General features: G+C 44.6%; 2 protein-coding genes and 3 long non-coding RNA genes across 50 annotated transcripts; 4 read left to right on the forward strand and 1 right to left on the reverse strand.

Moving 5' to 3' along the window:
• The first annotated feature begins 10,725 nt into the window (after positions 1–10,725).
• LOC135189879 (uncharacterized) lies at positions 10,726–19,068 on the forward strand. 2 transcript variants are annotated; one of them, XR_010308346.1, is made up of 5 exons: positions 10,730–10,765; positions 12,893–13,026; positions 15,338–15,426; positions 15,594–15,684; positions 18,819–19,068. It is a non-coding gene; the product is annotated as an uncharacterized LOC135189879 (long non-coding RNA). The 2 variants fall into 2 exon arrangements; XR_010308345.1 differs by lacking the exon at positions 12,893–13,026 and having other exon boundaries at positions 10,726–10,765.
• Positions 19,069–34,231: 15,163 nt separating this feature from the next.
• Positions 34,232–154,563, reverse strand: EYA1 (EYA transcriptional coactivator and phosphatase 1). Of its 17 annotated transcripts, none has more exons than XM_064170777.1 (19): positions 154,167–154,561; positions 146,926–147,044; positions 146,626–146,709; positions 145,780–145,902; positions 83,597–83,680; positions 81,678–81,747; positions 81,178–81,323; positions 77,264–77,401; positions 70,966–71,048; positions 70,415–70,598; positions 65,532–65,674; positions 64,241–64,324; positions 59,088–59,177; positions 42,869–42,927; positions 42,516–42,676; positions 42,201–42,315; positions 41,822–41,943; positions 39,805–39,905; positions 34,232–36,426 (listed from the first exon to the last, which is right to left on the reverse strand). In XM_064170777.1, exons 4-19 carry the CDS (start codon positions 145,871–145,873, stop codon positions 36,346–36,348), a joined length of 1,755 nt encoding a protein of 584 aa, XP_064026847.1. In that variant the 5' UTR covers positions 145,874–145,902; positions 146,626–146,709; positions 146,926–147,044; positions 154,167–154,561; the 3' UTR covers positions 34,232–36,345. The 17 variants fall into 17 exon arrangements, with proteins under 17 accessions (XP_064026847.1, XP_064026849.1, XP_064026848.1 ...); XM_064170779.1 differs by lacking the exon at positions 154,167–154,561 and adding an exon at positions 154,096–154,142; XM_064170778.1 differs by lacking the exon at positions 154,167–154,561 and adding an exon at positions 153,105–153,151.
• Positions 154,564–174,500: 19,937 nt separating this feature from the next.
• LOC135189809 (uncharacterized) lies at positions 174,501–175,783 on the forward strand. The gene is made up of 3 exons (XR_010308322.1): positions 174,501–174,756; positions 174,863–174,991; positions 175,483–175,783. It is a non-coding gene; the product is annotated as an uncharacterized LOC135189809 (long non-coding RNA).
• A 22,172-nt stretch (positions 175,784–197,955) lies between these two features.
• Positions 197,956–214,209, forward strand: LOC135189887 (uncharacterized). Its single transcript, XR_010308351.1, has 3 exons — positions 197,956–198,944; positions 210,152–210,282; positions 212,929–214,209. It is a non-coding gene; the product is annotated as an uncharacterized LOC135189887 (long non-coding RNA).
• Positions 214,210–232,733: 18,524 nt separating this feature from the next.
• On the forward strand, positions 232,734–283,004 carry LOC135189744 (protein disulfide-isomerase TMX3-like). Of its 29 annotated transcripts, none has more exons than XR_010308263.1 (13): positions 232,737–232,902; positions 235,790–236,032; positions 239,363–240,894; positions 243,090–243,150; positions 243,886–244,074; positions 245,235–245,330; positions 247,976–248,035; positions 256,764–256,862; positions 270,042–270,108; positions 271,006–271,104; positions 272,300–272,451; positions 272,834–273,218; positions 274,721–274,961. XR_010308263.1 is itself a non-coding variant. In XM_064170429.1 (7 exons), the coding sequence occupies exons 4-7, from the start codon at positions 256,854–256,856 to the stop codon at positions 272,377–272,379; spliced, it is 255 nt and encodes an 84-aa protein (XP_064026499.1). In that variant the 5' UTR covers positions 240,576–240,894; positions 245,235–245,330; positions 247,976–248,035; positions 256,764–256,853; the 3' UTR covers positions 272,380–272,455. The 29 variants fall into 29 exon arrangements, 5 of the variants coding, with proteins under 5 accessions (XP_064026499.1, XP_064026495.1, XP_064026497.1 ...); XR_010308265.1 differs by lacking the exons at positions 243,090–243,150; positions 243,886–244,074; positions 247,976–248,035 and adding exons at positions 250,654–250,776; positions 251,141–251,237; positions 252,201–252,292; XR_010308264.1 differs by lacking the exons at positions 243,090–243,150; positions 243,886–244,074 and adding an exon at positions 257,055–257,229 and having other exon boundaries at positions 269,998–270,108.
• Positions 283,005–288,358: the final 5,354 nt, after the last annotated feature.

Genomic DNA, 288,358 nt, shown 5'->3' on the forward strand with positions numbered 1-288,358 from the left:
GCCGGGCTCCCCGAGCCGTATTTACGGCGGCAGCTGCCGCAGCTGCCGCAGCTGCCGCTTGAAGCCCGGAGAGGGGCGGTGGGTGCAGGCTGCAGAGCACTGGGAGCGGTGGGCTGCTCAGCGGGCTGCCTGCTGAAATACTTATTAGCAGCAGCACTAAACTGCTCTTGTCTCACGATTTATGCTGGTTAATAACCCTTCTACCCGGTACTAGGGTGGAGGCCGGGGGGGGTCAGTACTTGAGCGCTGACATGGGGCAGAAGGATGAGCTCGGCATACACAGAACTTCATGGAGAAAGGCAGTTTCCCAAGATATTTATACAGCTCCTATGCCAGCCATTGGCGGTGGAGCTATGATACAGGCTGGATTAGTAATGTGCAAAACACAGGAATCTGAAGAAAAGGTAGTAGTCTTTAAATTACTCATTCTTGTCAGCACCTTGCTTTGTGCAAAACCGAGAGCAGCCCTCTTGCACTTTAGGTAGTGAATATCAATTTACTTAATTTTCCTTGGTTGTTGCTTTCAGCTTGCACTAGGTCAGCATGAAATTGATATCTGTAAGCTGTTTGATTTCAAAAATTTACTATAGGCAAGCAACTAACAGTAAACCAAACAGGATTAATTGGAGAATATGGGTTGTTGCATGTGGGGTCAGAAGCAAGGGAATCTGAACTCTGCTTCTGGAGTCAGAAGCCAGGAGGAGGATGGAATTGGGAGTTTAAATGCACACTACTAATGCCTCAATAGTTTTCAAACCTGTAAATACAGTTTTTAATTCTTGGATGGCATCTGCACATCGTATTAAAGCAATTTACCTCCCCCCACCATGCTCTATATTGTCACTTGATGCATCCTTATTACTTCTCCAGGTATTAAAGCGGTCCGATATGTTTTCATTTCATTAATCTTCTCTCAGGGGGCAGTGATGAGTTCATCCAACTCCCTGCTCTCAAGGCTGAAAATTCTTTTCAATTAAAAAATCATCCCCACAGATGGTACTGGCATTAGCAGCAGTCCATTCTGTCTGCAACAACAAATATTGAGATATTTCGGAATTACCCTATAAATCACTGGCCATGGAAGGATCTGCAGGATTTAAAAAAGGAAAAAGGGAAAGGGGAAAAGAGAGACTGCCAGAAGCTAAGATGATGAGAATCTGGCTCCTGCGGTTTATTGTCTTTTCGATGTATAAGTTTCATCAGCTGCACACTATGTTAAATTTTTCACCCCATCTCACCTTAGTTACTGACTGCAGATCACAGTATCACAGTATCATCAGGGTTGGAAGAGACCTCACAGATCATCAAGTCCAACCCTTTACCACAGAGCTCAAGGCCAGACCATGGCACCAGGTGCCACGTCCAATCTTGCCTTGAACAGCTCCAGGGACGGCGACTCCACCACCTCCCCGGGCAGCCCATTCCAGTGTCCAATGACTCTCTCAGTGAAGAACTTTCTCCTCACCTCCAGCCTAAATCTCCCTTGGCGCAGCCTGAGGCTGTGTCCTCTCGTTCTGGTGCTGGCCACCTGAGAGAAGAGAGCAACCTCCTCCTGGCCACAACCACCCCTCAGGTAGTTGTAGACAGCAATAAGATCACCCCTGAGCCTCCTCTTCTCCAGGAGATATGCTGGATATGCTATCCAAAACATCAGGATCACAAAGGTGAAAATAGAAATGGTTAAAACCCAGGGAAAATTCTCTGTTAGAGGGGATTAAAGAGACCATTTATTGAACAGGATGGATTTCTTCCAACCCCCCTGTGTGCAGCAAGCGTGCAATGCGTGAATAATTCATCCAGAAATTCTATCGTGAAGTTGTATCAGTTTCCACAGTAAAACCTGGCTGTGGAGGAGGAAAATACATCACCATCTGTGACAGGCCCTATGAAGAGACAGTCACAAAGCCTTTCGGGCACCAGGAACAAACCTAAACATAATAAATTCACCAAATGTCAAATGTGTGTCGGCCGAATACTGACACCACATGTCTGGGCTGCCGCGGCACTGCGGGCTGCCCCACGCAGCACTCCCACGCCTCCCGCTCCCTCTCCTCTATCAATCCGACGTCGGCAGGGAAGTGTTGCAGCTACCGTTTTCCAGCCAGGAAATGGAGAGAGATCCGCCTGAGGGAGCTGGGTGCTGGCCCCTCCGCGACCCGCCGCTCGGCACCGCCGCTGGTCCCCGTCCGGTGACTGACTGTCCGCCCGAGCTCTCTGCTTCGCTCCGACGGAACGCGGGCAGCATCCTCCAGCAGGGCTCACACCCCTCAAAAAGCAGCCCTCCTCAGGCTCTCATCGGCCCTAGGGGCCTGAAACAATGATTAAAACTGCCATGGAGCTGGGTGGGGGGCGAGGCATGGCTGCCCCACTAGAGAGGCTCCTTCTGGGATGGAGACACCTTCCTTCAGTGCCCAGAGCCAGGGGATCCTGCTGTGGTGCTTGTGCCCCAGAAAAAGGTGATGACTGCGTTCTTCTGCTGCCTGATCCCTGCTGGCAACTGCCAGACAAAACGGAGGGACAGAAAGGGGCAGGAGAGGGAGAGCAGCAATATTTGTGTGCTAGGCTGGGTTTGCTCTGCACTATAAGGAGGGATGGAGAAAGAGGGCTCAGCATTTCTCTGAACCATCTGTGCTGACAAATGAAATCATTCCAGATGACATATTTGACTCAGAGCCTTGGAAAAGCAGCTGAACATCTTTCCAAGTTCTATTTAATCTCTCAGTTCTACAGACTGCCAGCTTGCATTTTGTTCTGGAAAGCTCTAGTTGTGCATCAAGAACCTCCCTCAGTAGAGCTGTGACTGCCGTTCCTCCTGCAGCCAGCTTGTCCTCCCCAGTACCTTTACAGGCCTGTGTCTCATAGAACTCCATTTAAGAACTGGAGGTGCAATTAAAGATGATCCAGAGAAAACAGAGAAGTAGTTTTTGTGGAACAGCTACGTGGGCTGGTGGCAGGGGGTTCTGAGCTCCCAGGAGGATGTCAGCTAGCTGCTATCCTCCCTTGCAGAGCAGAGGAATAACAAATAGACAAATTGGGAGACCAGGCAGAATCAAACTTGTCACTCTCAGCAAAAACGTGTCAGCCTGTGCAGGAGGGAAGAAAAAGCCAATAGGAAGCTTTGCTACCCATAGAATTCTGTGGTTTTGACATCTGGTCAGTGAATATAATCCAGACATTCAGAAAAACCACAAAGCCTCCTGAGGAGACTTTCTGCCTTGGGTTAGCCCTGACCCATGCTCCTCTTCTGAGCAAGTGGAAGTAAGTGCAGTTTCCACAAGTGTCTTTCTCTAGGGAGGGTGAAGAAACTGCTCCCAGCTGGTGAAGTCTTCAAAACCTTTTCAAAAGAATTGTTTCTAAAATTAGGGACCTGTCTCTTTAAAAATATTCTGGGTTACTTTTTTCACTCTTTGCCCAGATGCTGATGGTTTTGCACCCCTAGCTGCTGGCTGCCCACCTGCAGCAGTCTAGCAGAGAAAAAAGATGAGCAACAGAGACAGTCACACTCAGATCAGGAACCTGAATTCAGTGAATTATTTATCCCAGGCAGCTGGCTTGGGCTTTCTCTGGAATCAGTGGAAAGACACTTCCAGGCATACAGTGAAATCACTTCAACCAGGTTCCTAAAGTGGCACGTCAGGGGCAACCAGTCTATATTTATTTGGAGGGGTGATTTTCTTCCAAAAGAAAACTGGGAGAGCTTATGCACACAAACACCCTCGAGCACAGCTGAGGGTGCCCTGAGAAACCCGAGTGCCCTTTGCCTGATCTGGCAGAAAGAGAGCGCTGAAAGCTGAGTGATGGGCTGGTGCTTCTGAAGACATGCTACAGCACATCCCTCAGACAGACAGACGTACCCCAGAGCAGGCAAGTGACAACTGTGGGCATTTCAGGACTAGCCAAGTATCTGGGATGTGGCCCAGGGCATCTTCTGCTAGCGCAGCTTTTGGAATGAGCTGCTGTGAAGCTCCTGTCCCAGACAGAGGCTGTGCTGGCCCCAGGGTTCATTGTCCAACCGTGCAGAGGCTGTGCTGGCCCCTAGGCTCAGTGCCCACCTGGGCAGAGGCTGTGCTGGCCCCAAGGCTTGTTTCTCTCTGTCCATTTCCTCAGACCTCCTCTGAACTACACAGCAAAGGCATCATGGAAGCAAAGGAGCAAAGTGCTCACAGCAAGTGCCTGGAAACACAGGAGAGGCTCAGGACAGGTTACAAAGAGAAGCTCTTCAGTGGGGAGCCTGTGGAAAATTCCAGGGGAAGCCTGCACATATCCGAGTCCAGCACAGATCCCTACCCGAGGCTCAGGTCACTCCTAGCTGGGGAAGGCCGACACTACCCTAACAACCTGTGATGCAATTTGAGTGCTCCAGCAACCACAAAGGTAATGTTTGCAAGAATTTCTATGCACATTTGACTGTAAACACAACCTCATTCATCCTGGTTTTACTGTCAAATGCTAGCACCACGCTGGAGGTCAATACTTTGTTGTTTTCCTTTAACTGAAATTAGGAAAGCAAACTGGGGAATAAAGTTTTCAACATAATTTTATTGTGTTTGGTTTGCTGTCAACTTAGCAACTCCTGAGACCTCAAAAACATTTTACTAGATTTATCCATTCTATTTGAGACCATGAATCCGGAGCTAATGCTGCAAGGTCAGGGCAGTTTAGGAGTCCAGGGTCTCAGAGGAATGTCAGCTAGCTAAGAGGTGCTTAAGGAGTTTCTATCAATAATGAGAGCTGCAGGCATAGGTACAATGCAGGCCCTTGAGATCAGAATACAGAGTTCACATTCTCTTGAGAGACATCTGGGGAAGAGATGATTAGTTGTAAAGGAGAGAATATGCAGTAACAGAGAAAAATATTGTAGCCTTTATGTGTGATTTAATGTGACAGTGTAGCTGCTGCTACAGCAACAGCATCGAGAAAGGGCTATGGCAACAGAGGCAGTCAAGGCTCTCCTGGAAAGGCCATTTTCTAAACTGCTTATTTTAGTGTTTGAAAATAGATAAATGCACCAAAAATCACAGTAGACACTTTTGTATGCCTAGTGATAATCTACATGTAGCTAACACAGTGTCATTACAGCCTAATCCTTCATCTGAGCAACAAAACTGAATTCCAGAGAGGCAAGAATAAATAACTGAAATAACCTTAAGCACCTGAGCTGGGACAGCCTGTGCCTGCTTGTGACCCAGCCTAGCAGAGACAATGGCACTGTGTCCTGTCTTGCTGTAGAGGACACCCATCCCACCTCTGCCTGCTGCCGTCACCTCCTCGGGTCACTTTGGGCTCCAGGTGATGTCAAGTTTACCTTGCCCTTTCATGACAAACTGAGTCAGCATGAGTCAGTTAGGATGACTTCAGTGTCGCTGCAGGTCTTGTCCTGGCCCCTGAACCCACACAGCGTGTCCTGGGGCAGCAGTTGAAGCCTCCTGCTGGTTTACTTGCGGCAGACTCCTCTCTTACCAGCTTAGCACTGCTAAGACACAGAAAGATCTGTCTTTTAGGACAGTTAACTACCCTCCTAAGAGCTTTTGGCCCTGTACAGGAAAGGATGCTGGGAGGCTGCATTTGCCAAAGCACATGAAAGGTCACTGCATGTCCCATGTGGTTTGTCTGCTGGCTGCTCTTTAAAGAAAGGCTCCTTTCCTGCTTTAGGGAAACAGAAGAGTTTCCCCCCTGGGATCTAGTAAGAAGCTCATGATACATTTATGTCAGAGGGATCAGAACAAAGAACAAATGTTTTTAGCCTGGATCAAATGCCTGGGGAATGTCCAGACTGATGAGGTACCCAAGGCTGCCTAGGAGGCTACATCTTTCCCATTGCCAGCTTGCAGAAGGCAGCCAAGATTTGGCAACTAACTTTGGATGACATTTAAGATTCTTATGCTGTTAGTTATTAGAGCTGGTCCTAACATGAACCTGTGAGGTGGAGCTTCATCGAGGTATGCCAGCTGGGGAAAGGACCTGTCAACTTTCATCTGCTGTTGCAGAAAACATGGCTTCTATACAATGTAAGCAGCATCCTAGTCAAGGACCCATGCAAGGGTACAAAATCTAGCACAGATAGACTGCATGGGCAAGAGGTCCATGTAAACATGCAGAACGAGTTGTTTTTCACAGGACATGGCAATGCATTTACTTGATTAACAGTAGAGACCATGTCAGCCAGAGCCTGCACCTACTAAGTCCTGAGGTCGAGTTACAGCTGTCAAAGCACTGATGGGGCTGGGAAAGGGCTGGGCTGGTTGTAGCATTTCTGATTAAACTGGCAGCTCACAGCATTTGGGAATTTAATTGACTCCTGTCCTCCTTAATGTCAAAACTCCCCTGCCACCTCCTAATTCTTTGTGTCCACCTTTGCCTCTGATGTGAGGAGCAGTGAAGGCCGAGTCACTGGCAGGCAGGCTGGGGAAGTGTTACGTGTTCCCACCTGTGGACACTAAAAGTTACAAACACTCTGCTGTGACTGCTTTGGGAGACCCCAGGAGCACTCTCGTGATCTAAATGTTTTGAGCTTCATGTAGCAAATCCATTCCAGAAAAAACCCTGAACATTTGAACATTCCCACTCCTGACTTTTCGCAGGTGCTGATCCAAGAAGAGATCTCCACCAAATTCTAACATGTGCTATGCTGCCAGTGCAGCATCGCTGGAGCCTGGATTAAGGGGCATGCCATCGACTGCCTCTTCCCTATAGACTAGATCAGCTTTTTGAACGTCCTAAAACACAGGATTATAAAGACAACTGACTTTTCCCCCCGGGGCCAGAAGACTATTCAGAACTCACTCAAGCATGCTGACAGGATGTTAACAAAGAAAAATGCATTGTGAGGAGACAATCTTTCACATACCACCATAGACATGTCATTTAGGTTGCATAAGGAAGTTCTTTATCACTTTTAATGAGGGGAAAAAGAAAGCAAATTGCCTTTTCCATATCTTGACATTCATGTCTTCACTGGCACCTTAACCCCTGGTTCAGGGAGAGATTAAATATAGGAACCAAACCACCACATTTACAAGCAGCACTAACCCCCCACATAGCCAGTGGTACCAGGTACGGGTTTGTTGTCTGTATTCATCTGCTTGGTCTTAAACAACTTAAGTCATTAATAGTGAAATCATTAGCATCAAACTAAAGGAAATCCCAAGCATAAAAGCATCCCTTGCTGCTCCTGCCTGTGTCTGCCTTACAGCCGTGGCTGGTTTGCAGCACTTGGACGTCTGTGGTCTGAAACCTGGTGAAATGCAACAGAAGTTGTGTGAAAGCTAACTCTGTGATGGCCATTGTCTGGTTTCCACCGAGACTTGAAATGAGAAATGGAAAAGGTGTAGTTGGGGTTCAGTGAGAGATTTTTCACTTTAAAGTTTAATCAGGACATTGCCAAGTCTAGCAAAAGATGAAGATTCAAACAGCCTGGAGTTGAACCGCAGCAAGTGGACAGCCCTCTAGGGCATGGCTAATGGGCAGCAGTCCAAAGATGGATTAGAAAGATAAATAGTTTCTTCACACTAATTTCCCAATTTTCTGTATACTCTTTGGAAGGGGAATTGTTATCAATAAGGCTCTTGCAGCTCCTTGTGAGCTCTTATGTCATTACCTTGCCTAAGAGTTGCCTTAGTTAAACACAGTGTGAGAAATGTGCCATTATTGAGATGATTACACAGGCTGCACTTATGCTGAAGTTACAGGACCACAGAATCTCCTCCTTGGAAAAGGCCTTGAGATCTTCAAGTCTGGCCATAACCTAACATCTCTCTGTACACAGGTGCTAGTCCATGTCCCTGAGCACCTCATCCAAACACCTCCAGGGATGGGGACTCCACCACTGCCCTGGGCAGCCTGGACCAGTGCCTGATGACCCGTTTGGTGATTTCCTGATATCCATCCTGAACCTCCCCTGATGCAGCCTGAGGCCATTCCCTCATCTGCAATCTGATGCAGTCTGTCACTGGGGTACTCCAAAGGATACCTGACTGTCAACCAAAGGCACAGCCTCAATTTAACCTCAGATACCAGTACTGGAATTTCTAAAACCCAGCAGAATGATTTCAGAATTTCTTTGTTACATTGGTATAAAGAAAGATTTGGTTGGAATGTAAATCATTGAAAATGGGCTGTTGCTCCTCCTCGCTCCTGTAACTCACTCAAAGGCTGGAACAAAAGTCTTCCCAGGACTAAAACCCAGCACTTTACTGCTTTTTTTCTAGACAAGATTAGTGGTTCGCTCACAGAAGACTGTAGGCACCATAACTGTTTAAACGTTGCAATTGAAGAAGTTTTAAGTGAAGATCTAAACACAATGCTTACATTAATTAACTCAGTGTTTTTATCTGTCCTGCAGACTCGAATTCCTATCTAAGTTTTATTTGGAAGAGGAAAAAATCCTAAAGCCTAAGCCAAATCTGATTCGTTTGGAATTTTCCTGCACCTAGTGTTACTAACAAATGGATGATAATTGGAATGGGAAATTAAAGGGGAGACTGAGAAAATGACTCAGTGGGGCATGAGAAATTAAGCCTGAAGAAGAGCATGAAAGGAGGAAGACAATAGAAATGAGATTAAATGGGATAAGGTCTGGGAGAAAAATCCTTTCTGGCCAGACCTATGGAAACTGAAAGCATAGTGATTATAATTTTGTTGGTAGATTGTCTTTGAATCACTGCCAACATCAGATAATTCAGCCACGGCTGGGTTCAGGGCTGATTTACCTTTCTCCCCTGTGGAAGGAAAATCACTTTGTGATGCATTTTGTAGAGCCTTTCACTGGGATCGAACTGTAGCTGGAGGTGACATCTGATAGTAGCAGAGAGCACTTCTTGGGCCCTGCCCTCAGCACAAAGAAGTTAAAAGAATTAACAGGATGGTGCACCCCTGCAGAAAGCCTGATTTTCAACACACCTGATGCAAATGTAAAGATGCTGCTCACGGCAGTGGAGCTTAGGGGGAAATGAGGGGTGTGAGAGCGTAGAGGGAGGCTTTGGAGCATGCTGGCAGCCCCAGAGGCCTTTTGTGTCACTTGCAACTCTGTCAATTATTTCCTTCCAAATAATAACAAATGTAGATGCCAGGTGACCTTTTTGCAGCACTGATGCAGTGTGCTGCAGTTGACTCCTGCCGTAGCCCTTCTCCCTGTGCCCTCTTAGACCTGAGCCACACACGATGGCTCAGCACCGTGAAGCTGAAGTAGGCACTGCGAGCACGGAAAGTATAAAACTCTTACTGCTTCACTAAATTACCTTGGACAACAGCCCAGGCTGCTCCAACCATGCCTCTTCAGTCTGTGGAGATGGAGGCCAATAAAGGGGTCAAAAAAGAGAAGGAAAAGGGTCTTTCGTGGTCTCTGCCTAACTGCCATCTGCACCCTCACCCTGTGCCTCTTCACTCACATTGCACTGCATGGGAGGGCTCTGAAAACCTCACCTGCCTAGACTCTGGTCCTGATTTGCAGCAGCCTGGCACCAAGTGCTGTGCACAGGTTCAGCAGTTCCACAGCAACAGAACCTCAGGTTTCCAGAAATAACTGAAGACAGAAAATGCTGACCTGAACTTCGCCCCCTCTGAACAGCACAACTTTCAGTGGCAGAAGTGAAAATGAGACTCTTAAGGCAGTATCTTTGCTACAGATGCTCAGGGGAGTGATTCAGAAATCCAGCCCCTGTGTTTCATCTGGGAAGAAGACCAGAGTTCTCCATGTCCTGTTCCAGAGCTGAAGCATTGTGTGCACATGCCCCAGCCATTTCTTTAAGACTGGACATCATGCTGTTTCATCACTTGCTTGAACTCAGGGAATCTCAGACGGATTTTGTTTTCAGATATACTCAACCATCCACGTGAGGGGCAAAGTGAGGGAAATGTGTATCTTCTGTCCTCCTTTCTAACACAGGCACAATTTAGTTTCGTAGCTATGAAATCTAAAGACCTTTGTTCTTGGTGCTGTTGTCACGGAACACATTCCTAGGAAGTTTGTTCAACTAAAACCAAAGCTGAGACCTCAGGGTGATTCCTGTCTCCTAAATAATATTTTTTTTGTGAGCCAGAAAAATGAGAAGAGTGAAGATCTGCTAGAGCCAGTGGCAGCAGTATCTTTGGGTTTGTAAAAGTAACGAGGCAGGGATGCCAGGGTAGCTCTGCAAGGCAGGTTTCACAGGAAGACACTTCACACATTTATGCACAGTGTGCGTGTCCCTGGCCCGCAGCAGCAGCCAGCTAGGGAACAATGAACAACCCTGGGACGTGGTGCACACTTCACACTGCTTCAGCACTCCTAAGGCTGGTGTCACCAGCTAGCATGGGGGTTAGGTGCTGCTGCGCCTGGGGAAGGACTTCTCCGGTGTGTTTGAATCTCTAAGTGGCAGGAGCATGGCTTCAGACAGGCACAACCCAGGGCTTCTGTATTGCCTTTTGGGGAAATGTCACCACCTGGCTGCTGCTTCCAGCAGAAGGTGGCCAAAGGAATGTGCTGCAGCCGTTACAGAATCACAGAATATTGGGGTCTGGGAGGGACCTGAAAAGAGCATCTAGTCCAGCTCCCCTGCCAGAGCTGCTCCGGCCAGCACCACCTCCCCTTTCTCACCCCACACCGCATTTTCCCCTTTCCCCCCACCCCCAAATCCTAGAGCACCTTGTTTCTCTTGGAGTCTCCTCCCACCCCAGGTGTGACCACTTTGCCCTCCCTGCCCACTCCCCTTTTTAATCCACCCCAGGAAAGGCAGAAGCCCCAAGCTGTGCTCAACTGGGCAGAGGGATCCTTCTCCTGTCATCACTGGTGAGTGCCCATGGTGTGCATCAGGTGAATGGGAAGGGGAGAGAGGCCAAGAGGCTTGGTGGCCCCACTGTTAGGTAGGAAGAGAGTTGATGGTCACTCTAGCATCACCCATGAGTGCTGGCTGAGCTCCTCTATGTTTAGCTTCTTCTTTCTGCTCTCTTGATACATCTCAAAAATAAATGCAAAGACTTTACCAAGTATAGAGAAGTAAATAGGAGTGAGGAGGCCAAAAAACCCTCAGAGAAAGTCATGAAGCAGTGCAAGGATTTGAGAAGAGCTTAGAATGCTGTTCTAACCAAGCAGCCTGAGGTTTTGGGGAGGGTTGGAGGTGCTGAAGGGAACTCTTTGAAAATGTCTGTGTGGGCAAATGGCAAAGCATGGCAGATGTGCAGAAGGATGACTGAAGCCCGGAGGTAACTTGTGATATCTGCAGTGTCAGCTGCAGGAGTTCCATAATCAGCTGACACAAACAGTAAAGCCAACAGCTTCTCTCCTTTACCTGTCTCATGCTGCTCAGCCTTTCGTGCCTTCCTTTTACAGCTCCTCTGTTTCCAGTTTACCTTCCTGGCAGTCCAAACAGAAAAGGCCCTTTACAACATCTGCAGGCAGTTTTTATAGATGCTGGTGATTCTTAAACTCTGATTTCAAAGATATTTCCTACAAGTCTTCTTGCTCTACAGGACCACATGAGGTTCCCCACAAAAATCCTTGATTTGTTTCCAGAATTGGTCTCAGTTCCTGTTGTCTCGGGAATGAAGTGGGTTTGTTATAGCTCTGTCATTGGGAGCTATTAATTCAGCAAGCTCAGACAAATTCCTGGACCAGGAAAGGGTCTTTTAACCGTTTCTGCTCAAAGATTCTTTTGTGGCTTTTGCTAAATACCTCTAGATTGGGAGGGAAAAAAAAACCACAAATCCACAAACAAACCTAACATTAAGTATAATAACATAGTTTGAAGCTTGTCCATGCTATTTCCATGATGGAAACATCCAGGTTAAATAAGTGGGGAGTGAAGCAGGGAAAAGTGAGGAGAGGAAGTTGCAGTGGTTTGGGGTTCATTGGAACAAGTTTTTCTGAACTCTAAGTGGAAGAGGTAAATATGCAAATAATCAGATCTTGATCTTTGTCAATGCTGTTGCAAACTGCAGTCACATCCAGCTGGAGCCGAGACGTTGGTGTGTTACAGAACCCTTCTGAAGGTCACACCATTTTGTAATGTCTGCTGATAAAAACATTCTGGGGACCCTAAAACCATGGAGCAGGCACTTTGCTGAAGCTGGAGTACGGACAGAAGCTTCTCTGATTCGTGCTGAGTGCCATCAGCCATCCCCAGAGCAAATGCTTGTGAGTGAATAACCACTGAGGGAGTTTCTAGTAGCCAGCGCCACTGTAGGCTTGTGGTAGGTGCTCAGTGGCTAAGTGTTTCTTTACCAACAGCAGCAGGGGATGGGTCCATGATCCAATGTGTCACTCCAGGAGCATGTTACAGGATGAGGAGAGGTGGCAGGCTTTGAGTCTATACTGGAGCAGTTTCAGGCATCACTGCACTTCAAAGGCAGCGCAGTAGAAGTATTTTAAACCAAGGGCAAAAGGGAACTGTTCTCCAAACACCACGGCAGTGTGGGCTTTATCTGGTGGGGGAAGGCAAGAGCAGGTAAAGTCATACAGACACCTTTATGGTTACCCTCCTGAAGAAGATAACTTTTGTGGTACTAAACAAACATGCTTTAAACTAGCTGTGGGGTACCTGACAAGATTCCAGTCAAAATGAAACACAGGGTTTTACCAGGGCTCTACATAGCAACAAAATCCTTGCTTGTGGCTTCATGGGCAGACCTGCAGGATTTGTGCAGTGGCCTTGTAGAAGCAACATCTGCAAACACTGTCCCCTTGCAGAACTGGGGAGACCAACCTCAGGGGAGCTTGGTCCCTAGGGGCTTTGCATGTTCACAGTCCCTGTTTCTGCTGCTAGGACAATGGGGAAGCATGTTAAAACACAGCCCAGAGCAAAAGCATTGCTCCAACAGAGGGTCTTGGTGTTAAAATGTCCTGTCACTGCAATTTTGGTTGGCACTTACCAACATCTTGGAACAGTTTGTTTTTCCATGCTGTTGTACTGATTCTCAGTGGGAACAACTGGAATACAAAGACACTATGCTCTCCAAGTGAAAGGAAATCTCACAGAATGATGGGAGAAAGGATCACCTGGTTCTAGAGGGTGCCAGGGCAGTCTCCTAAAGGAATGCTGCATGGTGGTGAGGGTGAGTAAGGGCATGCATGACATGGAAAATCATTGCCTTGTCTCTGTCTTCTAGTTACAACTGTGTCTGCAGTGGCTGCAAGCTTTCTGTTGCCCAAGCACTACACAGCCTTCCTTGGGTGAAGGACCACCAGGTGATGTCAGCCCAGGCAGGTTCAGGGAAGGAGGAGAAGGTTGGTGGCACAGTGCTACCATTCCTATGCTCATTAGCTTGAAGCATGCCAGCTTTCAAGCTCCCAAGAAGAGAGTGGAGAGTGTGATATTTAAGCCTACGCATCTCTTCTCATCTGGGCTTCCTGTCACAATGCCAGTGTCTGTGTGTGCAAAGTTCTGGCAGCCTGGAATACTTTGATATATTTTTTTCCCAGGCTTCAAAAGAAAAGGTAAACAATAGGCTTGTGACTCCAGGGTGAGCATTGGTAGCCAGAGTTTCTGAGGTAGCTCATCTTTGTTATGCTTCTGGCATCACTTTAAATACTTCACTGTGTAGAAGGGATGTGTGAAAGCAAAAGAAACTAATTTAGTGGGGTTGGAGGCTGCAGGTCTGATGCTTAGAGGCAGTTTCTGGTCCATGCAGGTTTTCTGCTTTTGCTCCAGGTAAAGCAGAGGGCAGCTCTGTATCAGAAGATTAAGACATCTATTTGAATCCAAAAAGTCAAGTCTGATTTTTTTAGATCCTTGAAATATATTTGGGTTTCTCTGGCAGTACAAACAATATCTAAGTTAAAAGGAAGGTGTTCAGCTTAGTAGTGCAGCTCAGAGAAAAAAGCCTCTGTTAACAGAAAATCTTCCTCTTGCCTTTTCCCTTCCCCTATTCTCCATGAGCACGGTTTCCACAAAAACATACACCCCTTCTAGGAATGGTTCTTCAGGATTACAGGAGCCACAATCAAAGAGCAACAGCAGTGGCTTCAGGACCTGCATACCAGTAAAGTTTCAATCCATTTAAACTGGAAATGCTTCAGCCGTGGCGCAGCTGATGCCAAGCACTGCTACACCCTGACCTCACTTGGTTGTCTGAGCTGCATCGTGGGTTTCATGGGGCCTTTTGCCCCATGTTCTTAGAAGGGGATACACATGACTTAGAAAGGTAAAGGCTACAAATGCAGAAGATCTGGACACCCATGATCACCAGAGAGGCTGAATTTTTGGTGCATTTTACAATATTTTCACATCTCACATAATTTTCTAAGGTGGAAGACAGGGCCCAAGAAATAATTTGTGGCATCAAGGATCTAAAGCCTCTCTGGCTGGATGAAACCCTTTCCTTCAGGGCGCTGAGTTCTTTAATTCCCTTGACTTTTATAGCCAGGGAACTCTTGCATTTCACTTGAGATGACTGCATAATACATTCCATCACAGTCATATTTCCATGCTTGTTTCGTTTAGTGCCAAGCAGAGACAAATGCTGGCACTCAGCTTACTGTGTTTATTTTCCTGAGTGTTTATGCAGAACCTCCCCCTCACCGCAGATATTCAGGCAAGGCAGTGGTGAGCTGGTGCTAATGCCAATGTCCTCGGTCCTGCCATTAGCTGTGCATTTACAGATGTGTTTGCATGCACAAAAATAGTCTCAAATGCAGTCAAAATGCCTCAGACTGACTGCATCAGCTTTGAAAGTCCAGGGGGAATTTGACAGGGAGTAGAAGAAATTGCACGATTCCCAGAGTGCTGCTGCTGCATCTGATCTGCTACACGAGGTGTGGGGATGCAGCAGGTATGAGCCTGCCTAAACTGGGTCATCAGCCAGTGGGGCCAGGAGGGTGTCTGCAGCAGCTTCTGTCTGTGCAGGCTGCTGAGGACAGTGGATCACTGCTGCTCAGAACCTCATGCTCACAGGATTTCACGTGCCAGTTTGAAGGGCAGAATGAGTCTCCTGAGGTTCTGGGGTTTGAAATATTTGTGGAGAAGTGTAGGCACTTTGCAGATTTAGCTCAACCCTGCAAAGTTCCCAGGGCTTCTCCTGCACTTGCTGTCACTGAGTAAGACCCAGGAGCAGCTGAGAAGGTACTGCTCAGGCTGCTGCTGGAGGTGGGGAGCCCAGAGTGCACCTGTTATGAAGCAATCCCACGGGCAGATGTAGTGGGGTTGTCAGCCTCTCTCCTCAGCTGAACATAACACTGAGCCGGGCAGTCACTGGCCTGAGGTTTCCTCCGCCTTCTGGGGAGACTCTCTTGTCTTCAAAGGACTTTCGGTCTTAGTAACCACTCTTAAGTGATTACTCAGAGTAAGGACTCTTACCAACCACTTCTTTCCTTTTTCTTTCTTTCTTTTTTTTTTTTTTTGGTCTGGTCCCACTGTTACTGCAACAGAGTTTAATCTGCAGCTAAAGCCTCTTCTGCTTCTCTCTCCTTGTGACTGAAGCATCAAAGAGCACTCTGCACCGGGGCGAAAGTATCAGGTAGAGCTATATGATTTGTCCTCCCCATTGAGTGACCTCTTTAGAGGGCATTCTGGTTTTCATTCTCCATATGTATGTTAGTTTGACAGCCTGCAGCACAGCTGCAGATATAGATAAACATTTTCCCTCTATTTCAAAGACAATTTCATTTCCCCCTCTTTTTCTAGACAGATTTGTTATGGGTTCTGATGTTCGTAAGCAGTGATGGCAGACAGAGACTTGTACCTGAACAACCCACTGTGGAGTTCACTTCATCCTGTAGGTGTTCCTTATTTCAACTCATTTTGCTTCCCTTTCTCCAGCAGCTTTCAGAGGTTTAGGGCAATATTAAAGGAAGAGGTGTTCATGCTGAATGACACCCTTGTGTGTGGTCACTGGTGGCTCCTCTCCCCCTGGGGGCTCAGAGTCAGGCTGAGGAGCCACAGTGTAAAGCTAACGTGGGGCAGGGGCACCAGTGCACCAGACCCCATGGGAATGCTGCAGTGTCTGCAGGCCACCAAACAGCTCCAAGGTGCTCTGCTCTTGTTCCAGGGGAAAATAGACCACCAGGCCTGTTTGGCTGGCTTTGGAGGTAAGCCAAGGATTTATCCCATGGGAATTAAATTATACACATCAAGTATGTGGCATCAAGTAATGTAATTAGCTCAATTTAGATGGACTGTTGATGTGACACTGGTGCTTATTACTAATGAAAACCCTGCTAATGAATGATTAATGATGGCAGTATCTGGCTGCCCTGCTTATGAATGCTTTATTGTGGAAAAGTGGAAAGTTCATGCAAGCTGCTGGGGTTTCTGTTGCTTGCTTCACTTTGGGCTTTTTTCATTGGGTATTCTGGACTGGGTTTGTGAACAAAAAGGAAGACTCTCATCTGAGTTTTGAAGGAAGCTGAGAGCCATGAGTAATGGGCATGTCTACAACACCTTCACTGCTTTTTGGCTGCACCACACTGGGCAGACAAAACAGCTCCAGCTTGTCTCAGGAGGATGCTAGCAGCAGCATCAAACCCGATCCATAGCAGCCTTGTGTCTGCTGCTCACCAGAGACCAGGCAGACCTAGAGAGATGGATATGGGGAGTGCTCGGTGTTTCACACCTCTCTCACGACTTGCTGGTACATCCTGGGGTAGCCACTGCTTGGTGAAACAAATCAGGGGACTCCTGGTGCATCAGGACTGTGTGGACAACAAACTTTGTACTGGAAACACCAGCTGGAGCCTCACCAACTATTTTACAACCTGTTTGGAATCTGAGCAGCAGGGTGCAGAGATGTAGTGTCTTGTGACAAGCTGGCTCAGCTTCTGCTTTTGAAGCAATTCAGCTGAGGAGATTTTGCAAGCCCAGAAGCCCTCTTGGTATGCCTTTTCTAACCAAAGCTTTTCTAATAGCAACATTTTCCCATGCAAAAAGGGACAGCTCTTGAAAAACGTCTGCCTTGCAGCAGAGGAAGGTTTCAAATTCAAATAGAGTTTGGGTTTTCAAAGTTACTTTGATCCAGAGCCTGGGTCAGTGAACAAGCATCCACAGAGACTCCCTGGGTGACCACAGTGCAACCTTCAGCAGCCATTTTGCATTTTCAAGCCAGGCTTAAAGTCTGTCCTGGATATTCCAGTTCCATTCTTCTCAGTACTTCCAAGGATCTTAAGCCTAAGTTTCCTGTGAGTGGGGCACATGCAGGATTTCAGATGGCTGGATGTTGCACAAATACTGTCTGAAAAAGAAGGGTTGTCTCCAGCAGCTACTTAATGGAAAATTTCCCTGTGATGGGGATCTGAGGCACAAAATGGGGAGCTGAGCAAGATGATTTGCAGAAGCTTTTGTTTTACATAGCCTTACATCTTTGGTTACATTTCCAGCTGAAAAGCAAACAACCCTGGTGTGAAGGCAAAACTGACTCCTGCGTTTCGATTTGTGCATTGTTTCTTCCCCCGAGATTTACCAAGATGAACAAAGCACACTTCTTTGGGGGTAAATCACTGGTTTACAGCCACATTTTCTTCTGAATTTCTAAGCATAGCCCTGAGTTGTGTGGGTGGGACTTTAGCTCTGCTGCAACCTCTCCATCCAAAAGGACAACCTGGTCAGGATGTTTGGTGACCTTGACCTTCACCTCTGAACTTTATTAGTCTGCAGAACCAAACCCCAAATAACTGTGCTCAGCTTTGCCTGACCTCTTCAGCACAGTCCCTTTTGCATGGCTTTTCCTTCTCTGCTAACCCAGCCTGGTCAGGTAAGCGGCGGGGATCCGTGCGCCCCTCCTGTGCTGAGCTGCGCTGAAATGCTTTGACAAAGGGGCCAGGTTTCTGAGCACCGTCGGCCAAAACATCACAGGCTTTGTGGTTAACGAACAGACACAGCTCCTTTGGTAGAGGTGATCTGCTTATGAGCAAAGCAACAACTCGCAGAGAGATCATTCTCTGCCAAAATTGAGCCAGCAGTGCAGCTGTGGGGCACTGCCCAGCACAGCTCACCTGTGTGCCCAGCACAGCTCACCTGTGTGCCCAGCACAGCTCACCTGTGTGCCCAGCACAGCTCACCTGTGTGCCCAGCACAGCTCACCTGTGTGCCCAGCACAGCTCACCTGTGTGCCCAGCACAGCTCTGTGACGCTGCACAGGAAACCAATGACTTCGGGAGCAAGCTGGAGGGGTAAGCTGGAAGATGTCAGTGTGTGCTCGCCTGGGGTCTCTCTTAAATTATTGTATCTTGGGAGGGACTGCAAGTGATTCCAGTTCAAAAGGCAGCTACAGAGGGTAGAATAAGTCTCCTGGAAGCCAGACTTCCATTTTTCCCAAGGTGCTGTACATCGGGCAGAGAATTACAGGCCAGACTGCTGCTGATAAAAATGGGACTCTTCCCCTGCCTGTTTGCTGTTGCTTGCTATGGTTGCCCCCAGGAGACTATTCCTGTGTGAACGTGCAATGAAAAGTCCCAAACCTTCCATCACATATGGGATATGGAGTCTGAAACCCAGCAAGGCTCTGCACAAACCATAGTCCCGTATCCACCCCACAGCAGCTCAGCTCTCCAGATCAATGCTGCAATTCTCTCAAACTCGAAAAGTACACTAAAAAAAATTATTTTTGCCAAACAGAGGAAGAGGAACCAGAAAAGCCCTTTCCAGTGTGAACAGACACGTCTGTGCCAGGAAGACAACTGACAGCAGAGCTGTCAAATGTCACTGTCAGCCCTGGGGTACGTCCCGCAGCATGGGAGGCATTATTAAGGTGTTGTATTTCCTTCTAAAAGCTCCTAACAATCTCCTCTCTTCGCGTGGCTGCCTTGCTGAGGCAGGGCTGGGAGCAGATTTTTTAGTGGGCCCTTGCTTGGGCTGTGGCAAGGTCTGGCACATGAAGGTTGTGTGTCTCCAACCTTGCTTTTGCTTTTCTTCCAGACTTGTTGCCTTCCCAGTCTCAGCTGTTGTTTGTTCAAGTTCTGCTCTCCAGAGGCCAACCGTGTCCAGCCCACTGACACGGGGCAGCTTTGGAGAACGTGCACAGCCCTTCTGTGGCACATCAGCCCCGCTGCACCTGCACATTCTCGGTGTGAAGTGGGTTGCTGTGGGCAAACCCAAGGCCTGTGCTGGTGCTTCTGGTTGCTCACACACACCAGAGGCAGTAGAGCTTGACACAAGTGCCTGCCTGTGCCTTCAGCCTGCAGCTACGTCTGCTCCAAGCTTTCACCAGCCTGGTAGTGCAGTCTTTCACATTCAGCCTTCCCTCTCCAGCATGCAGACACTGTTACAAAATGAGGAGAGGGATGAAATGCTAGGACCATCTTCTGCACGTCTGATACAAATCAAGAGGCAACATTTTCACTCCTATGAGCAGTTAAACTAATGTCAATGTGATAGTTTGTAGAGGCACAGTGGATAAATAGCACCAAAAATGGAGACTGGAGGAGTTTGTCATATTCATCATGAATGAGTGTGACTGGCTGCAAAGCTGGGGAGAGAAGCCAGTGGAACTGATAAACACCACAGAGGGCAGTAACAGGGAAATCCTGGACCCACTGACATTAGTGGGAAACCTGAGGTAGAGGACAAGTGTCAGAAATGCAGTGAGTAGCCACAGGAACCCTCAGGCATATGCTCCTGCTTAAGCAGTTTAGAAATGTTACTTCCTACATAAAATCTAACATGAAGAATATTTGTGTTAGTTTAGCATTCCAATAATTTGCAGAGCTCTTAATTTCAGCAGAGCTCCTCTTGTGCAGTGAGATTTCTTACTTGTGGTAGAAGAATAAAATTAGTTTCCAGTGAAGAACATAATTGTGCTCTGTGTGAAGCTCTGCAAGTGAATTGGGAGTGTGTGATAGTTTTTCTAATTAAAGCCAGGCTTTTGCCCAGTAACCTCTGAGTAAGGATTTCCTCACTTGGGTCTGACAGATTTTGTGTGTGTGATAATTTTTTTGTGGCAAGTAAATCAGACCCAGTCTTATGAAGACTGCACGATGGGAAAAGAGGACCAGACAAAGAGAACTTTTTCTTTACAATATCTGGAATCCTCTCATGAAACTTGGTAGCTGGGGAGCATTCTGAAATAACCTCTGAGTGCCTGTGCCCAGCCTGAGCTGGGATGAAGGGTAAGAGCTGCTCCCAGACTTTCTAGCTCTAGCCCTTGTCTTCAGCTGGGGCTTCTGCAGAAAAGCCCTGGAGGGGTAGGTTTAGAAAAACCATCTGATACTCATATGCTGGAGCCTACAGGAAAGAGAGTGAAGTAGAAAGACTGCTGTGCTTGTTGTAAATATCTGAAAAGGATTTTCACTTCTCCTTTCAGTAACCAGCCAGAAAATATTTACAATGATTTTGAGTTCCCTGTAGTCTAAACAAATGTACTCATTTAAAAACAACAGAGCAATAAAAACAAACACAGCCAGCTATGCAAACCGAATGCAAAACCTGCCACTCGCTGGTGGAAATGGTTTGGATTTGACTGCAGCTAAGTCGCTGGGGGTATTGTTTCCCCTCAGTGTGGCTGGTGTGGTTTTACATAAAGGGTTTAGTAAAATAGGTGGCATTAGTGAAATGCAAAAAAAAAAAAGTGCCAGGGATGTTATTTTCACCTAACAACAGTGAGAGGAAAAAGCCTCTCAGGAATAGGTGCTGGATTTTTTTTTAGGTCAGATGCACGCTGGAACCTCTCTTGTGAGGCAGTTTGAGCTACACTGATAAATCGCTCACAGAGATGAGTAGCATAAACTGCATTCTGATATTCTACCTTTCTAGGGTGCATGCATGGCCCTCGCTGAGCCTCAGCTCTCCATGACCAGACTGGGAGTGTCCAGTGGTCTTGATTCTGTGAAGTGATGGTTTTATTAGCAGCATTTAAGGATTTTGTGCTGCTGCTGTTTCATTGTGGTGGTGCGTTCAGAGCCCCCCTTGCTTGGGGTGGCATTCCCTGGGATTTCCTGTCAGCAGCAGCAGACTGTCTCATACCGTATGACCAGGCAGACCTGCAAGGACAGTGACTAATTACCTTCAATTATCATGCTTCCAGGCACCCTTTCAGGTAATCTGATTGAAATCTCCTATCTCTCAGTGGCTCAGGAGTCATCAGTTCACAGGACCACCTCAGAAAAGCACTGAGGTTTCGGTATCCATTATTGCTGTGGCTGTTAAGGCATTTAATTACTGTAACACAGAGGCACTAAATTGCATGTGTCAGATGCCAATAAAACTTAAGCCTTCAGTATTGCCTTTAGAAATTTTAGATTCAGCCATCACTTCAGTTTGGCAGTTCCTGTTCCCTTATCTCACTGGATTGAGAAAGAACCAGGAATGGGTGAATAAAGTCACAAGCAGGAGCCATGTCTGACCCAAGCATCTCACTCCTGTTCCTTCTCTTTAGCTCCAGAGCAGCACTAAGCACTGTGGGAGGGTGGGAGGCAGCAGGGGCTCAGCACCAGGACACGTCCTGGGAATCCCACCCCAGGACCACTGACTATGCAGCTCTGGCCAGCAGCAAGGTCAAAGATCCTGGCGACTCAGGCTGTCAGCACTCTTTGAGTTAAATTCAGCCCTCTGGCAATTACCTGTGCCTTGTGGGAAAGCCGCAGATGTATCCCTGGAAGCCAGAGGGCTGAGACTAGAAACGACAAAATTATTTCTTGAGGCTGGAAAATAAAAGCCTGAAGCCATTGTGGATATCTGCAGAGATATCTCATGGCTCAGAGCAAAGACTCTGTCAGTGATCATCACTGGGCTACCTTTGGGCATGGCCAGAAAAAAAATTCACTATAAAGAAGAATGAATGAGATTAACTTTCTCATTTGGGGAACTTAATGAAGAAACAAGTCAGCAAATACTTGTAAGCACTCCTAGTTTGCAGGTGAGATAGCTCAAACCCAGCTGTTGGATGAGAAAAAGCTCAGCTATGAGATTGCTCCACTCAGATTACAGTGTGAAAAATAAAGAGGCAGTCTGCGTGACTGACTGAACCCTTTCAGCAATGCTAAACAGCCCCAGAAAGTGAACCCGATTTCACCTGGCTCTATGACTTGTGTTATTTTTCAAGCACCTCTTTTTTCTCACAGAGAACATGTTTTCGAGAGTTTGTTCATCAAACTGCAATTAAATTGTACAGCAGCAATGTATAGGAGCGCTTAAAATCAAGCCAAGCTGTTTCAAGCCTGCTTTGGTTCCCCAGTTGAACAGCTTGCTGCAAACTACTGACAATGCCATAAGCGTTTTTGGAACTTGGGATAATCTGAAGGACTGGATTTTGGCTTGTGCAGGCACAAAGAACATAGTTACCCAAAGGCAGAAGAGTGGCTGCTCTGATGAAGGAGGTCACTGCAGCCTGAGGCAAGGGAGCATCAAAGCCTGGGCAGGCTATGGAGTACCCCAGAGCTGCCCCAGACTTCAGAAGGGCTGCTCTCAGCCAAGGGTGAAGCCAACACTCAGATTTTTCCTGGGCTTGTTCTTTACCCTGCACAGACTTTTTCTGGGCATGATTCCAGAGATATGGCAATTTATTTTAAGCCCTAACCAATACTTGATGTTACTGCATGCTGGTGTAATGGCACAGGTTCACTCTATAGACTAACCTACAACCTGAATTCGGCTGCAGTTTTCGCCTGGAGCTGACATTTCCCTCGCTTGCTCTGTGTCTGCAATGCAAAGTACAGCCCAAGGGAAGGCAGTTGAGGAGTTCTGTGTTAATAAATGCTCTATATTGTATTTTCTGTGTGCAGGCCACAGTCCTGGTGCCCACTTGCAGGCCTGAGGGGAAGGCAACGGTTTCCTGCGTGGGGACCCCAGCCCCTGCCCGCAGCAGGTACACAAAGCCCCCTTCACCCGGCGGTGAGATGAAAGATGCCCTCTGACGGTGACCAGATCTGTCCCTCAGGACTGCTTCCCTTCCAGCATGGCATTTGTTTACACTCAGCGAAAGCTTTTAGCCTTCTGGGGCCCATAGGAGGATTCGGGGGAGTAGCTCTGCTGTTGATTGCCATATTCCCTAGCCGGAGCTGTCAGTTTCTGCTTCTCTTTCTTCTTCTGTTCATTAAACTTTTTGTGTATTTTCTCTGCCCTTCCCAGGTGCTGACATCTGCCATTTGCATATCACTACAGTGCTGCCAGGGGCTATGAGCACACACAGAGCCTGCAGCTTCTCACCCACTGGGAACTGGGGGGGACCAGAAGCAACATCTCATTGCCTGAATAGTATTCATAGCACCTTGTGCATAGGAAAACTTCAGGAACAAACGAGAGCTGTTAGCTGGGGCTGGATGTGCACACATTGCTGTGCTCGTCACCTGCCTCTGAGCATTCTCTCTGCAGATAACAGCAAGATTTCTGGGTATCTGTCACAGTACAGCCAGCTGAGAGCATCTCGCAGCTGGAATTATTTGTCCCACCCTTTAATTTCCATCTGGAACTGAACTTTCAGTGTGGCTGCGCTTCAGATTCACCACTGAAGAATCCTCATGGGGTGGTGACTTCACTCTGCCTGCCCAAGAAGCTCTCACAGGCTTTTTCTGCTTCTCTGCTGTGCCAATGCACAGGGAAGAGAGGGAAGAGCTGCTCTCCCCTTTCCTTAGGAAAGAAGACCTTCATAATCTACAGCACACTCTGCTGTGCAGCACCAAGGCTCAAACCCACAGAATGAAAGCTTCAGTCGTGGTCAGATGACGTGTCCCAGATGCTGCTGATTCATGTTTGGCAGTTCCTATCCCAGATTGCTCTGTCCAGCCATTTCCTCCCGTAGTTCACTCACGAACCCGAAGTAAAGTCCACCTACAGCTAGTTACACCAGCAGAACTGAAGAGACAATAGCCTCAGGGAGAAGGGTAGGAGTAAGCAGCTGGGCAGCAGTGGCAGTTGACTTAATTTGCCTACCACGTCTGTCTTTGGCTTGTTGCAACAATTTGCTGGAGAGCCTTAACAACACTGAAGTAATTTCACATAGATCTACCTAGCTAAAAGTTAGGAGCTTGTCCTGCCTTATGAACTAAAGCCCCTTTGGTGCTTAGCAAAGAGACAAGAACCTCCAGAAGGAAGTTAAGCTGGTTTAGGTTGCTTTCAGAGCAACTCATTGGACCCTGACTCCCTAGGTGGTGGTGACAGCACAGATTAGGGCAACCAGGCCTTAGTCTGAGACATCCAGAGGTCAAAAAAAGCTTTCAAGCCATTACCTTGTCCAGATTTTAGCAGCACCAGTGAGTACCCTGCAAGAGATTAATCTGGGATGTATCTTCCTTCTCAATAAGAGTTTTAGATCCCCTTTATCCCTTTCACCCTGCAGCTGGACAGAAGAAGCCCTTCTGTCCATCACGCTTCCTGCCATGTTTGCCATTTCCATTACAGCCACAGGCAGCTAGACTAAACTGTCTTTACAACCCCAGATGCTTAAAATCTGGAGAAATCAATTGTAATTTAAATATGGCCAAATTGGCTTTGAACGAGTTAGCTCAGAGGACATCAGCAAGCAGCTCCGGCAGCAGGGAGCTCAGCTCAGGCTACAAAACCTGCCCTTCTACTGCAGGGCTGCACCAGTAGCAGCAACCAGTAGCACCTCAAAGCCTGTCTCACACAAGTTACCTGTGTAAGAATGAGCCATGCATGACCTCACTCCCTGTCAGCCCCCAGTGAGACTCCAGAGAGGCTTTGGCAAGGACCCTGCCCCAGAAGGGCTGTAATTTATTGCAAGCCCCATGGTAATCCCAGCTCGATTTGTGGCCAGCACCTGGCTTTTATGTGTGATGAATTAGAAAGTGGGATGGTTCCTCCTCACAGCACAGGTTTCACTTTACTCTTCTTTGTGAGAAATTTCTCCTTTTCAACCTGCAGACCTGGAAAGCATTTCAAAGCCTACCCTGTTCATGTGATAGTCTGGTAACTCCTCCAGAGCTGATGAACTGAAAAAGTGATGCTGTTCCGTTCTTGAAGCATATCTCAGAGCCACTCAGGTTGTTTCCATTTTGTACCACTTCTGGAATTTCAGAGCTAGCAAACCACTGTGACTGTATCCCTAGTAATTCACTAGGACCAGCCGAACATCTTCTATGTATGCATGAAAACTGCAAGGGGAAAATTCTTATGCCCTACAGGAATCTGCACAAAACACAAGTAGCTGCTCCTTTGGTTTTCTTCCAGTGAACGAGTCACTTGAAAATAAGTTCTGTAACTACTTTTTAATTGCCAACTGCTCTGTGCATGCCAGGCTCTATACCCTCCTGCTGTCCTCTGGGCAGCCCAGTGAAATCTTTGCTAGACAGCATGCACAGCCCAGCCCAGCTGCTCTGAGATTTGGTTTCATCAGCCACTTCCTGTGGCTCAGTGCTGTCGATGAGACCCTCAGTTCTTCTCTTCCCCTCCCTTCAGCTCACTTCCCCCTCATTTATTCTCAGCAGAGTCATATCCTGCATGGTACATCAGCTCCAGTGTCCTTTCCAAGCATTTTCAACAGAGCCAGTGCTGCTGGAGCACACAGGGGTGAGGGGATCCAGTTTCACAAAAGCGCACACAGAACTGATGGGAAAGAGGGGAAAGGCAGGCAACAGCCGCAGGGCCAGCAGGTAGCAGGGCTGCATCTGTAGTGTGCGCACCAGCAAGTGATTTACGCTGGCCAAAGGCGCAGGGAGAGCACTGACAGGGAAGGGAGGGGACTGCCAACACTTTGAAGTATGGGCACGCTTTCCGTGGAGAACCTGGCACTGCCAAGTGAACAGCTGCAGTCAATGGCCCTAAGGGTCTCTTCCAACCAAACCGACTCCATGACTGTGTGAAAATTCAGAACTAAGGGCAGGTGCTGAAATTGGCCATGCTCTGCTCTGAGGTGCTCTGCAAAAGCATTTGTGCTGGTTTCACAGGTCAGCTTGTGCATCCTGCAGGAAGCTGTGTGCAGAAATTTGCTGCCACGGGCACCAGTGGCTCCTCAGTGCTGTGCCAAGAGCAGTAACACTGCTGATGTAACAGCAGCTTAGTGCTGCCCAGGAATGTTCTCCTTTCACTACATTGCTTCAAATGTCACCTTTTAGACTGGATTAAAGTCCTGAAAGAATGTTTAGCTTTGGTTAGCAGTTGTTCATTTGTCCTTTTGCTGTTAGTATTTTTAAGTGCATGAAATAGGGTTTAATTTTATAACCTGTATTAACACATAAATTATTTTTTTCATAGCTGTGGCTTCTAAGTATTTCTTGGATAAAGATTTGAATTTGGCACACAAGTGGTTCCATGGTCTGAAAAGTTACAACATTTCAACAGCCTGGAGAAAGTCCATTTTCTTTTGTCCAGATGATCATGGGTCAGTCTCTGCAGCAAGCACAAAGTGGTTGTCTTCCTGACTGCCCCTCTGTTTTCTCCTGCCTGTGAGCACGCTGGGAGTAACCTGAGCTGAGCTCAGGCTCTGAGGCTACAACTATTCCAGTCAATTAAAATGTGGTGAGGAACATCCCCAGGTACTGGGCTGCAGCTGCCCCTACCAACTCTTCTGAAAGGTCCAAAAGATGGTTTGGGTCAGGCCAAGCAACACTCTCCTGGACACCACCCAGGCACAGTCTGAGCATGGTCAAGAGTCTGATGATGTGAACCTAAGTGCCCATTGCACTCACTCCCAGAGCTATTCTGAGTACATCTAATTTATTACTTCAGACACTATTTGAGTGGTATTAGGGGACCTCTACCTCTTTGATATTTGAAGTACCTATAAATTACTCCTCTCATTTCAAAAGCACTGTTAATGGACCCCACAGGAACTCTGATGTACCAAGACACTTAACCAAGCAAGTAGTTCAGTGACAGCAATGTAACTCACAGGCTTGCAGTCAGCTCCATCCTTGTCACATCTCTGTGTAGGAGCCTAAAGAATGAGCTTTGAGCTATCTGAATCTGGATCTTCACAGATGGTCTCTTGTGACATCTCGTAGAAGTGCTGGCAGAAACACAGAGGAATTCCCAGGTAGATAATGAGCTTTGATGATCATTTAATCCCACAGAACTGGACATGGCGGCACCCCCAGCAGCCTCAGGAGTCTTGCACTCACTGCAGTTACACAGCTCTGACCGAGAAACAGGCAGCTTCTGCTAGGGTGGATTAGAAGAGCAGTTGAGACAGGTGACAGGAGATTACAAAAGAGGCACCATTTTTTCCACCATTTATCAAGAATGACAAACCTCCAAAAAATGAACTGTAAATCTTGAGTCCTTGGAGGTGGAGAAAGGTAATCCAGGGAGATAACCTCTGTGTAACTTGTGGGGAAGCCTGTTGGTCAGGGCCAAAAGCCAGTGACTGCTATGAAAGCAAGGGAGGCAGAGCACCCATGTCAAGACCAAGCAGCCGAGACAAGGAGAGTCTGGCTGTTTACCTGGACCAGAAGCAGCCCAGGATGTTGTGAGCTAACACAGCACCCTTGTGAGAGCTAGGCAGATGGCCAGCCTCAGTGCAGTGCCACTGCTCTGGTGGTGTTCTTCCACGGTGTGTATCTGTGACAGTTCCTATAAGCCCATTTCCAAGAGGAACAGCCTGGGTAGGATGCAGAGGGTACTACCAGAGGACAGTCAGTGCAGGCTCATGTGGCAACCAGCAGCCTGTGTGTGAGGGAACAGCACTGCCAAAGCTGCAGAGCCTGGATATAAATAGCTGGACACGTGGACTTCTTGTACAATGAAAGACATTTCACAGCTCCTGCTTTGGATGTAAACCCAGCAACTTCTTAGAAACAAGGCCAGCAGCTCAGTCAGACAAGTTTGCTAAGTAAGTCTGGGGGGCACAAGAGCCTCAACACACAAAAGTTAATTGCTGCCTCTCTTCTCCTGCCCCTGCCCCCTGGACAATTTGTCATCTCCGATTGAGGCTGGCTGATTTCACCGTGCAGATGACAGGTCTGGGCAGGCAGCACTGCTTGTACAGCAGGGCTAGGAGGGAAGCCCAGGCAAATCTGTGCCAGCTCATGAAGTTAAAACAATTTTGCATATGAAAAATAAACCATAACTAATTAACACCAAGTAGGTGGTCTGGCTGGAAAACTAAAATCTCAAGTCACAAGGGAATATGGGACTTGACAGATGAAACTGTAACCAAAATCATCTTCCAAGAGCAGCCAGGTGAGAGCAGAGCTAACTACCTTTATGAAAAAACATGCCTGTGCCAGTCATTTCTGGGAAAAAACAAGCCAAGGACAAATGACTGCAGCTCTCAGAGTTAAGTGTGACTGCATTTAGTCTTCAGGGCTTTGCTTCTAAAAGTGTGTTTTGTTGAACACCAATCTTATTTGGTCAGATTAATCACAAGATCAAAATCAGTCTCCATGGTACTTTAAGAAAATCAGCAGGGAATATGACTGGGGGAGGCTATCAAACAAAGAGGAGGGTGTGAAAATGGATGTTAAATGTAACTGGGTCTTGGAGGAAGCAATAGACCCTGCTGCATCCTGCAGAAGCAGACACCAGCAAAGCACAGAGCTGGCCATGTATCAGCCGCAGTATGGAGAACTATCACCAGAACAGGGGGAGGAGGTTCTGCTTGGACAAAGGAAATGGAGAAAGTGACATTTGTGAGGTGAAAGGCTCTGCTCTTGCACTGAAAGTAAGGACTGATCAAATGCAAGTACAGTGCCTTAAAACTGACCATGAGCAGGTATGGCCTTTGGGAACCTGGACACCTAGATCACATTTGCAATGAATGCCCCTTCGGGACACAGCAATGACCCCCTCACCCCCAACTCCTGAAATGCAATCCTGTGGCATACCTAAAGGAGAATACTGGCTGCTGGGGACTGACCCACCAGCTAGAGAAACAGTCGACAGGTTTGGACTTTAAAAAGCTTATGAGAGCTTGCAAATGTGCAGGACGTACAAAGCCCCAGGCTGTCGCAGGTAGGTCGTTCCTCTCACCTTACTACATCCATGCTCAGAGTATCTGTGGCTCTCCATCTGAAAAACTTCAGCTGTGCATTTAAAACACGGGAAGAACAGCCTGTAAGGTCACTTCACTGCTTAATGGAGTCCTTTGGCAAGCAATTCAATGAAGAGCTAATCACAATCAGTGAGCAGGAAAAGTGGCTCTTAAGCTTTAATCATCCTCATGGTACCATTTATAGCTCCTACTATAAACACTGTTATGGTAATTTTGCAACTGTCCATGTTCAGAATTTACCAAGATCCTGATCGTTCTCCCTTACACTACAATGCTCACATATGTACAGCATTAAACACGTGGGCCCAGCAATCTGACAGCTGTGCAGTTGGCACCTCCTTTCTACCCACACTGCACTTCCAACAAGCAAACCTCCTCTTTGACTGGGAGTTGAAAGGCCTCAGCAGCTTCATACCTTCACTGTCTGCTCAAAACATTTGGGAGCCATCTCTCACCTGTGCACAGGAGGATGATCGACTAATTTATACAGTCCTCACATACCCTGTAGAAACAGTTCTCATTGTCTTGAGGGACACTTGGGTGACTCTGGTAGAATCTTTATTGCTTATATTAAAGTTATTCTCTTGGACAATTCCCTACCTGTTGACTTGGGCATTCACTTGCAAGCAAGCTATTAAAAAAACACCCTGAGGTGATCTCTGTCAAACTTTTAATTATCAAGTTAAATAAACCATCAGCTGTCTTTTAATGAGAAGTGTGACTGCATTCAGCCTTCCCCTGGTGTGTTCCAACAAATAGCTCTCTTATTATCGTTGTTGTTCCACTTACCATGCCAGAGAAATGCCTGAGTACACTAGAGACAGGCAGGCAGTCGATGGAGCCTGCAATGTAAATCAAAGCGACAGCAGAAGAGGCTCTAGGAGAATGAAGCCGAAGGTCAGCACCTGGCTCCTGAGGCTGATGGGCTGCACCACAACCTGCCACTGCCTGGCCACGGGAAATGCCAGCAGCATCAAACAGAACACCAGTCGATGGATGTCTGCAGCAAGGGTGGCACAGCCAAGTCCTCCTTTTAGACCAATTCCAGAGAGGTGCCAGATGTGAAATACTTCCAAAGAAGAGGAAAGCAATGCCCAGGGCCAGTCTGTTTCTCTGCCAGGATACAACTGCAGCTCACATGGCACTAAGCCCAGGCACTCTGCAATTCCCATTACAGCTTTGTGGTGCATGAAGTCCAAGGGAAGAGAGTGTACAAAGTGGCCTGGGAATCACATTATGGACCTTAACCAGGTTTGCCTGGAGGCCTCAGAGGCTCCCACCCCTGTCAGACAGGTGCCAGCTGTGTGTGCTCACTGCCCTGAGCCCCATTTGGAGACATCCCTGGCTTCGTGGAGCAGGAGTGGTCCTTGGTAGCAGGAAAGGATTCACTGATATGGGAAGAGAAGAGCTGGGACCAAAGTGTGAATGAGTGTGTACAATGTGGGAGGAAAGTGTGTGCAGGACCAGCCTAGAGTGGTAGCACTTGAAACCCCTCTAGGAGCTCCAGGAAATGGGCCAAGGTTTGGCAAGCTCAGGAATTAGACCTGGAAGTGATCCTTTGACTTGGGTATGGACTGGAGCTTCTTCCTGCAGCAGGGAAAAGCTCGTTAACTCTCTACCACCAGAGCAGGAGTTACTGAGCTGGTGCAAGAGGCAATGACCTTTTTTCTGCATTTTGCTGTGCCTAAACCCAGATAAATGCTGGGTGATGTGCCATTCAGTTCCGTGGGACTGTTTGGGAGCATTAATCTCCATGGCTCGAGAACGAGCCAACACAATTCCAGTCATTTGAAAATGTTCAAGACAATTGAACCCTACCTCTCACTAACCCCTTATCTGGCCAGGGTTATTTCACCATTAGCAGAAGTGCTCTTTGTGTAACAGCCCAATGTCCAGCTCCCTGGCAACACTCACCTTGCTCTGTGCTACCATTCAGACTCCACCTGAAAACATCATCAATTTACATAAGCCACAGAGACCGAAGTAAAATTCCATTCATGCTGAACTCTCCAACCTGGCTCTCGAAAACCTTTCTTCTTCAGCCAGTCTTATGTTACATGCTGGATGGTCTTTGCTTTGACCACCTCATAAAAAAAGGCTCATAAATACTTCTCCTGTGTTATTTAAACTCGTGCTGCTCCCTCAGGCACCATGCTTTTACCTTTGAAAATCCTTTGTGTATTCCTGAAGCTCGAAAGCAGTAGAGGAGGCAAATGTGTATTTTAACCCAAGAAAGCCATGTTCTGTCAGCACCAGCCCACAAATTTTCTTACTCCATGCTGATAAGAGCAAAATGTTCCTAGCAATTTCCACCTGATTTACACGCTTTCCTTCCAGAAATCATCAATTTCTGAGTGAAAAACAGCCAAAATGACTTGGCTTGACCAGACACTTTCCAAATCCACATTCTTTGTGTGCTATCAGAGGCACAGCAGCAGCCCTAGAGCTCCTCCCCTCGCTGCTGTTTGGGAGGAAGAAGGGATGCTTGAAGAGAGCCAGAGATGGGCAACAGGAGAAGAGTGGGACTGTGGTGGGCAGTGCCTACAGGCACCTAGAGCATGTGGGGAGATGAGAATTTAAAATCTCACCTGCTGCAAGAGACGTTTGGATTGCCCCAGCTGACATGTACAGGTACCAGAGGAACTAAGCTCTACTGCATGCAGAAGAACCTGGAGTCACAAAGTGCAGGAAGTAAAACCCTTACGGCACTACTGATGGAATAGCACAGTTCAGACAATCAAACATAAATTAGGCTTTAAACCAAGCAGATTAGAAATTCCATTAGAAACCAAACCCATGTGTTTATTTTGCTGCCTTTAATCTTATCCTACCATTTTCAAGGCTCCAGAATGGTACTTACCTGCCAAGCATCCTCAGCAACTCTTAAAAGAAGAAGTACCAGAATATTTGCAGACCAATGCAGTCAGCAAGCTGAAATGCTGTGGCAAACTTGTAGAGACCACAAGCTGGGTTTGTGGGGAGACACTTTTACCATTATCCTATTTGATTTCAGGGGTCTTTGGCCTTTTCCAGCAGCTGTGCCAATTACTAGAGTATGGTTCATTAGGGTGAACTGTTTGTGTTACAGAGCTGAGGATTTGGGGAGTGCTGGCAGAAGCTGATGGGTAAATAAGGCGACATGGTTGCATGGGTTCATCTTTCGGCTCAGTAATTTCAAATGAGAGCTGTGCCCTTTGATTTATGTTTGTTTGCCTCCCGCTTTGCAGCAAAGCAATGACAAAGCACTGTGGCTCTACTGGAATAGCTGTGGATGTTGGGGCTGATCGTGGCCCAGCTGCAAGAGCTCCAGAGTTTATTTTGTTGTGGGCTCTGCTGCCAGCAGCAGGCTCAGTCCAAGGTTTGCAGAACCAAGGACTCGCTCTGTTCACACTCCTCGTATGATTGTTTCCCCTGGCACTGTTAGGGCAGGACTAAATTTTGCACTGTTGTCAAGGAGTCTTGCAATGAGTTTGAAGAAAGCCTTTCCTCCAGCCACTGAGATGAAGACACTGGACTCTGATTATTTTACACAGGCCACCTTTTGAAAACACTAAACACGAAGATGAACCAGAAATTTCCCTTTCAAGTGAAGATAAAAGGTGAATGTGCAACAAGGACCTGACACCTGAGCAAACCAGGCACAGAACCACCTGCTGCAGGTTCTGCTTCCCAAGGCATTGAGTCATGACTGAGGAACAGATTAAGGAGGTGTTTGGTGCCTAAAATCCTCATTTCTGCATAAACGCAGATCACAACAGAGTCTATCTGAGGGTGGCCCTGGGTCAAGTTAGGAATTCCTCATACCCACATTGATGTTCTGTGCACTTGGTGCTGGAAGTGAAATCCAAGGGACTGGGGATGAAACCACACTGGTTAGAGATCTTGGCCAAGCACATTCACACACCTCTTCAGATGCAGACATGCTGCATCTTGGCTTTCCTCATTTAGATGCCATCTGGTAGACTAGCAAATCAAAGGGCCAAAAATCCCAGTCTTGATCTCTCTACTGAATTGTAATCAAGTTTAACCTCAGACTGCAGCCCACCCTCACTTTTGCTTCAAAGTATGATTGAAGGGAGTCTACCTTTCATTTCCGGTCAGTAATTTGCAGCCCAAATCTCCCTGTGCTTTACACCTCTGAACACCCCTCAGTGTCACATACAAGTGTAATCAAGTGCAGCTAACAGAATCATTTGAAAAGAGCATTTGCAGCTTGTCTACAGATTTGTCACCCCGTGGAGCATTTACCACAAGCTACTCTTCTTTTATCTAAGCTGGGCCACTCTTGCCAGTTAAATTTTCATTTGTACAAAATGATTTCTGATTAGTTTGTTGTCTGGGTGGTAAAATCACCTGTGCAGAGCTATTCCCACCAGGAAGCTGGGGGTTTAGAAATCCCCTGTCAGAACCACACCGCGGACAGGCAGGAGAGAGCCAGTGTCTGAGAACCAGGCTGGTGCCCTGTGGAGCAGGCTCCTCTTACCAGCACGTTCGCAAAATGGCCAGAATGGGTTTAGAAACCTGGCCAGACTCAGCACAACCACTGAGTCCTGCCACAGACTTGCACGAGGTCCAAACACCAGGCTGTACTCAGCGCAGATGAAAGAGTAATTAGAACCCCGTGGAAAATGCCAGTATCTGAAACCTAACTTTTCTGCACAACTCAGGTGCAGGGTCCTCATCTCAGAACAGAAGGAAATGTGCTCCGTGGAAGCAGTAAACGGCCCCTGGCCCCTCCATGTCAATGTCGAAAGAATTGGGCTACCACTGAATATGGAGGAGGACCTCGCACCCAGCAGCAATAGGCTAAAATGGCAAGAACAGGGTCACAGAAGATGAGCTCTTTGCAGACAAATGTGGGAGAAAAAGTAGTAAAAAAGAGCACCAGGGCAGTGTCTTCTCCTGGCACCCCAGGGTCCAGCTATGGACCTGCACCACTCAGCACAAGGAGGAAACATCACACCACATTCCCAAGCAACACCAGGTTCAGGAAACACCTGAAAGCGTTCAGGAAAAGCACTGCCTCAGCGTTGCTGCAGCAGCCATCAGGTTCTGTTCCATGCAAATGTGAAGCAAAAAAGGCCAATGAGCTTTCAGGGTCTGCTGGTCACAGCCTCGCACAGGCAGCCAGAACTTCCACAGACCCAATGGTTTCTGTAGCAGAGGAAGCTCTAGGAGACCTTCTTGTGGCCCTCCTGTGCTTAAACAGGCTGAGCAGAAAAGCTAAGGACAGACTTCTGAGCGGTGCCAGCTGTGACAGAATGAAGAATGATGGTTCAAACTCAAAGAGGGAGATTCAGACTGGAGAGAAGGGAGAAATGTTTTACACTGAGGGTGGTGAAAGCCTGTCCCAGGTTGCCCAGAGAGGTGGCAGAAGCTCCTCACTCCAGACAGAGAAGGCAGGAATATCAAAGACTTGCATGCAAGACAATTGTTTAATATGTTCACAACTCAATTTTATTAACTTAAAACAGAGCTTTTTGTACAATAAAGCCCAGATAAACTGGGTTTTTTTCAATCCATGAGTGACTAAAAATTGGAAAGAGCCACAAAAAAACCACAAACAAACAAACAAACAAACAAACCCACAAACATACAAAAGCCCAGGAAAAAACCCAGAAAAACCCAAAACAAAAACACAAACCCCAAAAAACCAAACCACCTAAGAGAAAAAAAAAAAAAAAAAGAAGAAGAAGAAGACTGAACCCCCCAGCACTGTCTGCTTCTGGAAAAAAGAGGCTAAGGCCAGTCTCAGTCTAAGAAGCACCCAGAGCGCGCTTGCCGCAGGCTGTGCGCAGCTCCGCACTCGCAGCGGGTGAAGCAAAGCACGAGTGTGAGGCTTGGCAGGCACAGACTGCTCCGCTGCTAACAAAACACTGCACAGGCACCGAGCTCTAGCAGCAACACGACTCTTCCAGGGGCAAAGGCTGCAGGTTTGTAGCGACACTGGAGCTCTGCAGTCTTGCGAGAGGCTGCTCTAGGCTGGTGCTTCTAGCAGAACACAACAACAGCAGCTGGAAAAGGAACCAGCAAAGCTGAGGCCTCTGAACAAAGAGAGCTACGTCAGGCAAAGGGAAGGAGACAATGCAAGCCAGCCCAGCAGCCTGCCTGACCAAACAGCTTATAGTCTTCAAGGTTAGAAAGTTTCAAGTCAGAGACACACTCTTGGTTTCTCCTGTGAATGGGCACAAAGGGAAATGGTAAGCCCTTGGTGATAACTATTTCACTGCTTCCACTGCCGGCAATGGAGGTGGTACCTTAGCGCAATTTGACTCCCGGTGCAGAGGAGTAACGTGTCCATGAGTATCCTTGTTCCACTGCTCCACACCATTCTCCTTTCTGAAAACAGCAATGATGGTAGTTTCCCCTCACTTTTTTGGATAAGACAAAACCTGCTTGGTACCCAGATCCCAGTTGAAGTCACATCTCAAAATACATTAATTTTCTTTTTTTCTTTATGGAATGAGTCAAATCCATTTTCCAAAACTCTAAAACAGAGGTTACTGTGTTACATTTAAGACAGGAAGCAGAAGACAGCGAAAGGCTCTTCTTCAGTTGTGTTTTATCTGCATTTCCTTTGTGGGGGGAAAGAAATCACTATTTTCATAATCAGAGTAGGTGAGAGATGAAAAAGGCAGAGAAACATCCAAGAAGAGCAAAGCCCAATTCCTACTGACACTTGACATCCATGCTTTTGGTCTTGACAAATGTATCTAAAAACTTCATTATCTACATATTTATACCCAAGGCGCTGTAAGGCTCTGCACAGTGGCCGTGCAGAGGTGGCCTCACTCTTTGACCATCGAGGCAATGCCACCTTTCAGCAGCATTTACCTTAGCAATATGTAAAAGAATCATTCATTATTACAAATTTACACAAAAAATTCTTCCTGTACATGATTGTCTCAGTGATGTACCTATAGCTTAAATTAGACATATTTTAAACTACTCTGCAATGTGCTAAAATCAAAAGTAGTTGCTTGTACCATGAGGCAAAGGCTTACAATAGCCTTCAATCCTCTTACACATGTCCTCAGTTATGTGATGTCAAAATACAGTCTGTTCATAAATAAGATGTAGAGTACCCTGGGTATGAGGAAACAAAAAAGTAAACCTTCAGGAAAATTACTCCATGGGTAATTTGAAAAAGTCTCAGTCTTCACTGTGCAATCAAAGTTTGCTGCATGAAGAGGTGGTCTGAGTCACGCTGAAGAGCCCAGAAACTACAAAGCACACACAGGTCCCTGTTTCTTCCTCACAGGTATGAACCTTCAGCTTCCTTCTTTTCCCCTCCTGTGTTCCCCCTTGGTAGCAGACAGGGTAAGGATGAGTTCTTCCAACATCCACACGGCTCCTTGTTGTCATGGGGCTCACAGAGCCAACAGCTGCTGAAGATAAGGACTTGCTCCTCTGCCCACTGCAAGGGCAGGGGCTCAGACCAACTGCAGCTGCACCTCAGCCTGCTGTAATCACAACGTTCTCCAGATCAGTGCTGACACAAGACACAGGCAGCCCAGCCGTGGGCAGGAGGAGGCTCTGAGGTTTCAAAGTGCTGGTGAGCTGCTATAAGTACTCCAGTTCCAAGGCATGGTGCAGGGCCATAAGATCAGAGTGGCTTGAGATCCTCCAAAATGGCATTGCATGCTGTGAACAGCACAGACAACAGGTGAACACAGCCCCCAGCATGCTCTGTCCAGAGCCCCCACCTTCAAAAGTTTTAAACACACACTACAATGCCTTTCTGTTTCTGCATCTTCAATCCAGACTTTGGTTGCACTGTTTCACCAGCAACAGGAACTAGATGCAATAAGCTCACTCAGTGACAAGTCTATGTCCCACTGTCCTCCTGTTCCATCACACAGTCAGTCCTCTGCTCGCTGTCAGCTCAGACACTGCTACTTTCCAGCTCCAACCTTTCCTAAAGGTTTCTTTCTTACACCAGGTTCAGGAAATGAACTAGCAAGAGCAAAACAAAAAGGAACCTCCTAATCATGATGTTCAGACCCTCCAAAAGCTCCTGTGTACCATCTCTCCTTTGGCCTGCAAGCTCTCCCAACAGAACTGATGATACCTGGTAGGGCACGATGTAGATGACAAATAGGCACAGATTGGTGCTTCCAGCAGGTCTGGGCAGGGCTTGCCAGCTGACTGCTCTTGGCTGGTGGTGCTCAGCAGAGCTGTCTCACTTCCCTTCTGCAGCTTCCCTCTTCTCTCTTTTTGCTAACCAGCCACAGCTCCTCTGCTTCTCTTAGCTTGGTGCCAGTTCTGCCTTCACCACCAGCTCAGAGAGGTCTAAATCACAGATCTAAAATGTGGTGTGGCCAATAGTTGGGTGGGCACCTGCCTTTGCACAGTATCTCTGCAGAAGAGTCACCAACATGGATGCCCTCCAAGGTCACACAGCAAACTAATGAATAGAGAGAATTGTAGTAAAAAAACCTTGGCTTCTAGCATCTGCTTCATGCAGCTCCAGCATTGTCTTGCTTCTCTAGTAATGGCTTCGGCACCACAGCACATCACACAGCCAGCAGCTGGGGCCCCTGAAGCCCTGGCTGATTTCATAGAAGGTTTAGCTCCTGCTCAATCAAACCCCAAGGATTCTTGCTAGGTGCCCACATGCAATATCGAGTTCTGGATTACCCGCAGCTGCCTGTGGTCAGATTTTAACCCCAAACTTTAAGTGGCCACTCTTTTGGCTAATATGTACCTCCACTTTATTGCTGCCTGTGACAGGAGCACAGATCCAATTTCTGCACCTAGCCACAGCAGTGAGGTGTGCAGTAGTTTCTGGAGACTCCCATGCAAACAAAGTGCTGTAACTTCAGGATTATCGTTACCTCCATCTCGCCTGCACACAGGTCAGAAAAGCAGCAGCACCCTCCCAAGATGCAAAACACACTTATACCAAAACCCTACTCCTGAGATTGGAGACAGATCTGAATAGAAGGCTCATCAGTCTGTCACTTTTTGCAGCATTTTTGTTGTGTTTCTACCAGCTTTGCCTAGCAGCTATTGTCACTCCCTACCCCAGCCTGGCTAGCACAGTGACTGTGAGCTCAGAAGCCATGACACACTGCATACACATTTATATTCCATTTATTGCTCCACAAAGAGTCATGACTTTTCCTCCCAACTTCTGTCAGAGACACTCAAAGGAGAAGCTGATGCTACAGGCTCTCCTGAATCACGTGATGTAAAATCCAGCTCCTTTGTGCAGAGAGCCTCCTTCTTTGTCTCCTCTCACAAACTCGAAACCCTTTGCAGGATTCTCCCAAAGAAAAACTCAGGAGCTGGGGTTTTCTGCCTTACAAGATTTTCCTGACTGCATCTCCAAAGGCAAAGGTAGAAAGATGAGCTCGAACTAAAACACAACACAATGAAAGGAACCCCAAACCAAAGCAAAGCGAAACAAAATGCAAGGCAACTCTGTGAACGGCACTGGGATGTGGTAGCCCTGACCCAAGTGGCAGTGTCCCCATGCCACAACTGCCCGGAGCTCCCCCCAGCTCTTGCACCCTCTCCCTTTTCTCTTCTTCCGTGAAGCTGATCTGAAGCTTCTCTGGCATTGTTGCAGTAGATAATTTAATCCAGAATACCTAACATGCTCTGAATATGAAAATTCCTTCCACCAAGAATACACAGAAGTAGTGGCACAAAGGAACTTTCTATGCTGCTACTTCTGTGTGAGACTGGAAAGGCTTTTTCTTATGCTCTCCTGAATCATGTTTCCTGTTGAAAAAAGCACCGAATTAGATAATGTTACCGAAAGGACTCCTCCTTCATTACCATACACAGCACCACTTCACCAGGCAGCAGAAAAGGAACAAAGGCAACTACTGCTTTTTTTCCCCGTTTTCTTTTCTATTCTCCCCCTGCCCCGATCTTAAATGCATCTTTTAAAATGTAATCATTTTCAGCGGGAAAACATTTCTCTGCAAAGATGAAAGGCATTTCTGAATGAGAAAGGGGCAAACTGCTCCCCTCAGCTCGCCAAGGGATGCAGGAAGCCGGGACTCTGCAGAGCGCCAGGGCGAGGCCGCAGGGCTCCAGGGGCACAAACCCAGGGCAGACAGGGCACAGCCACTCAGTGGTCGCTCAAGCGCCACGGGGACTCATCAGCCTCAGTCCAATTCGGAAAGTTACAACGGAAGCAGATACAGAAGTACCACAGAGAGGTTCATGGTACAAAAGCAGCTCCGCAAAAGAACTGACCCTGAAAAAGGAAGCAAGAACAGAAATGCTGTTCCCCTATTCTTTCTCCTGTTGTCCTGACAGCCAATATTATGCCCCAGTTCTCCAAGCCAAGACTTCCTATCTGCTGTGCTTTGGTGGAATGGCAAGGCCGGGACCAGTGCTGACTATCCATCAGTGGGAAGCATCTGTGCTTTTCCCTAGGGGCTTACACTGTACCCTAGGAAGCTTTTTATGGAGTTTAGTCTATGCTGGAGCAGGGAGGAGATGTGTGGAAAAGTGATTTTTCCCCTTTGACTCATAAGAAAGCAAAGAACAGAGACAGTCAAAGAGTATCCTCTGCTCAGCTAAGAGGCTATGAGTGCAGAACAAGCGACAAGCAGTTACCTGAATGCGGAATCCAAATGATGGATGCACACAGCTGGAATTTATGCACACTTATTGCAGCCCTGCAGAGCTCTGAGGTGTGACACACACCGACCTCTGACAGTTCAGCAGTATCCTGCAAGAGTTGCCCTTTTTTGCTTCTATTCATAACATCCTATGTGGCATTTTGGGGTGCAAATCAAAACCGAGGTAACAGTTGCAGCCCATTTTCTGGGTCCATTTTGCAAGACATCAAACATATGCAGCTAGCTAACATCAGAAGAAGAGGGGGGCACATACTTGTCTACAGGTTTATGCAGCTTTCCACTTGACATGCTCACAACATACTTCACAAAGCAAAGACACAAGCCCAGATGCCAACGCATGCTGTGCCACGGCCAGCAAAAGGCAGCTTGGCTCCCTCCCAGCCTGCTGCAATCACACACACTGACAAAAGACCGTTACCTTTTTTGCGCCTTGCTCCTCCTCGACGCCGTCCCCTATAACAACATACACCACTTTTCTTCCAAATCTCTGAATTATTCGCTCAAAACAGCTTTCTTTTCCTGAAAGGACAAGATTAGACTACTCAGGATAGGTGATGATCACACAAATCCACTTTTAGCCCAGATCTGCAGCCTCTCCTGCAGAAGTGGTATCAAGGCTGACTGCAGCTCTACTCCATCCACAGCAGCTGAGAGGTAACCTTAAAATCTGCTTTGTGCGATCCTTTCACACGCACACCCCAAGGCAGATACAGCACTAGAAGTCCACAGTATCACCTTTCTGGTCTCCTTTCCCAATCCAAGACTGGTTTCTGGGTGAATTTTCCCTAGCAAGAGAATTCTCTACCAGCTGTTCACAGCCAGTATCCTGAAAGGAGCAAATTAACTGAGTCTGAGCTGAAATTCTAGCTATTTTACCACAGCCTCTGAGAGGATTAATCACAGCTCCTGAAACAGTAGTATCCTCACTTAGGTCACCCAAAAGGTTTAGATTTAAATGGCTGTAAGCCAATAAATGGGGCAAGGTCCTTGATCATGCACTAAGGTCCATTAATGTGGCTCATTACTTCACTGCACCAACCTAACGGAACAGTCTCAGTGCTCCAGTCCATGTATACATACCAATACTGGGAAGCTTCAGGTACTGGTACCAGGAAGCCAGAAAATGTAAATGCTTACAACTGACTCTCAAATGTGCCCATTCTGAGGTGCCTTCAGCTACGTGCTTACCTGGGTGTCTACAGCAATCAACAGGAAAAACCTGGTTTTCCAAACCAGTTCTTTCAGCTACAGAACAATGCCACTGTGAGGACAAATAGGATGGAAAACGATTCCAGGCAGCAGAAAGGCCAAACTACTCAACCTCGCCCTTCAGCAGTAGCACCAGGCACAAGAAATCTCCAACACACACTAGGTTGGAAAGGTGCCTGTGAATTATGGATCGTGTCATGCTACACAACACTCACAATTTCCTGTGACAGCCAGAAACTAAAGGCAGCTCTCCAGGGCTCCCCTTCTGTCCTGTCTGTACGAAGTCACGAGTGAGTACAGACTTCAGTGTTTTCATTAAAATAGGGATTTAAAACACTAGAATTCAAAGGTTCAATTCACTTCAAATTTCTGACAGATGGTGCCATAACATTCTATCCAGGAAACAGTTTTAAAACTTTTATGGTAATGCTTTCAAATTTCTACATAAAACTCTCAACTAAGTTTTCTGAAGAACAAAACCAAACAAAAACAACCATCTTTTCTCAGTCATTTCAGCTTCCTGTATTATAGATACTTAAGAACACACAAAAAAATGTTTTCATGTAGCTCCCAATTTTGAGGGAATCTGAGACAGAACAGACATGTCATAATTCTGTTAAAAACGACAAGCACCACTGCCATCTGGTCTTCTGTGCTTCTGCATGCCCAGAATAACATCTTCTATGCTGAACCAGAGAACAGAAATAAACATTTGCCCAGCTGAAGCTTGTTACACTCAGTATGAATGAACTTAAACAATTACATTCTGCAGCAAAACATCCTTGCTTCTGGTAAATTGTTGACTAAAATTTGCTCCAGAGCCCATGAAAGCAAATGGAGCCAGGACTTGTCTTTGCAGAATTTCTTCTGCTTATCTGAGGAGACTTCAGCCTGCTGTGCTTGCAGCCTACCAAAAGTCTCCTCAGCTGCTACAGAGCATCAGAGTTTTGTGAAATGATGATGGAAAAGCCAATATATTTCCACCTAGCAGAGGATGCATCAGCATTAACAGAGCTCTGTGGAGCTTTCTGTGCTGGATCACGACAAGCATTGGAGAAGTACTTCTCAGGTGATTCAGTAGGAGAAGTTTCTTATGAAATCAAATACTACAAAGCTCTGTAATTATCACAGTGAATGCAGAAGGAAATAAATAGAGACTACAATGTTTTTTTTTTTATTTAGAATTACACCTTCAGACATATCCCAACTTCATAAAAATAGCTCACCTATTTTAGTTGCACTGTAAATATTTTCTATGGGAAATACAACTCCTAGTCCATACAACAAGACTTTTGCCAGAGCTGGAATTAGCTGAGTAGTTGTTACAAGAATGTTCACACAGTTTGTCCTATGGAAGAGAAAAGACAGACATTCATTTTTAGCAAAATAGAACAAGGAAAAGCTTATCCTTCCCATCAGAACCCCACAACACTGTAATTCCCACTTACAAGGAAGAGGGTTTTTTCACCTTACAGAAGAGCAAGGTACAGAGTGGCGTGGCCAGACAAGCAAAGACAGGAGAAAAATGCTCTGCGGGATCAGCATTTTGCTCATCAGACCAGGCAGACATCCTCAAGTTTCCCAACTATCCCATTCTCCTCGTACCTTGAATGAATAAGGGTGAGTGCTTTCAGTGCAAGTGTTAACCAAGAATCTGTCAAAGCTTCAATTTCTGCTCTTAGTTGTAACCAAGCCTCTCTTTTTGCTGGCCCAAGAAGACCTGTGGAGTAGATAAGGGCATGTCTGCACCGAAACGAAGCAACCTTCTGTCACTTCCCTTTGCTTTCATTAACTCGGAGCCAATTTTCCACACACCGCAAACTGAACAGCCCACTGCACACCACCATGCTACAGAACAGACACCAAAAGCTCCTCCTATTGCTACTCCCCGTCGGCGTTAGACACTGCAGCGCCGCTTGCCTCCGACGTTGCTCTTGTAGGAGTTGTAGATCTCTTTGACGCGGCGGTAGCGGAATGCCAGCTTCCGCATCCAGTCCACGCCGCCGCGCACGCCTGTCGCCAGGCACAGGTTGGCGCTGGTGGCCGCCGCGGGAAAGCCATCGGTCCCAAAGTTGTAGGTGCTGCTCAGAGACAAGAGGACCCCAGGTTAGCCACGGGCAACCGGCTGCACCTAGGCCCCAGCAACTCGTTCGGCTGGGCCGCCAAGGCTAGGACAGCTCCGAGAGCTGGCTGCTGCAGGCGACACCGCAGCTCGGCGCTCCCCGAGGGAGGACCTCGCAAGCAAGGTCTCTTCCTGCTCCCTTCTCTGGTACCTGAGATCCTGCCCGTTGTCATCTGAAGACACGTCGTCAATGTGAACCTGGTCGCATTCCTAAGGCAACAGAAAGACTTGATTACTGTCTGGATCTGGCACATCTCGGAAGCCACCAACCCTGTGCCCACGCTGCTCCGCGGGGGCACTTCTGGAGGAGGGGTCAGTAGGTGGCACTCTTGCTAAAACAACGCCCGGTCGCGTCCCGGGCTAGGAGCACACCGCCCTGAGCTACCACTGCCGGCCGCCCTTCCACACACGTTTTTGTGTTTAGAAAGGAAAGCGGTTAGAGTCAATTAGCATATGTGTTCCATAAACGTTCTTGTAGCCTTTCAGGTACCTTAAAACATCATCCTGCTCAAAGCTGATCAGTCAGTGCAGAGGCGTAACTGAAACCAGACATTTCTGTAAATGTAACATATTAGAAAAATTAAACCTGATGCTAACCGCCAATGAAATTACGACCTCTGATTGCTGCTGAGCCACACACCAACACAGCCTGAGGCCAGACTTTCAGAGCAGCACAGATGAAAAATCTGTTCCTGGTTTGCCATTCATTTGAGGGCTGTGAGTTTCCTTCCCTCTTTGGTCTTAGTGCATGAAAGTAGCATGCAAAGATGATGAAAATCTGAACAGAAATAGCCAAATGAAAGAGTCTCCCTTCAGTGGCTTGTATGCAAACCAAGGCAGCACATTAAAAGTGAACTTTGTCCATCACCAAATTAAAACATCATCATGCATGTTGTTTATCTGCCCGAGAAAATGAGAACGTGATTGCTAATGATTTTAACTTTTAGCAGGGAAACAAATCAACCTCTGGCATTCTTGACCCATCTCGAGTCAATGCTTGCAACAATAATGGATTTCAGCTATTTTAATAATTTCCTCTCTCCGTGTGAAGCCTTACAATGAACACAAAAATACTGCAGTCCATTATTTTTGTGTTACTGCTTTCCTCTCAACAAATGTTTCTCTCCATGGATTTGTGAGGAAAGGAGGGAAGATAGAAGTGGAAAGAAACTCAAACCAGCTGTTCCCTAACAGAATTAAAATCATGACCCTCAACCCTTTTTCTAAAACATCTATTTTCCAGCCAACCCTCTCCCAGCAAGCAGCAAGCTCCAAGGAGGAAAAGACTTTGACCCTGTAACCTTCTCCTCCTCTCCTGAGGTCAACAACCTCAGATAAGAAAAACGCTGCAGAAGTCTATTTGGCCTCACATGGTGGCTCCAGAGTCTAGTCTTTTAAAACACAGATCTACAAAAAAACACCTCAAGCTTTGCAAATGCTTTGAAGAATCAGTTGTGGTCCCTTGCACTTGTACAGCACAGACTGACTTGCTGTAACACAAACTTGTGTTTTACACAGAGGTAGCTTGTGCTGGAGAGGAGAAAACAACTAGCACAAGAGGCAGCACTGCACTTGCTCACATTTAGCCACCATACAGCAAATTTCCACCTTGGGCAGACAAAATGCATTAGATGTACAAACACAGCTGAAACTACAAGTGTTAACGTACATTGCCAGGCTTTGAAAACCAACTTGGCTTCCAAAAAAGCCACAAGGTTCTTCAGCAGGTTATCAGATTCACAGAAATTGAGAGGTTTTGTTGAAAACTGAACTGTCTATCCAGATGCCTGTGAAGTTAACAATTCAAACACGAATTGAGGGTAGGCTGATGAAGGGACACACTCCTGAATCTGCAAGTATCCTATTTTAGTTACTCTTCTATTGCTCAGTGACACCTCAGAATCTCCACAGACAGCAAACTTAGGGTGGAGTTTTCAATGAAGCAGTGAAAATTATCAAGTCAACAGCCTCCTCCCCTAGCATGGAACCTATGCATGACCACTGGAAAATGCTGCTGGAGAAGAGGGTTCAAAATAGAAGTCTGGGTGAAACAAAGAGTTGGTTTTATAATCTGAAAATACAGGAAGGAGTTGAAGATCAGCTTCTCACAGGAGCAACTGAAAGAAGGAATAACTCAACGGGCATCCAGCTTCAGCTCACTCAGGTCAGAGAGGCAGGAAAGATGACACCACACCATTTTACATTCCCCAGTCAGAGAGGATTGGAGGACTTGGAATTTTAATTTACACTTCAAGGTCCTAGGACCATCACAAGTCCTGGAAAATCAGTCATTCTACTTATTTGGTAGGTAGAAAGTGGGAACTAAAATGCTACATTAGAAATAGAAATCATAGGATTGAAGGAAAGGGGGGGTTGGCATGAAAAACCCTAAAGACTGGTTTGTTCCTCTTGAGTGGCAGGAGATGGCTTTGAGGCTAAATGTGAGCTTTGAGTACCAGCTTTTCACACTGCTGAGCTAATCTGGACTTTGGCTAGTGAGTGATGGGCATATTTTTCAGTCCTGGAACATGAGAAAGGAAAAAAAAAACTCATTTAGCAATTTCTCTTTTAGCAGCAAAGTAATTTAGGATTGCCCTTCAAAGAAGTCAGTTACCTGCCCACCATTAATTAACCTGGTCCAACCTGCATTCAGAACACCTTGCATTTGTTTTCACCTGCCCACTTTCTGTGGAGTGTTTTGTTTGTGAGCAAAGACTACCTGAGACCCTGCCCAGTCCTATCTGGTTATGAGCCACACATTCAACATCTCCACACAGCAGCAGACTCAATAAGCACCACAATCATGGATGTGCTGAAATGAAGTTTGACACTGCCCAGCAAATAAATGTGCACTTCCAAGCAAAGATATATTGAAATAAAAACACAAAGACGTCCCAAAAGAGCTTCTGTGGCAGGAGCCAACTTAGAGATCAACAGCCATTCAGAGAAAACAAACAACCCTGCTTTGTTTGCAGGCTCCACATTGCAAACTTTTACAGATCTGTTTGACGCTGCTCTGTAATTTTCACAGGCAATACAGTACCAGCATTTCCCCCTAACTTCTCTAGCAAAGTCCCTGTAAAAACATTATAAATCAATGCCCTTTATGCAGATGTATTTTATTATGATAGAATTAGTTAGCAGTCTGCTCCAAAGCAGAACACAATAACATTTTTTCATTCTCTTTCAAAATAGTCTGAATTGGCAAGTGAGGAGCAAAACATCCTGTGCTTTATGTGTAAAGATTTAGCAGCAAGCTGTGTTTTGCTCCTAAAGGCGTTGACCCTGCAACTTCAGTGTATCCAGCTTGAAATCTTCATGAGGAACTACAAGTGATGACATGTTTGCACTGAAGATTTGCATGGACAGGCTGAGATACAGCTCTGCACTTGGAGATCAATCCCTGGAAAGCAAAATGCACTTGGGATAGTTATGGAACAAAACTTTCAGGAGGGCAAAGCATCTCTGTGTTCTCATAGAACTCTGTATGAAAATGCACTTGACAGGCAAATCCTCGGTTTTTTTTTTTTGCTTGACAAGAAGACAGCCAAATCTTTAGTGTGGTTGCAGCTTTGAAAATGGACCTACAGCAGCAGTACATCTGTGTGTTTGTGTTTGGCCTGTGCCAGGTGCTCCTGCTCAACACACAAACCCCCGGAGGTGCCTTCTAGCCAAGGCAGCCAGGGCTGAGCACTGCATGCCCTGCCCATAGCTGGGTGTAGCACAGCCCCTGTGAACAGGCTGCGGCGGCGGTTCGCAGGCTCCAGGCGCTGGCACCCAGCTGGCAGAACCTGTCATCTCTGTCTAGCCTGCACTCTGTGACCCTAACATTTTGTCTTCTTTTCCACCAGAGTCATTCGACACTGAAGAAAAAAGGTGTAGATTACCTGTGGGTCAAGCACCGGATATGAAGAACAAAGAGAGTTCTTGAACTTCATTCTGTCTAACAATTTGTGGATGAAGAGTCAAGGAATTAAATCAGGCTGTGAAGGCTTTTCCAAATGCTCCCACTTTAAACTTACAGACTATAAAGGGAAGCTTATAGTGTTTAAAAAAACAAAAAGTCATACCAAACCCCCAAAGCCCAGCTTTAACTGTTAAAATAGCACAGCTTTAACTGTTAAAATAGCATGCTTTCAGAAACAGTGAAGACGAAGAACCAAAATTCTTTAACACTCATTCTCATGGCCAGTGACTCTGGAGTGCTCTCCTGCACCAAAGATGGAACCCTTACAGAACACATGCTGGATACCATTCTTTGCTAAGAGAAGAAGTGATAAAAGTCCTGTTTTGCTTGCTTACAAAAACAAGAGCATTTGGATTAAGTCTGACACTCCAAAAGGAAGCAGTGTTTGTTCCAAAATAAATACAGATCTTACTCTGCAACTTGAGCTACGCTAAAACCAAGGTTTTCATTCTCATTTCAGCTGCACCTTACTACTGGAAGAATGCAGTTTAAAAAAGGCATGACCTAAAGAAGTATCTGTATAGCAGCTGAATCAAGCCCCACCACCAAAGCAAGCCTCATTTTATGCCCCTTTCCGTTCCTAGTTGTTCTGAAGCAGCTATGACAAGAAGTAACACTGACTCAGTACTCATTACCTGATAGATTGAAGTCTCTCTATTGAAAAGGAAGAGCAAAAGGCAAATTCCTATTTCTAGCAGAGGGTCAGCAGAGCTTTGGACAGTCACAGTTAAGTGCAGTTCTCCAGCCCTAGGGCTCTCTCCCTTACTTTAGTGGGTAGATGTGGTTTGGGCTCCAGCTCAGACATGCTGCCCATCGCTCCAAATGTGCTTCTTACAGTTCTGGACTTCAGTTTCACTTGAAGAAGTGATTTGGACAGCCTCTCTAACAATCAGTTCTTGCTGCAACTCTGACAAAATCATTTGTTATTCTATTTCTGTGTATTTTGCAGGAAAAGAAGAGAGGAAAGGGTGTCAGAGAAAGAGTCTTACCCATAGACAGAAACAGCTAAATACCACTCAATCTTTCTGTTGAAGGAGTCTGTGTCAGTCCTGGACAGGACAGTGTTAAGTTCAAAATGTCAGATTCGCTCTAAAGTTCAGCACGTCACATTGTAAATATCTCGAATCATGTCGTGAAGAAGGTATCTGCAGATATATGCTTTCGTAAAAAGAAAAAATATCCATGAGTAATGAAAGCCAGTGAAAACAAAATCTGAATATGTTTAAAGAAGTAACAGAAGCCATGAACTGGTCAGCATGCCATGAATTATTCCCAAGTGTACTAACTTGAAACTCCACTTCTAGGAACATCTATATTTTACCGAAACCATATACTAAAGGTTGTTCAAGAAGATTCAGATTGTAAACAATGTCAAGATTAAATTTATGAAAACTATGATTTCTCCATAAAAGCAAAAAATGGTTTCTCCTGTCTCAGGAAATGAGAGGGTCACAGGGAATTTTCACAAGATGTAAGCTTGCTTTCTTTCTCAGTTTTTCCAGACTATTTGTTTTAAACTGCTAAATCGTGTGTTTAAATGAAAGCTACAATGTCCTGGACTAGCACATCTTCCATCCTTCTGATTATCTGCTAACGGGGAAAGACTGGGATTAAATCCTCTCTGCTCATCCTGCCCATGCAGGCAGCCAGAACCTTTGCTGTGGACAGCCTGGAGACCTATTCACAGCATTGAGTTGTTTTCCTCCCTTTTCTGTCCCTCTTCAATGTTGTGGGGCAGATGCTGACCCCACGTGTCTGCTCAGTGACAGAAGTAGCACATGAGCTGAGGCACCCTGGCTTTGTCCAGCTGGAACAAAGGACAATTACCTGCTTCACCAGGGCTTGCAGAAAGCAATTAGAGGGGGGCAAGAGCTTTTGTGCCACCTCACAGCCTTTCATCCAGAGAAAAGGAGGAAAACAAAACAAAGTGTTCAAGTGATGCTATGAGCTTGGTTGGCTCCTATGTGTTTCATCTGAGCAGTAAGTGTATAAGGAGCTCTGACTTCCTGAGAGAAGAAATCATGGAGGGTCTGTTTGTAGTGGCACCTAATATGGAGGTGCTCATCACTGGGTATGTTTAAGGAAACAAGTCACATACATAGTAAGTTGCATAAGCCTATGGTAGTGATCTTCTCAAGTAAGCTAAGGAGTCATTTGCCCCACAGCAGCACATTCCACAAGGCCACCCTGTGTGTTGGATGGGTCAGAGCCTTTAGCTGGGTTTTGTGCACTCCAGCAAAGCCACAGCTCTGTCTAGGAATGAAAGCTTTTTGCATTTCTGTTCTGTTTGCAGTTACATATGGCTACATGAGCAGTATCCTTTAGTCCCATGTTCATGAAGTGGAACTTCATCACCTTTCTGCAAGTCACCCATGGTTGTAGTATGAAGTAGATGAGAAACTATTTCCAGTCATTCTGTCATATACCTATCAGGGAAAATTCCTTACGGTGATTTGTATTTCCTTTCCTTTCTTTCCTTCCTGCAGCGAAACTGAGCTGTTCTTGGATTGCCACTCTGGAAAGCTAAATGCAAATAGATGGGCTTTGTGTCTCAGCCTGAATGTGTTAGGATAACCGCTGTGATGCCTGCTGGAAGAGAGGCTACAGTTGCTGACGGATTAGAAAGGGAACTCTCCTACTCTTTATAGGATTTAAAGACTACCTTAAAAATTATGTTGCCATCTACAAATAAAAGCAGTGCTACTCTGGGTGACCCAGGATTAGATCAGCTGCCATCCTTACAGAATTTGGGAGTGGGAAAGAGATAATTTAGTTGGCTCTACTTGAAGTTTTTATTTCCCTGCAAACATTACTAAGGACCAGGACTAAGGTTTGCTTGACAGTTTTCACTGTGGTCTCTGTGAGTCTGATGGACCAGATTCCTATTTTCAGTATATTCTGCAGTCCTTTTTACACGTTGTTGTACTGACTACAGTTGATTTTTGTTCAACACCCAGCCAACCAGTCCGTAAGTAAAGGGCTAAAAGTCTGCTTGGACTCTCCATAATCCAGCCTCCAATTACAGTCAAATCAGAGAGGTTCCTTGAGGAAAACCACTGTGAACAGTGGTCTGAACATGAACTTCTGCCCATTTTTCATTGCTAAATGAAGGACATTTTGCAAAACCTAACACTTTATGAAAAGCTGAACCATTGCATTACCAATTGTGATATAGCAAGGGACAAACAGTGTCATAACCAACAGGAATATTCACACACGAGAACCCATCCAACACCCACCAAGAGCTGATTCTGCTCTCAGCTGCATCTTCAACTATCATGCTCTTTTGAAAGCGGTTTTCAGACAAAACATGAGCTTCTTCCATACCCTCCTTTACAAATATTTCTAATTAGGACATTTAGAATATTCACCCTGTTTTTTCAGTAAATTTTGTGCAGCTTTACTCCTCCTCTCAAATGGAAGAGAGTAGCAGCTCTAAGGGAGTGCTGCAGAGGTAATCAACAGTTTAATCTTTTAACCATTATCAGAGCTTATCACAAACCAAAGCTAAATGCAGTAACTGTTAATGCCAGGGAGGTTCATGGCTATATTAGTGCATTCTCCAGCTCTGTTAGTAGAAGGAAACTCTGACTAATCTTAAAAAAAACTCCACACAAGTAAGAAAATAGAGGAGTGCTACTAAGAAATAATAGAGCATAAATATAACTAATGATTAGAAATAACACTAACATCTAATCAAAAGAGACAATTTTGCTCTTTTCTCCTGAATTATTTAAACTCATACCTACCAATATTTTGTGTTATCTCAAGGACAATGGTACAATTTTGCAGTAATGTCATTATTTCATGCCCCTGCAACTGGAAGCCAAGAAGTCTCACTGGCTTTATGGCCAAGAGAAACAGGAGTTATCAAATGATTCACCAAGCACAAGGAACTTGCTTTGCAATAGCAGAACTCAGAGGCCAAGACTGATTTACTGTTGTTCTGATTTCTCCTTTACAATGGGTTACCCCATCATTCTGTAAGCACAATTTGTCACCAACAGCAGCCAGAGCTCTCTGTAACTCCTTTCTGCCTTTCTTTCAGATCTGTTATCCCTGCTGAGAGAATCTGCTAAAGAAGAATTTTTCATACTGACACCAACTGTAGTCTTGCTGTGAATAACCACATTCCCATAAAAATCATTCCATTTATTGCAAAGTCGTTGGCAGACTATAGCAATAATAGTCAACTCAGGAAACCTTTTATCCTGAAATCACACAGCTTAACCCTTTGCATGGCCAGATGAAGCTTAGACAGAAAAGCTGTATTACCATGCTGCTGGTATAAAAGAAGTTTCCTTGATGGCAAGATTTTAGTCTACTTTTTCACAGTACTCCTTTTTCTAAGTAAGAAGAGAAGGAAAAAAAAGACAAGATGGTTGATTTGGAATCACTCAGTATTTGTTTTTTTCCTTAATATACAGGACTGTATTTAAACCTCCAGGCATGTTACCAGTAGGTGAAATAACACATTGGCACAGATGCTTGAGTATCTGAGTAGAAACTAGAAACTGAGCCACACAAAACTCTGCCCACCCTGCCTCTGGTTTCCCTGCCTTCCTACGTTAAGGGAAGACGTATGGATTTACCATATAATGGAACAATTAGGAAAATACTTGATTGCTTTATCATTTTGTGTGGATGCTGCTGCTGTTAGTCATTGTCTTTGCTTGGTTAAACACCAGACTTGTGGAGGGTAGGTCCCGGAAAGAGACATCAGTTTTGTTAGCCACTACTCTTGACAGTCTGAGAGTCAGAGGTTGCTTGTACTCAAACATCTGTCTATATTTCTTGCAATGACAGAACAGAAAAGGTGGTGCATGTTTTCACTGGCTTTTTTTACTCTGTTCCTAAACCTTTATTAGCAGTAATTATGGCTTGATTCATGCTGGACTCATTTGGCCAAGGCCGTAAGGGCAGTTTTGGCCTCGGTAAATGCAACTTGAAATAAAACAAACACATTTATTTACCAATAAATGCACTGAAATACTTAACTTACATTTTTAAACTTTTCAGTCAGACAACATCCTTGGAAACCCCCTAACTGGAGTGAAGCTGCTGCCACAGCTGGCTCTGCCCTGGCAAAGGTAGGGCAGAGGCCATTCCTCCAGCAACCCACACTTCATATCCGCAGCACCAGTTACACAGAGACAAAGAGGAGAGCCTTCAGCTGGCCCAGGGACTTTCTGCAGTGCAGAAGGGATCACTTTCTCAGATCCAGCTGAGATGAGGATCCTGTAAAAAGCCAATAAACCCCAAATCCTCCAGTCCTTCAGTTCCTCTGTGTTTCTCTTGTTAAATTGTCCATTTACATTTTCTAACCCCTCTCATTAAATCCTCATACTTTAACAGCACACATTGAGATCGCCTCAGCCCACTAAAGAATCACATAGTGTTTAAAGATGACTTATTACCATTAACAGCAATCAAATCTGACTTTAAAACACAGAAAAAAGTAAACAATAATGCAAAAAGTGATGGGAATAATCCACTTCCTCATTCTTTCAACTTTCATTAGACCACTGGAGTGGATGAAATTCATTCAGATAGAGGCCTTGCTTTAAGCACACTGAAACAGCAGAAACCTTCCGGGACTGTGCAACTCAAACACTTTGAGAACCAGCTTTGAGCACTGCTTTCGTGCTCCTACAAGAAAACCAGAGGCACTGCTCCGTTTTTCTCCTGAAATGACATTGTAACAGAGTTCCTTCCACAAGCCCCAGCGCAGGCAGCTCTGTGCACAGCACACCTGTACACATATTTCTGTAGAACTTCCACCACAGTCGCAGCACTCAGGCGGCCACAAGCTGCACCGCGGCTCTCACGATACGGACAGCTTGTAAGCAGCATTTAGACTCAGGTCACCATCAAGCCCGGGCTGCAGAAGCTGTCAGAAACAACCTGGCACGCGGGTTGCTGAGATGCTTATGCTGGGCTTGCAGTCTTTGAGCTTATGTGAGGCTAGAGAGCTCATCCTGCAGAATGAGATGTGAGGGTGGCACTTAGCTTCACCTGGCTGCTCCAAAATAAAAATACATCATTTTAAAAAACCTTAAATCTCCAGCCTGGATAATGCACATCTGAGGTTTGTGGTTTAAGGTGGTACCCAAATCAACACGGAGAGCCTTTTTTGGAAGGTGACTATTATGTTCTCTTCACTTCAAACTCACCCCCTTCTTGAAAAAGTCTAGTGAGGAAAAGAAACAGCTTGGCTCAAAGTGGCAGGATCAGCACAAAATAACCACACGACACGAACAGAAAGGGTGGGCTGGGAAAGATATTTGAGTGTAAATTGATGTTGATCTTAGCTGGAATAACTTGCACCCTTCAGCACTTGCAGCTGCAGCGGGGACTCGACAGACGGTATGAGATTTTGCACATCTGTCAGCTTCCTCAGAGACCAAAAAACAAAATCTGCTGCTCAGGAAAGTTACTTGAATCTGTGGAACTTCTTAGATGTTTAGGTTAGAAATGAATAATGAAGTACTTGAGGAACTTACAAGTAAATCCTAACTACAGTCCTGACCTCTGTAGTAGCAGATACAGTTGTGTTCATTGGTATTCATAATGCATTCCTCTGCAGCTCCCCAACTTCCATCATCAACTTTAGGCCTCTGTAACACTTCAGCTTAAATCCAGGCAGCATCATACCTGGGACATTTCATCAAGGTGTAAAAGAGTACATGGTGGGCTTCCACACTGCTACGAGCAGCCTGCCTGCTCTCCCAGCTTGCTCTGGAGCTTGCTCAGAAGCCTGCACTTAGGGGCTGGCTTGCATCCAAGCAGTTCACTTGTTAGATTACCCAACTCCAGGACCAGATGTACTAAAATGTTTCCAGAAAGGGCAGCATTTTACCCTGCAGTGGTCATGGTTCTTTGAGATGTGCAGTAACCTGCATACTGTAAGTCTGATGAAGATCATTATTCAATAATGTGTATTATCATAATGCCCATGATCCCAAAGCATGCCTTGGAGTGCTGCTGTGCTAGAAGCTACCAGCCTGACTCTGTGCCATATTAAAATATGGGCATCTGAGGGGAAATATTTTCCCTTTATCCTCCAGATTGAAGAAGCAGAACATATGGCTCTTTTGCTTCAAAGGCATTCCTACAGGTCACCGTGTGGTACACTGGGGACATCACTCTGTGTATGGCCACTGGAAGACCTGGGAGGAAAAGTCACTTAGACTCCTGCGGTGTTACGAAGACCTACAAAGAAGAAAATTCTCAGCTGATGAAAAGAAGAATTGTCCCTGTCATGAAGAAAAGGTTTCCCTGAGGCCTAGGAGTGATTTATATGGTGCATTTGTTTCCAGCAGCAGGGAGGCAGCCTAGTTTCACTTGCAAGAATTGAAGACAGAAGCCAAAGAGGGACTAAAGCTGAGGAGTTTTGTTCTGTGACCAGGCTTCACGGCAGCAGAGCTGCAGTTGGGCTCTTCCCTTCCTTAAGCCTGGGCTCTTACTACCACCTCCCTGGAGCAATCCCTGTAGTGCCTGGTGTCACTACGGGAGGAATCACTGTCTGCTTCAGTGCAGCATGGGCCTTAGAGGTCCTCTGCATTTCTTTAGGGAACAGAAGGGCTCTGCACGCTTTGGGGGTCAGATACCCCAGTCACACTTGCACGGCAAAAGCTGCCATGAGCTTGCAGGGGAAAATGAACTAGCAGGATTGATAAATGCTGATGGTCCATAGCTGCGAGCTGCAAACTAGGGCAGCTTCATCCACACAGAGAATGTGCAGGAAGCAACCTACCAAGGGCAGTTCTCATTAAAAATACTTGGCAGTTAATTTCTCCCTGATGACTTCTATAACTGAGTATATCCAAGCTGGCAGCCAGAGACTTGTAGGAGTCCCTGGAAGAATTTATTGCTACATGGATAGAGGGAAGAGGTCTACGGGGCAAAGAAAGCATGAGAGTGAAGGGATGAAAATCCTGTTAATTCTTTGCTTTAAAGTGTAAGGCATGAGAGCCAGGTGTGTTCCCATGTGTGCAAAGAGCAGGACTTGTCAGTGTTTCTGCATCACTCCAGCTGTATCTGACAGGGTGCAGAGGCAGCAGAGTGACAGCCACGCAGACAGCTGCTCTCATGCAGAACCTCAGTGTGGGAGGGCAGGACAGAGGGCAAAAGTGCTGCCCGGCAGCCGGGCTGGGACGCAAGCCCTGTGGCCCCTGCCTGCCCCAGCCTTACTGAGGGGGCTGCGGTGGGTGGGAACCGCGCACAGCTCCAGAGGGGTCTGTGCAAGCAATCTAATGCAGTTCCTTTGAGGGTCACTCGGTTGAAGCAACACTGCCCTTGTCATCGCAGCACAGTTCTGCAGCTCTGCTGGACACACAGGAGAAACTGGACTCTGAAATTTCATCAGGAACACCCTTCTATGCACCCAGGTGGATTGTAAGAAAGAATCTACAGAGAAGTGAACCGAGGCCAGCATTATTAATTGCTAGAAAATACCTCACAGGTCTAATTGGATGGCATCGTGTTGGAGTACAAAGTTTGCGAATCACTGAACTAGCCTGCTAAACTAAGGAGTTCATAATCATTCACTGCCAGCAATAAATTCTTTAACATACTTACATCTAATATTTACCTAGCATATGCTAAAGAAATGAATCTCTTAAGAAGGTCAGTATACCTATGTAAGTAGAAGCAATCCTTAAAGATGTAGTTAGGCAGATGTCACATTTCTGTCCCCTCATCAAGTTGCTAATTCCCCTGAAACACCTAATACGTGTAATTGCTCCATACATACCATTAAAATATTATACCTCATTATCCCCATCACAACATAATCAGCATGTAAAGTCACACATTCTTTTCTAATGACATAACTCTGATTCTCCTGAGAACACTAAATCAATGTAGTCACTGCCTCCTGCACACAATTAAGATTCTACTATAGAGTAGGAGATATTTAAACAAGAATTTTCAGTGCTGATAACCTAAATTTCCTAATCTGATGTCTAAATACAGCATTTGGCATCCACATCCTTGTAACTGCACCAATTTCTACTAGTTTGCCCTGCGTACTCCTACAGTTTCATTACGAAAGTACTATTAATGCAAGAAAACACTATGATGGTATCTTGACCAAACTATGTATTAGTAAACGTTAACATTTGCCTTTCAATTTGTTAAAAACTTGGCATATCCCTTTCAGCATGCTGGTTAAGAAATGGTCATTCAAGATTCAGCATGATTTGCTATTTTATTGATTTGGAATTACTTACTCCAAATAAATCTGTACAAAGTGATGGAAATAGGCCAGCTCTTACTTTTTCCCAGGTCAGTAAACTAAGAACTACTACAAACTGAGGAGGCAGTAACTAATGATGAAACAGAAGTGCTGCTTGCCTCACTCAAAACAGAATGCTGACTTCAGAGACAGATTGTGAGGTCTGACTGAATGTTTTGCGTTTGAAAAATGCCATTTAAAAGTAACATAATTATTACTATTACATACAAAATAATATGTAAGAAATTAGATGATTCATTACTCATCCTAATTTAGTAGGGGACACAGCCAGGTAAAAGTAGTTTGCAACTGGTATGTGCTGGCTTTGATTCACTTTATATAGCCTAAAAATTACTCTATTGTGTAGAGTTTAATTTAACAACACTAAACAAATCTCTAGTTTGAAAAGGCAGTTAACTCGCACAAATCCAGCACTGCTGCAACTCTGTCTCTTGCCTTCAAAATGTTAAATCAGTCTCTAGCAGTTTATAAGGAGACAAAATACTTTCCCGCTAACTGGGATGGCCAGAGTGTTGTTCTGAGCACAGCTCTCTTGAGCATGTCAGATTAAAAGAAGGCCTTTATCAAAAAACATTGTGGTATCTGGAAAGATGTGCATCACAGGCCAAAGTTATGACTAATGATTGCCTGCCTGTTAATTCAGCCTCCCTGCCTGCCAGCAAGGGTTCCCTCTGAGCCTGGGTGAGCAGGAGAGCATCAGCTCCCAGGTTCCTGCTTTGAGTTATGCCTGGCCCCACAGACATGTCTACTTTAAGATCTAGATGTGTTCTGCATCCAGCTTTGCCCATCTTCACACTGTTTCTGGACAAGGATGCCCAAGCTCTGTGGCCTGCTGGCAACAGTGCCTACAAAATTGTTGCCTTCATTAGCCTGGATGCTTGTGCACATGAATTGGAACACTTAGGCCTGAGCAGGGTCACCACTAGAGCTTAGAGATTCCATGCTCTAAGCCTGAGGTAGGGCCAAGCCAAAGTTCCTGCAGTTTTCATGGAAGCCTGTCAAACTCCAGGGCAGCTTGAACTTGCAACCCACCAAGCAAGGACCTTCTGAGATGGACGTGATGAATCCACCCTGAGGTCACAGGCTTTAGAGTCCAGGAAACCCTGCTAGTAACAGTGAGGCTCAGTCATGAGGACTGTGACTTGTGATGTCAGGAGGACATGGTCCTTCTAAAGCACCACATTTCACAAACCCTGCCTTTCTGGTGAGCTGAAAGCCTCAGTTTGTGGCCAGGTGTTGCTTCCTACACTGCAGGCTCTGAAGACTTCCCTATGTCAGTCTGCAGGTACAAACCCACTCCCCTGCAAGCTGAACATGCTCTTCACTCCCTTGGACAGGGCATAATCAGATTTGAGCTCATGTTCCTCAGGTGTAAGGACTTAGAGCTCACATTCAAGGATAGGCACACAATTGCTGAGTCCTAAGTGTCTCACTGTATGAAGAAGACAAACCAGAGTACAGACACAGACTATCACACTTTGGAAATGGAAGATAAACTGGCTTGGCAGTGGTGGAAGAGTTCTACAGTGAGCTCCTCTCTTTCCATCAACCACCCAGAGCAGCATTTGTTTCATTCACAGCTCTAAGGCTCTTTAGAGAATAACCTGCAGTGCTGCACTGGTAAGGCTGTGACATGGCAGTCATCAGGAGGTGATCTGCTACTCCTTAAATGCAGGAGTAACTACAAGTGTAAGTATCTGCCTATGCATGGCAAATGAACGTTACTGAACGTGCTGGGAAGATACAGTAGTATTTTCTGCTCTGGGTACAATGAAATATTACTAGAAATCAGGAACAGATTTGGAAAATAGCTAGCATTGCTTTAATTTCCTGCAAACCTGAAGATCAGTCCTGAACATGCAACTCACTAGCAGTGTTCCTGAAATCCAAACCAATCTTTTCTTTACAGACAGCTGTCTTGGTGCAAGAAAACTCTACTTTGAATTTTAAAGAAACAATCTATTTTCTTGTAAGTATAAAAAATAAATACTGCACTAAGGAATGGAAGGAAAAACTATAGGTACATTTAAATAATTTCATTACATTCTAAGCTGCCAAATCATCTGTGAGTGGTTTCTTTTTAGATGAAAAGGAATCAAAATATAGGACAGATGTTGGACAAACCACATTTGAGGCCTATCACACACTGGCATTTTTCAGATGGTTTTGGCTCATCTGTTAAATAAGGTGTATTTTGCTTGATTTTGAAAAGGGAAACATCAGGAAATACTTAAAGGCCAATTGCTGCCAATTAACTTTGATCAGCAAAAGTTGCATTTGAATCTTTTAGATTCTTTTGCCTGTCTGGAGTAACACACTATTCTAAAATCCAGCAAAACAACAATTTGATGATTAATGTGTGTTGGCAGCCCCAGCACAAGCTTGCTTAACAGTTGGATTTTAAATAAACAGCTGTCTTCATTACGATGGGAAAGAAATCTGACTGTTTTCATGTTTTTGTGTTATTGAAATATGATCAGAAATTGCTTCTTTCTCTTTTAAGATGAAGCAGTCAGGCACTCTGATGACAGCCTCTTTCAGCAGTTTGGGTAGTCTCAGAACAATCTCACAAGCACTGCCAAGCCAGAGCCTATGCAGGCTGAAAGAGCCCTTGGCAGGCCAGCGCCGGCTCCTTGCCACAGGCTGCGGGGAGAGGCTGTGTGGGAGAAACCCCAGCACAGAACACATCGTGCCCAGTGCAGCAGCTGGCAGAGGACACTGATTTCCCTTGAAGTTAAGGTAAAACTTGCCCACAGTGGGATGAGGGGAGAATCTGTACCCAGTCATCACCTCTTTGCAGAAGCTGATGTTTAACATTTAATGGCTGGTGCAGACTACTCAATTCCAGTGCTCAGAGGCACTTCTGCTGTAGCCGCTTCTAAAACTTGTCTCCTGTGGTCACAAATACCTAGAGCTGTGCGGGCAAAACTCTCATTTGAATGACCATAACCTCTGGACACCAATTGCAGACCCTCTAGTGTAGGCATTATTGTAGCACCTGACCACTAAATGATAAAAGGCATTTTCTAAACATCTCCATATTCAAACTCTGGAACCAAAGCAAATTGTCAAGCCACTTAACACCACAAATAAAGAGAAAAACACCCAATCACCTCTATGTGTTTTAAGAGCATGAACACTTACTTCTAAATCATTAAAGAACAGATGCGTGTCCGCCAGATTGAAAATCATCTCTTCCATTCGGAGCCCAAGAGACACAGAAGTGGGTGGATCCTTAAAGAAGAAACGAAAGGGTGCACTATCAATACTGTGCCTAGCATACACACCAGAACACTACTGAGGAACTGTTTTACAAGAGGAGTATTTGACACATTAAATGCAGCATCCACTTCCTCACTCTGCAATCCTGTACCACAACACTTTCCAGTCACATTCAAAACTAAGACTCTAACTTGACTCTGATTCTGCCTCTGTGGTCACCCTTGTGCCTTCCTGGCGCAAGCTCCCTGTCCTCCATGCAGAAAGGGCAAATCCACTTCACCTAAAACTTCTCCAGATTTCAAAACTGTTTACAAGCTCAGCCAGGGGTAGGATAATACTGCTGGTACTCATAATAAACATACACTGGTCACGAGCAAGATTTAGTCCTGGGAATACCTAGTAACTCTAAAGCAAATCAAGTCAATGTTTTATTTGCAGTGGCAATTATACTTAAACCCACTCTTTGATTCTCCAAGAAACCATGCTTTAATTATGTTTTGAGTTTGGCCCACCCATGCAGAGTGAACAAATCTATTGTTTATTAATACATAACACACTTCAACTTCTCTACAGAAATTACCATAACAACTTACTCCTTACTGAGCTAATAAACTCAAAAAGCATGTTCAGCATTGTGGTTACCAAATGCATTACAGATTTTTGTTGTTTCAAAATGTTTTTTTTCTGTGTTTTGCCTATTTTCAATCTGAAAAATCAAAAAGAAAGCCTAATATATACATCTGAGATAGAGTTTCTCATCAATAATGCCAAGAAGCATGACTTTGGAAGAAATCATACTCTCTCGTGACATCCTTTACCAAAAACATTAGTTTGTTAGGAATTGCATCTGAAATAGAACTGCAGAAGTGACAACATGTGGCTTACTACAGTATTTTGAACCTGATGACAACTCCACATTAAAAACCAAGAGATGCAGTCCCTAGTTGCCTTTTCCACCTCTCGATCACAGTAAGAGTGGCTCAACATGATCTCTGAATTTCACACGTTCTGCTGTAAATACTGGCCAACAGGCAAAATGTGACAGTAGCAAAGAGTTGGAAAGGAATGGCGAGTTGGCAGCTTGCTTGCCTCTGGAAATGCCAAAACCAAAGGAAAACTAAGCAGAAAAAGAATGTTGGAAAGAGTCGTTTAGAAACAAAGCTGCATTGAACAGGCAAAACATCTATTCCTGAACTCATAGCAAGCAAGTTTTCTCAAATGAGGAAGAGTGCTCCTTAGAAATAGGAAAGCAAAATGGCACCACTACTTTGATGAACTCTGCCCTTAAATGTAAGCCCTCCGTTTGAAAGGGCACCACCAGGAAAAGAAAGGAAAAAAAAAAGAGCAATTGGCTTCTTAATTCAAATGGAAAAACTTTAAAATATGAACAAATATTCTGCATCTCTGTTTTAACACTGCACTATTTGTAGACAAAAGTCTTCCTTTATTCACTTCTCTAAGTAGATGAGGTGGAAAGCAGGTGGTATCCTGAGGCTACTTCTCCCTCTGACATTCCTGCTTGTCTTTGTGCACAATTACCACCTCACCACCCTTCACAGCTCCTCAGCCCTTCCTTTTAAACCAGACAGGGATTTCTGTCACCCCTGAGCTCTAGGAGGAGTCACTCTACAGAAGTCTACTTATTAAAAGGAGTTAGATGCAAATGACTATCACTGGCTACTGCTAACCTAACAGTGCAGAACTAATTTCCTTCTGAGCTTCAATCCATGAACAGGAACATAACATTGAAAAGCAGAATGAATGGGCAGACAGAGCTCAATGCTGGTTATGAAAGCACCTGGCTATTTTTAAACAAATGGCTGTGCATACAGATTTTAGTCTCAGTGTATGCTTCACTTAAAACGTTTTTATCACACTTGTGAGTCTGAAGAAAAATGGCTTTTTGCGAAGCTTTCTGTGAATCATTTCCATCCAAGTTATTTTGAACAAGGAGATACTAAAGTAATACTAAAATAGTGCCATTTATTAGGCTAATTTAATTAGAAGAAAAACAAGAAAATCACTGGTACCTACTGAAAATGTCAGATTAAATATCATAAAACCTAGAAGAAGAAACAAAGCAGGTCTCTCTTGAAAGCAGCCTTAACTCCTCAATTAAACACAACCTTTTCCTACAGAATGTTCTACTTAGCGCCAGCACTGTGCCAGGCTGCAGCTTTGGGTGCCCACATAATTAACAGAAGCAGAAGCCTTCTCTGGCTTAGGGTCTTCAGTATCTGTGAAGTCACCGTCTGGCAACTGCCCTAGTCAAAGCCAAAGCAGCTTGGTTTAAGGCCCTGTAGTAGATTCAACTCTGCAGTCAGACTTTACAGTGGGGACTGAAAAGCTTAACAAAAAAAAAAGCCCAACGAGACAGACAAGGCTAGGATAAGGTATTTTTACAAAACAATCCTATACTAAACCTTCTGCAACCTGAAGCCACTAATTGCTAACTAATTATGGTGAAGTGTCAGACAATGAGGAGGAAAGCTAACAACCTCCCGCTGTTGGCTGGGATTTGCAGGTTCAGTCAGAGTGCCTTTGCAGGTATGGTCAACATCAGGTACAAATCTGAGGGAGGTACAGTCGAGCTAAAGAAAAGAAATACCAATGTCAAACTGCTTAAGCTGGCCCCTTGCTTTGAATACTGGTATTGGAGCCAAAACTTTGCCTGAATGTCATTTCTAAATTCTACCCACTTAATTTCTTTGTTTTGTGGAGAAACAAGAAGCTGAAAAACAGGAAAGTTCACTTTGAGTACATGGCTAATTTTCCACTTAAGCCTGCAAGTCACAAACGAAGGGTTAAGTGAAACCAGGCTTTGTTTTTCTCAGACTCGAAAATATATTAAACCACATTAAAATAGTTCATAATTTAAACAAAAATTCCTCTAAGGCCTCTGAATATAAATGGAGAATGGAAAGGTATGCAGCGACTGTGGTACTGTAGCTCAGATACTGAGATGTATTTCCACCTGCTCCAAGACACTAAAGAAGGACTCTAATTTTTTCCAACCCCCAAAACTGAATCAGCTGACATCTGGCTCAGGAGGTAAGTTTTGAGGTGTTAGGAGCTCTAATTTCAATGAATGTAAATGATAACTTTGTATTTATCAATAGATCTGTCTCGGTACACATGGGAAGAACGAATTCCAAAAGCAAATGGAAATCTTTTGTTCTCTTCTGGAAGGACAAACCATATTCCTCTATTAGTTTCATACATTTTCACAATTCAAATGGCCCTTAAATAAAATAGCAGTTTAGGTATTTTTTCATTCCAACAAAGCGAGGGACAAAACCAAGAAGAAGGCAGAGCACAGCAGCAGCCAAAAGAGAGCAGCTGATAAAATCAGATGAGAAAGTGAGAACAGCAAAGGGTGGCTCAGGCAAGAAGCTCTGAGGAATGAGAATAAGGAAAAGAAAATCAATCCCTTCAGCAGCAGGGCTGCTCATCATTCATGGTCATTCACCATGAAACTCACTTGGGCATTATGAAAAGAGCTGAGTGCCAAGTTGCCAAATCCCCTGTTACTTAATGGGGGTATTTTTGTTTGTTTGAAGATCTGGCTTTTGTATTTTAATGATTATGTGAGCAGCTTAGATTTAATTTTTTTAAAGGGCATTTCTAGCCCTCACCACAGTGCAGAAACATATGAGAACACGATGTTAATTCACTCAAAAAGAGAGGCGAAGAGAACAGCAAATCCCTTCGACAAGTTTGTGTTTTTCTGATTGACCTACAACCTGGATTTCTGCTTTAAAAGCCAGAAGTCATTAGGAACCACTCTCTTAAACATGTGCACCTCCCACTGCTGCAAATAAGCCTGCAGTTCTCGTATGACAGATACAAGCTTTAACATGTTTGCTTTGAACATCTGACATGATCTTCCGCCAATGTTAATGGAAATTGCTAAGTGTTGTCTGAAGTTGTCAATACACCAACAGAAATCATGGTGTGAATGAAACTTTCAGAAAACAAAGCAAGAATGACACTTGCATGACCATATCTGAGAGCCAAGCACATGTACATTGCTGCCCCTCGCCAAAAACAGCCATGTGAGCACCAGTGCCCTCAGCACCCGTGGTGGGCTGCCATTCAGCAATGCAGGATTCTGCACACAGCATGCAGACTGGGCCACAGCTTGGGCAAAGTGTCAGCAGTGGTGGACCTGCTGTCAGGAGTCACTCTTGTCTCTGCACATACAGTTTCTGTCTCCTCACACCTGAACACTAGCTGCTTTCCTCAGCCTCAAGCATCTAGCAAGAGAGGCGCTTGTGTTCAGGCCCCAGTCGATGGAGCCACTACAGGGAATGAGTGACCAATGGAAAAAACGCCCTCATGAGCACTTCTCCAGCAACCACTAACTGGGCTGTCCCAGCACGACTCTGCTGCCACAAACAAATGGCGAGATTCTCCTGGCACTGAGGGGGTTTGCCAGCAGTGGGCTTTGTTCTCATTCTAAGCTAACTGACACAGATATGGTGATTTTGGGGTGTCATGCAAAAGCTGGTTTTGGCCTGAGAAATTGAAAACTACTTGTGGTCAGTGTTTAATACTCTACAAATCTGTTGTCTATATGTATCCATATACTAATCATGGAAACTTTGGAAGTTCTGGTGCCTAGTACCCTAATATAAACTAATAATACCTAGGCTGTTGAATTCAGATGGTTTCCTGACACATAAGGAAAAAGAATTCCTAAAACCAGTGTTATTCCTCTAACTCTTCTGAGAACTGTCCACCGAGGTTACTTGAGCCATCACTCTTGGAAAGCTGTCACAGTGAGGGGAGGTAAACCTCTGCAGATGCTGAGGATATCAACAGATTCAGGCATTCTGTAGCTACAAACCAAACCTTGAGTGCTCAAAGTATTACTCTCAATCCTACTTAATTATTTACTGACCACAAGGGCTGAAAATGCAGACACGAAACAGTCTCAGTCTTCACTCTGCATGCCTTGAAACACCAGTACTGGTTTGCCTCTAGAAAATCAACTAAAGTTCTGGTCTTCCTTGTGTATCAACCACAGAACAGCAAATACCACTGACAATTTCCATCACTCTCTTGACACTTACCCTTCCATATCTGTTAGCATAGGACCCTGTAAGCAAGGAATGGAAAATGATGATTGTCTCATCCAAATCCCAAATGAATACTCTCTGTAAAAAGAGAATCAAATCAATCTGTTCCTCTGTGAAGCTGATACTTGAAATGGAAAGTTAAAATTTGAACGAGTAAGCGCACAAATGAGAAAACTACTGAAATGGTTATAAACTGCTGGCTTGCTTGCCATTCATTTTCAGAACTAACAGCAATTTTTCCAGAACAGGGTAATACAATCTGTTAGCCTTTTACTACCATTGCCATTTTCTCAGATTCTTCTCTTAGAATTCTAGGTCTTGTCAAATACAGCAAATGTGGTTGTACAATGTGCTATTATAAAGCCAGATGTGAGAAGGAATCTGAAATAAATGAATGAAGAGAAGCCTCCTGAAAATTAAATCTTTGGGGTTTGAACTCCGTATTTCTGTAAGTCTTAAAAACAAAGTTCACATAACTGATCTTGAAAATTACCCCAAAACCAAAATAAAGCCAATTGCTGCTGAACACTTAAATCCCCTTAATCTTTCATCCCTTTTAAAATGGAGTTAAGGCACTTGAAGAACAGAAATTATGAACTTAGATGCTGCATGTGTAAGAATTTATGACATCACTAAATAATCCCTTTGCTTGCAGTCAGTGGAAAACACATTTTAAATTTGTCCTGTGACCACACACAAAATGGCGTTTTAATGAAAAATAAAGTGTTCAAATACAAGTATTTTAAATCCTGGTGAGACTTTATTTCCCATGATGACAAATGGGCTAAGGTTCTGGAAAGGAAAAGTAATGCAGTGTGGACAGTCATAGCTGTGGTGTGTCACTGGGGATGTGTAGTCGACATAGAGCAAGGGCCACTGAGAGGAATGTGACCACAGCAGGGGAGAACAAAACCCACCACTGTGCTAGAAGTGTGTCCTGTCCAAATGCAAACTTTTCTTCGACTTGGGAAAGGCTTGTGGGGGGTCTGGGGGCTTGGTTTGGGTTTCTGCGTGTCTGTGGTGGTGTTCTGGTTAGGGGTGAGAGTTGTGTTTTATTTTCATTTATTTAATCAAAAGAAGAAAGAATGCCCCAATACTTTCCAGAGAAAGTAGGTGCACTTCTCTGGAGAAGGTTCTTTAGAAGACAGTTTCTATGTTCTACAAAAACATTGTCTGAAAAACGCCAAGAAAGAGAGCTCTAGTGGCACGGCAATTTTTAGTAGATAAATAATGCTTGAATGTGATAAGAGTCTGTAACAGATCAAAGGCATCTAGTATGGTGTACCTCTAGATCAGAGTCAGGTGGTGGTGAAGGGTTGTTGTTTCTTCTGCCACGTCCACGTGCTTTCCCATCTGAGCTACGCCGCAATCTGTCTGAATCTGAATCTTTAGTGGGTGTCGATGGACTGTGGATTGTATTGTATTCTGCTGCAGCAAAGAAATGACATTTTTACCTCTCACTTCAAACTGCAAAATGTTCAGCCTACTTGCTTTTTACACGTGGCACTACAACCAGGATTCACTGCACAGTCTGGGGAGCAGGAAGCAACACCTAACTGGTTGTTTCTTCAAAGACCTGGCCAAACATTGTACATGAACTGAGTATACAACATTGCTGATACCTGGAGCTTCTGAGCCTGCTGAGTGGACCAGTCTGTTATGAACAGTGTGACAGATGGCAGAAAACGATGGGGGAAAAGTGACATGGGGTGCAAGAAACATACTCCATGGCTGTAAAGGGAAACCAGAGCATGCACCCTCTGGATTAAGGTTGCTCGAGAGGGTAGCCTTCATGTACAGGGCTGGGTTACCAACTCATGGTCCAATGGTTGTTCTCAGGTTCTTATAAGCAAACCCAACCAAAGAATCCAATATCCTGCTAAGCCCTGAGCCTTGACAAGCCCAAGCCCTGTCAAATTCTGGAGCAAGAACAACAGCAGTGGCTGAGGGTACTTGGTGTGCCGCTGATGTCTGAAGTACTGAGAGTGCTCTACAGGAAAAGGTAGAACCTGGAAGGAGCTGCCAACATTCCCCATCCCACATTTGTGCAGCTTGTCATTCCTGCCTAAATGTATACCTCACACCTGCTCCTATTCAGATCACATCTCCATTTTTTGAGTTCTCACCCTGTCTCCAGAGAACTCACAGCCTCTCTTCAGCATGGTGTCATCTACATCTTTAATAGGCAAACACATTCTCTGCCGTCACTGAGTGATTAATGAAGGCGCAGGGCCCGGGCATACGCTGAGGAATGCTGCCACAGCCCCCTTCTATTTTAACTGACTTCTCTCTGGACATGGCTTCCTAAACAGCTGTTTACCATTCTGCTGTAGTTTCTGCTACACTGCTTCAGCCTTGTTTGTTTTCAAGACGTTTAAGTGAAAAGATTTATCTCTCAGTGCAACAAAAGCGTTGCTGAAGTCATCTATGTTGTACCCACTGTTGTTCATTAATTTGCTCACCCTCAGCTTACTTCATAGAACCAGTCATACTGTAATATCAGACAACGGAAATGATTACACTACCAATGCACTGAATTGCATTTCATTCTTGAACATCACAAACACAGGGAAGTAGAGGATAAAATCCATCCCACAACAAAACCTGGAGTGAAAAAGGGATTGAGCATCAACTCTCCCCTGTCTCTGCCAGCAGTAAAGCAAGATCACAAGCTAGCAGCAGCCAGGTTAAATGCAAGAAGGAGTTCCAATAAGAGCTAGGAGATTTGTGGAACAAAATATCAGGCTCCCAAAAGACAACAAGCGGTTCAAGAAAAGTCTGAAGACATCCCTGGAAGAGCAGCACTCGAGGGTCATGCAGCCATTCTGCACTAGCAGGTTGGGTCTGTGGGACTAGACAAGAAGTGGCAACTACCACCTCAGCCTTCGCTGTCTGTTTCAGTGAGGTCGTTTCAGTCTACATCCAGCCTGATCTCATGTCTTGAGCATCTTCAATAGAGGCTGGATGATTTACAAGCTGTTCTGGAGGACATCTTCCAAGTTAACTTTGGCTGAAAGGACTCCAGACAGGTGCTCTAGAACCACTCTTGAGCCAAAGCTCCTCATCACAGGAGACTCCTGCTCCAAATAAAAATGCTGATGTAGACATATCCTAAACACACAAACAACAGCAGCTTTGGAAATTCCCTGTGATGAAAATGTCTGGAAGCTGGACAGATGCTAAGGGCAAGTCTTGCACAAGCTCAGCCCAATGCTCCCAGCGTGTCTGCTGCCAGCCACTGCAGGCGAAGGCCGGAGCACTGCAGCCATTTCTCTGTGCACCAGGTGCCTCCACAAAGATCTGTGAATCATATAGCAACAGATCCTCTTCTGCATCTGGAAAGGGGCACACACGGTTAAATCTCTCTGCTGTGGCACCTCTCTCCATTCTGGCCCAGGCAGACACAAAACGTTACAGCTGGTTTCTACTTCACACACTCAGAGTTCCTTCTTCCAAACCAAGTGTAACAGGCCCAATATTGACTTCTCTAGTTGTAACAACATTTGAAACCTAGGTTCTATAAATGCATGTCTCCTTTTCCAGGTGTGACTGGTACTCCAGGAGTCCTGACCCCTGGCAGTCACTCCTGTACTGTGTGGTGACACCAAGCCAGACAAAAAACCTCACAAAACTGTGTGGAATAAAATGTTTACATTATGATTTGCCTAAAAGATATCAACCATACTCTGTGGCAGCTTTGCCCCTATGCTTCAAGGCACTGTACTATTGCAACAACACGTCTGAAGTGTATCCTTCCCTGCTGTCCACCCTTGGGGACAGCTTTGATGGTTTTGTCACACAGGACAATCTTCCATCTTCTCATAAAAAAGAATGGTTACTTAGGAAGCACAGAAATACCATTTGCAACACTGTGTTCTGTAATTCCTTTCTGTTTGTTGTGGCAATCCCCCCTCGCTAGTTGCTGTGTTTTCCCAGCATTGATTTTAATACAGCAATAGCATCAAATGACAAATCTGAGGAAAATCTGCTATCCCAGAAATCCCCCAGTCGAGTCTATCTGTAGGTAAATCCAAAAGAAGAAACACTGAGCATGGAGAATCCCAGGTTCTTTAGCAATAATTCCTGGATGCCCTAGATTGCATGGCAAAACAACTTGCATATTTAAATAGGAACTGTAGGAAGGCATAAAAAGACTACTGTATATTTAGACAAGGAATTCAATATATTTTAAGTGAAATTATCTGAGCTTCCCCAAGTCCACAAAATTCTATTAAAACCATCAAAAGAGCACATCATTCCTTTCTTTTTCTTGTGTTTCTTGCCAGGCTCTTCTGTTTCACTGTCCCATATTCACAAGAACCACCTATGCCTGTCAAATTATTCTGCTGCCTCTATAAAGACTGAAGGCTGTTCTCTGTTTGCCCTGGCATGGTTCAGACCACACAGATTATATGGGGATTTTAAGCACAGAAGATGTCTAGGGATATAACATCCAGCAAGAACAGCTGCAGTTCAGCAGCTGGAACCCATCCTGCTGAAGCGGTGCAGGAACTGCACTGCTCCACATCATCCCTCAGGCAGCATGACAGTTAGGGTAGAGAATCAGCAGCCTGACCTGACCATATGTGGCCAACATAGTATCAAAGAATCACAGACTACTAGGGGTTGGAAGGGATCTCTGAGGATCAAGTGCAACCCCTCTGCCAAAGCAGGATGACATCCTCAGCAAGAAGAAAGCTTAAAAGGAAATGGACCCTGTCCACGGGGAATTGGATTCAATGGCTGGTCCTTGCTTTTGCTAGGAACTGACAAAAAAAGTCCTGCCCAGGCTGGTAGAGCACAGAAAACTAACAGCTAACAGCCTTTAAGGCCCTGAGTCCAAGCTTGGGAAAAATATACTCACTCTCCCCATATGCGCCTTTACTGTTGCTTTAAGGAAGTATCAGCTACCTAATACATATATGCCAAGACTTTGCAGAAGATCAAGACCCAGATAATGCAACAGTTCACTTCTATTATCTTGATAAAAGCTAAAACTTGATCACATTTCTGGGTGTTTTTCCTACTAGAAAAGTAAAGCAAATAATTCCACAAGAAAACAAAACAAAAAGCTTAAAACCAAAGTGAAATGCAGAGGAATAATGCAGACTGCAGCACACATCCTTATATTCTAAGAACTGTAGAACCCAACATGCCCCCATGTAGTTAGAATAACTCCTCTCTCAGATGTGCTGCACACACAGACACACGCACCAGGTACGTTTTCCTCCCTACTTGCTTTCAGGAAATGTATCAAGAGACTTCTGTTCCTCCGGTGCACACTCAGGCAGAAAAGCAAGACTTCTAGTAAGTTATGTTAAAGGTCACACGGCAAATGCAAGATGAGTCCCATCAGGTACTTGAAGAAAGCTTAAAAGTCACCTCCCCAACAAAGCTTCAAAACAAAATCCCCTCATACTGTTGCCAGATCATAGCTGTTGCTTGCGTCATCACCATGAAGTACATCTGCAACCTTGGGCTTTCTGACAGACTGCAAACTTCTGCCATTTGCTAACTACTGACATACTTGAACTGTTAAAAGACATTAGTGTTTTGGTTTGTTCTTTTAATAATGGCAAAAATACTTTTCAGACCTCATTTGCAAAGGTAGCCTGAGCAGTTTGGTACAAATGTTCAAGAAATCTCAATGAGTAAAGGAATGCCAAATTCCAGCAAGAAAGGTAAAATTACTGGGGAAAAGGATGAGCTGCTGAAAATATTTTCTTAAAATAGAAATGCTTGTGCAAGTTCAACTGCCCATTGCAAGCATTATTACGTCCTCTGAAAGTGGGTAACATAAAAGCTCCCTTTCGAATGGACAGTTGGACGTGAAGGTCTCTTGATTTCTGTCTTAATGAAGCCATCTCAGGAGCATCAGGCTTTGCTTTAGTGCAGAGGCTTTCCCAAATCCTGACATCTTAAACACAAGCCTTTTACAGATAAACATAAACAACTTGTATTTCACACAAGTTGTAAACTTTTATCTCAGCTTTTCTTTCATCTACTTTTCATGAGAATCTGTGTAAGATGTGTCACAGGCTCAGGATTAAGAAACAGTAAAAGAACAAATCAATGACTACACCCAGAAAAACCCCAACAAGTCAAATTCATGCCCCTTTCAACTTACAAAAATGTGCCTCATAGGGACCATAAAATCCACGTAATTACCTGCTGCAAGATCTGTGACCGCCTGGCCGCTGATGCCAGATGGTGGCTCCTGGAGCTGATATGTGGCATTGGAGGAGGGCGTCGTGGGGCTGGTGCTGCTGTTCATGTAGTGTGCAGGGTACGGCGAGCTGTTGTAATACTGTGCATACTGTCCCTGGCCAAACCCAGGGTAAGCGGGGTATTCCTGCAAAACGAAAGAGCAGCTGAACAGTCCATCACATCTTTGCTACTTTTTAGTATAAATTCCAAAATGTAACTGCAAACACATGTGGGAGTTCAGCTTGTGTGCTTCCTGGGTTGCATGCTGCAGGGCCTGAGGCTGCAAGGCAGCAAACCGAACTCCAAGCCACACTGCTGAAGATGTGTGAAAGAGAACATCAACCCCAGACAATTAGTTCTCCTACTGGAAAACTACAAACTGAAGAAATACATTTACAAGTGTTAGCATTGCAAATTAAACTCTTTTTGGAAAGCTATTCAAGGGCTACTTTTTTTCTGTAGATCAGAATTCTGTTTGTCAAGGCTTCCTCATGTCATATTTACATATTTACCTGCTGTGAGCTATTAAATCCAGTAGAATTTGTGAGTGAATTATTTCCTGCATATATTCCTGCTGATGTTGTGAAATTGCTGCCTGGAATGAAATGAAAAACTATGTTAATTACTAAAACACAGTATTGGAAAATAATTTCCATCACAGAGTTATATCACACAGATACGCTGCTTTTGTAACATTTCCCACATGCTGACCTCTTTGGCTGTCATCAGCTCTATAACATGTTAATGTATGGAAAGTGATAATTCGTCCTTCCTACACCCTGTGTTTCATTATTGCAATAAAACCCACAAAATCTAGGCAGGAACCGGGGGCTACCTCATGTCAACTGAGTATTAGGCTATCCCACCTCTTCAAATACTCATCAGCAGTGTGGAAGCAATGAGGGCTTCTTTGCTTCCATTTTTTTTGTTGAACAATAACTGTAAGCCTTGTCCCAAGAGATGCCATCTCCCTTCACTGAAACCCACTGGCTCCATTTCTCCTCCTGCCTTTGAGTACTGGGTCCCCCATCTCTGAGCCTGGGCTCTTTGCAAGAGGAGCAGTAGCCATGGCTCCCTGCTAGCACCGCAGAGCGCAGCCCAGCTGTGAAGCTGGTAGGATTTGCTGATTGATCATAGACAGCTCTGGGCCACGAGCCTTCTTTTTTATAGAGTCTACCAGGCATGTCACAAGGGAAAAAAGAGCCTCTCTGAGAAGGGAGATGCTTCTAAGGTTGAATTTAGTGCAGAGACTGAATTACCACCTTCACCTCCTCCCTTCCCTATTCACCGGCCACTGAAAATAGACAGATGGGGGCTCTTGTTTAATACCTAACCTGAGAAGCTGTTCCACTAAAAGGGCAGCAACCCCCTTTCAGCTGTTTTGTCCTCACTGGTTATAACCCAGGAGACAGCCACCAGCTGAGACATATGGATGCACAGGGTGAACCTACGTAAGCCATCAGAAAGTCTGTAATGAGCAACCTCTTGAACCCGTCCAGCAGGAGAGCCCCAGCCCACAAGGAACTCTCATGAAGGCTGGTGGGTGGTTTGCAGCCTCCTCACCACGAACCTGCCCCGGCGCAAAGTACATAGAGGCCTGGGGAGCAAGAGCTTGCAGGTGACCAAAGCTGGTGAGGAGGGATGGAAATCTAGAGACCAGGAGTAGAGATGCACCAATTCTCTGATGGACCCCACACACCTCAATCAACAACCAAACCCTGTGCAGTGGCTGCTTACTGGGAGAAGTGGTGACTTCCAGACAAGGAGGAATGTGGGAGGAGCTGCATGCTCAGTGCAACCTCTGAAGGACATTTGTGAGCTATTCACTTTTCTGAACAGAAAAAAAAAAAAACCTAAAGCCCATAGGTAGCTCAGGTATAAGAAGGCAGAAGGAAAAAATATTTTAACACTTTGATTGAGAGGGTTACTTAAACCACACACAAGTTAAGCCTCAAAGTGGATGTGAAATGTGTGCAACAGCAGTGGGAGTAAAAGATGAAGCTCAAACTTAAGGTGTGGTAATGGCTAAACACTTCTCTTGTACGTTGTTCTTGGTGCAAAAGCTCTGTGCTTGTTGATAGATGCTACTAATCCTGGGAACTAAAAATCACTTCAGCAGAAGAGTTGACATCCAAATTTAGAAGGTAATACAGATAAACAGCACTAATGAGAAAACCATGTCACTTAAAATGTAATTTAAAATTGGAAAACAGATGTTATGTTTTATTATAGCAAACCTCAGAGCCAAAATACAGCTGAAAAATATTTGAAATTGCAAAACTTTGAAAGGGTATTTTATTTCTAAGCATGGTTCGGATGGAAGAATGTGAGTCACCGTAGTGATGCGGTAATGCACTCAAACACCAGTTTTATAGGTGCACAGTCTGAACCATTCTGAAAAGATACAAAAGGCCTCTTAGAAAAGAAATAAAAAACACAACAAGCAACAATTTTTTTAATGATTACCTTATCTTTCCACACAAAGTTTGGCAAATACTGTGCAAGAGTAAATGAGAAAAAGCAATAAGATGGCAGCCAGCATCCCCCTCTCGCAGACAAAGACATGCACACCACGCAGACTCCTCTTTCATCTCCTGGTCAGCACAGGCTCCTATGGAGGAGGGGTAGGGGGTCTCCCAGACCGTAACAAACACGAAGCAGGTTTCTCAGCGATGGCTCTGTGGGCCACCCAGAGCTGCTGGCCTGCAGTTGTTTTGAAAGTACTGAGATTTTGCCGTTTGTTTTTTAAATAACGGGCCACAGCACGGCGCAGAGCTGCTCCTCCTGCACCAGCCAAGCAGCCACAGGAGCTGGAATCTCTACCGAATGCATGAGATTTACAGCCCCAAGCTGACCAGCAGCCCAGCTTTAGAACGCGGTAAAAGCCATCGGCTGCAGGTCAAAGGTCTGGTTTGCAGAGAGCATGGACCTACATTAAAGCTGGGAATCCCAGTCAGCAGCAGAGGGTGGCTAGAGCCTGCTGGGAGCAGGCTCCCCCATGCTGCTGCAGGGTGCGGTCCTTGCTGATGCAGTGGCCACAGAGGTCCATTTGCTTTCTCAGCTCAGTCTCCTTGCCATGGGCTATGTCTGCCATCGTGGCACAGCGAATGGCCCAGAGGTTTAGCACAGGTCTCCTGGGGAGGCCCAGGACACCCAGATGGGCTGTTTAAACTCAGGGTTTCTGCCATTTGCTTACAGCACGTCAAAGTCCTTGGCAAACTCCCCCCTGTTGTCTTAGTAACTGCTTAGCCATCCAGCACAATATTTTCATACTGCACAATAACCACCAAATACCTTAATGTTTACTGGTTTATGGATGAATTCCCAAACCAACCTGTCAGTACAGTCTCCAGCATCCCAGTCCTGGTAACTAAAACAATGCTGGTGCTCATCACAGCTGTAGAACCTTTCCGGTAGGATACTCAGGATATTCAAGAAGGCACTTGCAAATGGAGCTCTTTCCTTGGCATCTGCCCCAGCCCTTCTCCACTCCATTTGTGCTCACTGAGCAATCCTTAGAACTCTGCCAATATAGGAACAATGGCCCCTTCCCACAGCCATTAGTCATCTAAGTGGTTTTTCAACATCTATGAAACAACTTATATGAGAAACAGCTTAAGGAACATACTCATTAAAGGGGGGGGGGGGGGGGGGAGAAACACCTAGAACCTCTTCCCACCCCCCTATTATAGAGATAATAAATTTGTAACAAACAAAAAACAGAAAGCCTTAGCAAGGAATCACTGGCACTGATTTTCCCCATCCTTGTCAAAAGCTGCCAGTCTCTCCCTCCACTGTTGTTGGGTGACTACTCAGGGTAATCATAGCAGGGTCAGGAAAAGCACTGGGTTGAACTGGCTGCACACATACACCATGGGGCAACACCCTTAGGTGCTGGGAGAGCAGTCCCAGGGAGGGGAACCAGAGCCACTGCAAAGGTTGGGAGCGTGAGGGAACCCCAACCAGGCAGCAGGAGCAGGGCAGCAGCCAGGCTGCTACGAAATGCCCTCTGCAGTGGGCAGGGATGGCAGGAGAGCCCTGACCTTACCACCTTGCAATGCTCGTTGTGAACAAGGTTGTGGGATCCATTTGCTCCATTTAGCAGCTCAACAGCCACAGACAGGAGATGAAAAACAGCTATTGCAAGCTATGACAAGGCTGAAGCTGCAGCCCCCATGCTAGAGAGGAAAAGGAGAATAAACTCAGTTGCCTCTCTGGAGGTTTCTGCACAAACAGCTGAACAGCAGCAGCACTACCCCCATCTGCACTCAAAGAACCAATTTTGCCCTTAAATAATAGCTGAAGTTATGAATAGGTTCTCCTTGCAAAATTAAATGAGGAAAAGGAAACAAATGTTCCCATTTTCTTTTAACAGCCATTCAATGAAAAGGAAGAATTAAGCCAATTAAAAGTTGTTTCAAATTCAAAAGTTAGCCTAATGGAAACATTAAAAAGAGTCTCACGTACAGTCTAGGTACAGAATGTCAACAGTTAACTGAGTGGAAGACCTGGTCAGCAATGTGACTGTTTTGTACTTAGCTTCCAACAACTCCACCAGTACTTTAATCTGGAATGTTCTCCTTATCCCTTCTTATGGTCTGTAAGGTTTCTGTAGCAGCCTTTCTCCCACTGCCACGCTGCTCACAGCACAAGAGAAGTGACACAGGGACTACCAGACTCTCCCACTCAACTGTGGCTCCTCCACCCAAGACAGACCTTCAGCGTTCAGCTGCCTTTTGTGGACGGGCAGCTCTCAGCTCCAGTGCAGCACAGCTGGAGCAGAACTCAGGCTCAGACCTGGGTGAAAATCAGTGCCTCTGACCTTCCCTTCACTAGAGCCTCCCAACTGGGTCATCTTTAACACACTTCTTTTGAGGAGTGTTTTTAGCTCTTTGTCTTTCAATGTGTACAGCTGAAATGCTTTCCAAGATCTTACTGCTGCATCTCTTGACATCTGCCACCTTTTTCTGTCTCTGACAATTCTGATCTTATACACATTCTGCACATGGCAGTAAAAGAAATACCCTTTATGGAAGACCTCTGTGTTGGCCACTGAGTCCTAGCTTTGCTCTAGAAAGCATCACTGCTCACTCTGAAAATGTTCCAGCAAGCACTCTCACATTATCTCATGCTGCTCCCCCTTTCCTCCTCCATCAAACTAGTTTCCCAAAGACATCTGCAAAACCACTTCAATACTTTCCCTAAAATCCTTTTTAATTGATATTCCTCTGCTCCATACCTTTGAAGCCCTCTATCTTTGGAGCTGTTAGATAACCAACACAGAGTGAGGATTATGCTTAAACAATGGCAGCTTAATTATCGTCTTAGGCCCTCCTACCCTGCATGTTTTATTCTAGCCTCGTTTCTACGAGGACTGCACTTTTATTTGCCGTGTATATTAGCACAACAGGATCCTGATACACAGCTGTGGCACGAAGGCACGACTACAACAAATTCTGAGCAACACAGACATGACTTTACTCCTAGCAACAATGAGCAAGCTCTTTGAGCTGTATCCTACAGAGAGGCAGGGAAGTTTGAAGTGGGGTGGGGTACATTTGTTTAAGTGGTTTAGTGTGGCTGTCTACAGAAAACAAAACCAATAACCTGCTTATGGTTATATTTACCCCAATGAGGTGCACACTATTAAGCATGTAGATGAAAGTCTCACACTATTACACTACCCTTCTCTTGTTAGGCATACTACAAGTAAGCAACGCTTCACATGTTGGATTGTATCTTCTGCCTTACAGAGCTACTAAGCACAGCTAAAAAGGGAGAAAGAAATGGAGGGAGGGGAGAAAGGAGGGAGGAGAGGGAGGGGGGAAAGGAGGGAGGAGAGGGAGGGGGGAAAGGAGGCAGGAACCTCACCCAAACCACACCTCCTGTGTCTGAGCAAAGGACTGGATCAATATATTGTTAAAATGAAAGCAAAACATCATTCACTTGGTCTCCCTCAAGCCGCTCCATGGAGCACTGACGTGGTGGCACAGATTAAATGCAGTGCTGACAGTAACAGAGGTGCTAAACTTTTCTAAATGACGTTCAGTTCTGCCAAGAGTTCTAAAATCCACAACACACCTGATTCCAATTGTCAGACTCAGGGATGGAAAGTCCTGCAGCAGACATCCAAAATCAATTATTTGCAGAAAACAAAGATATTTTAAAATATTCCTTAAAGTGGTGAAAATCCAGAACCAGGAACACCCAGCAGCTTCCCGATATGGAAGTAGGAAAAAACTGGGAAAACAAGCTGCAAGGATATTTAGCAAACTAACAGGCAACCAAATAGGCAAGTAAGGCTACAAAATTATTAATCAACAATAATAGCCTGCACACGCAAAGACTTACAGCTTTTAAATAGGTTTCAAAGCAGCAGACTTCAATCGTTACTTGGCCACCTCCACAGCTGCAGAAGGTATTTTTATCTCCCTTCCCTCCCCAAACACACTCAGGTGTCAAATTATATTTGGCACTTCCTAAATTCATAATCCTGACAGATTTTCCAGGACTTGCTTTGTCATACTCACTCTTTGTTAAAATATTGCTATTTGGAGATCCAGTCCTGCTGTATTAACACGACAACATGGCACTGTTTAAAAATTAATGAGGTCACTGAGGGATCTTCCAAAGTGCTGAGAGCTGGCTGGTGCCACTCTCAAAGGCAACCAGCACTTCAGCTCCAGCTGCAGCAGCACGGGGCTAAGTGCTCAAGCAAACACTCACTAGGAATGTAAAGAAGTAAGTGGGGAAGACACAACCCATAGCATTAACTGAATATAATTAAAGACAATATCTGTTTATACAGACCTTGCATCTGGTAGCTATAGGGAGCCTGTCCAGGTTGAGGTGTGCTAAAGCTGGCACCGTAGCTTAGAAATCCTGTCTGTCCAGGAGACTGTGACTGTGCCAATCCACCTTCTGTCTTGATGCCTGCCCACAATGCACCTAAATCAGTTAGTGACAGCAGATCTGTTTGTTCATAATCAGACAGGGATGGAAAATCAGTTAATTAACAGAATTTTAAACATGTGTCTATCGCCACAGGGGCAGAAGGGCTATGGAGAGCATACACAACTGCATGGGCAGGAGCAGTCTGGGAGCACACCAAGCTAAGGTTCACCAGGGAAAGATAAAATTCAGAACTGTGTTTCCAGTAACTGCAAAAGAAATTTCTACGGGAACAGTAAACTGCTTTATTCCTTTTTACCTTCCCTGCCACAGGCTGATTTTCCATTCATTCGTGATTTCTCACAGAGGCAGATTAGCAGCTTTACAAGATTTTAATGAAGCACAGGATAGCCAAAGCCCTGCTGCCATCCATCCATCAATGACATCAACGAGATTTGGAAGAGATAACATGACACAAAAATCACATGGCCCTGAGTCCAACAGCTTTCTAAGGCATGAGAAGTGGATAAAGAGAACTAGCAGCATTAGCTACAACAATGAGTTTCAAAGCTAATTAAACACGATAGGAGGCGACTTTTAACAAATAAACACCTAATAGACAGGAACTATTCCTGAAGCAATCTCCCAGACTGTGAAGAACATAGCAGGGAGTCATTAATCTGCACTGACAGGGAAATCCAACATGTCTCATTACCCTCTCACCCCCAAATTTAGTAACAGAAAAATCCAAAGGCCAGTTGAATTAATGATTTGCCTCCCAGCTTCAGTAATTCCTACCCCAATTTGTAAGGCAGCAAGCCAGTAAGCATCAGCAAGTGAAGCACTGTGGAAACAGACACGATTGAGCCTTGGCCTTTGGCTTAATTATAAGGTTGTCCCAACACACACTACCATTTAAGAAATAATTACAGCCAAAGGAGTGGAAAAGTAACACAATGCTCTGAGGTGTTTCCCTGTGGCATTCAACGATACCTCACTGTTTGGGAGCCACCATCATTTGAACAGAATTACCTAAGTGTGAATTAGTAACATTGATTTGAAAATGACTGTTCATCTCAGCACATTTCTTAAGTGGAGGAGTGGCTTTATAAAACAATATTCAACAACACTTGAAGGTGGGAGAGGGCTGAAGAGTGGCTGTATTTGCAAAACTTCACTATCTCTCTATAAACAAATGGCAGCATATTTTCTTCCACCATTTGAGAAATCACTTTTAAACTGCTGTCATTAATTATCCTTAATTCCTTCTGCCAGACTTTCTAACTGCCAGACTAACCTTGTTCACTTATTTTTCCTTGATGCTTACTTGCTTCTTCTATTTCTCATTATAATTAAACAATCTCAGTGAAGAATCTGACACCTCATTTCCAAGGGAAAAGCCCTGCTATGGACGTTTTGTTATCATTCATCCCTATTTGTTGTCTAAGGACTTCTGAAATGCTGATTCAGTAGTGTTCAGAGAAAGCTTAACTAAATCAAGCACTGCATTTCTAGTCCAGTTTTAATGGCCTGCCTGAGTCCCGCACCTCAGGTGAAGCAAGAGGAGATGAGCAGAGGCAGCCCGAGTCTAATGTATGCAAGGAAGTGGGGACAGTGAAAAAACACAAGAGGACTGCCAGGATCTGAAAGAAAAAGAACTTAAGTGAAGCCGTTGCTAGATGCTGGTACCACAGCAGGCAGGAGGAGGTAGCTTCAGGAAATTTTCCAGCCTCCTCAGGGACTTTGCAGATGACCCAGAGCCAGAAGCCCCTGGGAGGCAGCTGTCAATGGCATTCCCCTCCACCCCCTTTCCTGCCTGTCCAGCCACAGCACGCTGGAGGTGGGGGGTTGGAAACACAAAGAGGACAGAGGTGCATTTAAGACAGCACCTTCCCGAAACTGGCCCAGAAAGAAGATTTGAGGGAGGCTGATACAGGAATTTAGAAACACTTTTCTTCCAGTAAAACCTAAAGAAACAAAAAGAAAGAAGCCCCCATGCTCCAGCTCAGAGCTTTTCCTTTCACGCAGGACAAGTCTCCTCTCCTTGTATCTGCTGGAAGCTCTGCCTGGTTGAGACAAAGGTGAGGCAGATGGTACATGGGGTCTAAGCAGCAAATTGAGGAGGAGAAATATGACTCTAAATAAGGCTTCAGTTCTTGCCTGTTGTAAATGAGCACCCTAGGGTTCCCCATGTCATTTATCTTGGGAGCATGCATTATATCATGTGCCTTCAGGATGCCAAAACAGATCTGGTGTTAAGTCCCCAAGCTTTTTCAGAAGTTATTTGCTTTTAAATCTTACTCCTGTAAAGTACATCAGCAAGGATTACCTTAGCCCCAGCCAGGAGGCACTGTCCAAAAAGAACAAAATGTGTTAAAATCTACTTGGCTCAGTGGCTGTAGATTTCAGTGGTCAAAAGCAGCTGTGCAATTAAAAATGTTGGGCAAAATTAACTGAAGTCCTAGACACAAGAGATGGACTGGGCAAAACAAACAAACAAAACCTCAAAAGCCCCAGCCAAGTAAGGCAGCTCTTAGGATTTTATCCAGGGGAGCAAAGCAGAAGCAAAAAAGTCCCTGTTTGGGCCAAGCAGAAGCGAGATGTGTCTGCAGGAGAAAGGCGTCAAAAGCACTGCAACTGGGAAAGGGATCTATGCATTCACACCCCCGATCCAGCCGGAAATAGCAGACAAGTTCCATCAGCAACATGAACCTGGGGGCTCCACATCTCCTTAGTCTCAAAAATGTAGTTTAAATATTCTTTAAGTATTTTGTTTAAAATTGAACCAAAACTGAAAGTTCCAATTCATGTTTGTAGCCCTATTTTTGGCAGCAAGCGATCAAGGCTGTAGCCACAGGAAGAATGCTTCCCTGGGATGAAACACACTTAAGTAAGGAGAAAAAAATGTCATTTTCTTGTACTTGCTGTCCACAATAATCCACTGCAGGATATACCTGAGACCCAGTGGATTTCAACTTGCAGATTTGGGATGAATGTTTCACCAGTTCTGCACTTGAAAGTTTTAATGATTTTACAGGGGCACAAATTGTATCATGAATTTTGTCCTTTTGGTATAAAATTCACATTACCTGAATGCATCTTTATAAAACCCTCTGCTAAAAGCATAGGGAATAGATATTTTAAATGTATTCCCCCAGAGAAATACAAGACCTGTTTTCTAGTAATGCAACCTTGCTGCCAAGCTGCTGTGTCTGCTGGCAGACCACAGTCTGGCAGCAAAATGGTCTCACTTGCAGCAGCTTGGGGTTCATTTTTATTTTTGCCTATTTTTGTTACTTACCACTATCTCCTTCATCAGGCAGACAGAGCTTTGGTAGCAATTTACCTCAGTTTTCACCTCCAGAGAGTTTTAAAACATTGAAGGTGAGAGTTTTTATTTAGTGGGGGGTCTTTTTGTAATAGGTTTTCACCAGCTGAACATCAGCAGAGCTTCACTGATTCTTTCGGGTTCCAGCAAGCTGGATCAGATGAAGTCTGATCTTGATGTCCCAACAAGCAGAACTCCTCAGCAAGTCATTGGGAGCTGCGCCTGTGACAGTGTTGGAACTCCCTGTCTCTCTCTTCCTGGTTTGGTTGTGATGTTTTATATCACCAGTAAAAGCCTAACAAATCTCTCTCCTTGAGCCGTCCTTTTGAGCAGCTTCTTAGCTTTTCAGTGCATAAATTAAGCATCACTCACTGCTAATCTTCCACAAGAAATGCTAGAGTGCAACTATCACACTACATGCTAATGCAAGGGGTACGTAATCTTTATCTAAAAAGTAAAAAAACATTGATCTTGGGAATAAAATAGGATGAAAATTCTTTCTTACCATATGAAGGAATTCCATAGGGTTGGCCAGGCTGGGGGTATGTGGCATAAGCTGTAGCTTGTTGCATCCCCGTTGTAAACTGCGTCTGCCCATACGCAGCCATTGTTTGTGAAGAGGGGGTAGGAAGAATATGTGGGTATGGTCTGCTATTGATTACAAACGACAGAAAATAGGACAGACACTGCATTAGACAGACACGCCTGAACTTATTTTTAGCCTTATTATAATTGTGCTAGTTCATTAACATGTAATCATAAGCTAGACAACAGAATCTGTAAGACAAAGACAAAACAAAACAATAAGAAATCAAAGAACAAGCAAAGTAAGACCTTTCCAAACAGTTTTTGAACACATTCTTAGTATTAATTTCCTCCTCTCCCCAAGCTGTTGTTGTTAAAATTATGACTTCACAGATGGACCCAATTAGTATTTTAAAAGAGGTTAAAATCTACCTATTTCAGTTATTATTACTATTATTATTTAAAAAAGAAAAATCATACTTGGAAGGGTAAATCTGTGGTGGGGAGAACTGATGTGTTTGTCTTGGGCTGAAACCACTGCTTCCAATTGCTGCACCAAGGAGAAAAGAAAGCACACAGAAGTGTAAACACAGACACCAAAGAGAAATGTTAATTTTCCCAATATAATTGCAGAGTATTAAGACGATTTTAATTAAATTCAAGTATCACTGTATCTCAGAAAGAAAGTAGTATTTTGTCAGGAGCTACACAAGAACACTTAACATTAAATTGTGACTGCACATCTGAATACTGTACAGAGCGGTAGCTTGTTCTTTGCTCACACACAGACAACATTTTCAATGCAAACAACCTATTTCCAAACAGAAACATTCCCTGCATTTTCCCCAAAAGATTATTGGTATTTCAAGTACAATATTTTATTAACTTTCAGAACTTTTAAGGTCTGTGTTTTTGTAGGAGCTATATGCATGCCTCAGTGCAAACCACACGGCCGGCAGAGAGCGGGGGCTGCTTCGGAACAGCGCAATTCTGTGGTACAGGCAACGTGCTGCCATGTTTCACTTCTCTTCCCCCCATCTCAGCTGCTTTCTAAAATGCTCTCAGACCTTCAGAGCAGTTGGCCAAGACGTGTGTCTCCTTAGTGCATTCTGCCTGCGCAGGCAGGTGAGCAGTGGTGTCCCAGCGCCCACCACTGCTCCATGGGGCTCTGTGCCAGCACGCTGCCTGTGCTTCAGTGCTCTGGGTGCTGCAGAGAGCTGCCTGATGGGCCAGTGTGCTCTGGGTGTCGCTCCTGGCAGCCCTGCCCTCTCTGGTTACCCCTTGGATGCCGTTTCTGCTCTGCAGCCCAAAATGGGTTGGAAGCCTTTGCCAGGAGGGGCCAGTGGCAGGTTATGTGACCACGGTGAAAGCGGAGCTGGAGAGAGCGCAGGCCCTGGCTGCTAAGTGTCTGGACATAAACAAGACACAGATAACTACTCTCTGCCACCTACCCCTTTCCTGGCCAACTACAGGGGAAATCCATCATCTCCACACTTTGGGAGCACTCACCAGGCACGGAGGGAAGCAGAGAATCCCTTCCCATGCCTTCTGCACCCAAGTGGTTTCTTTTCTGTGGCCTGCAAGGCTGCAGATACATCAAATCTCATGGTCTGACCTTCAGTCAGGTCACTGTAGACACAGTTACATTTAAGCACTCTGCCTTTTCTTTCTGCAGAGGGTGAAAATGCTCTGGAAACCCTACTTTGGCTTTCAGGTTTGGTGCTTCCAGACTCAACAGCACATGCAGGAACTGTAGGCTGTGACAGGGCCAGAAAGAGGCGGACTTGCTGGAGCCCAGCTGGCTGGGAGATGTCAAATTTGGCTGCTCTAGAAATAGAGTCCCACGAGACAGTATTAGATCGGTTTTTATTTGGTTTGCAGTATGAAAAAGCCAATGTACTAGAAATACGACAGTTAATCCACAGGTATGCAAAAGGCTGTGCAGACATCTCGGGATTTTCTCACAACGTTGGCCTCTTGCACGTTAAGAGCTAAGATCTGTTTGGCTTCCAGGAACTAAAAACCTGACAAAGGAGTTAATACTTTGATGACAATAAATTACAATAAGCAAGGGAAACCTACCTCTCAATTACTACACTAATCACAGAGGCAGGTATGTTTACTCACAGAAATCAGAAGAGTAATTACTCTGGGCCAGAATACTCCCTAGTGAGACTCCCACTAAAGACACTGATGGACATTAATAAGACTGATGCTGTAATGTTCCTTACTGGGGGAAGACTATTGATTTACACTGACTGAGTAAGATGAACAGAAATAGGCATAAGCTGCAAAGCACACAAGGCTTTTTAATATCTGTGCACGGGTTTAGACCACATGGGATAGGAAAACAGCAAATAAAAAACATACTGAGCTTAACACGTTTGGTTACTGCTTACCTGATCCTGAGAAGTTGTCTAAAGACCCGTCTGTCGTGGTAGTAGCAGTAGCAATCTCACTGCTGCTCATTGGTTCTGTTTTAACTGTAGAAATACAGACAAAACAGACTCTGTGTGCACCTGATAATCTCACACATGCATGCACACACACTCACTGCAGCCACAAGCCAAATAAAACTCTGCCCAAAATGTTTTAAATCATGGCTATCAGTACTTTGCATTTGATGTATTTGTGTATACAAACAATGCAAAGTACTGGCAGCTATGATTTACAAATACATACAAAATGATCAAGAGGGTTATTTCTGTCCCCAAGGAACAAGAGACACTGTAACAAACCAGAAATCCTCATGCAGCTCTCTGCACCTGTCCTGATTCCTCTTAATCCTGCAGACCTAACAATAAAGGTCCACATTTAGATGAGGTCATACAGACATTTACAGGCTTGAAAGGCAGCAATTGGAATGAGACAAAAAGGAGTAATTTTTAAATGGGTTTCTCTGAGGCTCATTCATTTTTTTTCCATCCAAATAACTTTTCAGAAGAAAAATCAGAATTTGTGATTGAATAAAACACCTCCCTCATGGCAAATTTCTCCTCTGAGAATGAAAACTAACTTTGTACTCAGCCACCTTGAACAAACAAAGGAGACACAGTCCTCACTAAATACTTCAAAGAACGCTTTCACATTTTATTCCCTCTGCATCCACAACCCAACACAGGTGTCAGACAGCACAAAGAATTAAAGAGACTGTCTCCTGGCCCATGCTGCTTCATAATTACTTACTAAATAATGATTTTTAGTAAAGCCTCGGGCAAGCAAACAGATTTTCCTTTCTGCGACTCCAGTGCCATCTCAGTAACAACAGCATTCTGATCTGTGGAGCAAGTATGGGGCTGAGCTGGCACGGGTGAAAACAGGCATGAGAGCTACTCCCAGGAAACTACCTGGGAATCAGCAAGATCTCAAATCCTTTTTCACAAACTTAGCTTTTGGAGTTACAGCACACTGAGAGCAACCGAGGATGGGGTCCCAGAAAGCAATGGAGCTGATCTCACTACCAACATCCCACCACTTCTGCTCCTGCTGACAGAGTCAGTGCTTCCCACACATCACAACTGTTGTACACCTGCCTTTTCACCAAGGCAGTTCAGTGACACTGCAGACAGTGAACTAGAGAGAACCAAGGCAGACTGCACCCCATCTGACACAGAAAGTCTTAGTGCCACCTTCCCAGGGGTGTGTGGTGGCACGTTTCTCTGCACACATGTCCAGGAACAGCAGCTGTCGCTAGCAGGAGCCTCTTTAGGTGACAGATTTGGGAAGGGCAAGGCAGAGGCACTTTCCCCTTTTGACAAGGGGCCACTCCTTCTCTTGCCAATCCAAATCCTTATTTCTGCATGCCTCTTTCTTCATCTGATCTCATCCACAGTGTACTCTAGATAATGTCTTTCTAAGTGGGTGTAAATACTTCTCTTGCCATTGGTTTTAAACCCTACTTCATGTATCTTTGCCACTCATGTGGACCTTAGGTCCTTGTTAAAGATATTATTTGGGGAAAATTCCCATCAAAATGGAATTTCTGTCTCCACAGCTCAGGAACGATACTTAAGTGCAACCATGGTTTGAAGTGAGTGCTGTTCACTAAACGTACGACTGTTGAAGACACAGGAAAGCATGAAACATACTGCAGTGTCTTCATGGAAATGAACTCTGGTTGCTGACAGAGGGGCTCACACATTTTTCACCACAACTATTCTTTACATCTCCTCTCTCAGCTGTTGCATTTCCTGAATGTTTGAAAAAATATATGAAGAAAGGCTGTTCACTTATTCCTGGTCTAGATAGCTATTATTATGGTGGTAACAAATAAGCCCCATCATGCTATCTTTAAGAACAACTGTGACCTTAACAGACCTTGTGCCACAGCTAGTTGGGAATTTAATAAAGATGGATAGGAAGTGAAAAGCCCTCCGTTCCCCAAGCACTTTAATCAAAATGCCAGAAAATGCACGTATTTCCCTCTACCCAAGCCTAAACATAGTTCAAGAGGTTGAAAGCTTGTTACACAAAGAAACAAGCTGAGAAGAAAAGCCATGGGTTTACCAGATGGAAATATTTACCCCTGGATTCTCACTGCAGAATCAGCTTTTACCCTAGGCAAAACCTGACTGCAATGAAGCTGATTTCACACCAGAACCACAGGAAAATGAGAGCCGTTAAGGATTTTTTTAAGGTTCCAGGTCTGCCAGTTTAGCACAGTAGTGCATCAGTAGCCCATGTCTATCACGATAGGTGCATGGAGCTGTCCAAGGAAGCAAAGCTTTGGGTCGGTATGAATCTGCCTGTCACATGCTCCTGAAGTACCCTCTGGATTTCAGCTCAGAGCTCACCTGAGATGTCAAAGGATTGTTACTAAAAACCGGACAAAAATTCTCTCTGAACCTCTAAACTGATTATATTTGCTATAATTTTATTCAAACTCCTGTTTCTACTAAAGAATCTTGCAATTATAAAGAGGAGACTCAAGGTTACAGGTTGTTTATAAACAGATTACTCAATTACACTGATTTCCATCTGAGACATCAGCTTCTATCACAGATTATCAAATCTCCTAACCATGACACCCAACAAACTTAACTGCTCCTGCTTTTCAAATCAGAGAACTCTTCCTGAATCTCACTGTCTGTAAATTACCAGAAGGTAACTACTAGAAGGTAATTTCCAGCCCAAACTTATGTTTATTTTTCAAAGAAGTCCCTGGTCAAAGCAGCACATTCTAGTCCAGGTCTGGACCGTTTTATGCACTCCCCACTTCTCTAATAGAAGGCTTCAAACTCCTGCACTATTTGGCAAATATCAAATCTTCACCTCATGCACAGCTCCCCCATGACCCTCATCTTCCTCTTACAATATGTATTACAACTGAAAGAGTTGTGACATCATTGTACCCACTCAGCTACAGCAACCCCCTTACATTTACAAAGAAATAGCATCATCACCACAGTGCAAAACCAGAAACAAAATTCCAAATACCTGGGTGGAGACAAGTTTTCATAGAATTTGCAGCTGACCATCAAGATTTAACCTGCACATTCATCTGACAAGTACAGTCACTCACTGGGAGATGAGGATGCGAGAGGCAAATTGACGCTTCTACCCCTTCATGCTCTGCTGTCAATTTACACCAAACAGTACCAGTGCATACTCAGACGATCCTTTCACACCTGTGCTGGCCCATTTTCTTGTCTTTTTTACTTTCTTAGAGCCCCAGTTGGGAATCTGACTATGGCAACTGCCCTGCACGTGTGTAGCAGTTTGCACAGCACCCATACAAAGTATCTGGCCAAAGCCAGACAAGATCACCACGTATCACAGCCTCAGCCATCAATGGTAAAGAAAGTTGTCTTCCAACTGTACTCTGAGAATATGGAAGGCTTCAAGTGATCAGAGAAATCAAACCCATTCTGCTATTTAGGTGTGCAAGATGCAAGAGACATGAAGAGCGAAGCAGAATGACAAATGGGTGAGACCTTTTATAAGCGGGAAGTAATGTCCCCTACTCTTGCCCGGGTCGACTGTAAGCCAAGTACACCCGAACAGAGGGATGGTACCAGCTTGCATTCTCCTTCACCCAGCAGCAGTGGCAAACTCCCTATCGTGTCCCATCCACCCAGGCAGCAATGGTACTCCACTCACTGACCAGGGGTGAAAAAGCTAACCCTGAAATGTGACCAAGATTCATGCTTTTTCATCTACCTGTCATAAACAAAACCCCTTGGAAGGTGCAAATGCAAATGCTAAATCATCATGCCACAAGTGGCTATGGCTCTTCAAATATCACCTTATTGCCTATTAAAGTGTGATGTTAGATTAAACACTGTACTCAGCACTGGTCAGGCCACACCCTTGAGTACTGTGCTCAGCTCTTGGCTGGGCCCCTCAATTCCAGAGAGATGTTGACGTGCTGGAAGGTGTCCAGGGAAGGGCAGCAAGGCTGTGGAGGGGCCTGGAGCACAGCCCTGTGAGGAGAGGCTGGGGGAGCTGGGGGTGTGCAGCTCCCTGTGAGGAGAGGCTGGGGGTGAGGAGGCTCAGGGCAGAGCTCATTGCTGTCTATAACTACCTGAAAGGAGGCTGTAGCCAGGTGGGGTTGGGCTCTTCTCCCAGGCAACCAGCAACTGAACAAGTCTCAAGTTGTGCTGGGAGAGGTCTAGGCTGGATAGGAAGAGGAAGTTCTTGACAGAGAGAGTGATTGGTATTGGAATGGGCTGCCCAGGGAGGTGGTGGAGTCACTGTCTCTGGAAGGGTTCACGAAAAGCCTGGATGGGGCACACCACAGGCTGGTTCCCCTGCAGAATGCTGCACTTCTTGTCGTGTGCTGCAGTTCCAGTTTTTGGTGAAGTACTAAACATCCTCCACAGGTTCTGTGCAAAGCCACTGTGCCAACAGGACTTGGGCACTCAGAGACGGACTCAGCTCACACCCTCACACTCCATTCACAGTCTGGAATAGCATGTGCAGAAAACACATTTATGAGAAGCATGAAAAAAGAAATCATATTCAAGTAAAGGTGCTTCCACAATGTTGTTGATGTCATTCATCATTGGGATTACCTTCTTTCCCTCAAATGTCTGTGGGAATCAATCACTATTTCTATTAACTTTTCATTTAAATGAGGTCTTTTCTTTCAGGAAAATGTTATGTGGGAAAACAAGATAATAAAGATTTCACAAATTGATGTACAAACATAGATAAAACACAATAAATACGTTAAAAAAATACTGACTAGTCTTCTCCTGAAGGCCTTGCAAGAGGAGCTGCTACAGTGAGCCAGCACAGGAATAGACAATTATTTGACTGGCTAAAAACCTATGAAAGAGGAATAATAGAACATTATGCTACATGTGCTAAGAACTGGAAGGATGACTCTTGGGGAAGCAGGAGGAAAGAAACACAACTAAGACAAAGAGCCTGGAAGGAAGCCAGCATAATACTGAAAACACTACAGAGCAGGGAAGAAAAGATGAGCCAAGTCAGCCCTCTGCCTTCTCTTCAACGGGCAGCAGTGTGTGTCTGTGTCCTATCACCCACAAGTGGCAGCAGCTTGAGGATTATTACCACACCTTACAGTCCCCCGCTTTGTTTTGCCAGCCCAGGGCCGGAGACCACCGCAATCTTTGCCTCTCACCACACAACTGCCCTCTTATGGGGCTGAGTGAAGGAGTTAGTACCAATGCTTTACCTTCACTGCACTAGTATTTCAGGATGTATAATTATGAAGGAGGCTCTGTGTCAGTTCTAAGTTTCATACCACCAAACTCTCAATCAGAAGTCTAGAAATATCAGCTAATATCAATGACAAACTTCAGGAGTGGGCAATTAGAAAGTACCAGAACCCAACTATCTCCCACAGGAAGATCATCGTATCTGATTGCCATCACCTAGCACAACTTTTCACCCCAAAGCACACAAAATTATGGATAATTTAAATCAAATTAAAAGTCAATCAAATTAAAAGTCATTCCCTGCCAACCTGTAGGCTTGACTGCAACACTGAAAGACTATTTTGAGTGTCACAGAGTATTGCTAGAATTAAGAGTATTCAACATACAATCTGCTTACAGAAATCTACATAACAACTCATGTCCTCTCTATGAATTTCAACATCTTACTCTGCCTTGCTTCAGAAAACACTGACACGTTTTTTTCCCATTCTACAATACTGAAACTGAACAGCAAACACACTATGAAGATGGGTTTACATTCACCAGATTTAATGTTTCTAATGGCCATCCATCAGGTAGTCATATAGTGGGAAGCTCTGACTGCCTTTGTGTGGGATCTCAGTCTCATGTTGCAGCAAGTATTTAAAGAGTGAGAATCTTTTATTTTTCACCAAAGGAATTTTGTGTCCAGCTCCCTTTGAAGCCCCTCTCCCTGTGTATCTTTGAAAATCTGATCTTCAACTTATCTGTTTTCCCTTCCTCCTTGATATGAAAGTGCCTTCTCTTCTTCCTTCTGAACAATCAAAAATGGGCAGGATAAGCTCCATACTCCTAACACAGATGAAGTGTAGCTGCTTGGAAAACCGTAACTCCTTGTCCCAGTCTTCATCCATTCTTTTTCCATTCCAGTTGCATAAAACATCATCATCATCATGGGCCACAGGCTTCTGTTTCTCACTCTATGTAATTCATCAGAAGCAATTTATATTCTTTTAAAGTAAAAATCACTGCAGGCAGAAGCTGGATGCAGTTGTCTGCTCCAGCTTTGCTACTGCTTTCAATCTCTGAAGCGCACCTACCAACGTGAGCACTGTTGTGGGAACAGCTGTCTGATCAAACTTAACAAATGGCCATTTTACTAGCTTCTGCTGTTATTGTTTCTCTAAATTCTGCAGGATCAACCCAGCACAGCAATTCGCTGACAAAGGAAGATGAGAGATAAGGCACCACTATCACTTCGATCATGGTGTTGGGGTTTTTTTCTTCCCAACAGAACTTTTTAGGCAAGTCACACAGGGCCAAATGTTTAAATCTTGTCATTTGTCCAGTGCCTGCCATACCCTATGACAGCGTGTTTTGTGGAGAAACACTTAAAGAAGTCATAGAAAACTCAAATATTGTGGTATTTATATCATCAACACCATCCTGGCATGCCAGGACTGATTTTCTGAGTGTCTTCAGTCAGACATTTTGGGGTTACTGCCAGTATTCGACCCCGGGAAATTTCTGGCTGGTTAGGATCTGTAATTTCCTTGTTAATTTCCCATCACTGGTTTGAAGACTATGCTGCCCAGAAGAGAAGGAAATGAAAAACCAAATGCCAGCAAAATAATGATTCCTTAGCTATGAATTTCTCTTTTAAATTGAGATGCTTGTCTCTCACCACATAAATATCCAGAGCTGTGAAGACTGTCTCACGATCTGCGACAAACTTAGAAGAATAGTGCAAAGTCCTCCAGAAATCACTGTGCTCCAGGAGAATGCCACAGAGGAACTGTTGTCTGAGGCAGGAATTTTTAGTAAATCTGACTTGTTTAAAAAATTTTAGATACAAGGAAATAAATACCAGTCACCCAAAACCCCTTGAATGTCTTCAGCTACAGTCCTTGGCCACCACTACCTGATCAGTTCTGCTCTACCAAAGTGCAACACGTGGTTGTTACAACAAAGCTGCACACAGATTAAACTCAGACTCGTCACACAACTAAATACCTATTCAGTGCTTTGAAAGCTTACCACTAAGTGTGAAGCTAAAAATATGAGCTAATAACAGTGAGCTATCTTCCAACCACATCCTATTGTAGAACAACAAGAGACAAGTCTGAAAATGTGGCTTAGAGGCATTAATAAACAGATTTCTTTGAAACAGGGCCATTCCACTTTGAGAGAGGGGGAGGGGCTCTTTTTTTCCTTCCTCCTTCTCATCTAGTGAACATATCCTGCTCTGCAGGGTATGGAAGCTTGCCTAAATCACACCCATAGTCAAATCAAATTTAACATATCTTCACGAGATATTTATAACATGCAAACACCTGGAGGCCCTTTTTCATGTTCAGATGAAGGTCCCTTGCACCAGAAAAGAGGGGCTCTTTCACATGAGTGACAGTAAGTGCCCAGTAAATTAGAGGTCGGTTTCACATACAGGTTCAGCAGCCCATCTCCACTCCATGTGCAGCAAGCAAGCAAACCACACCACAGCGTTTTAAGGAAGGTATTTGGTCACCTCCTGACTGCATCCTTACAGTCTGCCACTTGTGTCTCAGCAGGATTCTATGTTAAGAATCTCAGAAAAAATAATTTTACTTCACTCTTCATTAATAGAAAAATAAGCAACCTTTGTTTCATTCACATCTTTTTTTCCCCTCAAACCTATTTAGCAGCTCAAGGAATCTAAATCAAACATTTTCTCATGACAAAAGAGATTAACACCAAAAATTCCACCTTCAGTTTCTTAAGCACCTGCTTTGCTCACAAATTTTGTCTCTTGGAACACATCTAATTTAGAAACAAATCTGAAGACATTTCTTTCAAAAACCTTTCCTTAAGAGCAATCAGAGACAGGAATTTACAGTTTAGACCCAAGTCTCCAGGCAGAAGTGATTTCTGGGGACATTTTTTGGGCCCCCATGCGCTCCCCCTCCCCAAACCTGAGGGGCTCTGGGTGCTAGGGCTCAGCAGCCAGTCTGCAGTGCTGAGAAGGGTCATGTCACCTGGGAGAAAAGGGCAAACAAAAGAGAACCGTTTGGCTTCATCTCACAAGGTCAACATGCATTGCAAGTCACAGCTTTCAGGGTAGGAATTCACCCAAAATTAATAGGCCTGAAGTTTAAAATTCTAGGGTCAGATAAATAAGTTCCTGTGGTTTAATCCACTCTCTCCACTAAGCTCCGATACCTACCGTATCATTATTTGCTTCCTCAAGTCAGCAGTGAGCAGCTAAAATACATCGCCCATCTCCTGACAAGGTAATGTCCATGCCCACTCTGCAGAGCATATGCTTGCACACAACAGCTACTGAGAACACAAAGGTGAGCCAGATGGCGAGTTTGTCAGTGTTTCATGGAACAACCCCCATTTTTTTGCTGCTAAAGAACCTTCAAGTTTCACAGAAGGCACAAAAACTGGTGGGATTTTCAGCAAATGCCTTCATTAGCTAGAGGAATTGTAATTGGAAAGGGCCAGGCCAAAACTCACATATGTGATAATCTGATAGAAAAACCTAATAACATGACTGGGTATTTAAAAGGAAGATGACTCATCTGTGGACATGAAATATTCTTCTGTGTAAAATACATTAACACATTATGCCCTTCATTTATTCTTTTAAAAGCTACCTTTTTTCTTCTGTCTTAAAAATTGATTGCAGCAATACTTTTACAGCAGTGGCAAAAACTGAATCATGCACAACTGTGGCAGAAATGGCTGCTAATCTGCTAACCCACAGAGCCTCCCCACTACAGAGGACTCCAATTAGAACAAATAACAGAGATGTTTGGGGAACTGAGCGGGGACAACATCTGCATGATTGACATGTGCCCTTCCCGGAAGAATGCAATGCATGTCCATGACCCAAAAGAGTCTGGCAGCACTAGTGTAACCCAGTTCTTAGGGAAAAAAAAAGGCCTATCTTTGCTACAACAGTTGTTTAAGTATATATTTATATTGAGCAGCAATACTGAGGCTGTGTGGCTCTTTTTCAGTACTGCCTTGCAATCCCTGGTCATGCAGCCAGCCAAACATCAAATACAACCCTTCCTGCTTTTGCCATAGAAATGTTACAGCAAAGAGGATGCTTTTCTGCTTACTATGTAATCTCTTCTGCACTTCATTGTATGCATTGTTATATGCATTATATTACTAGCAAAACTGCTAGGTTGTTCTGCTGTTAGTATTCTACTGAGAACAAACAGAACTTATCAACTGCCTGACTGCTGCTCGAAAAATAGGTATCAGTTTACCACACGGAATAACTATATCTGTTTGAATTTTAGCCACTCAATCAGAATAGCAAGGTAGCCCATGGAAATTTCAACACTCAGTTTTATTAGCCTACTTGACAGTCTTAGGAGCTTACAAAAAGGGAGAGCACAAACACCAAACTGGTGTAAAAGACTGCAAGATTGTGGGGGGTTGCCTTTGTTTTTTTCATTTTAAGCTTCATTCATCCAAGCTCTATGAATGGAAAACAAACCTGGAATAAAAGCCATTGGTGACATTTGATAACTACTGTTAAACACTGAACATTGGCTCTACACATGGCATAACATCAACACGTTTACACCTAAAACAGGACATCTCCCCATGGCTGCAAGAACACCAATGCAACAAACAACAAACTCTGAAATACTGAAAAATGGTGTCTCACCTTCCGTGCCATTGGGTGTCATGGAATTATTGTTTATGTGGGAGTTATCAAGTTTTGGACCACTGGGGGATTCACTGCTACCACTTAGTCGGCTGTGTGGGCTGGCTAGATCCTGCATTTCCATAGACCTGCAAACAAGACACAACTACTTTTACTGACATTCAGCATTGGTTACAGAAAAATTACCTCCACAAGAAGCAGCCTTCTATTTATCAACATCCTGAAAACACTTAGTAAAAAGTCGACAGCTCCTCCTGACTTCTTTTCTAGTGCTAAATTCATTTTGGAGCCTCACACACCACTGACCAGCTACTGTAATGCTGTTTGCAGCTTCTAACAGAACACAATTCAGATATGAAGCACTATGCTTTAAACACACAACCTTGAGATTTTCAGATGCATGCAAAGATGGAAGCACCAGTACACACAGTCATATGTTCTCCTAACAACAAATTAACACTCTGCTCTTTCAGTGGCAATATAATGGGGCCTGCAAACCAGACAAGACACTTGAAGCAATTGTGGAAACCTATTATCTACTGACAGGGAATGAGATATTCCTGATGTACGTGTTTACTCTGGCGAACTACTTAATTGTTCCTCTGTTTCCGTTGAAACAAATGCAGCATTAAAACATTATTCTGTCTGCTCACTTGTTTGCTTTGTGGATTACATAAAGTGTGCCCAGCTGAAAAGGGATATGATCGGCACACAGCAGAGCCACCAGGCGTTGGTGCCTCAGCGCTGGGCTGCGGCTCAGCAGCTGTTGCTGCTGAGTCAGAAAAGCACAACTCTGATCCAAAGCAAAAATTAAACATTTATACAGCACACAAGGAGGTGAATATTTCCAGTTAGTGTTTTCCAATAGCCCTACACAAAAAAGCCAACTGCCATCCTCACCATGACATATCCCTTGCTTGATGCTGGGGAAGTTTATGATTGAAGTGCCCCATCCTCCCACTGCTTTATACCTAAAACTTCTGGCAATGTTATTTGATGTACTCGGTCTAAGTAACTGCTCCCAGTAGAAATTCTGTAGGTTACTGTGTCTCCATGGCATTTGAACCAGGGATTTTTCCATTTAAAAGAAATGCTTAGACTCTTTTAAAGACCACGAAAATGACATTAAAAATTCCTCCCACAGAAACAGGATAACTGTCCTTGACCCCAAGTGTCATTTCAGCCATGAAGCTTTTTGCATGTTAACTGAAGTTTTATCACAAGTTCAAAACACAAATCCTTCATCTTGTATCTCATTAGCTAGACCAATCTACAAAGAAGGATGATCTTCTAACGAGCCTAAAAAGTCAGTAGAAATAATAGGAAGTCAAAGAATGTGCATGCTCATGCTTTACAAACTTGCTTTCATGCATGTGAAAGTGAGATCCCAGCACTACCTCATTTGTTTAATGCCAAAAACAGCAATAAGCATTCACTTATCACCTGAAGTTAAGAAAGATTTAAAAGGGAAAAACAAAAAAAAAAGAAAAAAAAGAGTCAAAGGCTGGCAGGAAATAACAATTTTCAATCAAATCCTCACCTGAAGCTTGAGGAAACAGCAACATCTGAACCAGTTCCGGACTTACTCACCTGTAAACCAGGGAAGCAAACACAAGCTTCTATTACTCCACTTTACTGTAAGGCCTTAATTTAAAGAAAGATCAGAGCAGGTGAGTTTCTTGTCCTGAGCGCCGGAGCAGAGGCGGCAGTGCCCGTCAAAGGCATATTGTCTTTACATCCAAGGCTGTGCTGCTGTTTCCCGGCAGGTCTCTCTCCTCCCTGCGCGGGGGGACGGCGGCCAAGTGACGGGACGGTGATTCATCAGGGACCCGTGACAGCTGCAGAGGGGCCCCGTCCTCCCACGGCCGCCGCTGCACCCCTCAAGATAACCCCGCCTCACTGAGCCACCCCACCAAGGGCCACGGGAACCCCAGCCCCCGCCACCCCCTCGCCTCTCCCATTGCCAGCCAAGGTCTCTCCCTCCCGTACCCTTTGCTCTTGACAGTTTCTTGCCCTCATCAAACTGTCTCTCCTCTTCCTCCACTCCTCACCATTCTCTCTCCAGGCCTGGACAGCTGGGAACCCCCAAGTCAGCTCACTCAAAGGCAAGGAGCAAAGCAAGACAGACAGGCTGACACTGGTTTTTGGGGGGGGAGAACAAGAGGCAGATCTACCTATGGTAAATATCTTCAATACATGACCCATCTCCAAAACAAGCCCATCTCTGAGCATGGTGAATTGAAATAAACCCCCTGCACATTACCACACGAAGTTGCTAACTAGATTTCTGGTAAGATTATCTAAAAGAACACTTCTGGCCAAATAAATAGGAGGAAGCTGTAGCATTTACCTCTGAGATCAGTAATCAAAATGGAGCCTGGTTCTAATGGGAAGCCCAGCAATAATTTACCAGTTTAATAAAATGACTTTTTTCATAACTCAAGTGAGTAATAAACATTGGAATCCTGTTCGAAGAACACAATTCCTTTGCTAGCAGACTCTTTTCTGTAGCCAGCAACAATTGCCAGCAGGTGATAAAATTCAGGTGAAGATATGCTGCTAGGCACTGTTAGCTTAAGAGCACACAAAAGCTTCTCCAGACAAGTTCTGCATCTTCTGAGTGTCTGCCCTGAGAATCCTTCACGTGCGCTCCCATTCAACCTGAGCTGACATATTTTAAATGATCACAGAGCACTGGCAAGAGAGATTAGGCATTTTAAGTACCATAAAAATCATGCAAGCAAATCCTACTTATGCGTCTGTCAGCTGGAGTATTTTGTTATTTTTAATCACAGACAGAATTATTACTAGCAAGAGCAAACAACTGCTGGGGGCAGCTAGGCAACATAGAACACCACAACTGCTGTCCAGAAGCAACAATAATGCAGGCTGAAAAAACATCAATCTTTGTGTGAGTGGGTACTTAGAGCAGTGCACAACAAGCTTTGCCAAACCAGGCTAGGTGAGCCCATACATTCAAAACTGAGTTTTGGGTTAAAGACTCTTTTCCCCCCAGCTCTTTACCCCAGAAACTGCAGCAGAATGCCTTAGGATATGTTTCCGCTGTGACTTCTAAACACCTGGAAAAAATTATAGGTAAAGTTTGTTTACAGAGCTATCTTCACTCCCTCTTGCATGAGATCCTTTAAAATCTAACTTTTATAACACAGAAGGCTTCCTTTTTCAAATAGGTGGTTTAATTAACTGGTATCTTCCAAAGTGCCCTGCAGTATTATTCACTCTTGCTTAACTGTAATGTACATTTAACCTTTGTTATTTTATTTACCCAAATAAAAAGAAATAACTTCTACGCACCTACAAAGGTATCCATAGGTATGTGCACGTGCGTGTATGGCGAGAGAGATGTCATTCATGGATTTGTGGAAGAGGGCAAAAATACATCTCAAAGCAAATTAAATATGTACCTTAGATGTCTTCTACGATTTGTGAATGCTCATATCCACAATCTTCATTTTCATTAGACATACTTTAGATATATTCCTTTGTGTCTCAAGGATTATTTAAACCATGTGTTGCACGTTACCATATTTAAAAATGACTCTTTAATCAAAATAACTTTAAAACAACTAATCCTCACTTAGGCTGGTCAGCTGAATCCACAGAGTGGTCCAGGAAAAATAAATCTGCTTTCAAGAATGCGAATGCAGACAACAATTAGACACAGATGTGAGTGAAATTAGTTACAGTTTACAAAATGCTACACTTCACATGCTTTCAGTTTTTTATGTGCGGTACAAAATTACAATGTATTAAGGAACCACACTTATGACGACCAGAATTCCTAGAATAAAACATTCCTGGGTGGTGTGTGCCTCCTCTCACACATTCTCCCATTTTGCCAACCGATCTCTGAATAGCTGAGGTTCTACAACATAACTCACATTCTGAACAAAGAGTGGGGAAAAACCCATGCAGTGGTCTTACCCGGGCAGCCAAAGCAGCACACCAGGGAAAACGAAAAAAATCTAAAGGAGAAAAAAGGAGCTGTCACTCACCCTTCATACTCTGCTGTGCTTAAACTAAGAATGCCACCAATGCTAAAGGGCACACGCATTCTCCCCAGTACCTCTGAAATATTACTGGGTGTAATTTGATTGTTGTAACGTTCACATCTTTCTCCTTAAAATGGGCTGCAGACCTGGGCACCACAGCGACAGCAAAGCTACTTAAAATCCATCAATTTAAGAATCTTAAATCAGCAACATCAAACTCTGATTAGTTAATGTGATCTTTTAAGTTTGCCTTTTTTCTAATTAAATTTATAATTCTTCACAGATGTAGGTTTTGTTGATGTTCAATTTGTCTCTCTCATTTTGTTAAACCTCACATAGTACTCCACCAATCCACTGAATAGCCACATTAAATCTGTTAATACCATGCTCTTCAACCTCAGAAATTATTTCCAGAAGGCAAACTTGCTTTGAGAGATCATCAAACAAGACTTAAGGTACACATTTTATCACATTTTCCCTACCACAGAGCTCAGGATGCAAAGGAAAATTCATGACTTTTGCACTGTTTATTATACTTTGCTAAATTACAAATCAAAAGCATCTGACAGAAGATCATGTATGAAGCCAAAAAGTTAATAATGTTCTGTGAAAAGTAAACTGTAAATGGGAGGGGATTCTAAATTTCAGCAGCACAGAGCAAATAAAATGTAGGTACCTGTCTAAATTACAAGGTTTTTGCTTACTAGGAGCAATTTTAGTTGAGGGTTTTTTTTTCATGGCTATAACTTAAAACAGTTTTTTCCAGATGAAAATAAATGTAAGTGAAAATAAGAAGTTAACCCAGGAAACTACAGCCAGCATATGTGCTTCTTAGAATGCAGCTCCAATTTAAAGAAGCACATTTCAAAGACAATGGCAGTTTTTTAAACAAGCCTTCCTCCTTAGGAAAGAAAAAACAGAAAAAGAAAAAAAGAGAAGCTGTCATTTTTAATGAGGGTGGAGGGAGGGAGAGAACAGGACTTGTCCCCCAGCAGCACTTTGCCTCCTTAGAAGCGTTGCCATCAATACCAGAATGACTACAAAACTAAAATGAAAATTTGCTGCAAAAAGGAACCTTGCTGGCAAAATATGAACCTTGGCAATAATTTCACTCTTCCAACAACCCCATCACTGGGCTCAGAGTGGAGTGGCAGGGCTTTCCCACCAGGTACTCACATCAAAGATAAATTGCACTTATTAAACCAGAAGCAGGTAATTACAGATATTTCATTTTTAATTACTAGTTTAAATCCTTCCTGGGTGCTCTTTTCCTATGTTTATGAATGAAACGTTTTGAAACCCCAGCACTTGCTGCCCTTCCGGAGAGCAGCGCTGCTCCGTGACAACGCTGCTATTTATGACCAGCCATTTCAAAACGGCTTTCTGCTGTCCCAAGATATTTTGGCTCCCGAGAACTATTTCATACTTACTGCAATTCAAACAAAATGATTACTCATTCCTTCTTCCCGCTCTCCAAAGGCAAAGTGTGCCTCCAGCCTCTGCTGCTGCCCAGAGCCGATGGCTGCTCCTGCCCAGACCCTGCCAGGCCTGGGGACAGCAGCGAAGTACTGGCTGGACCCGGCGTGTCACCGGCTCCTCGGCAGCGCTGCGCACATCGGTGTCTACGTGCGCTGAAGTATCGAGTGTGCACACACACACGCGTAAGTATTAACAGAGACACGCGATTATTTTACACACCAAACCAGCAGACTGCTCTGGCAGATGCTTTGCAAACAGTCCAAGTAAGGAATGGAAAATAGTCTTTATACGTGGTATCCAACTAAAAATCTCCACCAATATACTACACAACATTTCCAGTTCTTATCTCGAATTCGTCTCTGTGATATTTTAAAACAAGCTACAAGAATCACACGCGTTCCTTTTTTATATGTTGTTTTTAACTCCTCTGGTTGCATTGTTTCTAAACGTTTACTTACCAAAAAGCCCCAGCAAAACACAGGTACCCTTCTACGACACTGCTAGTCACGTTGAGATCTTTGTTTCTCCAGAAAGAAACATTCTGCGGCACAGGCAGCCCTTCCTCCGCTCGGTGTGTGTCAGGAGCACCCGAGAGAAACACGAACTTGGGAAACTTTCGTGTCTCTCGGCTGCTCAAAATCAAGATGTAAACGCCATGAGACTTCAGAATGCGTTTAAACTCCCTCGTTCTAAGATCATCGTTCTCAGTAAGTCACACAAAATGTCAATAAACGTCAAAAAATTCAGTTGTGTAGATGTTTATTCTGCCATTCAGGGCAGCTCTCCTGTGGGGATCTGTGTGTTTTCCTTGGTGTTTGGAAAACTTAAACACATTAAGCAGAAGGATTTCCTGCTTCAGAAGGAGCTGTCACAATCTGCCAGGCACTCTCCTCCCGTTTCTCTGTCATTTTTCTCACGCTCTTCTGTTTGTCTGGGCAGGTTCCCACACCGGGGGCTCCTGCACAACCTGCCCATTTCCCTACGGTAAGGGCCCGGCCGAGAAACCAGGTCGCAGGTCACAGCAGTGGCTGGTGACAGCGGACAGAGCCGCCCGGATTTTCGTTTGCGGGAAGCACGCAGCTCACGGCCTGAACCGGCCGCTGCTTGCTGCAGCGAGCACTGCCCTTCCCAAGCCGGCACTGGCAGCACCATGGCCCGCTCCGCCTCCTGGCCGCTGCTGCTCTTCGCCCTCGGTCCCGGTGCCCCCACCGCCCCTCGTACCCACCGGGTACTCACCGTGACCGCGGGCTCACGGCGCCACGGCGGTTCTCATGGCTCGGTGGAGCCGGGAGCAGGCAGGCAAAACCGCGGCGCAAGGAAGCTGCCGCGGCGCAAGGAAGCTGCCTCGGCCCCAGCACCGCTCCTCAGCCTCGGCGTACGCAGGCAGTGCCTGGGGGCTGCCGCTCCCCACTGCTTCCCCTTCTCTCGCCGCCGCTTCCCCCCACCCCCTTCTCCCCCCGCCCCGAGTTCAGTTGTTTTTGTAACGCAAACCACGGTTCCTCTGCTGCCCCAGACACACTGGTCTGAGAGCAACAACCGCGCTCTCGCTCCCCCTGCCCGGGCGGAGCGCGTCCGGGGATGTCGAACTACCCCGGTTGCGCGGAACCAGCGCCCGCTCCTCGCCCAGCCAGAGTCCCCGTTTCGCACCTTCCTTATTCAGCCTCACTTCTCAAGGCTAACGAGCCCCGCCGGTCCCTCCGCATTTAACGCTGTCACCATGAGAGCCGCGTCCCCTCCTCCCCCGTCCCGAGCAGCGCGAACAGACACCGGAGCTAAAGCAGCGCGGTACCGGCGGGAGCAGCCGAACGGCCACTCACGGAGCTTCCCGGCGCACAGCAGCGCACGCCGCTCGGCTTGGATGTGTAATGGATTTGTGCTCAGATATCTGGGATTCTTGTAAAGAAGGGGCCTGCTGAAGCTTTCAGAGCCAGCCTGCCCCAATCTAGAGGTATTTATTAAACAATAATAATTATTTATTAATGTATTATTTTTTAAATAATAAGTATCTGGAACTCTTCACGTGGCTTAAACCATGCAGATATGTGCAATACCTGTATCCCTCGAAATAACTCTGAATAGAGTCAGATTTGTACTTTACATTATTACTACTCAGCTACTAAAGGTTTAAAACTGGTAAAGGCCTCTCCACAGACCTTACACATCTCCAAAGGAGGGAGAGATGGTTGCACAGAGTTAAACTTGTGCATCAGGTAACACTAACTTCTTAAAGCCTAGCTTTTACCAATCAATAGGTAATTAAGTAATTTAATTAGTATGCCATTAAATTGAAATGCTTTATGATACATTTCCATTACAGCACTTCCAGTTGCTCATAATAATTAAAAAAACGACCCACAAACCAACCAAACAACCCCAAATCCAAACCCCTCAAACATGTAAAAGCAAGCAGACAAACAAAACCCACCCAAAACCAAACTCTCTTTTAAAAATATATATACATACTATTAACACCACCACTCCCCAACATTATAAACATTCACAGTAACTAAAACTGACCCTGGTTCTCTGGAGCATTTCCGCTTTGTGGATGGTACCCTTCAATCCACATCACTTACTGTCCTACACTTTTTCAGTACACATAATCCAAATATGATGAGGAAAACAGCAAAATTATTTCCAGCACCAAAAGAAGCAGCCTTAATACTGTGCCAGATCTATCATACTAAATGAAAATACCCCCAAACATTTATACTGGGTAAACAGATCGGAATAGAACTTCTTCTTTGCAGTAATCTGTGGTTCTTTGCTGCTGATACACCCTTACCTTCAGTTACCTAATCTGTGAGCAAAAGCAACACTTCTAGAGGAAAAAACATCTTCTGGCTACTACATCCCAGTGATCAAGATGTTTTGTAGCAAGTACACTGGGAATACCTCAGGAAAGCAGATCAGTTTGCAAAGCTACAAGTCAAACCTCACGTTGAAAAGGCACCTAGGATTTAATTTTGTTCAGCAAAGAAAAGGGATCTGGGACAGCCACACACCATATATGGGAACCCAATAAGCTGCTTTCCATTGGGCCTGTCTGCATAGCCAGCACAAACAATCCCTGCACTTCTGTACAGTCACAAACCAGATCTTGCACCAAGGAAACTATTTATGATGCTCTACATTAAACTGTGAAAGAAACACAAGATACATGACAGAGACACACTGTTTTGTCAGGTAAACCTCCCTGGAATCCTGAAAGATGCTCCCCACTGAAGCCTTCTCCAGAGTTAATGTGACCATGTTTAAAAGCCCTACGCAGGCCCTCCCAGAGTTAAAGACACTGGTCCTGTTTCCTTGTCTCTGAGACCTCCACCTATTACATGACAAAGATCAGGTACACACTCTCAGGAAGCAGAAGCTCTTTCTTCCTTTTCCTTTTTTTTTTTTTTTTTTTTCCCTGGGGTGGGGAGGAAATCATATTGTTGTGAGGCACCATCTGACACTGAGAAATGTAACTCAAAACCTCTTCTCTAAGATATGGATTCTTAAATGGTGCTATGGAAATAGTAATTTTAAAAAAAGACTGTGACTCCCAGTGATGCATGTGAATTTTTGCATAAAATAAACTTTACTGGTTTAAATGTAAATCTTAGTGAAGCAGGTTTACTCTTGGTTAGATTTTGTAGTCCCCTTGGGAGTTTTGGCTAAGTAATAACTCCAGGAGCATGCCCAACCTCTGTATTTAATTAAACTAAGGCAGATTCCTGCGCACATAGAGAGCCTAGTGATGTGATGATAAACACAGGATAAGTGACAGAGAGGCTAGGATGGTCAGGAAAAGGGTGCCAACGACGCTCACGAGAAAGAGTAGGGCTTGAAATTTTAATCTCTTCTGTAGCATGGCATGTAGGCAGTATGGGACCTGAACCCATATAAGTGATCCAGGTTGGGGATATAAGATAAAGCAGAGTCCTCTGTGTTTATCCAGCCATTGAACAGTGCCTTAAAGGTCTTTTTATCTGATGTCTGAAGATTGGACTCCAGATTAGCATGTATCATTACCCCGTGGTGTGGGCTAACCTATGAACTTACCCTACAGCTGATACCACAGAGCAGATCCTCCTTCAAATGTACGCATTATATTTGAAAACGGTTTGTTGACTTGGCTTGCTGGGTTTATTCTTCCAGCTAACTACACGACAAATCAGTGTGGGCTGGGTTGTTGATCACTAGCACACAACACCAATTTTAAATCACAATGGCACTAGGCTTGCAGCAGAGGTTTCAGTGGGTTCTGTATGTGTTTACATCACGCCTGAATTTGGCCTGGTTTTGCATTCCTGCTGATGTGGCTGGCTCCCAAGTTATAAGAAAAAGGAGCAGGCCCGTTACACAACAGGAACACAACAAGCTGTTGGGTGTATTCTTACAATCGTTACTCATACAATATGGCTTTAGCTCCATGTGCAGTGACACACGCTCCTTTGAGCGCAAGCAGAGTTCGTCCTGAACACAGCACCTGTGGGGTGCTCTGGTGCCACAGTGACACACATGCTGCTGATCCAGAAAAGTTAAATATAAAATGGATATGGAATAGTGGGATGTTCACATCTCCAAATCTACAGAAATGTTTAACTTCAGAAACAGGCCCAGGAAGACCACACTTCACTGCAGCCAAAGGCTTGTCCTATCACTCTCCAAAGCCACCACCTGGCTCTGCCCATGATAACTGCAACACAACGCCACAGCCTTCTAAAGAAGGCACTGCTCCTCCAGTGTCTCCACACCAGTCTTATCTTACGCATAGCAGCTGTTGCCTAGAGACATCCCTGGCTGGAGCAGAAGTCTGCAGGTTTGGTTTGATGGGAGCCCCTTTATTGTCTGCTACTCATGCAAGCACAAATTGGAAGACCTTGGAAATTACAAACAAAAACGTGACAGAAGTCAGGTATTTTAACTGTCCTTTCCAAAAATCTCTCAGTGTGGCTGAGAAGGGCAATCTCCTTGCACACTTGCAAGATTCACTGGATAGAATTAATAATGAATTAGGGTCTGTGTGTGAGGTGTTGTAAGAAAAGGTACCTGCTACTAACCATCATCCTCAGCCAAACTGCTGACATCTTTGCTGGTGTTCATGTAACTGTACTTGTGTTGAATCAGCAGCTTCAGTATGACGTACAGGATCACTCTCTATAATTTTAAATAGGAAATGGCAGTCTGTGCTGAAAAGTAGAAACTCCTTTATCTTTTTGAATGAAAGCATAACTTTACAAGATTCTGAAAGAGTTCTTGACAGTGGTAATACAAACAAATGCATAGATTTTTCAAACACAGAATCACACATACCCACACCTTAGTATTTCTCAAGTTTTCACTGTCCAAAATCAAGGTATGCATGTTCTTTCAATAGATTAGCTGCACTGTGTAACAGAGGGGGAAAATATAAGCTAAATATATATTTATATAGACACAAACCCTGTAAACCATAAATATGGTCAGTGCTATTATGGAAACATCAATAAGTAATCTGGCAGGGTGAAGGGAAAGTTCCTATATGAAGGCATTTTAAATGTGTTTAACAGTCAGCTCGCTTTTGGTACTTAGAAACATCCAGCTGAGAGCTTCCTACATCACTTTCCTGTGCTAGAAAGCTCAGGACATAAAAATACCAGTAAGTTTCAGTCTCCAGATCATCTGAAGTAGATGCTCTACCCAAAAGTGATGACATTGCTTTTCCCCAGGGACTGAGACACCAAGGTTGTGATGCTCTGAGGGCACAGCTCCAAGATCTCCTGCTGAATTAAGAGTAGTGTTGTAGCTTTTCTAGCTGCTTAAATGAAGGCTGCTGTAATGTGCCAGACAAAAAATTCTGCTACTGAAAATTACATCCCATTTTCCAGAAAAGTTCATCAGCTTTGCAACGTTTTTTTTAACGTGCCCATGATACTCAAGATTCAGTGAGAATGACACTTTTTTCACACAAACACCTCATCTCAAAAGTCAGACAAACATGTTAGTAACCATTTATAGAAGTAATCCTGCTGAGGGCAACATAATTGTCTTTAGGCAGAGTTCTTTGGAGAGATAGCTATTTGCAGGACAGGGAGAGAAATGTAAAGAGTAAGTCTGCAACCTGTGAGCATCCTTGAGAAAGCGCTCATTTTTCCAGTTTCAATTCCAGCTTTTACTCCATCTCAGCATGGATGCCGCAACTGCCTAAAACCTGAAAATAATCATCCTTCACTCTAACGTGCTAATAACAGTTTGCTTACAGAAAACAGTCTTTTGCTTACAGTCAAACCCAAGGACCACTGGTGATGAGAAGCAGCTTACTAGCACTGCAACAGGCAATGAACACAGCACTCAGGAGTCCCTCAGCAGCCCTAGGTGCACCGATAGCACCGTGCAAAAGAGTCTGCCAGCAACCTGACAAAACGCCAACTGCTGTTGTTCTGTGTAAACCCCTCATTCCACACACACCGTGGTCTAGCATACTTGGTGTACCCACAACTGTCTAAACCTTTCTTAACTTTCATTTAGTGCTACCAGAGAAAAGTTAGACTTTACAAACAACTGCATATTTCTTCCACAACAATAAATCGTGTCTTTGCCAGTGCTACAAGTTCAGTGCACTGCACAGAACAGCTTAGTTCAGCCACGCCAGGCTGTCTTTTCTCTAACTACTTGGCAGTGACGTGAACAAAACCAGTTTTGTCAGCACCTCATAGGAAGGTGCCAAGGGAGACAGAAAGCTCTTCTTCAGTTTTCAGCTCTGAATTAAAGCTGTACTCAGAATTCTTAGTTCTACAAGAAAAATGTTTGTTCACTAACCACAGAAACCATAGGTCTATATATTGCGAATTTTATTTTGTAATTATTTCCTAAGTGCACTCTCTAGGTTTTCCTGACACATTATTCGTGTCACTGTTCAACAGCAGATGGAGCAGTGGATCATGGCTGTATTTCACTGATTTGTGTCAATTATTGCATATCTTTTCCGCGGTTGACATACAAGACTGCACAAGCAAATAAGAAAAGTTATACAGAGAAAATACAGGACTTGGAATTATGAAGACAGTGGAAAGACAGCAATCCAAGCTTACTTTGACAGATTATTACAAGTCTGCATATATGCAAATGATAACACACATCCAAATCCCAAAACTTGCATTATCTGGACACAATAAGTATGTGTCCTTAGTCATGAAACATTCAGTCTCACACATTCTCCTTGAGGCAATGAGGAGGGGTTGAGTATCTTCTAAAAGTGAACTTCATAAATATTCCACATTTTGGGCTTTACAACGAAAAGGAAAAAGCGGAAGTCTAAGTTAAAATAGTTATTACAAGGGCAGTTTATGTTACACTCGCCTCAGTTGCTTCTCCTGTAGACCATGAGGAATTTACCACAATAAATTCTTTTGAACTTTACAGTAATTGTACCATGACCCTCATTTGTTCAGCAAGGATTGGATTCTCACCCAACTGCAGCCATCTAAAAGTCAGCTTTATCTTGAAATGATCCTCCCAACCCTCATCTGCAGAGAGACAGACACTTCCAGTGGATGTGTCTGCGGGCAACTGATTTGAGCTTTTCCCTCTCCATGGACACAGATGATGGGCTTAAGCTGGCTCCCAGGTTATGATGGCTACGGATCCCCCGAGAATTGAGATTTTGTATGATTTCCCTTAAAATCAATTTTCTCAGTAGTAATTGTGTTCACAAAAGCTTGAATTGCCACGTGCCTTATTTTGAAACTCCATGTAATTACTCAGACTGCCCATATTTGTTGTTACAAATCAAGGCCAGAGGAAAACTTCTCAGATGGCTTCAAAGTCCCAGCTCTCATCTCCAAGCCCAGCTCCCTCCCCCACTTCCTTCCATCAGCATTAACTTCTTCTCTGCAGTCTCACAAATCGGAAAAAGCGTAACCCCTAAAGCTGTTTTAGACTGAAGGTCAGAATGCAAAGGACTGGTAACTTTATCCAGTGAGCCTTGCAATCACACTGCTATTGGAAATACACCCAGAAGCAATGTTTTTATTAAGCAATGTCAACAGGTACAAAATTTCAGGGGTGTTTTGCTGTTTGGGATTTTTTTCCACACTGCAAAGTTTAGCACAACTAATACGCAAGAGATCTAATTACTTTCTGCCACAGAATTTTAGCTTAATGTGCGGAAACTGGGCTCTGTGTTACCTGCTAATGGAAACAACAGCTTTGATTTGTTTATCTAAATACTTAGAGTCACCTCTTGCAGCCAAAATGTCAACAAAGCTTAAGCTCTTTTTTACTGCTTGGATACTTCCAGGCTACTAATACCAATTTTCAGTTTTTCAAAAATTAATGAAGTGCATTATACAGATTTTCTACATAAATTTCCTGCTTGATACTCTACCTTTCACCTTTCTAAAGAAATATTTAATTCCTAACCCAACTATTCAAAATGACACCTGTATTTTCATCTTGAACACAAGATGACAGACCCCCTTCAAACCTAGGCTCAGTCAGTACATTTGTCTCTGCAAATCTGCCATTAGTTTAAAAGGAAACAGGTTAAAGTAAGAATTAAATAAGGCTTCACAAGAATTAAGACCAAAGAGAAAGGCTGTTCTCAGTACCCCTGTACCAGGCTTGAATGCACAGAAGGCTGAAGTGCTCATATCCTCACCGCGTGATTCACCTGATGAAGCCATGAAAATGTGCCTTTAGGGACACTTTGCCTTCTGTAGCACAGGAATCTCTACACACAACACTCTCCACTGGGTAACGACGCTAAGCTAGACAGACAAATAGGAACGAACCTTACACTAGATGCCAGCTGATGTGCCAAACAGTGCAAGGCGGGCACTGCAAAGAGAAGAGAGGCAGAAGGCTTCCTGTGCAGCTGCACCAAGGAGAGTGCAGCAACATGAGAACACAGAAATACCACAGAACACAGCAGCATAAAGAACTCAAAACAGAAGTGTATGAGCAGAGATAAGGAGGTTTTAAATCATCATTTGATTTTTGTAAAAATCCTGACTTGCAGCCATCAGCCTGAGGATGAGGCTGTCCTGAGTGCCACTCAGAAATGCTGGCTTACCTGTGGCGTGTGTGGTGCCACTTCCCTTACAGCCATAAACAGGGCACCTTTGTGTAGCCAGGGTAATTTTCTTTTCCCCTTTTAGAAAACAACAAATCTTAACTTGGAGACATCGAGGAAAATTTAGATTGTGTAACCAAGAAATGCACTGGTTTGAAACATAGTCCACCAACATACACCACTACAGATGACTGCTTACTGCAGCAAAATCAAAGTTCCACTGCTGGACACCGAATGCTTCCAGTGATGCCTTGTAGCGTCTGGGACACAAACAAGGGCTCCGCTGCCCTGGCTGAGGACATCAGCACTACTGCTGCCCACTCCACCAAGCTCCAATGGGAGAGCATCCCCCACATAGCCATGAGTTAATTGTTTCCTCACCCCTCACTCAAAGAAGAGCTGGTGTTCAGGAGGGATGCTCTCCCTCCTGAACCTTAATCCCTATCTAGGGTTTGAATTCAGAAAATGTCTTAAGACCTGCACTGCATTTACAGCTGAGAAGGGGGAAAACCTGGGGATGGAGAGCAGCTACTCCTGAGCTAGGTACACTTTGGGTAGCACAAGGTATCTTGGCAGGACCCAAATAAGCTCTCAGAAGCCATTAATGAGACTCCTACAGTACATTTCTCTTCCCTTCTCTCTCACTTCTCATAAAATCTGCATTATTATTTTTTCTCATTATTTTAAATATATAAATAATAACATGCCATTAGTATTTTCACCTCCAAAATACTATGAAATGCATGTCTAAAGCCTGCATTAAAGTGGGATCAATGTTGTGACAAGTTTCTTTTCTATGGGTTTGGCCTCAGACATAGGTGATACATAAGCACAGCAGGAGCTTTACACAACTCTTTCTCTGTGAGTTGATGAATTCCAGGATCTGGCTCTTGGTTATTTTTTCTGGTCAATAGAAAATAATAGTCAATAGCTATGCAGTATGCATCATAAATTAACAACTGGTAGGTCAACCATTTTTCATGGCAATCTAATACAGGGTTGCCCAAAATTGGTTTTACCATCTGGATGGATGCACAGAATTAAATAGTTTCAGCAGGTCCTAGTTCATGAGGTTCCTGTCAGCCAGTTAGGGTCTGCTTCAGCCCTGGCCACCACCCTTCAGTCAGATCCATAGGTGACTGTGGCACCCAGTCATAGTCCTTCTGACCTCAAGAGGACTGCGTACCACTGCTGGAGTCTACCCTAGGCTGCAGGATTTAGGTCTAGTTGTCTCTTCGTGTTCAGATGCAGTGAAGTCCACCAAGACACCAGCTTCTCAGAATGTGAATGAATGAGTACCATAAAATGACTTAAGAAAACAGCAATGAAGAAATGTCTGAAGGCTAACACACAGCAAAAACATTTCCTACATATATAGTAAGAGAAGTGGACTTTAGAGACCCTGAATAAGAGGTTTAAAAACTGCTGTTTACATTTGGTTTCAAAATTCATGACTATGGATATAAAAAGGAAATAAATCACAGTGATTTAAGAGATGGTTTTGAGACATTGATTTGTTAAACCTTTACACTCCCCTAAGCAAGCTGTAAATTTGCAAGACATAAGTGTCTTTGTTTTCACAGCTCCTCAGCAATGCTTAAAGATTCTTGCCAAATTTCAACTTATGCTTTCTTTAAGCACATTCATAGCTCTTTTGCGAGAAAGATCCATGTAGAACACTATTCAATCTTTTCTCAAATAGCTGAGAACTAATAGCAATGTGAACTATTAGCAATCATAAAGCAGTGAAACCATTTAACAGTCAATGAACATGAAAGTCCACACGCAGACATCAGTAGTAATTGCCCAAGAGAATGACCAAAACATTTCACACTTCCTTTGGCCTACGAAAATGTCTTCCTTTCCTTCCAATCAAGAAGAACTATCACAACACAGCATCTTTCTTTGCCTAACTAATCAGAAATGTATTTTCTTTTTAAACCATTGCTAGAACTCTTTTCTTTTGCACTTCATTAGTTTCTTCATTCATATGTATCTTTCATTACTGGTCGGATGTAAAGTTTATGTCAGTAATTAAAAAGATTCAAATTATATTATCACTCTGTATTTACATTGACTTTTGCTTCATTGTCTCCATTTTATTTCTGATTGCATAAATATTCATAGAGAAACATAGAGGGAAATTTTCAAAGTGGTGCACGGAGACCACACTACACAGCTCCCATTAATTTTAATGAGTCACATGATTATGTTCTAACACTCTAATTTGAAAATTTCCCCTCTGGTTTCCACCATCTAAAATCAGTAATTCCAAGTCTGCACTGTCTCCCACTTTGCAATCTATAAACACACAAGGGATGAAGTCTTTTCATACAGATACTTCAGGATGCTGCAGTGGCATTTTCTACTCAAAAGTATCCAGCCTAATCAGTTACTAAACTCCCCATGCTGCTCCTAATCCTCATATCTAAAGACATTTCCATCAGTTCCTTTGCTGAAATGCCTCTTTAGATACACAGAAAATTAATATCCTGGGAACTTCTGACATATTTAAAGTACAGTTATCTCCCCCCCCCCAAAAAAAAAAGAAGGAAAAAAAAGGGACCAAAAGAACCACTAAAACCAGAATATGACTTAATCAACCTGGTAACCCACTGAACAGCCTCAGGAAACTATGCTTTGACATTGCTCCCCAGAGGACAAGGGCAGCAAGTTGTAAATGAAAAATTCTTGTCATTTGACTGCATTTGAGCTTTCCTCACCATGTGCCAGGAAGGTCAGCCAGGGTCTTTTAGAGCAAGGCTGGGAGCTGAGAGAATTACAGGCTTAGAACAACTGACAGTGTCCTGCCAGAGATTCCCTCTATTTTATAGCTCAAAGGCTTTGCTTCTCACAGTTGCTGCATATAACCAGCTCTTTTACATCTTCTGCAAATCAAGAACGGGGGAGGGGAGGACTGCTCTTCCCCACACCGAAAACCTCGGGAGGTTCAGTGGCCACAGAAGAAGGGGCGGCAAACACAGACGGGCAGCCAGCAGGAGCACAGCTGGCTCAAAGCTGTACTTTGAAACGCCTGAAATCTAGTGGTGAAGCAGCTGCAGTGGATTTGAAGACTGTGTTGGGAAAGTATGAGAAGATCATTGGGGTGGCTTAAGTGAAAGTAATAAAGGGACAGAGCTGAAAGGGAAGCTTGCTGGTGGGACTGGTGCAGCTCCTAAGAGGAAAGGGTCTGGCTTCTGGGATGGAAGTTGCTTTAAAATCTCATCTCCGGTCTTGGGAGCACTAAAGGTGCTCCCAAGGCTTAGGACTGACTAAGACCAGCCATGCACCTCTCACCAAAACCCCAGGGTGAGCATAGGGACTCAAAAAAAGCTCTCCCACCAAAAGCATCCCCAGGGCAACAGGCATCTATAACCTGTACCACAAAGACCCCCACACCTCCAGCTTGGCCTTTGTCAGTACAAGGACACTCTGTCCTACAGATTACAGATGTCTAGTGCAAGAGACACTTGTCTTTAGCTTTTGATCAGCCAAGGACATCTTCCCACAACCCGTCTGCCTGTTTTCATAAGCCCTGGAGAGCAGTATTTTCTGAGGCTTCTAACTCTGTCAGACTGGATTGCAATTCTCAAAAATGAGAAGTTGTTAGGAAATACACAGGTAGATAGACAGATGTGCACAAAGAATGTGGCTGCAAAAGCCTCTCTTTAGGAAGCCAGTTTATAACAAGAAGTTGTCTGATCACCGTTTACAGTTCCCAGTTATTTCAATGTTTCCACTTTGCTGACAGAACAACTTCATTTTACATAAGGACAGTTGCCCAGAGCGTAAGATCTGTTCGTTGTCACAGGAAATCTATGGGTATCTTCCCATACAAGCCAACCTGTACCTCAGAAAGTCAGGTTTCTCCTCTACAGCTGCTGAAGGAAGAGAAACACCACTACAAAGTGCTTCTCTCATTTGGTTGTGCACTGCCTGCTCCCTGGGCCCAGCTATGGCTGGGATCAGAAAGTCACCCCACACCTGAACTGCTTTATTCCATCTCAGACATGATGCTGTACACACCTGGACTGCCCTGCCTTCTGCGTGGGCCAAACTGGCTTTTTCTTCACCACTTAACAGGGCACCTTCCTTTTTCACCTGCTTGTTCAGTTGCACGACATTCACCACCTGAGCACCATCTACTCTGACGACTATCAACAAGTAAAATCAAAGGCAACAGTGATGGAGTGAGGGCTGAGACCATTAGAGAAGACGCAAAAGCCACGAGAGCGGACACCGCGTGTGAGTGCCTGACTCACCTAATTTTCAAAGGGTGTGCTGGGGAGCCTTCATCTGCCAGCCTGGTGCAAGGGAAAGGAGAAGTGCTGGCAGGCTAAACAGAGGGAGAAACGCCTTGCATCAGGGTTAGGGGATGCAGGAGTTTTTCTCCCTGCCTTTGTGACCCGATGCCTTGATTTCCAGCTATGGTTATCTGTACTGGGAAAATCATCAGCGTTCTGCTGAAAACGAATCTCCTGAGACAAGGAAATTTCAAGTCAGAAGCCTTTTCACCCAAGCTAAGCCAAGTCCCACTTGTCTAAAAATATTTTAAGAGCTGTAATAATAACAATTGCAAAATGCAGCCAATAAGTCTTCGCACATAAAAGGTCCTACAAATTTTACTGCATCCTGCAGTAAACTCTCGTTTCTCTCCGATTTTAACAAGTTCTTCCTTTTTAACATAATTTCTCTGATACAACATGATTTTTACTTCTATCTTAACTCCTCCACAGAAGCCAGCTTCAAGTTAAGTAGTTATGGAAAGCAAAGAAAAAAAACAAGCACAGGTAGAAACTCCCTGTTGCCAAGCAATATTAAAACTAAATTTGATCTCTTTCTTTTAAAACATTTATAAATTGTGTTCAATCAGAATCGTATCAAGTTGATGCTGTTCTTTATTCATGGTGATGTGATGAAAGGCTGGGCCATTTTTTGTGTTTTCAACAGCTTTGGGTTTTTTGGAGTTTTCTGGTTTTGTTGTTTTTTGTTTTTTTCAAACCAACCAACCAACAAAAAAACCCAATCTTGAAAAGGTACAGAGCTGAAATTAGTACCTTTCTAACATATTGGTACCTACGCAGTGTCCAATTAATTGTCCTTAGTAAATACAAAAAGCAAAGGGTGGTTAATGTGAGTTAACAGGTAAACTTCATTTACTTACATGAAAAGCCTGCATAGAGATTTTTTGTACTGTTGATGAAAATATCACAGCCATCCTGGTTTTCCTCTGTGATGGTTTGGGGGTTACCCCGCCCCCCCACACTTTTGAATTTGCCCCAGCTAACTCAGACGGACCCTGGGAATATAGATGAAGCAATTTATTTACAGCTAGCAGAATTTACAAGCAGCTATTTACAATATATACAGTTATATACAATTATATACAGAAATATACAAAGGATAAACAATACAAAAGCACAACTCCCCTCCCAGAAACCAAGGTCCCCAGGAGGGGCTCTCAAACCACCCCAACACCTCCCCCCGGCCCTCTCAATCTTACCCCAGTTCTCAGGAAGAAAAGAGGTGCAGCCAAGAGGTTAGGGAGCAAGGTTAGTAGGAGCAGGGTTAATGAGGTGTGACCAGGTCTAAGGCAAAAGCAAGAGAGAGAACAAAATGGAGAAAAAGTCTTTCTTCTTCCCAGAGTTCTCAGCGTGACTGTGAGAGAAGTAGACACAATTGTTTTTCATTTCACTGCCCGTTATCTAGTTCTGTTACCAAAACATTCTAGCTTGCTTCAAACTAGCACATCCTCATAGAATATCTCTTTGCCCAGGTGAAATTGTCGAAGCTTACATTCAAAGTACTGAAAAACTGTATCCAAAAACCTCCTCTACAATTTAGGCTGGATATATAGTTTCTGAAGCTCTTGGAAGGCTCACCTTTCTCGTGCCACTTGAAAGAGAAAAAGAGATTATCACATGTAAAAGGAAGAGAGAAGTACATGGAGAATTGCAACCACAGCCAACTCTTAAACACTGAAACCTCCACTGTTAGAAGTGTAAACACTGAGTACACCTACCAGTGTGTCTGGCCTGGCTGGCTGGGGAGCTGTAATTTAAGCAGGTGGCTGACAGATGTCAATGTCAGGCTTTGTGTTAATTTTCATTTTAATCTCATTTTCCTGTCGCTAGTATGATTTCTTTTTTTTTTTTTGAGCATTCTGGAGTGTGTACCAAACACGATTCCTAAAGGGGATTTTGAAGCAGAGTTCAAAGCTGCCAACTGATTACACGACGGTGAAAGTGAGAACAACCATTGCCAAGTTACTAGCCTCCAGCACAGAATGAGTAGGGCTGTTCCACAGCTCACTGCACCACCAAGGTTTCAGAAGGTTAGGTGCTGCAACTGACACATCTTTGACAAAGTTAGAATGAAGTTTCTGCTGTAACTTACCAAAAGACACATTAAATCCCTGATTAGGCAGGGGAAGATGCCAAATGTGCCTCACTCTTTCACCATTCGAAAGCTTGCAGGTGGTAATCCACTGCAGTGTAATGTGGCAAGGAGTTTGGTTCAGTGACCCTTTTTTAACTTGATTTGAAGGTATGCCGCTGCAGAGGAAGTGCCAGAGACCCTTACAATCTCTCTCAGACTGATCTACGGTACCACCACTCACTTCATGCACTTGGTGCTTCCAGCCAGAGCAGAAACATCGTTGTGTGCAACTAGGAATGGAACACACAGGATTTGCACATGAGCACATCTGCCCCGATGGAAGACAGGCGGCTGCTCTGGAAGAGAGTTAGGTCCTCTGATAGAAAAAGCAGTGCACCAAAAAGCATACCAGCTCTGAACATGCTCTGGAGAGCTGTCTGAAGGAATGTCACCTCCCTCACAGAAAGAAACCATTCTATTGATGTAGTTTACACTGTTGTTTGATTGACAGTCTGGACTTTCAGGAGAAAAGCACTGAATAGTAACAACCGGTGACTTTGACAAAGTCAGAAGCAGAAGATAGGCCTCTCACCAAACACAGCAGTACTGGTTTGTTTTTATTAACAGATGCACCATGTCTCATTCATACAAGCTGAGGATCAAAATGCTCTGTAGTAATGTGTGTGGACTTTGGGGCACATTTACTCAAATTCCCTAAAATATGCAGCCTATTTGGCCACTGAATTTCTAAGCTAATGAAGCAGACATCCTCTTACATGCAAAAGCGAGAGGAAAATAGGACTTAAGTATTTGCTTGACCCCTTTTCACATCTGAACATGAAACATGATCACTTTTAAAGCGAGGCAGAATTTTGCGATGTATGAAAAGCGTCTGCCAAAGCCTACTAAAAAGCCTCCTGCTCCTCCCTTTGTCACTGCCCTGCAGATGCCATTTGCAGGTGTCAATCACATGCCATTTCTCACCGTGAAAAATAGGAGAAAAAATTAAAGCATCTCATGATGACTCTGCAATTTGTAGAAGAAAGCTCTTTGAAATGCTGCCCTGAGCCACACAGAACTCCAGTTGAATAATTAATTACATATTGACAAGGCCTTATAAAAGAAGAGCTCAGAGATGTATTGATGTTTAGATCATTTTCCTAATGTGCATTTGAAAATGTCATTCTGCTTGAAAGAATTATTGTCGGTTTTATGTTTTTGCTTCCATATACAAATGAAGATGTGTGACTCATGACATCTTCTGGTTATATGCTAGCGGTTTGCCTAGAAAATAGTAATTATGGCAAATCTAAGAGAATAACAGTATCTTCTATCAATTAACAAGAAATTCTTGTGCATACATAGCTATGAGCCACAATGTGCCACAAATATTGCTTTGAACTCTTCTAGTTAGTCATTAGCTCTGAACATTTGTGCATTTAGGAACCATTAGCACAACTGAAAAACAACCACGACTTAAGATTGTGAGCCTTACTCAATCAGATGTAAAAAGATGCACTGAACTACAAAACGTGCAACTCTGCCAGCATGCTGATTTTCAGAAGGAAAGAATACATTTTCATATTTCTGTTTTCCTACTGCATTTGCAATTAATTGATCCAGGATGAGATATGCATTTCTGCTAGAGCTCTTCTGTTACAGTATTTCAGCTACACTTAATAAATTGCACCTTCCATGAAAAGAAAAGGTGATGGATTGAAAAATGTTTAGCACAACCATGCATAATTGATAGGTTCCCTAGTGCAAATAAGTGTCTAATAAATAATTAAATTTAATCTCATTATAAGAGTTTTCATAATGGGATAATTTAATTAAATGAAAGCCAAAGGGTTTCTAGGGGTTGTAAGGTACTGCTGGTGCTATATTTGGCTAATGGTCTGGGGACAGTATAGTGAAGAAGAGTAATTCACATGGGTGCATGCATTATTTAATGAATCCCTCTGAGATAAAGCAAAGGACAGATCAATGATAACTTGTCATTTTATCATTGCTTACCATGCACATTTAAACAATCTGGAAAACATTAAAAGCAGAGGGAAAAGCTTGCAGCCCTTTGCAGTACAACAGTCCTCTCTCTGCCAGACACAGTGTTGTCTTCCACAATACACAGTTTCATGTAACTTTTTTCCCCCTTCTTTTAGACATAAAAACAAAAAATCCTTACAAGCTCCTGTGCAGTCAGAGCAAGCCTGCCCCTAAGTGAAATTTATAATGGATACAGCATGTACATCTGATACTAAAAAATTGATAGCTGTGTCATGTGGGACCCATTAACGAGCTTTTTGAGTGGGCTGAGTTTTGAGCTCTACGTCTCCAGAAGCACTTAGCTAGGCTGGGATACTAAAACCATACCAGTCTAAGCAGTTAGCTCATTTGCAGGTGATCAGCTCTGCATTCATATGAACAGTGACGTTATCGTCTCAGATAAGGAAAAAATGTCATCTTGCACGCAGTAAAGGTGCAGGAGCCAAAAGCTAAATGGAGAGAGTTTACAGTCTGAACTTCCACTTTCCAGTGGCCTGCACACATAGAAGCATTTTGTCAGAAACTTCCATCTTCACTCGTGAAAGCCCAGACTGCTGTACCACAGAAGCCTTGTGGCCTGTCCTTTCCATAGGGGCTCACCCATCTAATGGTGCCAGGCATTTTTATCAGGGAGATGTTGATTGCTCCTCTGGAACAGATAGATCCAGCTGCCCATGGTTTTACTTTCGGAAGCACAAGCATTATCTAACATTCAAAAACTAAATCTTCAGGATTGCTTTTGCTGTCTCCCGTATTCTTGTCAACATCCATTACAATCTTTCTGAACTTCAGATTTTTTTTTTCTATAGGATACAGGTTTATTACTTGCACAAAGTAAATGTTTTCTGCTATCAATTAAATTATTTTAACTTTTGATGGGTGGTGTGCTCTGGGCAGTGGGCTACACAAAAGAACTCTGGAATCTTTCTAGGAGCTCTGGCTACAGCAGCTCACACAGTCCTTCCAAACACAGTGTCACATTTGCAACTTCTACCAGGACCACAGGAGTTCGTCAGTCTCTTAAACTTCTTCACCTAAATTATCTTGTCTTAAATTTTCTCATCCTCCACTCATTCTATTTTAGTCGATTAGCAAGTGTGTTTATCACCATACTTGTGGTAGAAATGCATGATGAATATCAATCTGCTGATTTAGTTTGTTCTTTTTTCTCTTAGCCACTTTTCAATCCACACAAATTCAGCAGTAGTGTCTCTTGACCTATTCTTTGTGAAATTTTAAAGCTTTTTTTACAATCCAAACATACCTTATCTGATTTTTGTTCACCTTCTTGGTGACCCACAGGGTAAAAGCCTTGTTTTTTCTCACATGTTCTCAGAGGCATTTACACCTCCACATTCAATGATCACTTCACACAAAAGTACACCTCAGCACTTTCCCACATTGTTACTGGGGCTTTTTCATCCAGCCCTTTGCTAAACCGAACAAATACGATGCCATTTGGCTATTTTGCTGCTGTTCCACTGTTTGGTTTGGCACCTCCTTCAGCACTGCAAACATAAACAGCTCGACTTTGTGTATAAGGTAGGTGTTCAATTTTACACTAACACAAATGAATCGTGAATCATTACAGAGCTGTCACACCTCTTTCCTTCTTGACTAGTCTAGTTAATGTCATACAGCCTAACAGCCCGAGTGATTGTCTGCATTTAACCCATGTCTGGGGCTAACCTACAATAGTTGCTCCATCACCCAATGACGCCTCCTCAGCAGAGAAGGAGCAGGAAGAGGAGACTCCCAGGTTGCAAGGGCCATATTCACCCCAGTATTGAGCAGCTGACGTTATCCTCGGCACAGGGAATGTATGGCAGGCACAGCAAACAAGAAAGCAGCTTCAGGAGCAGGATGAGGAGATGCAGGAGGAGCCCATATCCTCAAGATCTCCCCTTCATACCAAGGGTGTTTATGGGATGGGATTCACCCAGAGCCAAATCAGGTCACTGACTTAGCTGCCCCAAACTGCTGAGGGCCTGCAGCCCATGACTAGCACAGGGCTCTGTCCCAGGAAGCTGATTAATGTTTTGGTTTTCGAAATGAGCAATTGGATGTTTCTAATTCTAGTCGGGATTTCAAGAGGATCCTAAGACAAATTATAAATAATGAAGGATATTCTGCTCCTAGATAAACTCTTTCATCTATTTCTCTGCAAACAAACAAAACCATTCAAGTCTTGGGGAAATACAAGAGGCTCTGTTTTTCTGACTTGGATGCCCAGAATTCAGTAGTCTGATTTCTATGAGAGTGAAATATTTGCAGTGCCCATGAAATGAGTTTGAGACAGTGGACTGAAATCAAGATGTTTTTTCTATAACTCCACTTCCTCAGGCACAGTCATCTACCTAAATCTCTGTGAGGATATGTGCACATTTTATTACAACTTAATTCAAACTGCTGGCAAGTAAGATCTCTGCTGATGATTCAATAATCTCTTGTGTCCTTTAAGAACTAATGAAGGTCTCTCTCTACCCCTCTGCTTCTCTAAGGAAACTTCCAGTAAGCCAAGATAAACTATGCATAAGGCATTATAAAATTAAGACCTTCCTTGCTTTATATAAAATATAGGGCAAAAGACAGTTATTTCCAGGTTGCACTTTCACAACAGCTTGTTAGAATATAACTTTAATTTTAATTACTTTGAATGGTGTCCAAACTTTAAGAGGTTAGGGGAAGAGGGATTCTGTTTGTTTAAGAGTGGGACCCTATATTTATTTTTCCTATCAAGTTACAAACTCTACTTCCCTCCCCAGGAACTATTATTCTTACACCAAAACCTCAGCAGAGAGCTATACTCAATGTTGCAATAGTGATCATACCATAGATTTAAAGTGTAATCTGTGATTTCTGCTCCCTGTTATAATTCTGTCCCACATATCATTCCAGTAAAAAAGGGAATTTATAAAAAGGGGAAAAAAACCTCAATTGAGAAAAATGACATGGAGATACTTGAGTGGGAAATGAACGTTGTGTAATTCCTATTTTCATGGTTTCTTTCCAGTATGAGGATTCCTGACAGCTGCCTTAGACCCCAAACTTCGGCAGTCGGCATTCATGCAATACCCTGGCACATGAAAAACGTGATACTACCATGGCTCCATGTATTCTAGAAGAGTAAAATCATCATAGTACAGTATGGAAATACTTTAACCTGAGTTTACTAGTCCTTTGTTTTTTTTTTCACTAACTAGTGATTCTACACATCAACACCTAATGAAGAGCTAGTGTCTGGCACCAAGGAGTGCACCAGGTAACGTTTTCATTAAACTCTGCCTTCTGCATGCCTGCAATACTGAATCCTGATGGACAGAAAGCAGGAGGAAACAGAAGAAATACATGTAATATTTGCCCTCTTGTGTATATCCCAAAACTCATTTTAAAAACTGTATTTGTACCCAAGTTATTGCACCTCTGGGGCTTATTTGATTTATCTAATGTTACTTTTGAAACTTGTAAACATCACTTTGTTGTGCTATCACTTACAGCAGGAGTGGGTCTGTTTCATGATGACATTGGGATAAATTTTGCAAGACCAATTCAAAACATATCAACAAACCTGAAGATGATTTCCCAAATGAGTAAATATTTACTATTCCCACAAATCACATGAATCAGTATCCCAGCCTGGCTTTTATATAAAACAGCAAGAAATAACATATGAATTTACATTTCCAATTGCTAAAGTCTGAAATACTGGAATGATCTCAAGTTTATCTCTCTTTTTTCTTAGCATAACAATTCATATTGCATGAGTTTGCTCACTTAAATTGAACAGATCTCAATAGCCAAATTAAAACCCCACATTTTCACTGACATTTCTGGGCTCTTTTCTGCTCCACTGAAATCTTTCCCCAGCCAATTTCCATGACATCCCTTCTCCATGAAACATACAAGTTGGCATAACGAACAACTACACCTTCAGTTATACTGCAGAATAATCTGTTTAAAATAGAAAGAAATCATGATGAGGAGCAACGGGCAGAACTTAAGTTTCAGAGTAGATAACAGGAAAACTTTCCCCTCAAGTTGAAAAATTTGGAAGTTTTGTAAGACCAGACTAAATAAGACTGAGGCAACCCAATCTGACTGTACAGGTGATCCTGTTTGAGCAGGAGGTTGGGCTAGAGGCCTCCTGGGCTGTCTTCCAAACAGAATTGTCCTATAATCCTAACATCCCCATTTATTAACACCTAAAAGGAGATGAATGGCTATACAATTTAATATTACAGAAGAACAAATGCACAGACAACTGGTAACTATAATACATAGTTTAGCATTAGCCACTGTACGTTAGTCTTTCAGATCTCCAACCTCACTTACAGAACAAGCACCCTCACAAACTCTTGTGCAGCATGTATTAAAAGCTCAGAAGGGAACAGTCACAATTTTCAGTCAATAAGCCATAAATAAAGTTGTCTCCAAGTAGACCTTGGCATGATACTTTGTTACATTTCCACTCAGTAGGTCCCACGGAGGCAGACTGCAACGACTCTTACTTTCTTAATTACCAATGTAATACAAAAGTATACACAAATCCTAAAACTATGTGGAGAGGGACAGCTACAAGACAGTGCTCCTCAGCTCCAGCTAAAACAACCAGGAACTCCCTCTACTTCCACCACATCAAACAAATGATGAAGCACCAAGCAGTTATCCCCACCATGACCTGTCTGTGTCCTGTTCCAGTTCCTAAAAGGAAAGGGGACATGCTACAGGAATACTGCTTGTATCCCTTCCAGGGCAGAGAGAGGATTTCTCACTACCTATCAAGGATTCAGCTATCCACACAAAATGTTCTAGAGAGCAGTTTGATGATCCAGAGAAAAATCAGTGCTATAAATCAAACCTGTCAAATGTAACAGGTTCCAGAACTGGGTTTGAACATCTCTGATTAAACTCTTTCCTCAGTTCTGAAGGGACAATTTACCATCTATATGCTCCAGCAGTGGCCCTAAGGTTGTACTTGCAGCAGGTCTGCAGGCATAACTGGAGTGCTAACACTGACCTAGCTGCTGTAGCTGTTCTACAAGACAATGTTTGTAAGGTGCAGAATTTATATACAATGACACACAACTCTGCTTAGATATGTACTGATACAGATTCACACATGCACATACATGTTGCGACTGATCCTCCCAGGAATGTTTAGTTTCCTGTCAGCAGCTGATTGGCAAGACCTAGGCAATCCATGACCAGCTAGAAAATTGTATTTATGACCTACTCGAAACTGTGTTGAAAACCAACCTGTATTTACAGCATTGCTTTATTTTCAATGTACCTTCTGTGCAGTGAAATAGTAAGGAAAAGAGCCTCTTTTTTGGTAGTTTTTCAGTAGTTTGTTTGCTAAAGTATTTTCCATTTGCTAAGCAAATTGTGTTACAGGTTTTCCTAAACACAGAACTGCACTCATGCAATTATAAAATTACAACACCTTGGGTTCTTTATATCAGTGATGTTAAATATCCCATAAAGGTCTGCAGCGTTATCTATAAACATTCAAAAACCAGGCATTGCTGCTGTAAAAGTTCTCCTTGTTCTCTGTTCTCAGGGAAGGTAGAGCTTCCTCAGTTGGAGCAGAAGGCTTACTGCTGAACTTAACAAAGAACATCTGGTTTTCATCTGAGGTGCATTCAAGTGTTCATTAAAGTGTCCTTGCAGGTCATTTCTAGACGTTTGGGTTGTTTTGTTGTTGTTTTTTTTCCTTTTTCTTTTTTAAAAATTTTTTCCCCTGCTTCACAATGGTTTCTGCCCTAATACTGTGGCAATTAAAATGTGTTTCTAAACACCGTAATTTTCATTGTACCCTTGAAAAAACAATCACAAGAGAATAAATGTGGATCTGATCTTTCTCTGCCAAGAGCACCTTCTATGGCTCACCTGGTTCATAATTCCTAGGGGTGTTTATTTTCTGCAATTATTCATCCAGGCTTCATTGACCTTGCATGCTAATAAATTCTAAGAAGTAAAACAAGAAGCCCTTGCGCTGTCTGCAGGGAGGCCTTGGAGAACCCTGCCTTAGGTTGCAAGTCATTCATGTTAGCACCAAAGGTGCCAATATTTCTTACCAGGCACAGAAAGCCAGATCAGGCAAAAAACCAAAACATCTGAAAAAGAAAACACATTCAAGTGTTTCCCTGGCCAGCCCAGTTGTCTGGGCTAAGGGAGCAAATCTTTCATAAGCTTCTACTAACACAGATAAACACAGAGCAACAGTCAAGGAAAAAAGGCAACTAAAAACATAAGGAAGGGATAGGAATTGTATGGGCTTGCTTCTATATGAAGAAAGATTAACAAGCAGAAGCTTTTCAGATTGTCCATGTGATTGCTGAAGTCAAGGTAACAGAGACTTCAGGTGGAACCACTGTCTAGCAGAAAATTTTAAATGAGGCTTCTGCATGAGCACAAGGCAATTTTACCAATGTTTTGTCAAAGTGAAGGAGCTGGTTCATTCCAAGCAAAGTTTTTCCTAAGATTTCACATTCATGTTATCTTCAGTCTTCCTTTTGCCTTCTTTTTAATTTAATTGCTGCCACCTTTAATATACAACTAAAAAAAGCTATCAATCGGAACACTCAGAACTCTCCGTTCTGCTCCAGTCTGTGACAGCCCCCACCTGTAGCAACATCCCTAGGTTTACTGAATATCCCATTTGCTTTGAGTTTCTTTATGCAGCAAAGGTTAGCATACAATAATTTAGTCCTGTTCACTGCAATCATGTTAAGTAAAACACCCAAGAAAGCACCACTGCTAAAGGGGACCCTGGCCAAGCTGTTTTGTATTGCCCTCACAGTAAAAGCCACAGTAGCTGTGGACACTAGGGCCCATCACAGGACCAAGCAAGCAGTTAAAGCATCACCTCTACATACCATCATCCACATTTTTGCATAGTGGGGTTTTCGTTTGTGCCCTTTTCTGTTTGGTTGGGGTTTCTTACACACAAGGAAAATCTGCTTTTGGTTCACACAAATTCTGCATAACCATACATTTAATCCGCACCTCACATGTGATCCATGCAAGATGCCACAGTTCTGCCTGCATAAACACTCCCATTTACTACAAACAGCAGAATAATCTGTTTAGCTGTATGATCAGCAGAGAGGCAGCACACAATAAAAGAAAGCATTTTAGCTTTAAAATGAATAAAAATTGATTGTGTCCTTATAAAAACTAAATTGGCAGAGTGTTAATTGCATTTCACATAAACATCTGCAGCAGTCGGTGACTCGTTACTGTGCTGTAATGCAATACAGGACACTTAGGAATAAATGCATCCTCCAGCTGAGTTCAGAGAGATTTTCTAAAAGCGCCTGATGAGATTGCAAAAATCTGATTAGTCAGAACTGCTAATGACACTTAGAACAAAGGAAGATCTCTAAATAAAATTATTTTGGTTTTCATCTCTCTTGATAAATTATATGCAAATTACTGTTGCTTGAAAAATGCTTGCCTTGAAGGGAACTCCACAGCAATGAAAGAAAGGCCATCAAACTATTTGCCAAATGAACCTGCAGGCATTGAAAATTTGGAAGAACCTCAATTTGCCTTTGAATAGTCGTGCTCTGGAATAAGGAAAGTCACCCATTCTTCAGGTTATTGTAATACACAGGGCACTCTCCAGGGGGGAAAGCAGACAGTTGCTTCCCTGAAGACCTCAAAGTACACAAAAGATGTAAAATCATGTTTAAATGTATGCTCTGCACACTTCAACTGCATTAGTGACATGCAAGTGGCTCAGCTTCTTTTAGATAACATGCCCTGATAAAACTAGGAATCAGCAGGTGATCCTGGAATGAGCCACAGAGACAATCAAGTTGATTTCGGCTTAGGAGATGGCAATAGATGACATGACCTGTTGAAGTTCTCACTCATTTGTGTTTCTATTAATGTTGTTCAGTTTACAGTCAGTATGCTTAAAATACTATGGTGATGCATAACACAGTTAAGAAATTGTTAGGAAAGAAAATGTCCATTAAAAGTTTTGAAAGGATGATTTTATTATTCTCTATGTACCAGTGAAAATTTAGTCTTAAGTAAGTCTCAAACTCACATGATAAATGTCATTAATAAATAAATGGTAAAGCAAATTTCAGGAATAAGAACAGGAGTTTTCTTGTCATGCTCAGTATTACCACTTAGACTGCTGTATCAGCCAAGAACAGACTTTATCCTCCTTGAATTTTTACAGCATGGAGTAGTCCCACTCTTGACAAGTGTCTCTCCTAAAGCTAGTCACTCCCAGCTTCAAGCACTGTCTTTAATAGAACAAACTCTCAGAAAACTAGTGGAAGACACAAGCTGCAGTTCTTCAATGGAGAGCAGAGGAGTTTCCAATTAAAGACATTTTCACTTCCCTGTAGCAGGGATCTAATCTTTTCAAATAAGCAAGGTTTGTGTCTAGCCTCACTGTACACTGCATATTGCTGCTCCAACAGATTACAGGATGTTGTAAAGCAGCTTGGTCTGAGCTATGGCTGGTGCAGTACCTCCCAATGAATGAAAAGAGTGGGTATATGGAACCACTAGAATCCACCCCATCTATCTATTAGTGGAGGACCCTAAATCACAAACTGTGGGCTTAGCCTGTTGGTAGCTGCACTGATCATAATGAGAGCATTTACTGCTGAGGTTAATGCTTAAACTGATCCAGATTCTTAAAGCAATCAGATAAGGCTGGGCAAAATGTGGTGCTAGACAGAAGTGGGGGTTCACAGTAAAAGTGGCCAGCAGTAAGCTTTCAGTGTGTCTGCCAAGTAATGTGCATGGCCAGCAAGGTTCAGCTTGCCCAGGATGATATTTTTCAGCTGCCCTGGGACTGAGAAGCAAGATATGGCAGCTCTATGATGCAGAGGGACTCTGGTGTCATGACTTCTTAGGAAATCAGACTCCTGCTATCCTTATTGCTCCCAAATACACAATGCATCACAGACAGCTTTTCACAGATCTTAGGGTGGGATTCCCACAGTGGTGTAAAGCCCTTAGGAGAATTAATTTAGGTGTTCACAGTTCACTTGCTTCCTAGCCCTCATCAATCTAACTGTACAGAAATCCAAATGGTCACTTCCTCAAAGACACTGGGAAGTACAAGACAGAGAACAGCAGAACATTAAGGGTTGGAAGGGATCTTGAAGGATCATCCAGTCCAACCCTACTGCCAGAGCACGATCACCTAGAGAAGGCCACAAAGGAATGTATCAAACTTGTGCATTCTTCCCTCACTGAAATTGCCCCAGCTGCTGTGGTGCACAGCTGAGGGAAGACGGAGCAACCACTAAAGCACCTTCTTCCCTGAAATCTGAGGACAACAGCTTTTATTTAAGTCACTGATTAGAAAGTGCGGCAGGAATACAATGGAGTCCTTACACCAACGTTACAGTTCTCTGCCATTTTCTCCTAAACGAGTAAGTGTTCCACACTCACCAATTCCGGGCATCTTAATGAGGGAAGTGTCTCCTTTTCTAGGATGCACAAGTGGACAATCCCTTGACCTGGCAAGTTCCACGCGCAACAATGAAACCCCAATGCTTTCAGCATATGAATACAGAGTATTTGGCTCAGTGGGTATGTTTCTTTCTCTGGCAAAGTAAAAGCTCATGTCTCCACAGCAGCTACAAATGGAAGATCAGCAGAAGGCAGCTCCCGGAAGTAATCTTCCCGGACAAAGGAGTGGAAGAAAGGAAGAGAGATGGCTCTCCAAGAGCTGACTGCAGCCCTTTGGTCTCAAACACGGCAAAGACTTTTTCCAGCTCGGTTCTTTAAAACCCAGTAAAGGTAGCCTTCCAAAAGCTCAGAAACGCTTCTGTATTTACTGGTAACAGATAATTTATTTTCTTTGAAATCTATTATGCAGACAGCCTACAAAATACCCCCGAGACCATGTGCTGTAGCAGTCTGGTACTTTCAGTGCATTATACAATTAAATTACATGTTCCAGCTCATTGGCTCCTAATTTAGATAAAACAGTAAGATCTGAATTCACAAGGCTGGTTGGTCTGTAAGGGGCCTCTTGTCAGGGACTGTGTATTAGACTAGTAAGACTTGAGCTGGACTGTAGTTCTGTCATGCACTTGAAGTCAAAGCATGATTGAACATTCAGAGAAGAAAAAAGTCTAAGAGGTCAAGCGGGTGCTTCTTTGAGCATTTAGGGAGAAAGCATTTAGACTTAGTGTTTGTGCAGACTGTAAACAGTTTCTAATTACACCCACAGTGTCCTCCTGTCAATAGATCACGATCGCTTCCTTTGATGAGCATTTAGGTAAGAGGTACACAATTGTTTGGGGGCTAAACGTGATTTCAAATAAGCATCAGATTTAACTGAAAGATATAGTTAATTACGTCTCCCTTGTATGTAACTGAATCATCATCGTCTCCTTTGAAAGGAATAAACATGAGCACATCTCTTCCACGGCAGCAATGTGCCATTTGTACCGCCGTTCCTCCCTCTCTGTTGCGTTTTAAGTAAGTTCAGGGAGTGAAGAGTCTACCACAGAGAGTTCATTTGTACAGTGTTAGTTCAGCTGCAGCTTCTCCTGAATGATTTAATGCATACAGCTATTATGTAACTCAGACCGTCTTCCCATGTTTTAATTTATTCAGTCATTTCCTTCTTAAAACATGGGTTGTACATACCTCCTGGTTGTGATTTTGAAAGCTTTCAATTTATTAGTTGCATTCCTGATGCTAAAATTATTTAGTTATAAAAGCTAAAAAGTGAGAACAGTTGGAAACCACTGTGTTCATATTTTACCACTGTCTTGCACTGAGGACTTTTGTTCTGAGGTGAATATGGTAATGAAGCAGATGTAGTTCAGATAAGCCTTAGTTCAATATTTTTTCCAGAAACGTCCAGTAAAAAGTTTGCTGGGAGAAAAATATCATGAGTAAGAGCAACCCATCAAGAATTAAAGGAAGGAAACTTGTAGCTATACCTCTCTTCTGCTGTTCAAGTATGAAGTCATCCAACTCATTAGTTATCTTAGTCAACTTTGACATTCATTTGTATGGAAGATGAGGCTAAAAATCACTTTAGCAGGTATGCAAAGTCCCTTCCTGAAAGGAATATAATTAGGAAGAAACCACAGTAGTCATTCTACAGTCACTTGCAAAAGGAATGTGGTCTATGTTAGGAGCCTACCTTAAGCCATGAATTATTTGTTTCCCCTAATAAACATCCTATTACACTGGCTATTATCCTTAGGCTCAAGATTGACAAGGAGGTCTTGCACAGCAAAGATTCAGCTACTGTCTCATGGTGCTGCAGACCAGATGCTGAAAAAAGTTGTCTTGCGCAGTCGTTTTAGTATTTGTGTACTTTTCACATGTAAGTTTGAGACCACTCCACAACTAATGATAGTCACCTCTACAGTGCTACTGAGAAGCTTCCTACACATCATCCCAGTTCACTTAACACATACATAAATACAGACGTAACTATTAACATGACCTCTTTACACCAGATGTATGTTTTGCTCAGGTTTATAAGATGAAGATATGTCACTGGCAAGAAGTACTTGAAGTCAACTGCTTCGTCACAGACCCTGCTGACCAGGCATGTATCACAGCTGAATACAACTGCACCTGTATTCCACTATGTGCCTCACTTTCCCCTTTTCAAATACTGGTATAAATCTCATAAGAACCTCACAGCTGTGAGTGATACAACAGTGGTTTTGGTATAAATATATATATATAATTTGAAAAACCTCTATAGCACCCTCTGGATCTGAAGTAATGTTTTAGAACTTGATCATTTATGAAGGTCTTAAGAGTTGCTTGAGGAAGTATCTAATAGCATAACTGTTCCAGAAACCACTGAGGAAGTCTAATTTTTACCCCTAAAGGATCAAGAGGAGATGAAGCTTTAGGTCTTTAGTGATTACCATGATTTCCTGAACATTTCAGGAAAAGTTATTTTGATATTTAAATGTCTAGGTTCAACAAATACGAGATGTTCAGACAAGTGTCTGTGATGGTCCCAGTTTAGACACCACAAGCTACGTTATAAAACCATTATTTCTTAATCTACTATGAGCAGCATTTTCTGTTACGGATATTTCCAGACTCAAGCACAGCAGTTTGATTGCTGGAAACCTGGCTGCAAGTCAGAAGGAACTCCAGAATTTAAACTAGGTTTTGGTAATTGTTCTTGGTGTTTTCTCAGTAGTTTCAAAACTATGTGGCCTTTAACATCCAGTATCATAAATGGGCTAAGGTAGAAGATGCAGAGGACCTGACAACGTTATAACAGTTACGTCTGCTTAAGTAAATCTCCTCAGCTTTCAGCCTCTTCACAAGTCAGTTATGAACCCCATACTGTATTCCTTATCTCAAGAGATGTGCTTTAACAGCACATAGCTATAGCTCAACCAGACCCAGAATAGACTCAAAGAGCTGCTGCTACCTGTCAATTATCAGTAAATTTACTCATGTAGTGATTATTTTCTCTACAGACAGGGCTAATAAATGGAGTAGTAATAGAAATCTTCAAAATAAAAGGCAGAGCACTATAAGCAGTCCAGGGAGTAGGGAAAAGCATTGGTTTAACATTGTGGGTGTTGAATTTGTTTTGTACATTACATACTGGAAAATATTTGGGCTCTGGTGTTCAGCTGCATTAGACAGTTTCTGTGGTTATCACTTTTGTGGCCTAGTTTGGCTTTTAGAAGCTGCCACAAAAGCAGTTCTGTCTCATATGTTGCATAGGCACAAGCGTTATCAATTAGGTAAGCTGACAGAACTGCTGGTCATTCAGAAACAAATGCTTCACCGGGAATCAGAAAAGTCCTATCGGGCTCTCAGCAGTCAATGGCTGTGCTTATGCCATAATGGTTACACAAAAGCAATAGCCGTTTAGAATAGAATGAGTCACTCTTCTGTAAGGAAAAGAGTTCCCTGAAACCCATTTCCCCTTCCTAGCTAAGCAGCCACGCTTCGCACCCGCAGCCTCCACTCATCTTTTGCTATTGCATTTAAGCAGGCATTCAGCCAGCGTAAATGACTGCCAACTCCTAGGCAAACGTCCACTTACTTAAAGCTATTCCCTTTGAAGCATATGAATAATAAGCATATGGATAAGCCTTGAAAAATTATCCTCATCTTGAGAGGCGTGCTTGTAGCACATGGATAAAAGGGGCCTTGAAAAAATAGTCTCATCTTGAGAGGTATGCTAGCTTGAGGCTAACTGGAATATCTTAATGAGAGAAACTAGATCGCTGGCTGTGAGAAGAAAAGCCAATAAGGAATTAGAAGGAAATGGCTGGATCAGGCTACACAGGTTTCATGCAAAGGAGTGAAGGCTAGATGCACCCAGGCACACAAACCAAAGAAAAAGACGTGAGAGCCTTTGTTTATATTTTGACTATTTATGTCACTCAGCAGAACAATGAGTGATATACACATTGCTCTCATTTCATTTTCACAGCCAATGATCTAATTTCTCTCTTTAAAATACTCCAATTAACCTCAAACTAACACAAGAGGAAAGCTTATAGATCCATTAGCGGGGCTGGGATAAAGGCTGCTGTAGGGACCTGTTTGAGAGGCAGAGCAGTCTAGCAGAGCTACCAATGGGTACTGCACAGCTATGTATGAGACCAAAGATCCAGCAGAGCCACATTACTACTGCAGTGGCTCAGATGATCCTACATCTGACAGCTCTGATTCCAGCTTCTCAGGAATCCCCAGTACCTCCAAACTGTGGTCCCACCCATCTGCTCATTCCTAGTCAAACCTCTCTGAATTTATCCTACCACTGAGGTGTTCTGATTGCTTGTTAAAAATCACTGCTTGAAGATTGTCATCTTCCCCATCTGATGATGCAAAGACTTCAGGCTATCAAGTGAAGAGCTGCTTGGACAGCTGTATCACCAGAAGTGCTGCCAGCATCAAACCTTAGGCTTGTGACAAACCTTAAGGAGGCTTTTCACAATGCCTAATATTACAGTCAAAATGTAAACAGTGCTTGTAAAGACTTTTTTCTTTCTGATTCTATAATTCAACAACAGTAACTAAAACAAACTCCACTGTTTTTTTTTCTTGTCAGCATTTCTGCACAAAGTTTTCCTAGCAAGTTTGCATTCAAATATACAACCTGATTTTCATGAGAAAAATAAATCAATTACTTTAAGTCTTAGAATGGCTCCTGACTCAAAATATGAAGTCCTGTTTCTTCAGAAAATCCAGAGCCTGCCATCCTACTTTGGCTTTCTGGAAAGCAGGCACACACATTTGGATTCAGCATCACATTTAAGGGGAAGAAAACACATTGTTCCAGCAGCACTCATAGAACAAGCATGAGAGCATTTACACATGCTTCTGTTGGGATGAGTTTGTTTTTTATGTTTTTTTTTAAGAGAGCTTTGTAATGTCAGTGAAGTATTGCTATACTAGAAATATTGCAGACTAGTCTGCCATCATTATGTATGGAAATTAACAGTGAAAACAAATCATACTGTAAAAGAAATAACTTTTGGTAGGATGACCAATACACAACAACTGGCTATGTGACATTTCTTACATCTGATGTAAGGAAGCTATTAGATTCTAAATGTGTGGACAAACCTCTTTGCAACACCTGACCAGCATTTTGTTAGGCCAATAAAAGAAAGCTCAACAGTTGCAGTTTTCTAGAAAGATGGATGAAGCCTTTCACTCTCTCTTGGGAGAGTCCTCTCTTCACTTTTCCTCAATAAGCTTCTATCATGTTATAAAATGGTTTGCTTCTGGTTCTTCTGCATCCACTCCAGCTGCAGATTATTTTTTGCAAGCATATATTAAAAAAAGGTACTCATATATACAATATTACAGTAAAAATCATGCTGAGAGCCCCAACTAGCCCTTTCTTGGGGAAAACAAAACAAAACAAAACCAAAACAACCCTGAACAAAAAAAAACAACCCAACCAACTGCTCCAATTCTATTAACTGAAGGGAAACACTGCAGCACAAGCAGCTGGCTTCCCACTCCGAGAACGAGACGTGCTGGTGCCTTGTGCTGTCTGGTGACAGGAACTAAATATATTATCTACTCTTTCCATGACATTCCTCTTTGAACTTAACATGCCAGTAGTCATGGTACAAGTGAATGGACAGCTGCCATGAGCAAGGCATTTAATGTTTGAAACAAAGACTAATAGAGGAACTACAGCTAAATATATAATAAAAAATACACACAGCAGTTGCTTTTGTGAGTTTTAAATATTTGTTGTAAAACTTACACTGTTTAAAAATTCAAGTTACAAGACAGTAGATCCTTGCTACTATTAGAACAGCACCGTGCAGCCCTACATTCACGCACAGAAGCAACAGCAGATGTCTCAAAGTCAGTCTACTAATTTTGTCCTATTTTTGGAAGAGCTCAAGAACAAGTTTAAGATTTATTTTCCCTGATATTTCCTCAATTTGCATTAAACTACATAATAGACAAAAAAAATCTCTCCTAACCATATTCTATAATCTGGGTTCTCAAAAAAACAGTCTCACACTATATTCTGACCAGGTTGAGAACAAAGAAACATGAAAGCATAAAACTGTCATTTAAATTGTACTCAGTGTTTTAAAATATCAAAATCTGCTACAGAAGATAGTTGCCTTGGAATTTAAATTATTCAGAGCATACAACTTCTGACAGACCATGTAGCAGTCATATGATAAAACATCCATGCCCACACAGACCACAAAACCAGAGGTGAGAACATGTTCCAAGAGATATTACTGCCTCTGCATAGTGTAGGGAAAACTCCAGGATGAGAACGCGTGGCTGCAGCTGCGCGCACAACTGCTGCTCCTCCCACGTGAGGAGATTACAGTGCCCGTATCTAGATTTCAGATCTTTATTGCTTCAAGAGCATAACGGCCTGACCCTGTGTATTTTGGATTTGTCCACTGGAATATAATTGCTGTCAGCATTTACACAGAGAGGTTCATAGGAATATTGTCAGCTCTGTCACTTCCTTACTGGAAGCAAAACCAAAGTAGTCCACCTCTGATGTCTGGAACTCTCACTTGACTTTCAAAAGGAAATGCAGGTTTAGTACTCAGAACTGCAAGACAGTGCTTAGTACAACTGCTATGCATAACACAGGTTTACTACAACTAGTTCATATTTGACTAACCTGGTGAGAAAAAGCATTACCATCCTATTTTGCAGACAAAAACCCAGACAGGCACAAAACATGGCATCCCTGCAGTCATGCAAGCAGTTTGCAGGACAGCCGTGGTGAGGCCCAGTGCCAGGCCAGTGTCTTCATGACAAAACCCAGCTTGCCACTGAACATTACATCCAATTATATTAGAACACTTCAAAGCAGCGAAGTTCAGCTTCTTCCTCACTGAAGTTTTATCTCTTTAAAAAGTGTCATGAAACCTCTAGTTTGGACACACTGGGCTAACACAAAGATTTTGGAAAGAACACATCAGATGTTATGGCCAGTTAACCTAGTCCTTCAGTTTTAACAGATTCAGAACTGTTAAAAATAGTAAAGGTTTGAAACTCTTATGAATATTGAGAGCCTGTGCTGAATGTAGATAAAGCTCAGCACCAGCACTCCCAGTACTTGGCCTGTTAGTGATCCTAATGGCACTTGTTTAGCAGCCCCCACAATAGCCTCTACAGCTCCACTACCACCACCTTGCAAGTTTCAGCACAGCCACATCTACTTTACAGGTCCTGTATATCTTAGCACTTAATTCACTCAAATGTTACTTCTGTACCTGCAAATGACTCACAGAAAACAAAAGTGAAAGTACTAAACACACTGGGTTGATCAGCACCACTTGTTCCAAACAATTCTCTGACTTACAAATCTATCTCTGTTTCTCAGTGGGGAGCAAGGTCTACAGGCAGAATAACACTCTCCTCCAAACTCGTATCCCACAAGGATTTGGGATTAAAGATATTTAAGCATGAAACATTTGCCAAGGAATGCCACAAAGAGGAAAGACACTAAAGCAAGCACTGTGACAGTACATGCCATCTGTAATAAAAAGTATGGCAGAAGTTTTAAATCCTCTCTAAGTAACAGCAACAACCATGCAGTCTCCTACCAAGTTCATCTGACACGAACTGTCCACAACTGCTCAGCAGAAGCAAGACAGACACGACTTCTATTTCCAGCAGCTGCCTCTGACATTGAATGCCCTGTGCAAACTTTGGAAAGAATAATCATAGACTAGAATACTTCAGTTTGGAAGGGCCTTAATAGATCATCTAATGCCAGTCCCCTGGCAATGTTTTCCCACTTCACCGCTGACAAGGAGAAACTAGAGTAGCACAAAACATCAGCGGCTGAGCACAGGAAAAAACACAACAAACCCAGCCCCAGAAAGAGCACTGACAAACCCAGCTGAGATCAGCAGATTATTATTAGCACAAGTTGACAGTGAACAGGAAGACAGCCAAAAGTGTACCAGTACTCAAGGACTCAAGACGACCTAAAGAGCATCAATGTGAAGCAAGCAAATAGTCACAGGGCTCATCAGCAGAAGTGAAGGAGATAACTGACACTTCTCAAAGCCATCCTGGGAAAATGGTTAGCATGCATTTTTAATTTTATGGCAGGACAGACAAGACCTGAGAGCTCGGAGGCACAAATAACTTCTCAGGCAGGAGACAGTATGATCACTGTTCATGTATTAACCCCCAAAAAAAAACAACCACACAACACAAACCAAACAAACAAAAAAACCCACCAACAAAACACCAACCCAAAACCCCAAACCAAAATGGTCCGTGCCAGTAAATGTGAAAACAAAGATGAGAAATCAATGGTTAGGAAAGACAAGGTGAGTGAAGGAGTGGTTTCACCTGGAGGTAAAAGGAGAGAGCAAAATACTTGCCCTTTCTTTCAGGCTTGCCTCAGAGCTTAGAGTCATCTTTCATAAGATTTTACTATGCATTCATGTATTACACCACAGTACAGTTTCCACCTTCTTCACCTTTAACATGCTCACCACAGCCTCCTCCTGCACACACTGAATGTCATCGAGATGCAGCTAACAACTGTAAAACAGAGGAGAATGAACACGCTCTAAAAGGCCTAAGGTGTCAGCATGACCCTTTTTGCTACTAGTGACAAGAAGACCATATTTCAAGTGAAAAACTGGTGCAATGACATCTTTCCAATTTGCAGCTGATGCCAGCACCTCCAGTTTCTGTGGGTTTGGTCAAAACTATTACCCTTGATTCAACAGAAATTCACAAAGAGTTTCTGTTTCAAAACCATTCTTTTTAACTGAGTGCATTCAGCGAGAAAGACTGATTTTATTTTTTTCCAATCTCTTATTTCATTGTTCTGATCTTACAAAAACACTTTTTTTCCCCTGCAAATCTTACCTCATTTACCTCTCAGTTCATCACACCTATATTAACACTTCTGGTTCTCAAAATAATGAGCTCCACTGTTCAGTTCATGCATCAAATACGTTGCCTACCATGTGAAAAGCAAAATGCTGTCACCTCAGTTGTCAGCTGCAGAAGGAAGTTTGATTACAGTCTGTTTTACCCAACTATTCAAACAATTCTATTAACAATAAAGAGCTTTAATCTGATCTCACTCTAGTGCTGTACAGTCACATCTGCACCGATTATAAGGCCTCCCGCTGTAGAAGTTGCCACAGGATAACTGAGTTCTGTTTTCAGGCACTGGTACGTACACATTGGAGGGCACTCTGGTCCCACACAGAATGCTTCTGAGGAGTAAAAAATAAATCCCAAACTAGAAAATCTCATACAGGTAAAGGATATGTGTAAAGAAACTGTTGATTAAAAGAAAAAAAAAACAACAACAACAGAAAGTATTCTCCTGTTCCAGTTTTTGTTACTGCAGTTACCTGCGCGTAAGGAAATGGCCACAAAAATGCACTCTGTACGCCAGAATTTTGTTACCTGATTCTCACTAATTTAGTTTGGAAAGTTCACCTTCAGCAAAACAGAAAGGAGGATAAAAGTTCAAAAAACATTATTCATCCTGGGCACTTAAAAATGCTTCAGGAGTGTTGAAATATTTTGATTTAGCTTTGGCAGAAAAAAGTCCCACTGCCTGCGCAGTGAAATTTTGTGTAGGGGAGAGGGCTGTTTTCAGGTGTCCACAGAGAGAGGGCAGCAGGACACCTGTCTGAGCAGGACACTCCGCTGCCCTCTCTGCCCGAGGCCTGAGCAAGACTACATCTGGAACCAAATCTTCAAGAGCATGTTAGTCAAGCTGAAGAGGTTTCTAGGCTTCTAGTTAATGCTTCAGTAAGACCATGTGGGAAGTGACTTTCTGAAACGTGCAATTAAACAGAAAATAATTAGACCAATACTTGCATTAAGAGGATTCTGAATACCAGGACTCTTGTTTACGCTATTATACTCTAACATCTGGAACACTCTTTTTTTCCATTTCCTAAGACAGAAGAAGAGGTTCCCAAGGTGCAAATACACATTCAGGCATGCTCCCAGTTACTGGCAGATGGCACTTTGGTTGTGCTTCATCACTTCTTGGAAGTTAGAAGGCTTGTTCTTCATAACTATTACCTGAAGTAAAACATACAATTCATCCCCAACACGGGGATTGTATTTTTATACATAATGCTGCAATCCATAGATCTCACTAAAGCAAGGTTTTACACCTACAAAACAGCAAACAATGCTGTGACATTCACTCTGTACTCTGCAAAGGTATCAGGAGTTTAAAAAAAAATTAACTGGAGGATATAAGCCTAATAAAAAGATGCTACAAGCAATTCTGATGCCCAGAAAAGGCCTCGAGTGCAATTTTAGATGTCTGAGTCCCCTGCACATGACTAGCTGACCTGTGCAGAAGGCTCAGGCTTTGCTGGAGCAGATGCTGGGTGTCCAAAGATGCTACACAGACAGAGCCATACATTAGAATTAAACATCTGAAATTATATTCTGCAGATCCAAACGCAAACCCAGGGGAATGCAAGACGAACTCCTCAAAATCCTGAAAAATCATTTGCCACTGGCTCAGATTAATGCAAAGCCTTAACAGAAAATTTGTGAAAAACTGACATTTGTCTATGGTAATGCTCAGCAAAGACAGGACCATTACAGAAAAGCTAAGTGAGTTATTCGCACGATGCTCACTACACAAGAAGGTAAGACCTTGACAGCTCCTAATGAAAGTATTAGCAGAGGAAACTTTGGAGCAGGTTAACAAAATGAAGTGGCACAAAACACCCAGACCAAAGATTCTACTCAAGATCTCTAAAACAATGGAAGCATGACCAAATCAGCTGCTGTAATAAAGAAGAGAACTGGTAGGCACACGAGAATGATGTAATGGGACACAAAAATCTTGTAATGAGAAGTCATAACTTCCAGAATATTGGCATTTTTGTAAGGAGTTGATGATTATTTGCATAAGGGTGATTTGGTTAATATAGAGTATATTTGTATTTCTCATAAGTGGTCACAAAACCTCTTAAGCAATTTGTCACAAGTGAAATAAAGCGTCTGTCATGAATTACTACTCAAAAGATGGAAGAGAGTAAGTGGGCAGTCTTCACAACCTCAATGTGGAATTCCAAAATTACCTGTTCTATAAATTCCCTGGAAAAGATGGCAAACACCAAGATTATCAGTTTGCTAAACTAGTGAAGCAAGCTCCAAGTAAAGCTGCCCTCAGACAACTGTCATTATGCTGACTGCATGTGGTAAACATTGGTGAAACTCTGTGGATAAATGCAAAGTAAAAGGCAACTCAGACTGAGGATGGGCACAGATACATGCTACATTAACCACTGCTCCCAAGGAAGAGATCCTAGAGTTGCTGCCAATAATTTTCTGAAAACATATCAGTGGCCAGTGGCAGTGAAAAAGGTGGATAGAGTGCTAACAATTATTAGGAAGGAAACACAGCAAAACAGAAGACATCATAAAGCCAGAGAGCATCCTAAATCTCACACAAAGTAGCAGGAGGGAAAAACGAGGGTCTCCAGCTTAGGAGAGACACCTCAGCACTGCGGAAACAGCAGAAGTCTACAGGATAAGGAACTGAGGCCACAGGTAGTGAATGGGAATTGATAATTCATTATTTCTCTTGTCAAGAAAACTTAACATCCTCATGGTTTTGCTGCAATTATTAACAACAACAATGACCAAAAAAAGCTCTTATAAATTATGTAATTAAGTAGTGATAATGGATACAGAGGCTCAAAGCATAAACATGTCCAAACAAAAGGAAGGTTAAAGGACAGCATTAAATTCAACTGTTTAGATGTGTTTCCCACCCTGCTAAAGGCAGCAAATGCTCTCTATCTCCTCCTTTTTAAGTGTCTGCTGCTAGTCACTGTGAGATGCAGCACAGCAAGTTCTGCTGTCTAACCCAGCATAGTGGCACTTACATACCTCCTGCTCTTCTCTGTCAGTCCAGATCTGAGTGCTCTTTCAGCTGTCATACAAGGCTCCTGTCCTTCCATCCAACCTCAAAAGTGTTCTCTTCAGAGTTACTATTATCTTTAACTCTCTTCAGTCAGATCAAAACACTGCTAAATTAATTATATTAATTTAAAATGGCAGATGGAGAAGAAACTGAGCAGATGAAGAGCCCAGCTATCACAGAGTACAAGACTCTGCTCCTGGCGCTCCAAAGCGGACGCAGTACTGGCAAAAAAGACAAACTAAGAACAGAGAGCGCTGGTGTCCAGTACTGGAGGGATTTGGCAGCACTTGTCTTCTGTTTATAGAAAGCATAACATCAGTGTGCAGCCCTTCCAGGAACACAGCAGAGGATTTCTGCAGTGTCTACACTACAGAAACCTGCTCCATGTGCCACTTAGTTTTTACAATGCCTTATTTTTCTCTGGGTTGAGTAAAACATAAAACTTACTCCTTTCCCCTTTCTGAAATATTGTTGCAAATGACCCAAATCTGATGTACCCATCAAGCTACTGCTAAATGTACCTTGATCCCAAAGAGCCTAATGCTTCAAACGACTGCAGAAAAATGGAAGTGGAGCAGGCAGGTCCTAAATTTAGATTTTTTTTTTTCATGCACAAATAACTGGAGGTGAAAGCAAAGCATATAAATGTTCAACTAGTTGATTCTGAACAGAGATACTTTTAGATCTCTTAAATTATTTACAGGCCTAAAAGGGTGGTTAAACATAAAAAACATTTCCAATTATTAAGAATAAATATACAATAAAAAATAAATCATTCTTGTTTCCCTAAAAATATATACAGTACTAAACACACTCAGAGAGAGCAAATGCCTGAATCCACAGGTGCCCAGGCAATGCTTGCTGAAGGAAAAATATCTACCCCCTTCTTAATCCTGCTCATTTTGCCCAAATGTAACAGATTATATTTTACATTACTCCACTGCATAAGGACAGTGAAAGTGTGCCCAGAATGATTTGCTCTCCTACTTGCTCATTTTAAAATAGACTGAGCAAGTAATAAGCAACTTTTTACCTTCAAGCAATTTCATTGACTCATAATCATTACTATATCTGTTAATCAAGATAATCAAATCCTGTGCTTTGGGGTGTGAGCTGTTCACCACAGGAGCTTGGAAGAAGTTTTCCCCACATCTGCTGCACTACGCAGTTGTATAGGTGCATTGTTGGTATGATCCTTGTGTGAATGCTGGTGGCAGAACATAAGGCTTTGAAAGCCAAAAACATCAGAGTGACAAATTCAATGCGATTGATGAGAAGTCCCTGCAAAGCCTTGCGACTTGCTGCCAGGCTCTGCTGTGTGCAGACCAGGAGATCAGCAAGCCCACAACTTCCAGGATAGACTTGACAGCACAGCTAAAACAAGGCATGCAGAAAGAGTGAAGCATCTCTTTTCTACAAACCCCAGCCAACAGGACCCTTACTGACTGATCTTACCCCAGCAAATATAATTTGATTTTACTGTAGCCATATATGTAAACATGAGAAAATCATGGCATTAACATTATTAACTAACAACAAAATTATATTACTCAAGTAAAAGCTGGAACTTAACTTAATTTAATCTAATACATTCCATACAGGCAGGCATACACTGACACCGAAATAACATTAATTTAAACATCATGTTTCTGAAATCCACTAATCTGAGGTCAGTATATGTGATTGAAAACTACTTAAGATTCCTCTGTCTCTCTGCTGTATTTGTCTGTTACTACAGGACAACACTAAGCACAAATACTTCAGAGAAACCTGAAATCAGGAGAAACCTGTCTGTCAATATGCCACGTGTCTAAATTTAGCCTGTATCCAGGGCTAACCCACAGTAGTTGCACCATCACCCAATGACCACTGTTCAGCAGAGAAGGGGAGAGGAAAAGGAGAGGAGACCTCCAGATTGGAATGAAAATGGATTGTTTGAAACAACCAATCTCACCCCAATATTAACCATCTAAAGCTATCCTCAGCCCAGGGAATGTACAGCAGGCACAGCAAACAGGAAAGCAGCCTTGGGAGCAGAATGAGGAGCCCCTATCCTCAAGCTTCCCCCCTTTATACTGAGAGTGATATTTATGGGATGGAATTCACCTGGAATCAGCTTGAGTCACTGCCCTGGCTGACTGCAAACTACTAAGGGTTTGCAGTCCATGGCTGACTCAGGCTCTGTCTTACATCAAGACACTGTGAAATAACTAAAAAGAGAAGTTTGCTGTGTGTTTAGGAGCAATACCAGCAATAGCTACAGCCCAACCAAGCACCACAGAACTCTAAGTGCCAACTTGACACGGCCATCTTTACATACACACATTTCATACATGTCCTGAGAACATTACACAGTTCTTAAGACACACATAAGCCCTGCAGCAAATCTCTTCAGATCCTTGAGCCTATTAACCTCACTGTGAGTGCACATGAGATGGCTTTTAGACTTCCCCTTAACCATGAGTGTTATATGTGTGCAGCTCCCAAGAACCACCCAAGAGGTCAGTAGGATAAGTACTGGTGGTGACCAAAATGTCTGCCAAAATACTGTTTTAAGCAACCATAATTCTATTAAGCATGGGTAGAGAAGCTTCACTAGTGGCTTAGCCATTCTTCTTTGCAGACAACATTTTTTCTGCTAGGAAGCACCAGCTTATCTGAGCCAATGTCATGAGGACAAAGCCGAGAGCTGAAGACAGTCTGTGTCATTTGAAATGAATTTTACAGAAGCACTTCTCTAAAGCAGCAGCTGAAATCCATGGGATTGCTCCATGCTATGATACAGACTCAGCTGAACATGAAGAACCTGGTCTGTAATGTTTTAATTCTACTCCTAGTCACATTCTCTCTCTCCCTTGAAGTGTTCATAGAAAAATGCATTTTTTAATCTATGCACCAAAATAACCCCCCTTTGTGCTGGCAAAACTACTTCAGACTAGAAAACTCACTTCAAAATTACATTAATTTCCACATTTTTTCAACTGTCACCAGAACGTGGTGGGGGCTAGTGTGTGTGTTTACATCTGAGTACTCCAGTTTTAGAAGCAGCAACAGAAACACATCCTTCTAACTACAAATGATTCCCTCAAGAAAAACAGTAGGCACTTAAAAGCAGCGATTTGGGTAGTTCACTTGAAGTTGCATAGATACACTCTGTACTAAAGTTGTGCAGTAACAGTGAAATTCAAAACCCAGCTGAGGTATGTCCATGTGTAAGTAAAGCAGCCTCTGTTTGTGTGGGCATGCAAATACTACACACCCAGACACAAACCCTTAACATATTGAGTAAACTTCAGTTCTGTACTTCAGTGCTCTATTCTGAGTCTGGTTACCTTCCGGATTGCTAAGTCCTTCTAAATTAGAACAAGCAATTTCTCTTTGTTTTACCTAATATTTGAAAATGGCAAAAAAGTCCCATGGGTCACTGAAAATTATCCCTTCATTCCTGCCGCCTGTTTCAAGTCAGTCAAAACATTCCAGACTTCAAAAGCAGGCTTTGCCTACTTAGGCCATTTTGGTGTCTTTCTAAAGTTGGCCTATGAGGGATTGGTTATTTGGATAAATTAGTTTGTGGAGCCTGCTGGCCTTCTAGAAGACCTCGGTGTCTGACTGCAAATTAGTTCTACTGAAGATGTAGAAATCCCTGGGCAGACGAGAAGAAATAAATGGTGATAAAATCTAATACTACAATGTTTGTAATATGATTTTATTCTGCTCTGCAGCTTGTAAGCAAAGCTAATGTTGAATTAAAAATCTGAAAATATAAAAATGCCTATAAAAGCACACAATCAGATCAGCATCCAAGTCACAGCAGAAAAATGCTGGATGCCAACTTTAAAGTTAAGCTTTCAGCAGAAATCTTTTACAAGAACAACCAAAAAACCTCCTAGTTTTCCACAAAGTCGAGAAGGTATTTACATTATGAATGCACCCCTGCTTTAGCCAGGAGGTCATGCAGTTGAATTCTGCTGGAGCTTAGGCTGTGAATAAACTGCTACACAGTCTTCTAATGTATAGTCTTACAACTGCTTAAGGAGAGTTTATCCTTAAGGAAGAACAGTCAGAGAACCAAAACTAATAAATATGGTTCCCTGAGTGGAACAATGGTCCAGAAAATCTAGTAAAAATGAAAGCAAACTTCACTAGCAGTTTGCTTTTTACTGCTAAGGGCTAAGCTACAACTTCAAGAGGACTTTGTGCAGAAAAGTGTGTATGCAGTACACAGAGTGACTGCAGCCAGGAGGACTGTGCATTTCTTAAATACCCTTTTTTGTAAGGGGATCTAAAAATGCTTCATGCTTTGACCAAGAAAAGGATGCACCTCTCTCAAGAAAAGAGGGTTTGTAGCTGAGGGGTGGTGTCTGTTGACAAACCCAAATGAAACCCCTGCAAGACCTCTGTCCTGCTGCTAAAGCCGTAAGCTCAGCACTGACCACATACAGAAAGCACACCATTGGCCGTTGGATTAGTTCCCAATATCATTGGCAGAAAATTACAAACACTCTTTAAAATTAAAAGCTGTGATAAATGCTTTGTTTAAGCTCTGGTTCTGAAAAATGAGTGTGCCCAGCATGGTGACTTGTGGGCAGAAGTACTTCTGTCAGTGCTGCAAGCATTACCTACAGCACTGCAGAGTTTCTGACACCGATTAGGAAAAACGCATTAGGAAGAATTCCTCCGTGGTGCAAACACAGCTGAATTAATAGTTTCTAGTGAATCAAGTATGCTCTTCAAACTGTCCACAAACAGCTCAAAATTTTCAGAAGTACTTTCATTAAAATGCTTTTAAAGAAAAACATTCTAATAGTTACAGATGGAACAGTTACCACAGACTGTTCAGCAGCTCATCTCAATTTGGGGAATTTAAATACATCAGCTAGTTCTGCTTGTTCATTGGTTTAGATACTTCCTGAGTGTTCTAAGTGGGTCTAGTGGCTTGTTTCCAATATGCTACCAACTGCAGATAGGGAGGCAAAGAGAAGGGGGAAAGGTGATGTTGATTCCATTTGATAAGCTCAGTGACAGACTGCAGTTGCATGGTGCTCGTTGGTTACTGCCTTGCAGAGCTTTCCAAAAAGGAAGGACAAGACACATTTCTCCAGAGCAGTAAGGAAGAGCAGAAGGATATACAGTTTCTTTCCAGCCTGTGAGAGAAACTGAGGCACCTCCAACACACATGACTTTCACATGTGACAATACCATGAGTTCTCAACTTCAGGCCAAACATTTGTATTTTCTGTAAGGACTTTGTTCCCTAACATGACAGGCAGACAACAGGACAGCATGACAAATGTGTCATCAATGACATAGTTCAAACTCTGAGCTTGTGTCCGGCTGTCACTAGCAACCTCCACAAGCACAGTCACGTCACCACTGCTGGGTTGGAGAGCTGTGCCACCAAAACCCAGCTCACCTCCAACAAAATGAACATTCTAGACCTTCTGGTAGCAAAGATATCCTTTAAAATGTGAAAAAGCCGTAACCTGATGCCTCAACAAGACTGCAAGGAGCTTGAAACAAAGACAGAGAGATGTGAGCTGCTCCAGCCGTCTCTCTCTGGGCCCCATGGACTCGGCAGTTCTGCGGTCATGGAGTCTGGCACTTTTCCAAGATTCCACAGCATCTCACACGTTTGCTGCAAAAACCATTATTTTGCTGCAAAAACCATTATTTTGCTGCAACCAGGTGCTGGATGTTTTTTTTGGTTTGGATTTCCCCCCCATCCTTTCTTCTTACTGAAACCAGCTATTTGCTCTACACGTCTCTGTTACAGAGTTCTGAATTGAATTTTCAGTGCAAATGTCACTCTCCAGTACATGGCACAGGGTAAGCAGTGTGCAGCACACAGCAGGACGAAGTAAGAAGTTGGAAGTATGCAGCTAAACTGCCCCAAGTGCTGACCAAAATCTGAGGTTTGGGAGCTGCAGGAGGAATCGGAGGAGTCTAACTGATGAAGCAGAGTGTAAGCCCCTCCTTTCTTGGCTCACTGGGAACACACTGCTTGGATCTAACTTAACTGCTGAGAGCCTCAGAGCCTTCACTCTGTTTTCCAGATGGGCAAAGAGCACCATCAAAACTACTTGATGCTGAAAATACTTCTTAGTGTACAACTTTGCAATGACAAGTTTCAGCTATGAGGCTGGACAGTGTAGGAATAAAAAAATATTTCATACTATATAATTAACATTGTTATCAAAGATACCGATAGGGAAAGAAATAACCCCCAGCCATTCCCAGAGGGTATAATAATTACTGAAAACTTTCTTGTGCTGAATCTTGCAAATAAAATAAAAGTAATGTCTATTTTAATAATCAATAGGCAATCAAATGGCTTGCTAGTCTCACATTTGTATTCTGCTTCTTCCTCAACCACCCGATAAAAAGGCAGGAGCAGATGTAGCATTCAAGTTTGCAAGCACAAATTTGAAGGTCAGCTAATACAGAATCTGAACCAAATGTATGACAGCATCATTAGGACTATTTCTGTCAGTAATTAAATTGTTGCTTAGATGCTAAAATCTCCTCTCAGCTGTATGAATGTAACAGGGCAGAAGCTATCTGCTGGACTTACCATATTCTCCTGCACACATTAACACCACGACAGGCTGCAGTCCCATGTGAGATCCCCCCTGCCCCTCGACAGAGACACTCAGGCCAAGACAGTGATACTGTGAAATCTCTCAATCTTGGCCAATATTCTTTTTGCTTTCCTTTCCTTTCTTCTGGTACTTGTTCTGCTGTCCATCCAGTTCTACTCTGCTAAAACATTGTGTATTTTGAACTCTCAGTCGCTAATTAAAGTTCACCCCTTACCCACATGTACCTGAAATTGCTTCCACTGCATAGTTTGCACTGGCCAGTACCAAAATTACCTTTCAAGTGGTGCTGGTAGAAAAGCTCACCTCTTTTCTCATGGGCTACCATCTTATTTTAGGACTGGCTATGTGTGTTTGGGATCTTAAATCCCAAATAGCATTTGGTTTCTGCACTATAATTTCAGAACATTAATTTGTCCCTCACCATCTCTTCCTTGTACACACCTACACTCAGAGGGCAATCCAAAAAAAAAGCATTCAAACAGTTTTCTTTATCTTCACTGAGACTATTCTGACATTTGGCCACTGCTCTTAAGAAATTCCCATTGGTCAACTGACTGGTGCAAATGTGGCAGCTTGTCCAGTTACGAATGAATTAAAGTGAGGTCTAACGCCAGATTCACCAGTTTAACGTTCCAGCTTCAAGCCTATGCAATGACATGGCAATCAGAAAGTCACAGCCCAGAGTGGTGCTTCTGCCCTTTGGGCTCTTTGGTCTCACTACTACAGAACCAGAGTGTTTGTCAGTGCAGCCAGTCTGTTCAGCAGTTACTGGTTCAAATCTTGATGATCTTGGCAGCATCCACAACTACTCTCTGCTTGCACAGTGTGAAGGGAATTTGAGCAGATTAAGCTCTGGACTAAGTGGTGGCAAGAAGGAGCAGAGTGACTAACCCAAACAGGAGTGCTGGTGGTGCCAGACCATGAACAAGTGTTTATCTCAACACACTTGTAAGTGGCAGCTCCATTTATCACTACATCCAGCTCCAGTGTGTGCTTACCCACTCCAGAGCCACAGCAGCACACAAAGCCCAGGCCGTGCCAGGCATGCAGAAGCAGCATTGCAGTGGGAGCCACAAAAAAAACCCAGCAGCACCAGGAAAAGCCTGATCCCAAAAAAGGACTGAATCTGAGTGGTGCTCAAAGGCCTAGGATTGAAGTGAGGACCGTCCCTATTTAGCACCAGTCTATAACCATGGCCACCTCTTGTTCTGGGAGTGCTTTTCACACATTGCTGAAGTAGCAAGGGGTAAACAGAGACAGACTGTAGAACAAATGAACATCAGAAAACAAGCAAAGCCTTGCTGCTTCAGATGGCAAAAATTACACGAGGCAAGAAGTTCAATAAAAATGTGCAACACAACAGGCTTACTGTGACGCAGCTTAGTTCTTCCCACTCTGCTACCCTGCGAACAAGTACCATGAACATCAGGGAAAACGAAGACACACGGGGAAGAGCAAGACATCCAGAGGCCTCTCAAATGTAGATAAGAGGCTAGAAAAGAACGCAGGAAAGGAATCTAGTCAAATTTCCTAGGCAGCAGGGTTTGGAGTGCTTTCACAAGTCAAGTCATTTTGATGTATACAGTTTTTGTTAAAACAACCAAGGATTAAAATAGTTATGTAGTATTTTGATGTTTAGTGAGTGACGAGAATGGCACCAAAGAGTAAAGAATCTGTGTTATTTTACTGTGCACAATATTCTTTTTAAGTATTATTAACCATGTCAGATAGTTTGCAAAACTTCTTACATTTGTGTCTTTATAAACAGGGATTTAAAGGAACAACAATGCTGCTGAAGGTTTTTTTTTCCCCAAGAAACATAGGTTTTTGTCACTGTATCCAGGAGTTGCATCTGCTTCTCCAAGAAGCAATACTTTCATGTCTTCCAACAGGCAAAAAGAAATGACACTGAATATCAGCATGGAAACTAACAGATCAAAATGCTAACAACAGAATTGCAGCCAGTTGGATACTTGAAGAAAACAAGCACCATCCTTTAGTAATGTGCATCAGTAAAGACAAATATCTTAAGATCTACACTTGTTGCCTACAGCTCTTGCATAAGCCTTCACCTCTCAATTTCATTGTTCACGGCTTGAAATCATTAGAAGCGCACACAGCTTCTCAAAACTTTCCAGCCACTTAGTTGTAACAGAAATCATCACACTTTATAAGCCATAACATTTTTCTTACGACTGACAAGTAGTTTACTTACAGACTTCCTATTTATTCCCTGAGGGTCTTCCATTAAAGATTTATTCTCCCAGATTACATAGGCGCAGTCCCAGCACACACACACCTGTGGAAAAAACAGCATCACGTTGTCAAATTAATTTGTTGACACAAAATTAAGGGCAGATCTTTACATCTGCAACCTTCCATTAACTAACAAGTATTCACAAGTTGGGGGCAGTTATCTTCTATGAATTCATCTTGAAAATAAAAGCACTGTTGAGCTGTACACTGCAAATCCATCTGAGCTAGAAGCAGGCAGCAAGAGCCCCACAGTACTCACTGTCAGCATTTGGAAAAAAGGCAGCCAGGAACTCTTCTACTGCTGCTCTTTGTGCCAGTAACACTTTTTTTGGTGAAGATCAGTCTCTGCTTGATATCACTCTAGATTGTACTTCAGTGCTAAGAGGAAAGAATTCAAATGATTGTAGACTGACCCAGGATTTTAAAAAAAAAAAAAAATCCTTGAAGTTTTCCATACAGAGTCTCTCGACCCCTACAGATTACAAGGAGGAGGTGCTCTGTTTTCTCCCAGATTAAGAAATGGTTCTTTATGGTGTTAAAAATAACAGTGAAGTGTTGAGAGGAATTTAACAAAGGCTTATACCTAAAACAGACATGCATTCAAGACACAGTTTCCTTACAATTTTCTTTAGAATTAAATGTTGTGTCCTTCATAAAATTTATAATTAGTCATTGGAATAATTCAAATAAACCCAATTAAAATCCTCATTAGAAAAATGGGTTTTTTTAAAGACATGAGAGAACTGCCATCTGCTAAAGAATAGTAAAAATCTAAGCCTGATTTTTTAAGTGTATATGTACCCACAGCATACAGACAGAGAAATATGAATAGCACTTTACTTATCCATGATAAGCAAAAATCCAGTGTTCTGAAGATACTGAATTTGTTCTAAAACCAGCCTGTATATGAAACTGTATCCTATCTGCCACAGTGGGATTCTTGCAGAAAGAAAAAATATTGGTCCCAGACCAGTTGTTCCACACACAACAAATCAGTGTTGGACATTACTCACAGCACCATTCAGCTACTTCTGTAACATATAAACATTAAGAAAGTGTTAACAGGTCCACTCCACACCCTTAGCAAGACGCTGATATAAGCTATGCGTCAGTAGTGCATCCACTGCTTGCTTTCTAACAGACAACAAATCCAGTCCTGCTCCTTCTGAGAGAAATGGCCAATCCTACGGCTATGAAATGAGTCCAACGACTATGAAATTAGGGTCTGTTGCACCTATGTGTTTTGACATCTGATAATACATTAAAAAATATTCAAGGCTTTAAAATGTGACAAAGTTAGGGAGGGGAAGGACAAGACTTTCTAAGTAAAAAAAAATAGCGGTAACAAAAGGCAGAAGAATGCAGTTCCCTACGCAATGACCGACAGTTGCTTCAACAACTTACTGCGGAGTTCAGTACATGGAAGAACCACACCGGCTGAGAGTCGGCCACTTCTCATGGAAAAAGCCAATCCATGTAACGCTGGCACGCAGGTGACCGGACAGCTTTTCAGATCAGCAGTGCTCTCTTTACTGATGGAAAGAGAGCCTTACCAAGATCCACAGTCATCTCTGTTCCAAAAGCGTTTTCTACGACCCCTAAGGAAAACGCACAAACGTTCCACGCCCCCCACAGCTCAGCGGAGTCAGGCGACCCTGCTTGTACAGGCCAACAGGCCTAAAACATGTCCTGGCTTGCGCCACGCTCCTGCTGAAGGGGGAAGCGAGGGCTGGAGGAAAACAAAGGCTTGGGCCATTGCTTCTCCTCCCAAAGTGATTAACAGGTACCTCTTGGTGCCCTGCCCAAACAAGGGTAAGCGAGCCTGCCGCGGCGAACGCTGCCTCCCTCTGGGAGAGGCTCCGGTCACACAGCAGAGGCAAGAGACACTGCTGCCTCTCTGATAGTCCCTACACAGGCTCCAAGGCCCTGCACACGCTGTTAGAGGCAAAAGATCCTCCCAGCAGGCACCTCCGGCAGCAGATTCGAGCCAGCGGAGGGTTCACCCACTAACACAGAACAGCTGATTTACAGTGCAATCCGGAATTGCAATTGTGACAAACCCAACTTCTAAACAGGAGCAACTTAGTTATCCCTACTATAATCGTCATCTCAAGTTATTTTTTACTTCGAGTAAAGCTTTATGAAAACTAAATTCCCTCGAGTTGTTAATGTATCAAAAATTACAACTAAATTACATAATCTATTACAGAGAAGCAGCTACATACAAAATCTGCCACTGAAGGGAAAATACATCACATCAGTGAAAAGGACGAGATCTAACTGAAGGGGAAGCCATAAAAGTACACAGCCCCTTTATTTTTCCCTAGTACCAAGTGATTTAGTTGGTTAAACATTATTAGCATTAAATACATAGTAATAGCAGTTAAGAGTCCCACCACCTAATGAAGTATCATTAATAGCCAGCAACCCCCTTTCCCCCACAGCTGTTACAGTTTCAAGAGGAACTAAAAAAAAACCACCATCAGGTAAAACCAAAGAGCAAAAAGGTACAGGAAAGCAGTTTATGTGGTTTCACTCCCTCCTTTCTGAAACTGAAACCAATGCTGTGCAGTTTTCCCACCGCCCGGGGACCTGAACGTATGCCTTTACAGCCAGGCACAGAGTAGTTAACCAACCAACTCCTTGTTGTGAGAGGACTGTCCCTGCCTGAGCATCCACCTGGGCACCTGACAAAAGCCAGTGGCAAATTACCAAAGAAGCAGTTGCTAAAGACAGTCAGGGACAGTGACATCATGTCTTAGAGCTGGAAGGTACCTGTGCAGTGTGAACTCTCGCACAACGTTACTGAAGGCAGGGGTGGCCAAAAAAGTAACTGGCCACAGTTGGCTCTCAGCACTTAAAGGCCCTGACCTTTAAGATTAAGGACCCTGATTTTTTACACCTGCCAAGCTGTCCTCCAGAAAACCTTTGCATTTCCCATGCAAGCCCTATTTTGCCATTAACATCCACATCACAGAGCTGTCCAAGGGCTGCTCTAATGCACATTCAGCCATGATGACCCCCTGCTGAAGTTCACTGTGGACAGAAACAACAGGACCACACAAAACCTTGGGTTACCTTTGCCTTTCCATGACCAAAGGATCAAACTTTTCTCTGACTTCTGTGCCACCAGCAAAACCACTCCGGTCTTAGAACCACCTGTCTGATGATGCCATTGCAAAGTCATAGAACCATAGAGTTGTTTCAATTGGAAAAGATCTTTAAGATCATCAAGTCAAAACAGTGACCTGACACTGCCATGGCCATTAAAGAATGTCTTCACGTGCCATGGCCACAAGTTTCTTCATTACCTCCAGAGATGGTGACCACCTCTCTGAGTGGCTTGTTCCAGTGCCTGACCACTCTTGCAGCAATTTTTTTTCTTAGTAATAACCTCCCCTAGTGCAATATGAGGCCATTTCCTCTTCTTCTACCACTTGATACTAGGGAGAAGATACCAGCCCCTACCTCACTACAACTTCCTTTCAGGGAGTTGTAGAGAGCAATGACATCTCCCCTCATCCTCCTCTTCTCTACAATAAACAACTCCAGTTCCCTCAACTGCTCCTCATAAGACTTGTTCTCCAGACCCTTCACCAGCTTTGTTGCTCTTCGTCTCCAAGACAAGGTTGGGTTTAGTGCCATCAGTGGATACTGCTTTGCTCTTATTTTCTTATTCTGGAAAATGTTGCCAAACTGGCCATACCTCCTTAGGATTGGTAGGATTTTCTAGTAACATCTTGACAAATCTATCTCCCCAAATCATACTCATTTGTCAGAAGAGAATAAAACCCACACCAAACAGAACCAAAACAACAAAATCAGGAGTACCACACAGGTTATCAGACTGCTAAATGTTCTTTTTCATTACATGGGCAACAGCAGACAATTTTTTAGTTAACATTAGGGAACTCAGTGGTTTAGGTAGAAGTACAGGATGCTTTAGCAACAAAGCCTACTTTCAGCTCATGTGGTTCTGTACATTTCTAATGAGTATTAATTCCATCCATGCTCTAGGAAACCTTTCTGCACCAATTATAAACTTAGATTAGAAGACAAAACATTACTTGCTACTTAACATGGCTTTTAATCTGTAAAATACATGAAATCTATAAAAATTTGCAACGTAAAAACAAACAACTGAACTGTTCTTGCACAAATCAATACAAACAAGTAAACCTTTGCTAGTTATAATTAATACAAATCATATTTAATGATTTTGAAGTTTGCACAGAGCAATTAACAGTAATTTTCATCTAGGCAAAACGTTGTTTGTTTGTTTTTTTTTTTTAACTGTGTAGGTGCTTGGTTTTGTTTAATTATATCAGATACATTTGAGATTGAAATTGTAACAACCTTCAAAGCTCTAGCTTCTCCCAAGCCAGTAAAAGCATTCAAGAAGCACCACCTATAGTGTTTTCAGCAGTGGAAGCCACATTATCCCTTAGAGTACAAAACCCACCCAGGTAGGGCAGGTTGCAGAAAGAATGGTTACAAATGAGTCAGCCTGGTTATGGAAAGCTAATCCTCAACCAAAGAGCCCACAAGCAAAAGGCTTGGCATCTCCCAGAGCAGGGGACCCCAAATAGTAGGTTACAGCCTGCTGGGTATTGCATTCTTGTAAGAGCCACCAAAAACTGCCTCTGGACTCACTCTGCCCTTGGCAGCACTGCAGCTGCAGTCACGTGGCACAGAGATACAGCTCTGTGGTCTTTGTACAAGTGGCACTTCTTGTATTTACCATGAGTTGATCACCAACTGAACATGTGTGCCAGCGACCTTCCTCACATCATCATCAATAAAGCCAAAGATGCTGCTTTCTTGTTCACCTACTATACAATGAGAAAAGTTTCCTGTCTCCCATGGTCAACCAACATTTTCTTTGGTAAGTCATAACATTTAAGTACTGCAAGAAGCATCTTCTCTTTGACCTTTACAACATATCAAGACTCAGGATTCACTTTTGCTGTCTACCTTACCTCTGCTCCTTATTATGCAGTAAAGGCACCTACTTGAAGCAGGTGAGAGTTTCACTAGTAGGTGCAACTAGTCTATTCATGTGGATAAATGGACTAGAAAAAAAGACAGCTTTTTTCTTTTAATCTTTCAGGGTCTGTTGAGTTCAAAAGAAAGAGAATGGATGGCCCTATGCAGTAGAAAACCACAAGGTTGTACCACCAAACTGTCAAAGTTGTATAACATGAGCTCCAATGGGGTATTTCTCTCCTTTGAGAACTGCATAATCTAAAAGCTAGAAAGAAAACTTTACAAACCCACACAGTCCCCTTCAATGCTCAGATGATAAAAAGCTTGGGCTGTTGAGAAGTTAGAATCCAGGTATTTCAGGAATTGGGCCAATTGCCAGAAGTGGCAGTAGGTATGACTCAGTATGGAAACAGCATGGGAAGGACAGAGAAACAACTTGGACTTGGAAAAGCTTTCAAAAGCATATGAAGTACCCAGCTATGGCCTCCTTAATTTTAAGGACCTTACACACAAATTCCTTTCTTATAAATAAAAAGAGCTATGTCCTAGCTCACTTCATTATAAGGGGAGCTGCAAAAATGCAGACCCACCACAGGGAGGGAATTCATCTCCCTGATTTTTCCCGACAGCTCAGCACAGGGTGGGGCCAGGGTAGACAAGGGCTTTCACTGCCTGCACTGCCCAGGCACCCACCTGCTCCTCAGGGATTACTCTGGGTAGGGGCAGCAGCTGCCTCCAGGCTCCCTTAAGAGCTGCCCTGTGGTGCATCTCCCAAGCAGACACAGCTCACTGTCACACCATCAAATGTGGACAAATCTGTTCTTGGTCCAATCACTAAAATCTTCTCATGGCAGCTTGACCTGTGTCATAGAACTCAGTGGTAAATACTCATTTTACTTTTGATGACTATGCAATAGAATTAGCACTTTGAGACAAAGCAAGAAGAAATGCTGTGTCACAAAGAGTTTAAAATAAATTGAAAGAATGTAAAACTGCATTTAGAATGTCCAGACATTTGACAAGTCATTATCTTGTGGTGTTCAGTACATCTCAAGATTCATTCTAAACATTCAATGACTGAAAATTAAGGAAGAAAAAACCCTTAAAGTTCTTAATTCAATTGACTCAATTTTGGATCACTAAATCTAGAAGGAAAGGTTATTTTGAGCAATAATATTTTTAGATAATTAACTGAATGAAAGAAACAAAGAAAATAACCTAACATTCTGTGTAATTGCAGGATGCAAGAGGCCCCCAATTTCCACCTGACTTGGAGAAAATGTTCAAGTGACCTTTGCAGAGTTTTATATTTCCCTGCCAAAGCCCACTCTACAGCTCACCCCAAATTTCCCACAGTAGCAGGATTTGCAGCACAAGGAAGACAGAAACACAGACAAGAAGAGCGACTTATTTGTTCTGTTTTCTTCCTACCCTTTTTGTGGTTCAGTTTACTTGGGAAGACGCAGCTAACGAAGAAAACTGGGAACATGACATCAGACCTGGAATAAATAACAGGAACCAGGGACTTCCACTTAGAGGTTTGTAAACATTTTTTAATCAATGCTATTACAGTTTTGAAGATTGGTGAATCTTTTGTAAAGGCTAATCCATACATTTTGAAAGTTTGTTGACTTCTCTTCTTAAAAGTACATTTTTATTTTAAAGACTATGGAAAGTCTGAGTCTTCAAATATAGCAACTGACCAGTGCTGCTGGTCATCCTGCATTTTGCTCCAGTGTATGTAACCCCGGAAGTGTTATGCTAAGTCGGTGTGAACTACTCTTTGCAACTCAAATGCAATACTATGTTGTTTAAAGTCTGAAAGACCTTAGGTAACCTAAGGCTTAGGTAACGGCGCACGGGCAAACGGAAAGCCTCGGAGACGAGCTAAGGAGAGGCACACCTGTGAGCTCTCTCATATCTGCCGCCAGCGCTCTCCAGGTCCAGGGCAAGGCGTTCCGATGAGCGGAGAAAGGAGAGGTAAAGTGAGCTCCCGTCCTTCCGCCCTGCGACCCCGACTGGCCGCGGCCAGGCAGCCAGAGGGTTCCCAGCGAGAGACACCGGGGGACCAGGCCGCGCGGGCTGCACTGCAGCCAGCTAGACCGCCGTCGGTGCCCCGGCATCGGCCGCCTATCACCGTCCGTCGGAGAAGAAACTGCTCGAACACCTCTCCTGACACTTGTCACGATTACGACTGCCAGGCCCGGTAAGGGGATGTGCGCGCTCGTCACAGGAAGCGCCCGCAGGTTTTCAGCCTTTGTCACACAATCACCCTTTCAGCGCCCGCCGGGCACCTCGAGAGCCGAGCTCTAACGCCCCTTCCCCTCCCATCACCGGGCCTCCGGTGACCTAGCACTTCCCGCCGCTCCGCAAGCCCCCGCTTAGCCCACCCTCAGTCGCGTAAGGCCCTGGGCTGAGCCTGCGCGTCCCGCCCGTTCCCTACCGCACCCACGTGTCCGGCACCCCGCGTCGGCTCGGGCACGGCTATCTCCAAACGGCTCGGCTCTCACTTACACTCTGCGGGCCCTTTGAGGCGGCAGCTCCCCGGGAGGGGCACCTGGCTGCAAGTTGCGCTGGGCGGGGAGGGGTTTTAAGAAGGCGGCAGAGAGGAAACTTCCGCGGTGCGGTTCGGCCGCCCGCACGCCCCCTCGCTCCGGCGGCAGCCCTCTGCCGGAGCCAGCTGGCTTCGAGAGCGCTGCTGCCTCGCTCCCGCACCCCGCTTTATTTTTTAGCAGAAGGGTTTATGGGAGACAGGAAGGGTGGGCCCCGAGGGAGCCTGCGCCCGGGGCGGTGGGCGACGTCCGCTCGTCAATCCCCCCGAGCGCGGCTGGCAGCTGCCTCGCTGTCTTGGCAGGGCGAGGCCTGCGCGCGGGCAGTCCGGAGGGCACCGGCAGCATTCGCGGGCCGCAGCGGATTACCTGACACCCGCTCCGCACTGGGAAACCCATCGATGCCCTTGGTGGAGAAGGCAAAGAAGGAGCCCAGGCATCGAAGGCAGCAGAACATCGCTCTGGGAGAAGCCGTTCTGTGGCACGTGACCACAGGCACCTCCGGCCGTCTGACAAGCGGAGGTTGTGCACATCACACGCCTGCCGCCTCAGCTGCGCAGAAAGGATGAGTCTGACCCCCTGTGCTGCTTCCGACATGAAGCCAGTGCCAAACAGCGGTAGAACATTATCTTTGCTTCCCATACTGCAGGTATGAGCTTACACCCTGCCTGAAGCATGAAGCGTGGGCACCTGACTGTCAAAAATCAATGCTCTGATCAGTTTGGTGAGCTGGTCCACACGTGGAAGTAGCATGGACAATGATTGTTGTTTTTCACCTGTACTGTAAAGGCGAATGGCCAGGCCTCCTCCTTTCTTAAACCAGAAGGTAAAACAGAAACGATGCCATTGCTTCAAGCTCTTGTATTTATTTCAGACACTTGTCTCCAGTATGCACTCTCTGGCTATTTTTCTTTTCCAGCTCTTCACAGCCTGCTTGTGTGCTACACAAAGTACAAAATATATCTCTGCCTTTAGAGAAACTGAAATGATGTTTCTACAAGCATTTATGACATTCCTTAACATTAGATACACAAGCAATACTATTTAAATCACTAGAATATCTACGTGTTGGTCCTGAAGCACTCAAATAATTTGGAATCTATTCTTATTTTTAAACAATTCTTAGGAATTTTTTCCTCCACTTTTTTCTTCTCCAGTACAACCATCCTGCAACTTACAGAGTAAGAGTTACTTGAAATGTCGGGCACTGGGACAGGCACAAACATATCAACAAACAGGTGGAATTCACTGTCTTTTAAACTTAATCCATTAGACTGTGTTTTGACTTACTAAATATGGTATACCTATATGTGTACCTTTTAAATTTTTTCGTTAAACTGCTTCTAGTTCAACACAATTTTAAAATATCAAACAGATTACTCATTATCCAAGTACATCTTGACCTGTGATGATGGAAAATAATGGATGATACTACCTCAGCTGAGTATTTTTATACTGAGAAGAAGCAAATTAAACTGCTCTGACACACCTGGAGAATGTGAACTATGGGTTATAAAAATTGTGGTACACAGATTATAAGAAAGAATCAAGATAGCTGAAGTCACAGGCCCACTTGCTCACTTCTAGTGGACTATGAAATGGAGAAAAGTGCATGGAAATCCATAAAAATCACTGGAAGCAAAGAGGAAAACAGGATCTCTGCAACACACTTTCTCCTGGATTTTGGAAAAGACATGAGTAGCCTAAATTCCACATCGTACACAACATCTTCAGAAGAACACAATCTTTGAACAGGTAGTTGACTATCAACTCTGTGATGAAGCCTTACTGTGATGTCAGATGTAGGGCAAAGCACATGTCCAAATTCTATCTTTTTTTTTTCACCTAGAAATCTTGCCTGTTAAAACAAACAAACACCACCAAAGATTCATATTTCCTAGTTAATAACTAACTTTGAGTAACTAATAGAGTATTAAAAAGACCTGTATGTATCCAGAATGGTTAAGATGACCTCTGCCAAAGCATATATAGGACCCCAGGGGTGGTCTTGTTTTCTTGTGGGATAACTAAGAATAAAATATGAATGTCAGCTCTAACATGAGAGTAATTGTTGCAGAGACATTTGAGAATGTTAGCAAATCAGTCCCAAGGAGGACCAGGCTCTCATGAGAGTCCTAAGCTTACTTACTGAGGTACAAGCTGCTCTACATAGCCCCAAACACTGGTGACAAGTGATTTGGATTTTCTTAAATTTGAATTTGTAGTGTTTCTTTTGGATGTCTCCTTCTGTAGATTCTCCTGCAGAATCAAGTGAAGTCTGTATAACATTTAGACACTGAGAAAAAAAAATCACCATTGCCAAATAGTTGATTGATAAATGTCATACAGATCAAAATGTTTAAAATAGTACTTTGGTTGCCTTTCTGCTTCCTAGAGTGCAATCTCATGAGTTGTCAAACATCTGCTGTTGCCACTGAAGTAAAAGCAAGTGATGAAGGCTCCCTCCCATTCCAAGAGCTGTCTGGTCACCTGCTGCCATAGTACCCTTCTAAGCAGTAGCACCCTCCAATATGACCTATACTGTTATCCAAAATCAAATTGTGTCTTGCTTGTAGAGCTAAGGAATTTCTTCAGGAATAGTTAAAAAAATGTACTAGGACTGACAACTGAGAGCCCTGAAATTTAGAAGACCAGTGCCTTTGAGAACTGACAGCAGTTCCAAGGTAAATGGTTTCATTTCTGTTATTCTGTCACCCCTCAGAAGCCCCTCTCCAGATCTGAAAGCTCCTGGTGGGTATGTTAAATGGCAAATCCTAATGAAGGTTATGGTTTGGCTAGAAGTTTTAGGACTTAGCACATGGTACAAATTTTCATCTGAACTAGGAGTATCAGGAGCCAGTTTCTTGTACATAATTTATTCCAGACACTAGCTGGAATAAACAGCATTCTGTAGCCTCCTCAGATGTTTTGCCAGTAGGAAGTTAGCTGTCTTTACACTTCTTTCAATGATTTAGTGATCCTAGTGCAAAATTCATCACTCAAAAATATATTGCGGTTTTACAGAACTAATGATTTGGGTTTATTACCAGAGACATCATTGTGCCCTGTGTGTATGTCTTCTCTGCTGTGTCAGATCCACTGCAGCATGCAACTTGACCCAGCACTCCGTCTAACATTCAAGAACCAAGTCAAACGTACATTTGGTTTCTGAAACACTCATGTAAGTTTCAGATTGGAAAATAAAAAGAAGGTCGTCAGTCAGCAAACATCTCCTTGTTTGCCTCAAAATCTTTGGTTCTCTTCAGTCACAGTAAGATTTTTTTAATGTTGTGGCCCCTTGTCCCCTGCATGATGTATGCAGCTGTCACAGACGAGACAGATGTTGCTTTGGCACAGGCATTTTGTAGAAGAACTCTGTCATGAGTAAACTGCACTTGTTCATCTAAAGAGGGGGTACTAAAACTGAAATTTTCTGTCACAGAGTCGAGTGCCAACCCCAGACACACCTAAATGAAATTAAAAGCACCATTTTGTTACTAGGACAAAACCCACAAGACTCATACACAATATTTCCAGTAATGGTTTCTAATGGAACATGGAAACATTTCTGGGGCAGATGCAACTGTAATCCAGTACAAGCTGGCACCTGTAATGCCATGTTGGCACCAGAATGCTTCACTTACTCCTTTAGTAGATGTCACAGGAAGATGAAGAACACAGTCCACACAAAAGTGCATCTGTTCAGTTTTCTACCTCTTGGTTATATTTTCTCTGACGTCCTTAAAGAAGCCCCTTTTAAATCTCTAGTGTTTCAATGCCTCTAATGCTGGTTGTTATCCTCCACATGATGCGCCTATTTAGAAAACAAAACTATGCTGCTCATCCTCCCTCCCCAACCCCCAACCCCGATACTCTGCTAGCCAATATATTTTCGAGAGAGTTGTCTAAAAGAAACATAGAGGGAAGTTGGGGGAAAGCAGCTTAACACTGTGTGGACCAGATATTAACAGTCTTCCAGCTTCGTTATCTGGTAATTGTGTCGAGGCAGACAGAAACTTTTGGCAGATAAATAGAAAAAAATAGAAACAAACAAACAAAAAGGAAACAAAACCCCCCAGGCTTAGATATCTCGGGGGGAAGACGACGACGCAGAAACTATTGAATTTACGATTACCTTCCCCGAGTTTGTTCGGACTTTTCTAAGCACACGTCTAGAAATACTCCAGAAAGCGATTTTACTGTCAAGGAAACTTAACGAAACGATGAATTTTAAGCAGTATTATCCCACTTTCAACTACGACCGTGGAAGCGCGGTAGTTATAAAGCAGGGAGAAGAAAAAAGCGGTGCCTGTTGACTACAGCGCAGCCGTGCTCCCCGCCAGCCCCGTTCTGCAGCCGTGCAGCCGCTTCCGCCGGCCCGGGTCTGCGTGGAGCCGGGATGCGGAAGCTAAGCCCAAACCGCCTCTCTGTGTTTAGAACACTCTCCCTCCTTGCCTGCTCTGATGGGACTCGCATGCTTGGTTGAAGTCCCACGCGGGATACGGGGCTGGAGTGATACTCTGAGGGACGTGGCAGGGATCTACTCCGGGACTCTGCCGCACCGTACTCCCCGCAACGACATTTTGGAGAAGCCTGTTCGTGGGCAGAGGCCGGGGTGCAAATCCAGACATATTCGGGAAATCATTCCATTCTACCCACCCTGGGCCGACCCCGTTGTCTCGCAGATGCACCTCTTGTAGCACCTTGGTGGTGCTACTTCAGCACTACATTCAGTCACTTGAGCGGTTTCCTTCGCCCATAGGAGGAAACTAGGAAATCAAATAGGGGGGCAAATACCCAAAACTCGTTAGGGTGAAGCCTGAGTCACTGATCCTGCTTCATGAGGTTGTAAACACGAGTAGCTAAGGTCTCTCGCATCTCTTTGGCTGTTTGCCGGATTTGAGCACCGCCGTTGCATGTAGTCTCGTAAGGGCTTTGAACTTATGGAAGTCGTTTGCGCAAGGAGTAGTCGGTATTTTAACAGGTCTCATTCTAGCTCACTTGCTGAAAGATGTGAGCAAGCCAAAAATTCTTCTGCGGCATATAAAGCGTTAGGTCTCTTCTCCGAGAGGGATTTTGGTAAGAGGCCAAACGCGAAGAGACAAAGGAGTGCATATGTTTGATATTATATTTTAGACAGAAATTCAGGATTTACCGGGCCGCATTTAAATACGAACTGGGACAGGAGTGAGGGGAGGGGGGCCTCACTGTGCAGGAAACATCCCTGGGAAACCTGGAATGTAGCGGCAAGGATCAAAAGTTAATGGCCTCTTTGATGTGAAAAGCGAGCCAAGGGTGCCGAAGAGCGGGAACGAAAAGAGCCGACGGGACGCTCTCTCACCGCGTCGCGCAGCCGGAGACCGCAGCCCAGGCAAGGAACTGAAGGAAAAGAGAGCTCTTCCGGAGCGCTTCGGGGCGGCTTAGCCCGGCCGCCTTTAGTCCCCTGAGCTGGGCGCGGAGTGGCTAAGCCGGCCTCGGCCCCGAAGGAGACACCTTCCACTGCTCTCCGCGCCTGGTATCGGCTGTCCCCGGCAAACTCGGGTACAGGCCCGCTGCTGCCTGCCCGTCAAAAACTGGGAGGTCTCCACGGTCTTCCTGCCCTCTTCGCCAACAGCACCAGAAGCCACGTCGCGACAGCGGGAAACTGCGGCCCTCCCGCTGCACAGCACTGAGCGGGCAGAGCCCCTGAGCTTGCACCCCCTGTGCCAACCGCTGCCGGGGACCACTGGAGCTTAGAGCTGCGCCTGACTTGGGCTGGTAGGGGAACGCTCGGGAGAAGACTGCAGCTCTGCTCTGGCAAGACATGGACGCAGCTCGCTAGAATCAGACCGCCCTCACACATCGTATCACCCATCTCGTTTCCGATGAAGCTAAGGAAAAAAAAATCTTAGCCTCTAGTAAAATCAAAGTGTTTCATCCGTGACAACTTGTTTAATATTATTTTTCTTATAGTGACGATCTTCCTTATACCTCGAAATTTCTCCGTCTTTAAGCATACGCTTTGAGTTAAATCTGTTAATAAGATCGTAACGAAAATACTGATTGACGTAAAAATAGCCTGAAACATATCCACACCTGAACCTAGCTTTCTGACAACGCTGATTAAATCCAACCCCCGCCTTTATTTCAGCCCGGCCAGGGTCTCCAGCTTCCACAGAAACTGTCCGTCGGGGCGTAACGGTGACAGAAAGAGCGACCGCCCTGTGAGATACTCAGGAATACGGTGTTTGAAGGGCTTGGAGGTTCCCCAAGTAGGTCTGAAGAGGCACTGAGGCAAGTACACTGAATACACTTATTTTCTCCCTCCGTGGTCTCGTCCCAAACCCCAGATATACTAAACTGTTGAGAGAAGTCTGAAGTTAGCCCGTTGACATCACTAGAATGAAAAGGCTTGGGGAAGCCAAAAACGCCTGTGGGCTCCGTAAACTACATTAAATGGTTGTTTTTAGGTCGATAATGAAACGCATAAAACGGTAGATAGAAATCAGTTGCTATGGACTGTCTAGGATTTCGTATGTTTTTATTATTTTTTCATAGGCGATTTCAAGATTTCTGTGATCTACCAGTTACAACCCGAACCCACCCTCCGGGCGGAGCGCCCGCGTCCGGCGGGAAGCACCGTAGGAGGTGTTCGCAGGGCCCCCGCCCCACACCGCTGGGAGCCTTGTATGGGGCGTACTAACCCTGTTCCGGCCCTGCTGCTTTGTATCGCCAGCTTGTGCTGCTAATGGTACCCAGGGACCCGGAGCCAGGACTAGGGGGGCACCAGAGTTCGCTCCGTAGTCCTTGCTGTACTTGGGTTGCCGGTCAGCTATGCGGAAGCCCGGGGAGGGTGGGTCTCCGAGGGTCTTGGCCCTGAGAGGCGCAAGGCGGAGGGAGGACGCTGCTGCGCGGAGGTCCCTGGCTGGACAAGAGCAGCCCTGGTCTTAATGCAAAGCATCTGCTTCTGCAGTCTTCCAGTCTGCTAGTTCACCATCGCCACCATCTTCCCCTCTCTCCTCTGCCTTCCTCCTCTCAAGGGCGCCGGCACCAGCCGTAGCCTATGCGGGGGCCACCGGGGCCGGGAAAGCAGGAAAGTCTTGTTGGATCCCCAGGCAGATCTCTCCGACTCGGGAGGAAGAGCGTCCGAGGCAGGAGCACAGCATGGAGCGGGAGAGGAGGATGCCGCAGCTTGCGGGCTTCCCTCCGGGATTTATGTTCTCTCTTCCTAGTAGCGACAGTTTGCGAGGTTTGAATTTCTTTTCATTTTCAGTGAAGGGAAGGCTAGGGGAAGGGGAAGGCGCTGCCAAGCCGAGCTCACACGGGAATGTTTTGCGCGTTCCCACAGCGGCGTTAGCTCAAAGCGTGAAGGAAAATTTAACATCTCCCATCCATCGCATCACGGGCATCGAGCAGCCCCCGTGCCCTCCCGATCCTCTCGCCCACGGGCTTGCTGCGGGCAGGTGCTGCCGCGCCTCTGCAGGTCTTTTTCTCTTCTTTTCCGTTACCCCCCGCCCCGATTCAACACGTTTCCTTGCAGCGCAGGCAGTGGTGCTGCACCTCACATTTTGTCTCACACCATGTGCCGTGGGCAGCCTGAATCGCTCTGCCTACTTTCTGTACCAATCCCTCTGTCTCTCTGTCTCTCTGTCTCTCTGTCTCTCTGTCTCCCTGTCTCTCTCTGTCTCTCTCTCTCTCTGTCTCTCTCTCTCTCTCTCTCTCTCTCTCTTTTTTCTTTTTCTTTCTTTCCCCAGAGGAATGTATCCACGTACAACTAGAAGCGTATTTCCAGGTGGCAAATGACTAGGATTTCAAATCTGTTAGCCTCCTTTGTTTAGAGAAGCAGCAGCATTATCTTCCCGTTAGCTGGGTCAGCGTCACGGCACACGTCATAATCTCAAATAATCGAATTCTTCTTGTCGTAGTTGTCCTGCGTTCCGCCCCCGCCGTCCTCGCGGCTATCGGCAGCTAGAGAGTTGTCCCTCCACGGAGGGAGGTGACAGCACACCCGAGTTTCATGCTTTGTGGATGTTCGGTGCCACCGCTGGCTGGTGCTGGAGAGACCTGCCATCTTAACAGACCGAGGTTTAACGGAAACTTGTCCTCCTAAATGGCCCGGAACAAGCAGTTCGGACGCCCCTAGACTGTCCTTCCCCGTCACCACTCCAAAGCAGCCGACAGGTTTGAGGACCCAAACCTAGCACCGCACTCTCCCCACACCCCGGACGCAGGCGGCTCCGGAGCAAGGGAGGAACAGAAAAGACACTTTCTGTATCAGGCTGTACGGATGGTGTCAGGTTGTTATGTGGGACAGGGGCAAGGTCTAAGATTAGGAATGTGAGTTTTCCTCGCTAGGCACTCAGAAGTGTGGAAAAAATACATCCTAAAAAGTGGCAACAGCAAACCCCGGATGCCAACAAACCTTAAACAATCAAACAAACAAACAAACAAAACCAGCCAGTACTGTTTAAGATGTCTTTTGAGCACAGTTCCGCACGCAGAAAGCTGTTTTGGTCTCTGAGCTACCAACAAAGGTTTCGCTTTACTCAAGAGTCAGGAGAGAGAATCGTGCCGAAATTGGCACGTGTATGGCTAACTCCTCAGGTCCTGGCTACCCAGGGTGTGAAATATCCGTCTTAACGACACTTTCATATTCCATCTATGCAGGTAAAAAGTGCGGAGCATTTAATTGCTGTGGTTTACCCTAAGTGAGTATCACGGAGGACGGGGTGTTCTCTCACAGCCCCAAAGCTGCAAAGCAAATTCTTCACGACTCCAGTTTGACACCTATGAGTGACTTGAATGTGTGCGCATGCTCGTGTGCCCCGAAGTTGTGACACTGTGGAAAATACTGAGATAATAAGTAATTGCTCTTTTCAAATAATCCGCGTCTTGCTGTGTTGTTTTGTATGTGTGTGTGTGTAGGGGTGCTTACCTTCACTCAGATTTCCCAAACATAAACTGTAAACAAGGGAAACCATCTAGGAGCAATGCAGTATCCTCATTCTTACTCCTGGAAAGGCGTAAGTCACTTCTGTCCTCCAGTCCCGGGTAGGCTCGTGGTCCCAAAATGGGACATCTAGAAACAGACACGTACTGCGTCTTTAAAGGAAAAGAAAGGCACTAGCAGGATACACTGTTAAATATATATAGTAAAGAGGAAAATAAAGGAAGAAAACCTGAAATGGCATTGGAAAGTTCTATCTTTGGCAAGCAAGGAAGCACTGTATCTTCTTCCAACACCACTTAATGAGACCTTAAAGATACACATATTGTGCATTTTCCCGTTTTTTTCTGTATCACACACACATAACACTAGCAGGTTTCGACAGCTATTGCCAGGGCTCTGGCTGGTTTCCCTCAAGTGAAGAAACGCATCTTTACGTGGGAGATCTGCCATTGGCTAACCGCAGTACGAGATGCCTTCTGGGGTAAACAACATTGTTAGTTCCTTCAAGCTCCATCTGTGGAAATGATAAAGTGCAGCCATTAAGGGAGGCTGCAAGGTTAAATTAATTAGGCTCCTCCATTATACTGCAGTCTTCTGAAGATGATTGCCATTTCCCTCTTTAATGCCATTATTCCTAGATCTGTCTAGCAGCTGATGCAATTAAAATGAACGTAATGTAAATTTAACAATACAAATAACACTTTCCTCAGCGTATGTTTGAATGGGACATGCAGGGGCTATATTGCAAGTGGAATTCTATGTTCCCCCAAAACATTTGAGGTAACCTTAAAAAAGATTAAAGCAGTGCGTATTTGGATTCTTCTGCAAATTCTTGGATCAATACTTTTGTTCCATGTTTTCGTGTTCTCAGGAAAGTTAGGGGATCCAGTTACAAATTCTTGCCATTAAGAAAGAAAATACGTCTCCCTGTGTACCCTCCTAAACACTTCTAAGAAGCAGTGCTTGCTTTTCATTTAGAAAGACAATTTTATTTGTCCCCTGTGCTCCTGCGAACGAAGGTATAGATTATTAGCAGAGACATTTTATTTCGGATCATAATGCGGGCGGCCGCATCCAGGGCCGACACAGGCAGGGCCGCGGCAGGGCGGGCGGGGAACGACAGAACCCGAGAGGGCGCTAAGGTCGGAGCCCCTCTGCCTGCCTCCTCCGGGAGCCCCAGGTGCCCCGCGGCTCTCCACATTCTGAGTTTTGTTTTGCTTTGTTTTCTTTTATATTTCTTGTGGTTTATTTCTTTAATGCTTGCTTTTCTCTAAGTCTTTGCAGTCTTTCACGGATCATTATGCCTTAATGCAATTAGCGCAACCTTTTGTAACCCTATATAGAGTACTTCCAGGACAAATCTTTAAACAGATCACCAATCGTAAAACAAGTTATGGTGTCTGGGACTAAACCAAAGATATTTGCTATTTGCGCGGATACTTACTAGCCTCCCCTCCTTCCTTCCCTCTCTCCCTTCTCGCCAGCTCTCACATCTCCGGTTTATGAAGTTTACTGAGACGCTTCATGTTTCTCTCCCCTCCCCCCGTTTACCACTCCCCCCCCCCCCCCCCCCCCCCCTTGTTATTTAGTACTCTATATTTAGCCACTAGAAACTCAGCATTGGGATTTTGCAATTTCCGTGACCAGGCCGGGGGGAACGCGCTGAAGGACGAAGTCGCCGGCGAGTAGGCGGGAGGCTGAGTGCCAAGGTGAGCGCCCCTGGGCTCACCCGTCCTGGGGGCTCCAACAGCAGGAGCCCAGCGAGGCGTTTCCCGCCCCCCGCCCTAATTGCTACTTCTTAGCTTTGTTGTTTATTTTTTTCCAGTGAGTGCGGATGCTGCCTCTCGCCTCTCGTATGGGGATGGGGCAGAGAAGGTGAAAGAGAAACTAAAAGCTATCGCTGCACTCACGAACACAGAGATCCCTGCCTTGTAAAGCTTTCTGCAACACGCACCATGCAACAAGTTTGGCTGTGAGGTTTATATTTTATTTAACGAGAGACACTTTCTGGCCCACTTTGTAGTTTGCACTGTGCTGTTTGGAAGTAAATCCAAGCGGGATATTTAAGGTTGGTTAAAATATCACACAGATCACTTATAGATGGCTCAAGGTAGAAACAGATCCTTGCCCCACGTTTAGACTTGTTATGTGTCCATGCATGTATTTCTGTATAGGTTTCTTGTGTGTCCATGCATACGTTGATGAGTGTTATGTAAACCACGACCATGAAGCCTGTGCCAGAAGAGACACAGCACAAAAACGGAATGAAAAAAAGTGAAAGTAAATCATAGCAGAGTTCTGGGGAATTAGATCCTAGTACTTAAGATATTAGATTCTGTTTGAATGGATTATTTAATTTTCAACACACAATCTCAATACATTAATTGTCCTGACTGTGTGTGCAAAATTGCTCTTGTCCTGTTTCCAGTTCTACAGGACACTTTTTGTTTTGATTCCTAGTTGCCCTCGAGGAAACATAATGCCTCCAGGAACATGATCAGGCAGGAAAATAATTTACAGTGTCTCAGGATACATGTATATTATCCTACATTTAGGAAGAAGTCCTTAAAATGTGTCATCTTTTATTGTTTTGCACCGGACTTCTGTATGTCGGGAACAGGAATCAGCTCTAGATATTTGTTGTAATTGCCTGTTTTCCAGAAAGGATACAATACAGATAATATTTAAAAGGCGTCAAGTGAGTGTTTTTGAGGAGAAAAAAAAAAAAACCCACTAAAAAAGGCATAACTGTAGCTTGCCTTTGGAGAAACTGAGTTTCAAAGAAATGACACAGAATGCACAATGCCTTCACCTTGTGTAGTTTAATAGAGGCAGAAATTTACTATAAAGTGTGTTTTAATATTTGCTGTACATGTGACATAAGAAGTCAAACCTCAGAACAGTTTAAATGTTGATATACCCAGCTTGAAAAAGCTTGTCAAATAAATCAGACCATTTTGGGGCCAAACCCATGTTGTTTTTAAACCATGGAATGGGGCAATGGGCATGGTTATTCCCATATTTGAATGGTGAATGTGTAGATTTAAAATACACTTTGCCACATTGGTTTCCAGAGGATTGTTTTGGCCTCATATCGCAAGCCACGGGCCAAAACTCTGGTCAATGTTTTGACAACAGAGCCAGGAAAAACAAAGAAGGCTTAGCCAGTGAAAAAGAAATGAAGATGTAGTGAAGGAAAACAGTAGTTTCTCTGCCACTGCCTCACTCAATCCATATGTGGACTTAAACACAGGAAATACCCACCATTCACCGCAATCAGGCCAGGGGCTTGTGCATCAGAAAGTGCCTTGTGGAACTAATTGGGCTCTATTAAGACTGTCATTGACATAGGAAAATGTTTTGAAATTTAAAGTTGGAACATTTAACGAATACAGAAAAAAGGATAATCTGCTGCCAGAGTTTTCATTTGTATTTTTAAAGAAGATATTTCCCCACAACACTACAGTATATGATGTGCTTTTGTTATAGCTTTCTGCATCAATTACTGTTCTGTGATGACTGTGTTATTAAACTGCATTTTTTGCCTAAAATCTTTCTGACAGAGAGTATGCTCTGGGATCACCTCAAAATGGGAGATCTAAACTTCATCAGAAAATAGGTAACTTGCACAGTACCTTTCTAATGGGCAAAATTTATGGTGAAAACACAGCTACACATAATAGAAATGCACAGCTATATATAATGCAAGCACACAGCTACAAATAATAGGCCCTAGAGTGATTTTTTTTTCACTTTACAGACTTGAATGAAAACTACAACATTCGTTCTTTCCAACAGTATTTGGCAAAAAGTCTATTTTAACACTATCTCCTTGAGAGATTTTGGTGATGCTTTTCCTGATGATGTTCTTTTTTTTTTTTTCCATGCTGTTGCATTTAGCTTTCCAGTGTGGTGGGTCAGTATCAGACCTGACGAAACAACATTGTGATTGCTGGTTATACTCAACCTCTGGGAACTTTTCAATGAATTCACATGCCTGTGAATCCCTGCGATCTTTGCCTGTTTGATTTTTCTTCCTAGTGCTTTCCACCAAATTAGGGGTACCATTTGTGCCTCACATGGTACAGACACCTTAATACACTGCTGTACTGCAGGTCAAGTTGCTTGGCCTTCCAGATAGACTGGGAAGTGTTGGAGGGTGTGAAATGTTTTCTACAGTTCTCAAGCCATCAATTAGGGCTCCTGTAGGGCTGTCTAATGAAAGCAATTCCTCTGTGTCAGGGATACAAGTATTGTGGCAGCACTAGGAACATGGAGCATTCTTCTGGGAACAAGAAAGAAAAAAGAATAGAAAAGTTTGGCATCTTGAGATGCGGAGTATGGACAGATGCATTGTCGTTCGTTTTTTTAAAAGAGAACAAGGGATTATGTGCACTAAGATGATGTTTCAAGAGCTTGTACTGCTGGCTTTGGAGTGACAGCAAGCAAAAATCACCCCCGAAGGTCAACGTAATTTGATTTCTAAGTTATCCACATCTCTCTCGATGGAATGAACACTGGGCCTATGTGCAAACTTCAAAAGTTTTGGCTTTTTTACTGACTTCGACTCAGAATTTCCAATTACAGGTCTCTGCAAAGCCACATAGAAAATGGTGCTATTCAGTAAAGAAACAAGAACAAAAGAACAGTAGAGATGCTGAGCTAGAAAAAGGAAATAAAGAAATTTTACAAAGTGTGTGTGTGTGTAAGAGGAAATGTAAGTTTGTAGAGCTGTCTCCTTTGAGTGACACTGGATTCAAACTATAAATCACAATATACATAGCAGCAAAGTCTTCATTAGATGCAGCTGCATCTCATTCACCATAAGATCCTGATCTGGTGTCTTGCACCTCTCTAGCATTTAACTAGAACCACAGAAATAGGAATGGAAAAGAGATGACAGATTTGTAATTATGATGCAGTAAGACAGAATGAAACTGGTTTGGAAATATAAACTTCAGAAAGGATGATGTTCTTAAAAATACTAATTGATATTTGCCATGGCAACAGAATGCCAAAAGGAGTGGGGGCTGTCCTAAACCTACTGTATCTTGGTCTTGGCATTAGTGTGTAGGACTTGAATCCCATTCCAACCTCTGGTACTGTCAGTTATGCTTGGAGATCAGCTTTTGAGCCTGGTTGCTTTAACACCCTAGAATTATAAATAACTTTACTGATGAGTAGTATGAACACAATGGCAAAACAGTCCCTTTTGTTTGCTAATACATAGCAATAGTTGTGAAACCTACAGTGTAAATTAAACAAGACTACTGAAGACAGTAAGATCTATAGAGGATATGAGACACAGATGTAGAAGGGATCAGGCTCTGTTAGCCACTCAGAGAACAGCTTGGTTTTAAAATATGCCTAAGGTTGTTATTGCTTTGTTTTTCTCCCTGGACATCAAGTCTCATGTTTATGAGCTATGATCCTTGGCTAATTTATCACTTTCAATAAATAGTATCAATCTTCATGCTATGGCTTTTTCAATGAAGTAATTGAATTGAAACAGTATCTGTGATATTTCCACGCCAACACACATGACATTAGCTTTTTGAAAGGAGAACATGTTAAACTCCTATTCATATTCTTTATGGCCAAGTACATGCATTAACATTACAACTATTCCTATTATTTTGCACATATATTGAGCATTTTCAAATTTACAAGCAATTGATACACAACATTTTCATAGAATCATAGAATGGTTTAGGTTGGAAGGGACCTCCAACATACCCCCACCCCCCCACACCCCCCGGCATAGGGGGTTAAATTTGAATGACAAGGCTTTAGGATATGACCCATACAAAAAACCTGAAGTGGAATAAAAGAATCGTAGATACACAAGGTTAAGTTTTTAACTTCTCTTTACTGCCAGCTCTAACTTGCAGCCTAAGAAATCTGGAGCTGGCCTGGAAGATCTGTTGGTGGAACACTGCTTCCCTGGGCACTGGACTCCTTAGGTGCCCTGTACATTGCTGCCTGGAGCAACCCTACTTGTTCTGCTGACTCTGTGGGAACTGGGAGACACCTAACCCTTGGCTAAGGCAGTATGTCCTTCTAATGTGAAAGAGTATGAGTTTGTACACAGAATCATACTAATTTGTAGGTCTGATGAACTTTCGGTATGGTGTCAGTTCCTGGATGTGTACAGCCAGATGAGAGAGTGAATGCATATTACACTCCATGTCCTCTTGTGATGCTGGGGAGACGAACAAAGCAGCAAATGATAAATCTACCCACGAATAAAGATGAAGAGGACAAAGCTGTAACACATACTTAATTGACATTATAGTACAAGCAGAAGTACACTACTTTTAATGTTATATTTAACCATTTGAATGAGTACCAGAAACAATTCTTGTGTCTGAATTAAAAGCTTGTATTTTCACCTGTCAAAATTCCAAGATCTTCTTAAAAACAAATCTCTGGAGCCTCAAAACAATAAATGTTCTGTTTCATCAGATCCAGCGACAGAGAGCTGACATGCCAAAGTTATCCTGGTGTGTGACCTCAGCTCACTTGGGCTTCAATTTCTGTTGAAGGTTCTTAGCAGGTGCTGGCAGTTCCATGGATGTGACAGAGCATATATGGTACTTCATCCAAGAACCAGGATCAGTTTCATGCTGCTCCTGCAGTTTACACTTGCACCATGTGGAGTTTGTCCTGTTGTTGTTTTAGCTTCCATGATCTAAGTTTACAACCAAGTCAAGGCTTGTGTAAGGAGAGTGGGTATTTTCACTAGACCTAACTGGATCGACAAAGCATAAAAGAAACCCATGGTCTTTGAGGAACAAAGGTGTCTCCTCTTTCCAGTGCTGAAGGGCCTCTGTCACTTTCCAGAGAGGTGCTGTTGTCTTTATAACAGTCATTTTTTTCCAGTAGTCCTTCTGTGACTTTCTGATAGGTGTTTTCCTGTGTCAGGCATTCACAACAACACAGGGCATGGATCTGGAGTAGTTTCTTTTGTTTGGTCACACTGACAAAGGCCTGTGGTAATGGTAAGAGAGAGATTTGATGGGAAGTAGCAGTGAGAAGCAAACAATCCTGTGTGGAACATTGGGACTTCCTCTGCACATCTACCAAGATGCTTTGCTTCGGCTGAAAGCTGTCTTCTAGCAAGCCACCCGTTCAGCATGGAATGCTTCTGACTGGGCCAGGAGCTATGAATCTGCTCTGAAATCACCACTGTGTTTTTATTCACATAAATGTTCTCCTGTATGGCAAAATTAGTGCTGGTCACAGAAGCTGTGCATACAGTAGCTGGTAATAGGGTGTCAGCAGATCAGTGGAGCAAATCTGTTGGTGCCAAGCATCAGACATGTGTGAGAAAGGGCATGCTTTGGGCTAGTTTGTGCTGGGGTCTGGGACCTGTTAGCTACTTGTTAGTTGGAATGCATTAGGTACAGGCCTGGAGCATGCCTGGCTCAGTTCCAGCCAAAAATGCTTACTGAATGTGCTCTTAGACTACTCCATGCTGTGAAGCAAAGCATTGTGAATGGGAACAACCAGAAGATTTGTTCAGAAGTACACTTCTGGTCTGCCCTGATACATTTTGGTAGATTCTTGCGGAGTGCACTGTGCCATAACATGACTCATCAGAAAGGCCCTGTCCTTTATGGTGCTTTAGCACTTCTACAGTTTGGCATTGTGTTTCCTCTTCTCAAGGAGGCACATATTCCTCCAGGAGGCTTGGGATGTGGCTACAGACACTTTTGCTTTTGACATTAATAAAACCAAAAGTTATCTGTAAAAAACATCCTTCAGTGAAAATATCCCAACATCACTAATGCAAATTTTATTCCTGAGTCTGGGTTAGAATGCCAAAGCCCATCTGTAAAGTGTGCATGCAGAAACTTAACTCACTTAGAAAGTACTTTTTAGAGGCAGGTCCTAATCAGACACAATATTTTAGTAAATATACAAAAGCAAAATGTTTAGTGTCTGGTGATGTGGCCATAAGCTTTTGATTAAGAAACTCTAAATGGATGTGATTATTTGATGATGATAATAATAAAAATAAAGCCACAACAAAACCAACTCTCGAAACATCAAACACACCAATTCTACAAAATTTTATACCCTCCTCCTCCAAATAAAAAACTCAAGCAGCCTCTTCAAAGCCTCTATTTATGCATTCAAGATAAGGGAGTGATAAACAGTGTTATGAAACATAATGCAGCCCATACTTACCCTAGTGGGAGCTGGTTGCATTCATATGGTGGGTGTGCAATTATTTCAATAAATATGAAGAACTAAGTGCCAAGAAATACAGTCAGAAAATATTTTTTATCTCTCCTGCTACAGTTAGAGCTGTCACTCTTGCTTTGCCAAGTGTTTTCCTCTGAAAGAAGTCACACTGGTTGTGGCCAGAAGATGCTGTTACCACCCAACATGTGATCCTACTTAGACACTTTTATGAAACAAGTGAAAAACTTAACAAGAAGAAATGACACTAGAAAACTTCTTCTGCTTGCTGATGCTACCTTGGGGGTTTTATAGAGACAGTATGGATACTACAAGCCCAAAGAAGATTTGTCTGATTTACTAATTCCAAGCAAATTATGAAAGTCTTCTCCACTGTGTTCAGTTTCAGCTGTTCACTGACTATGCTGAACTGCAGGACTCAGCTTTGAGTGCAGTTTGAACCATTGGAAGGTCTAGAGTAGACAAAAAAACCCACCCTTGACCCCCCCCCAAAAAAACCCATGTGCCTGAACTCATTGTAAAATAGGTAATGTAAACTATGGATATGGAGGAAGAAAACTGAAAGCAGGTTTCCAATGTCTTCATAAACCATAAAATACGTCCTACAAGTAAAATAAAATCCTTGGTGGATGCCAAGCATTACTCCATGGTAATTTTTCATTGCAGTGTATCTATTTGCATGAGCCACTAGCTCCCATTCATAGCCATCCACTGGTCTAGACAGGCAAATCTTTGAAGATCTCTTCTTTTTGATAGATTTATCAGATTTCTATCCCTATTTTCCCTCTCTTTCTAATTTCTCCTCCTTTCTTGCTGTTATGCTGGCTGCAGTGGATTGCTGAGGTAGGGCCCACTGAGCTAGGAACAGTTCACCTTGGTGTTTCCAGTCTAGGTCTAAATCACAGTCTATATCCACTTTGGTGAGGTCCCTTCCAACCTAAACCCTAATGTGATTCTATGATTCTATAGATGACCCTCCCACACCTGGTACTTATGACATGGAAACTGGGCTGCCCCTGCAGCAAGTGAAAAACCTACATGGTACATGTAGCACGCTACAGATGAGAAACACAGGAACATAACTCCTGTGCTCCAGTCCTTTAATACAACATGTTCCTGCTGTGCACACTTTTCTACAGCATGTTTGTTGTGTATCCAGCAAGCTCAATGTTGTGCTCCATGAAAACTTATTTAATGTAAGACAGCTAAAAAGGGTTTTAATAAAGCTCTTTCCTAACAATGCAGATTTTTGTTTTCAGAATTCAGGAAATGTTGCTTTGGTAGTTCTGCAGCCTTAGGTGTGTAAGGTATCTAAAAATCAGTTCCAGAAGCCAAAGCAGTTCTATCCAAGGTACATGAAGGGCTAGTTTCCAGTTGCACATTCAGTACAAATAATGTAAAGCCATCAGTTACATTTTATAGTAAGCAAAGTAAAATTGAAGAAGTAATGAAAAGCTAATAAAATAATTATTATCTGTGGGAAATAACTGATATTCTGTAACAAATACGTTTCTATAGACATACCACTTAACTCTAAAACAATATATACATACATATACGATGGCTACAAATGAACTTGTGATTTTTCTTCCAAAGGTGTTTGAGCAGGAAGTAAAACATTTTCCCAGTGGATGAAATAACATTCATTTTTGCCAAACTAAGCAAGGCAGCTTTAAATTTTATGTGCGTTCAACTGCTTGTTCCCCTCAGCTAATAACCTGCTTATTGGAAACATTACAAATGAAAAGAAGTTCACAGTTCCTGAGCCCAGTTCTGAGTATATCTGCCATGCATGTAAACAACTAAACCATTATGTTTCTTGTTGAGATAAAGAATACCATGGTAAGTGGGGACTTTGACAAAACAAAGGGTTTCCTATTGCGAGTGTAGATAATCTTCCAGAAAGCCCTGTGTTTTGGCAAATCACACAAGATTAATCTATTAGGCATCTCCTTTCATCATCAAATTTCCGCTGCCTATCACAGTGGCTGCCTTATCAAGCACTGTTTTCTCAATAGCAGGCCCATTCCTAGGATTTCAGGTGCTGGCCTTCTGTGCTTGGAAAACAGGTGTCCCTACTGTTTTCAGGCAGGAAGGGTCCCTGCACAGAAGCCTGGGAAAGGGCAGGGGTATCAGCCGCTGTTCTACCTGAAGGAACAGGTAACAGGAAACTGTTGATTCCATGGGCTGAACTTAATTGGCATGCATTAGTCAGCACTAAGCGCTTTCTGTGAATTAAAAATCCTCATCAGGATTCTCCCCAACGAATGTTTCAGAAGGGGGTAAGATAAGTTCCCAGAGATGCCCTCTGAGGAGCAGCTAGCCCTTTTAACTCTATTTTAAGTAATGCATTCTCCTGTGTTCCAGAAATCACAAGCTAGGAGCTGGGGGCAGAGCATCGAGCTTTGCATGGTCACAAATAGTGCCAGAGCTGTTAGGTAAATTGCTTATATTCGGGGGGAAACGGATGTAAAATCTCAACTAAAGGCTAATATTCCAAACCAATTAGCATGGTGGATCAGGTTTTCAAGTTCTCAGTGGTTCCCTTGGCCAGGCTGCTTTTTTTTTCTTTGAGTTAATGATACTGGGCATATGGTTTCTGACCAGGCTATTCATCTGTGAAACAGGGCCATCCACTTGGTCACCCAGAAACACTGCAATGTGGAGTGCAGACAGAGCTGGGGCTATAAAGAATGACATTTTAAAGCTGACAGAAAAATTTGTTTTACAGGCGCCAGTAAATCCTTGGTCCTCTTGTTCAGCTTCCAGTGTTATCTTTTCTTGGCAAGGTGGCATCAAACAGTCCTTTGTGCTGGTGGGTGTCTTGGTGCCTGCTTGCCTTCTCTGGCAGAAAGACCTTCATTCTCTGCTTCAAATCCCACTCTTGAGCAATTGGTTTATGCAGCCTCTACTGTAATAAAATCAAGGCAAGCAGGAAGGCCTCTCGGCTCCTCGCTTTGACAGCAGGGCTGCTCAGAGGCACTGGGATGAGCTCCCAGCTCTGCTCGGTGGGCAGGAAGCATTTGATAAGCTCGTACCTGCCCTTCTGGGACTCCACAGCACAAGCTTTGTTTCATCCACACGTGATCGAGTGGTCTATGGGGCAATTACAAACCAAAGGAAGCAATTGCCAGCTCTCTCCAGGTTTCCTAAATCAGCATGATTGAATTTCTCAAAGGCAGACAGCAGTAGCAGCAGTAGGCTCAATGGCTTTTGCTGCAAGACGTTGACTAGTTTAGGACTGAGCTTTCATTTAACTGCTTGCCATTTCATTTTATTAAGTGCAAATTGTGCCTTAATAGATTTACAGTTGTCATAAACTTTGGCATCATGAAAGCTGTCAGAGTGGCCAGTTGCACAGCATATTACTCATATGATGCTAGGAAAGGGTGAACTGGACAAGCCAGGCACCAATGAGGTCTGCAGAGCATTTTGATGGGTCTGTGCATGGTCTTTTGGGAGGCATCAGAGCCAAAACATAAGCAGTTTTTCAATAGTTTTCCTTTCACTCCTTTTGTTCCTAGGTATTAGAGTGGAGGTGGAAGACTCCAGAAGTGTACCTGCAAATGAAAACTAGCTTCTTTTTCCTTGTCAGTGGCAAACTTTGTAAATGAACTCTGCTAAACCATGGGCACCCGAGTCCAAAGACACAGGTGGGTTTTTTTGATGTGTGCCCATTGCACTGTAGCTCTGTTTTGCACTCACTACGTTGTGTTTAGTTCCAGAAACACACCAGCAGAATATGTAGACATACTGGAAGGAGTTCAGAGAGACACATCAAGGCAGATTAAAGGCCAGGAGGGACAGACTCCTGAATTGTTTGGTTAAGCAATGGTGGGGCAGTGGGGATGAAAGCCACCTATGGTAATTTTCCCTAGCACAAAGGCCACAGGCTGTGCAAATTTTACCTAAGCAATTCCAGATAACCTCCCTCCTGGTCAGGCCTTTTTATTTACTACGAGTGGAAGGGGAAGGTGCTTACATTCCTCAAACTAAGTGAGAAAGGCTTAGTTAGGGAAGAGAAGATGCATTTTTTTATTTGGAGGGGGAAGATTGTTTTTCCTTCCTGATAAACTCTCATTTGGAAGGATAATGATTTTGGAAACTAGTGTTTTTTCTCACCAGCCATAGTTTTTTTTTGCAGGGCAAATATCTGCAGCCCCTCTGTGTGTTGTTAAAGAGTTGGCTTGTTTACTCCAGGCAGTATACCTGGAGAGCTGCATTACTCCTCACCTGGATATTTATGAAAAGATCTTGAGGTCTTCAGGGAAGTTTGATGCTAGAAGAAAGCAAGACTGATGTAACTCTACTCTGTTGCACATCCTAAGCAAAGAACTCTCTCATGTAGGAGTATGTGAGGGAAAAAAAAGAGCTGGTGTCCTACACAAGTATGCATTGCACATATTACACATGAGTATTTCAGATCTGCAAAGTTGTACTTCAGACATGAAGCAGTAGAAATGAAAGATGTAAGTTAAAGCTATTTTTGCTGTTATTGCATTCTGAAGTGTTTGATTTCATGTCCAAATATCTGAGAAATATCGAAATGTAGGCACAAACTTTGCTGAGTGACAACTGCACCAGAGAACAATGTATCAGTAGACCTAATAATAATATAAACAGTTTCTTGACAAGACATTTTATCTCAAGACAAATTTGAGAGATGAGTAATTGTACAGTGATTATAGTAAGTTAAACCACCCGTAGACTGCGCATTCATACTGTTTTATGATGACTTGTAATCAGGCGCAGAACTGCCAACAGGAGTTGAGGAGACTTTTGCCCTTCTGTTCCACCAGCACAGTTAATGAGCCCATGGCCTATTCCCGTTCCTGTCCTGTCAACAGTCCTGCTCCATCCCGTGACCTGGTACACAGCTCATGTCAGAGCAACTAGAACAGAATTAAAACGTGTTTGGGAATGTTCAGAGGTGCACACATCTTTATCAATAAACCGTGAATCATCCCCTAAAAATAAATAAAGGAGGTTTATTTTCTAGACCTTCTTGTGGTCTAGCTGTGAGCTTGCACTTTAGGGAAACCAGATGATGCTTCTAGGGCAATTAGTAGTTCATTTTGTGGTACTGTCAGTCTGTGAAATGCAACCTATTCCTTCTAGACAAAGCTTAGTAGATGCAATCTACAAGACTTCCCCCCCCTCCCCCGACAGTTGCTTCATGTGTAAATTAAAATAATTGATTTCTGTAAACCAGGTTTTGTTGTATCAATAAAGGATAACCGTTTAGGACTTTCAGTCCATTCAGTTAATTGCAGTGTAAAATTTTCTTCATAGTTCTTGCAAAGAACCTATTTTGAAACAGCTCAAATCTCTCAGCAAATTACCTAAATATTCTTCCTCTCATTAGCAGACATCACATGTACATATCATCAGACGACTTAATAGAACCCATGCTGATAGACAGCAGCCAGCATGCTGTGGTGAGTGAGGTCATTTGTAATTCTCATTAACAGTTCTAGCATTTTCAGTTGCATGAAAAGTGATAACACACTGATCTAATAGTCATTAAGAACTTTTCCTTGCTCCTTTAGGATTAATTTGCACTGACCCAGAATTCTCTATTTGCTTAACACAAGCAGTGGGACACTTTGATGTTATCTGCTTCTATAAACAATAGCATACAGTTCTCTCTTGGGCTAAAACAGCTCTTATTCTACTGAGAATTAGCTATATTAATCATTCTGAAGTCCAAGAGAGCATGACCATAAATTGTGTGCAGGGACCTCACTTAGTAACTCCCCAGACTCTCATTTATCAACCTTTTTTTTTCCTTCCTGGATATTTATTATGTAGGCAGCAATTTATTTCTGAGTCAGTTCTTTGTGATGTTCTTTTATGTTGAAGTGAAGTTGGAAAACTTTCTGCAACAAATATAGTTCAAATATAGTTTTTCTGACTTAATGTAAAAGCCAAAATCACAGAGCACGGCTACGGACTGATGCCCCCAGGTGGACAGAACAGAAAACACAGGGCAACCCTCCAGTCACTGGGCTCTGGGCTGGATGAACAGGACAACCGCGACTAAAAACGAGGCAAGTTGCACACTAAATACGCCTTTTATTATTTAATCAGCATGTGGGGCATCTTTGAAGCTAATACCTGCCTAACTTTTCTTACCTGTCTCTAATGAAACTGCTACAACTTTACAAAGATAGAATTAAAGCATATGAAACCTTCAGAGAACGCTGGCTTAGTCTATTTTTTCATAAAAGATCTGATTACCAATTAATGATGGTTTTGTTTTACCATTCTTTGGTCATTTTCCTACCACCAAAACACAACACAAATCTGCCAAAAATATAAGGAGGGAAAACACTGTTCCGTATCACTTCAGAGTTGATAGGATACTGTTTGTTGTACTTTTAATGCAGGCAGTAGGGAGACTAAATAAAGTCTCCTCTCGTTTACAAAAATCTCTTGCAAAAGGATACAAAGTCAAAGCATAAAGAAATCCAGGACAGCTGCAAAAAAAACCCCTAAAACCCAGACCAAAACAAAACAGAAAAACAACCACCCCCATTTTGAGTGAATAAACAAAAATCCTCAGCCTTAGATGGCTGCACTCCTCCATATGGCTCAATTTCTTCAGCTTTTGTGATTTTCCATTGCCTAAACCTAAAAGTGGGAACAGAGGTCCTGATTCCACTTCTCCTGAGAGAAGCACACATGAAGTGTCTTTACTGACTTACTGGGGAAAATTGAGATTTAAGTAATTTTTGATGACAAAATACTTTTGGACCAACTTGGGAAAAATCAAACTCATGAGCTCAGAAATCTTTCTGACTTCTTTCCTAGTTTCACAGTGAACTTAACTTCAGTTTCAAAGCTTGTGCTGTCTTACTGTAAACATGTGGTTTTACAATACTGCACTGCTCCAAAGTTATCTTCATGTGACTTTATTTTATATTAAGTACTTCAAAAAACGTCTGAACATAAAATGTCAACAGAAACAACAAAAATATAAATAAATCACCACATGCAGCAGAAATGCTTAAAGTCAGAATGCAGTAACTCCAGTCAAGGTTTAGGCCAAAGTGTAACATGAGGGAACTAGTGATGTATTTTTTTCCTGTAGATAGCTTTGCTGCTGTAGTCAAAAGATTCGGGATGGTTTTTTAAAAAAAAAAAAAAAAAAAAAAGAAAGGTGAAAAAAAAAGTTTATTTCCCCTCAAGAAATTTCAGGTTCTGCAATTTGGCATCCTTCTCAGCCTCTGAGAACATTTGTTTTAGCAGAGGCTGCTGCATTCATAGATTCTCCTTCTCTTACCATAGGTTAGCGTTCAGGAGCTCAGATCTATCCTCACCTAGCACTATGCGGTTTCAGTGATGTCTGTAAAAACACGAGGGCAGATGCTGTGAAAGCTCCTCATACTCCAGAAGCTGCCTTAATTCTCCCAGGACTTCTAATAACAGAAGAGTCTGTTTGCAGATTCAGGAGGCAAAACTCTGCGGCAGCCTGGCTGATTTTAGCCTAGTAAAGCTGTCAGTAACTATCTCTGGACAAATCTTTCCTTAGTGCTATGGGCACACCTTGTATGTGAACAGCAGCTAAAGCCTGTATGATGTGGTGAAGATGTGTCTGAGCCAGACCTACCTCCGTGTTACAAAACTCCAGGCATTCTGGTTCCCTAGATTGTATGATGTGTCATTTTGTAGCAATAATGATTCCCCCTCGCCTGCGTTTTCAAACACAGCACCTCACTCCACAGAGCACTGCAGACATGCTTACAGTGCAGTTAATCTCTGGCACATCAGCTTTCTTTATTTAAAACTCTCAGCGTGGGTGCTTGACACAATCCTCAAGAGCTATTTTTGCATTATGCATACAGTGAGAACTGTACCCCTGGCTGAAACAAGGGTGAACAGAGGCTTTCAAATGCCTTCTTCTCAATGCATGGTCAGCATGCTTCTGGCTGCTTATTCTCTGCTGCTTTGTATACTGCTGCTACAATGAGATTTGATCTGGGCTTCTGCCTTGAGCTTTAAGTATTGGATTCTGTGTTTGTAGATCGAGAGAGTGAAACTATCTGTTTAATATAAGATCCATTTAAAGAAGTTCCTGCACTGCCCTTGTCACTCGCTGATTGGCATATCTCTGAAGAACTGCACAATCTGAGTGTAGCTACTGATTTATTGAAATCTGGTTACTGTAGTCATTGCTTCTTCTGGAACTTAACTGTGATACTAATTTTGTGTTTTCCAGTAGCTGACACAGTATATTAATTTGTACTTACAGAAAATCTATCTTCTTTTGTGAAAGTATGTTCCCAAAACTTGCAAAGCTGAAATAAGTATTGGCTTATGAAAACTCAGGTGTGGTATTCCAACATTACTAATAACAAATAGTATATTTTAAATTAAATTTTAAAGTTTATTTAGTTCTTTCTTTTTATGGCTGTATTCTGTAGCTCAGCTGTATTAGTAATTTCTGGTTGTATGGAAAAAAACATTGCAGACACAAGGACCTGTAACTGATAGCTCCCTTACTTGTGCTTGCTGGGCATCTCCATGAGGACAGCCATACTGACAGGTAATAGATGAGGTGTTTATAGATGCCTATAGAAGTCTTTTTCATATACATTAGCTCACCAGCAAAATAATTTGACATCTCCATCCGAGAGATTTGTGGAAGATATTTTAAAGAAAAGCCAGCTGTTTAGATTCTAAAATATTGGTAGTTGACATTACACTTTGCTATGACATCACACCTACATTCTCTGCAGTGATTTAACAATGAAGGCACACAATACCTGTCCTTTTCAAAGGTAATCTTCCCAGTTGGTGTTCCCTCATGCTCTACATCTCTGCTGAAGGTACTGACAGCTCTATAAGCAAGGTTTCCTTCAAAAGCTTAAGAAGGAGCAGAAAGCTTAATGCCATGGTCTAGTTGGTTGGATAGCACTGGGTGATAGGTTGGAATGGATGATCTTGGCGGTCTCTTCCAACCTGGTTGATTCTATGATCCTATGAAAGGAGAACAGCTGCATTTAATTATCAAAAGCATGTATCTGCTAGTCAGGAGAGTGGCTGCTCCTGCTCAGACAGAGCAAGCATTCTTTAGAAGCAACCTCTGGCAGATCAAAAATACATAGTGTTTAATATTGCTGTGGATGCTGGTTGGAATAAGCAAGGCAGAAACTTGCTGTGAAGAAGAGTGGCCTCTGGAGTATTTGCGTTTAGTGGTGGTCCCTCTAAAACAAACAAGCAGACTGTTAAAAAAAAAAAAAAAAGTTTGCTTTTATGAATTGCTTCTGCTGTAGTTCAGGGGTTGGGCATAGCAAAGAAGCACTCTGATCAAGGTTTGTCCTGAGCCTATAAAAATGAATAGGCAAAACTTGATGGTCTGTGTGGATAATCTGCTCCCCAGGCACACTCTCCTAATGATTCTCTTCTGGCACTTTGCTCCCTGGCAGTTCAGTTTCTTTCAAAGTGGAATACAAAAGTGATAAATGAGGACTTGAGGAAGAGGTCACTTGATGGGAGGATGTAGGCAGATTTTAGCAGCAGAGGCAATGTCAAGAGCTTCATTTATGGTCCAGCTGAATGCTGAACAGCAGGAAACAAGGAATCTGGTCCCTTGTCAGCAAGTACTCCACAGAACCAAAGTGAAACCTCACATGAAACTATTTGGACAGATAACCTATTTCTCAAACATAATCTCTGCTTTTGACATGGTGTATCAGTTTCTTCAAGTATGAGTGGAAGGGAGAGGATAAATGTGGGAGGGCTTCAAGAGTAGACCACAAATGCTGCTCATGATAAGGAAAAAAATAATAGACATCTTTTAACTTCATGGCATTTCTTTCAAAAATGTCTGATGACTGCTTGAAATACTGAGTTACAGAATACCACCAGACTACAACAAATTTAATAGAGCTCTGAAAGTGACCTGGAAAAAATACCCAACACATTATGGGCTGTTGAGTTGGAAAGCAGCCAACATTGTTCTCAGGATTTAGGTGATCTTGGATATCAGAGTATTTAATATTTGATTTGTGAATAGTCTCCAGTTCATTTACACACAGACTACAGAGTTCAAGGATTTAAAAAATAAGTAGAGGAAGGAGAAGATTACACCACACTTAATCCTACAATTTCCTTACTGCTAATGAGTTATGGGAGGATATACAGTTGTTCTAGCTTCTGAGCTGTGAATGGCGTACAGGAATAGATGTTCTGTTGCCTTGAAGCAAAATCTTGTAATTCTATCCTCGTAAAGCACCTTCTGACTAGGAGTTCAATAAACACTGCCTTTGCAGAAGGCGTCAGGGTCTTGAAACTACTCAATAGGAAGAAGAGAGAAAAAAATCTGCTGAATTGACAATCCCTTGAGCTTTACAAATATTTGTTATTGATAGATATACATCCATTGCTATTACAGCATCAGGCTGTGCAAACCAGAATTTTTGGAGCTGGTCAGGGCTCTGGTTCTACTGAGAAGACACATGTTGAGGTTTTGCAGTCCTTTCCGACAAGGTAAACGGGACTGGGCAGTTAGAGGCAGGTGGCGATGCAGTAGAGGGTTAGGGTAACAAGCTGGGAAGGAGGTGGCTAGCAGCAGCAGTGACAGTTGCAGCTGTGCAGCAGCTTATGGCACTGGCACTTGTGTAACATGGAAAGGTTGCAGCCATGCTGTTGTGCAGTCATTTACACAAGAACTAAGTATATACCACTAATTATTGTAATTGTTTTATAGATAAGCAATCAATTATAATTAGTTCAATGTAACTAACAATTTTGAAACAAAGAATAATCTGCTTGAAACACGTCTCTTTTGCTTCACGTCTGAGATGTGCAGTTAGCTTCTGTTTCTCATTACTCTACCTGCAGCTTCATAGCTGCATATGCCCTACATGCTGCTGCTTTGTTCACTGACAGTGCTTAGCTTAGCTTATTATTTTTGCCTACAGTCACCATTCTGATGGATGTACGTGTCTTTTCAAACCCTCCTAAGGATCAGGATTGAAACTGTATCTACACTGTGTCATTTGCTGTTATAAAAGACAGTTAAGCTGTTTTTCTTCCTTTGCTAATAAAACCCCAAGTTTTATGTATTTTTGTTTTAAAATTTTTATCCCCAGGAGGTGATGGTAGCATGCAAATATGTTTTTGTATCAGTTGTCTAAGCACTACTGAAAAAGCTTTAAGTCTTTCAATATGCAGCTTTGGTTTCAGATACTGTGTGGCATAAGGAACGGAGCGCCCAAGCTCTTCTCCAAATACAGATGTTTTGACCCTTTCAACAGAGGCAGCAATATCTCAGCCGTTATTGTCATGTCATATCACAGCACATACCCAAAGCATTTGGTAGGATCCCAGAACTTTAAAAAAACAACTCATTAGCTGTCAGATCTGGTCTATGGAAGACATTCACTCACTAAATAAAAGAGAGGAAAATGAAGAGATTTTATTATTATCAAACCTCAGGATGCTGCTGCCATTTGAAGTGCTGGTTTAACTTTAACATTCTATTTGATATCCTTCCTTGATGAGAGTACATGATGGCCATAAATCCAACTTGGCAATGATTCTGAAAGGTCATCTGTGAATATTGTTTTTCATGATGTTAAATAGACTGTAATGCTTTCATTCATTTTCCAGAAGGACAAGTGAAAGTCCCCTTGGTCTTCTTGCTGTCCCATAAATAATTAACAGGCTGTTTTAACTGGGCATAACCTTTGTACAGAGTGCCTGAACTTCACCACCAAGCAGAGGAAAAAGGGATTCAGAAACGTATCATCCATCATTGATGGTACTAAAACATTCAGGTAATCTAGGGATAAAAACAAAATACTAATAATCAAGTGGTAATCAAGCAGTTTTAGAAGCAACAATAAAAAATGCCCTTCTGTACACGTTTGAGTGTTTTTAACATCCTCCTCCTCCAGGTTGTTCTCATTTACTTTTTTTCCACATCTTCCCACGTGACCACTCAGCTAACTACCAACATGGGAAATTTAAGAAACCATAGAACACATAAGAAACAATTCAGAATGTTTGTTTTACTCTTTTGCCATAGGTGAAATCTTAAAGAGGAGAGGTAAAAGAAGCATCAGACTATTTTCATTCTTTCTATTACAACATAAAACTCACAGTTTTTAAGTGGATATGACTGAAACCAAATCCTGCACTTGAATATTGCCAAGCATTTCTTGTTTAGATAAACAATCCTCTTCAAGCTTTTATCTTGAGCATCTTCAACAAAATATCAGTGCCTAAAACATAATGCTGGAATCTGACATATCTCACCTGGAATCTTTCCTGTTTTCTTGGTAATAACAGGTGGTACTGGCAACAAATATCCAGGTTTGAGTTCACAGTAGATGTTTCATCACAACAAAGTTTGTGGTGGGGGTGGAGAAGTATGCTTCCTATTAAAGGGAGATCATCTGGAAAATAAATGCTAAATTCTAGCCATGAAATTGCAAAATGTAAAATAAAGACTTAGACAAGCAGAAGCAAAGAGAAAGAGAGAGGAAAAGAGAGACAGACAATATAAGTCTTTCAAGCATTTCAGTTTTACAGGAAGTCGTACACAGGTAGTCACTCCGTCTTTCTAAGGAACCTAAAATCTTCAAACTTGAACATTGCTACTCTCTATTTGGAGAGCACAATTTGGCACAACTCCCCTGCCAAATTTCAGAACAATGCTGCCATACTCTTTGTCTGTAGTGAGAAGACCAAGAAATGACTGTGTCTGAAGTAACTTATCCCTATCTGGTGTGTTTTCAAACTGAAATGTAAGAAAATGAGCTGCATGTTTCCTCTGCAGCTATTGCTCTTCTGTCCTTTGTTCTTCAGCTTGGAAAGTGATAATATCTTTTGTGCAAGTCATGGTAAGTTCATATAGGAAAAAAAATCAACAATTCTACTCTTGAAGTTCACCTCTGTGTTACTGTAGGAGCTCCACAAAGCAGAGGGATATTTTAGGGGAGGAGCAGCAGAAAACTCCTACAGCACCTCTCATAACTGACAGAAATGCCAGCTCCTGTTCCAAGCCATTAGCTGCTGGTAGTAGCATGTCTCCGAGGAAAACCATGATGGCAACAAGGGGGAGGCCAGGGTGGGTTTTGAGCTGCTTTGCCCCACTAATCCCTGAACTTTATAGGTGTTAGAGGACTTCCTCTCCTGCGCTTCCTGCCAGGAAAACAAACCTTTCCCTTCTAAAGGATCACTTATAACCCCCCCATCTTAAAGAATAGAGGGAAAAAAACCCAGAATTCCCATCAGGAGAAGCTTTCTGTGTATCTTCCTGGAAACTCCCATACCTGAAAAGTTTTTTACAGTCTTAAAGCCTGATTTTTAACAGCACCTTCTTTTTTTCATCTGGTTTTAATGTTTTTCAATTCATTTCAGCCCCTGCATAAGTGCTCACATATGGTTGTGAAGATGTCCAAATGTGTGAACCTTTTCTGCTCTGCCCTCCTGTTACAAAGCCTTCGTGTATTTGATGGGCAGATTTAAAGCTTCATAAAAACGAAGTCCTTTTACTGGCTTCAGGAGGTCAAACCTCATATATAAGCAATTTGAAGAGAAACAAAAATCTATTAGTGTTTTGCTGATAATCTTTGTGCCCTGAAAAGAAAAAATCCCATCTCAAAGTAGGAGTATGCAGACCTAAAGGTGGCAACTTGACTGTCAGCAGCTGCAGCCCGATGATGAACATCAGCACTTTACTGATCGTGCCTCGGTGTTGACTAATGCAATTTATGTGCAAACCGAGGGCATAAATACAGGCTATTTGCAATATCCCAGATTACCCTCATGGTCTCTAATGTTTATTTAAAGTTTAGAAACTCAGATGTGGATTTTCATTCTATTTAGCTTAGACAGTATAGTGCTCTTAGTGTTACTGCTGTCTACTGAATGCAGCCATAAGATAGAAAGCAAACAAACCCTGAAGATGCAGGTGTGTGATGTGTTGAAATCTGATGCCTCCAGCTTCCTGTAAGAAAAATAAACAGAATTGTGTTAACTGAAGTGTTGACTGTAACCTCAAAGTCATTTTCCCCTTTTATCTCTTAAATATATTTATTTTAGTGGCATTTTAAAACCCTAGGTCTTAATTAATTTTCAGGGGGAGTTCTTCCTAAACACACAGGACAGATTCTGATCTTCTTTGGTCTTTGGTGGGGTGTAATGGCAGAGGAATATCATCCTGTTTCATCATTGCCTTCAAGGGACCTCACAAAATTTCCCCATTGTATAAAACAAGACCTGGATCTGTCTTCTTACTGCCAGATCACCAGCATCACAGAAACTTTAAAACAAAGGTATAGAGGCTGCATCTTCCTTTCTGCAGTGGCTGCAAGCTGCCAAGGCTAGACCAAAGCCATGCATTGGGTCAGGTTGACCTTATCACTGCCAAAGAAAAAAAATCAGATTCTGAAAAATAAAAGTACTGTAGTTAGTAAAAAATTGAAAAAATCTGATTAGCACATGTGTCATTAAAGTCACAGCAAATAATTCAATGCAATGTAACTCTTTGCTGAAATATATTTTGATGCAGTTTACAACAATTTCATCTAGTGTGCTTCCCTTCAGAAAAGCAAGCAAACAGTTTCCCTGGCAAACAAGACAGTATTATTTTAACCCTGCACAGGATGGCAGCTTTTCTATGTACATAATACTATGAGACATAGTACCAAGCGTGTTGGACTTGCTTCCAGCCACTTACAGTCTAGATTTATGTATTTCTTAAGCCTTGTACCCTTAATGTGAGGGACTGAATGTGAGACTGAATGAAGTAAAGATGTATTTGGTTTGGTAAGCACCTGGCAGAGAGGCTGCCAAAGGAAGTTTGGGGTCTGCTGGAGAAGTTGTACATAATACAACATGATTTCTCAAGGCTCTGTTTGATCAAAACACCTGTGTGGTTTCAGGAGAAGCCGTGTCCATAAGGAAATCACTTTTTCATTTCATGTTTGGTTTATTTTATTTGCATGTAAAACAGGAAGCTTACTTTAAACCTTAAAAATCTCTTGCAGACTTTCATAAGAATCTACAACACCAGTAATGATGCTCCGGCTTCCTGAAATTCCCTTGCAGTTTTCTTGGATCCATTACTTGTCTCACCTCAGGAGACAAAAGCTGGCTCTGTGGTACTGAATTGATACTTCTGGGTTTTTGGGGAGCAAGCAATCCTAAGCACCTCTTGGCAGAAGGCAAGCCATGCAAACCAGAGATTTAACATCAGTACTCTGATCCTCATCTGTCTAGCCACAGCAGGGTTTAGAGCAGCAGTAGGTCTCCTCCAGCTTCTGCTACAAAACAATCTTTTTAATGCAACCAAAATAGCTACATGGAACCCAGCTTGTTTCCCATGTCTTTTATTGCTGCTACTCCAGCCTGCTTACAAGATCTGCCATTTCACCTCTCTGCTTCTATGCCAGGTCTGTGACATAACCATGTCTCAATCTGGGAAGTTCTCCATGATGGGTCTCCCTTGTGGAGGCCCAGAAAATGGAGATTGTATGAAAAGAAAGTACCATCTAGGTGATGGAGGGATGATGTTTGCATACATCTGAAGTAGTGCAATACTAATGAGTTTCAAACAAATGCCCAGCCCTATTGGCTCTTCTTTATAATAGTCATCCCATGACAGAAATGGTGCTTTCAATACATGCACATTGATGTGTGCCAGTGCCTGCTCTTGACCCTCAGTGATGCAAGTACAACTCCTTTATATAACTCACACTGCCCTGTCTTGACTCTGTATGTGGGGTTTTTGTGTCTTTTAACTCACCATTTTGTTACATCACATCATCATTTCATATTTACACCTGAAAGCTGCTGAAAACCAAAGTGTATAAAGCGCACAATCTGTAAAATAATACCCCAAAGCTGCAAGTTCTTGTGAAAAAAGATTCTACTAACCTGAAAGCATCTAAACCACTAAAGTATGTAATTGTGCAAAGGTAGGAAGGCCAACAACAGTGAATATGAATTGATGTATTTCATAGTATTAATTTCTCAGAATAGAATGGAATACCCTTAGGATGACTCTGTGCATCATAACAGTAGGTTTATGTCATCTTAGCCAAGTGTAGACAAAGAAGACAAAATACAACAGAACTCTCAGTGTATTGTTAACTTGACATGATGGAGTGCAATAAAATTGGACAGTGTCGCTACACATCCCTGTAGCCACAACCTTTGATGTTGTACAAGTCTTGGAGATAGCACTGCTTTGGGGATAATAATGTGCAAAAGGAATATCTGATCCAAGCTTTGGTGGATAATTATTGTCGTCGGAGATGTGAATGCTCCCAGGAAGGCAGCTTTTATTACTGCTTTATTGCTCATGGATGTATTCTGTAACTTTTTTTTTAATATATTGCTGGCAAAATGTCGAGGGTGGAAAACCATAGGCAGTTCACATCAAGTGAAACAGGCAGGCCAGGAGTTTTACATTAGCATATCCCCTAGGCTGCAGTGAATTTTTAATTCCTTAAAGCAGTACATAGGGTTTTAGTATTGGACATAAATTATGTACAAAACACTCAGCATGAACTGTTGCCCCTGTATTAAGTAAGTTCACTAAGCATAAAAAATAAATTACAAAATCTGCATAGATGTTAAGAGGTCATCTTTAAACTGATGAAATCATGGAAATGCAGAATTACTGCTGAATCCTTCTGTCACTCATTTTACCCCCTACTCAGTTCACACTGGGTTATCCTGCTTTTTTTCCGAGCCAGAATAAAACCTCTGCTAACATAGAAGGAAGAAGCAGGAGTCACCAGCTTGGGTACACTGGGGGCACTAACCTGAACCACTAATACTCATCTGCTCATCCTTCTCAAGAAAGAAAATATTTATTCATGCAATGGATACAATTTTATTTTGCACCTAAGAGCATTCTCCTCCTATGTGTTCTTGCCTCCTCCTTTACCCTACCAGCGTGTGTTACACTCACTCAACACCGTCTGTGATGTTTTCATATGTCTCAGCAAACCTAAAAGTGAAGTAAACATCACCATTGTTTTCACAGCCTATGATCTAATTTTTCTTCTTAAAATATTCCAATTAGCCTCAAACCAGCACACCCTCTTTAAGCAAAATTCTGTTCTGGTAAAATGGAACCCAAACATGTTTTGGTTCTCAGGACATTGCTAAGTTTTAAGTGATAGTAGTTCAAACCATTCAGAGATGTTGAGGTTCTATGGAAAGTGCTTCTTTCTTCAGAACAAATTAGGACAAAGGAAATAAGCAGATGTTGCCAGAAGAAGTGTACGACACTCTGTACCAAACCAAAGCATCATATCAAGGTGTATCACATTAGTCTGCTATGACAGTGTCACTAGTGTAGCAGCATGAAGGATGAATGTGAAGCAAGCATAGAGAGGAGAACTATTTGTATCCAAAGAATACATTTAGATCACTACAGTTACATCACTGCTAGTCACTGGCATATTAATACTCCTATTCTGGAACAGAGATGAAACTGTCATAAATAAAGAGTGACATTACTTGCTCTAATGCAGTAATGTCTCAACTGCATCTCTCAACAGGAGGATATAAACACACCTGTACAAGCACATACATACACTGAACGTAAGATAGACTTGTCCTGGAGTCCTGTATACCCCTAAATTCCTCTCCCTCTGTAGCCTGAATGGGAGAGGAAAACACACGAAAAGAGTTCTCCCGCCCTGCCCTGCAGCCGTGCAGAGGGCAGCAAGGGGTCCTTAGACACGAGGGGTGCCTGCGCTGGGACTGGACTGCGATTGGCTGTGGCCTTCGCGCCCAGGCAGAGCTAACTCTGCTCTGTTTCTAGGGGGGGTGTAAATATGGGGGACTCCCCGCCTTGGGGTGCCCGCCTTAGAGATCCTGCCTGCCTGAGCATGCCTGCCCGCCTGAGTGTGCCTGCTTGAGTGTTCTGCTTGCCTGAGCCTTCTGCGTGCCTGAGCGTGCCCGCCTGAGCGTTCTGCCTGCCCGCCTGAGTGTGCCTGCCTGCCTGCCTGAGCCTTCTGCCTGCCTGAGCCTTCTGCGTGCCTGAGCGTTCTGCCTGCCTGCCTGAGCCTTCTGCCTGCCTGAGCCTTCTGCGTGCCTGAGCGTTCTGCCTGCCTGCCTGAGCCTTCTGCCTGCCTGAGCCTTCTGCCTGCCTGAGCCTTCTGCCTGCCTGAGCCTTCTGCATGCCTGAGCGTGCCCGCCTGAGCGTTCTTCCTGCCTGTAACTTCTCTCCCCCGGCCTGGATAGATTCTACAGAAGGAACCCAGCGCTCCGCTGCGGGGGACGGCTTCACCCATTAGCGCCTTTCATGCCCCTGAACACCTCTTAACGACGGCATCCGAAGGGAGCGAGAGCGCAGGCTGCGGGACCTAGTCAGCCCGACCGTGAGTTATTTGGCTCAGCTTTATTATTAAGTGGGAAACGCTATCCATTTAATAGCTCAGGCCTTTTCCAGCTTCTGACCTCCAAAATAGTCAGATTATCTATGGCAGCCGTGTAGATCTTCTCAAGCGAACTGAATCTGGTAATTAAAACTCAATTAATTTCTGTATATAGTTTGGGGGTGGGTTTTGGGGAAATAAAATAACTCTATTTTTATATAAATCCCTGACTTGGCCACATTAATTCCCTGCTTCCACAACAAGACTTTAAAGTCTCGTGGGGTAAATGTGGCTTCAGGTAATCCAGCGAGAATGTGAGCTGCATAAAGTTCACATTCAGGAGAGACTAATATGTTAAACCAGCCTAACTGGAAGCTCCCTCCAGACGTGGAATTTAATTCTTGTAGAATACTGCTCTCCTTTGCATCATCCTTATTGACAGTGATTAGATCAGCACCCAAATTGGTGAACAATATAAAATTTAGTAACTTCTGATTGAAGAAGAAGGGTGTTCAACACAAGTTTCAAGTGGCAAAGACCATAAGGAATTATTTTGCTTCAGGGAGCAATTACACACTTAACAAGTAATTTCAATTCCACCTGTGGCCGTTGGATTGCATGATGTCCCAGTTTTGGAGACCAAAGAGATCCCTATTACCACATGTAAGTAATTACAGATTGTGATCTAAATAATATATAACAATGTGAGCCTAATAATATATAATAATGCCAGCTACACATGGAAGGTTTCAGTTATCTCCTCTTGTACCTAAGTCAACAATTATCCGATCAAACCTTGACTTACTGCTGGGATACAGTGTGGACTCACTCAGGTTTTCTAAAATGTTTCCACTTTCTGCTACAAAGGAGTTCATAAGGGCAAAGAATTTTCAGGTCTTACTTTCAGTGACTGAGATCTTATAGATTAAAAAATGCTGATACTCATAGGATTAGTTGCTGCTGGAGTTGCTCTGAGAACCTGGGCACCTTATTTCAGATATAGTTCTCTGAAGATGCTAAGTCCAGCTGCTAATTTTGGGAGTTTTCTTTCAAGCTAGTTAAGTCTAAATATATTTATTTGGCCATATTTCTACGTGTATGCCTGGCACGTATATTACATTTCAGAAAGACGGATATTCGTAACATAAAGCTCACATAAATGTTGGTAAATGTAATTTTAGAACTTTGAGCAAAAGCTATCGAGTTCCATTTTCCAACACATTTGTGGCACTCAATTGACAAAGTTTGTGTGCGCCTAGTCAGTCTGCTTCCACATATGTCCTGGGCTTGAGGGTGATTTTTCTAGTGTGGGATATTCATAGCTCAGGCCCTCAGCTCTTTCGCCTTTCCTACACTGCTAGTTGAGAGGTGAATGCTCCTTGTACGGTAGGGAACATGATTTAGGTGGCCTGTTGATAGCAGCAGGGGGGCTGAGTACTGTGCCAGTGTATGCCCTTCACAGTTGTCACAAGTCAGGTCCCACTCACAGTACCGTGTACAAGTGAAAGAAGTATTTTCTGCTTTTAGAGCACTCAGGTCATGACAAATGCTGAACCAAAGGCTAATTGCAATCTCATGCAATTCATACCATTTCTCCTGATTTACTGGTGAAAGCCCAGGACAGCAGTACCGACCCTATTGCGGTCTGGAGACAACATTACTGGAGATCAAGAGCTGAAACTGGAAAGGTACAGGACATGGTAACAGAGCTTACAATATCAAATGTCAGCCCTGCTTGTCCCTTTTTCTTAAGACAAAAGAGAAAGGTTATTTTCAGGCAGATTGTCATGAGATGTAATTTGAGCAGATATATTGGTGTTTGTTGAGAACTTTTGTGCCTTTCCAGGATTTCTCAGAGGAGGAGTAGCTCGAACTGAAGAGGCTCTTGAAAAACAATTGATCAACAAATGATTTCAGCTTGTGTAGGCCAGTGGATTATGAGGGGCTCTTAGCTGGATGTACTCTATAAATATTTAGGAGAAGAAATTAAGATGTGACTTCTGTTTGAAGGAACGAGAAAGGCACAGCATGATGTCAAAAATTCTCTGAAAAAGTAGCTAATTAACCTTTCCTCCCAAGCCTACAGGTTATGAATGAACTAGAAAAAATGGAATGATGCCCAAATATTAGTCACATGCAATGACAAATAAGGCATTGTTTTAGGAGAGGAGTGATATGTGAAGTCAGTTTGTAAGAGATACAAGCAGTCAATAGGTGAACATTCATGTAATCATCGCTATAGGAGCATCCCATAAGTTCTGAATGAGCACAAAGATTCAGCTGTGCTTTTGACTTTTCTTATTTGAAGTGTAACAGTGCTTTAAATGCCAAAATTTAAAATCTGTTCTACACATGTCTCTTTTGTTACAGTCTTCAATGAGGGAGTTATGGCTTTCGGGTGCAATAAACTACCTCTCTTTGTAACAACACCCTTTTATAAACACAAAGCAAATTATTATGTGGAAAAGGTAGAATTTAAAAGCCCTAAATCTTCCATCCCCAAGGATACTGTTACCTTCACATAGAAAACATTTTTATGTATGTATTTACTGCTTAAATGTAGTGTATTTCCATGGGGTTTAACTGACTAGATTTTAGGGAGTTCTTTGTTACTGATTTATATATATACATATAGACACATATATGTTCAATTACCCACACACTTTTTGCTCCTGTTTCCTAATGTAAAATTATTACCTTCCCTGGAACAATAGAAATGAAACTGCTTTTTAGGCCAGCAACTATACTTGCTTTGAAGAGGCTCATAATAGGATGCATGAAACATCTGGAAGAATTAAATCAAAGGGTGATGGAATTCCCACTGGAGAACACATGTCAACCAAGAAAAAGAGTCTTGTGGAACAAATGAGATTTTGCCCTGAGAATTAGCAAGTACAACAACTAGGCTTAACACTGAATCATAGAATCATAGAATCATAGAATCAACCAGGTTGGAAGAGACCTCAAAGATCATCCAGTCCAACCTATCACCCAGCCCTAGCCAGTCAACTAGACCATGGCACTGAGTGCCTCATCCAGTCTTTTCTTGAAGACCCCCAGGGACGGTGCCTCCACCACCTCCCTGGGCAGCCCATTCCAATGGGAAATCACTCTCTCTGTGAAAAACTTCTTCCTAACATCCAGCCTATACCTACCCTGGCACAACTTGAGACTGTGTCCCCTTGTTCTATTGCTGGTTACCTGGGAGAAGAGGCCAACCCCCACCTGGCTACAATGTCCCTTCAGGTAGTTGTAGACAGTAATAAGATCACCTCTGAGCCTCCTCTTCTCCAGGCTAAACAGGCCCAGTTCTCTCAACCTCTCCTCATAGGATTTGTGTTCCAGGCCCCTCACCAGCTTCGTTGCCCTTCTCTGGACATGTTCCAGTACCTCAACATCTTTCTTGAATTGAGGGGCCCAGAACTGGACACAGTACTCAAGGTGTGGCCTGACCAGTGCTGAGTACAGGGGAAGAATAACCTCCCTTGTCCTGCTGGCCACACTATTCCTGATGCAGGCCAGGATGCCATTGGCTCTCTTGGCCACCTGGGCACACTGCTGGCTCATCTTCAGCTTACTATCTATCAGTACCCCCAGGTCCCTTTCCTCCTGGCTGCTCTCCAGCCACTCAGTCCCCAGCCTATAGCGCTGCTTGGGGTTATTGTGGCCAAAGTGCAGAACCCTGCACTTGGCCTTGTTAAATCTCATCTCATTGGCCTCTGCCCACCCATCCAGCCTGTCCAGGTCCCTCTGCAGGGCTCTCCTACCTTCCAACAGATCAACACCTGCTCCTAGCTTGGTGTCATCTGCAAACTTACTGATGCTGGACTCAATGCCCTCGTCCAGATCATCAATAAAGATATTGAACAGGACTGGGCCCAGCACTGATCCTTGGGGAACACCACTTGTGACTGGCTGCCAACTGGACGTGGCACCATTCACCACCACTCTCTGAGCTCTGCCATCCAGCCAGTTCTTGATCCAGCACAGAGTGAATCTGTCCAAACCATGAGCTGCCAGCTTGGCTAGGAGCTTCTTGTGGCAGACAGTGTCAAAGGCTTTGCTGAAGTCCAAGTAGACTACATCCACAGCCTTCCCCACATTCACCAGGCGGGTAACCTGATCATAAAAGGAGATCAGGTTGGTGAGGCAGGACCTGCCCTTCCTAAACCCATGCTGGCTGGGCCTGATCCCTTGGCTATCCTGTAGGTGCTTTGTGATGGCACCCAAGATGACCTGTTCCATGACCTTGCCTGGCACTGAGGTCAGGCTCACAGGTCTGTAGTTTTCTGGCTCCTCCTTACGACCCTTCTTGTGTATGGGAATCACATTGGCCAGCTTCCAGTCTTCAGGGACCTCTCCAGTGAGCCAGGACTGCTGATAAATGATGGAGAGTGGCTTGGCCAGCTCAGCTGCCAGCTCTCTCAGCACCCTAGGGTGGATCCCATCCGGTCCCATGGACTTGTGAGGATCCAAGTGACTTAGCAGATCCCTTACTGCTTCCTCATGGATTAGAGGGGGACTGTACTGGTCCCTGACTCCATCCACCACTTCAGGAGTCCAGCTGTCCTGGAGACAACCTGTCCCACTAGTGAAGATTGAGGCAAAGAAGGTGTTAAGCACCTCTGCCTTTTCCTCATCCTTTGTCACTCTATTCCCCTCTCTATCTAACAAGGACTGGAGGTTGTCCTTGGCCCTTCTCTTGCTATTCATATATTTAAAGAAACACTTTTTATTTTCCTTGGCAGCTGTGGCCAGCCTGAGCTCCAAGTGGGCTTTTGCCTCTCTAATTTTTCCTCTACAAGACCTAGCAACCTCCTTGAACTTCTCCTGGGACACCTCCCCTCTTTTCCAAAGGTGATACACTCTCTTTTTAATCTTTAATTCCTTCAGCAGCTCCCTGCCCATCCAGCCTGGCTGCCTCCCTCGTCGGCTCATCTTCCGGCTCAGTGGCACTGCCTGCTCCTGTGCCTTCAGGAGTTCTTTCTTGAAGCAGGTCCAACCTTCCTGGACCCCTTTGTTTCTAAGGGCTATTTCCCAAGGAACTTTCTGAATTAGTTCCTTAAATAGGCTGAAGTCTGCCCTTCGGAAGTCCAGTGTGGAGGTTCTGTTGATGCCCCTCCTGGTTTCTCCACGTATTGAAAACTCTATAATTTCATGGTCACTGGACCCCAGGCAGCCTCCAACCACCACATCCCCTACCAGCCCCTCTCTATTTGTGAGCAGCAGGTCAAGCAGGGCTGCCCTGAGAAACACAACCTTTGTATTTCTTCCCACAATCCTGCAGCCCTAAAAAACCTGCCTGTAAAGTCAGTGTCTCCCCTTTTCCCTCTTCTCTCTCCTCCTGGGAAAGGTGCCCAGGCTCCTCCTATCTTCTGCAGAGGAGGAGGCCTGGTTGCCGACCTTGGCAATGCTGCCAGTTAGGCCCAAAGCAGCGTAACTGGCCCTGAAGCTGCTAAGCTGAATTTTGTGCTGTGTCACAAATGCTTTTGGTATGGGAGTAGAAGGCAGGGTAGGGAATTTGGAAGGTCTGTGGAATTGAGGCCTGGTTGGGGGAAGGCTTTGGAAGGTCCTAGCCTTACAAGATGGTTGTAAGCCCAGGTCGCAAGACTGGGCCAAGGCGGGATATGAATTTGTGTATTTTCTATGCTTTGCTATGCTCACCACTATGTAGAACTGTAACACTGTAGCTTGTGAATTGCTTCTCCATTTAAACTTCCCAGCAATTCTCCAATCCATTGCTTGAACATTTTCTTTTGCCCCTTTTGGAGCAATAGGCAAATCTGTCAAGTCATTAAACCATGACAATCTACAAATCCATGGTCTACAAAGGTCTAACCAGTGTAGGGAGCTCTGGATACAAAATGCTGTATAGGTCAGAGCTATTTGAACACCAAGCTACCTGAGCACTGTTAATTGCAGGGCAAGATGTCTATCTCTTGGGAAGAAAATATGTAAGCAACCTTCTAATGCTCATGCCACTGTTCTCCAGATGATATTTGTAACTCAGCTTCTGAGTAATAATGCAGATCTATTACCTTGATGGATAGTAGCATCGTCTACTCTTTCTGTTTATGCAGAGCATGTCACCAGCGGAGTCCTGGCTGATATTTAAACACACTGACAGAGACCTAGGTTTTCCAAGCCTTCCACGATAGCCCACGCCCATGCTGAGGCTAACACTGGAGAAAAGAATCTTCCCGTTTTGATTAAGACGAGTCGCATAATGAAGTGTCAGAGGGTATGCGGATCCTGGCCTAAGCCACTCATGAGAAGGGACTCCTGTCCTCAAATATTCAAATGAAAATGTTTATAAGGAAATTGGTAAGGTAGAATAAATCCCCCTAATTGAGTAACTTGATCTTTCAAACAATCTTTCTCAATGCAATGCTATTTACTTTGGATTCAGGCTAAAAAGGAAGTTCAAGGACTGATGAGGCTTTAGGTTTCCCAGTAAAGTGGCGGCATTGTAGGAGAGGGGCAGAGTATGAGGTGGTATTTGTGGAATACAAATATCTGTTAACAAAGCATGAAAAGGCAGCTATGCAGCAACGATCACTCCCTCACTGTAGGAATTTCTGTGGAAGCACACTTCACATCACTTTTCATTTCTCAGTTTTATGCAAGATGGGATTAAACATGGTTAGACAACTTTTCAAATATAAAAGCACTCAGTGGAGCACTGCAGGAAGACAGAAGAGGCAGCAACTGGTTTGAAGTTGCACCTACAGAGGGAAGGGTCCCAAAGAAAAACTATGAAAATACTTCCCTGAATTACTGAGCTGCATGCACTAAAATTCCTTACTTGAAAACTCCCAAAGTGTGAAAGGTTCTTTGCATGTCCAAAGGCTGGAAACTCCAGCATCCAGCACCTGGACATAGCACTTCTGTTGCCCAGCCTCTCCTGTAGCCCAGCATCACCCCTAATTTCTGTCACCACCACCCATGTTGCATGGGGCTTAGGCAGAGAGGAAGACTGCATGTTCCCACATCCAGACAGCACACTTCTTCCTGCACTACTACTTTAGCTCCTATTCTTTTATTCTGCTGCACCAGAGGTGAGATTACCTCTGCCTGCTTCTCCCTTTTCTAAATTCCCTGCGTTGGTTAATAAAGTTATTCTCACTGCTTGCAACTCTTTGAGGCCATTGAGGAGGGAGCAGTGGCAGTATATGGTCCAGCTATGAGAGGAGAGTGGACTGCTCAAGTTTTCATTTTCTAAGAGCTCAGAAAGTATTATTTGGGAAAGTTCTGTGGACATAAGAGAATCTTCTTTTACTTATGATAAGACAAGGACTGCATTCACCTTCCCTTTCTAGTGGCGTAAATTTGAGTTACACACTTAAACCAGTGAAGCTATTGCAAATTTACACCAGTGCAAGGGTGACTATCTTGACTTTGTATGTTTAGTAGTCACTGTTACCCATAATTTAGTTTTAAACCCATTAATGCCACCAAGCCTTTTGTTTAGCCAGCTCTGGTCACAGCAGTTGAAAGTGATGACATATTTCCTAGTCAAAAAATTGGCACAGATGCTGATGTAAATAAGTACAACATATATTATTCAGTCCATGTTCCAAGGCTGCTTGGATATTAAAAATATTAAGACCAAACCCGGTGAAAAAATGTAAACTAGAGTGATTGCTAGTTTACAATAAATATCTGTCATGCAGTTAGAAGGATTAACTGACAACCTAGTATTTGTTTAGATTGCTTGCCAAAAATATTTTGTTCTTTTTTGAAGGATTTGATCTGTGTATAATGCCATCTGCTAAGTCTGGATGACTTTTAAATGGAAAATGTACCCTAGTGACCTCATTTTCATTTGAAATAGCACTTTAATATAAATTTACTGCAGGGCCACTTACATTTCCTAGCTGTTCTTTCCATACTACAGTTTACTGAATGTGGCAAGTGTAAGTAGACCTAAAGTGGATAATATTCTTCATCAGGTTGTTTCTTTAATTGTTAATATCCAAAGTGCTGCCTGGCTTCCAAAATGAACAGAAGTGCAGCATGAAATGTAACTTAGTGCCTCAAAATACTGTCAGCAGCAGTATTTTGCCTAACCAATTAGAAAACGTTTGTTTACAATGTACGTATTTGATATTTGCATCCGCAGAATACATTGTCCTGTAAATCTGAGACATTCAAATGGGCAGTGGACAGATAATCACGTTTGCAACAACACATGCAGCTGTCAGAAAGAGGCTAAATCAGGCTGCCCAAGCTGTGTAAACACCACAGTTGCCTTCCTCAGCTTCATTTGTTCTACAGGATATGGGGGGCAGGTGACAGATTATCTCTGAGCAAGGAAGACCTCTTTTTTCTTAGAGAGCAGAGTAGTGAAAGACATGTATAAGTTAATTTGAAGTAAGATACAATGACCCCGAAAGCAAAGGCAAGTGTTTTTTGTTTTATATATAAAATAGAAGTGAGGGACTCCACAGAGTAGTGTATGCACTGAAAGGGATAAACTAAGATTATCACAAGGTATCTCCAGAAGTTGTGATAGTACCGTGGGTTATTTGTCAAAGCTAGAGAGAGGAAGACTGTAGGAAGCAAAGAGAGAGCTTGAATGACATTTTGGCTGTCTGGCTAAATTTGAAAGGCCTTTGTAGCCTCCATACAAATAAAGCAGTAAGGTTAGATGCGAGCCTGAGACTCTCCAGCAGAAACTAGAACTTGAGGAGCAGTAGCCTCTACAGCAATCAAAGGGTACTGCACTATCTTCCTTAACTTTTGTGAGCCTGACTGTCAGATAAAACATGTGGTTTCTTTTAAAGTCCTAGAAAACAAACAGCTTGCTAAGGTACCTGCAGGTGATGTCAATTAGCAAAAGTAGAATTCTGATGCTCAGGAGCAGACGTTTAAAACCCTTACAGCCTAAGCAGAAGAACTGAGGTAGGAGCAACTTTAAGGTGGGCTTTCAGAGCAGGATAGGTGTGCTACACTACTCAGTTAAAAGATGTTCCTTTGTTGTTGGTAACTGGGTACTACTGATCTGTTATTTTGGCTTGGTAGGAAATTTGCTCTTTGAATGAAGGTGGTAGCTTTGGAACTTCTCCATATAACTGGCCTAGAGCTAGATACATGTATGCCAGCAGATGGTAGATTGACTACAGCTTCAGTTTAGACTAAAGGTGTAGGATATGTGCTTTCTCTGTGGATATGGCTGTTGAGTCTGAATCAAGCTTCCTAAAGGAGAAAAGACTCACGTCCCTGCTGGACTCTTCAAAAGGATGGAAATGAGGTAAGAAATATGTTCACCTACTTAAAAGAGGAAAGCCGATGATGTATCTAGTGCAGAAGGAAAACAGAGATGGAGAGAAGGTCTGAGAGGTCAATTAAATGTAGTGAAAAGACAACTAGAACTAACAGTGTGGTTGCAGTTTGCTTTGCTTACTGGGAAATCTGCTTGCTGTAAGAGAAAAGAGACAGATATTAGATAGGGGTCAGGTTTAATTTTTTCATGGAAGAAATGAGTTATTGATGGAGAAAAGTGTGTATGTTAGCAGAAGATAGGGAGGAGGACAAGGAGAAGACAGGTGGGGGAGCAACGAAGAAATAGACTGAAAATCATTAGGTTAAAGAGGATGCGTTACACAGAGATAATGAGTGACTTCACTCAAGGTCAGATAGTATGTGGAGGGGAATTTGAATGTGTCCTTGGACCTCCACCACCATAGTAAGATGCAACCTCTAAGTGAATACCCCTGCCTGAATTAAAACTAGGACATTGGACAGAAACAGCTACTGTGTTAAGGGACAGATTTCCTGTTTTGCTGCTCACTGAGGCACTGTGTGCTGTGACTGCACACAGAGTTCACCTCAGTCGTGGGGCTCCTTGACAGCGAGCAAAGGGAGAAGGTGAGATCCTGTGCTCGCAGGCAGAAAAGAAATACAAAAGCTATTGCTTTCAGTAACTTAAACTGAATCAAAACCGAGTTCAAATGTTCTGGTAAGCTTTCAAGAAAACAACCCTTGGATTTTGTCCATCTGACTTTTCATCTCTTGAAGCTATCACAGCAGTCATTTCAAGTGAAGAATTTAAAATCAGAAATTATAATAACTTTTGGCCAGTGACTAATGAAAGTTTAATTGACAACAATACAGGATTAAGGACATATGCTTTTATGCAATTGACAGATTAATCACCACACACTGTCATATTGTTGAGTGTGTATTTTGGGGGGAAAATGCCAGGTTTTCAGCTAAAGAAAATCATTGCATTAGGATATTTGAATTAGAGATACATTCCTACTGTGATCTGGCAGTATAGACTCTTGAATGCAACCTAAAGTCAGATTTTAAGTTAAAGATGTAGAAAAATGCAACAAAAAGTACAGGACCACATCTTTTCAATAGACTACTATTGTGCTTTAAAATGAGAGGGAAAAGCAACTGTCATAACCATTACTCTTTATAAAAGTGAATTTTTTTTTCGTTATAAAGAAAATCACTGCCATTCTAATTGACAAAACTAGACTGCTTTCCTACCCCTCAAAGTAATAATGTAAAAAGCTTAAGAATTATATTGGAGTTTAATTTCTTATATGAAAGGACTTAGCATTTTTTTCCCAAAGCTAGTGATGAACTATTTCATATATTCCAAGTAGTGGGCATACGTGAGCAGGCATTTTAACTTTTCATTATACTGTATTTGGAGACAGAAGTTAGTCATGTGACAGCTCTATCTTAAAGCAGAGCTCTCACGAATGTCAAAGATGAGTTTGTCATCATTTTAGTTTTATAGCTGTGATTTGCCTTACTACTTATAGATAGTTTGTAGGAGCCTTGTGTGGATGAGCAAAGGTGGAGAGGAACCATGACAATCCTCTTTGTGTGGCCTCTACAATTGCATTTACTTAGTTTAATGAAGGAAGTGAGGTCTGTGACCCTGCCTTGCTCCACACTGTGGAGAGTACGCCACCCTAAAGGCAAACATAATTGGAAACCTGTTCTAGTTGGGAAAGACACAAAATTTTGCTGTATGTGAAGGAAGCAGAAGGAAAAGTGAAGGGGAATGCTGTGTGGGCAGGCAGGTTAGTGGGAAGTACTGTGCGTGATGTCTGTGCTGTTCTGAGCTATTTAGAGGACAGACTGTGTACACGATGTGCTAGGAAAAGGCAACATTTAGCCAAGCTTTTGAAGGGCTGACAGTGTAAATGCTTGGCTGCAGAGCAGTCTTAGAGACTCTTTCTCTGAAGAGAGAAAGAGGAGATAAAGTAATGGGCTAATGTTCATCACAACTCAGGGCACACAAGCTCCCACTCTTTTCTGCATTTTTAGATAATACACCCTTGACACACCTGGAAGACCTTCCCTACTGCCTTTTCTCTGCATGATGACCAGCATGCCATCCCTTGCAATGGCTACTTTCCTCCTGCTCCTTCATGTTGGATGCAGCTGCTCTAGTATAATTCACTGTTACGTATTCTTCTCTTGTCAGTGCTGGAAATAGACTCTTGAAGGGGTTTTAATGACTGTCTTTTATTTTTCTCTCTGGTTCTGGTCTTGATGCTGCTAGTCCTCCATTCACTTTAGAAAGTGTTTTCTGACTCAAGCGTTCTTCAAGAAATGTGATCTCCCAACTGAAATATCTGAAAAACACAGCTGGTTTATTGTCCTTGCCTAATGCAATTGTTCCCATGTACACATGTGTAGCTGTTACATATTTATGTTTTAAGAGTTCCTCCTCTGCCCCAAAGTGGCTGAATTTTGAGATGTTCCACAGGTGGCAAATTCACATACTGCAGAGGCACAATGAGGTGTGAAGAGTTCTGTTGCCACAAGGGAACAAAAATTATTCTAACCTGCATGTTTTATAAAGCTTTCTATTTGGAAATCACATGCGCTAACCCCAGCTTTCCAGGTAACTAATCGGTGTTACGGAGCCAGCGGAGGAAGTGGATGGCTGTTGGTACTCATACACTGGGAATATTCTACTTCCCACACATCTACATCATAACCAAAGGCATCTGAACATTACTGAGTCTTGATGATGTTTCTGAAGATGCTACAGAATCATTTAAATAGCTGAACCTTCACTCAGCCTCTTAGGAACTGTTATAAAACAACTTTCATGAAGTAAAGTAGAAGGATGAGTGGGGAAAAGAAAAATAGCTTTTGTCACTCCTGAAATCTGCTCCACTAACTCCATTGTGTAAAACATACTGAAAACTATTAGGAGAAAGCTTGCAAGTGTACATACAATTATTCCCAATAAAATCAACACCATCAAACTAATTTTATAGATGTATTGAGGGAATACTTGTGACTTTACTGCAGTGAAAAAGCTGGCTACACAGATTGCTTTTGTTTTCCTCAGGATGTGTTTCAACTTTGTGGCATTGCCACTATAAATCTCATGGTCCAACAATCTCTTGTCTGCAAGTGATTTCAAGCACTGTCATAAAAATGAAACAGACAGGCTTAATTTGAGTTCCAGACTTAAGGAAACTCAACTAAAATATTAGCATAATTTCACTGAAGACGGAGGAAATTGCTAAAATATGTCTATTAGAGAGTGTCTGCAATTTAATACCTCTCTTAGGTGGCTCTTGGGTGCCACCCAGTGAACGATTTAACAGCAGGTTTATGATGGTGTCTGTGGTGCACCACAGGCCATGTGAATAAGCAGCGCTGATCACAGGAGATCAGAAACAAGAATTTTAGGAAGTATAAGGTGATTCATGACATGTTAACTTTAAATCTGTGAATAAATAAGCTTTAAGCCTGATGGATTAAGTGCTTGGAGAATTTCTATGCTGAACAATGCTCCTATTTTTTTTTCATGCAGAGACTGACTAGGTGAAGGTTGTGCATGTTTTTTCATCAGAAATTACAGAAGCTTGTAGTCCTTTGATTTTCTGTATTCTTTTCCTTATCAAAATATGCAGTTATTATTTTAAGATCATAGTGATGCTCTGCTTTCCACCAAAATAACAAGACTGCTTTCATACAGGAAGATTGCATACTTTGCAGATGATCGTTCTTCAAATAATGGGCAACCACTGGAACAAAAAAAGTCAGCTAAAAGGCATGTGATGGTGATCTGGTAAAATTGCTGTTTCTGAAATTGAAAGTCCTTTTTAGTGCTTCTGCATAAAAGTCTGTGCTTGTCCCAAGCAAAAGCAATGGTGCTCTGACCATAGTTCACAGACAGTACTTGATGACAGTGTACAAATACTGGTGTGGAAAAGATTTCTCCTACAGATTTAACCTCACGGAACAGCCACAGTGGTTTCTAATAGTTGAGTCAGAATGGCTGAGAATGATTTTAGAAGTGGAGGAGTTGGAAAAAAAACATCTCTCAAATATATATTTCACAAAGCAAGATCCTGCTGAAACTGGAAGGGTGCTTTTGATATCAGAATAGTTAAGTGAAAGGAGCAGAGCTGAATTACCAATATGGGCCCTTCTTGTCTCAAAATCTATTGCTCTTTAGAATGAGACAGCAGATAGGCAGGGATTGTGCATGAGTTTTAGCCCGTGTATCAGCACAGCTCCTGGCTGCTGTGCTATGTCTCTGCAACTGTTCCCTGAAATAGTTTTCAGAAGCTTAAAACCAGCTGTTTCTGATGGTTCCTTTGAAATGTAAGTACTCTCTCCAGTCTGAAAGTGAAAATGTATTTCTCTTGTATTTAGGGTAGGTAAAAGCTATCAGATGAATCAGTTAATTGAGCATTCGTGAATGCCAGGAAATGAAAGGTTATGGCCCTAAGTTCATATACTGTACAACAGTATGGTTTCTTGCAGGGCTTGTCAGAGCTTCCATGATATGGAGACAACTTTACCTAAAGATGTATCATGAGATACAATATTTTGTACAGTGTTTTTGATGAAATGAAATGAAATGGAAGTGTTAGCACCTTCCCCTTCCAAGTGAAGGAACTTTTGTATTGAATGCCTTTGGGCTGCAAGGATAGAACAGGATTCTGTCAGCCTAGTCTCATTGTACTTGTAGCCATGACAGTCAAAACGAGTTTCCCTTGCCTTAGTTTACAATGGAGTCAAAGCCGGTTCTCAGAGGAAAAGGGTCTTTGCGTTAAGGTAGTAAGTTCCTAAATTGATCTTTCTGTGATACTAGGATATGAGATGAAGAATCAAGGTATTTTTAGTGATTAGAGTTATACATTTTGTTGCAATCAATGAAACAAGGATAAACAATCAAAGGAAAGGCATAAATTGTGAAAAAAAATGGACTGGACCGAGATCTTTTTTCAGAGCACCTCAGTTCAAACTTTAAGAAGATGCAGCATTAGGCCAGTACTTCATAGCTCAGGATCATCTTGTATCAAGTGAATAAAGATAGTAATAGTAATCAACACCCACAGCAATCAAGACTCTACTGGCCGTGATCCTACTAACACATAATATGGTTAGAGGTGCAAAATGAACTCCAGAGGCATATGCAGAAAGTAATGTCCTCTCTTGCCTCTTTCTGTCCTTATTTCAGAAAGACAGGTGTAATGGTGCTTTTCTATCATGTGAGGGTAGAGAGCAGAGGCTGAAGGAGGCTCTTTCTCTACAGGCAGCAGGTGAACAGAACACCTGTCATTCAAGAAACAGTCAATACCTCCTAATTAATGATGGAGCTGAATTAAAAAAACAAACAAACAAAAAAAAAAAAACCACCAAACACAACAGACTACCACAACTAAAGGTACAGGGCACATGGAAGTGCAGCCAGAGGTCCAAAGCAGCAACATTTCACTGAATTCTGAGTAAAAAGGAGGATATGAGGAGCATTGATGTATATTAATTTGGTGACATTTTTGTTTGTGACAAAGAGAAACTGACAAGGCCACAAGGGAGAACTGGAACAAGCCCTGTAAGAGACTGGCTGAAGAAAAGCTTAAAGAGGGATTTTTTCAGTTAGGTGCTGGTCAACAAGGTACAAAGTTTTCTGGAAGAAAACCCTTTGCTTTGCTCCCCAGCTCTTGTCTGCAAGGAAACTGATATTTGAATCCTCTTTGGAAGTGGACAGAAAGCAGTGGAGTCTGTCATCACATCCTTCTCCCATGTGAAAAGAATTTGCAAGAAATTAAGTCCATGTTAGCCACTGGAGATGAAGATGTGTTAGACTTAAGAGGATGTAAAGGCTCAGATATTATGGAGCTGTGCTCCAGTAACATCTACCTGAGTGATGACCTCTGTCTCAAGACAAGGTTAATAGCTATGCCCTTGTGTAACTCATTCATCTACTCATCTACTTGAGTTTCTCTCCATGCAGGACCAGGTTTAAGGCAGCAGAAAACTCAATGAAGGACTACAGTGAGTTTCATTCTGTTCAGGGTAGTCACAAATACTTCTTAGCTGTGGTGTCTCACCTCAGCTGCATGCAACTTAAATAAGTGTGGTAAAGATACTATGAATTCCTCAGCAGAATGCACTTTAGATGAATCTGTTATTAAAGCATTATTTGTCCTGGAGAAACACTTTGTTAGTCACAAACTATTCCCCCCCCCAATCTCTGCAACATCTGCTAACTGAAAATAGTGAAGTTTTTGAAAATAGTGAAGTTTTGGAGTTTTGGTTTTGTGTTTTTTTTATGTGTTTGTTTTTTTTTTTCCTCAGTCTTTCAAGTTAATATTGATTTTGCTTCAGCTAGAAATAGTTCAGTGGGAAAATGTCATTCAGAGGTGTAGAAGAAAAAGTAACATCACAAAACACTGAGTAGAACTGAAATTTTTTCTGCTTCTTCTTTCAGTGGATCTTTTTCACCTCGTTATTTCTGAATTAGTTGAATGTGTCTCTCCTTTGGAAAAGCTCCACTGCTTCTTGTCCTATACTTTAAAGACTGATTTGTTGTCTGTGTCTCCTGCAATAAGGAACGTAAGTGTAGCAGTAATCATCCTTTTCAGTTACTGTTTCAGAAATTCTTTTACTGTAAATGAGTGGGAATAAAATCTTTAAGTTTTGAGAGCTCTCTGTAGTATGGCAGTGGTAAACGATTAGCTAGTAAGTGAGACACTGATGGTGGCAATTGAGTTACTGACAGATGACAGAGATGTGCAAGTAAAAAGTCTCATTTCACCCCGCAGATCTTCAGTTAAGTCCAGTAGTCTGTACTCTGTGCTCTTTATTGCCATGCAACATTCAAATCGGGGAAAAAATGCCATCTCTTCCAACCAAGCAATTCTGACTAATGCTTTCAAGTGTACTGCTGGTGCTGGGTGCGAGGCCTCTCTGCTTCTCTGTATATACATACACAAATTTTTGCTGCCGAGTTCAAAGGCAATAAAAAACTCTTTTTAGGAAAAGATATGAGAGTAGAATATAGTACCACAGTGTGCCTCCTCAGCTTGCTATCAGTGATTGGTACCTGTATCAGAAGTTGTCAAGCTGTGGAAAGATCAATATTGTCTTCAGTAACGTTTCCTGTTAAAGTCAATGCCAGGCTATTCTCTGTGTTAATCTTCAGCAGCCAGATAAAACTGCCTCTTTTACTTATCTCCTACTCCAACCAAAGTTACTTTTACCCTGATGTAGAGTGCAGCATTACAAATCAATATCAGCGATCACACTGAAGTGTAGTATACAAGAAAACAGTATTAAATATACCATGCTTAAAGTTGAAAAGGTAAGCTACATATGAAGAAACAGTGAGATTAATGCTCATAATGTTGCTGTTCATTGAAACTATTGAAATGGATGAAATGTGTGAGTGTTTTGCCTACAAATCCTGTCCTTTCAGATTCCTAAATCCATGTACTAGGTTTGTTCTTCAGGAGGCTCTACAGCACATTTTAGTATCATACAGCTGGAAGACTCCTTTAAAAAGAGGTCAGCCAAGTACACTTTAAATCACAACTTCATGTGCATATGTTTAGAATATAAATATTTGCTCCTAACATGTATTTAAGAGCACATTCGTTAGTATGACCAGCTCGCCAGAAAATGTGGAGGATTTCTGTTGATGTGTGTGTTTTTCACAGAAGCATAGAACTATAAGAAAGTATGTTTTTCTCTGCTCCTTGACTAGTCCATTTGGCACACTTGCAGAGAATGCAACATGAATGTGAGTCTGCATATTGTATAACAGATATGAGAAGCTGTATAAATTGGTGCCTATGACAAATGTTTACCTGCTGCGTGATATTGAAGACTTGCACCTTTGGGTGTTTTGGCTGTGAAGGCCGACAGTGATAAATCACTTTCTAACAGCTGTGGACAGCTGTTTAAGCCTGAGGTCTAGAAAGCTTAACTGGAGAAGTGTGTTATAAAATTAATGTGCCAATGGCTCATTATGTGGCAGTTTTGTGCAGCAGGCCAATAATACTGCTTACCAGGCTTCGGGAAAGGATGTGCCCAACTCTGTTAATAAAGGGCTTGTAGGAGAATGCAGGTTTGCCAAATGGCAGTGTTTTCATTGGAGAGCATCTGTGGAAAAAAAAAAAAACAAAGGAAGAAGCTATTTACAAGCAAGAGTATATTGTAGCTGAAGCAAACTTCTCTCTCTTCATATACTGATGCCTGGAACACATTTACCTTGTCTCCAAACTGCTGGGATACCTTAGATTCAGAGAAAGAACTATCAAACTTGCTTTGATAAATAACTATTTCTCTGGAGGGATTAAATTCTTCCTAAAGCAGATATATTTATTAAACGCCCCACTCTGTAGCTGCTAATGCAGCCCACCAGTGCAAACAATTTTTCCAGGATGACCAGAGGATTAAAAAATAGACAGGAAGGAAGTGGAGAAGAGGAAGTGTATTATAGCCAAAGGGATTACTTGCAGGAATGTATTATCATTTTTAAATAGATTGCTTACATCATCTATGTGGCAGGGACTATATTTGACTATTTTAATCTCTTGGTGGGCTACTGAACAGCGTGAATCAGCTTTGCTAGTAGTGCTATGAATTGTAGGATGGGAACAGGGATTGCTGACTTTCAGGCACAACTTTGCATAGGAGTTTGGCTTAGGGACAGATTGTGACACGCTCCTCTCAGAATTCCTCTGTATGAACTCTCTAACCCTGAGTACAGAAGTGCTGAAGAATTAAGACTTGCTAAGATAATCTTTATGATATTCAGCTATTTGACAGCATTCTCCTTCCAATGTACTCAGCAATCAGAATGAAAACAGTGTTGCCTTTTTTTTTTCAGCAGGCTTCCTGAGCAACAGTTGATGTTTTTAGTTTGATAGAACATCCTGAATAGTATTCCTTTTCCCTTTTACTCCTATTCTTTCAATTTAGACCTGGAGATTTACAGAAAGGAATTTTTATGGCCTTTTAAAGGGAACAATACTATTGTATATCCCTGCATAGAGAGGAAAACTCAATTGAGACAAGCTGGTCATTTTCTTGAGGTAGAGCTGGAGCCTGATCCAGGTCAAGCCCTTACTATGCTCACCTCCCTACGCAGTAGTAGCTATGTGCCTAACTTGCTGCTCCCACTAAACTGCTTTGCTGTGTTAACAGTAATGGAGGAAGGGTGTTTCTATGTTGATCCACTCTTGACCACAAAATCACTTTTTGTTTTCCCAATACTTCTGCAACCCCCCCCAATATTTCTGCAGTTTTCTTCTAAAAACCTTCCTCTTGTAAGGCAATGAGTAAACTGCATTCAAAAAATCAAGACTAAATCATGCATGCATTTGAAAGAAAAAATAATTATATATGTGTTGAAACAGCAGTATCATAGATACCTTTAACAGATTGTATTGCAGAGAGCATATACTTTCAAATGTTAGCTGTAGAAACCCATTCTTTGTCAAGTGTAAGTTACTATATTTATGTAAAAAATTGTCCATTAAACCACTTTGAGTACTGCAGAGCTTTGAAGGACTCTTAGGTAAACCAAATTCTTTTTCATAGTTTTACTTCTGCTTCTCTGGAATAATGTCGATCATTCCTCTCTCAGCAGTCACTAACCAGGTTATTTGTGTGTTTCCACATTGCTGCACCACAAAACATCATGTCCACTTGCCTCAAAAAGATAATATCTAACACATATGGAGCCTGCCTTTGATCTCTGTGGTCTGTTTAGAGGTCACAGACCTGTCTTCTCCTCTCCCTCCCTTCAAATAGCTCTTCTCATTTACTGTGAAACTAAACATTGGAAAGACAAAGGCCAGAAAATAAGGACCTTGATTTAGTAGCACTTATGTGCTTTGCTGTTTCAAGGTAGATTTTACGCTCTTGGGTGACATTATTAATTGCCCTCCATTTCTGCATCATGCTGTATTTGTTTTCACGCACACAGACATCAAAATCCAAGCTGCTATTTAAAACAGTTATGTGTTTTGTTCATAATTAAGTAGTCATTAAGAGTCTGCTAATCAGTTTGCAGTAGCCAGCACTGAATCCAGCTCTGGGTGGATTGCATGGGAAAGTCTGACAGTTCTACTCAGTTTTTGGAAAACAAATTTATATGTTTACATAAAGTTGTTAAGGCAGAAGAAGTACATTGAGTCATACTGTAAATCGTGGTGAAGGTAAATCTGGGTGGGACCTTGAAGAAATAAGTGCCTTCAATTGCAATCTCAATAAAAGACTGCTTCACCCTGTCTCAAACTACAGGTGAGAGATTCTGTGGCAGATAATGTGAAGGGGAAAAAAAGACAATTTCACAGGCAAGAGCCATATATCATCACAAAAGTCCTATGTCCAACACAACCACTTTTGATTTTACTAAAGGCCTATTTGGAAAAGGATGTAGGTACCTAAAAAATTACAGGATCACAGGAAGTCAGAGGTTGGAAGGGACTCAAAGAAATTATCAAGTCCAACTGCCCTACCAGAGCATCGTGTAGTCACATGAGATCAAACCTCTAATCGTGAAAATGGGTCTTCCATAAAGACCTCTTGCTGTTACTCTACAGGTCTGCAGGCACCAAAAGTTCTTCATGTTCTCGCTCTGTTGCTCAAAACCTCTTCAGTTATCTCCACTCCAATTACTTATTAGACATTTATAAACAGCTTATCTGCCTAACTCCCTTTAAGAAGTCCAACCAGTAAGTTTTTTGAGTGTATTACTGAATGAAGTTTTACATGAAATATTGCAGCAGTTGCTGTTTGGGTTTTTTTAAAGAGGCTAGCTGAGAATGAAACAATTGTCCTTTTTTTTTGCCTTCTTGGATACTTAAAGGCTGGAGCAGTCACACAACTTTTCTTTCTTCAGTGATGGAAAAATCCCAGCTTCCAGAGAAGAAACACTAGACATGAGGCCACTACATGTATTGTAGAAAATTGGGCATAACTGCTGTTCCTCTTCCATTAAAACTATCTGGGGACGAAGAGATCTCTATCACCTTACAGCTTATTAGGCCACTAAGAATATCATAATAGGGAAGCCTGTGTCTGAGTCCACCTTCTCCTAGAACTATTTGGTGACTATTTCTGTATTTTATGTTATATTTCCACTGGAAAAAAAAAAAGGACCTTATGAAAGATCTGGACAGTCTCCAATCCTCTCAAGTGAATATTCAATCTTTCTCTTTCAAGTTTGTTCTGGATCCATCAGAAAAGCATTTCCAGTGCAGCTGACTGAAGAAATGGGAGAGATGAGCTCCAGAATAGCCTTTAGGTCCAGGGAAAACTTCAGGGAGGTAAAAGAGCGTTGACAGCTGAAAAGGGTGAGTATGTGTGCATCATTCATGATGGCTTTGGTCACTAGACTTTTAATTAAGAGATGTGTCCATCTCTTTTATTCTGTCTGCTCCTTCTCCAAAATAACCATTATATCCTGTTTGACTTTCAAAGCAAATGAAGTGACACCTTCAGGAAAAGGTGTTTGCATCAGGATCCCAAGTAGAGGACAAACTATGCTAAAAGAGGTTGAGATTTAAAGTGCTCCAAATGATTACTCTAATGTAGTATCTGCTCAGAAAGATGATAATCTTCGTTCCTGACCTCAGATATCTGTACCTTCTCTGAAAATCAAGCAAGTAGCACACAGAGCTGGGACACATTTGGGTGCATGTTTGGCACTGTATCACCTGTGTGACATTCTGCATCTACTTCTAAGGTATCAAAAGAAAGATGCACAGATATAATGCTGTGTTTGGAAGTGCTCTCACAGGAAACTGCTTTGTACCCACTCCTCCCCTCCCCCCACCAAAAAAATTCTCTTCATTTAGTACTGTTTAAAGATGGAGTTCTAGTATAGAAGAAAATAAAACTTACTTTGTACACAAGTAGATACTTGTATACACACATCCATCCTCCTTTATTTGAAATTTTCCCCATGGACCACTTCATAAATCTGCTTTATATCCAGCTGGATGGATCTTTAATCCTCTTGGCTAACCAACAAACTAATTACTTCTGCTTGTGACTCTATAACCTGACAGGAAAGTTTGTCGGATGTAATTATTAAGCTAGACAGAACTGGAAGTACCTCCAGTATGCTTCTATGGTTATAATAAATTTCAGAATTACTGTTTTTCATGCTACAGCTAATTGTTTTTTCTCTAATTTATATCAGAATTCTCCCATTAACTACTAATCAATATATCTCTGAGCCCATCACTTCTGTATTAAGTCAGGGAACAGGTATCAGCAGCTGATCCTTCTATGCTGCTGATTTTTCTATGCACTGACAAACTGCTGAAGAAAGCAAAATCTTAGGTAACATTAATACTTTCAGTGGTATAGTTTGTTCTCTACAATATTTAAACACCTTAAGGGAATAGCTGAAGAAATAGCTGGCGAGTGTCAATGTGAGCAAATGTTAAGTGATCAATTCAGGAGCTAAAAATAGTAGTGGTGCCTGTACATTGCTGAGTGAAAAGTGGAATGCAGAGATAAAGTGGGGAATTGAGTGGGTTCGACGAGTCTATATGGGATGGAGTATGTTACTCAACTGTGGTTAAAAATGTTCATGTGATAAAAAGAGAAGCTCTGCTTGGAGAATCTTTTTCTGAAAATTTCTTGAGTCCAGATTTGGGCTACTGAAGTGTGAGAAAAAGGACTTGAAATCTGGCAGAGATTAGTGAGGGAATGACTAAGCTTTTAGAGTTTAAGCCCAGTATGCAGATAATATCCAAATAAAAAGTAGCAAAAATAATTTAAGTCACGGGAACTAGAGAGACCTTAGTATGAGGAAAGATTAAATATGCTACTGCTATTTTGTTTGGAATGTAAAAGGAAGTAGGACATCAGCATTAAAAATAACAATAACTAGAAAGCAATGCAGTCCTTCCATAGTTTAAAGAATTAAAACTAAAGGACAACAGATAAAGAATAGAGAGCTCAGCAAATAACATCATCAACTCAGAACATTGTTTTTAAAATTGCGTATTAAATCAGAAAGAAACAACAGACATCCATGAAGAACATGAAGATTTGTTGCTTCTAGAACCACAAGGACAAAAATGGAAAGGACAAGAAAAGCCAGTCTTTCTGCTCCATGCAGGAAAAGAGGCATTTACAGACAGTTTTCAACATGAGATGACATTTTAGAAGACAACACAGCTTGAAACAGTAAGACCAAAATGTGCACACTAGCAATGAACTTTCTTGTGGCCTAGAAAATGCAGTCTTTCATGCCGTGGCTCATTCAACATAGAGCAAAACTGTTTTGCACTTTTATTCAGTCAATCCAGGTGCTATTTTGACACCAAACGTTTTCAGCCATTTCTGGAGAGTGATAGCAGGCAGGAGGAATCAAAATGCTATCTGTAAGTCCTTCACTTTTTTTTCTGAAGGCTTTCTGAAAGGAAAAAGTTCAATAGTAAAATTTCATATAATATTCCGCGACTAATGAAAAATATAAAAGAAGTTTATATCCCACGCAAAATATCATCCTCCTATCAGAAAAAATAAAACAATGTGTCTGTTACATAAGAAATTCTTGCTGATCACAAGCTTATTGTTCAATAAACAAAACCTCTTTGTTTTACTTGGTTCCTGATATTGTGCTATCTTTCAGCAGAACGTTGTCATCAAAACAAGTAAAGACACCAAGGCTGCAAAGCAATAGATATTTTTATGACTATCATACAAGTTCATCTTTACAAATATTGATGGAAGAGGAATTATCTTTACTTTCTAACTTAGTGAATGGAAAACTGCTTCTGAAGTAGATGAGCACATTTTGCAGAGCTACTCAGCATAAACAACTACCTCCCTTCCCAGAAAAATTTAGCCACTGAAAAACAATTTTCCCATGGCTACAGAAGTGATGTTGTAGATTTGAAATTGTTGGAGGCTAATCAGGCTCATCTGAGCAAAAGGAGGTTTCCCTGCCACTTCCCAACGGAGCCTTTTTCATTTTGCAGTCGCATTGACAGATGGCCTCATCACTCGGGCATTACAGACCACCTTGAAGATATCGGCACTGCTGGCCTTTGAAGTCAGAATAATCACCAAGCCATTTGATACTCCATCAGATGAAATGGCCCTGTCAGAAGAGGCTGGCTCTCAGGTGTGCTGATTGTCTAGCGAAAGCAGGTAACTCGACACAGTGTGCTGTGGCACAGATTCACAGGCCTTGTGGGATGCTGTAACAGATGTCTTCTTAGATGCACTTCTTCACATCTCTTACAAAAAGATTCCCAAACCACTCCTAACAGAAATTATAGTGTGCCAATTTCCTGCCTGCAATATTCCCACAATACTCCAAATTCCTGTGAAGATAGGCAAATGTATCTGCTGTAATTAGGGTCACAGTTGCAGAGATTCAGGTGACAGATCCATGTATAAATCCTGTCAAAGCCTTGATTTAGGTATTGGATAGCAGACGTTATGAGGCAAGGTTCTACTGTTTTACAGCAGAAAGCTGATGAAATCTGGCACAAGATTATTTTCAGAAAAAAAAAACCTTTTTTTTCCTTAAGAATATCCAGGACAGTAGCAGTTTGTTTTCCCCTCAGGTTACCTTGACCTCTCAATATATGTCATTATCTTTGTTATGATGTACACTCAACAAATATTTATCTTAAAGAACGGTTTAGCAGAAACCAAATTTTAAAAACCATTACCTTAAATTCCACTTTTACATGTCCATGTAAATACTTATTTTCAAAACTGGGTATTGGTTGGAGAATCAAGTGCTTCACAAACCCATCGGACAGTGAGACTGGAAAGGAAAAATTGAGGAGTTTGGGCTTTTTTTCAGTTCTAACAAAATTTCAGCTTGTGGCACAACAATGATGTTTCTTCTCAAAGAACAAATATTTCTGATGGCTTCAAAATCAGTTCTCCAGAAAGTTAAAGTCATTCGTTTATGTTTAGGGTGAACTGGAGTTGAAAGCAAGAAATATTAAGCTGAAAAGAAATTTAAACATCTTGTTAATTGAAATTTTGACTAATCCATAAGGTTTACGTGGGCAGAAGCAAGCAAAAATATTTGTTTCAGCATTAGCAGTAACTTTAGTGGTAGTTTATGTCAGCGTTGGGGAAAGTTACGCTATAGTTGTGTCTGTTCATATTACAGGAAGGAAACTCACTTTTCCATGAAAGACTCTGGCTTGTTCAAATGGTAATTCTTCATCAAGAAGAATCACAGAATGTTCACTCTGTAGTAAATGTCATTAAAGCAGCCCAAGGACCTAAAACCACTCCTTTATTAGCGCGGGTGTGTGTTACATCTTGCAGTCTGCACTCGGGATCACACTATGGCCTGTCAGAGCACAGCTATTATGATTCCTTGCCCATGGCAGGGGGGTTGGAACTAGATGATCTTTGTGTTCCCTTCCAACCCTGACTGATTCTATGATTTATTAGGCCTTTGGAAATGGTATTGCTCTCTAAACTTGTTTGACAGCTAAAGCCTGAAGCAAGACCACTGCAGAAATCTTTAAGTATCAGCTTTGGCGGTGACAATGGATGCAGAAAGGAAAGAAAGACAGAAAACTGGAAGGGAAAAAAGAAAAGAGAAAAAACTCCTGAAATACAGATCACCTTTCTCAAGGGAGGACTAATAACCATTTTCATGGAGCTACATTAATGATTTTCAGTCAGCTTCTGTTAGTAACTGTTCTTCATAATCTTGTCTTGTATAACAGGCAGTCCCATGATAAATGATTTTCTCTGCAGGGTGAAAATAAATCAAGGAAACAAACATAGTCAAACCTTTTGCAAAGATGGAATATCTGCAGCAATTGACTACAACTGAGGCTTGACACAGAGAAGTGATGTAGCTGCTGACTGCAATGAAGATTTATCAGAGGTGAATGTGGCACATATGTGCAGTGCAATCTGCCTGACAGACCAGGCGTGAGCCCCTTTGCTTACATCCTACTGTCCAGATGACATGTGACAGATAAGTAGAGATAAAAATGAGGAATGTGTTCTGAATTTATTTTAGACAAACATCTGTTGATGGTTCAGAGTGAGATTAACAAAATAAAGGAAATGCACATTAAAAATATAATGAAGAATGCTGTGACTTGGTCCTAGAGAAGGCTAGAATCCACAGGATATTTAGGTAAGATGGGAAAGGTGACGAGAAGAGGTGTTTGCTGTTTATACAAAGAAGTGACTTAGAGATGAACCATGGGTCCTGGCTTTCAGGTGCTTTTCTAGGGAAGGTGTTTCTGTAGACCTGTTACTCATGATTAAGGTACAACTAGTTGGAAGTGTGACGGCTTCAGTATCGACAAGGAAATGGCAACATTTAAGATCCTGAGCAACACCATCAGCTGAAAACAGCCATGAAATTCAAGACACCAGATTATAGGTTGTTCAGGGAACTGGTAGGGAGGATCCTGTAAGAGACAAAAGAGCCATGAACAGCTCACCAGTCTTCAAGGACGTCATCCTCAGAGATCAAAAATCATTCACCCTGGTCTGAATAGGGATTCATATGGGCATGCATGGCAGGAGGAAGCTGGCTGGAGCACCCTGAGTAAGTTCAACTCAGAGTGAAAGAAAATTACAAGAGATGGAAGCAGGAACAGGCAAAGAGAAACACAGAAGCACTACCAAGGCAAGCAGAGATGGAATTATGAAGGCTAAAACTTGGCTGGGGATTAAAACGGTGAAGCAGGAACAAGAAGAGCTTCTACAGATATATTGGCAAAAGCAAGATCAGAGTAAATTTGACTCCCCTTCTTAATGAAACAGGTGATCCTGTGCTGAAAGGACATGGAAAAGGCTTAGGTACCTGTGCTGGTTTGAGGCTATTTGGAATATGTTAATGAGAGAAATTAGATCACTGGCTGTGAAAAGAAAATAATAATAGTGATGTCTATATCACCCACTGGTTTTGCTGAGAGATATAAAAAGTCATGACAATAACAAAGTTTCTCAGTCTGTGGCTTGCTGCTTGCCTTGTTCACTTCCTCTGCCTGAACCTATGTTACTTAATCTAATTTCCTTCTAACCCCTTGTTGGCTCTGGCATCTCACACCTGTTTTCTCTGCAAATTAATCATGTAAGCTTTTTATGAAGGCTTAATTGATTATTTCTGAGGTGAAGTGGAAGGAGACAGGGGTTAGTTGGGAGCCCTTCTGGGCAGTCTCACTGTTCAGGAGGGGTTTTGAATTTCTGTATTATTTCTAACTTATATATAATTGTAAATATCTGTATATATACTAGTAAATATGTGCTGTGCTGTAATAACAGCTTCATTTTCACTTCCAGCCATCTGAGTTAGCCTAGTGATTCCAAGTTGTGGGGGGGGGAGGGGGAGAAACTCCCAAACCACATCCGTACCAAATACTTCCCCTGCTTTAGTATTCACAGCTCACAAGCCATCGTGGTCCCGGTGGCTTCAAGTGAGATAGATACTGCCCAAAGCAGATGACAAAGACTGCTTAAGTAAGCTGGACATACTCAAGTCCATCAAATGTATCAGGAGGTATTCAAGGATGTCAAAGGAACCAGTTTAAGTCATTGAAAGGCACTTGAAAAACCACAAACAACAAAACAGTTAGAGGAAGCTGTTCATCCTAAACTCCAGTGTCTGGGAAGATGTGCATCCTTGAGGAAGCCATTTTTAGGCAGGCAACTGGGAGTATTTATCAAGGAATTATTAAAAAAAAATACATCTGCACAACTTGACTATTCTCTGTGATGCAAGGTCTGGCTTTGTGGATGAGGAGAAGGCAGCAAATGTCACCTAGTCTTCAGCAAGACTCTGCTAGTTTGAAGCTATCTAGAATGTTTTGGTGAGAAGAACTAGATTACAGGCTGTGGAAGGAAAACAATGGTGATGTCTATTTCCCTCATAGGCTTGCTGAAAGATCTAAGAATAAGAATCCAAACATAGATAATGCACTTCTCCTGGGGAGCTCCAAGCTGCATTTCTCTAGCCTCTCTGCTGTTTCTCTGATTAATCCACTCTGCTTCCTAACCCCTTGGCCAAACCTCCATCCTTCCTTGGGGCTGGGGTAAGGTTGAGAAGGGTAGAGGGAAGGTGAAGGGGCGGTTGGGAGCCCCTCCTGGGGACTCAGGTTTCTGGGAGGGCTGTTGTGTTTCTGTATTACCTTTTACCTTTCTATTTCTGTCTATAACTGTGTATACTGTAAATATCTGCTTGTACATTGAGCTAAGCTGTAAATAATAAGCTTCATTCAGTTTCCAGAGCTGGCTGAGTCTAGTCTGGGTGATTTACAAGTGTGGGGGGGCGGGGAACACCCAAACCATGACAAAGACCTTCAGCACTGTTTCCGACAGTGCCCTTGATAAAGCTTTAGAGCAAGCTGTGGAATTTTTGTTCAAAAGTCTCTGAGCAGTTTGGCCTAACTTTGAAATCAGCCCTGTTTTGAAGCCTGTGGCAGGATGGATTAGATAGCCTTTTGAGATCTCACTCCAAATTATTCTGTGGTTCTATCACTGCATGACTAGACTCGCTTGTGTTCTGACTTATATGTGCAACTCTGCTGCAGACATATCAAATGTTTCTGAGGGATTTCTAAAATGATGCAGTCAATTGAATACTAAAAGTAATTTCTTTCACCCTATCTCATGTGTTTATATTAATCTTCTCACAAAGCCTGTTTCCATGGTCAGTTGCAACAAATCTACCTGATCAGATCTGAAAATATATTCTCACAAATCTGGCAGAAGTCATCTTCCAGTGATGCAGTCATAGCAACTGAGTAGGCAACCAAAGCAAGATGGTTCTTGAGGAGGCTGTCTTCCTAATCGATGTGAAACTTCTAATTACTAGCACATGTGCTCATTAGCACCCATTTTGACCTCTGCAGGGCTTCAGTGCACAGATTTGTAATATTACAATTTCTACCTTTTCTATTCTGTAATTTTAAGGTTCTCAGTCTGCATCAGCAGAATTCTGAATTCTACATGTGTTCAGAAGATGTGTTTGACTGGAAGTTTCAGTCATATGCTAGCTGTCATCTACGATAATGTATCAAGTCCAACAGGCAGAGAGGTTTTAACAACTAGTAAAAACACCACTGAATTGAATTTATTGAGGGAAGCTTTCACTTCTTCCTCCAACAGGACTGCTGCTCTAGTGCCTTTCAGCATGATTCCTAAGGCATTCATTTGTTAAATAACATCCACTATTTCTAAAACATGTTTGTGAGGTTTCACAAACAGCTGTTAACAGCAGCACTGTAGGATCATATTTACAAGGCCTAGTGAAATGGGAGAGCAAGCGTAATTGGGTTGAAATTGGAAAATAAAAACTCATTCCAGGGTGATGAGGTCTGACATATTATCAAATGGTGAGGATTAAATTAAGATCAGTGGACAGTGCTTGTTCTCAGTGTTTCATTGCAAGACTAACAAATGTCTCATAGAAATGCACAGTTAAGCATGACTCCTTCTATTACTAATCATAGAATCACAGTGTCAGAGGCTGGAAGGGACCTTGAAAGCTCATCCAGTCCAACCCCCCTGCCAGAGCAGGAGCACCTAGACCAGATCACACAGGAATGTGTCCAGGAAGGTTTTGAATATCTCCAGAGAGGGAGACTCCACGACCCCCCTGGGCAGCCTGTTCCAGTGTTCTGTCACCCTCAAGGGGAAAAAAAATTCCTCCTCATGTTTAAATTAAACTTCCTATGCCTTGGCTTTTACCCATTGCCCCTTGTCTTGTCATCGGGCATCACCCAGCAGAGCCTGGCTCCAGCCTCCTGGTACCCTTTACATAATTATAAACTTTGATGAGGTCACCCCTCAGTCTCCTCAATACTAATACTCTTTTCTGGACTATTTGTCCCAAATGCTTATGGTTATTTTATTTACTTGTAAAATACAATTTTAGGTGTTTTTTTTAAGAAAGAGAAAATGATGTCAATTTAAATCAGATGCTTGGAAATAGTTTATCTGCATCCTTAGGGAAAACCTCAAATGTACCCCCAGATCATTCTTGGATGAAAAGTTAGGCATTTGAAAAGTTAGATTTATGAAAAGTTTGAGGCTTCTTCCTCTTTAAGAAAAAGCAGTTGATATTAATAAGAATCGCTAACAAGTGAGCTGATTTTAAGGTATCTATTCAGTGCCAACTACCTCTTGCAGGAATGAAAAATGGTTCCAGTGACTTAAATGAGTTTTGGATGTCTTTAAAAAAGGCTGAGTGGATGCAACAATGATTTACAAGATGTTGGATTCTAAATTGAATGAGAGGAAGCACTTTGGGCACTATCCCATGCAGCAAGTTGACATGCCATTCTACAGCTTCTGACCTCATCATTTCTTAACACCACCTGGAAAACAAAGAGACTATGTTGCTAGAACCCCTGCTGCACCTCTAGGCAGGTTACAGTATCACCTCCGTGAATGACATCTATGTCACATTTGCAGCGCATTAGGAAATCCTTAAAACTCTGCAGATCAAAACAACACAGATTTTCATACTGCCCTTGAAGTGATGACCAAATACAGTCACTTGCAAATGGCAGAAATGTGAAACCATAGATCTGTTGGGAATTTTAATGTCAAAGATCCATTTATATCCTAAGTGATATATTCATCCGATTTTCAACAGAGAAAGCAGAAAAGCACCATCATCTCCGAGAATGGTTGTTTCTATGTGATTTTAAATGTGATTGCTTCTCTGTGAAGTTTCTCACAGCTTTCTCCAGTTATGACCCGTTTAACACAACCTGGTAAATATTTCTAGCTCACTCATTTATTTAAAACAACATGAGTAGTTATACTTGCAGTAAACAGACCAATTCATGAGGTAGATTCCAAACCTTGTGCAAGCTAGGCTGCATGTGATAGATCCCCCCAAATTCCTGATGAACTAGAGTCAGTCCTCACTCATAGGTTAGCAGTTGGGCTTGCAGGTCTTAAAGGTCTCTTCCAACGAAAATGATTCTGAGATTCTGCTTTGCAGAGACATCCTAATGGACATCTGCTGAGCAGCACCAGAAGTTGACTATAATAATGCTGGGGTGTTTTTAATAGCTTTTGTTCAGTTCTTAATCTGAGGTATTTCTTTACATCTTTGTCTTATTTCACAGAAGCACAGAATGTTAGGGGTTAAAAGGGACATTGAAATATCTTCTAGTCCAACCCCTGGGCAGGATCATCTAGAGTAGATCAGGACAGTTTGCCTTCTGAGCTGCAAGTGCACATTGACATTGTTTTGAGTAAGGCTGAATGAACATCTCATAGTTCAAACTTCCACATTTTGTACCCTGAGTTTATTCCTACTCTTTGCAAAATATATGCATGTAAACATATTTTAATTGTGAATGGAGAGACACACAGATAAATCAATGTAGTGTTATTCAGGAACAGATTTAACAACTGTAACATATTATGCAACAGTTGTATCCAACTATAAGTTAGACAAACCTCAGAAACAGAATTCTTCAATCTAGAACCCATGGAAAGGAGTAACGGATTCCTAAAATGCCTAACACCAGTATTTACATCTGTCTGTCTGTCTGTCTGTCTGTCAGTAGCAGACTAAAACCCAGAGCATTAGGAAATAATCCCCTAAGAAACACGGTGTGTTTCTGAAGGGATGACAGTGCACGTGGATCCATTTTTAAAATGCCCCTAATACTTCCCTGAGTACTCATCCTACTTGTGTAGTCAAAGAACTGTTCAGAAGGGCATATCGCATCTTTAGGTTCTTTCCTGAAGAAATTATTGAAGTGTATTTCAAAGGTAAATGCAATTTGTGCTGTGTCCTCAGTAAAAAATTACACAGTAGCACTCACATGCCTCACTCAGAGCCACTACACAGATCTGCCTTTTTAGCGTATCTTGTGTGAGACCCTCAAAAAATTTGTTCAAACACTACTGTTTCCCTGTCAGCTAACTTTTTGGGTTATGTTTTAGCAAAGCCTGTCAAATCTTGCCGCAGCCACATGAAGCCTTTTGGTTAATGTTTGAATATCCTTTCATGGTAGTCACTCAGTGCTCATTTCACCGTACCTGAAAACCTGGCAGGATAGCAAAAACTAAGGTTCTGTGTTGCTTATTACTTTCACTTTTAAATATGTTGGTTAAACTAAATCTTGCACCAGATCCTCCCCCATTAGATAACCAGCCAGGGTTTGATATATTCAGTTTTTATAAGATGAAAAGGTTTCCTGTTTGGTTTTTTTTTTAAGCTGCAACTTTTCTGACAAGTAAGAGCAAAGGTGTGACACAGAAACTTTATGAGCTCCACAGCCCCCAGCTGTGTAATTAAACGGAACAGTATCTGAGCCTCAGGAACACCTGCTGCACTCTGCTCAGCTATGGCTCTGTTCTCTAGGTTTCAAAGCAGAGAGGCAGCCCAGGTCCCGGGCGCTAGGCTGAGCGTGTTTGCTGAGCCCCGGGGCTGGGGCGCCTACCTGCAGCTCCAGGTGCAGCAGCGCCACCGCCAGCGAGAAGGTCCCGCAGCAGGAAAGCCGTTAGCGCTTGCCGCGGTGGAGGAGAACCGGGCTTCCTGGTGGCACGGCAAAAAGGAGAGTGGCACGGGCAGGTCCTGCATACTCCCAGATCGTTGGCCGGGGAAGGAGTTCTATTCTGTGAGTTATATCAGGTGAGGCTGAATGAGAGGGTAGTAAAGGAAGAAGAGATAATAGAGCAGTCCTCTTAAAGGCTGCGGGCATGAAAGGTGAGTACCTGTGTTAGCATTGTTTGCATCGGTTAAGTAAAGCTGCCAAGGAAAACATTTGTGAGGGAAAATAGTTCAAAGAGGTGTTAAAGCCTGTACCGATGGCCAAACTAACACTGTCACTCCTCCAAGTAACTTGGCGCAATCTTCAGCAGCCAGCATGACAGAGTTTTACATTTGTTGCTAGCCATTCAAGAAGTATGGCATCCTTAATACTGTGTTGAGATCTCGCTAAGACCAAGAGAATATTTGACACAGGGGTCATGAAGCTGAATTAAGAGAAGGAAGAATCTTGCTTCCATATTTCCTCAGGAAATTTCCAACTGTTTCTTCCTCGGAAAGAACAAATTTCATTGTTTCAGCATGTACAGTGTTGTCAGTTCAGTAGCATATAAATACGTACTCAGGGTAGGCACAACACTGAGAATTTCCAGCAGCACCATCAAAATTTCAGATGGCTTTATCGCAGCATGCATTGTAGAATAGATAAAAAGGACCTTGCCTTTATCTAGGAGTCACTCGTTACACATGCACTGCTTTAGACCATTATAGCTGTGACAGTACAACTAATAGACAATTTTTTGTTTAAAAAATGCAACTTAGCTTGATACAGGCATCCAGTACTTCAGGCCAAACAATTAAATTAATTTCTTCATAAAATAGAAGAAAACTGTGTCTCTTAAAGGAAACCTTTACCTGATTTTAAACCAAGACAATGTTGTCTGTTGTACACAGCTGCGTAAAAATGGGTGTCTGCTGCCGAGATGGAGGGACATAGAGGAAACACTCCTCGCATCATGTTCTCTTCTATTTTCATAAGTGTTCATCTGGTAGAATTAATTCAATGTCTTTACAATTAGTTGCACGTGTAGAAACTGAGAACCAAGTATTTCTGTCAGAAAAAGTCTAGAAAAATGGAAACGCGTCATTAAAGGATGAGCACGTTGCCAATTTTCTGGTAATTATTCAGGACTCTGGAATTCTGTGGGAAAGAAGTCCAAGTTTCTAAGAGATGGAACATTTTGTGCAACTTTCCCCATGCTTAAAAAAATTTCTGTTTAGTTGAAAAATGAACATAGAAATGGAATGCTCCTATTCCCACACTCCTGTGTTTCTCATATCCTGAAGCAACAATCTGAGTCTCCTTTCTCTTGTCAAAGTACTACTTTGAATCAGAATTTTAAAACATTCTGAAGTCTTGACATCCTTTAAAGGAATGAAATAGTTTTGTACACATACTTTCAAATGATGTGTCTACATTTTATATACATACATGTCTAAAAGTGTGTAAATTTTTTGATTTAGCAAGTTGAAATTTAGATTCTCTATCTTTGAGGATCATGAGGGCATGGAGGGGGAAAGTGCTTGCTTGCTTTCTCCTAGCCAGGAACTGCTAGGTTTTTCTGTAAGCCTGTGTATTACCCATCCGACTGCAAATCAATTCACTCTTGGTTCCTTGAGGAATGAAAGGTCTTATGTGCCCATTCAGACTGACAGAGTACCCACTCAAAGCATCTTCTTGACCTACACATAATTCACTGAGTGGGAAAGCTCCCATTGCCACCTTTGTAGAGATAAGGAGGCTTCAGGGAGGGAATAGAAAAAGCAAAATCACAGAATCAACCAGGTTAGAAAAGACCTCTGAAGTCACAGAATCCAACCTGCCACTTAACCCTTTTAATTAACTAACCCATGGCACTGAGTGCCTCATACAGCCTCCTTTTAAATACCTCCAAGGATGGTGACTCTGCTACCTCCCCAGGCAGCCCATTCGAGTGGTGTGATGATTTGGATGTTACCTGTCCCCCCACGCTTAAGAAAATCACCCAGACTAGACTCAGCCACTCTGGAAAATTGAATGAAGCTTTATGTTTACAGCTTAGCACAATATACAAGCAGATATTTACAATCTATACAGAAATACACAAGTTTAAAAGTACACAACACTCCTCCCAGAAACCGGAGTCCCCAGGAGGGGCTCTCAACAACCCTTCCACCTTCTCCCCACCCCTCTGCCTTACCCCAGGCTTTGCCTCACATTTCAAGTTGAGTTCGGCGGGCTGGCCAGGAAGATTAGCAAATGGAGTAGTCACACAGACAGGAAGTTAGGTTTGAGAGGTGTGCAGCCCCAAAGACAGAGCAAACAGCTGTGCTATCTATGTTTATGTTCTTGTTCTTATACATCTCAGCAAGCCTATGAGTGAAGTAGACATCACCATTGTTTCCCTTTCACAGCCTATACTCTAATTCTTCTCACCAGAATATCCCAGCTAGGCTCAAACTAGCACAAATAGGCAATGACTCTTTCTGTGAAGAACTTCTTCCTAACTTCCATCCTAAACCTGCCCTGGTGCAGTTCGAGACTGTGTCCCCTTGTTCTTCACTGAATGCCTGGGAGAAGCATCAGTACAATCAACCGGATTTGTGTGATTGGCACAGAGAAAATGAGAGCCACTTGTACAGAATAACAACTCCATGCCTCACAGTTTGATGTGACCTGCGTGCCCCCCAGTCATCCACCCACACAGAATCCAAGTACTTGGACCAAACATTTCTGGCTGGTGAAGTGCTCAAACTCCGTGTGTCTGCCCGAGGCTTCACTCTGTGGGTGCCAGAGCCTCTGCTCTGCAAATTCAAGCTAGATAAACCCTCCCATGTTCAGTGGGCACTGCAGACCTTGGTTTGGCCTGCACACAAGTCCTTATCCTTAAGGAGAAACTGTGTTTTAAAAAACCTGGACCCATTTGCTGTGTCAGAGTTGTGATATAAATTGAAGTTGCTACAAGTCAAGCACATTATGGACTGGAATTTCAGCACCTCACTTACCTCAAGCAAAATGTAATACTGGCAGCTAAGAAACAAATACCTGCCAGTTCAGATAGACTGTAGAATTACTGTCCTGAAGCAAACACCTACTGACAGTTTAGGTAATCTGTACAGAGCAATGACTACAGCTCAGCTGCCCAAAGCCTGGTAAGATGTTTTTAAAAGTTATTTCTAACACTTTGCCAATCTTTAACTGTTTGGGCTGAATTTGCCTGGATGAGATAGCTGTCTTGGACTGACTTCTTTTGGAAATTTCATTTATATGGTTCAGTTATTTCCAAGCCACTTAGAGGAAAACACAGTGCTGCATTCCTGATAAATAGGATTCTACTTTTATCCTGAATTCATAGTTTCAGTGCAATTTTAAAGTAAAATCACAACAACAACAAAGAAGCCATTCAGACATGTGGAATGTCAAAATTATAGCTTCTTCTTGCAAAGAAGATGACATTAACAAGTTTTCACAGTTTCTCATGCAGCAGCAGCCAAATGGAACCATTACAGAAAATAGATGAATAGGAAATATTTTTTTAACTGATCCTTTTCAGTTTACTTATTAGATAATGGTTATCCAAAATTAAACCATTATCAACGTGTCCTTACATTTCTGAGTTGTTTTAAATTCAGTTTTGGGGAGGGGAGAGATGGGTACCAAAGGATGGGAAGAGAACATATTCAGGATGGAAACAAATACCTTTCAAAACCAGAAGAGCAGTCTGCTCACAGTGAGCCCCTTCCTTAAGAATAAAGGTACAATAAAACAAACAGAACAAAGAAATTGTTATTCACCTATGAGAATGCCACCCACTAAGTCAGCTAGATATCTCTCCCTACAATAGATCAGACTTCCTGACAACTTGGCCTGTGTCAAAAGGATAACCTTAGAAAAAAAAACACATCTAAACTCTATCCTCCACGGTACATGAGCATACACAAACCAACTATTTAAGATGATCGAGAAAGGCAGTGGCAATGTCCTGAAAAGGTACGTTGTACATCTCAGGTGGAATTTCTAAAGAGCTACTTGGACAAATTCTTGAGAGCAATCAGAGCTTGTCTGCACCACCCAGATGGCATCTGTGGTCACAAATAATCCACATGTTGCTGGCCAGGACCCCTCTGCCATTAAAAAAATCACTTTCTGGCATATCTATGTCCCTGTTAGGCAGCTGTTCTGCTTCCAATACACAGTCTAACCTGGATGGTGCTGTAGCAGAGCCATTTTGCTCAGTCAAAAGTAGCTGTTTGCAACCGACTAATTTTATATCTGGGACTGACCTTCTCCCCTTACTTCAGCCTTGGCCTTTCTTATTGCATCTCTACATTCTCAGGCACTATTTCTACAATCCTCCCAACTGACCAGATCTTTTTCCCACGCACTGTAAACCTCCTTATTCTTTTTTATTTTTTCCCCCAAAGTTCCCTGCTTATCCATGCAGGTCTCCTGCCTCCCTTACTTCACTTTTTTTTTTTTTTTTTTTTTTTTTAGGAAATCCATTTTCCTTAAGCTTTGAGGAAGTGCTGTTTGGATATTAACAAGCTGTCTTGGGCACCCCTTCTGTCAAGAGCCCTAGCCCATCCCAGACAACAAAATAGTCCTTGAAATCAAACAAGGAAAAAAATTAATTGATTTCCCAGTCTTAGGTGTATGGAGTACACAGAGTGACATCAGAGAAAAGAAAGAGAACTGTCAAGATAGGAACTTTGGCTCAAGGAGTTGTTGTTTCAGACCAGTGGCTGATGGAAGATCTGTCAAACAGTGGTTTCTCTGTGATAATTGTATTTGTTATAACCCTTCTTGAAGCATATGCTACTAACCACTCTCAGAGACAGATTACCAGACAGTGCAGATCTTTAGCCTGATCCAGCGCTGCACCTCTTGGCTTTTAAGACCAAAAAGTGATGCATGAAGTAAACCCAAGCAGCAAGAATTTAAACACAAGTGGCAACAGTGTCTAGATATTTGGATCTGTTACGAAGTGTGTGATCAAAAGCCAAATCCCTGCTGAGGAAGCAAAATTGATGAGATCAGTTCAGACACAGGGTTCTGATTCAACTCAGCTTTCATATTACATGTTTTAAAACAATTTATTACTGGAGAAGTCTGTGTATTTATATTGCATTAGCAGAAATTTCACATGTATGAAACAAAGGATATTATTTTGCAGCCTTCTTTCAAACATAGGAAGTTTCAGAGTACTATCCTGTCCTCCATAAAATGAGGAACGAATATGACTTTTCAATTTTCACAGTAATTTTTACAGTCAAGCATAACAAACAAGATAACAGATTTCCCAGATGTCCAGAGCTCCAGAGACACTGTTATGAGAACTAGATTGCCTTCTCTTGTACCAAGGGAGATTTACACACTTGGATGTAGTCTTTCAGAGTTGAAAATATATGAGAGGCCGCTGTGCTCTGTACAAGAGAAAGGGAGGTGTAAAATGTCCTTTCTTTCACCAGAACGAACCAAATGAGGCTACAGCATAATTATGTAAAGCTGGCTCTGTTAGTAATTAATATCTTAAAGTTTTAGAAACTGCTTAAGTCATTTCATCTCCGCATACTCACCATATGAAACACAGCTCCCTTCCTGCAGACTACACAATATATGAAAGAGTGATTAATTGGTGCAATTTTGGACGCGAGTTGCTGACTTGTCCTGCTCTCAGCCTGCAGTGTGCTGATGCAAGCCTGCCATCAAGTGGTAGACGAAGAGAGAACGCGGCGAAGAGCTAATCCTGTAGTTCGGGCCTATTAAATACAGGAGACCTACTGTGCCCTGAAATGCCACTTTTTTATCTCTAAATAGCAAGTGACAAATATTGATATGCCACCATAACATTGATTCCCCCCATAAGTGGGGAAAAGCTCTGTGGCTGGGAGCTTGGGGCAAGTTTTTGGGGTGAATTTGGACGACTCTGCATGCCGAAGGTGCAAATCTTACCAAGAAGGACGTCCCTGGCTGGGGTGGAGAAAAAGGAGCACAGCCTGTCAGCCGTCCCCACACTGCGGAGGGGAGTGGTAGGGGATGTGATGATGCAGCAGAGGAGGTAGGGGGGCAGAGTAGGGGATGGGGGCAGCCTCCCTAAAAAGCTGCTTGCAGCCTTGAATGTTTGAAATGCCTGAAATGTCTGGAAATTCTTGGAGGGGATTAAGAAACACTAAATTAAACTGTGTTACTGTGAGGTGTTCCAGTAGAAAAAAAGCAAACCTCTCGATTTTATCTAGATGTTGCAAAATGGTATTAATTTCTATGTAAAAAAGATAGCCCTGTATCTCCTCTATTATATATAAAGTCTTCAAGAATATATATAAAAGTCCTGGGTAACCCCACATGGTGTTTTGAGCAGTAAATATAAACTGCGTGTATATAAATGAAAAACAGTGGATTTTCCCTTGTGCATGGGGTGTTCTTTTTTAAATGAAATAGGAAAAAACAGAGCCGAGCTGAGCTTGCTCCCCGGGGGGAGTTCTCAGTGCTGCCGCACTGTGTTTAATTGTGGGCACTGCAGCTCCCTGGCGACGTGTGCCGCCCCCTCAGAGCTCAGTGCTGCCACTCTGTGTTTCTTTGTCGGCACTGCAGTTCGGCGGCGGCGTGTGCCGCTCCCTCAGTCCTTCGTGCTCCCGCCTCGTCTCTGTATGCCCTGAATGCTTGAAATGCCTGGAAAATGTGGAGGGGCGGAGATGAAAAGCTATTTAAACGTATAGCTATCAGTAGTAGGAGTGAAACAGACTACTCATTTTTTATACAGACATTATAAACATGTATTAATGTATAGTTTTAGAAGTATTTAAAATCAAAAAGCCCGTATACGCTCCGTTATAAAAAAGGCTTTAAGAGATGGAAGCCGGAGCTGTCACAGGACCACCGCACGCACTGTGGATTCTCGCCGTCTCAGTGAGTTGGAGCACGAGTGAGAGACAGTCTCATTGCTGTGGGATCAGAGCGGCTCGTTGCTGCGGAGTCCGCACATGCGCCGTATTGGGGCGCGTTGCTATGGAGTCGGTGTATGCGTCTTCGAGCGCGGCCTTGTTTGCATGAGCTGCGGAGGCAGCGTCGGAGCGATGCGAGCCGAGCAGGAGGGAGCGGCACCGAGCCGCGGAGCAGCGTCGGAGCGATGCGAGCCGAGCAGGAGGGAGCGGCACCGAGCCGCGGAGCAGCGTCGGAGCGATGCGAGCCGAGCAGGAGGGAGCGGCACAGAGCCGGCGGAGAGGCGGGCCAGGCCGGAAGTACCGGAGCTGGACGGAGCGGCTCCAGGGTGGTTCCGCCCGCCCCGCGATGACGTCAGCATGCCGAGCTGCCGCTCTGCTTTTGTGTCTTTATGGTCGCGCTCGCTGTTCAGCCTCTCCTGTCCCGCTCCGCCGCACTGCCGAGCCTCCGCCGGCGGCAGAGGGGATGGCGGGTGAGGTTTGGAGGTCTCCGGGGGCTTTCAGAAGACAGAAAAGGGCCTTGGGGAGCGGGGCCGTGGAGGGACTCCTGAGAGCCTCCCGGCTCTCCTGTAGGGCCCCTCAGCCCGCTCAGGCCCTGGCGGAGGCCCGGGAGACTACCGGGCGTGGCGAGCTGTGGGAGGGTAGGGCAGAGTCGACATCCTGCGAGGCTGGGGTGTCCTGTAGTGCTGGGGGAGCCTCTCTGGGGTTGGCGGTGGTCCCTTAGGGTCCCAGAAGCATTAGACGGGGTGTCTGGGAGCATAAAAAAATGGATCCGGGCGTATCAAAAGGGCTTTCGGGGACATCTAAACGGGTGGGGTGATGTAGAGGAGGTCTGGAAACATCTAAGGGAGGCCTGTGGCCCTCTTAAATGGGCCTGTGGGCATCTAAGGTATGTTTGGAGACAGGAAAAGGGGGCCTGCGGGTATCTAAGGGAGCCCTGGGGCCTCTGAATTTTCCCCTGGGGACACCTGGGGGATCTCTGGAGGGTCCCAAAGGAGCTGGAGAGACTCTCAGTGAGCTTTAGGGGTCTCCATGCGGTCTTATGTGGATTTGAGGGTGTTTTACTCTGATTTTCAGTGTCCGTGCATACCTGGAACCGCCAGCCACTACCCCTTCCGGCATCTAAAGGTGATCTGGGGGCACCTAAAGGGGTTTTGAGGGAGACACGTGGGGTCGGGAGGCATTTCAGAGGGTCTGGGGGCATCTAAAATTGGTCTGGGTGGTAAAAAAAGGGCTTTTGGGGGCATCTAAAGGGGCATGGGGGCATCAAAATGGGGTTTGTGGGTATCTAAGGGGGTACTGCGGCCTGGATTTTCCCCTGGGGCTTCTCTGGAGGATCCCAAAGGAGCTGGGAGTGCTCTCTGCGAGACTTAGTGTTCTCTGTGGAGTCCTCAGAGTATCTGGGGTCATCTATGGATTTGTGGGGTGCCATGTTTTGGGGTCTGACAGGATTCAGGGAGGTATTGCTTTGTATTTCAGTAGCCTCTTAGAGCCTGGGGCCGTGCCCCCTCCCAATGTGCCCAGGGAGTCAGGGGGTGTGTAGAGGACTTTTGAAGGTGTCAAAGGGGGTCTGGGTGTTTGTACAGGAAGTCTCTGAGCATCTAGAAGGGTTTTGGGCCCACTGAAAAGAATCTGTAGGCATGTAAACAGGGTCTAGGTACACGTAAAGTGAGTCTGAAGGCATCAAAATGGGATCTGGGGGCATCTAAAGGGCTCTGAGGTCATATAGAGGTGTCTGGGGGCCTCTGGGAGAATCTCTTTGGCACTCCAGGGGCATCTCTGCAGGGTTCCAAAGGAACTGAGAGTCACGTGGTGAGGTATTGCTTGCTGCCAGATGCTGCTATGGAGCTTGAGTGGCCTCCAAAGGGGTTTTGGAGGCATCTAAGTGCCATCTGAGGGCTCCTAAAGGAGTTTTGTGAGGGTGCTGGAGTCCTGGAGCAGGCTGCCCAGAGAGGCTGTGGAGTCTCCTTGTCCAGAGGGATTCCAGCCCCAGCTGGCCAATGCTGGGCAAGCTGCTGTGGGTGCCCTGCTTTAGCAGCAGGATTGGACCAGAGGTCCCTTCCAACCCTACAAATACTCCAAGCCAATGAACAAAAACCCCTCCAACATGAAACTGCTGCTAGTGCCGAAAAGGTGAGAAAGTGACAGTTTTCAAGAGCTCTTCACTCTTTTCTTCCCCTTCCAGGCTGTTCTTTATGTTCATCAAATCCTCAAAGAGTTTGGGTTGGATGTGACCTCAAAGCTCATTTAGTTCCAGCCCCTGTGCCCTGGGCAGGGACAGCTTTCACTAGCCCAGGTTGCGCCAAGCCTGTTTGGGGCTTTTTAGCTTGTTAATTAAAATATTTCAAGTGCTGAGAAAGTCTGAAGCAGTTCTTCTCCCCTCAGGACAGAGAGCACATTCTGTGGCCTCAGGATCCAAGAGCGTGCAGTCTGAGCCCGGAATGCCTGAAGCAGAGGAGCTGCCAACTTCCTGCCTGCCTGTGGCAAGCAGAGGATTCAGGCGAGTGTTTGGTTGGTGAAAATCAGGTTGGGAAATTTCATCTGAACCTCTTAATTGTCAATGTTTTGTTTTTTGAGAGGGCGGATGAGAGAGTTGGGGTTGTTGAGTGTGGAGAGGAGAAGGCTCTGAGGAGACCTTCTTGTGGCCTTGCAGCATCTGAAGGTGGCTCCAGGAAAGTTGGGGAGGGACTTTTTAGGGTGTTGTTCAGCATGAGGGTGGTGAGAGACTGGAAGAGGCTGCCCAGGGAGGTGGTGGAAGCCTCATCCCTGGAAGTTTTTAAAGGCAGGCTGGATGTGGCTCTGGACAACGTGCTCTAGAGCGAGGTGTCCCTGCCACAGGCAGGGGGGTTGGAAGTGGCTGATGCTTGAGGTCCCAACGCTGCCAATTCTGTGATGCTGTGATACAATCAGCATTGAGAAGCAGGGATGCACTCAAGCCTCTTTGGCTGCTCCACAAAAGGAGGGTGGGTTTTGTTGCTGCCTTGGCTGCAAAAGTGAGATGCAATTTTATGGTGGCTCTTGCCCAGTCTCTGCCAGCGCTGCCAGTAAGAGCCGCTGCCTCCCAGTGACCCCAGTCCCTGACGGTGCTCCCCGTAATTCCCAAAGCCTGGGCTCTTAGTGGAGCTGTTGGATAGCAGTAACCTTTGTCTCTCTTTTCTTGCAGTGCCCCCAGAAAGGACTTGGAGTGGCAGAGGTTCCAAGAGCTGGAAGCATCCCATGGTTTAATGCATGAGAGCAAGAGGCAGCATAGAGTCGTGGCTGCCAGTGATAAGTGCAGGGCCTGCAGGGTGATGTCAGGGTAGTAAATGTTGGGGGGCATGTGATAGGGTGGGAGCTGCAGCCCTGTGCGGCAGCTCTGCTAGAAGAGAAAAGCAGCCGGGGCTCAGCCGTGTGCCAAAGGTGCAAAAGTTCAGCAGAAGGATGTCCGTGGCTTGGGTGGAGAAGAAGGAGCAGAGCCTGTCAGCTGTCCTTGTCTCTGTCTTTGCTTGCCTGATGCCATAGCGGGGGTGTGGGCTGTGATGATGCAGCAGAGTGAGGGGTGGGGGCAGCCTCCCTTGCAAGGGTGCTTGCAGCCCTGCACGTTTGAAGGACCTGAGAATTCTTGGAGAGGTTTAAAACACACTGCAGACTGCGTTAGTGGGAGGTGCTCCAGGAGAAGAAGAGCTCTGTTTTTCCTCTAGCTCCTGCAGAACGGCCTTAATTCTGGTGTCAGCAGCTCCCCCTGTGTCTCCTCTGCTGTCTGTAAATCCCTCAAGAGTAGATCAAGGAAGTGCTGAGTAGCCCCAGCTGGAGTTGAGAGCTGTGCCTATAAACTGAGTGTGTAGGAGTGGCAGAGCGTGGGCTGTGCCTTGCGTGCGGTGTGCTGTTGGCAAAGGCAATAGGCAGAGCGGCGCTGGGCTGAAGGCGCTGCCCCCGGCCGGGCGCAGAGGCGCTCTCGGTTGTCTGTGCTGCCCTCCGGTGTTTGCTCGTGGGTACTGCAGTTGTGTAGCGGCTGCGGTGTGGCGCCGGTGCTGAGTGCTGCCACCGTGTGTTTGCTTGTCCACACTGCATTTCCTCAGCCGCGGCGATCCCCCGTTTCCCTGCCTCGTCTCTAAAGGCCGTGCACGATTGAAGTGGGTGAAAGCTGAGGGGAGGGGAGGAGAGGAGGGGAAGGTGAGAGGCGGGAGGGAGAGCTGAGAACTGGTTTGGATTTGTAAGTATTGGAGCGAGGAGTTAAAAGCGGCAGGCAGGGGGGGCGGGCCGGCGCTCGGGGGGGGGGCGCTCGGGGCCGGCGCTCGGGGGGCGGGCCGGCGCTCGGGCTCCGCAGTCGGACGCATGCGGCAGTGGGAGCGGGGCGGAGCATCGCGGGAGGAGCCGCAGGGAGCGGCAATGGCGCTGAGCAGGCTGCAGCGGAATGGCGGCGAGCACAGAGCGGCAGGCAGGCAGGCGGGCAGGGCGTTTCGGGCCAGAGGGAAGCCTCCCGCGTTCCCCGGCAGAGCTGCGTTCTTTGTCTCTCGCAGCAGAGGAGTTTGGGCAGGTGAGTTGCTCGGCAGCGGCGCCGCATCTGAGACGCGTTTTAGCGCAGCTGCCTTAAGTAGCCTTTGCGGCGCTGTCTGCACGTGTGCGGGGGTCTGGAGGCATCTGTAGGTACCCTTAGGGGCCTGGAGGGCTCTCTGGGTGTCTGTGGAGGTGGTTAGGGGTCGGTAGAGGTGTGTGTGGTGCTGTAGGTGTCTCAAAAGGCTGTGAAGGTCTTGAGGTGCCTTGCAAAGGTCTCGAGGTGTCTGTAGGGGTCTGCAGGGTTCTCTGGCAGTCTGTAGAGGTCTGTGGGGGTCTCTAGGGGCCTCTTAAAGACATGCAGGGGTCTGCAGGGCTCTATGGAAAGGTCGGGAGGGGTCCCTAGGGGTCTCTAGGAGGCTGGAGGGGTGTGCGAGTGTCTGTAGCATTCAGCAGGTGTGTGGAGGTTTCTGTTCTGGGCCCGCAGGTGTCTGCAGGCATCTTGTAAAGGTCTGCAGGGGTCTGTGGAGCTCTGTCAGGCATCTGTTAAGTGTCTGCAGGAATCCATTGAAGGTGTGGAGGGGGCTGCAGGGCTCTGCAGAGGAGGCTGTGGCTGTGTGTAGAGGTCTTAGGGGTGTGAAGAGTTTGCAGGGGTCTGTAAGGGTCTGCAGAGCCCTTGGAAAGGTCTGAAGTTGTCTGCAGGAGTCTGGAGATGTCTCTAGGGCACTGCAGGGCTCTGCAGGGGTCTGCTGCTGCGGGAGGAGTGGGCTGGCGGAGCCACGCCCCCCGGGCTGCGGAGCCACGCCCCCTCCCTGGCCTTTCTTGCCTGGCTCTGGTTGTTGCCTGTTTATTTGCATAGCCACACCCCCTGCCCCTTGCTGTCTAGTCCCCGCCCCTTTCTTTCTGAGCCACGCCCCCTTCCCTGTTCTGTGTCTGGTCCCCGCCCCCTTTCCTTAGCCACGCCCCCTCCGTGCACTGCCTATTCCCCGCCCCCTCCATAGCCACGCCCTCTCCCCATGCTGTGTCTAGTCCCCGCCCTCTCCATAGCCACGCCCTCTCCCCCATGCTGTGTCTAGTCCTCGCCCTTTCCGTAGCCACGCCCTCTCCCCCATGCTGTGTCTAGTCCTCGCCCTTTCCGTAGCCATGCCCTCTCCCCCATGCTGTGCCTAGTCCCCACCCTTTCCGTAGCCACGCCCTCTCCCCATGCTGTGTCTAGTCCCCGCCCTTTCCGTAGCCACGCCCTCTCCCCATGCTGTGCCTGGCCCCGCCCCCTCGGCTCCACCCCCACCCCACAGTAACTAATTATATGGTGACAGATTTGGAGCTTCCTTTGGAGGAGGAGTTCAGGAGGTGGCTGCTGATTGGTGGATTGTGATGGGCGTGGTTTGCCGCTTGTTCTGCCTCCCTCATTTGCATACATTTCAATATCAGGCTCTGCCTTTGAGTACCTTGGAGATGGGTTGGGGGTTGGGGAGGGGTTACCGGGAGGGTCAGCAGCTGATTGGTGGATCCTGGGGGGGCTGTGGGCATGGTCACCCCTGTGCCCCGCCCCCTCATTTGCATAAATGAAGGCAGAGTCCACCTGGCGGAGTTTGGTGCTTTATTGGGGGGGGGAACTGGTTAGGACGGGGAGGGTCAGCAGCTGATTGGTGCATCCTCTGGCGTGGGCGGGGCCTGCCCCTGCCCCGCCCCTCCGAAGTGCTCGATGGTCTCCAGCACAGCCCCAGCAGCTCCAGGAAGGAGGAGACCTCCCCCCGCAGGCCTCCAGCCCCCCGGGAGACCCAGAGCCTGCAGGGGGAGGGCTCAGGGACCCCCAGACCCTCCCAGGGACCTCCCAGGGACCCCCAGACCCTCCTAGGGACCTCCCAGGGACCCCCAGACCCTCCCAGGGACCTCTCAGGGACCCTCAGACCCACCCAGGGACCTTCCCAGGGACCTCCCAGAGACCCCCACTCACCTCCTTGTATGCCCCCACTAATCCCCCAGCCCCTCCCTGTCCCCGCCCAGCGCCCCCCAGTGCCCACTCAGGCCCTCAGCTTGTCCCCGCAGCACTGCAGCCTGGCCTGGGGGCGCTGCTGAGGCCTCTCCTCGGGCCGGGCTGGGGGCTGCAGGCCTGGGCCCAGCGCCCTCAGTGCCACCTGTGCCAGGCCAGCAGGCAGCGGCAGCAGCACCTCCCTGGCAGGGCAGGTCAAGGAGCTTCGGGGGAGGGACCCCAGCACCCCGCAGCGTCCCCCCAATCCCCTCCCACTGCTCCCAGTCCCCCCCAGGCACCCCTGGGACTCTCTACGGCACCCACAGACCCTTCCCCTCCCCCCCAGCCACCTCTGACCCCCGTCAAAACCTCACCCGGGGACCCCCATGACACCCCCAGACCCTCCCTCTGCTCCACTGCCCCCTCCCCCCAGCCACCTCGGACCCTTCCCAAGGCGCCCCCAAACCCCCCCAACCCCGGGGCCGCCTACAACACCCTCAGACCCTCCCCCTACCCCCTTCAGCCACTTCGGACCCCCCCCAAATTCCCCTGCGACCCCCCCAAGCGCCCCTGGCAACCACTGACTCATCCCCAGACCCTCCCCCCACTGCTCGCCCCCCCCCAGCCACCTCATCCCCCCCCCCGGGACTCCTCAAACCCCCCTGGGGCCCCCCCGAAGCCCCTCTGGGACTCTCCAAAACCCCCCAGCCCCTTCCCCCGCCCCCCCGAGCCCTCTCGGACCCCTCCCGGGACCCCCCAACTCCGCCTAAGACCCCCCCGGGGCTGGGTACAGCCGCAGCAGCTCGCTCCGCGCCGCCATCTTGCCTCCGTGCCGTCACTTCCGGCTGGCAGGCGACGCTCTGGGCTCTCCTCTCGCTGGTCAAAGCCGCTCTAGGCCTGCGAGCTCCTCCAGGCGCCACTGCGAGCGGCTCAGGGCCAAAGCAATGACTGTGCTCAGCTGCAGGGATGGATTTGCCTGCACTCAAGCTGCTGCTGCCAGAGCCCCTCCGTGTCAATCTGTGCTGCCGTTGGGTTCTGCAGCTCTCTCCAGCAAGCATGGCATGAGCTGAAGGAGCAGCAGGAGCAGCATGGCCGTTCCCCAGGCAGCAGGAGGGTTCAGCCCAGCACCAGCTCATGCGGGAGGAGCAGATGCTGAGGAACATCCCCCACGAGACGCAGGTGGCCAAAGAGGCTGGGTCAGGTAAGGCTTTGTGTGGAGTTTGTGCTCCTTCTGGCAGTCAGGTGCACCGGTTCTGAGGAGTAGAAGCATGGAGTGGTTGCTGTTGGAGAAGAGCTTCCAAATCATCCAGGGCAGCCCTTAAGGCAGCACTGCCAGGTCACCCCTAAAGCATGTCCCTGAGCAGCACAGCTGTAGGACTTTGCCTCCCTCCAGGTAGCTGCAGCCAGCAGTGAGCTCACTGATCAGACTCTGTGCTCAGAGCAGAGCTGCTGCAGCCCTCTCACCATCTTGGTGGCCTCCTCTGCACTGGCTCCAACACTTCCATGTCCTTCTTGTGCTGGGGACTCCAGAACTGCCCCCAGGACTGCAGATGGGGTGTGAGGAGAGCAGAGGCAAGGGGCAGAATCCCCTCCCTTGCTTTACTGGCCACACTGCTCTTGCTGCAACCCAGCACACAGTTGCTGTCTGGGCTGCATATGCACACTGCCAGCTCATGTTGAGAGCTTTTCACCAACCCAGACTCTTAGGTCCTTTTCCTCAGGGCTGCTCTCAGCCATTCACCACCCAGCCTGCATTTGTGCTTGGGATTGCACTGATGCAGGTGCAGGACCTTACACTTGGCCTTGTTGAATTTCATGAGGTTGGCCTGGGCCTGTTGGCTTGAGTTTTGATTGGAAAAGCTTTAGTAGTTTCATCTTGATGGCTCATCAGCATGTTATTGCACTCTAAAGTAAACAAATCTAGGTAAAGGAGTTAGATTTCAGGATATTTTGCCATATCAGTAGTTTATGTTGATCACTTGATCGCAGCCTTCTTGCCAGCTCTACTTGGTTACTTTTTACTTAGAGATATATTAAGTACATTGTTTTATCCTGGTAAACTACTCTCACTTCCAGTATGAGCTTTCAAGATGAGTGTTGCACTGTGTTGGATTTTTAATGGTAAGTAATTAGAGGAGCACTTCTGTCTCTGCAGATCTGAATAGGAGAAAAGTCCTTGGTAGAGTGGAAATCTTCTGTGAGGGGAATAATAAGCATTGTCAAAGACTGTGTTGAATGGTAAAGCAGTAGCAGAGCAGCTCCTCTAAGACTCATCAAGTTAGATTGGTAAATCCCATTCAGTGTTTTACCTAAGCTAATGCATGGTGTGCTCTGTTTGGTAAGGTGTTCCTTTAAAAACAAATCACTAGATACAGTAAGTGCAGCTTCTTGTTTGCCTCAGCTTTCTGTTCGTGTATGTGAAGGCAAGATTATGTCCCAGTTTGCCAAGTTTGATGTTAGTTTGTGAGAGGTTTTGTGTCTTTCCAATCCCCTCCCAGGCTGTCAGACCCTTACATCACAAATCTTTCTCAGATACTGTTCCAGCAGAGAGCTAGCACAAATTGTACATCTGGTCTTTTTTAACATCTGGCCTTAAAAAGTCCAATGTGCTGGCCAAAAATAGTGAATTTGAAAACAAATGTTTGAACAGATTTGGAGTGCAATAACAGTCCCTAGAGCCCAGAGCTGTTACTGTTGTGGAGGGGTATTTGAGCATACTGAAGAAAAGAGGTTTTGTGATTTAGAGCAAGTGAAACCTGCAAAGATATCCCAATCTTTGTGACTGAGAACTGAAATAATAACTTTACTCACACTTTTTAACTGGCATTTGGTACAGGCTCAGATGAATGAGTTTTCTTCAAAACAAAGACTGCTCTGGGGAGGCTTTTTTTATGGGGGGGGGGTGTGTGTGCACCCCTTTCCTCTAGAGCAAAGCTCTTTTCTCTTGAGTCTTAATGAAATATTGAAATGCTGTTTCTTACTCTAGAATCAGTAAAGTGTGTGTGTGGTGGGTGTTCTGCTTTGCCACTTCATGCAAAAAATGTATTGTTTTGCCTGCTAGAGGTGGTGTTTTGGAAGCTGAGACGTTGAGGATCTATAAGCTGACAAGATTTCTGCTTGGCAAGAGCAGCTGTTCCTGGGTGGAAGGCAGCTGTTCTCTTTCTGGCTACAGAGAGCAGGCTGTGGCTTCTGTTCTTTGATCCTGTGAGCATTGGCACACAAATCATGAGAAACAGGGCACAAGAAGCATGTTAGGAACTGAGTTCAGTGCCTAATGTGCACTTGAGTACCTGGTGTCAGCCACTTGTATTGCTTTGAGCTGAGAAGAAGCGTTGTCTTCAGGTGAAAGCAGGCATAATTTGTGAAGAGATGAAGCAGTTTAAGTGCCATTACTTAGCAGTCTGGATGTGTTTTTTTCCAGTGGCTTGCCAGTTATTTTTATCTACCTGGTCAGCTTGGTGCTTCAGAAAACAAAGTGAGTAGCCTGTGGTGGTGTTTAACAACTGGCAGAGACAGAGCTGTAGGGGTAGCTGCAGCTTTGCTTGCTATTGAGTGTGGTTCCAGAGTTATGCAGTATTTATGTTTTACAGTTGGCTGCACCAGATGCTCACAGAAAATTCCCTCTGGAGCAGCCCTTGGCTCAGACATAAGTAGCTGCCTGTCCCGTGATGCTATGAACTGTTCCCCAGTGCTGAATGGAAAGCAGAGAGCCTAGCACTAGGCATGGTGAAGGGAGAGATCCTGTTTATCTTCTCGGGGGCTGTCTGCTGGCACCCATTTTCTTTTGGCATTTAAAGTTAAGAGTGAAAATGTCACATTTGCAAGGTTAGACTTGCATTTCCTATCTGCATTTCATAATAGATGCAGTGTGAAGGGACTGAATTGGCTTGTACTTGCCTGAAAAAACAGGGCTTGCTTCTGACTTTTCAAGGTGAGTTTTATAGGAGAGCTGAAGAGGTATCCTTCAGTGACATTTTTCTGAAGTATGGACATGCTTTTATTTTTAAAGGCCTCCACAGCTGGCTGTTTTGGGGGTTTTTGGCCCTTGTTAACAGCAGTTTCTTAAAATAATACATCTCCAGTAATGGCTGTTCTTCCTATTCCCTGACTCTGGAGGAAACAGTGGGAAAAGACTTTGTGTGTCTGAGAGACTGCAGGTTTTCTTGATGGCTGAGATGGATTATAAACTTTTACAAGGAGATTCTAAGGGGTACCTGAGGAAACCTGCATTTAACTTTTTGTTTTGGCAGCTCGTGGCTAAAATATCACTGCTGATCCAAATTTGTAACCCTATGGCTTTGTTGGACTAACAGTTTGCACTGGCATGGTGGAGGAATGTTGTCACTGGTGTATTCTTCAAACTCTCTTATGCTACCTGTTCAAATTCTGCCACTGTGGGGATGATCTAAGCAGGCTGCAAGAGAGGTTTTGTTGGATGACAGTAGTAGTTGCTAGTTCTGGGATTGTTACCTTCTCACTAATACATGCAGTGTAATGTTTTGCCCTCTCTGGTGTTTGTCTTGTTTTTAAGGATGTTCAAGATCCATCAGTGACAGTGAGCTTTCCACTGGATGAAGATGCAAGTGTTTCTCTTGTTGCTGGGACCACGACTCCTTGGACCTTGCCCAGTAATCTGGCCCTTTGTGTTAATGCAGAGTTGCCATATGTAGAATGGAGAGGCAAGTGTTAACTGAAGGGGACATGTAATGAACATTTTCTTCTTTGAACCCTGTGAATATGTACTTCTGTTTTTCTGGATAGGCTGTTTTCAACTGGGTGCATAGCAGTTTGCTGGCATTGAATTAGTATTTTGAAGGATGATTTCCAGTTGCTGAGCTCTTCTTTTACATGCATTGTGAGGACTGTTCCCTAAAAGTAGCACACCTTTGACCTGTCGTCTGTAAGTCACACTGGATTTGGGAGCTGAGGAAGTGTGACTAGGTGTTGCCAGCTTTTTTAATTCCCTCCTTTCCTGGGGCTCAGGCTCCTAAGCAGATATGACAGCTAAGTTGGAGTAACTGAACTGTACTCTTAGCTCGTAACAGACTCAGGATGTCATATGCTAGTCTCAGCCTGACTCACCTTTCAGCTGCTCACATTTTCTGACTTTTCAGTGTACATTCAGTAGGGGGAAACACCCCCAAAAACCCGACAAAACAAAAACAAAAGAGGGAGAAGATATTCAAGGTAATGATGGCATTTCCAGTTCCAGCATGACCACATGAATGGAATGTGTGCCTAAGGTGATGCTGAATAAATCAAGTTGCAGATGCCTTTACAGTGGACTCCATGTGTTTGGGTTTTCTTTATTTGAGGAGAGGGCTAAATATGTTTTGGGTATCCCAGGTTTTAACATAAATGTAGTCATCTCAAAAAGCTTATTGTGTACTTGCAGAAATAGCCTACATCTGTCCGAGAGGCTGAGTTGTCGGGTCTGAGCGTCTGGCCTGCTGTCCACTGGTGGGATAGTCACCCTAATGAAGCTGGTAGAGTGGTAGTCAGAATGAGCTTTGCCATTGGGTGTCTCTTAAAATGAAATCTAGGCATCAAATTGATTGGAAGTCTCAAAGGCAGCATAAAGTAGAATGGTTACCCCTAATGTCAGCTTAACAACATGGATTTTAGGGAGCAATTTTCCTTCTTCCAGTTGCTTCCCTCTGTTTTAGTTACTGCTTTTCTTTGTCATGATGGTAATAGATGAGGTGGAGTATTTCTGCCTCAAACTGGAAACCACAGTGAAAATCAGTCAACTGGATTTCACCCTGTGCTTTCTGTCTAAACTTTTGAGCAGTGTTCACTATGTGGCTGTGTGAGGAAGAAGTAGCTGGGACCTAACTGTGGATCAGCAGGATTATTCTGAGCAGTTTTAGATCTAATATGATACCATCTTGTCTAAATGGAAAGGCTTTGTAATGATCATAATGAGGGTATTCAGCTGAGATTTGTGTAACTGTTTGTTTTCTTTTCTATTCTAGAGAGTGCCACAGGACAGATTTCCATTTGGATGGAATCCAGGCTGGTAGCACTGCACAAACCTGAAAGTGAATAGGAAATACTTGACAGGCAAGTACAGAAATGATTACACACTTGTTAAGCTTCAGTACTTTTATAGGTCAGAAGTTAGATGTTTTAAGAAGTTGTGTTTTGCCATAACCCAAAGATTAATTTCCCTGCCTGAGTGTATAGCTCACAAAAATCTGTGGAAGACATTGACATTTCCTAGAGCAACTTGGTCTTGTACATGAAGCTACAGATTGAGGAAAGGTTTCATTGGATCACTGTGGGGTGTGTGTGTGTGCAGTAAAGGTTTCTTAGTCCTTCACTTTCCTCTGTGCTTTCTTAGATAGTAATTTAACAGTCTCAGACCTTCTCTGAGATTGTCCAAATGCTGAACCCTTCTAAACATTGTGTAAATATTTGGAGGGAAGTGGGCAAAAGGAAATGCCACTTGTGTAGGATGGTCTGGTTGGTGGCAGTTGAGGCTTTTTGAGGACAACTCAGTTCAGTTGCAAAAAGTTATTTCTTCGCTGAGTCAGCAGGGGGGACACAGGTATTAAATTCTGTAGCTCTCAGACACAATCTGTGGCTTTTCCATTGTCAGGCAGTTAGGCCCCTGAGGGGAAAATGAATGCCATTTACTCTATACCAGGTGGCTGGGTGAGGTCAAGGAATGAACTTAATGAAGTCTTTCTGTATCTGAAGTCATCTGAACTTCCTGAGTACTCTCAGCTTTCCCACTCTCCCTCAAGCCTGCCTTTTTTTCTCCCTTTTCCCCCAGATGCAGATGGGTAAATTTTTGAGAGCACAAGTGGGACTACTTCTTTGTTTCACTGATGAGATGACTACCATCTCTACCATAATACCTTCAGCTGTTTTGCATAGATGGATTTGTCTTGGTGTATTGCCCCATTTTTGGCCATTGAGTGGCTTGTTGTTTTATTTAGCAGTGGTAAAGATGAAGTGATTAATAACAATGTTTCTCCCTTTGTGTGATGTTTCAGTCTACTTGCTTATTAAGCACTTTATTTCTTTGTCCTGTTTTTTTGCTGTTGCCTCTTTTGGGATTCTAGAGAATCCAAATGAGGTTTCTGATCTCTTGAGAGTGAAGAATTGCTGTAGTGACTTAAAATGAGTCTGTTAATACTCTAACTTAGGTCACAAGAAGGCAATGCTGTGTAAATGTTCAGCTTGAAGTTCAGGATTTTGATAAAAGTATTTCAGAACTCAAAAGAGAAAACTGAGAATGTGATCTACAATCCTTACCTGTCACTGACTTGTATGAAATAAGAGTGTAACCACATCCTCATTTTTTTAAGCTAGTTTTAGTGCTTCATGTTCTGTGTCTGAGTGTTCCCATATGTGTGGCTGGGCACTAGGATGCTTTTCTCTCATCTGATCCCGATTAAGCACCTCAAACATCCCTAAGCCTGTTTGTGGTATAAAAATACATAAACCATCTGTGAAGCTGTGGCTTAAAATAGAAGTCTCCTCTTTTCCTAGTGGCTATTTTGTATGCTGAGCTGAAGAGTCATGCTCTTTAACTTGGCATTAAATGCTGCTTGAGTTCCTTTCTGTGCAGTGAAACAGCTTTGAAGGGTTCCTCACTTTGAAGTAGTCCAGTGTTTCACGGTTTGACCATTGTTTTGGAGGATGTGGATCAAGAAGAGTATAGGGAAGGACTGCAGCTGTTACACCTTCAGAGAGCTCTCCCATCTGTTAGATGAAGTTGTTTTAACTAGACATTTCCCTGAAGTGGATGATTCAAGCACTTGGAAGAGTTCTGAGCAGTAAATGCCAGCCTAATTGCTGTCTTTGTCCACTGCTTACAGGGGTCTGAAGAGAGATAGTTCTATAGGCTCTCTCTGTGTCTTACATCTCTTGTTTGGCTCAGTTGGTTCCTCAGTCAGTCCAGTCTGTCTTGAGTCTTTCTCTGAGATGCCTGTGGAGTGTTTGGATGCTTAGTTTTAGAATAAGGAACGAGGTATCCATGCTTTAAAAGCTGTATCACAATCTCCTGTGCATGTAACTTTTAGGTGGCTTGGATTATGTCATTAAGACATGTTACAGTTTTTGTCCAAGTCCAAATTGCTGAAGAGGTGTAGAAGTGGGAAGCAAACTATTGAGAAAATACTTCTGTCTTCACTCTATGAAGTCATAATCTCTTTAGGATGGGGAAAAAGGAAATAGGAATATATAGCATTTCTACCAGCTGTCTGCAGAGTTCCTCTTAATTAATTTGTGTCAATTCTTCTCCTCAGGTTTCCTGGCATTGCTCTCAAAGGCAAGAAATATAAACCACTCTTTGACTATTTTGTTCAGGTAAGACAAACAAGTTGTGTTGAATATAGGATATAGAGCAGAAAAAACCCTCACCTTCTACTCCCTCTACTCTGACCTGGTGAGGCTGCATCTAGAATATTGTGTCCAGTTCTGGGCCCCTCAGTTAAGGGACAGGGAGTTGCTTGAGAGAGTCCAGTGCAAAGCCACAAAAACGATGAAGAGTGTGGAATCTCATCCTCATGGGAAGAGAGTGAGGGATCTGGGGCTCTTCAGCTTGGAGACAAGGAGACTGAGAAGTCACCTCAGGAGTGTTTATAAGTATGTAAAGGGTGAGCACCCAGAGAATGGAGCCAGGCTCTATTTGATGATGCCCACGACAAGACAAGATGCATTGGGAAGTTGCATGGAAACATGAGGAACATTTTTTCAGCCTGAGGATGACAGAACTCTGGAACAAGCTGCCCTGGAAGGTTGTGGAGTTTCCCTCTCTGGAGATATCCAAGACCTTCCTGGATGCGTTTCTGTGTGATCTGGTATAGGTAATCCTGCTCTGTCAGGGAGGTTGGACTGGATGATCTTTAGAGGTCCCTTCCAACCCCTGACATTCTGTGATCCTGTGAAAACAAACCAAACCATTCTCAGTATTCCCTGCTCATGTTATAAAAATGTGTCCTAGTAGCATACTCTAGGTTGTATTCAAGTAGTTAAAAATCTTAGTGAAAGACTGAAAAGCAGAAATTTAAATTTTTTTTCTGCTGTGTTTTGTTTCTTAAGCTTTAAATCCTTTCACAATAAGAATTCAGTGATAACTGATAGTTTGTGTGCAGACAAATGATCCCATGTGGCTAAATCAGCAGTGTTCTCTCGGCTTTGTCTGTTGAGCTTGTTGTCTGCCTATGAGATCTACACATGTTTCACTCACAAGAGAAGGGCAGACACCTCAGATAAAAGAGGTGTGAAGAGGTAAAAGCTTTTGCTAAAATGACTGCAGATATTCCTGTTAATTTTTTTTATGGATGTCCTCCTGTGCAGCATTTAAGCTTTGCATAAGTCTCATGTGGTGAGCAGCACTGCAGAGGAGACTCTATAGCAGTGAGATAGAGAATTGATGTTTTTTAAAAGGTTCTGATGGGAAATGGATGAAAGTTTTCAATGAATTGAAGTGGATTACAGTACTGCTGGACAAGCAGCTGTTAATTCATGTGAGGGATTTGGTCATTAGCATTTGTATTCAAACTTGTGCCCAAGTCAGCAGAAGTGAGAACCTCTGCAGGGAGCAGGACTGTTATTGCTAGAGAAAGGTCAAGCACTGCTGAACCTGAGAAACAGCAGTGCAGGTGTAAAGGCTTGGAATTGATCAGTGTTTTGAGTCCTGCTGTACTTCTGAGGAGCAGATGGGCATCTATTGGTTTTCTTTTTAGAAGAGATCTCTTCTCTCAAAACAGCTCTCTTCAGAGCAAGCCAAAGCTGTTGTTTGCTTCAGCTGTGACTGCAGTAAGTTGGTGGGTTTTGTTTACTACTTTTCTGTTAAGGAATAGATAAGAGCTCTTTATTTTTTGCTAGCTGAAGACACCACAAGTTGTCAGATCTTTTCTTAGCCATTTTTTTCCTTTTCTTCTTTTTCTTCTTGTCACCTTCTCATCCTCTGGAGGAAACAAATCAAATCAATGACTATAAAAGTGAACTTCTTTGTAAAATGAGAAGCTACAGTGGCTACAGGAAAATGCAAGGAGACTTCTGTATATAGAATCTCAGCAGCTATTGTGGTTGTATCCTTGCTTTCAGGAGTGTATTGATTTGTAGCATGTGAAGCACAGAACTGTGCAAATACATGTGGCTTGAAGAGTAATTGACTATTAGTAATTGAGGCCTTCTGGAGAGGTCTTGGTCTTAATCACATTTGATGCTGTTTAAATGAAGTGTACACCCTGGGTGTTGTAGCTGTTGTGAGTGATTAAAGAATGTTAGTAAGGTCATATTTTACTGTGTCACTTGTTTTTGATGCATTTGTTTGCTCTTGGTGGGTGGTTAGTGGCTCCTGCACATCTTGAAGAACTCTGTTTTGCTGTGTCTATGTGTATGGATATAACTATACCTGTATATATGAAATCTCTGTGTTACAGTGCAAAGATAAAGGTGCCTTTGCTGTGGTAGTAGACAGTTACGTGAAGGAGGAAGAGGGCACAGGCGTTGTACACCAGGCTCCCTATTTTAGTGCTGTGAGTATGAATTGCACATCTGTAACCTTAATTTTGTTCCACTGTGCATTACTTGACTTTCCAGCTCCTGGGGACTGGCTGTCAGGGTGACTGATAGTAAACAATCTTCTTCTTTGCTGCTTGAAAGATAGGAATAAGGAACACAGTGTAGCACTGTGTTCTAATGAACTCTTGCATCCTCTCGTGCCCTCTGTATGCTGCACTGGGGATCTTAGGTGTCTCTTGATTGGATTATTGTGATATGTGAAGTGAGCCCACCACTGTCTCTGAGTGTTATTGGCTTTAGGTGTGGTGTTTTGTTGTTTATTTTTCCCAAAGCTGTAATTTATAGCTTAGGGAAGAAATGCTCTGTTGCTCTGATAGTCAGAACAAGCTTTGCTAAGTGACAGGTTCGGATGGTAACAGTGGTTTTACACAGCACACTGCCCCTCTTCAGTGTTTCCATTTCATTGCTCATTGGGCTTTTAGAGAGCAAAAAATTGCTTTGCCTGCTTTTGTACTGAGACTTTTTACCTTGATGGGAAAGGGTTTTGTTGCACTCCTGTTTTTCTGTCGTTATTGTTCTTTTCCTCTGTCTGTTCTGGTGGAGGTTAAGAGGGATAATTTTTCATGGATAGAATTGCTTCAGTTTTCGACAGATGAATTGAATGCATGAGTTTAGACTCGTTGTTCTTTTTGGATAGTTTCCTGTCTTCAGCCATTATCCAAAGATGCCCTCAAAAGAACTTGCAGTAGAGCTGCCAGCGCCCTGCAATCGGCAATCCTTAGACCAGGAGCTCTATTGTCATTCCCAGAAGCTGTTGGCATTTGTGATAGGCCTCTTGATATTTGTGTGCAATATCCCATCCCTTTCTGTCTCTTTTGTATGCATTTTCTTGGAGGGTGCATCCATTATGGTGGTGTTTCCCTTGTTGAGATGAATGCAATGTGAAAAGATGCCTCAGCTTCATATAGCTGTGAAGAAAGAAACTTAGACTGGACTGTGTGTTACTGGTTGATAAAGAAATCCATGATGGCTGGTAAAGTGCTTAAGAAGGCTAAAGCCTTACCACACTACTTGCACCTCAGACATTCTCCTGTAGCTCAATCTTGCAAGTACTTGACAGAGCTGCTTTTGAGTCAGGTCCTCTTGTTGTAGGAGATGGAATAGGAAAGGAACAGACTGCTAATAGAGAAAGAATTGTGGGAGGTATTTTCCCTTGGCTCCTCTGTTGCTTTGTTGCATATTTGCACAAGGCAGTTTAGTTGTTGGGAAATGTAACTGGCCTGGTAGAGCAAGGATTGTCTGCCCTCTCCAGTGGTTTTGTTATAAGCCCACAGGGATTTGTGTGAACACAGGGGGAAAAAAAAGGCATGTTTGACTCTCTCTTGTGGCAAGTCAGCAGCATGCTTTTAAAATAACCTCTCAGAGTATCAGTTCAATACATTGCAGTGGAAACAAATGCATCAAATATTTCTGTGAGGAAGAAGTCCACCAACATCACAAACAATGTGAGGAGCATCTTGACTTTAATGCATCATACGTAGCCCTGAGTCAACTGGCTGCAGTGCCTTTCAAAGGAGATTGCACAGTATATGTTGGTACTTCATGCTGCTGCCTCTTTCTCTTGGCATGCATGTGCTTCAGTTTTCACAGCTTGCTGACAATTTTTGTGCTGAAAGACTCACAAAGGGTTCTGGGTTAGGTTCAGGAATTCATTATTGGATAGCAGGTTCTGCATGGAATACCTAATGTGTGTATTGGCATTAAGTGTTTGCCTTTAGATAAGCTTAGCTGAAATAAGGGGGATCACTCACGACTGTAGGCAGGGCTGTCTGACTAATTCATTTGGCTTCTCTGCAGCTTCCTTTATTGCTATGTTGAAGGGTGCATAGGAAAGGGGCAAGTGGGATGGGAGACGGTGGTCAGGGAAGAAACAGAGCACAGTCCTGTGCAGGAAATGTGTTTTCTCTCTCTCTTTTCCCATAAGTCCTCCTACCCTGGACGTGTTTAAGGTTCATCTTGACAGGGTGCTGGGCCGTCTCATTTCAGCTCTACTGTTACCTCTGACAGTTACTCCAGGGGATCCTTGAGGTCCCTCCAAGACAGTGTTCTATGGAGTAAGTCTCCTTGATAAGTAGGGATAGACATAAGGTGGTTTTAATCCTCCTAACTGGCATGTGTTCTGTATGGCTGATAGATTTCTAGGTGATCTTTCTCCAGCAAATTCCAAGTACAAATGCACCTCCATGTCGCTCCAGGACACGTGCGGTCATTGTCTCCTGGCATTCTTTTGCAGAGCAGAGCAATAGATTATTTCAGTTCAAAAGACATGAAAACTGAAACTTCCAAAACAAGGCAAACCTGTGCTAAAACCTCTGTAAAGCCTCTAGCTCCAAGTAAGTGTGACAGTGCCATTCCCCTGCTCAGGCATTTCATGCCATGTGTCTACAGACAACTTAGAAAGCTTTAGGAACCTTGTCCATTTCAGGCAAGCTCTGTACTTCTGCTCCCTGTTCAGATTGAGTCACAAGTTTTATGGATCTCTTACTGTTGCACTTTCTTTTCAGTACATGACAAAAGTTTACTTGATGATTTTTTTGATTCAGAGGTGCTGAAGATGAACATTTTGATGTCATGTTTCTGTTGTTGTTTTAAATTTCAGATACAGCAGCACTGAGTTTTCATCAGTGAGCTGTTTAATAGCTTCTGCTTCATTCATTTGGTGAGTCACAACTTCTGTTTGTAATCTTCTCAAAGACCTAGTTGTAGCACGGGTACAAAAGCCAAAACTAGGACTTCTGTCCTGAGAAGAATTGAAATTTGCCTTGGCTTTACAGTAGAGCTTAGCATTTCTGTAGCTGACTGAGTATATTCATGAGCTGTGATTACTGAGACAAATCTTCATCCAATTAAATGGCAGGTCAGTTTGGAAGGCTTGTGCATTCAAGTTTGAGTTCTTCAGAAGAAAGGAACTAACTGTAGCAAACCAAAATAGCAAAGCTCTTTCTATGTCATCGACTGCATCAGTGATGCAGATCTAACTGAACCATCTCCTGACCTGAGCCCTGCCAAGGGGAAGGTTTGGTACCACGGTTTAGCTCGGCTGTGAGCCTGCCAAGCTTTGTAGCCTTTGCCAGCTGCTTCTGCAAAGCCTTTTACAATTCACTGCCACATCTGGGTTGGTGTTACGTCTGTCAGCTGGCCTGCATTTTGAACACAGCAGTCTGCTTGCTGTATCTCAGCAACAGTAGCTGATAAAAGGCCAACTGAGAATTGGCTCACGTCCATTAATCTATTGACTGAAGAAGCTGGTTGACCAAGTTGAGGCTGAATAATGGTAATAGCTGCCCACAGCTGCTGGAGAATGGAAAGAGACAATGCTATGGAGTAGATGAGTATTGTAGCTGAAGTGGTTTTTGGTTTGTGTGTGTCCTGTCTTGGTACAAGAAGTAGCCAACTTTACTGTGGCTATGGATGAGTGTCATGATTGGAAGATATCCTATGGATCAACAGCCAGCTTCTGCAGATTGGACTTGAGGGAGCTGATAGCTGTAGAGGCTGGTGGCTAGTGTTGGAGACATGGACAACAGAATGGATCTAGAAACCCTGTTCTGTTGCTCCTTGCCTTGCCTGTGTTAGTTCTGTCTAGGAAAGGAGACATCAGCTTAGCTGCAAAGCACTCACTTGCAACTTAGGGACTTGCTTCTGGTGTGTTCTCCTGGCTTGAGAGCAGCCCTGAGGAGAGGGACTTGGGAGTGCTGGTAGACAAGAAGCTCAATATGAGCTGTCGGTGTGCTCTTGCAGCCCGGAAAGCCAACCAGATCCTGGGCTGCATCGAGAGAAGTGTGGCCAGCAGGTCATGGGAAGTGATGCTCCCACTCTACTCTGCACTGCTGAGACCCTACCTGGAGCCCCTATTACAAGAGGAACATGGATGTGCTGGAACATGTCCAGAGGGGGGCCACAAGGATGATCAGAGGCCTGGAGCACCTCTCCTATGAGGAGAGACTGAAGGAGTTGGGGCTGTTTGGTCTGGAGAGGAGAAGGCTCCAAGGTGACATTATTGCAGCCTTCCAATATCTGAAGCAGGCCTACAAGAAAGCTGTTGAGGGACGTTCTGGGATGTCAGGTAGTGATAGGACTAAGGGGAATGGAACAAAGCTAGAAATGGGTAGATTCAGGCTGAATAGAATGATAGAATCAGTCAGAGTTGGAAGAGACCCCAAGGATCATCTAGTTCCAACCCCTTCTGCCATGGGCAGGAATGTCCTACCCTAGAACAGGCTGGCCAGAGCCCCATCCAGCCTGGCCTTAAACACCTCCAGGGATGGGGCCTCAACCACCTTCCTGGGCAACCCATGCCAGCCTCTTACCACTCTCGTGCTGAAGAACTACCTCCTCACTTCCAGCCTGAACCTGCCCATCTCCAGCTTTGCTCCGTTCTCCCTAGTCCTGTCACTCTGCCATAGCTTAACAAGTCCCTGCCCAGCTTTTTTGTTAGGAAGGAGTTCTTCCCCATAAGGGTGATGAGTCTGTGGGCTGGATTGCTGAGGGAGGTGCTCAAAGCCCTGTCCCAAGAGGTGTTTGAGGCCAGGCTGGATGAGGCTTTAGGTAGCCTGATCTAGTGTGAGGTGTCCCTGCCCATGGCAGGGGGGTTGGAACTAGCTGATCCTTGTGGTGTGTTCCGACTCTAACTCATTCTGTGCTTCTGCTAGAGGAAATAAGAAACTGAAGGCTAGCCAGGAAAATAAGCTGTGATGTTGTCCACGTGTGGTTCTTGACCAGTAGCATTGCCAGTGGGCCAACAAAGATTGAGCAATGCAGACTGAAAGGCTTTGGATCATTAAAACACTAAGACAATGGGGTTTATTATGTGGAGTTCCAGGAGTAGTAGACTGATTACAACCATTTGCTTTCTGAAAAAGACTCTGCATGCTTCTGTGCTAAACAGACAGAAGTCTTGGCTGGTCCAAGAAGATGACACAGTGGTGGTCAGTTTCTTTACTATGCAGTAGCATCTTGAAGCCGTTGGCTCTGTGTGTGCATGTGTGCAGGTAAAACGTGTGTTTACTTGTCCGTGCATATATACATGCCCAGAGGCACATAGCCCTTCTGTCAGGTGAGAGATTCTGGAGAAATGATCTTTGCTCTGATGCCTAAAATGACAGTCCTGTAGAATCCATCTTTTCCTGGGCGTGTTTGGGTTTGCCAAAGGCTGAGTGTTCTGCCATTCTTGTCCAGCCAGCACTTTTTGTATTGAATGTTTCATTTCTTCTTCCGTGGGGGGATATTTTAACCAATATTTTGTATTTCTTTACCCTGTCACTTGATCTTTTGTAGGATGATGACAGAGTCTGCATGGACTTGAATAGAATTCAGAAGGGTGCTGTGGCTGTTTGTGCCGTCGATGCATCTGGCTGCTTCACAGCAGAGGTGGCTGACTTGGCTGGACAGTATGTGAAGGTTAGTGGTCTTGGAGAAAGTAAAACACTGCTTTTATTCAGGGCAACATTTTCAATGGCATAAGTCTTCTTTCCCCTAATAGCTTGGTCTTCAAGGTGTCTTTGAGCTCTGGAAGAAGCCTAATGTATTTTAACCTTTGCAGCAGGGTTTCAGTGGGTTTATTACAGTATCTGAAAAAGAGAGGCTTTGACATGGGATTAGTACTGTGTATCTGGTAGTGAAAGGGAAGAGCAGCATCTCCATTCTGTATCTACTGCAGAATGAGTTTCCCTTTGCTTGTTCCTTATGGAAATGTAATGCATGAAGCCTCCAGGCAAGTATGCAGAGGCCTCTCTTCACCTCTGGATGACTTCTGCTTTTCCAGATGTGGTCATCAAGCTTGTGCCAGCCAGGTAGTGTAACACGACTTGTCAGAGGAGAGAAGTCCACTCATTTTCCCTACTTGTGGGATGTGTTGCAATGTGAATATACTTGCCAATAGAGGCAGGAGAATCCCTGTAAAAGAAACCAACAGGAACTCCAGACTACTGCAGACACAGGCAGAAAGGAGTTCCTGTTTAGCGCTGTGTGCAAAGACAACAAATAGTTGTTTGGTTGGTTTCCTGCTGCTGCAGTTTGACAGCAGAGCATGTTCCTGTAAACACAATTTGCTTGAATAAGGCTTTAAAATCTTGTGTTGCATTTCAACTCAAAGAGCTGTCATTGCTAAGGCAAATAAGAGAGCACTGGAGGCTACGTGTTTAGCTTTTGCTCGTGGGAATCTGAACTTAAGACTCTTGGAAAATATTCTAATGCTGAATTCTTCCAACAGTCATTTGTGGTTTTCTTTTTATCCCTCAATGTCACGTTGACACTCGTTCAATAGATGGCCTTTGATTTAACATTCAGCTTTTGATTGAACGTTCAGCTTTTGATTTAACATTCCCTTCCAGTTTAGAATCTCACTGCTGGTCAGTTAGTGAAGTGTTGTCAAATAGGCTTCCACTTCAGTAGCTGTATTCACAGCAGAGGAACGTGCTGTAGTGAGACCTAAGTATTAGGCTAAGAAGCACCATGTGACTTGCTGCCACAGAATCAGAAGACTCAATCAAAGTTTGAAGTTCTCATTTAATAATAAATTGTGTCTTGTGTTAGTGCTACAGAAAGTCTGCGTTTGGTACACAGCTGTGTGTGAGCTGGGGGCAAGGAAGGACTGTTGATGAATGCCAAGGTTTGAGAGCAAGTAGCTTTATTAGTGAAGTGTTAGAGTGCCTCTGCAGTAAGTGCATCCATTGTATAGTAGTTTTTTGGATTGTTTGATGTGTAAATACTGGTTTATGATAGAGGTTGTCTTGATTTGAGTATTGGAGATGATTCCTGTACTTCTTTACTAAAATAATGGAATTTGTATTTTGAGGAAAAAAATGTTTGTTCTGTCTTTTTAGGATGCAGATAAGAACATCACTAAAGTACTGAAAGAGAAAGGCAGCCTGGTTCACAGCAGTAGTTTTAAGCACAGCTCTCCTTTCTGCTGGAGGTAAGGAGACATGCTCTAAGACTGAAGATTCTGAGTAGTTCTTCAGATTTGTTTCTTCTGCCATAGATCTGGTTCATATAAATGTAATGCTGATTTTTTTCTCTGTGATGGTTACAGATGTATTTCTGTAGTTTGAATTTCTTGTCCTTTAGGGTTACATATATTATTTACTGTCTACCACTTGAAGATGGCTGTACTAAGTCTAAAAAAAAGAGCAGCCTATTTTCTGTGCAGATAAGTACTGAGTGTTAGAAAAGGGTATTTGGATAGCCTTTGAATGAGACAAGTATGGAACAGAATGTGTTGCAATGTTTGTATTCAAATTTGCCATGTTTTGGATAAAGTAGGTAAGTTATAGCTGTTATCATAGCTATCTCTTTTTAACCTTGTCAGGTCAGTTCTTTCTTTGGAGTCTGGTAGAGCCCAGTAGCTTCTCATGTCTGCATTGTTGATTAGAAGCAGTTAGCATTTACCTGCTGCAGTGGGTAGTACGTGTAAGCCATGAATGTTCTTCTGCACAGTCATTACTGAGTGGAGCTTGCAAACAACAGTGATGTCTCTGATCAGAAATAGCAGTTGGCATGTTTACTGTATCTGTGGGAGCTTCTTAGAAATACTTGGCTTTGTCAACTAGAAATGCAGAATGAGCCCTGGAAAAGCAGATAGGTGATTGGGCACAGTGGCTTGCCAGGAATCTTCCAATCTTCTTTGTCAGACTGGGAATTCTACAGAGGCTGAAGAGCTCCTCCATGTACAAGTCTCCATGGGCCTTTGGATATGACAAACACAGGCTAGACACATTTGATCTAGACATGAAGCTTCTTTTCATTAGTGTCCTCTCTGGTTTTAAACATGTACAACTGGTATTGCAAAGATGAGTTGAAAAAAGATCAAGTTTGAAAAAGAAAGCTGAGTTATTTTTCAGTAGGGATATTGTATTAAACTGTTACAAGTAAAGACACTTGAAAAGAAAGTCTTCTGTAGTCTCTGAAATGACTTGAACTTTCTGAGCCCTGATGCTTATAACATCTGTACTGAAGTAACTGTGATAAAAGCTTTGCTCTCCTGTAGCTTTAATGCTACCAAATGAAGTGTTTTAGCAGTGTACATTTACCTGTAGTCTATAGCAAGAATAACCTTCACTTGCTCCTGAACAGCGTGATTGGTTTGTTTCCCAACAGCTACCTGCAGAAAGAATGGGAATTGCTTTTCAAGTTATGTCCTTGGTGATCTGGGACAGGGTTTGAAAAGTGGCAGTCCAGAACCAAGCAACACTTTGGCGTTTTTCTTAGGTAGCAGTGCAGATGTACAGCCATGGTGTTCTGAGACACACCAGTCGTGGAGAAATGCTGATTCTGTGGAACATACTTAATCCTGCCACTCTGTTGACATTTTTGTTGATTGATGCTAAGTTGCAGGCAGCACCTAGCAGCAAATTATCTGGTGGGAAGAGCAGAATAATGGGTTCTACTTGACAAGCTCATTTCACTGCCACCACAAATCAAATCATAATTGGAATATGCTAAAAGTAGAAGAGTAGTTCTTAACTTTGAACATAGTCACAAGTTATTTTGATGAATGTAAGGAAACTTTGAAATCAGGCTCTTCCACTTAATGCACTGTTGTTCATGCTTTTGCCTGAAACCAGGCAGTCGTTGAATCCTCAGCATGTGGAGACATTTTCCCTTTTCTTATCTCTTATCTAACCAGAGTTCTCTGCTTTTCCTTGTTGTGCTTATGTAGTAGTTTTCTGTTAGTAAAACTTGAAAACTGGAGAGAAGCAGCCAGTAACAAGTTGGTAAGTACATAGTAGACAGTTTTCAGGGAGAGTTCCCCTTCATTGAAGTTGCTGAATATGGAGATGATTGGTCAGAATAATCTCCATATGCACTGGCACATAGAGAGCTTTGTCATGTTCAGGCCAGTGAAAGCAAAGCCAAGAAGCATCTTGTGTAGCTTGTGACCAGTTCTTTATAAAATGCTTTCTAAGTTACCTGCCAATGGGAAGGGAATGAGGTCACAGTGACTTGCATTGAACAGCCATGCAGACCAAAGCAGCTATTGGGAGTCTGTAGTGCCTGCAGAGAATGGTCTCACAGTCTTTACCTTTTCAAGCTTGAAGATTGCATTTCAGAGAATGCTGATTTGGTGGCACTGCTAGGCAGCAGGCAGAGCTCAGGTGTTTTTATTCCTCTGATGTATTTCTAAAGGACATATTTATAGTAAGGAGGAAACATTCAGTTGACACAGGCAGGAATATTTAGGTAGGATTTTTTTAAGCTTCAGCCTGATCTAAAATCTGTGTGGGTGACTTCTCCCATATCTATGTACTGATGGAAAACACTATCTTGTAATGGGTATTTCTCAGCAAAGAATTGAGTCTGGTTTCCTCAGTCTTCTCACCACTCAAGTGAAGCAGAAATAGGTCAGATCTCACTGCTTGGGCAGGCTTTCAGTCTGTTATTCTCTTTCTGTCTCTTGTTGAGGAACTGTTTCACGGTAGAGCTAGAAAAGAAGAAGACATTCAGGACAACTGTGCCATTTCCCCTTTCTTACCACCTTCATGTAGGTGGCAGTAGTGCTCTGTGGGTGCTTTGGAACGGTTATCAATCATGACAAACATACTGTGTTAGGTCAGAAGGCTGGGAAATCACTGCAGCTTCATCTGCTTGTCGTTTGTGTAGGTTCTTTATCTGAAGCTACTTTTGCACTAAACCTTGTCTTCAGTCAGCCCCATATGTCAGCTGCTAGAGGCTGGGCACTGGTTTACTGTTCCAGCATTTTTTGCAGTCTGTTAAGACTATGTGAGACACTGTTTTGTTCTTGCTTCCAATAACTCAAGATCTTCTATTTAATGCAATTCATCATTCTTCAGCATGTGAAACGATGCTCAGTGAAACTGAAACATTTCTTCAGTACCTTATAGCTGGCAGAATATTTTCTTCTTCACTGTCATCTTGCCACTGGATGACAAATGAGCTGAGCCCTTTTGTAGCATTACAAGTTCATTTGCGATGCAGAATGTCCCAACTTAGTGGACTTGGACTAAGTAGCTAGGCCTCTGCTCCATTATTATCCTGTGGAACATTTCCTGTAAGGCTATAGATACTTTGGCTATTAAAAGATACAGGTAGATATGTATAGCTTATAGCCACGAGGAAACATCTTCTGACATGTAGCATTAGGAGATGCAAGCTGTTGTTCATTATTGGGTTTTATGGGAGGTGAGTTCAGTTTTTAAGGCATGAGCAACCTTTGTCATGGATTTTCTCTTCTTTGGTCAGGCAGATGTACCCTTAGGAAGTGCTTCCACCAGCAATTTTAATGTACATTATAACCTCCAGTAGTTTGTGCACTTGAAATGAGTCCATTTCAAGTGAGAGCAAGTAAAATGAGTTAACCTTATAGGATGGATTGTTCACAGTAATAACTATGTGTAGGAAAGAATAGTTTCAGAGGATCTTTGCTTGTCAGTATTCCTTACTTCAACATTCAGTGAAACAAAACTCACATGGGATGGGAGCAGTTGCAGAACTTAGGTTTGCTTGGAATTGGTAGCAGTAAGTGTACAGACTAATAAATTCTCCAAGTTACCTAGGAAAATTCTGATCTCCACACATTCTGTAATGCAACTGATTAAGGTCTCAGTAGTTTGTTCAAGTAATACACATTCTTCCAAAGTATCTAGTGATGAAATGATGGGTAAAAGTCATTGCTGGAAAGTTGAGACCTTTTGAAACCTTCACATCCAGCCCATTATTCCAACCTGAAAAGAGACTGAGCCCTAGGGGATGGAACCTATCCCATGTGAGTTTTGTTTCACTGAGTGTCCAAGTAAGGAATAGATTAAGATGTGTCAATAAACTTGCTTGATCAGCTTATCTGGATCTCCTCTTTTCCTTCTCTGCCTGGAATAGGACATTTTTTCAAGTAGTAGCCCTGGGCAGTATTACTTTTCTGTGATCTGTCACTATTGTTCTGAATGGAAATAGTAAAACCAAACCATACCATAATGGTTTTTTTGTCTGGTTTCTCATATTGATAGAGACCTTTAAAAAGAGAACAGAATGAACTTACAGAGAAGGCTTAAATGTGACTCCTTTTAATAGTTACTGAAGTTCACATCATTGTACTATGTAGGAACATAAATTTCCAATTGAAGTACCATTTGAATGTTCTCATGCTTGTTCTTGCTGTACAAATTCCTCAAATTGCTGGGTTTGAAGGCTTTAATAAAAGTAGTTTTAGGGTTTGGTTTCAAAACAGTAGCTCACCTAAGTCTAACTGTTGGTGTAATGTATAAAAAAACCAACCTTTGTGACTGTGATAATAATTCAGGCACAATAAGTTCAGTCTGTAGAAAGGAAGCTGTGTGCAAAAAGTATTTTAAAGAGTACTATAGAAATAAGGTAGCACTGAAAATGTTTGTTTTGTTTCTTTTGCTCCCCTCCCCATCATCTTCCCTCTGCAGGTCTGATACTCTGCTGATAGACAAAGCTGTGCCAAGCTGGTTTGTAAGAGTGGAACACATGGTGGAGAAACTGCTGGAATGTAATGCCCAATGCTACTGGTAATGTCTCCTGCATCTGTTTTGGTTTTTGTGTGTCTAGGTTTGGGTGTTCAGGTGTGTGTGTGTGTGCTGGAAGTCTTACAGAGCTCTGTTTCACTGGTGGTGTGATCACTTCATATTTCTGTTGCATCTTCTGGAGCTGCTGTACTGGAATGAGGCTGGTAACCAGTGTTAAATGGTGTTTTATCTCAGGTTTCACAAATGCACTGGTTGGGCAACAGGACAGTTTCCCTCACATAACAGATACAACCTGCTTCAGTGCCTCTCAGCCTGCTGCTTGATCAGATTTGTACACAATTCCCTTCTTCGTGTCAAAGAAGGCGTTCCTTGCTGATGTGAAATCCTACTGAGAAATAGGTTTTAGAGTGTGAGTAAGGGTGACTGTGAATATGCACTAATAATTTACAATGAAATACATTGCAGGATCCTTAAAAACACCCTCTAATCGTGTTAGGCAACCCTGAACAATTCAGCACAGGAGAAACTGCAAAGGAAAGTCAGTCTGTGGAAGTGCACAGACAAAGCCTCTTTACAAGGGTCCACTGGAGAGAAGAATTTAGACAGTTGTAGGCACATGTTGTTTCAAATTGCAACTCACTTTAAGCTGTTTCTTCTCATGTCCTTATTACAGAAAAGGTTGATTATTTTGTCATAGGTGCATTTGAAGAATGAAACCCAAAGCTCTCACCATGCCATACTGTTCTGTGCAAACCCCCTAACCTAGCTGCCCTAGCTTGTGTCCTAGTTGTGAGAATTGAGTTGGACAAGTTGCAGGAAATGTTATGCTGGTGGCAGGAATGAAGAAGTATTGGTGTGAAGTTGATTTAGAAAGCAACAGACACAGTAAGAGGGAACTCTTGGTGATGGTAGCTGTTTTAAGCGTTAGCCACAGGTTGATGATTTGTCAGGGACAGAAGGGACCATACCTTCTCCACATCCATAACTTTTAATTTTTCTTCTCTCATAATTAACTTCTGCCTGGGAAGTTGAGTCTAGGCAGGAAAAACGTGGAGGTTACAGCCTTGTTTGGGTGTACTGTGTGCCACTTGAGTTGTTGTCCAGTCTTTCCTTATGTGGACTGCAGCAGAGCTGGGATTCCACCACGATGTGCCTCTGCTTAGCAACTGAAACGATGTTAGAGTGACTCAACTTTCAGTGGACAATGACAGCTTATGATGTGTTTTGTCATGGGCTGCAGTTAGCAGTTAAATTCTTCATGAGCAGCTTTTGCATAACTGCTTCCATGGTAGAGGCACAGCAAATACTGGAGTGTCTGGGCAGAGCTGGTGATCCGTGCTGCAGACTGCCCGACAATGCTGCAGCGTTGGCTTGCCAACCAGCACATGCCCAGTCTGGGTGTGGGAGAAGATTGCATAGATTAGTAAGTGTTGCTTTCTGTTTGCCATAACAGAGCATACTGTGATCCTTCTTTTGGGGAAAAATAAGCTGGAGAGGGGGTGAGAGTGTTTGTTCCTAGCTTTAATTAGCTTTCTCAAGATGCTTTTACTGTTGTGATGACTGACAGTAGACCTGCATACTTAATTTTCACCTGTAATGATCCTCTTCAGGAAGTGCTTGAATGGTAGAGTTTTGCTTTCAGAAGCAAAGCTTCAAGAAGAAACTTTTTGGTGACCTCCACTCATCCAGGAGGTATTAATAAGAATTAGTAAGCAGTTTTATGAGTAATGTTTTAGACCTGGAAGAGGGGAGATTTAGAGTGGATATTAGGAAGAAATGCTTTACAGCGAGGGTGGTGAGACAGTGGAACAGGTTGCCCAGGGAGATTGTGGCTTCCCCCTCCCTGGAGATGTTAAAGGTCAGATTGGATGAGGCCTTGAGCAGCTTGGTCTAGTGGAAGGTGTCCCTGCCATGGCAGAGGGGGTTGGGACTAGGTGATCTTCAAGGTCTGTTTCAACCTAAAGTGCTCTATGAATTGATGAAGGTTGGATGGGAAGACCAAGTGACTGTATTAACTGGCAACGTTTAACATGCTCAGAATAAAAGTCACAGTTTGTTCTCTAGGCAGTTCTTGAGTCACACCATAATTCCATAATTGAGTAGAACACTGATTCCTCAGCATTCCTCTCAAAGCAGTAAGGGCTTGGAGATTTCAAGAGGAAATTTGTGGGGAGTATAGCTTCAAGTTGAGCTGTATTATCACTGAATGGTTGCTAAAAGAAGAGAAACACATTTCCAGTATGGGATCTCATGACCACTAGTTGGAATACACAGTGGCTTTTGTTAGCTAAAGATGTTTTTTACAATCTAGCTTTTAAAATTAAGAGGCATTACCTTAAAGTTTACTTCACTAATGCCAGTTCTATTTGGGGTGTAACTTCTTCAGTTGGTATTGAGAATGCTGGCCTTATTCAGTAGCCATTCCTCTGAATGTGTCACAGGAATAATACCTAGCTTTAAAAACATTCTTTTTGGACTCTCTGGGGCTTCAGCATGCCCTGGAAATGAAGAAATTGGGGAGAAAAGCTTTTCAGGCTGTACTAACCTTTGTGAAATGAGTTTGACTGCAGTGCTTTTTTTTAGTTCCTTGTAATGACTGATAGGTGTTTTGTCCCTTAAGAATAGCTGCCCTCTTTCTGTAGACAGCCTTTGTGATGAAATAGATTAAACAGAGTTGGACAAACTTGGCAACTTGATTGCATTTCTAATGATTATTTTAATGAGCTAGCCTACCAGTGAAGCCATAGTTATTCACAATTTATTAAAGCCAACAACTGCATCTTCATTTTCTGGAATGAACTCATTGTAGCTCTCAAGAATGATTTCCATGTGCAATGTGCCAGCAGTTTGTAAAACCAGAAACCAGTAAAACCCTCTTACCTTTCTCCTCGCCTTGTTCTGCTCAGAGTGGAAAGTAACTTGTGCTGGATGTTGCTGGAAGTGCAAAACTGGACCAGCATTCCAGTACTTAAGAAACTACGTTTCAGTCTTCAATTCAAGATCCCTTAGTGACTGTTTTCTTTGCTGACTTTGATAGGGCTGCTCTTGGAGGTTTCTTCCAACCTGGTGGGTTCTATGGTCCTATGATTCTGTGATTGGATTGGGCTGATCTTGGAGGTCTCTTCCAACCTGGTTGATTCTATGCTTCTATGCTTCAACCATTCCCAGTTCATTCAGAGACCTCTCTTGCCCTTAAGATGCCTCAGTGCCACAACTGGAGTGAGACTTCAATGTTTCTGAGCCTTAATTCAGTGCTCTCTCACCTGCTGCCACTCATGACCTGAAGTGTCCCTTAGAATTGCTAGGACATCCAAACCAGAATTGAATGAAAATAGTTTGTTAACCTTACTCCCAGTGCACCTCAATCTTTTGTCATGCTTGGATATGACCTTTTACACTGTTTCCCCTTTATTATAACCAAGTGCATGCAGAGAAGTTCCTGCTCAAAGTCACCTCTGCAGCCCTGCAGCAAAGAAATGGGAATGAAAAAAAAACCCTGGCAATTTATCTCCTCGAGCCTGCTGGCCTCAGCACTTTGCTTCCTTCAGATAAAGGCCAGCAGGATCCTGTTAGCTTCTCATCAGAACTCTCCAGCTTCCTCAGCTAGCATCACTTAGGTGCTGGAGATGGTTGTGAGAGATGTGGGGCTGTTATCAGAGAAGCACAGAATCAAGCAGGTTGGCAGAGAGCTCCAAGCTCATCTAGCCCAGCCTAGCACCCAGCCCTCCACCACCTCCCTGGGCAGCCCATTCCAATGCTGATCACTCTCTCTGCCAACAACTTCCTCCTAATATCCAGCCCAAACCTGTCCTGGCACAGCTTGAGGCTGTGTCCCCTTCTTCTGGTGCTGGCTGCCTGGCAGCAGAGCCCAACCCCACCTGGCTACAGCCTCCCTTTGGGTAGTTGTGTGTAGAATCAAAGAGGTTGGAATCATAGAATCAACGAGGTTGGAATCATAGAATCATGGAATTAACCAGGTTGGAATCATAGAATCACAGAATCAACCAGGTTGGAATAACAGAATCATAGAATCAAGCAGGTTGGAATCATAGAAGCACAGAATCAAGCAGGTTGGAATCATAGAATCAAGCAGGTTGGAATCATAGAATCAAGCAGGTTGGAATCATAGAATCAAGCAGGTTGGAATCATAGAATCAAGCAGGTTGGAATCATAGAAGCACAGAAGCAAGCAGGTTGGAATCATGGAATCAAGCAGGTTGGAATCATGGAATCAAGCAGGTTGGAATCATGGAATCAACCAATCCAACCTGCTTGATTCTGTGATTCTATGGTTTCTCCCTTCCCTTCTTTGTACCAAGGAACTGATCTCAGTGTGGAGCTGCAATAAATGTTGCTCAAGTGAGATGTGACTCTTCTGAGCACAGCCAGTTTGTCATTTCCCCCCCAAGCAAACAAGCTGCTTGCTCTGCAACTCCAGCTTGCTGCTTAGCATCGCTTAGAGTAGCTTCCTGAAAGAAAGCCCTCAGCTACCTGGAGTAAACCTGGAGAGGGAAACCACTGCTGCTGCTGCCTGTGGGCTAAGAAAGCTGTTCCAAGGAGAAGTTTGACTCTGCTGGCAGGGGGTGGATAAGCTAATTCAGCTTTTCTTCCCTTTGCACTGATCAAGGCAAGTTCTGCACACAGCCTTGCTGCTGTTGTCTGCAGCTAACTTCTTACCTTTGTTTGAAGTGGGTATATAAAGGATGAGTGCACAGCAGGGGATCAGCTTTGTCAGGCAGTGAGTGCACAGAGTGCTCATTTATCTCATTAGGAGTTGTATGTTTATTACAATAAGCATGCATAACTTAGAATCCAACAGGCTGGAGGAGACTTCCAGGCTCAGCCAGCCCAGCCTAGCGCCCAGCCCTGGCCAATCACCCAGCCCATGGCACTGTCTCGGACGGGAAAGTTTGTTTGGGGGGGGGGGGGTTTGAAGTAATGATATGCGAGGCCGATGTTTTGTAAAAAGGTATAAGTAATTTAATATTATACACTAGAAATCCCCTTCCCCAAACTTATTTGTAATTATCCCGCGTAGATTCTTGGTTCGTAGTTGAGATTTAATATACAGAATGACTAAAATGAAGAGAGTTTATGATATGAGAGAGTTCATTGAAGTCTTGAGAAGTTATTCAGTTTCAAATAGAAGTTTATCAATTACTCACTGTCCCAAATGCAGTTCAGAGAAGTTTCAAAGTCTTTATGGATTTTAAGGCGCGTTGTCCGAGGCTCCACGGGTCCGGTCGAGCTGCATGCTGACTCCCGGGGCTCGTAAGGATCGGGCCCTTGTCCGGAACGGTGCAGTCTTGAGCTGGTTGCTTGCGATGCGAATGCCGCGTGTGTGTGCGTGTGTAATCAGCGATCAGGGTATCGAGCAAAAGAGGCACAGGGTATAGAGCGAGGGGCCAGTTAAGTTAAGGAGCAAGAGGTAAGGAGCAAGAGGTGCAAGTGGGTACATTTTTTATAGTATTTCAGAAGAGGTGTGTTCAACCAACTCAGTCAGACTCACGTTAACTTTACAGATTGGTACAAAGTTGTAATCAACCTATACAATTGGCTAATTCTTACCAAAAACAACTTATGGAACCATCCAGGGGTCAGCCCCCAGCAGATGTTTGTCGAGTGGTCACCGTGCCTGAGAATTCGAACCCTTTTTCCAAAACATAGCCATGTTTATGTCTTTGCTTCCCTGAGAGAGAGATTCTCTCAAGGCCTGTACGCCTGCTGGTACAGCAGCTGCGTCAGTGCAAGCAGATAGGAAATATTGTTTTGGCTTTTTCGATGGAAGGCCTCTGAGCCACAATTTTGTGTACAAATGAAAATTCTGCAATAAGGCAAAAGGGCTCTGATCCCTTCCACGACATATTCCACCCCCTGGCTCATAGGCCAGAAAATCGAAAAGAAATGGAATATACAAACTATACACAACTATTATATATACAATACCTCTAAACCTTAAAACATACAAACAATGTACCTAATACATAAACATAACTATAATCTAAACCAGTTTAAGACAGATCAATCCCTATATACCCACCCCCTAAATAACAAATAGCTTTCTTAAACATTCACAAAACAAGAAATGTGTGTAAGCAACTCAGAAGTCTGGGACAATCCATCGCGCGCTTATGCGATGGGTTTTCCCACTCACATCGGTTGCTTCCCATGCGTACAACCCATTTGATTTCGATAGGGTCATAGGCACAACTCCAATCGAGGGCAAGTTTACCATTACTGGTTGTCCTACCTGTAACTTGTGTAGTGAGTGTTGATGGTGTTGGGATTTATCTGGCGGGTAATTAACATTTCCTACTGGTTCATTAGGACAAAAGGCTTTGATTTTTGGACTACCATAATTGCCCCATCGATTATTTACAATGAAGACTGCACGTGATAAACGTTTATCCCAATCACCTCTTGATACAATGGCATGTTTCTTGATTAAAGCATTTGACCTTTCTACCACACCATTAGCTTGAGGATAGTAGGGAGTATGAAATACCCATGTAACTCCCTCACCCCTAGCCCAGTCTTGTACGGATGATGCTGTAAAGTGAGATCCATTATCACTCTGGATGTACTCTGGCATTGGTAAAAAACTGAACCACTGCTTCAAGGCCTCAATAGTCTGAGTGCCTGTGGCAGCATTAGTTGCTGTAGCCATGACCAATCCTGAGACTACTTCCACCCCCACCAGTATGTATTTCTTCCCATGTGAGGGTTTAAATGGACCCACATAGTCAATTTGCCATGTGCTCCATAGCTTCTTATCTTCTCTAATGTGTTGAGCTGGTGCTAGGTTGGGGTGATTGGCTTTCAGCCTAATTGTGCACTGTGGACAAGCTGAAATGATTGCCTGACAGGTGGTCATAGAAATTGGCCATCCTCTGGATCTACATTCGTAGTAGAGGTCTGCCTTTCCTGAATGGCCTCTTTTAATGTGTAGCCATTCAGCCAATCTCCACCACTCATCCTTTTCATCATTGACCATGTTTATTTTTGCTAGGTAATCTGCCTGATTATTCCAGGTTGCAGCTGGAGTTTGCTGTTTGGAGTGCCCTTTAACCCAACCTACTTGAAGGGGTCTGGATCGGCCTATCTCCAGCAGCCTTTTCCAGTCATCAGCCCTCCAAACTTCTACGTTTGAAACCTTCCACTGATTCGCTTCCCACTGGCAAATCCACTCAGTGGCGCCTTTGAACGTGGAGTAGGAATCAGTGTAAATGGTTGTTGCTCCATGCTCCGCTGCTAGCATGAGAGCACGCAGTTCCCCTACCTGTGCACTGCCATCACCTTCCTCAGTGATGGTTTGGCCTGTGCTAATCTCTAAGGCAGCGGCTTTGTAGTGCCACTTCAACCCCACCCTCCGTGAGGATGCATCTGTAAACCACACTCCTGACTTATCTGAGTCTGCGGTTATTGCTGGGGCCACCTGAATAGGAGAAGGTTTATATGGTTGACCCAGCAATGCTCCATCAGGGTTTATGGGCTGCTGCAATTTGGATACCTTTGTAGGTCCTTCTGTCAGTGTCAAAAGCTGTGAGATTCCCTCCAGGTAGGCATACCACTTTCTTACGGTAGCCTTTTGGGCAATCCCTTCTGGTGGAGGAGATCCTTTAAGGATCGATTTCAACAGTGGGAATGGGCCTTGCACTATAATATCTTGTGTAGTGCGAAGCTTCTCTGCCTCTTTGACAGCTCGAGTTAGGGAAAGGAGTCCCTTTTCCCATTCCGAGTACCGTGTCTCGGTCTCTTTGAATGCTGTTGATGAAAATAAAAGAGCTCTGCTAGGACCATTAGGTCCCCTTTGAAATATTCCACAGTATGAGGCATGCTCGGAAAAACCCCATTCAGCCCTTAGGGCATCTTGTGGGTGTAAGGGCCCCAACTTCTGATATGCCTTCAGTTCATCTTTGAGAACTCTCAGGCTCTCAGAATGTCGTGGAGTCCAATCCCAAACTTTGTGTTTCTTAAGCAAATCATACAGAGGACGAGCAATCACAGAGAAACCTGGGATGTGTTTTCTCCAGTAGCCCAAGGTGCCCAACAATTGTTGTAGCTCCTTTCTGTTTTGGGGTATTTGGCCCTTTTCAATTTCTTGTAAGGTATCCTCTGGAACTGACACTGCACCTGCCACCCACCAAGATCCGAAGAATTTAACCTCCTGGCTTGGGCCTTGGCACTTCTCCTTTGGAATAGTTAGTCCTTGGTCAGTCAACAATTTTCGAATGTCCTCAGCTACCTTTGCAACCTGTTCCTTGTCATCTCCTCCCACCAAGATGTCATCAATGTAATGATAAACTTTAACATCTTTAGGAAGCTGAATAGTGTCAAGCAAAGCTGCAAGTGTGTTATGTGCAATGGTTGCACTGTGTTTGTATCCCTGTGGAAGACTGTTGAATGTGTATTGAATACCTTGCCAGGTGAATGCAAACTGTGGTTTGTCCTCTTCTCTCAGTGGCACCATGAAGTACATGTCCTTCACATCCATAGTTGCCATCCAGGCGTGGGAAGCTGCTTGAATGGCTGTCACTGTGGAAGATAAACTTGGAACTGCTGCAGTGAGAGGAAGAGTGTTATTATTGAGTTTTCTAAAGTCAATAGTTAATCTCCACCTGCCATCTGGTTTGCGGACTGGCCAGACGGGTGAATTGTAAGGAGAATGTGTTCTGGTGATGATCTTCCTTTTCTCCAGGTCAGTTATCACTTCAGTAATGCCTTGCCTAGCTGCTGCTGGTAATGGATATTGTGCAACACAAGTAATTTGTGATTTTGGTAGTGGAGGAGCAGTTTGCAACATTCGGACACGAGCATGAGCTGATTTTGCCCCTTTTGCCCCCATTTCATAATAACCAAAGCTCCATAATGTACCATCTGGAAGATGCCATCTCCTGCCTGCCAAAACATCAAATCCCAGAATATTTCCTGGATAGGGACTTAAGGCCACTTCTACTATAGTGCTCCTTTTTTCCCCAGGCAACCATAATCTTGTTTTAGCCAAAGGACATAGGTTGGGCTGTCCTGTGACACCCATTATCTCTACCTTTCTCCTGGATGGCAGGATTCTTAGGCTTTTTGCCAGTTGCACATTTAGCACTGTAATTTGTGCGCCTGTATCTATTAGATACTTCACAGCAGTTCTGTCCGGTCCTGTTGGGATCATAATGAAAGGTTCAGGTTTGTCAGACCATTGGCATGCATACACGAAGCGATAAATGTGGCCTGAATCATTCACCGCTACTTCTAGTTTTTTTGTTTGCTTTTGGCCCCCTGCTGATCAGAAGTAAAAGACTGATCAGGCTTGTTAGGAGAGGCGGCTCTGGAACTCCTGTTGCGGTCCCCTCCTGCCTCATCTCCACTACGGGTTTTAAACATTTGATCTAATAGTCTTTGCATCATTCGATGCATGTCATCTCGTATTTCACCAACTGTTTTACTCAAGTTATTGAATTCAGCCTTTGTGGTATGCATCTTGCCCAAAATAGGGACTCTGCCCCCAGGACATCCTCGAGCTATAGCGACGATTTAGCTCAGGGCTCCCCCTGGGACTAGACCGTGGGCTCGCTCTAGGGCTCCTTCTGGGACTCCCTTTGGGACTTTCCTTGGGAGAAGCACTCTGGGACGCTTTTGCGTGCCGTACTTCCTGCTTCTTCCCACGTGGAGTGACCACGTAGCTGCCTTTGTTTCCAGGCTGCTTTTTCTCAGAAAAGGATGCCGGCGGAGATGCAGGTTCATAATAACCTAAATTATACCCTTTGATGGATAATTCCTCCAACAGATCTCCCCATGTCATGTGGTAGGTTAAATTATACTCTGTTGCATCACCAAATCGCACTATTTCCTCAATTTGCTCTTTTCTTGCATCGCATATGCTCCTTAAAGTTCCTGACAGACCTTTTACTAAGGGTCTTAATCGTCGTGGGTCTATCGGGGCATCCATAGGATTTGAATAAATTCCCCCCTCATACATAGCCTGCACACACGCTAACTTAGTAACTGCTTCATCCAATTCAGCACAAGTTGTGATACGAAATTTTGTTGGTTCATCCCTGTCTACAGGATCAAAAGAACTAGCCCAATAAAAGATTCTAGAACTTAATGCAACATCCCCCTCGGGACCATTCCCAAGGAACACTGCAGGTCCCCAGGAACTTCTCCCCACTTCCTCGCGGGACAAGATTACCGAATCGGCACCACTCTCCACCACCCTGTATACATAGTCAGTTATGGTTTCATGAGGCATGCGGGAATACATTTCCCTAAACTCACGCATCTGCAGTGCCGTGTATGGTCGGATTCGCGCAGTCGTCGTTCCTTTGCCCTTTTTCCCGTAAACGGTTTCCGATTTGAACACGGGTCTCACGGGGAAGGGTCTCATTCTCCCGTAGATTTCCTCCATTTCCTCGTCGCTGCTGCTTGGTGTGTTTCCAGGCAATGGCTTGAGGCGGTACTTTTCTCTCCGGCGAGGCTGCGGATGTACGTAGTCATAGCTGCTGCTGTGTGATGGCGGCTGTGGATCAAATGGCGGATATCTGGCGTGGCGGTCCGTTTGAGTCGTGGCGGTATGAAGAATGGTCACTCGTGGCGACAGTGGCTGTGGTGGCGGCGTCCGCCGCTGATTTAGGGACGCTCGGGTGCGCGGCAAAGGGTCTGGTGAAGGCTGCAATTGCGGTTCCTGCTGCCGCGGCTGAAAAGATTTTGCCAACAAGTGTAGTTGTGAACTTTCAGTCCTTACCGGCGAAGAAGTTGACAAATCTCGGACAGCTGTCGGTTCTGACTGTTCTTCTGAAAAATGCATTTGGGGGTCCTCAGGTACCACGGATTCTGTATCGGCAACGGCACTCTCTCTGTCCCTTCGAGATAGCTGAAGCTCTTCTTGTACCGCTTCTAGTTTCTTGTTTTGCCATTGCATCTTAGAACGGAGATTCTGAATTTCAGCTTGTAACTTTTCGATCTCCTTTTCTTGCCTTCCGCTTTGCCGTTCCCAGCTCTCTGACTCTTTTTTCAAGCGATTAATTTGTTCGTTAAAACGCTCTTTCGTTTCTTTCAATTCAAGTTTAGAACTATTGATACCATATTGCAAATTATCAAATTCATATTGCGCTCGGATTGAGCACGCTGCTACTGTAACGATGTGCTCTTTATCTTTATCTTCCTGCAAAGTCGTATACAACGTGGCTACCGTATCTGCCAACTTGTTCAAAATTTGTTCTGAGCTGACTAAATTATTTATATCCAGTGCCGGTTTTAAATGTTCCAATCCAATAATATCTGCCATTCTGTAAAATAAATCCGTCTTTCCCGACCCTGCTTCGTCTGCAGCCATTATGTCTCGGACGGGAAAGTTTGTTTGGGGGGGGGGGGGGTTTGAAGTAATGATATGCGAGGCCGATGTTTTGTAAAAAGGTATAAGTAATTTAATATTATACACTAGAAATCCCCTTCCCCAAACTTATTTGTAATTATCCCGCGTAGATTCTTGGTTCGTAGTTGAGATTTAATATACAGAATGACTAAAATGAAGAGAGTTTATGATATGAGAGAGTTCATTGAAGTCTTGAGAAGTTATTCAGTTTCAAATAGAAGTTTATCAATTACTCACTGTCCCAAATGCAGTTCAGAGAAGTTTCAAAGTCTTTATGGATTTTAAGGCGCGTTGTCCGAGGCTCCACGGGTCCGGTCGAGCTGCATGCTGACTCCCGGGGCTCGTAAGGATCGGGCCCTTGTCCGGAACGGTGCAGTCTTGAGCTGGTTGCTTGCGATGCGAATGCCGCGTGTGTGTGCGTGTGTAATCAGCGATCAGGGTATCGAGCAAAAGAGGCACAGGGTATAGAGCGAGGGGCCAGTTAAGTTAAGGAGCAAGAGGTAAGGAGCAAGAGGTGCAAGTGGGTACATTTTTTATAGTATTTCAGAAGAGGTGTGTTCAACCAACTCAGTCAGACTCACGTTAACTTTACAGATTGGTACAAAGTTGTAATCAACCTATACAATTGGCTAATTCTTACCAAAAACAACTTATGGAACCATCCAGGGGTCAGCCCCCAGCAGATGTTTGTCGAGTGGTCACCGTGCCTGAGAATTCGAACCCTTTTTCCAAAACATAGCCATGTTTATGTCTTTGCTTCCCTGAGAGAGAGATTCTCTCAAGGCCTGTACGCCTGCTGGTACAGCAGCTGCGTCAGTGCAAGCAGATAGGAAATATTGTTTTGGCTTTTTCGATGGAAGGCCTCTGAGCCACAATTTTGTGTACAAATGAAAATTCTGCAATAAGGCAAAAGGGCTCTGATCCCTTCCACGACAGGCACTAAGTGCCCCAGCCAGGCTTGGCTTCAACACCTCCAGGCACGGCCACTCCATGGAACGTGCAGCTGGTGCTTCCAGAGCCACTCCATGTAAATCTGTGCTGCTGTTGAATTCTGCAGGTCTCTCCATGTATTGTTGTCTCCAAGTGGGACAGATAAAAGTCTCCTCCATGCCTGACAATGCATGACTTTGAGAACTAGCATCAGTTATTTTTTAGGCACCTGCATTTTCCCATCTCAATTTGCTCCATCACAAGTAGTGCACTGTTGGATTTCCAGAAGCCTTGTATCAATTTGAGTATTGCCTTTTGCACTTGAGCCCCAGCTGAGCAAAAGTACTGTTCAGTGGTGCAGTGGAAGGAGGCTGGACCCCTTTAAGAGTCTTTGATCACAGTCATGTAAGCAGCAAGCTGGTTTTCATGCCAACTAGAGCTTCCCACTAACCACCTCTAGAATGCTAGTATCAGTCAGGGTTGGAAGGGACCACAGGGATCATCTAGTTCCAACCCCTTTGCGATGGGCAGAGACACCCTGCCCTAGAGCAGGCTGTCCAGAGCCTCATCCAGCCTGGCCTTAAACACCTCCAGGGATGAGGCCTCAACCACCTCCCTGGGCAACCCATTCCAGGCTCTCGCCACTCTCCTGCTGAGCAACTTCTTCCTCACGTCCAGTCGGAATCTTCCCCACTTCCAGCTTTGCTCCATTCCCCCTAGTCCTGTCCCTACCTGGTAGCCTGAAAAGTCTCTGCCCAGCTCTTGTGCAGGCCCCCTTCAGCTACTGGAAGGTCACAATAAGAATAACAGAAAATAACCAGGAGAACTGTACTGGAATGAATGACATTTCCACATGGGAATATTGCTGGTGTCTTTCAGAGTCTTTTCATCTTCCCTGGACTAACTGAAAACCCCTCTTTCAGTATGTGACCTTGCCTGAGTTGCCTGCTGTTGTGGTCTTCAAAGATGGAGCTTCCTTTGTTTCTGATGGTAAGTAAAAGTGGATATTGGCCATATCATGGAATCAGCCAGGCTGGAAGAGAGCTCCAAGCTCATCCAGTCCAATCTAGCCCCCAGCCCTGTCCACTCAACTAGACCATGGCACTAAGTGCCTCACCCAGGCTGTTCCTGAACGCTTCCAGACACGGTGACTCTGTGGTGCCACAGCAAAATACTCCAGGTGGGCCCTCAAGGGTATTCTTTGAGCTGTCATGGAAGGGCTGTGCTTGCCTTCCTCTTCGCTCTATTGCCTTGCAACCAGTCACCCACCAAAGAAAAGTTCACTCAGTGACCTCCTTGATCTGCATTTGATTTAGTTTTACTTTTGAAGCGGCCTGGAGAAGGAAATTTTGTCAAAGAGAAACCATTTTAAACTGCTGTTTTGTGGTGTGACCTGTCTGCTTTTGCCACCCCTGTCAAAACACACAAGCCTTGTTTCAATCCAGGCTCCTAATTCACTTTGCACAAATCTTACTCTCTTAAAATGTATTAGAAGGGTTTTTGTAAACCAGTCAGTGCAGAGGCCCTGCAAGAGACTGGATATTGTTTTATGTGCAGCTTACCATTGGGCAGGAAAGTGCTGTCAGTCACAGTTCCCTTCCCATGTCACATTCCCTGCTGGGAGAGGATTGTTTGTCCTTGCTTTGGGTGAAACTAATCAGCCAATCAGCACTGCATGCTGTGCTCTAATACACTTTTTGTTCAACAGCTGCAAATTGCTTTAGCAGCTTAGGAGTGACATTTCTGGAAAGGTGAGAGACCTTGTCTGGAAACAGTAGAGGGTTAAAAATAGGCTTCTCTAGGCTGAAATAAATGTTATTGCCCACCTCACAGCAGCAACAGAAGAACACATTCTGCTTGCTTGCTTGCTTTCTCTTTTGTTGTCAGAGTGTGAAGATGGTGATTTGTCATCCTGGATAAACAGAGCAAGATTTCAAGGGTATCTTCATGTGGATGGCTTTACACTTCATGAACTTGGAGACAGAGGTGAGCTGCTGCTGCCACTAAAGTCTTTGCCATCTCTTCTACGGAACAGGAGTAACAACTGAGGAGCACTAAGAAGTAACTTTTCAAGCCCCTGAAATTATTTACAGTTAAGATGGACAGTGCCAGTCTGTGTTTGGTGTTGGTGAGACCTGCTCTACTGACCAGAAGCCTCATCCAAAGCCTGCACCAGTCCTTTCCTCAACAGAAAAAATGAGTATGTCTAACCCTGTAGTAGTCACACACAAAAAAATGAGTAGGCCTTTTAATTTGAGAGCAGTTTAGGATTTGCATAAACTACCTATCAACTCCTGCAGTGCCTACAGGGAACTGAGAAGTCTTAAGTCTGGATGGGTTTATGTCTTGTATCTGATGGGTTCAGGTAACTTTGAAGTGGATCTGCTCTGTAGTTTTTATCATGGAATCACAGACTGGTTTAGGTTGGAAGGGACCTCAAAGCCCATCCAGTTCCAAGCCCCAGCCATAGGCAGGGACACCTCCCACTAGGACAGGCTGCTCAAGGCCTCGTTCAACCTGGCCTTGAACACCTCCATGGATGGAGCATCCACAAGCTCCCTGGGCAACCTGCACCAGTGTTTGACCCCCCTCGCTGGAAAGAACCCTTTCCTAACATCTAGTTTGAATCTCCCCTCTGCCAGTTTAAACCCATTCTCCCTTACCCTGTCATTACAAGACCCTGTCAATAGTCCTTCCCCAGTCTTCCTGTAGGTCCCCTTCAGATACTGGAAGGCCACACCAAGGTTTCCTTCTCCAGGCTGCAGAGCTCCTGCTCTCTCAGCCTGTCCTCAGAGCAGAGCTGCTGCAGCCCTCTCAGCATCTTGGTGGCCTCCTCTGCACTGGCTCCAACACTTCCATGTCCTTCTTGTGCTGGGGGCTCCAGAACTGCCCCCAGGACTGCAGGTGGGGTGCGAGGAGAGCAGAGGCAAGGGGCAGAATCCCCTCCCTTGCCCTGCTGCCCACACTGCGCTTGCTGGAGCCCAGCACAGGGTTGCTGTCTGGGCTGCACTCACACTGCAGGCTCATCTTCTAAGTCGGAATACTTTCCAGCTGGGAATGCATGTTTCCTTTTTAAATGGTTTCAAGTATTTTATTCCTTATTTTAGGAAAACTTGTGGCTATTGCAGTCATTGATGATTTCCTTTTTAAATGGTTTCAAGTATTTTATTCCTTATTTTAGGAAAACTTGTGGCTATTGCAGTCATTGATGATAAAAACTCTTCAGTGGAACATACCAGGAACAGAACTGAGTGTTGGTGACAGTGTGGGAGAAGTTTGCTGATATGATGTAGAGAACTTGGGGAAGTTTGTTAGATCTGAAGAGATGCCAGGGTGAGTGAGTGGACTTGTGGATGTTCCCTGGCTTATGACTTGTGGATGTTCCCTGGCTTATGACTTGTGGATGTTCCCTGGCTTATGACTTGTGGATGTTCCCTGGCTTATGACTTGTGGATGTTCCCTGGCTTATGACTTGTGGATGTTCCCTGGCTTATGACTTGTGGATGTTCCCTGGCTTATGACTTGTGGATGTTCCCTGGCTTATGACTTGTGGATGTTCCCTGGCTTATGACTTGTGGATGTTCCCTGGCTTATGACTTGTGGATGTTCCCTGGCTTATGACTTGTGGATGTTCCCTGGCTTATGACTTGTGGATGTTCCCTGGCTTATGACTTGTGGATGTTCCCTGGCTTATGACTTGTGGATGTTCCAACAGGTGAAAACAAGAGAGCAGCAAGACAGGAAGCACAAAAGCAAACCTCTCTCATGAAGGAAACAGCACAACTGCAAGCACAGCTTTAAGCACAGCATACCAAGGAGGAAAAGAAATCTCAAGCAGAGCAAAGGGGAGGAGTGGCTTAGAGAAAAGCAAAAGCACCCCACAAAGGACACAGCCAACCTACCCCCGCAAAGGGGATCAGCCAAAGGCTTCTGCCTCTCCTGGGGCAGCTTAAAAAGGGGAGGTCAATTGAAGTCTCCTCCCACCCCAGCTGTGGCCACTTTGACCTGCCTGCTCAGTGCCCTTTATAAGCAGAGCAGGAGGAGCCCAGCCCCAAGCTGGGCCCATTGCGGGCCAAGGGATCCTCCGCCTGGCATCCCAGGTGAGTGCGCACGGGTGAGCACCGGGTGCGTGGTGGAGGGTTTCAAAGGCTGGGGGGCCTGGCTGGCCCCCTGGCTAGCTAGGGCCACCTTAGGGCTGGGCTACTGACCCACTGCAGCATCCACCTTAGCTCACGGGTGCTAAGTCTGTGTTGTTACTGAGGCTGAGGTTTCTTTAGGAGGTTGGATCCTCGAAGGTTTTGCTCTGGGTTCTGCGATGGAGGCAAAGATGGAGCAGGAGCACTAACTGGTGCTGGTAACGGACCAGCAGCAGCAGCTGGTAATGGAACTGGTAATGGAGCAGGAGCTGGTAACGTAGAGTGGAGAGGAGGAGGAGGAGGAGGAAAGCAGCAGAGACTGCCCGGGGGAAGGCAGAGAGTGGGGGCAGGACGGCAGGGGCTGCCCGGGGAAAGGTGGAGGGCAGCGGCAGGAGGGCAGGGAAGAGGTACAGAGCTTTCAGGTGCTGAGCTTCAACAGAAAGACCTGATGGAAAAGAAAAGAGACTAACTTGTTTAGCAAAAGTACTCTCTGGAATTTCCCAAGTCGCTTATTTATTGAAGGGAGTCATTTGTTGGTCATTGTCATCACGAGAGAGGACCTTTTGGTTTGCGTTAGGGTGGTTTGGGCTTGCCTGTAACTCCAGGCCCCTCAGAAATTGATGGGGGGGGAAAACCCCAACCCATGGATGTTCTCTTGGTTGTCTTTAACAGATAAACCAAGAGCAAGTGCAACTGAAAGAGCTTTGCAGGTAACAACTCTGTGACCCTGTTTGGAGAGTTTTGAATTGGTCATTGCCAGCGAGATCAAGGTAGTGCCCCTTGGCCTTGCTGCATGTGGTGAACTGCTCCTAACACAGCCCAGCTGAACACAGAGTCAGGTGAAATGAAGGCTGAAGAGATAGGAAAAGTCTTTCTCAGCCTCATAGCTAAAGACAGTTTAGTTTCCCCAAGAAGTCCCATTCTACCTGTTGTGCATTGGTTTGATGCCAAAGCCAAACAACTGCCCCAGACCTTTCTGTTTTCTCAGCTTTGGTGTAAATGAATATGAATTGAGGTTGGATGAGGCCCTGAGCAGCCTGTTGCAGTGGGAGGTATCCCTGCCTAGAGCAGAGGGTTGGGACTGGATGATCCTTGAGGTCCCTTCCAACCTAAACCATTCAATGAAGTCTTTTATCAGCTCCTAGGATTAGTGACAGTGGGGAATGTTTGCTTGCTATGAGATGAGGGAGCTGTTTCCTAAATGGAATGTTCATTAGTTCTTTAGCACCTGAAAATGTTGGCAGGCTACTTGATAAACCTTCTGGAACACAGGGGCCTGTTGAATTGTTTTCCCAGTGCCTGAACAGCTTGCAGTGCTGTAATGGCTTAGCCTCCTGTTTCCCTCCAACACAGAAGTGAGGCAAAAGTAACACAGCCAAGGAAAAACCCTCTGGGTTGAGATCAAGAGGTAAATACAAAATGAGATCCTGCAGTGCACAATTACCTTAGCCTGTTTCTGTTTGCAGAAAGCAGGAGTCAGCCACCTGCCACCCATCCCCTCCTGACCCCAACCCCAGAAACCCAAAGCAGCACTTGGCACAGGAGGTCTCTCGTGTTGCAGTCTCAACTTCAAGCCCTGGAATACTTTGCTTCAGCCAGCAGCATGGGGTTGGATACCAACAGCAGAGTCGACTTAACCTGTGACTAAGTGAACTTTAAGTGTTCTGACTCCACAGTGGAACCTGATAAAGAAAGATGTGAATGGAAGCAGGCTCTGACTGCTCTGTGTAACTGATGAGAAGCTTTCTGAAGGAGGTTACAGATCTTCAAGGTAGCTGCTGGTGCAGTGTCTGTTGGAGACTGTTAGCCACTCTGAAGGAGGGAGTTAGTGGAGCATCATAGGAACATGTAGAGAGATTGGTCAGGAAAAGGCATTTGTGTTACCCTTTTGAGTCATTTGAGTCACTTTTATTGTAATCCCATGGCTGAGAGCAGGACTCCTTTGTGTCCAGGGTTAAAATCTTCAAGGAGAAACAGTGCCAAGGCTCTGAATTGATTGGGACTTGGTGCTGCTAGTTACAATGTAGGACAGTTAAGGCAGTCCTGTGTTTTGTGATTTGCCTTTTTTCCTACCGTTCTAGTTTTGGCTCGGGCTAGTGTGAAGTGTCTCTGGAACGAGGTCCTTGTGGTCCCTTCTGACCCTGACTGATTCTGTGATTCCAGCAAGCAGCTTTTGACTTAAAAACCCCTGAGGTCACTGCAGCACCTCTCTATGGAATAAAAGAAAGGGATTTTGCTGCACTGCTGAGAACTGTTTCCAGCTCTGAGCCTTTGTTGTTGTGGTTGTTTTTGGTTCGTGTTTATAAACAGCAGTAGCTAAGCCATCCTCTCTGAGCTATGGACCAGAATCTGCTGCATCCTGTGCAAGAAGCAGATCCCAGTGTGATCTGGTGCAGCTGTAGCACTTCCTAACTGCTAGGTTTGGGAGGAGGGCATGTGTCTCAGTCGTTTCTGAGCTGTGATAGCAATCAGGTGTCTGCTTAAGTCTTGACCCTCTGCCACGTGCTGCCACGTTCACCAGATCTTTCTCCCGGCTTCAGGGAGAGAAGGAGTGTCCAGCTCCCAGAGTGGGTGTCAGAAGCGATGTGAAGTGAAAGGGGTTTGCTGAGGTCATGTAGGAAGTTGTGTGAGGGAATGTGGCAGTTTGGTTTTTGATTTCTTCAGTCTCTAAAGTTTTTCTTGGAGCAGCTTCACTGCAATCCTTTTAAATGCACAGAGTATCAGCACAGGCCCTTTTAGACAGTCCTCCAGCTTTGCTGCAGGTCCCTTTCAGATACTGCAGCGTAGCTCGAAGCTCTGCCTTCTCTTCTGCAGCCTCCACAGCCCCAGTTCTTTCAGTCCTGCTTCCCAGGAGAGGTGCTGCAGTCCTCTGCTCCTCTTTGTGGCCCTCATCTGGCAGAAGAGCTGTGTTTTTCCTCTAGCTCCTGCAGAACGGCCTTAATTCTGGTGTCAGCAGCTCCCCCTGTGTCTCCTCTGCTGTCTGTAAATCCCTCCAGAGTAGATGAAGGAAGTGCTGAGTATCCCCAGCTGGAGTTGAGAGCTGTCCCTATAAAGTGAGTGTGTAGGAGTGGCAGAGCGTGGGCTGTGCCTTGCGTGCGGTGTGCTGTTGGCAAAGGCAATAGGCAGAGCGGCGCTGGGCTGAAGGCGCTGCCCCCGGCCGGGCGCAGAGGCGCTCTCGGTTGTCTGTGCTGCCCTCCGGTGTTTGCTCGTGGGTACTGCAGTTGTGTAGCGGCTGCGGTGTGGCGCCGGTGCTGAGTGCTGCCACCGTGTGTTTGCTTGTCCACACTGCATTTCCTCAGCCGCGGCGGTCGCCCCTTTTCCTGCCTCGTCTCTAAAGGCCGTGCACGATTGAAGTGGCTGAAAGCTGAGGGGAGGGGAGGGGAGGAGGGGAAGGTGAGAGGTGGGAGGGAGAGCTGAGAACTGGTTTGGATTTGTAAGTATTCGAGTGAGGAGTTAAAAGCGGCAGGCACCGGGGGCGGGGCGGTGCTCCGGGGTCGTATTATTGCTAGGGACCTTTGCGCATGCGCGTTGCCGCGGCCCCCCCCCGTTGCTATAGAGGTTCGCGCATGCGCCGTGTCGCGGCTCGTTGCTATGGAGCACGGTCCCAGCGAACTGCAGTGCCGACAATTAAACACACGGTGGCAGCAGCGAGCACGGTCCCCAGCGAACTGCAGTGCCGACAATTAAACACAGGGTGGCAGCAGCGAGCACGGTCCCAGGCAGCCGTGCCGCCCCCGGTTGCTATGGAGTTCCGCGCATGCGCCGTGCCGCGGCCCCGCCCCCCGTTGCTATGGAGGTCGGCAGCGCCGCCCCCGGTTGCTATGGAGTTCCGCGCATGCGCCGTGCCGCGGCCCCGCCCCCGTTGCTATGCGGGTTCGCGGCGCCGCCCCCGGTTGCTATGGAGTTTCGCGCATGCGCCGTGCCGCGGCCCCGCCCCCCGTTGCTATGGAGGTCGGCGGCGCCGCCCCCGGTTGCTATGGAGTTTCGCGCATGCGCCGTGCCGCGGCCCCGCCCCCCGTTGCTATGGGGGGTCGCGGCGCCGCCCCCGGTTGCTATGGAGTTTCGCGCATGCGCCGTGCCGCGGCCCCGCCCCCCGTTGCTATGGAGGTCGGCGGCGCCGCCCCCGGTTGCTATGGAGTTTCGCGCATGCGCCGTGCCGCGGCCCCGCCCCCCCGTTGCTATGGAGGTCGGCGGCACCGCCCCCGGTTGCTATGGAGTTTCGCGCATGCGCCGTGCCGCGGCCCCGCCCCCCGTTGCTATGGAGGTCGGCGGCCCCGCCCCCGGTTGCTATGGAGTTTCGCGCATGCGCCGTGCCGCGGCCCCGCCCCCCGTTGCTATGGAGGTCGGCGGCCCCGCCCCCGGTTGCTATGGAGTTTCGCGCATGCGCCGTGCCGCGGCCCCGCCCCCCGTTGCTATGGAGGTCGGCGGCACCGCCCCCGGTTGCTATGGAGTTTCGCGCATGCGCCGTGCCGCGGCCCCGCCCCCCGTTGCTATGGGGGTTCGCGGCGCCGCCCCCGGTTGCTATGGAGTTTCGCGCATGCGCCGTGCCGCGGCCCCGCCCCCCGTTGCTATGGGGGTTCGCGGCGCCGCCCCCGGTTGCTATGGAGTTTCGCGCATGCGCCGTGCCGCGGCCCCGCCCCCCGTTGCTATGGAGGTTCGCGGCGCCGCCCCCGGTTGCTATGGAGTTTCGCGCATGCGCCGTGCCGCGGCCCCGCCCCCCGTTGCTATGGAGGTTCGCGGCGCCGCCCCCGGTTGCTATGGAGTTTCGCGCATGCGCCGTGCCGCGGCCCCGCCCCCCGTTGCTATGGGGGTTCGCGGCGCCGCCCCCGGTTGCTATGGAGTTTCGCGCATGCGCCGTGCCGCGGCCCCGCCCCCCGTTGCTATGGGGGTTCGCGGCGCCGCCCCCGGTTGCTATGGAGTTTCGCGCATGCGCCGTGCCGCGGCCCCGCCCCCCGTTGCTATGGAGGTTCGCGGCGCCGCCCCCGGTTGCTATGGAGTTTCGCGCATGCGCCGTGCCGCGGCCCCGCCCCCCGTTGCTATGGCGGTTCGCGGCGCCGCCCCCGGTTGCTATGGAGTTTCGCGCATGCGCCGTGCCGCGGCCCCGCCCCCCGTTGCTATGGGGGTTCGCGGCGCCGCCCCCGGTTGCTATGGAGTTTCGCGCATGCGCCGTGCCGCGGCCCCTCCCCCCGTTGCTATGGCGGTTCGCGGCTCCGCCCCCGGTTGCTATGGAGTTTCGCGCATGCGCCGTGCCGCGGCCCCGCCCCCCGTTGCTATGGGGGTTCGCGGCGCCGCCCCCGGTTGCTATGGAGTTTCGCGCATGCGCCGTGCCGCGGCCCCGCCCCCCCGTTGCTATGGGGGTTCGCGGCGCCGCCCCCGGTTGCTATGGAGTTTCGCGCATGCGCCGTGCCGCGGCCCCGCCCCCCGTTGCTATGGATTTCCGCGGCGCCGCCCCCGGTTGCTATGGAGTTTCGCGCATGCGCCGTGCCGCGGCCCCGCCCCCCGTTGCTATGGAGGTTCGCGGCGCCGCCCCCGGTTGCTATGGAGTTTCGCGCATGCGCCGTGCCGCGGCCCCGCCCCCCGTTGCTATGGCGGTTCGCGGCGCCGCCCCCGGTTGCTATGGAGTTTCGCGCATGCGCCGTGCCGCGGCCCCGCCCCCCGTTGCTATGGGGGTTCGCGGCGCCGCCCCCGGTTGCTATGGAGTTTCGCGCATGCGCCGTGCCGCGGCCCCGCCCCCCGTTGCTATGGACTTCCGCGGCGCCGCCCCCGGTTGCTATGGAGTTTCGCGCATGCGCCGTGCCGCGGCCCCGCCCCCCGTTGCTATGGCGGTTCGCGGCGCCGCCCCCGGTTGCTATGGAGTTTCGCGCATGCGCCGTGCCGCGGCCCCGCCCCCCGTTGCTATGGGGGTTCGCGGCGCCGCCCCCGGTTGCTATGGAGTTTCGCGCATGCGCCGTGCCGCGGCCCCGCCCCCCGTTGCTATGGGGGTTCGCGGCGCCGCCCCCGGTTGCTATGGAGTTTCGCGCATGCGCCGTGCCGCGGCCCCGCCCCCCGTTGCTATGGGGGTTCGCGGCGCCGCCCCCGGTTGCTATGGAGTTTCGCGCATGCGCCGTGCCGCGGCCCCGCCCCCCGTTGCTATGGGGGTTCGCGGCGCCGCCCCTGGTTGCTATGGAGTTTCGCGCATGCGCCGTGCCGCGGCCCCGCCCCCCGTTGCTATGGCGGTTCGCGGCGCCGCCCCCGGTTGCTATGGAGTTTCGCGCATGCGCCGTGCCGCGGCCCCGCCCCCCGTTGCTATGGCGTTTCGCGGCTCCGCCCCCGGTTGCTATGGAGTTTCGCGCATGCGCCGTGCCGCGGCCCCGCCCCCCGTTGCTATGGAGGTTCGCGGCGCCGCCCCCGGTTGCTATGGAGTTTCGCGCATGCGCCGTGCCGCGGCCCCGCCCCCCGTTGCTATGGGGGTTCGCGGCGCCGCCCCCGGTTGCTATGGAGTTTCGCGCATGCGCCGTGCCGCGGCCCCGCCCCCCGTTGCTATGGGGGTTCGCGGCGCCGCCCCCGGTTGCTATGGAGTTTCGCGCATGCGCCGTGCCGCGGCCCCGCCCCCCGTTGCTATGGACTTCCGCGGCGCCGCCCCCGGTTGCTATGGAGTTTCGCGCATGCGCCGTGCCGCGGCCCCGCCCCCCGTTGCTATGGGGGTTCGCGGCGCCGCCCCCGGTTGCTATGGAGTTTCGCGCATGCGCCGTGCCGCGGCCCCGCCCCCCGTTGCTATGGGGGTTCGCGGCGCCGCCCCCGGTTGCTATGGAGTTTCGCGCATGCGCCGTGCCGCGGCCCCGCCCCCCGTTGCTATGGGGTTCGCGGCGCCGCCCCCGGTTGCTATGGAGTTTCGCGCATGCGCCGTGCCGCGGCCCCGCCCCCCGTTGCTATGGAGTTCCGCGGCGCCGCCCCCGGTTGCTATGGAGTTTCGCGCATGCGCCGTGCCGCGGCCCCGCCCCCCGTTGCTATGGAGGTTCGCGGCGCCGCCCCCGGTTGCTATGGAGTTTCGCGCATGCGCCGTGCCGCGGCCCCGCCCCCCGTTGCTATGGCGGTTCGCGGCGCCGCCCCCGGTTGCTATGGAGTTTCGCGCATGCGCCGTGCCGCGGCCCCGCCCCCCGTTGCTATGGGGGGTTCGCGGCGCCGCCCCCGGTTGCTATGGAGTTTCGCGCATGCGCCGTGCCGCGGCCCCGCCCCCCGTTGCTATGGGGGTTCGCGGCCCCGCCCCCGGTTGCTATGGAGTTTCGCGCATTTGCCGTGTCGTGGCTCGTTGCTATGGAGCACGGTCCACAGCGAACTGCAGTGCCGACAATTAAACACACGGTGGCAGCAGCGAGCACGGTCCCCATCGAACTGCAGTGCCAACAATTAAACACAGGGTGGCAGCAGCGAGCACGGTCTCCAGGAGCTGCAGTGCCTACAATTAAACACAGGGTGGCAGCAGGGAGCACGGTCCCCAGGGAGCTGCAGTGCCGACAATTAAACACAGGGTGGCAGCAGGGAGCACGGTCCCCAGGGAGCTGCAGTGCCGTCAGTTAAGCACAGGGTGGCAGCAGCGAGCACGGTCCCCAGGGAGCTGCAGTGCCGGCAGTTAAGCACAGGGTGGCAGCAGCGAGCACGGTCCCCATGGAGCTGCAGTGCCGGCAGTTAAGCACAGGGTGGCAGCAGTGAGCGCTGCGCGCATGCGTTGGGTCGCTGTGCGGGGGGCGGAGCTGGCGCATGCGTCCTGCTCTGCCGCCTCGTTACGCATGCGGGGCCGGGGCCGTGCTGAGAGGCCTGCGGGGGGAAGGCTGCGGCGGCAGCGGCGTGGAGCGGCAGCGGGGCCGGGCCGGGCCGGGCCGAGGAGGGCTTTGCAGTGCCGGTGAGTGTCCGTAGCAGTGCCGCAGGGATTGTCCTTAGTGCGTGGTGAGTTTTCTGTGTCGCTCTGAGCGGGGCCCGGCGGAGCTGCTTCCCAGGCCGCTCAGCGTTGCCGCCCCTCGGGAGGGGCTGTGCGGGCCCCTGGAGTGGGTCTGGCAGCGTCCCAAGGGCTGCGGGGCGCATGGAGGCGCCTGTAAGCCTCTGGGTGTCCCCTGTGGGCTCCGATGGCCCCAAAGGAGCTGGGCAGTGTCTCTGGAGCTGTGTGGCCTCTGTGGGCGCCGCAGGATTCGGGCGGGATCTGAGTGGCTCTCGGTGAGCTCTTTAGGGGTCTCTGTGGGGTCCCCACAGTCCGTGGGCTCTGCTGTGCAGTCTCGGGGCTTGGGGAGCTGAGGATTTGGGGCTGTGCCCCTCTGGTGTTCAGTGTCCAAGCCTGGACCTGCCAGCCACTGCCCTGCCGGCCCCTGCAGGTGATCCGGGGGCGTCTGAAGGGGTTTTGGGAGCGACAAGGGGGTCTGGGGGCTATCGAAAGGCCTTTTGGGGGCATCTGAAGGGGTCTGGGGGCATCAGAATGGGGTTTGTGGGTACCCGAGGGGGCTGTGAGGCCTCTCAGTCTTCCCCTGGGGGCTCCTGGGGGTGTCTGGAGGATCCCAGAGGAGCTGGGGATGCTCTCAGTGAGGTTTGGGGCTCTCTGCAAAGCCCTCACAGTGTCTGGGCTCGTCTGTGGAGCTGTGAGGTGTCGAGTTTGGGGTGCCCCAGGGTTTGGGGAGGTCTTGCTCTGTGTTTCAGTGTCCCCTGAGGGCCTGGGACCTGCAGCCATGCCCCCTGCGGGGTGTCAGGGCAGTCTGGGGGTGTGCAGAGGCCTTTGGGGGTGACACAGAGGATCTGGGTGCTTGTGTAGGGAGTCTGGGAGCATCTGGAGGGGTTCTGGGCTCCCCAGAAAGGGTCTGTAAGCCTGTGCAGGGGTCTGTGTACATGTGAGGTGAGTGTGGGGGTATCAAAGTGGGATCTGAGGGCATCTAAAGGGTTCTGGGGTCATACAGAGGTGTCTGGGGGTCTCTGGGGGAAGCCCTTTGGTGCTCCAAGGGTACCTCTGCAGGGTCCTGAAGGAGTTGAGAGGGACCTGGCGAGGTGCTGCTTGCTGCCAGGTGCTGCTGAGGGGCTTGAGTGGCGTCTGAAGGGGCTTTGGAGGCAGCTAAAGGACATCTGGGGGCTCCTAAGGGGATTCTGAGGGGGCCAAAGGGGATCTGGGGGTATCTAAAATGGGTCTGTGAGTATCAAGAGGTCTTTTGGGGACATGTAAAGTGGTCTGGGGGCATCTAAAGCGGTGGGGCTGGATCTAAAGTGGGTCTGGAGGCATCTAAGGGAGATCTGTGAGTGTGTAGAGGGGTTCTGGGGTCTCTAAAAAGGTCTGGGGCTGTGCTAGAGGCTTCTGGGCTCATCTGCAGTGAGCCTGGGGGCCCTCAAAAGGGTCTGGGGACAGGTAAAATGGGCCTGGGGTCATGCAGCAGGGTTCAGGGGCATCAGAAGGGGCATTGTGGGCATCTAAGTTGGCCTGGGGTCCTCTGGAGGTTGCCTCCCTCTTTCTGTCTCTGTTGTTTGTGCCTGGGTGAGAGTTCTCTGCTGTGTTTGTTCTCTCTTTTTGCAGGGAGCTGAACTGCTTTGCCCCAGCCCAGCTGCAGATCTGCACTCAGCCTCAGCCCCAAGCCCTGGCAGGGTGGGATGCTTTGGTCCCAGGCCGTGGAGCTGTTTGAAATGCAATTGCTGCTTGCAGCTGGTTCAGAAATGGATTTCCTGTGGCTGTGGGGGCAGAAATGTCTCTGTGGTGAGTTGGTGCCAAGTGCCAGCCTTGCTTAAAGCCTTCTCTTAGGCCTTTCAGTGTGCTGATGGTTGCAGAGGAGAAGCTCAGGGTGTGAAGGAGTGAAAACTGAAGGGGGTGTTCAGGTGTGGGGAGAGGCCTCTGCCCTGGAGAGGCTGCTGGGCAGTGCTGCTGCAGCTAAGGTCTCCCTCGGGGAGCTGTTCCCCTCAGGGGCACTCTGGGGGCACTGTGCAGGAGGTGGCAGCCAGAAGGCAGAGCTGCCTGGGCCTCGTTGCTGTGCTGGCCAAAGCAGGTCACTTGTGCAGCTGTGCCACTTGCTGCTCAGGGCTGTGCTTGGGCAGAGAGGCAGCTGTGCCAGCAGCCTGTGCCGCAGTGCAGTTGGTGCCTGTGTCGGGGTGGATTTAACATCCTTTTACTGCTGGGATGTGCTCCTGCTGCTGCCTTTCTGCTGCCCGGCTGGGAGGGGTCCAGAGGGACTGGGAGACACCAGGAGGGGTTGGGAGGAGACTGGGAGGGCATTGGGATGGAGTGGGAAGGGATGCATGAGGGCCTGGGAGGGAATGTGAGTGACTGGGAGGGGAATGGGTAGGGCTGAAGGGGGTTGGGAGGAAATGGAAGAGGACTGGAAGGGACTGGGACTGAGAGAGACTGGGATGGACTGGGGAGGGGCTGGGAGGGGAATGGGATGGAGGAGGAAAGGACAGGAATGGGAATGAAGGCAATTGGGAGGGAACTAGGAGAGGACAGGGCCAGACTGGGAGGGATTGGGATGGATTCAGTGGAAGTGGGAGAGACTGGGATTGGGAGGAGACTGGGAGGGCATTGGGATTGAGTGGGATGGACTGGGATGGACTGGGAAGGGCCTGTGAGGGGATTTGGAGGGACTGATGGGAACTGGGAGTGGAATGGGAGGGACTGGGAAGGGACTTGGAGAGGCTGAGAGAGACTGAGCCAGACTGGGAGGTGTTTGGGAGGCAGTGAGAGGGATTCAGTGGAACTGAGAGTGACTGGGAGGGATTGGGAGGAGAGGGAGGGGTCTGGGAAGGCATCAGGGATGGCCTGAAGGGATTGGGATGGGGAAGGCCTGGGAGGTAGTGGGAGGGGACTGGGAAGGGGCTGGGAGGGGAATTGGAGGGACTGGGAGAGAGTGATAGGGGATTGGGAGTTACTGAGGGGACTGGAAGGAGACTGGGATATACTGGGAGATAGTGGAATGGACAGGGAGGGATTGTGAGGGGCTGGGTGGGACTGGAAGGGGACTGGGAAGGACTGAGAGAGACTGGGCTGGACTGAGAGGGGACTGGACTGGCAATGGGAGGGAGTGGGAAGGCATCTGGAAGGGATCAGAAGGAATTGGAAGAGACTGAGAGGGAATTTGGCATGGGAGGGTATTGGGAAAGGCTCTGGGGGGATTGCAAGAGACTGGGATGGACTGGGATGGACTGGAATGGGACTGAGAGGTGTCAGGGAAGGGAATGGGACTGGGAGGTCCTGGGATGGGACAGGAAGGGGAATGGGAGGTACTGATGGGAACAGGGAGAGGAATGGGATGGACTTGGAGGGACTGGGAAAGGACTTGGAGAGGCTGAGACTGAGCCAGGCTGGGAGGGGTTTGGGAGGCACTGAGAAGAACTGGGAGGGAGTGGGAAGCCTGCAGAGGGACTGGGAGAGAGTGATAGGGGATTGGGAGTTCCTGGAGGGGACTGGAAGGGGAATGGGATATACTGGGAAGTAGAGGAATGGACTGGGAGGGAGCTGGGTGGGACTGATGGGGACTGGGAGGAAATGGGAGGGGACTGGGATGGACTGGAAGGGATTGGGAGAGAGTGAGAGGGGGTGTGGAATGAGTTTGGAGAGACTGGGAGGGACTGGAAGGGATTGGGAGAGAGTGGGAGGGGATGTGGAATGAGTTTGGAGAGACTGGGAGGGACTGGAAGGGATTGGGAGAGAGTGGGAGGGGATGTGGAATGAGTTTGGAGAGACTGGGAGGGACTGGAAGGGATTGGGAGAGAGTGTGAGGGGATGTGGAATGAGTTTGGAGAGACTGGGAGGGACTGGAAGGGATTGGGAGAGAGTGGGAGGAATTCAGAGAGACTGGGAGGGACTGGGGTGGAGTGGGAAGGAATAAATGAGTGACTGGGAGGGATTGGGAGAGACTGGGAGGGGATTGCGAGGGACTACTTGGAACTGGAAGAGGAATGGGATGGTCTGGGAGGGACTTGGAGAGACTAAGCCAGACTGGGAGGGGTTTGGGAGACACTGAGAAGGACTAGGAGGGGACCAGGCTAGACTGGGGGGGATTCAGAGGAACTGGGAGGGATTGGGAGGAGACTGGGAGGGAGTGGGATGGAGTGGGAAGGGATTGATGAGGGACTGGGAGTGATTGTGAGTGACTGGGAGAGCCATGGAGGGGAACAGGAGGGGCAGATGGGGAGTGGGATGGGATTGGGAGGGACTGGCGAGGAGTGGGAGGAGACTGAGAGGTAGTGGGAGGGAAGTGGGAAAGGATGAGGGACTGGGAGGCAGTGGGAGGCAGTGGGAAGGCACTGGGAGGGGATTTGGAGGGACTGGGAGACAGTGATGGGGATTGGGAGCTGATGAAGGGGACTGGAAGGGGACTGGGGTATACTGGGAGCCAGTAGGATAGACTGGGAAGGATTGGGAGAGGACTGGGTGGGAGTGATAGAGAACTGGGAGGGACTGGGAGAGACTGGGAGGGGACTGGGATGGACCTGGCAAGAACTAGATTAGGACTGGGAGAGAACTGGGATGGGCCTGGAAGGGACTGGGAAGGACTGGGAATGTGAAAGTACTGGGAAAGGAGTGGAATGGGATTGTGAGGGACTGGGAGGGAGTGGGTGGGATTCAGAGGAACTGGGAGAGAGTTGGATGGACTGGGAAGGGATCTGGGAGAGACTCGAGGGGACTGGGATGGACTGGGAAGGGGACTGAGGTGGCATGGAGAGGTATGGGACTGGGAGGTACTGCGAAGGGACTGAGAGGGCAATGGGATGGACTGGGAGGAACTGAGGTGGAACTGGGAAGGGGGGGGGAAGGCCAGAGAGAGAATGGGAGGGGAATGGGTTGGACCTGGTTAAAGACTGGATTGGGACTGGGAGAGGACTGGGAGGGTATTAGGAGAGGCCTGGAAGGGTCTGAGAAGGACTGGGATGTACTGGGAAAGGCCTGGAATGGGATTGTGAGACTGGGATGGAACTGGGAGGGGATTGGGAGGGAGTGAGTGGGATTCAGAGGAACTGGGAGAGTCTGGGATGGACTGAGAGTGGGCTGGGCTGGGAAGGGATCTGGGAAGGAGTGAGGGGACTGGGAGGGATTGGGAAGGGGACAGAGAGCTGTCAGGGAGGGGAATGGGACTGGGAGGTACTGGGATGGGACAGGGAGGGGAATGGGAGGGACTGATGGGAAGTGGGAGAGGAATGAGATGGCCTGGGAGGGGATCTGGAATGGATTGTGAGAGAGTGGGGGGGGACTGGGAAGGGATTGGGATAGACTGGGAGCTAGGGGGATGGACTGGGAAGGATTGGGAGGGGGGCTGGGTGGGAGTGATAGAGGATTGGAAGGAAATGGGAGAGGACTGGAATGGGACTGGGAAGGGACCGGGATGGACCTGGTAAGGACTGGATTTGGACTGGGAGGTACTGGGAGAGGACTGTGAGGGAACTGGGATAGGCCTGGAAGGGACTGAGGAGGACTGAGAGGTGGCAGGGAGGGGACTGGGCCAGGGAGAGGATTGGGGGGAATGGGAAGGGTTTTGGAATGGATTGGGACTGGGAGGGGACTGGGCCAGAGTGGGAGGGGAGTGGAAAGGTAGTGGGAGGGTGTGAAAGGTAGTTGGAGGGCACTGGAAGGGACTAGGAGGGGATTGGGATGGACTGGGAAGGGACTGGTGAGGATTGGATTGGGAGAGGCCTGGAGGGTACTGAGAAGAACTGGGAGGGGACTGGGATGTACTGGGAAAGGAGTGGGATGGGATTGAAAGAGACTGGGGTGGGACTGGGAGGGGGTTGTAGGGAGTGGGTGGGATTCAAAGGAACTGGGAAGGACCGGGAGGAGACTGGGAGTGGGGTGGACTGGGAATAGTGGAACTGGGAGGGGACTGTGAGGGATTGGATGGGACTGGGAAGGGGCCTGAGAGGTGGCAGGGAGGGAAGTGGGACTGGGAGGTACTGGGATGGGATAGGGAGGAGATTGTGAGGGACTCATGGGAACTTGTGGAGAAATGGGAGGGAATGGGAAAGGACTGGAAGGGGACTGGGATATACTGGGAGACTGTGGGATGGACTGGGAAGGATTGGGGGAGGGCTGGGTGGGACTGATAGGGGCTTGGGAGGGACTGGGAGAGACTGGGATGGACCTGATGACGACTGGACTGAGACTGGGAGGGACTAGGAGATGACTGTGAGGGAACTGGGAAAGATCTGGAAGGGACTGAAAAGGACAGGGAGGGGAGTGGGATGTCCTGGGAAAGGAGTGGAATTGGATTGTGAGAGACTGGGCTGGGACTGGGAGGGGACTGAGAGAGAGTGGGTGGGACTGGGAACAACTGAGCTGAACTGGGAGGGGACTGGGAAGGGGCCTGAGAGGTGCCAGGGAGGGGAATGGGACTGGGAGGTAGTGGGATGGGGCAGGGAGGGGAATGGGAGAGACTGATGGGAAGTTAGAAAGGAATGGGCTGGGCTTGGAGGGAGTGGGAGGGGATTGGGAGGGAATGTGATGGGGTCTGGAATGGATTATGAGTGACTGGGAGGGCACTGAGCCAGAGTGGGAGGGGATTGGAAGGGATTGGGATGTACTGGGAGCTAGTGGGATGGACTGGGAAGGATTGGGTGAGGCTGGGTGGGACTGGGAGTGGATTGAGAGGAACTGGGAGAGGTTGGGAGGGACTGGAGTTGGACTGAGACTGGGAGGGGACTGAGGTGGACCTGCTAAGGACTGGATTAGGACTGGGAGAAAAATGACAGAGGAGTGGAAGGGACAGAGAAGGTCTGGGAGGGGAGTGGGATGTACTGGGAAATGACTGGAGTGGGATTATGAGAGACTGGGATGGGACTGGGAAGGAGACTGAGAGGTGGCAGTGAGGAGAATGGGTCTGGGAGGGACAGGGATGGTAATGGGAGGAAGTGGTGGGAACTGGTGGAGGAATGGGATGCACTGGGCTGGAGTAGGAGGGCATTGGGAGGGAATGGGAAGGGATCTGGAATGGATTGTGAGTGACTGGGGGGGACTGAGCCAGAGTGGGAGTGGACAGGGAAGATACTGGGAGGGGAATGGGAAGGCAGTGTGAGGGTGTGAAAGGTAGTTGGGGTGGCCTGGAAGGCCCTGGGAGAGTATTGAGAGGGAGTGTGAGGGGACTGGAAGGAGACTGGGATATACTGGGAGCTAGTTGGATGGA

The sequence above is a fragment of the Pogoniulus pusillus genome, chromosome 34 (assembly GCF_015220805.1).
Source record: "Pogoniulus pusillus isolate bPogPus1 chromosome 34, bPogPus1.pri, whole genome shotgun sequence".
NCBI classification, from domain to species: domain Eukaryota; kingdom Metazoa; phylum Chordata; class Aves; order Piciformes; family Lybiidae; genus Pogoniulus; species Pogoniulus pusillus.

Excerpts from the sequence above, each read along its gene's own strand:
- EYA1 (XM_064170765.1), bottom strand. The coding sequence starts at position 145,836 with ATGTTCATGGTACTTGTTCGCAGGGTAGCAGAGTGGGAAGAACTAAGC. Across the intron at positions 42,928-59,087 it reads TGTTCTTTAATGATTTAGAA|GAATGCGACCAGGTTCACAT; the intron begins GTAAGTGTTCAT and ends CTGTTGCCTTAG. Across the intron at positions 41,944-42,200 it reads CTCACCCTTATTCATTCAAG|GACAAACTGTGTGAACATTC; the intron begins GTACGAGGAGAA and ends TCTCTTCCATAG.
- LOC135189744 (XM_064170425.1), top strand. Across the intron at positions 270,109-271,005 it reads AGCTTCCTTTGTTTCTGATG|AGTGTGAAGATGGTGATTTG; the intron begins GTAAGTAAAAGT and ends TTTTGTTGTCAG. Across the intron at positions 271,105-274,720 it reads TCATGAACTTGGAGACAGAG|AAAGCAGGAGTCAGCCACCT; the intron begins GTGAGCTGCTGC and ends TTCTGTTTGCAG.